The 220,973-nt window shown below is 50.0% G+C and overlaps 12 protein-coding genes across 28 annotated transcripts; 10 read left to right on the plus strand and 2 right to left on the minus strand.

Annotated features, from left to right (window-relative positions):
- The first annotated feature begins 22,425 nt into the window (after nucleotides 1–22,425).
- LOC122385674 (LIM homeobox transcription factor 1-beta.1-like) lies at nucleotides 22,426–81,860 on the plus strand. The gene is made up of 8 exons (XM_043374119.1): nucleotides 22,426–22,579; nucleotides 28,521–28,710; nucleotides 79,140–79,381; nucleotides 79,674–79,810; nucleotides 80,435–80,621; nucleotides 80,821–80,883; nucleotides 81,178–81,274; nucleotides 81,635–81,860. Exons 1-8 carry the CDS (start codon nucleotides 22,531–22,533, stop codon nucleotides 81,750–81,752), a joined length of 1,083 nt encoding a protein of 360 aa, XP_043230054.1. The 5' UTR covers nucleotides 22,426–22,530; the 3' UTR covers nucleotides 81,753–81,860.
- Nucleotides 81,861–84,164: 2,304 nt separating this feature from the next.
- On the minus strand, nucleotides 84,165–95,456 carry LOC122385670 (alpha-tubulin N-acetyltransferase 1-like). 4 transcript variants are annotated; one of them, XM_043374106.1, is made up of 8 exons: nucleotides 94,915–95,245; nucleotides 94,044–94,199; nucleotides 90,190–90,370; nucleotides 87,986–88,133; nucleotides 86,568–87,662; nucleotides 86,313–86,394; nucleotides 85,539–85,560; nucleotides 84,165–85,357 (listed from the first exon to the last, which is right to left on the minus strand). In XM_043374106.1, the coding sequence occupies exons 1-8, from the start codon at nucleotides 95,055–95,057 to the stop codon at nucleotides 85,277–85,279; spliced, it is 1,908 nt and encodes a 635-aa protein (XP_043230041.1). In that variant the 5' UTR covers nucleotides 95,058–95,245; the 3' UTR covers nucleotides 84,165–85,276. The 4 variants fall into 4 exon arrangements, with proteins under 4 accessions (XP_043230041.1, XP_043230042.1, XP_043230043.1 ...); XM_043374107.1 differs by lacking the exon at nucleotides 85,539–85,560 and having other exon boundaries at nucleotides 84,165–85,379; nucleotides 94,915–95,456; XM_043374108.1 differs by lacking the exon at nucleotides 86,568–87,662 and having other exon boundaries at nucleotides 94,915–95,219.
- A 6,544-nt stretch (nucleotides 95,457–102,000) lies between these two features.
- Nucleotides 102,001–106,624, plus strand: LOC122385672 (centrosomal protein 43-like). Of its 7 annotated transcripts, none has more exons than XM_043374117.1 (2): nucleotides 102,001–102,019; nucleotides 105,163–106,624. In XM_043374117.1, exon 2 carries the CDS (start codon nucleotides 105,207–105,209, stop codon nucleotides 106,119–106,121), a length of 915 nt encoding a protein of 304 aa, XP_043230052.1. In that variant the 5' UTR covers nucleotides 102,001–102,019; nucleotides 105,163–105,206; the 3' UTR covers nucleotides 106,122–106,624. The 7 variants fall into 7 exon arrangements, with proteins under 7 accessions (XP_043230052.1, XP_043230053.1, XP_043230051.1 ...); XM_043374118.1 differs by lacking the exon at nucleotides 102,001–102,019 and adding an exon at nucleotides 104,542–104,566; XM_043374116.1 differs by lacking the exon at nucleotides 102,001–102,019 and adding an exon at nucleotides 104,593–104,619.
- Nucleotides 106,625–106,803: 179 nt separating this feature from the next.
- On the minus strand, nucleotides 106,804–208,097 carry LOC122385633 (TBC1 domain family member 17-like). Its single transcript, XM_043374012.1, has 14 exons — nucleotides 208,070–208,097; nucleotides 116,420–116,551; nucleotides 115,911–116,006; nucleotides 115,492–115,663; nucleotides 114,891–115,113; nucleotides 114,306–114,508; nucleotides 113,874–113,981; nucleotides 113,497–113,645; nucleotides 110,534–110,732; nucleotides 110,023–110,144; nucleotides 109,510–109,599; nucleotides 109,146–109,282; nucleotides 108,576–108,753; nucleotides 106,804–108,195 (listed from the first exon to the last, which is right to left on the minus strand). The coding sequence occupies exons 2-14, from the start codon at nucleotides 116,522–116,524 to the stop codon at nucleotides 107,908–107,910; spliced, it is 2,070 nt and encodes a 689-aa protein (XP_043229947.1). The 5' UTR covers nucleotides 116,525–116,551; nucleotides 208,070–208,097; the 3' UTR covers nucleotides 106,804–107,907.
- LOC122385640 (collagen alpha-2(I) chain-like) lies at nucleotides 122,567–135,828 on the plus strand. 7 transcript variants are annotated; one of them, XM_043374027.1, is made up of 3 exons: nucleotides 132,213–132,247; nucleotides 134,433–134,949; nucleotides 134,998–135,828. In XM_043374027.1, the coding sequence occupies exons 2-3, from the start codon at nucleotides 134,452–134,454 to the stop codon at nucleotides 135,484–135,486; spliced, it is 987 nt and encodes a 328-aa protein (XP_043229962.1). In that variant the 5' UTR covers nucleotides 132,213–132,247; nucleotides 134,433–134,451; the 3' UTR covers nucleotides 135,487–135,828. The 7 variants fall into 7 exon arrangements, 6 of the variants coding, with proteins under 6 accessions (XP_043229959.1, XP_043229960.1, XP_043229958.1 ...); XM_043374026.1 differs by having other exon boundaries at nucleotides 132,217–132,247; nucleotides 134,433–135,334; nucleotides 135,383–135,828; XM_043374024.1 differs by lacking the exon at nucleotides 132,213–132,247 and adding an exon at nucleotides 122,567–122,602 and having other exon boundaries at nucleotides 134,435–135,828.
- LOC122385639 (innexin inx2-like) lies at nucleotides 149,793–151,259 on the plus strand. Its single transcript, XM_043374020.1, has one exon. The coding sequence runs from the start codon at nucleotides 149,976–149,978 to the stop codon at nucleotides 151,056–151,058; it is 1,083 nt and encodes a 360-aa protein (XP_043229955.1). The 5' UTR covers nucleotides 149,793–149,975; the 3' UTR covers nucleotides 151,059–151,259.
- Nucleotides 157,508–159,682, plus strand: LOC122385638 (innexin inx2-like). Its single transcript, XM_043374019.1, has one exon. It carries the CDS (start codon nucleotides 158,198–158,200, stop codon nucleotides 159,293–159,295), a length of 1,098 nt encoding a protein of 365 aa, XP_043229954.1. The 5' UTR covers nucleotides 157,508–158,197; the 3' UTR covers nucleotides 159,296–159,682.
- On the plus strand, nucleotides 179,921–187,348 carry LOC122385637 (innexin inx2-like). The gene is made up of 4 exons (XM_043374018.1): nucleotides 179,921–180,048; nucleotides 184,259–184,483; nucleotides 185,044–185,208; nucleotides 185,383–187,348. The coding sequence occupies exons 2-4, from the start codon at nucleotides 184,363–184,365 to the stop codon at nucleotides 186,291–186,293; spliced, it is 1,197 nt and encodes a 398-aa protein (XP_043229953.1). The 5' UTR covers nucleotides 179,921–180,048; nucleotides 184,259–184,362; the 3' UTR covers nucleotides 186,294–187,348.
- On the plus strand, nucleotides 189,420–193,741 carry LOC122385634 (innexin inx2-like). The gene is made up of 4 exons (XM_043374014.1): nucleotides 189,420–189,831; nucleotides 190,607–190,748; nucleotides 191,008–191,184; nucleotides 191,893–193,741. The coding sequence occupies exons 2-4, from the start codon at nucleotides 190,625–190,627 to the stop codon at nucleotides 192,885–192,887; spliced, it is 1,296 nt and encodes a 431-aa protein (XP_043229949.1). The 5' UTR covers nucleotides 189,420–189,831; nucleotides 190,607–190,624; the 3' UTR covers nucleotides 192,888–193,741.
- Nucleotides 196,880–201,202, plus strand: LOC122385636 (innexin inx2-like). Its single transcript, XM_043374017.1, has 4 exons — nucleotides 196,880–197,872; nucleotides 198,413–198,570; nucleotides 199,021–199,188; nucleotides 199,496–201,202. The coding sequence occupies exons 2-4, from the start codon at nucleotides 198,447–198,449 to the stop codon at nucleotides 200,401–200,403; spliced, it is 1,200 nt and encodes a 399-aa protein (XP_043229952.1). The 5' UTR covers nucleotides 196,880–197,872; nucleotides 198,413–198,446; the 3' UTR covers nucleotides 200,404–201,202.
- LOC122385635 (innexin inx2-like) lies at nucleotides 201,741–205,826 on the plus strand. 2 transcript variants are annotated; one of them, XM_043374016.1, is made up of 4 exons: nucleotides 201,741–201,836; nucleotides 202,060–202,266; nucleotides 204,007–204,123; nucleotides 204,688–205,826. In XM_043374016.1, exons 2-4 carry the CDS (start codon nucleotides 202,110–202,112, stop codon nucleotides 205,695–205,697), a joined length of 1,284 nt encoding a protein of 427 aa, XP_043229951.1. In that variant the 5' UTR covers nucleotides 201,741–201,836; nucleotides 202,060–202,109; the 3' UTR covers nucleotides 205,698–205,826. The 2 variants fall into 2 exon arrangements, with proteins under 2 accessions (XP_043229951.1, XP_043229950.1); XM_043374015.1 differs by having other exon boundaries at nucleotides 201,741–201,818.
- A 3,020-nt stretch (nucleotides 208,098–211,117) lies between the features above and the next one.
- Nucleotides 211,118–217,504, plus strand: LOC122385641 (F-box/LRR-repeat protein 6-like). Its single transcript, XM_043374028.1, has 5 exons — nucleotides 211,118–211,265; nucleotides 212,523–213,633; nucleotides 214,006–214,313; nucleotides 214,703–214,870; nucleotides 215,283–217,504. The coding sequence occupies exons 2-5, from the start codon at nucleotides 212,523–212,525 to the stop codon at nucleotides 215,871–215,873; spliced, it is 2,178 nt and encodes a 725-aa protein (XP_043229963.1). The 5' UTR covers nucleotides 211,118–211,265; the 3' UTR covers nucleotides 215,874–217,504.
- The last annotated feature ends 3,469 nt before the right edge of the window (nucleotides 217,505–220,973 follow it).

The raw sequence follows: 220,973 nt of genomic DNA on the forward strand, positions 1-220,973 counted from the left end.
TGAAATAGTTAAATATCCTCCACGACCAACACAAAGCAGAGATATGTAAAAAAAAAAAACGACACACAAGCAGCAGAATACTAGCTGGGGATCACGAACAAATCGCAAAATGTTACTGTTAAGTGCGGCTCTGCCGTGCAAAGGCAAAAACCATTATGTCGGGTCAGAGGCCATTCCCTCAGGTCAGAGGTCACCCGAACATAATGGGTTTTGCCTTTATACGGCAGGGCTATTCCGTTCTGGCGCGTCTCGTATTGGCGCGTCTCGGCCCATAAAATTGGGCGACTCCGGGCCGCTACAAGCCGCAGCCGGCCGGAGTCGCTCTGTCAAGAGTTCGTCCTTTATTCGACTTTCGCGTGTCTTTCGGTTGAATCCTCCTATCTCCCATCTTCTATCTCGTTGGCTGCCGGGAACCTCCCTAGTCCTCCACCCTCTCCCTTCCTCCTCTCCCCCTCTCTCCCTCCTCTGTCGTTCCGCTGCTCCCACTGCTAAGTGGCCACTGCCGGCGGAGGAAGCGGGGGGCGCCGAGCCGCCGGGCCGGCCGAGGGCACGTTATTAAAAATTCCGCGCCGCTCTCCTCCCAATAAGGAGCGACGTTCCTGGCGCGTCTCGGCCCGGAGGCGGCTCCGATTGTCCGGCGCACAATGGCGGCCGGTGCTGCCAGCGACCCGCCGCCGCGCCGGTTAGCATGCAAATGTATTCAGGGTCGAAATAATATGGCGCTGTGCCGGCTGCCGGGTATGGATAGTACGGCGGCGGGCGCGGACAATATTGCCGCAGGCTCTGGAAGGAATGGTGCAGCCGAGAGCGGGGAGACGTCAGAATGGTGCAGCGACAGAGGGGAGAGACACATATTGTTGAAAGAGGGGCAGACGAGACGAGCGTCGGCATGCCACACGAGTTTCGCCAGTCTGCTTGCAACGCTCTGAAACGCTCTGTTCGGGATGGCTGAAAACTTGGAAAAGCCGAGCAAATGCTCAACACATCTAGGCTGCGACGGAGAGACTGGAAGGGTCAGAGAGCAGCTGGTCGTGCAAAGAGGCAAGTTAGCTTGCTTTAACATTGTTATGTAGGGGAAGTTGGGGGAACGCCGAATACTTTTTTTTCTGACGCCCGTAGCACGCAAGGTAGACAACATAAGCTATTCTTGTTGGCGTCATTCGAGAGGCCAGTCTTTTGTCTTTCAAACACACCAGGCGCATTTGATGAATTCGCATACCGTTAAGCGCAAAAACTAAAAATATCAAAGAACTGGCTTTTTCGGCGTTGCCCCGGACTGCGGGGAAAGCCGAAAATGGGATAAATGATCTACGAGGAATGCCGACATTGATGTTTTGCCAATTTATCTCAAACTTTATCCAAAATTCATCAAAGCTGACACGCGTTTTAAGAGCTTGAGGACGCTTGGTGCACACTGGAAGTTATAATTGTGTGATATAATAAGAAAATGCCAGGTAAATCATTCCTTATAGGTAACAGGCCGTTGTGCCGGCTGAAAGTGTAATTTGTTTGACTAAAAATACGCGTTGCTATTCTACATTAGTCAAGTCCACGTAGCGTGCTTTAACGTGCGTAATTGCACGTTTTCGGCATTACCCCAGCCAGCCATACTTTCATTTGCAGGCCCATAACTTTTAAACGTGCTGTATAAATTTCAAATAGGCAGCACACTTATGCAAAGACATGCTGAAGATTACTTGACCGAATTGGCCAGACAAACGGTAGCATAATGAGTAAGAAATGCAGCTTCAAAGGCGCATGTAGTTCAAGGGAAACGTACCTTGAAAACGCTTTTGGCGCCCTCACAGCCGAAGTATTCCAAATGACGACTCGTAACAAACATGCGATAATTGTAGTCAGTTAAGCTTCAGAGCATCACTGAGACGTGGCATCCATGTCGTACGGTTTTAGAAATATCTCGAATCTCGGCTTTGTCCCAACTCCGGCATTGCCCCAACTTCCCCTATGATCGATTTATTTCTCTTTTATTTCTGTTTTTGTTTACTTGTGTGACCGCCGCATGTACGTATGAATGTATATGCACCGGCTGTGGCTCGTCGCCGGCCAGGTAGACCGCCGGGACCGGCCGGCCGCGAGGGCGCCGACCGCCCGGGCCCGGCCTGACCGGGCCGCCTGACCCTTCCGCCGCCGCGCAGCCTGGGAGGGCCGAGACCGGCCCCCCTGTTTTGACGGCGGCGTCTGGAATGTGTATTGTCCACGCCGGCGTCCCCGTCCCAGGTAGGCGCGCGGACCGGCCAGGTGCGGCTATTTTGGGACCGCTGCGCGTCGCTAGACGTGTTTTTCTTCTCCCTTCGTTTCCGGATCTATTCAGCCTCCCAACCTGTGCTATTCTTCGTGACCCCATTTCTCGCCATATTTAAACTGATGTAAACATGTTTCTCCCCCTGTTCTGTTCTGGCCTCCGCAGCGTGCGGACGTGCTTCTGTCCTGTCGTAGCCGTCGCACCGTTCGTTGGACACCGCAATATAGAAATACCTCTTCCGTGCTGTGTCGGGAAGTGTGGAAGCAACGAGACACAGTGAGCAACAGTGAGCGGGCGGAGTTAGAATCGGGCGTGTGCGGCGCGTGCGCAACTCTTCATTCTACGCAAGTTACCTTACCTTCACTCCTCTACCTTTCCTGGTCTGCTGAATTGTGGGCCTCCTTGTCGCTTGAATTGTGACTTCTATCTCTACTCATTTAACCCTCCCATTTTACCCTTCCTGGTCTGCTGAATTGTGGGCCTCCTTGTCGCTTGAATTGTGACTTCTATATCTACTCACTTAACCTTCCCATTTACCCTTCCTGGTCTGCTGAATTGTGGGCCTCCTTGTCGCTTGAATTGTGACTTCTATCTCTCACCTGTGTCACGCTGAATTGCCGTGGCTCCTGGCTGCTGAATTGTGGCCATCCTTCATATCCGATCGATCTGCCTAAAGCCCTTCGCCTACTTGTGTTGAATAGGGTGTGCACGAGTTTCATTTCACCCAAATGCCGTGGACCCGCTGGTCTGATTAGCCCCAGAAAGGAGTGTTTACAGTCCGCTCCGCCAGAGGAGAGTCGGGCGCCGCGCGGAGCGGTGTCCCGTCGAACACAGGCCGGCGCGCGGCCGCGACATTTACTGGTCCTCCGGGCCGGATACACCCGGCAACATGTCAACAACAGGAGAAACAGAACAGCCTCCTGCTGCAGACCTGGAAGAGAGCGTCCTCAGAGAGGAGCGTCACGAAGGGGTGAGTGAAGAGTTGAAAGTGCTGCGCCGGAAAAGGGGACAGAAGTTAGCAGCCTTTTCCCGCGTATGCCACAGAGCCGAGTCCATCATCGCCGTTCGTGGAAGTCGCTCAACCTTAGAAGGATTGTACGCGACAGTCGATGCGGCGTTAGAAGGCATCATCACAGCGAATGATGCACTGGAAGCCTGCCTGTCGTCTGAAGCAGATAAGGCTGATGCAGAGGAGTACTGTGCTAAGGCAGAACGCGATCGAGATGATATCGTGCGAAGAATCACCCAGCATCTAGCGGAGCGCAGAGATGAGCCGCCATCAGACGCCGGCTCTGTCGTTTCTGTCGCTCAGAAGAGCCAGACGAGTGCCGTCTCAAGAGCATCTCAAGTCGAAGCAGAGGTTGCATCTAAGATAAAAGCACTGCGCCTACAGCAGCTTAAGCGCAGGCAAGAAGAACAGCGACTGCAAGAAAGCCGAGAAGAAGAGAGACGGCGGCAGGAGAGAGAAGCCGAAAGACGAAGACAGCTTCAAGATGCTGAAGATGAAGCTGAAGCAGCCCAGCTCGAAGCTGATCTGCGCAGAGAGCTCAACGATGACCTCCAACACGAAAGGAGGAACGATTTCGAAGATGAGTTGTTTGCAACAAAGGAAGCCGGAATCAGAAGTCATCAGCGAGAAGTACAGCTGTGCTGTGAGAGGCCAGCTACCGCACCAAGCCATGAAATGGAGGAACGTCGTAAACAACCGGTCAAAGGTTCAGGATCTCACCAGATGAGGCACAACACGTCATGGATAGGAGAGCTGCGCAGTCCGCGTCAGACCCAGCGCGCAGAGAGCGCAGCTCCGTTTTCAGCCTTCGCGAAGAGTATCCCAAAACTGACCCTTCCGACCTTCAGTGGTAAGGCGTCAGAATGGCCGAGATGGAGCGGATTGTTCAAAGCGCTGGTGCATGATCAGCCGTCCCTCTCGGACACAGAAAAGATCGCCCACCTTCAGTCATCGGTGAGTGGACTGGCCCAGCAGACAATTTCTGGCATGCTATACGATGGAAGTCTGTACCACCAAGCGTTGAAAGCCCTCGAGGAGCGGTTTGGTCAAGATGACGATATCATCAAACACAACCTCAACAGCATCTTCAACGCCCCAGACCCGATGGAAGATGATGCAGAAGCGCTGGAAAGATTCCAAGCGACGGTACACTGCGCCGTGACTATCCTCCAGAGCATGGGGGCAGATGCTGACCTTCACAGCAGTAACAGCTTGCATCGGACGGTGGAAAAACTCCCTCGGGAGCTGAGACGAGAGTGGGGAAAGTTCTCACTGGAACTGAAGCCGACCAGACCATCACTTCTAGACGTGGACTCGTGGCTGAAGACCCAAGTGAAGATCAGCAGAAGCTGTCCCAAGGGAAAAGGGGACGGCGAAGAAGTCGGCGCCAGGCAAAGAAAGGAACGCGCCCATGAGACCTTCCAAAGACAAACCTTCTTCACAGCCGCGAATCCAAAGCAGAAGTGCTCGGCATGTGAAGGCCAGCACGATCTGCAGCAGTGTCAGATTTTCATCGGGAAGTCTCCTGATGACAGGCTTGAGCACGCATTCAGCCAGCGGTTGTGCCTCTACTGCCTCAGGAAGGGCCATCGCGTGGTAGACTGCCGAAAAGCAAGGCGCTGCGAAAGGGATGGCTGCAAGTACCGACATCACGCCCTTCTCCACGGCAGTCGGCCAGTCAGGTCGCGACAACCTGATGACCCAGTGACAAAGCCTGATGCAGGCAACGATGGAGCAGACGCAGCAGCACCGGGGGCGGCGCATGTCCTCGACCCAGATCCGGCGCTACAGGTGATGTTTGTCCAGAGCAGAGTCAGCGCTGGAGAGCTCCTGTCCGAACAGAAAGGGGAGTCGCGATCTGCAGGAGCTTCCAAGACCAAACACAGCCAGCCAGTGCCACAGTCTCCAACACGACTCCAACAAGCCGCGGGACATGCGGCCGCTCGCCCGCGTGACCCAGGTGTTGCCGGGACCAGATGGATGAGTCCATTCTGTCCAGATCAAGGCGGCAGGACGATGCGAGGATAGATGGCCCGGCGTCAAGATTGAGGTGCTGGAAGTGAAGTGTGCAAATGCTGAGAACAGTTATGTAAATATGTGTAATGTGTTTCGTTCGCGCCAGCCGGTTAGAGAAAGCCGACGATTGCTCACCCTCTCCAGACGCAGCCCAGTCGAGGCCGTCTATCGGCCGATACATCAGCGGCGGTACTGTGTTTTAGTGTTCTCGTGGAGTCGAACACGGGGGGCGGGATGTGACCGCCGCATGTACGTATGAATGTATATGCACCGGCTGTGGCTCGTCGCCGGCCAGGTAGACCGCCGGGACCGGCCGGCCGCGAGGGCGCCGACCGCCCGGGCCCGGCCTGACCGGGCCGCCTGACCCTTCCGCCGCCGCGCAGCCTGGGAGGGCCGAGACCGGCCCCCCTGTTTTGACGGCGGCGTCTGGAATGTGTATTGTCCACGCCGGCGTCCCCGTCCCAGGTAGGCGCGCGGACCGGCCAGGTGCGGCTATTTTGGGACCGCTGCGCGTCGCTAGACGTGTTTTTCTTCTCCCTTCGTTTCCGGATCTATTCAGCCTCCCAACCTGTGCTATTCTTCGTGACCCCATTTCTCGCCATATTTAAACTGATGTAAACATGTTTCTCCCCCTGTTCTGTTCTGGCCTCCGCAGCGTGCGGACGTGCTTCTGTCCTGTCGTAGCCGTCGCACCGTTCGTTGGACACCGCAATATAGAAATACCTCTTCCGTGCTGTGTCGGGAAGTGTGGAAGCAACGAGACACAGTGAGCAACAGTGAGCGGGCGGAGTTAGAATCGGGCGTGTGCGGCGCGTGCGCAACTCTTCATTCTACGCAAGTTACCTTACCTTCACTCCTCTACCTTTCCTGGTCTGCTGAATTGTGGGCCTCCTTGTCGCTTGAATTGTGACTTCTATCTCTACTCATTTAACCCTCCCATTTTACCCTTCCTGGTCTGCTGAATTGTGGGCCTCCTTGTCGCTTGAATTGTGACTTCTATATCTACTCACTTAACCTTCCCATTTACCCTTCCTGGTCTGCTGAATTGTTGGCCTCCTTGTCGCTTGAATTGTGACTTCTATCTCTCACCTGTGTCACGCTGAATTGCCGTGGCTCCTGGCTGCTGAATTGTGGCCATCCTTCATATCCGATCGATCTGCCTAAAGCCCTTCGCCTACTTGTGTTGAATAGGGTGTGCACGAGTTTCATTTCACCCAAATGCCGTGGACCCGCTGGTCTGATTAGCCCCAGAAAGGAGTGTTTACAGTCCGCTCCGCCAGAGGAGAGTCGGGCGCCGCGCGGAGCGGTGTCCCGTCGAACACAGGCCGGCGCGCGGCCGCGACAACTTGTATCTATGTTTTGATTTATTTATGCTTTTTGCTGGCTAGCCATTGTAAAAATAACGATACACGAAAATATCCTTATCTATTTTACTGTCGCCGTGCTGTCTACTTCAATGTGCGTTTGTGTTGGCTTCTTTATTTGAGTAGGCATGCATTCAGGGTTGTATACGACTCAATCAATAGCAATCAATTCAATCACGACAAATTTGGGAAACCAATCAAATCAATCAAGTCAGAGCAGTTTTCGGGAATTGATTCAATCGACTCAAACGCGACAATGAAAGGAATCAATCAACTCAATCAAACGACTCAAACCAAGACATAGTACATACATTAGGTTTTTTGCCCCACCAACTTGGAAAAGTGTCCATAGCAGTCTGGTGTACCTACCTACCTACCTACCTACAGAAGAAACATAAAAATATTGTCATTTAAAATTATAAATTGCCATGCCATTCAAAGATTCTATGTAATAAGGAAGGATACCTAGTGATGGACAGGTGGATCATGATATTGAGGTTCAATGGGTAGAATTGGAGCAGAAGTTTCATTCATAGACCTCTACATACCTCTACATAGACCTCTACATGGTATGTAGAGGTCTATGTTTCATTTAATGGGTGCAAAATAACCCAGTAGTTGACTCGCCCCTTAACCCAAATCACCACCTTTCACCTAAAAGTTGTCAATTTAATTTTGGCCATATTCCAGCTAAGTCATCAGGCCATCTACCCCATGTAAAGCCCCTGTCTGTCTCTTATGTGAGTTATGCGGAGCTCTTCTGAAATGAACCCTAAACATAATGAACCTAGCTAGGTTTCATGCCACACTGACACCATATGAAAGTGTTGAAAATGTGCTACAAATTTCACAGCTTCATTAGGTATGCTTTATGAAGACAGCAGGAAAGCAGGTAGGTACCTACTTACCTGCCTAGATGTGTCACTGGCTACCAACAGTACCAACGAAGGTAGATAGGTTATATGTGAAGAATTCAAAACATTTTATTGCAATACAATTTGAAACTGTTAGGACTGGGGGAAAGGGATGAGGATTAAAAATATATTTAAAAGGAAATGGAGAGGACAGGGACTCTGGAACCACAGGATAAGTTAAGGACAAAGGAAGTAGGAACAAGGAGAAAATTGAACGCGAAAACGGCACGGTGCGACTGCGAAAAAAAAACAAAGAAAACGTTTTGCCAACAAGTATACTAAGCTTTTATAAATCCTTATTCTACATCTTTTGATTTTTTGGTGAGATGACGTCATTGATAATCATGTAGTATGGTAGATGTAGATTATCATAAAATAAATAGGTTGTACAACACCAATTTCGTTTTAATTATTATTTCATTTGAAATAAAACCACTTTATAATATTCGGTAAAATATTTTAAGGAAAATGAAATATATTAAATATGTTATGCTTAGGCTCTCAGGAGAAAAGGATCAACAAACGTTCTGCTGCAAATTAAACAAATGCAGCATATTTGGCGAGACGAAAACGGCGCTTTTGTTTCAGTTATTTTTGTAGGGGTTTCAGATATTTATAGAGTTCAGTGGGTTGTTTCTGAGGAGATGTGGAGATGTGAATTATTAATTAATCACACTTTATTAGCATATAGGGCCTTGCACTTTATCATCTGGATTTAAAAAAAACGTTTCCTGCTGAGTGCAGAAAGGTAGGTAGGTGCATCGCCAGGTTCTATCACCAGGATTGGAGCAGTTATTGCAGTTGAAAGTCAAAGTTGGCTGTTCATGTTTAGGCCCTGTTCTTTATTTGGCCATCTACCCCATATTGCAGTTGTGATGACAAGCGGTTTTCAGTGTAGTTTTGTGATCTTTGATGTCATCAATTGGTGTCATTATTTTTCGTCAACTAAAACTTATTTGAACTTTCCATTCAATCGACTCAATCATACGAGTCACTCTAATTTTCGGGAATCAAATCAGTCAACCAGTCGCTAAAGTCAAACGAGTCAGTCAACCAGTCATCTCGAAAAGTCAATCGACTCAATCCAATCAACTCAAAATACGCGTTGAATCAAATCAATCAATTCAATCGACTTGATTGGTATACAACCCTGCATGCATTATGCATGCTTGTGATCAAAACTGTACTCATTTTGTACATAAATTTAGTCAGAACCCTTTGAATGGAACTTGGAAGGATTCACAAGGAGAGAGCCCCGCTAAGCAGAGCTTGCTGCTTTACCTCGCCTTTTACCCTCCGATAGTTCAATTCCTGGACTATGGCAGAATTTCGCATCTTACGTTTTGTAAAGTACGCACATAGCCACGAGCGACCGGTCCCTTCGCTGACTTCGGCTGGATACGGCTGGCCACCAACCGCAACCATACCCGGCAGGAGGCTCATAAGCATCGGGCGCCCATCGCCCTTCGAGCCCGAGACTTTTCCAACCGATACGTACGCTCTCAACACACGGAGTCCAACGCTCCTCGTTGCATTGGTGTGTATTTGTAACGTGTCGTATGTGTGTCATATTTGATGCTTATTAGCCGTTTTCACGACCGGCTATCCGGCGAATGCACCTGATTTGACCAAATCTGCACCTTATTTCTTTAACAGCAAATATCTTCATTTTATGAATTTATTTCGGTGTTTTAATCGATGATGTTCTCTGATAATATGACAAAGCAAGCATATAAGCAATTAGTGCAACCCTAGCTGATAGCTGCTAAGAGACATACTGAACCTGATTTGACCAAATCTGCACCTAATCTGTACCAGATGTGCACCGAATGTGTACCAGATGGCCGTCGTGAAAACGGCTACTATAAAGTAAAAATTGTGACACGGTGTGTTAGAGGGACAAGTTTCTGTTGAAAATCTGCCGAGCAAATGCAAATACGAATGCAAGTAATGAACATGCCAGGGCAGTATTCGGAGTGGTGACACACTCAGTCCAGCCGGCGAACTCGTTGCCAGCCCGCGCGTCACAGTCTGCCGTCGGACCACCCCGCCGTGGTGCCCTTTGTTTACCACCGAGTCGAATGGTATTGACAGCGGGCTTACTGGCAGAAAGTGAGCCAATCGCCCGGAACAATGGCCAAAGCAAGCTAATTTGCCTGTGTGCCCGACCAGCCGCGCTCTGTCCTTTCCATTCTCTCGGTCGCAGCCTGGTTGTGTTGAGTATTTGCTCAGTTGTTTGAAGTTTTCAGCCATCTGACAATAAGCGGTGCCAGCAGACATTGGGCGAAACGAGTGTGGTATTCTGCGGATGTGAGTCGCGACTTCTCGCTATGAACTAAGCGCAAAAGATACCGGGTCCTAATATACACTGTAAACCAAATTGACAAGTCTTGTGTAATATAACCAATCATCTTTTGGTATGTTTACCAACTGATACTTTTTAAACAAGCCGTTGTCTGGTGCATTGCTTGTCAGGTGACAACTACGAGTCAATAGTTACTATACACACCAACTTCTCAGTATCCAGACCAACTCTACATTTGTTTCAACGTTTGTTTCTTAACCAGTTTTGGAAACTTGTTGCCGCATGGTTATTTAACCGGCGCCTAACTTGTACTGGTCAGCTGGTCAGCATACACATGGTCAGATGCGCCTATGACGTTAGACTTGGCGGACCAATCAGCGGTCGCCGCCCGCCGTTAGCGGGGTTTCGAACCAGCAGTTGTCGCGCGGCCCTCGTGCAGCCTGGAGCAGCGACGAGGGCTGTTCCAGCATTTGTGCAGTAAAAAGTGAAATCTGTGAACTGTGGTGTTCGTGCTGTGAGTGAGGCCCCCTCTGGCCTGCGGGACGCACTAATCGTGCCTATACCCGCGTTCGAGACGCCTCCCTTCCCCTGCGCGCGCAATGTAAGTGGGCCAGACCTGTGCATGCACATGTGAGCAGGTGTTTTGCGGTCGGTGTTTTTTATATGTAAATACATTTATTTGCCTTTAATTCAACTCTTTGTATTTTTAACTTAACTGATGGACATATGTGGGCTGTAAAAGCTAATCTGGTTGGCGATCATGATTTATTCGAATTATCTGCGTGATGGTGCAACTGCCATGAATGTTATGGTCAATGTTCAGGAAATATTCGTCATACGGGCATGTTTTACTTTTGGCTTGATGCGGTGCACAAAACCATGTTCTTCCACATACGCAGCAGTTCTTGCTTCAAAGACTTATATGCTGACGGTGCACGATAGGTATACCTACTGGGTATACCTACCTCATGCATTTACCACATCCATTCGAAAATATGCACTCGGAATTGTCTCCAGTCAATAGTATTAATTACGTGACCGTAATAAATACTAATTATTCCAGAAACTTCCGAATGGATGTGGTATATGCATTCATTGATTATATAACCCATCAGTGTCTTGTCAGCACTGCAAGCCTTTGAGCAATAACTGATGCCAGTCATGGTTTTGTGCACCACTTCCAGCCAAAAAATAACCTGTCCGTATAGAAAATATTTCCTGAATCAGTATCGTGGCAATTGAAAACGAACGCGAATCGTAAGTTCTTAAGGTTATCAACGCAAACAAAGCGATTGTTGACAAGTTCGAACAGAGCGTTAGTACACTTACTTGTTGACAATTTGTAAGCTAGCAATGCCCAGTCAAAGGCTAGTTCATCAACAAACCAGGGGTTGGTGAACCGACAAGGAAACGAATATGCCTATCCAGAAGTTGGTAGGTCCACAAGGCCCAGACTAGTACTCAACAAGGTGACGCCTATGCGAATTGGAACCAAACTTGTAGACAAACTGTTAGTTTGTTGGCCAACAAGCCTGGGGTTGGTGAATTGACAAGGTATCGACAAGGTGACGCCTATGCGAATTGGAACCAAACTTGTAGACAAACTGTTAGTTTGTTGGCCAACAAGCCTGGGGTTGGTGAATCGACAAGGTGACGCCTATGCGAATTGGAACCAAACTTGTAACAAGGAGCCAACTTGTAGATTTGGTTTACAGTGTATGATTAAATATTCTCAGCGACTGCTTTCCAGTTTTCTGATAAAAATCATTTTCTCTGCTGTGCGTACATGCATGCATGGTAATAGCTACTCACGACTTTTTTGTGTAACAGTTTTTTTCTGGAGACATACAGGTACCCAGATCTACCATGTGAGTCTAGGAATATTGTAAACAAGCAGTGCACTTGTTATTGTTATTTGTTCGCATGCCCTTCAGGATATACAATATCCACTCACGAAAAGCCGGAGAGATACTGAGCCCTCATATTAAATATTGTAGGCTTATGCAGCTCCATAAAGCAGATCCGATGCTCCCCTGTTCCAAATCGGGGATCATCTCCGTTCTGCCAGCCGTCCATTGTTCTCCTATTACATGGGCCGGACGACAGGGCAAGTGTCAGTGGCAGTGCCGCCCTCTCCCGGCTCGGCGTCCCCTCCCTTTCGCTCGGCGGCCGGGCGCGCCGCAGTCACGGCCCAGCATCATTGGCCGCACCTGACCGCCGCACCGACCCCGTTTAATTATTTGTCGCCGTGAAATCGGATTAGGGCGCCGAGTCGTCGTCGGCCGTGGGCACAATATGCCTGGCCGCCGCACCCCGAGGCATTATACGGTGCGCCAGCTGGCCGCCCCCCCCCCCTGCCGCCCCCTCTCGCCCGCGGGCATTATACGCCGCTTAGTCGGCGACGGCTGGCGTAGGGCCGCGCCACGCCAAAAGGCACTCGTGTTTTTGCATAATGCCTCTGTGTCGGCGAGCTCGGTCTGACTGAGCTCTGACTGAGTGACGAGGAGAAGGGAGACGGGTGACAGCGCCACTCGGAGCCTGCGGGGCGAACGGGAGGAGATATCCGCCACATAGCTTCATCGAGTTCACAAAGACAACGTAGAGTTTTAATTGAAAGTGCAAACTTTATTTCATCACTTCACAATCTTATAAAAAAATTCTAAACATATTTCATCTACATGATCTTATATGGGGCAAAAATATCACTCACACGTCAACACTGCAAAATCAGTGAGGCCACTTCGATAACGGCTATCTTCTTCTTCTTCTTCTTCTTCTCTTTCTTCTTCTTCTTCTTCTTCTTCTCTCTCTCTCTCTCTCTCTCTCTCTCTCTCTCTCTCTCTCTCTCTCTCTCTCTCTCTCTCTCTCTCTCTCTCTCTCTCTCTCTCTCTCTCTCTCTCTCTCTCTCTCCAACTCTCCAGCCATCGTTCTTCCTCTTTTATCACTCGTTCAGTCACTGTCGTTCAACTTTCCGCCGAGAACCCAGCGACGACAGCGAAAATTACTCAAGACAGAATGATAATTTCCGAAGCTGAAGCACCACCGCTATTGATTTAACTGCCTGGAATCTGCCAGCCTCACCACTTTCCCTCGCTGAAGACAATCTGTCGCTGTCCTTTTCAAAGTGTCGGTGGGCAGAGAGAGAGTGAGAGAGAGAGAGAGAGAGAGAGAGAGAGAGAGAGAGAGAGAGAGAGAGAGAGAGAGAGAGAGAGAGAGAGAGAGGAAGGGGGAGGAAGTGAGGGAAGATAAGGAAAGAGAACGTGAGTACATTAAGAAACACATGTGCATATGAAAAGCTTCTTTTTACTTTACAATAAAAGAAAGAAATAAAATAGTTGTTTCTAGACACCACTAATTTGCATAATATGCAAATTATTAGGTGGATATTTTTCTTAAAATCTTCAGGCTGCAAGATGCAAAAGAAATTATAAAATAATATATACAATACAATTTATTACAGCAGACATTACCAACACATTCAGCTTGGTTCTGAAAAAGTATTTTAAAATTGTACTAGTTAGAAACGGTGCAAGTCAAAAGCTGGAGCTTACATGAGATGAGCTATTACTTGAGCCTTTCCATTTCAGCTGAGGCCAAGTATTCCACGAGCTGGGCCGGTCACCATCCATCACGTGAATGTTCCGCCGGCGCGGCGTCCATCTGTGCAGGCTCGCTGAGCTGGAGCGCCGCTCAGCGCGGGTCACGCTGAGCCGAGCCGCCGCCGGCCGCGGGCGGTGTCGATAAATCAGCCGGCGTGTCGGCAGACCATCGGTCTCGACGAGCGCCGACGGCCGGCGCGGCGGGCGGCGGCGGCGCCAAGTGACGCGCCGAGCAACTGCGCCGCCGCCGCCCCGCCCGGACGACGATACATGGCCTGGCGATGGACGCCGCCGCCGCGCGCGCGTGTCAACTGTTGTTTGACACAACACGCTGCACAAACGTCGCCAAGGCTGGACAAACAGCGCTGGCCGGCGCTGGTCTGATGGACGAGCGCCGCTGCGGGCCGGCGCCCCGCCGGGAGACGCATGGAGACGGCGGAGAGACGCCCGAGACGGGCCGAGGAGACGACCGACGGGTACAGAGGAAGGGTAGTCAGGGGACCCCTGCTGATCAGCCGCATCCGGAGAGCCACCGTCAGCTGCCCGGACAACTGGTCACGAGAACACCCGAACTGGAACTGGGACAGAGGAAAAAGGGGAAAACTCAAATATGTTTCTGGTAAAAAGATCAAAATAATGTTGTTTTGCGTTATCATGAGACGCTTATTGCTTAATCTCTATATTGTATCTCACTAAACCGTAGCAAAGGGCAAACTGGAGAACACTGACAGTCCTTCCTTTCAAACTCGTCCCTGAGGAAATAGAAGCCTGCACTTCTAACTAATTCGGGAACTGCAGTTACGGAGCTGCCTATCACTGATACGGTGCGCAATATCTGGCATTAAAATGTAATGATAAGTGCCATTATATTTGAATTTTTATTGACACTTGTTGAAAAATGTCATGAAGTTATCACTCAAGAACCATACTTATGTCTGAGTTTGAATTCGCAGACCTCTCGCATCCCACTTCCCCAATCGAGTCCGATCAGAATACTGTGCCGCCCGGCTTATGTGTGCTGCGGAACAGTCTACCTATCCAGGAATCGTCGGCTACGGGCGGGCGGGGTTCGCTGGCATCGCTCGGGCTTGGTGTGCTGATAGGGACGGGCATTCGACAATCGTTTCAGTAGTGACGGTTAGCTAGAAGATCTCATCAACATGGTGTGTCAAAAGTGGAAATAGCCGCCCAGCTTTAGTTCGCCAGCCTTGTCAATAGATGGCAGTACCACAACATGGGCAGCGGATCGTGCAATTGGCGTCAAATTTTCGTTGTCTGCTAAGAATTGAGTGGCGGATCTTTTTTAATGCAAGAATCAAGTAAATCGGTCCACAACTTTTCTAGCAACAGAGATATGAAGTCAAACACCCTGCCAGAGCGGCGGCGCGGCGGCCGGCGGCATGGCCGTTACGCGCCGCCTAGGAGACTGGGCTGAACGGTTCCGAATTGGCACTGCACTAAAACCTGTTAACTGCTTGGAATAGTTATTAAAGCAAAATTTTCATTCAAGTGAGGAATAACCAAGGGCAGGAAGTATGTATGCTTGTGTCCGTACTATGTAAGCCAAGAAACTGCATTAGCAGATACCCGCTAATATTAGATCCAGCCAAGTCCAAACGCATTCCAGGTGATGTGTTTCTGATGGGTCAACAATATTTATCGTTCGAGGGCGGATACAGTTTTAACAATACAAAAAATATTTTTGCACAGCTCTATTCCTTGAATAATTCTCTTCAACGCCTCATTCCTAGTTAAGCGAATTAGCCCACCCTGGTTGAATAAATAAGGCGATTTCGCCACAAGGTCGGGGAAAACCGACCAAAAACGGCCGCGATCAACGTTAATTTGGGCATGCAGACTCTTAAAAACTCGCATTGGGCGGGTAGGGGTTCCCAGGTATTGGCTCCAAAACACCGTATTCGGCTCCCGAATACATCCAAGTGACCCGCCTCGTTCCTAGTTAAGCTCTAATTAGTTCAAGTGACTCATAGGGAGCGAAAAAGCGACAAAAAGCATGAATTTCCCTATGGCGGCGGGCTGCCGGGTTGCCAGACGGCGCACCGGCTATTTCCACTTTTGACACACCATGATACCTAAACGGGCGAATTTTAAGACTTTGATAAGTTTCCACGCAAAAACCTACATTCGTCTTGCCAAAACGAAGATTCAGGAATACAGTCATACAGTTGATCAAACTGAAGACGTCTCCCTTTGTACTTCATTTGTAAGTAGTTGCCCATAAATGCAATCTTTAAAGCAGTGCCGCCATATGGTGTAAGTAAAAGGTACACGTATTCATAATAAAGGCATACATCCCTATGACGTTTCCCCGTAATAAGCATATAAATGCATGGGCGACGGGCGTGTCGTGTCAAAGTTCAAACTTTGGCAGGACATCCGCTCATAGGTCAGGAGAAAAAGGGAATAGGGATAAAGGGAATATCCAATACACTCCACAGTGGATATCAAACAAACGGAACTGACATCGGTATCTGCTTGGCACTCTTCATCTTTGAATGAAATAGGCATCAGAAGTCTGTGAAGTGCACGACATTCTGAGAGATATTGCAGCAAACTCTAGACTCCAAGTCTAACAAAACCTATCAGTGGAAGACAGCCAGGAGACAGGAGCAGAAGCAGCTCAGATCTAAGACTCTGCAGGAGTCCTGCAGGTCCTGCAGCAGGACGCGGTACGGCCGCCGGTACCGGACCGCGGCAGGTTCCGTCCGGCAAGGGTCAGGGGCGGACCGTGCGGGCCGCGCGGACGGCTATCTCCGTATCGACCGCGGGGTGCCGTGTTTGCAGTGGGGCCGCGCCGGCCGTTTGCTCTGCCCGATACGGCCGTCCCCGGAGCTGGGCTCGGTGTACACGCTCGTCTGCCGAGCGGCTATCTCGCCGGCAGATAGCCGCCGTTTGACGTGACGAACATCCACCAAACACGGCCGGCCGGCGCCGTAAAACATGGGCCCAGATAGCTGAGACGACCCTTCCCATGGGCCCGAACTGGGCCGGACCGCCTGCCGCCGTACTGTCGCCGGCTGCCGCCTCAGACGCCTCAGACGCCGGTGGGAGACAGCTGAGGAGGAGGTGTTTGTTTGAGTTTGTTGGGTGCGCTCTCCGATCTGTCCCGGGGGAGATCCGGTGAGGGGAGGGTAGTCGGGGAGGGGAGGGGACGCGCGCGCACTCCGGTCCCGTGCCGCCGCTCGCCGGCTAATCCCTGACCGGGCGGGCCAGCGCACTGCCGCCCGGGCTCACGGGGTAATCGGCTGAAAAATGAGCCATGTAATGGTCATTTTATCGTGCACCTGGGCCATTGTGCGCCCGAACACTGGCCGGACAGTGTAATATCATTAGCCAGACTAATTGTTATACGTTGTGTATCGCACAGTGCCGCCGTAAGTGATTTAAAATGTAAAAATATCAGCTGATCGGGCGCTCGGAGCCCGATCAGCTGTTGGCAGAGCCGCGGGAGGAAATGACCAGTAAATTGGTAGGATCAGTCAATTAGGTTGAATTAGATTGACATGGATGACTTGGCGCGATCTATCATACTGGCTGCTGTAACACGTTTAATTTCGCAAGCTTTCACTGATAGCCGTCGATTTCGTTGCTGATAAATTGAGTTGATTCAGCCATCAGTACCGCTGTTGCAGAGCAGAATTAATGGACTCTGGAAAGACAGTCACAAACTGATGCAAATACGTTTCTGTCACGGGACTACGCCTAATCTATCACTATCTTCTGATCAACAAGAGATTTAGCATTTTTATCGGTTGTTAAATAATTCAGACACTCCCTGAACTTAATACACTCCTCATGAATTTAGCAGGTCATACTTACGACGAAGCGACAAAAGAAAAATCTGCAAGACGGATTGAATAGCTTGTGTGAATGGGCATTATATATATATATATATGTGCCACTGCACCTGATCATGTTTTGCTTTCTCGCTTTATTCCAAGTGAGATGTGAAACTTTTGCTTTCATAGCCCCTGACGTCCTTCAGAGTGCATGATGCAGATAACGAGCTGTGAAGGCTGAAGCTTAATTCAAGCATCGAAGCCATCTTAATTCCACGGGTCATATGACGACCACTAAGCCCTACGCGTCTTTTCTCCTCCATTTGTGACCCCTTGTAGCTCTGCAGTCTCATCAGCTCGCCCGTGGCAACCTGTGCAGTGGTGCGCGTGCGTGCCCGTTTTTACCGAGTGATAGCCGGGCGACGGGCGCAGCCGCTGTTTGGGACCGCTCAGGTGTTTATCCATCCGTGACGGCGGACGGGCTGACGCAGGCGACTAAACGTGCCGGGACGGGGGACAGAAAGGGAGGGAGCACGTGCCAACAGCCGGCACGTGCCGACACCGACAGAACTCTGCGGGAATGCGGATTATACCGGAGCTTACACCGGATAATACCTGCTAAAATACGAGACCAATTAAAGCAGCTGAAGAGAGAAGCTGGGACTGTCCCAGCATCAAGCTGCATTGCGTAAAACTCTTTCCAGGGAAGGCTGATAGAAATAATTACAGGAGTCTTCTGGTAGCCTAAAAAGTAAAAGCGTATGAGGACGTAACAGGCATACAAGGCATGATCTAAGTCTTTTTTCACCTGTTCATTGTTCAATGCTTATTTATGCAGACATCCAGCTCGTTCTAGAATCATTGTACCTGCAGGTACAGCCACTGCCGAGTCCGGGGAGGGGGCGGGGCATTTGGGGCAAAGGCCCGAAATCGACGGATTTTTGCGTTTCTCATGATAAAACGAAAACTTAACAACTTCTGTAACGAAAAGTTTGTTTTAAACTCCACAGTAGGGAATAAGTAATCGAAATCCGTTGAGTTTTCGAAATTTGGCGAAACTTGTTCAGGGGTATGCAGATGCTCACCCCCCACGTAGCGGCCAAGGCCGCCTTTCTGGATCCGCCAGTTGGTACAGCTTAACCCTCGCCCGCACATGGGGGTTGCCACCCCCCCCCCCCCCCAGGCAGTCTTTCTGCTCTGCACTCAACATTTTTAGAGCTAAAGGCTGATTTTTCGTATAGCTGCTCGTCTATCCTTTCTTGATGTCCACTGAAAATTTCAAGTTTCTGTGATTTTTGGTTTCGGAGATATGACCTTGTTTTTCAGGTCATGTCATGACCCAAATGGCCAATTCTCAACATCTTGCGTTTGCCATGGGCCTTGTGAGCTTTTGACACCCTGATTTCGGCCTTTTTTGCCAGTCTTACCTCCCACCTATCATGGAACATGTTGTTCGACGATGTACAGGGGTCAAGGTCAGGGTCAAGGTCAACCTAGGTCATCTAAGATAATTGCGTTTTAGGCAAGCTGAATTTACTTTTTGTGAAGTTTTTTGACTGCATTTTTGGTAAAAGCTTCTCAGATCATGATTTCATGTGATATGGACCCAAAAACAATCGGTGCACACATCAGTATACACACAGACACACACAGACATACAAACACATATAATTGACCTTGACCTAACTTGACCTGAAATGACCTCAGCAGCCAAATTCTGGTCGGATAGTGTGACAAAGAGGTTCTAGCTGGCTTGGCACCAGAAAACAGCATCGTCATCGGTATTTGATAAGCAGCGCACTTGATATCCAACGGTGACCCAAAACAGCAACATTTTTTAGTTTGACCTGACATGGAAGGTCAATGACTGACCTGAGAAGGTAAAACTGGGTATCATTGGATTCGTCTCTTCCCAAAGAATCTTTTTGGTCTTTACTGCTAAGCTCTATCTCCAACAGGAACGAAATGGCGCGGGGGGGGGGGTGGCAACCACCCCCCCCCCCATGTGCGTTCTAGGATGGGAAAATGGCATGTGCGGGCGAGTGCGTCTAGCGGCTGGTAGGGACAATTATGAGACAGTGCTTGCGCGCTTTATACAAACTGAATTATCGCAAGGCTACTAAATCAAATTGTATTTGGGCATTGGTATCTTCGGTCTTTGTTATTGTTTGGGCTGGCTGGCTGCCAACAGTGTGCGTTTGTTATTTATTTTTGTTTTCGGCAGGAAGAGACATCTCACAATGTCGAAAGATTACTTTTTTGCTATTGTCACGCTCAGAAGATTGATTGAAAATGTGACGAGATGAAAATATTCAAAGATGAAGTGAAAGTCAAGTAGCAAGAGGTTGTTGTCGCAAGTATAAATTGAAATAGATAGGTATGGAAGTGCATCTATATAAATCATATCGCCAATGAATGAATACCAACTGAGTTTATTGATGGTTTATTGGTTTCCCAAATCCCAGATGGATCATTGTAGACCGTGTTTGATTGAATCAGAATGCAAAATTCATGCTGGATTTACCATGTTCTAATTTAGTAATATTCACATAATAATACAGTATATGTAACTCGTTCATCTTCAGTTTAACATGTTATTGTTATTTGCAAATTGCAACCATGTGTTTTGTCGGATTAATTGGAAATTAAATTTGACTTGCATGCTGAGTGGCGAGCTTTCTGCTTTGGGCACCAAGTTTGATGTTGTGCCCACGCTCATAATGATAATTTATTTCTATATCAATATTTAGTTAATGAAACGTCATCTAAAATGGAAGTGAAATATTATTACAATATCAATACTTAATGTCCATATTCTAGATTAAAGCAAAAAACATAGTGACCTACCTACCTTCTGATGTTTGTGAGATGTACCATAATTGAATATCAATATGATATGGGTTTGCTGAAACGTTAGTACGAAGTAACAGGGGCTAGCTTGTATTTCCTGGTCTAATGTCTGCTTTTGAAGGTCCTGCTTCAATCAATGATAGTGCCTACTTGCCTGTCATGCATTGAAAATGGTGCAGTGTTTCAATACATGTGAGAACTGAAAGTTGTCTGTGAGAATGTGTCAAGGTGCATCAGAGTTTGTGCATTGCAACCAGAATAGGAATTGAGACTCTGGAAGACCATTACCAGCACTAGTGAATTCTAACACTGAACACTCCTTCCAGGCTCCAAAATTTGATTGTCATAATCTTTGTTATTTTTATGCCAAAACCAATGAATGAATTTCAGTTTTACATGTGGTGTGTGCAGCTTCCAGCCAGCGGGAAATGCATTTCAAAATGAGCTATGGTTGACTTCATTCAGACCCCATTACACTTCCATAACATATCATGAGTCATGAAGAGAGAGCAACATTATTCATTATTATGAAATATGAATGCTTTTATTCATCTGCCAGGGTCCAAGCATGCACGTATTTACTATCAATGCACATGACAGAAGAGATAACATCAGCTCTCAGCTCATCACACACATGATACTACATGTATCAGGAGCCTACTGTTATTATTTGAAAATAAGCCTATCCATGAACACCTTGATAGACTGCTTGGCAAACCCAATAAGTAGGTACTTGTGGTTATGACAAAGGTGTTTGCAGAATCATAACCAAACTACTGTAACAATAATAATCCCTGTTTTCTCTTGCTTTTTTTCCATTTCAATTTTCAACTCGGATCTTCATTTAGGTACAATCATCTCTGGAATACCTATTTATCACACATTTCAATCCATCTTCTGATGAAAACGAAAAATAAAATAACGGCAACACTCACTCACTCCTCATCTCAATCTTTAAATATCTCAAGCTCATCACATTTTTCACCAATCTTCTGAGTGTCTATGTCAAAAAGGTAATCTCTTCGAAATTGTGAGTTGTTTCTTTCTGTCGAAAACAAAAATAAATAACAAACGCACACTGTTGGCAGCCAGCCAGCCCAAACAATAACAAAGACCGAAGATACCAATGCGTAAACACAATTTGATTTAGTAGCCTTGCGATAATTCAGTTTGTATATAGCGCGCAACCACTGTCTCATAATTGTCCCTACCAGCCGCTAGACGCACTCGTGCGGGCGAGGGTTAAAAGTCGACCTTTTAGATATTTTCTCTATTTTTAGTGGAAAAAGTCAAATGCCAAATTTAACGTTTTGCTTTTTACACTGCTCCACATACATACCTATAACTTCACTTTCAGGCTCAGTTATCCGACCTCTCTTTCGATAAGTTTGCAGGAAATATGTCATTAATGCGTAAATATGTCATGGTTAGGTTTGGAAATCACACCTCATCATAATGCATTGGAGCTTTTGAACCGGTTACACGAGCTCATTCATTCCTTCATTTTACGGCGGGTTACATTATTCTCCGCTCAAAAGTCAAAAGTGTTCCATCAACTGCAGGTAGGCATGCAATACCTGTATTAGATACATTTCAAAAGAATTGTTTTCTTATTTTGCTGGCCAAAAGAAATCCCATGACGGTAGTTTTTAATAATTTTGATTTCCTGAAATTGAAATAAGGGACCGTTTTTAACGAAAAGAACTTCAAAAATCATGCACAATTTGGAAGCATTGAATATTTACTACGCCGTGTAGGTAGAGACAAAAATGGACAAAGATGAAATGAGTTGAAATGTGATCACCACCGTTTAGTGAGCGCTGTTGATGAATCTTTGTTATACATCTGCCCATGCCATCACAAACATTTGTGTTGCAATAATAGTTGGTTAGAAATAAACGGATTCTAGTGAAGGGTTAAACATTGATGGCTGTTTCCGTTTTAAAATGATTGTTCAAGTCGAATGACCCCTCATACATTTCTGAGAGTCGGACAGCGGCGAGAAATTTCCGTCCATACGCCGGGTCACCTGCAGCCATTCGGAGCCGCCTCGTTTCGCCGGCCAGTCGCTATGTTTTCGCCTGTTCCGGCTGCCGGGCGCGACAGATTGCCCGGCCGCCGCAGCCTCAAAACGTCCCACGCCGGCCAGTCAGCACCGCACCAGCCTTCCGGTCGATATCAGTCAGCAGCCAATCAGCGGCCAGCTCGGTCCGTAGTCCCGCCCCTGCCGGCCGCCGCGGGGGGCGGGGCCAGCGGCGGAGCGCCAATGGCGGCCGGCGGACGGCAGTGCTCTGACGACCGTCAGATGAGACTGGCGTGACGGTGCGTCGGTTTTGTCCCTGTGTTTCGGCGCCGGTTGTCTGTGACTCGTGGACTTGTGTCTGTGCGAGGAGAGGAAGCGCTGTTCGGGATGGTGCAGGAGACTTTCGAAGCCATAAGGATGGCGGCTGGTGGCCATAGTAAGTACCGGAAACCAAGGGTGGCATGGGCGCGACTGTGGATAGCCTCGGGAAACCCGGGGCTATCCGGAGGAACGTCAGACCCGGCCAGGGCGGGATACTACTGGGATTGGAACTAGCCTAGTGAGCGGGTTTTCCTAGCGTCCAACAAGGCCCAACCCAGACGAGTACTTTCTACAGAAAAAATGGACCGATTGAGCTGATGTCTAGCCACGGTGCTTCGTCCCAACATCATGAGCTCAGCTGCTGAGGTGCATCAGTCGATTGGTCGACTCGGCCCTTTGTCTCCCTCTTCCCTCCTCTCACCCCTCAGCTCTGAAATCTGAATAGCTACCAATAGACCAAAACTACACATATTTGATGCAGAAGCCTATTCAACAGCCATTTTAACGAATAACGGTCTTACAAGGGATGCTACAAGAATCAAGAAATAGAAATGCGCATGCTTCCGCGTAGATATTTATCTATAAGACCAGCTTGTAGGCATGTCTTTATAACTCATACGATTACACATATTTCAAAAATCAATTAATTGCTTGAATCGAACTTTTTATCCATTCTGATCCAAGTGAACACACACGACAGCTTTAGCTATTTGCAGTACAGTGCACACCTCGGCTGATGCCTGATTTTGGACTCATTTTGACTATGTGGGCACAGACTTTCGAGACTGCACCGAGTTGCATCCCATTCAATGCCAGCAGCATCGTTTGCACCACCGCTGGAACCAGGGGCGTAGGATCCTATACAGTTGGGGGGGGCTTCAGCCCCCCCAACTGGCTGGTCAGCCCCCCCAACTTGCCAGTCAGCCCCCCCAACATTTTAAAATAGGTATGGACAAATCAAAGAAAGCTCAGCTTGGCAAGGTTAAATGGCACTATTTTGGGGAGTAGTAAAGCAGGCGTCACACTTCTGTTTGCAACCAAGGAGAGACACTGTAGGTTAGGCTGTAGGTTGTAGGTTTTAGGTTTTATTTAATTTTGAACAGTTTTTTTCGCCAGTGGCGTCACCACGGTTTCAGAACTTCTAAGGACACTTTTCCAGGGCGTCACCACAAACCTTTGCTTGAGTCTGGTCGCCAATGCCCACCTACCCCCAAATCTGCGTTCCTCGTTGGGTTTCGGCCACTCTAATTTTAAAACGAGGGACAATAATTAATATTTAGTTGGAAAAAAACGATGAAGTTACTAGTAGGCATATTCTTCGATCATGAAACGCGTGCCCACATCCTTCTGCCTATGCATGCAGGGACGGTCGCAGACTTGGCGTTGGGGGGGGGGGGGGGCGGGGGCAACTTGGCAAAGAGGCCCTGTCGACCCTCGGGAGGCCCAGTGCTAGCTTTCAGGAGTCCCATTATTACCATACCGGCCTCAAAGGCCGCTATGGGGCCCCAGAGGCCGGTGTGGGCCCTCAGAGGCCAGTGCGTGACGCTCAAAGGCAAGTCTTGGGCCCCCAGAGAACAAAATAGGGCCATTAGTGGCCGGTTTAGTGACCTCATAGGCTGGCTGGGGCTCATAGAGACCATTTTGGGACCCGCAGAGGCTAGCGTGGGCCTCAGATGTCAGTGTGGGGCTTTTAAAGACTGGTATGGGTCCTCAGAGACCGGCATCGATCCTTCAGAAGCCAGTACGGGGCCCTCAGAGGCACATAGGGCCAGTCTTTGGTCTCAAGGGCAGAAACTGGGCCATCAGAGATCGGTGTGTTTAGAGGTCGGTTTGGGCCATCAGAGACCAGTTTAACGGCCTCAGAGACCAGTAAAGGGCCTAATGGCAGTTTGAGACCATCAGAGGTCGACTTGGGCTCTCAGAGGCTAGGGGTCCTTACAGGCATGCATGAAACACTCAGGGGTCAGTGTGGGGCCTAAAAGACCGGCATGGGCTGGCGTTGGACCCCAGAGGCCAGCAGAGGGCCCTCAGAGCCCAAGATGGCCCCCCAGAGGCCAATGCAAGCCATAAAAGGGCCGGTATCGGATCTTCCGAATCCAGTGCGGGACCCTCAGAGGCTAATATTGGCCCTTACAGGCCAGCATGGGGCCTCAGAGATCAGTGTGGGGTCGTAAAAGACCGGCATGGGCCAGCGTTGGACCCCAGAGACCAGCAGAGTGCCCTCAAAAGCCAAGATTGGCCCTCAGAGGCCGATGCGGGCCCTTAGAGGCCGTCATCGGGTCTTCAGAATCCAGTGCGGGGCCCTCAGAGGCTAATATGGGCCTTACAGGCCAGCATTGGGGCATCTGAAGTCAGTGTTGGGTCCTAAAAGACCGGCATGAGCCAGCGTTAGATCCCACAGACCAGCAGAGGGCCCCAAAGGCCAAAATAGGCCCTCAGAGGCCGATGCAGGCCCTTAGAGGCCGGCATCGGGTCTTCAAAATCCAGTACAGGGCCCTCAGGAGTCAGGGACACGTAAATGTTAGTCTTGGTACCCCAGAGACAGAAATGCCACCAGAGGCAGATGTGAGGCCCTCAGACGCCGGATGGCCCCTGAGGCCAGTTTAGGGGCTCTTAAAGGCCAGCAGAGGGCCCTCAGAGGTCAATGCGTGTCCTCCACGGTCAATGTGGGCGCTTGACCACCATGGAAGGGCCCTCAGAGGTCAGTGTAGGACCCTCGAAGACCGGTATGGAGCTGTTAATGGCTGGCGTGGGTTTCTTGAGCCTCGTGACAATCGAATAAGGGCCGGGGCCCCATGGCTTGTTTGGGAGGGGGGGGGGGCAAATTATATGATGACCCCTGTTTTTCCCTTGGGGGGGGGGGGCATGGCACTGATACCTTCCCCCTCTACCCGCCGTCTCCGATCCCCACTCCGATATTCCAGAGGGCCTTGATTTAGGAAATGTTGGCTTGGCCAGCGGCCGGCCCAGAGCGGCGGCCCAGTACTGCCCTGATCCTGACCTCCCGCCGGGTCCACGCAGACTGTGGCGACCAGCCCCTCATACATCTGAGTCTGCCCCAGCTCGTAACCGGCGTGCAGCTGCATATCGTCATCGGTCGGGTTTATAAGCTGGACCGGTATGTAACCAGCCGAGTTCGTTTCAGCAATCATGCTGGGCACCTCCAGAATCGGCTCGGGTGTCTCCTCGGGTGACTGGGAAACAAACTCGACCAATTTCTCGAACGAGTGCCGGCCTGCCGTATCCAGCTCTTTACGGCGACCACACGGACGTGCCTGGAGGCCGGAGGGCACCGTCACATCTGTGGGGAGGCACACCGCTCGCGGGCCTTTTTATTTACCGTGGCGATGTTGACGCGACCGTTCGCAAGGCAAAACACATGTGTTCGGAGAGCTGAGCAAGTTGCGCCATTATCGTGTCCCGGGTTCTTTGCGTGTCCCCAGTAGAGGGAACTCCAAAAACTTCTAGGGACAATCCCTAGTAGTTTTCGATGATTTCAAAACTTCTAGGGACAATGTCCCTAGTGTCCCTAGTGGTGGTGACGCCCATGTTTTTCGCTATAACTTGACCAAAAAAAGAGGTATCGATCTAAAATTGGTATGCAGATAGAAGAGCGCAGGGAATATCACATTTATTCCGGTTTGTTCGAAAGTCAAAAAACTTTTGGATTTTTTTGCGTTTTTTTTAAATCAACTTTTTGAATTTTGGGGGTTAAAATCCCACAATTTTTAAAATCCGAGATAGCAGATTTGTAGCGCAGTCTTTTCTCGACATGACCATTATAAAGAACTTTGCTTGCTTAGTAACTGTAGCTTCTGTGAGCGTTTCAAGAATTCATGTTTTTTGCTCATTTTTGCTCGAACATGACCTCAGTTTGACCTCAATAACTCCTGACCTAAGGTGACCTAAGACTTGAAATTTTGTGTGAAGGTGTCAAATTGATGCCCGATAAGGTACAAAAAATTTGGCGGCGCTGCGCGCCGCCGTTTTCTTGTTATTCAGAAAAAACCACACGGGGGCAAATTGACCCCCCCAGCGGGGCGAGGGTTAAGTATAAGAAGACCATACCTATACTGTTTTAGTGGCATCACTTTGCATTTGAAAAGAGCGGGAACATACACTGCATAAATGTGGACATGTGGTTGTAAAACGTTGAGCCGGAGTATAAATACCTACGCCTTATTTTATAAGCCTGAACTTGGATCAAGGGGGAGAGATTAAGTCATATCACTCAAGTCATAGACCCGCTTTTCACCACCACGGTTCAAGCTCCCCCCCCCCCCCCCCCCCGGTCAACACATTTTCCACCGCTGGTTTTTCCCTCCCCCCTCCCTGGTCAGCACCTTTCGTCGCCGCCCCCACCGGCGTCCGTGGCTCAGCCCCCCCAACCTATTTTGCGATCCTACACCCCTGGCTGGAACCGTCAACCGGCCGACACGCCTATGCGCGGTGGGTAACCCGGCCCAGAAACGGAACCTAATCAGACGAGACCTTATTAGATTCAGACCGTTTAGTATGGCGAAACCTTGCGTGGCACATAAAGGTTAACAGCACCTCCAGAAGCTGGAACTATGGCAAAGCTACAGCGTGCCGACTGCCTAACCATCATCGCCACACCTGTCCGGATTGTGTGATCACCGACTGAACTGGTGTCTGATATGAGAGGCCGACATTCTAAAGCCCGTAACACAGCGAGGTAGCCGTCTTTTTCCCTTGATCACCGCCTAGGCGTCCACCGTTTGTCCCCGAGCGGTCAAACTTCACCTATAGTCTAAAATCTTGTTTGTTTGTTTGTTTTGTTGGGTTAGGCCCTTTCGGTCCAATGAGACCATTTCAGAGCCGGGAGGATGATAGGATATAGGGGGAGACATTGGTCTGGGCAGGCACCCTAGTGAGTCGCCGGGGCTGAGCCCGTCCAGAGGACAGGCCACCCAGCCCCAAGGCACTCACTGCACCCGGCTACGGGGTGCGCTCCCTCGGGAGCAGCGGTGCCGCTCCAAGGGAGCAGCCCGCATGAGATAAAGTTGCCTGTCCAGCCCGGAGGGGGGTTGCGGCGTGGAGGAGAAGGATTTCAGTATCCTGAGGATAGAAGCACGGGACGGACGAGTCTAAAATCATGGCGCGGCCGCCGTGGACCGCGAGTGGGCGCACCGAGCAGCCAGTTTCAGGTTCTGCCCATAGATGGCACTAGGAGTAGACGCCTGACGACATACTGTGCCGCAATACACATGACAGCTCCGCCGCCGCCGCGCTGTGGACCTTGAGAGCAGCGGAGGTTACGAGCCGTAGACGACCTTTTAGGCTAGAGAATTACAGTTTGCGGGTAACTGGAACTTATCTCGTTCACGGTTTTCGTTGTACATGTGTATTGTGTAGCTACCCACTATCTTACATTCGGTATCTTACATCGCCGGTTATGTGAAGGAATGACTTTTGAACGACAGCCTACTTACCGGGCCCTCAGATCTAGGTATATCAGCTGTTTGATGCTTATAACTTATAACGTTTGAAGGTTTTCAAATATCATGAAAATTGCATAGTTTATGGAATCGGGTCAAAGCCAGCCCTTATAGCGAAAAAGCAGCCATGTCAAAATATGGAACAACAGTCATAGGAAACAACTGGACGTTTATCGTTCGCAATGAAATGTTCTGTTTCGACGAAAAATCGGTCAACATAATATGATTGAGTCTGAAGTAGCGTGAACCACCAAAAGGTCATGAAGGCCTCAACCTTATATTTTGGGGTGCGCTCTGCGGAAACGGGCTGATATTGCCTCGACACGCAGAACGGTTAGAAAGAAAGCATTATGCAAAGACGTTTGCCCTATCCGTCGCACTTTCGAAATACATTGTGTTCAATGCGTTCCACAAATTTCAAATGTCCCATTCTTATACCCCTGACTCTCGCCTATCTTTTTCTTTCCTTCCTCTCCTTTTCTACCTTTCCCTTCCCACTATACCGTTTTCCCCTCATTTATCACTTACACATTCATACGCCGCGAACGTTTAACGTTGTCATCCTGGAGCTGACCTAGCCTCTCCGTGGTGTCCCAGGTGAGGTCAAGTGCGAGCAGCTCGAGTGCTGCGCCGGCTGCAGTCTGAAGATCACGGACCGCTTCTTGCTGCGGATGATGGATGCCTCGTGGCACGAGGAGTGTCTCGTCTGCTCCGTCTGCCGCGTCCGCCTCACGCAGTCCTGCTTCACCAAGGACAACAAGGTCTTCTGCAAGTACGACTACGAAAGGTGGGTCTGAATTAGCATTGTTAGAGGCTGATTTTGTGCATCTCTCTCTTTTTCAATAAGTTATATCGGCCGAGAGGGACAGGGTACCACCCTTTCCCCGCGCATGACTTGGGTATGTTTCATGCGCGAATGACTAAGGACCATAGTCCAAAACTAACCTCCTACCTTCGAAACTACTGGCTTGTTTTTCAAAATCCAAACGTTGGCTGATAGCACTGGAAGAATTGTTGGACAAAACCTAATTTCACTGACCTTGAGCAAATAGTACCTTTATGCACATGCTGATACATGCAGAGTGAGACCTGCGCCTGTTTTGTGAGAGTCCCTATCTAGTTGGTCTCTGACAGCGTGCCTATTTGAACGCCATCGGCCCGGCCGTTCTTGAGATTCAGAGGCGACACCTGCACCTGAGCTTGTGCAGTAGCGCCCCAACAGTGACGCGTATGAATGCGATGCCCATTGGGCATCCCCACCGAATACCGATAGGTCACGTTTCAACGCAAAAGGCCAAGCCGTTATACAGTAGTATTTATTGTGAGTGAAAGTTTTGATTTTGACACCTCTGAGGCCTGAGTTGGTACGTAGCACGTACCACGACGGTCATCTTGATGCATCAGGAGTAGCTTTAGGCTTATTGTAGGCAGACCATTTCAGTTCAGGACCGTGCGGTGAGAAGCTAGGAGGAAACACTGCGCTGATTCGACCACTCGAACAGTCGCCGAATCATGTCGTAAAGGACAGTCCCTTTTAGAACTGTTATCTTCGGTTAGCTGGGTAGGGTGGCTGTCAGTTCCGACAGGGAATATGTACGTAGGGCAGGCGCGGATACAAGGGGGGCCATGGGGGCCATGCCCCCCCCCCTTGGCCGATTTTTTTCAAAAATAAAATAAAAAGTTAAAAAGCTGAAAAGGGGGCCTCCTGAAAATTAAGTGGCTATTCATGTTGAGATGTTGCCTGAACAGCTAGATAAGCTCAATAGACGCAGTTTTTTTTGGGGGGGGGGCCAGCAAGTGGGAAGATGGGGCCTCCAACAGGTGGGATTATGGGGGCCTCCTGGTTTCTAATGGCCCCTCCCTTGGAGATTTTCTGGATCCGCCCCTGACGTAGGGTGAATGAAAAGTTTTGAGCCTAACATAGTTACAGGTGACGCAGATGAATGAAACTTTGGTCATATGTTTTGCCACTATTGATATGGCTGAACACCAAATTGTGAAGTCCTAGCACTTTTTTCCTCACTTTTCAAGCGCCTTGAATCATGCTATTTTGGGTAAGTGCTCGCGGTGTCAGTGACGTCATTATTTTTTGTGAAGCGTCAACCAGTCAGTTTTTTCTTTAGCTTTAGAAAGAAGTAGACACCCTAAGGATGCCAATGCTGCTTAAAAGATTCAATTTGAGATACATTGGAAGGCTCAGTAATTGATTGTTTACATTGCAACCGGTGAAAAATACCCCGATTTATTGTCCTGGTGAAACACGACCAATTTTGTCAGCATTGCCCTTCTGATCTTCCTGATTTTCTAACAAACGTGTATCAGTGGGTCATCCTAGTTTAAATATCCATTTGAGTAGGATTTCGGGTTTTTTGAAACGCTGAGTTTTTGCAGCGAGCTTTTTCTCTTAGGGCTTGCGAGATAGCTGCGTGCACACATATCTCTTCAACATTGCGCGCCTCACAGGAATGCGGCTGAATCACGTGCGATTGTGAGTGAGGTACCCCCAGTTGGAAGATTCGGCTGTAGAATTGTAGTTTTAAATACGTAGTTTGACGTAGATCTCGGAAAAGTGAGATACGGCCAGAAATGAGTGTGGGTATGTACCTCCGTCCTGAAGATTATGATCGGCGCCGATTGAAATAAGTCGCCGTGCATATCTCGGCTTATTGACGACCGATTGACACGGGACAAACACCGATCGATACCAAATGGCTCTGGGGGGGGGGGGGGGGGGATAGAGTGGCAAGTTTTTCTACCCGACGAACCCGGAATTATCCCGAGGGTGTAGGGGTGGGAGTAGAGTCGGGGGAACAAGGGAGTACAAGTACCAAGCAAGTACCAAGTACTTTCGCAAGTACCAAGTACTTTTACAAGTACCAAGCAAGTACCAAGTACTTATGCAAATACCAAGCAAGTACCAAGTACTTTGGCAAATACCGAGTACTTATGCAAATACCAAGCAAGTACCAAGTACTTTGGCAAGTACCGAGTACTTTGGCAAGTACCAAGTACTTTTGCAAGTTCAGCAAGTTTTTCGCCAATATCGAAGCTTCTAGACGTCCGATCGTCACCGGAAAAACACCATTCGATCCCAAATTTTCTCCCGAATCTTTTTATGGTCAAAGCGACGCGGAGCGAGCCAAGATATCTTGTTTAAATATCCATTTGAGTAGGATTTTTTAAATATCCATTTGAGTAGGATTGCGGCTTTTTTGAAACGCTCAGTTTTTGCAGCGAGCTTTTCCTGTTAGGGCTTGCGAGATATCTGCGTGCACACATATCTCTTCAACATTGCGCGCCTCACAGGAATGCGGCTGAATCACGTGCGATTGTGAGTGAGGTACCCCCAGTTGGAAGATTCGGCTGTAGAATTGTAGTTTTAAATACGTAGTTTGACGTAGATCTCGGAAAAGTGAGATACGGCCAGAAATGAGTGTGGGTACCTCCGTCCTGAAGATTATGATCGGCGCCGATTGAAATAAGTCGCCGTGCATATCTCGGCTTATTGACGACCGATTGACACGGGACAAACACCGATCGATACCAAATGGCTCTGGGGGGGGGGGGGGGGGGGGGGATAGAGTGGCAAGTTTTTCTACCCGACGAACCCGGAATTATCCCGAGGGTGTACGGGTGGGAGTAGAGTCGGGGGAACAAGGGGGGGGCGAGTACAAGTACCAAGCAAGTACCAATACTTTTACAAGTACCAAGCAAGTACCAAGTACTTATGCAAATACCAAGCAAGTACCAAGTACTTTGGCAAATACCGAGTACTTATGCAAATACCAAGCAAGTACCAAGTACTTTGGCAAGTACCGAGTACTTTGGCAAGTACCAAGCAAGTACCAAGTACTTTTGCAAGTTCAGCAAGTTTTTCGCCAATATCGAAGCTTCTAGACGTCCGATCGTCACCGGAAAAACACCATTCGATCCCAAATTTTCTCCTTAATCATTTTATGGCCAACGCGACGCGGAGCGAGCCAAGATATCTTGTTTAAATATCCATTTGAGTAGGATTTCGGGTTTTTTGAAACGCTCAGTTTTTGCAGCGAGCTTTTCCTGTTAGGGCTTGCGAGATAGCTGCGTGCACACATATCTCTTCAACATTGCGCGCCTCACAGGAATGCGGCTGATTCACGTGACAAACTCGGTGGCGGTCCCTCCGTTGCGGAGATTCGCCGCCGACCGCCCGACGACGGGAAAAACTGCCGAGTCTGCCGGCAGCTGCTGCCACCTGGACCGCAGTTGGGGCGGCCGGACCGGTGGCTGCTGCCACCTAGCGGTACAACCGCAGTCTAGCGCATACAAGACCGCAGCGTACACTTATCAAAGCATACATGGAAGTCGTAACATACAACGTTCAAAACATACAAAACAGACCAGGTAGTCGAAACATACAAAAGTGCAGTACCAAGTACATTTGCGAGTACCAAGCACTTTCGCAAGTACCAAGCAAGTACAAAGTACTTTTACAAGTACCAATCAAGTACCAAGTACTTATGCAAATACCAAGCAAGTACCAAGTACTTTGGCAAATACCGAGTGCTTATGAAAATACCAAACAAGTACCAAGTACTTTGGCAAGTACCGATACTTTGGCAAGTACCAAGCAAGTACCAAGTACTTTTGCAAGTTCAGCAAGTTTTTCGCCAATATCGAAGCTTCTAGACGTCCGATCGTCACCGGAAAAACACCATTCGATCCCAAATTTTCTCCCGAATCTTTTTATGGCCAAAGCGACGCGGAGCGAGCCAAGATATCTTGTTTATATATCCATTTGAGTAGGATTTCGGGTTTTTTGAAGTGCTCAGTTTTTGCAGCGAGCTTTTTCTCTTAGGGCCTGCGAGATAGCTGCGTGCACACATATCTCTTCAACATTGCGCGCCTCACAGGAATGCGGCTGATTCACGTGCTTTTGTGAGCGAGGTGCTTCCCTCCGGGAGAAATTCGCCGTCCCCATATGCTTAACACAGAGCCGAGCGGCGGCTGACAGGTGGCCGGCTCTCGGGAGATCGGCAGCCGACACTCGAAAAATCGACAAGCCGCCGCTGAATGCGCGTGCGGCAGTGCTGAGCCGAGTCGTTCCCACGGTCTGAGGTACCCCCAGTTGGAAGATTCGGCTGTAGAATATGTAGTTTTAAATACGTAGTTTGACGTACATCTCGGAAAAGTGAGATACGGCCAGAAATGAGTGTGGGTCCCTCCGTTCTGAAGATTCTGATCGACGCCGATTGAAATAATTCGCCGTGCATATCTCGGCTTATTGACGACCGATTGACACGGGATCAACACCGATCGATACCAAATGGCTCTGTGGGGGGGGGGGGGGGGGAGTAGAGTGGCAAGTTTTCCTACCCGACGAACCCGGAATTATCCCGAGGGGGTAGGTGTGGGAGTAGAGTCGGGGGAACGGGGGGGGGGCGAGTGCAAGTACCAAGTACTACCAAGTACTTTTACAAGTACCAAGCAAGTACCAAGTACTTATGGAAATACCAAGCAAGTACCAAGTACTTTGGCAAATACCGAGTACTTATGCAAATACCAAGCGAGTACCAAGTACTTTGGCAAGTACCGAGTACTTTGGCAAGTACCAAGCAAGTACCAAGTACTTTTGCAAGTTCAGCAAGTTTTTCGCCAATATCGAAGCTTCTAGACGTCCGATCGTCACCGGAAAAACACCATTCGATCCCAAATTTTCTCCCGAATCTTTTTATGGCCAAAGCGACGCGGAGCGAGCCAAGATATCTTGTTTATATATCCATTTGAGTAGGATTTCGGGTTTTTTGAAGTGCTCAGTTTTTGCAGCGAGCTTTTTCTCTTAGGGCCTGCGAGATAGCTGCGTGCACACATATCTCTTCAACATTGCGCGCCTCACAGGAATGCGGCTGATTCACGTGCTTTTGTGAGCGAGGTGCTTCCCTCCGGGAGAAATTCGCCGTCCCCATATGCTTAACACAGAGCCGAGCGGCGGCTGACAGGTGGCCGGCTCTCGGGAGATCGGCAGCCGACACTCGAAAAATCGACAAGCCGCCGCTGAATGCGCGTGCGGCAGTGCTGAGCCGAGTCGTTCCCACGGTCTGAGGTACCCCCAGTTGGAAGATTCGGCTGTAGAATATGTAGTTTTAAATACGTAGTTTGACGTACATCTCGGAAAAGTGAGATACGGCCAGAAATGAGTGTGGGTCCCTCCGTTCTGAAGATTCTGATCGACGCCGATTGAAATAATTCGCCGTGCATATCTCGGCTTATTGACGACCGATTGACACGGGATCAACACCGATCGATACCAAATGGCTCTGTGGGGGGGGGGGGGGAGTAGAGTGGCAAGTTTTCCTACCCGACGAACCCGGAATTATCCCGAGGGGGTAGGTGTGGGAGTAGAGTCGGGGGAACGGGGGGGGGGCGAGTGCAAGTACCAAGTACTACCAAGTACTTTTACAAGTACCAAGCAAGTACCAAGTACTTATGGAAATACCAAGCAAGTACCAAGTACTTTGGCAAATACCGAGTACTTATGCAAATACCAAGCGAGTACCAAGTACTTTGGCAAGTACCGAGTACTTTGGCAAGTACCAAGCAAGTACCAAGTACTTTTGCAAGTTCAGCAAGTTTTTCGCCAATATCGAAGCTTCTAGACGTCCGATCGTCACCGGAAAAACACCATTCGATCCCAAATTTTCTCCCGAATCTTTTTATGGCCAAAGCGACGCGGAGCGAGCCAAGATATCTTGTTTATATATCCATTTGAGTAGGATTGCGGGTTTTTTGAAACGCTGAGTTTTTGCAGCGAGCTTTTTCTCTTAGGGCTTGCGAGATAGCTGCGTGCACACATATCTCTTCAACATTGCGCGCCTCACAGGAATGCGGCTGATTCACGTGCTTTTGTGAGCGAGGTGCTTCCCTCCGGGAGAAATTCGCCGTCCCCATATGCTTAACACAGAGCCGAGCGGCGGCTGACAGGTGGCCGGCTCTCGGGAGATCGGCAGCCGACACTCGAAAAATCGACAAGCCGCCGCTGAATGCGCGTGCGGCAGTGCTGAGCCGAGTCGTTCCCACGGTCTGAGGTACCCCCAGTTGGAAGATTCGGCTGTAGAATATGTAGTTTTAAATACGTAGTTTGACGTAAATCTCGGAAAAGTGAGATACGGCCAGAAATGAGTGTGGGTCCCTCCGTTCTGAAGATTCTGATCGACGCCGATTGAAATAATTCGCCGTGCATATCTCGGCTTATTGACGACCGATTGACACGGGATAAACACCGATCGATACCAAATGGCTCTGTGTGTGTGTGTGGGGGGGGGGGGGGAGTAGAGTGGCAAGTTTTCCTACCCGACGAACCCGGAATTATCCCGAGGGGGTAGGTGTGGGAGTAGAGTCGGGGGAACGGGGGGGGCGAGTGCAAGTACCAAGTACTTTCGCAAGTACCAAGCAAGTACCAAATACCAAGCAAGTACCAAGTACTTTGGCAAATACCGAGTACTTATGCAAATACCAAGCAAGTACCAAGTACTTTGGCAAGTACCGAGTACTTTGGCAAGTACCAAGCAAGTACCAAGTACTTTTGCAAGTTCAGCAAGTTTTTCGCCAATATCGAAGCTTCTAGACGTCCGATCGTCACCGGAAAAACACCCATCGATCCCAAATTTTCTCCCTCATACTTTGATTGCCAAAGCGACGCGGAGCGAGCCAAGATATCTTGTTTATATATCCATTTGAGTAGGATTGCGGGTTTTTTGAAACGCTGAGTTTTTGCAGCGAGCTTTTTCTCTTAGGGCTTGCGAGATAGCTGCGTGCACACATATCTCTTCAACATTGCGCGCCTCACAGGAATGCGGCTGATTCACGTGCTTTTGTGAGCGAGGTGCTTCCCTCCGGGAGAAATTCGCCGTCCCCATATGCTTAACACAGAGCCGAGCGGCGGCTGACAGGTGGCCGGCTCTCGGGAGATCGGCAGCCGACACTCGAAAAATCGACAAGCCGCCGCTGAATGCGCGTGCGGCAGTGCTGAGCCGAGTCGTTCCCACGGTCTGAGGTACCCCCAGTTGGAAGATTCGGCTGTAGAATATGTAGTTTTAAATACGTAGTTTGACGTAAATCTCGGAAAAGTGAGATACGGCCAGAAATGAGTGTGGGTCCCTCCGTTCTGAAGATTCTGATCGACGCCGATTGAAATAATTCGCCGTGCATATCTCGGCTTATTGACGACCGATTGACACGGGATAAACACCGATCGATACCAAATGGCTCTGTGTGTGTGTGTGGGGGGGGGGGGGAGTAGAGTGGCAAGTTTTCCTACCCGACGAACCCGGAATTATCCCGAGGGGGTAGGTGTGGGAGTAGAGTCGGGGGAACGGGGGGGGCGAGTGCAAGTACCAAGTACTTTCGCAAGTACCAAGCAAGTACCAAATACCAAGCAAGTACCAAGTACTTTGGCAAATACCGAGTACTTATGCAAATACCAAGCAAGTACCAAGTACTTTGGCAAGTACCGAGTACTTTGGCAAGTACCAAGCAAGTACCAAGTACTTTTGCAAGTTCAGCAAGTTTTTCGCCAATATCGAAGCTTCTAGACGTCCGATCGTCACCGGAAAAACACCCATCGATCCCAAATTTTCTCCCTCATACTTTGATTGCCAAAGCGACGCGGAGCGAGCCAAGATATCTTGTTTAAATATCCATTTGAGTAGGATTGCGGCTTTTTTGAAACGCTGAGTTTTTGCAGCGAGCTTTTTCTCTTAGGGCTTGCGAGATAGCTGCGTGCACACATATCTCTTCAACATTGCGCGCCTCACAGGAATGCGGCTGATTCACGTGCTTTTGTGAGCGAGGTGCTTCCCTCCGGGAGAAATTCGCCGTCCCCATATGCTTAACACGGAGCCGAGCGGCGGCTGACAGGTGGCCGGCTCTCGGGAGATCGGCAGCCGACACTCGAAAAATCGACAAGCCGCCGCTGAATGCGCGTGCGGCAGTGCTGAGCCGAGTCGTTCCCACGGTCTGAGGTACCCCCAGTTGGAAGATTCGGCTGTAGAATATGTAGTTTTAAATACGTAGTTTGACGTACATCTCGGAAAAGTGAGATACGGCCAGAAATGAGTGTGGGTCCCTCCGTTCTGAAGATTCTGATCGACGCCGATTGAAATAATTCGCCGTGCATATCTCGGCTTATTGACGACCGATTGACACGGGATCAACATCGATCGATACCAAATGGCTCTGTGGGGGGGGGGGGAGTAGAGTGGCAAGTTTTCCTACCCGACGAACCCGGAATTATCCCGAGGGGGTAGGTGTGGGAGTAGAGTCGGGGGAACGGGGGGGCGAGTGCAAGTACCAAGTACTTTCGCAAGTACCAAGCAAGTACCAAGTACTTTTACAAGTACCAAGCAAGTACCAAGTACTTATGGAAATACCAAGCAAGTACCAAGTACTTTGGCAAATACCGAGTACTTATGCAAATACCAAGCAAGTACCAAGTACTTTGGCAAGTACCGAGTACTTTGGCAAGTACCAAGTACTTTTGCAAGTTCAGCAAGTTTTTCGCCAATATCGAAGCTTCTAGACGTCCGATCGTCACCGGAAAAACACCATTCGATCCCAAATTTTCTCCCAAATCTTTTCATGGCCAAAGCGACGCGGAGCGAGCCAAGATATCTTGTTTATATATCCATTTGAGTAGGATTTCGGGTTTTTTGAAACGCTCAGTTTTTGCAGCGAGCTTTTTCTCTTAGGGCTTGCGAGATAGCTGCGTGCACACATATCTCTTCAACATTGCGCGCCTCACAGGAATGCGGCTGATTCACGTGCTTTTGTGAGCGAGGTGCTTCCCTCCGGGAGAAATTCGCCGTCCCCATATGCTTAACACAGAGCCGAGCGGCGGCTGACAGGTGGCCGGCTCTCGGGAGATCGGCAGCCGACACTCGAAAAATCGACAAGCCGCCGCTGAATGCGCGTGCGGCAGTGCTGAGCCGAGTCGTTCCCACGGTCTGAGGTACCCCCAGTTGGAAGATTCGGCTGTAGAATATGTAGTTTTAAATACGTAGTTTGACGTAAATCTCGGAAAAGTGAGATACGGCCAGAAATGAGTGTGGGTCCCTCCGTTCTGAAGATTCTGATCGACGCCGATTGAAATAATTCGCCGTGCATATCTCGGCTTATTGACGACCGATTGACACGGGATAAACACCGATCGATACCAAATGGCTCTGTGTGTGTGTGTGGGGGGGGGGGGGAGTAGAGTGGCAAGTTTTCCTACCCGACGAACCCGGAATTATCCCGAGGGGGTAGGTGTGGGAGTAGAGTCGGGGGAACGGGGGGGGCGAGTGCAAGTACCAAGTACTTTCGCAAGTACCAAGCAAGTACCAAATACCAAGCAAGTACCAAGTACTTTGGCAAATACCGAGTACTTATGCAAATACCAAGCAAGTACCAAGTACTTTGGCAAGTACCGAGTACTTTGGCAAGTACCAAGCAAGTACCAAGTACTTTTGCAAGTTCAGCAAGTTTTTCGCCAATATCGAAGCTTCTAGACGTCCGATCGTCACCGGAAAAACACCCATCGATCCCAAATTTTCTCCCTCATACTTTGATTGCCAAAGCGACGCGGAGCGAGCCAAGATATCTTGTTTAATTATCCATTTGAGTAGGATTGCGGGTTTTTTGAAACGCTCAGTTTTTGCAGCGAGCTTTTCCTGTTAGGGCTTGCGAGATAGCTGCGTGCACACATATCTCTTCAACATTGCGCGCCTCACAGGAATGCGGCTGATTCACGTGCTTTTGTGAGCGAGGTGCTTCCCTCCGGGAGAAATTCGCCGTCCCCATATGCTTAACACAGAGCCGAGCGGCGGCTGACAGGTGGCCGGCTCTCGGGAGATCGGCAGCCGACACTCGAAAAATCGACAAGCCGCCGCTGAATGCGCGTGCGAAGATGAGCGGGGTACCGCCGTTCCGGAGATCCCGGCAGCCGGCACCGGCCGACGGCTGGAAAATTCCACCGGCCGGCCCGGCGGCAGTGTGTTTGGCGGCGGGCGGCGGGGCGGGGTTTCCCCGTCCAGCGGCCGGCAGCGCTGAGCCGAGTCGTTCCCACGGTCTGGCGGCCAGCTGGGTGGGGGCGGGGTGGGGAGATGGGCGGCCGATTGCCCAGTCGGGGCAGGTGCTGCCACCTGCGCAGTCGGCCGGCACGCACGCTTGACAGGTGCTGCCAGCTGGCGGCAGCATCTCATGCCACCTAGCGGCCGGCCCCCAGCGGCCAGGCCACAGAAACGGCGGAGCGGCAGACAGTCGCCGTGACGTCACTGGTGGCTAAGAGTTCATATGACGTCACTGGCGGCTGACAGTATTTCGTTGATACTTATATCTCAGATTCTAGATGTCAGATCGACACCGGACAAGCACCGATCGATCACAAACTTGGGAGGTGGACCTTGGGGGGGGGGGGGGCAGCCTGTAATAGAATGGCAAGTTTTCCTACCTGACGAACACGTAACTATCCCGAAGTAGAAAACTATCCCGAAGTACCAGGCAAGTACCAAGTACCTTTGCAAGTACTAAGCAAGTACAAAGTATCTTTGCAAGTACCAAGCAAGTACCAAGTACTTTTACAAGTACCAAGCAAGTACCAAGTACTTTTGCAAATACCAGGCAAGTACCAAGTACTTTGGCAAATACCGAGTACTTTGGCAAATACCGAGTACTTATGCCAATACCAAGCAAGTACCAAGTACTTTGGCAAGTACTGAGTACTTTGGCAAGTAACAAGCAAGTACCAAGTACTTTTGCAAGTTCAGCAAGTTTTTCGCGAATATCTAAGCTTCTAGACGTCCGATTAACACGGGATAAGCACCAATCGATTCCAAATTTTACGGCCAATCACGTGAGCGACAGCGAGCAAGTAATATCTTGTTTAAATATCCATTTGAGTAGGATTTCGGGTTTTTTGAAACGTTGAGTTTTTGCAGCGAGCTTTTTCTCTTAGGGCTTGCGAGATAGCTGCGTGCACACATATCTCTTCAACATTGCGCGCCTCACAGGAATGCGGCTGATTCACGTGACAAACTCGGTGGCGGTCCCTCCGTTGCGGAGATTCGCCGCCGACCGCCCGACGACGGGAAAAACTGCCGAGTCTGCCGGCAGCTGCTGCCACCTGGACCGCAGTTGGGGCGGCCGGACCGGTGGCTGCTGCCACCTAGCGGTACAACCGCAGTCTGGCGCATACAAGACCGCAGCGTACACTTATCAAAGCATACATGGAAGTCGTAACATACAACGTTCAAAACATACAAAACAGACCAGGTAGTCGAAACATACAAAAGTGCAGTACCAAGTACATTTGCGAATACCAAGCACTTTCGCAAGTACCAAGCAAGTACCAAGTACTTTTACAAGTACCAAGCAAGTACCAAGTACTTATGCAAATACCAAGCAAGTACCAAGTACTTTGGCAAATACCGAGTACTTATGCAAATACCAAGCAAGTACCAAGTACTTTGGCAAGTACCGAGTACTTTGGCAAGTACCAAGCAAGTACCAAGTACTTTTGCAAGTTCAAGTTTTTCGCCAATATCGAAGCTTCTAGACGTCCGATCGTCACCGGAAAAACACCATTCGATCCCAAATTTTCTCCCGAATCTTTTTATGGCCAAAGCGACGCGGAGCGAGCCAAGATATCTTGTTTAAATATCCATTTGAGTAGGATTTCGGGTTTTTTGAAACGTTGAGTTTTTGCAGCGAGCTTTTTCTCTTAGGGCTTGCGAGATAGCTGCGTGCACACATATCTCTTCAACATTGCGCGCCTCACAGGAATGCGGCTGATTCACGTGACAAACTCGGTGGCGGTCCCTCCGTTGCGGAGATTCGCCGCCGACCGCCCGACGACGGGAAAAACTGCCGAGTCTGCCGGCAGCTGCTGCCACCTGGACCGCAGTTGGGGCGGCCGGACCGGTGGCTGCTGCCACCTAGCGGTACAACCGCAGTCTGGCGCATACAAGACCGCAGCGTACACTTATCAAAGCATACATGGAAGTCGTAACATACAACGTTCAAAACATACAAAACAGACCAGGTAGTCGAAACATACAAAAGTGCAGTACCAAGTACATTTGCGAATACCAAGCACTTTCGCAAGTACCAAGCAAGTACCAAGTACTTTTACAAGTACCAAGCAAGTACCAAGTACTTATGCAAATACCAAGCAAGTACCAAGTACTTTGGCAAATACCGAGTACTTATGCAAATACCAAGCAAGTACCAAGTACTTTGGCAAGTACCGAGTACTTTGGCAAGTACCAAGCAAGTACCAAGTACTTTTGCAAGTTCAAGTTTTTCGCCAATATCGAAGCTTCTAGACGTCCGATCGTCACCGGAAAAACACCATTCGATCCCAAATTTTCTCCCGAATCTTTTTATGGCCAAAGCGACGCGGAGCGAGCCAAGATATCTTGTTTAAATATCCATTTGAGTAGGATTTCGGGTTTTTTGAAACGCTCAGTTTTTGCAGCGAGCTTTTTCTCTTAGGGCTTGCGAGATAGCTGCGTGCACACATATCTCTTCAACATTGCGCGCCTCACAGGAATGCGGCTGATTCACGTGACAAACTCGGTGGCGGTCCCTCCGTTGCGGAGATTCGCCGCCGACCGCCCGACGACGGGAAAAACTGCCGAGTCTGCCGGCAGCTGCTGCCACCTGGACCGCAGTTGGGGCGGCCGGACCGGTGGCTGCTGCCACCTAGCGGTACAACCGCAGTCTAGCGCATACAAGACCGCAGCGTACACTTATCAAAGCATACATGGAAGTCGTAACATACAACGTTCAAAACATACAAAACAGACCAGGTAGTCGAAACATACAAAAGTGCAGTACCAAGTACATTTGCGAGTACCAAGCACTTTCGCAAGTACCAAGCAAGTACAAAGTACTTTTACAAGTACCAATCAAGTACCAAGTACTTATGCAAATACCAAGCAAGTACCAAGTACTTTGGCAAATACCGAGTGCTTATGAAAATACCAAACAAGTACCAAGTACTTTGGCAAGTACCGATACTTTGGCAAGTACCAAGCAAGTACCAAGTACTTTTGCAAGTTCAGCAAGTTTTTCGCCAATATCGAAGCTTCTAGACGTCCGATCGTCACCGGGAAAACACCATTCGATCCCAAATTTTCTCCCGAATCTTTTTATGGCCAAAGCGACGCGGAGCGAGCCAAGATATCTTGTTTAAATATCCATTTGAGTAGGATTTCGGGTTTTTTGAAACGCTCAGTTTTTGCAGCGAGCTTTTTCTCTTAGGGCTTGCGAGATAGCTGCGTGCACACATATCTCTTCAACATTGCGCGCCTCACAGGAATGCGGCTGATTCACGTGACAAACTCGGTGGCGGTCCCTCCGTTGCGGAGATTCGCCGCCGACCGCCCGACGACGGGAAAAACTGCCGAGTCTGCCGGCAGCTGCTGCCACCTGGACCGCAGTTGGGGCGGCCGGACCGGTGGCTGCTGCCACCTAGCGGTACAACCGCAGTCTAGCGCATACAAGACCGCAGCGTACACTTATCAAAGCATACATGGAAGTCGTAACATACAACGTTCAAAACATACAAAACAGACCAGGTAGTCGAAACATACAAAAGTGCAGTACCAAGTACATTTGCGAGTACCAAGCACTTTCGCAAGTACCAAGCAAGTACAAAGTACTTTTACAAGTACCAATCAAGTACCAAGTACTTATGCAAATACCAAGCAAGTACCAAGTACTTTGGCAAATACCGAGTGCTTATGAAAATACCAAACAAGTACCAAGTACTTTGGCAAGTACCGATACTTTGGCAAGTACCAAGCAAGTACCAAGTACTTTTGCAAGTTCAGCAAGTTTTTCGCCAATATCGAAGCTTCTAGACGTCCGATCGTCACCGGGAAAACACCATTCGATCCCAAATTTTCTCCCGAATCTTTTTATGGCCAAAGCGACGCGGAGCGAGCCAAGATATCTTGTTTAAATATCCATTTGAGTAGGATTTCGGGTTTTTTGAAACGCTCAGTTTTTGCAGCGAGCTTTTTCTCTTAGGGCTTGCGAGATAGCTGCGTGCACACATATCTCTTCAACATTGCGCGCCTCACAGGAATGCGGCTGATTCACGTGACAAACTCGGTGGCGGTCCCTCCGTTGCGGAGATTCGCCGCCGACCGCCCGACGACGGGAAAAACTGCCGAGTCTGCCGGCAGCTGCTGCCACCTGGACCGCAGTTGGGGCGGCCGGACCGGTGGCTGCTGCCACCTAGCGGTACAACCGCAGTCTAGCGCATACAAGACCGCAGCGTACACTTATCAAAGCATACATGGAAGTCGTAACATACAACGTTCAAAACATACAAAACAGACCAGGTAGTCGAAACATACAAAAGTGCAGTACCAAGTACATTTGCGAGTACCAAGCACTTTCGCAAGTACCAAGCAAGTACAAAGTACTTTTACAAGTACCAATCAAGTACCAAGTACTTATGCAAATACCAAGCAAGTACCAAGTACTTTGGCAAATACCGAGTGCTTATGAAAATACCAAACAAGTACCAAGTACTTTGGCAAGTACCGATACTTTGGCAAGTACCAAGCAAGTACCAAGTACTTTTGCAAGTTCAGCAAGTTTTTCGCCAATATCGAAGCTTCTAGACGTCCGATCGTCACCGGGAAAACACCATTCGATCCCAAATTTTCTCCCGAATCTTTTTATGGCCAAAGCGACGCGGAGCGAGCCAAGATATCTTGTTTAAATATCCATTTGAGTAGGATTGCGGGTTTTTTGAAACGCTCAGTTTTTGCAGCGAGCTTTTTCTCTTAGGGCTTGCGAGATAGCTGCGTGCACACATATCTCTTCAACATTGCGCGCCTCACAGGAATGCGGCTGATTCACGTGACAAACTCGGTGGCGGTCCCTCCGTTGCGGAGATTCGCCGCCGACCGCCCGACGACGGGAAAAACTGCCGAGTCTGCCGGCAGCTGCTGCCACCTGGACCGCAGTTGGGGCGGCCGGACCGGTGGCTGCTGCCACCTAGCGGTACAACCGCAGTCTAGCGCATACAAGACCGCAGCGTACACTTATCAAAGCATACATGGAAGTCGTAACATACAACGTTCAAAACATACAAAACAGACCAGGTAGTCGAAACATACAAAAGTGCAGTACCAAGTACATTTGCGAGTACCAAGCACTTTCGCAAGTACCAAGCAAGTACAAAGTACTTTTACAAGTACCAATCAAGTACCAAGTACTTATGCAAATACCAAGCAAGTACCAAGTACTTTGGCAAATACCGAGTGCTTATGAAAATACCAAACAAGTACCAAGTACTTTGGCAAGTACCGATACTTTGGCAAGTACCAAGCAAGTACCAAGTACTTTTGCAAGTTCAGCAAGTTTTTCGCCAATATCGAAGCTTCTAGACGTCCGATCGTCACCGGGAAAACACCATTCGATCCCAAATTTTCTCCCGAATCTTTTTATGGCCAAAGCGACGCGGAGCGAGCCAAGATATCTTGTTTAATTATCCATTTGAGTAGGATTGCGGGTTTTTTGAAACGCTCAGTTTTTGCAGCGAGCTTTTCCTGTTAGGGCTTGCGAGATAGCTGCGTGCACACATATCTCTTCAACATTGCGCGCCTCACAGGAATGCGGCTGATTCACGTGCTTTTGTGAGCGAGGTGCTTCCCTCCGGGAGAAATTCGCCGTCCCCATATGCTTAACACAGAGCCGAGCGGCGGCTGACAGGTGGCCGGCTCTCGGGAGATCGGCAGCCGACACTCGAAAAATCGACAAGCCGCCGCTGAATGCGCGTGCGAAGATGAGCGGGGTACCGCCGTTCCGGAGATCCCGGCAGCCGGCACCGGCCGACGGCTGGAAAATTCCACCGGCCGGCCCGGCGGCAGTGTGTTTGGCGGCGGGCGGCGGGGCGGGGTTTCCCCGTCCAGCGGCCGGCAGCGCTGAGCCGAGTCGTTCCCACGGTCTGGCGGCCAGCTGGGTGGGGGCGGGGTGGGGAGATGGGCGGCCGATTGCCCAGTCGGGGCAGGTGCTGCCACCTGCGCAGTCGGCCGGCACGCACGCTTGACAGGTGCTGCCAGCTGGCGGCAGCATCTCATGCCACCTAGCGGCCGGCCCCCAGCGGCCAGGCCACAGAAACGGCGGAGCGGCAGACAGTCGCCGTGACGTCACTGGTGGCTAAGAGTTCATATGACGTCACTGGCGGCTGACAGTATTTCGTTGATACTTATATCTCAGATTCTAGATGTCAGATCGACACCGGACAAGCACCGATCGATCACAAACTTGGGAGGTGGACCTTGGGGGGGGGGGGGGGGGGGGGGCAGCCTGTAATAGAATGGCAAGTTTTCCTACCTGACGAACACGTAACTATCCCGAAGTAGAAAACTATCCCGAAGTACCAGGCAAGTACCAAGTACCTTTGCAAGTACTAAGCAAGTACAAAGTATCTTTGCAAGTACCAAGCAAGTACCAAGTACTTTTACAAGTACCAAGCAAGTACCAAGTACTTTTGCAAATACCAGGCAAGTACCAAGTACTTTGGCAAATACCGAGTACTTTGGCAAATACCGAGTACTTATGCCAATACCAAGCAAGTACCAAGTACTTTGGCAAGTACTGAGTACTTTGGCAAGTAACAAGCAAGTACCAAGTACTTTTGCAAGTTCAGCAAGTTTTTCGCGAATATCTAAGCTTCTAGACGTCCGATTAACACGGGATAAGCACCAATCGATTCCAAATTTTACGGCCAATCACGTGAGCGACAGCGAGCAAGTAATATCTTGTTTAAATATCCATTTGAGTAGGATTTCGGGTTTTTTGAAACGTTGAGTTTTTGCAGCGAGCTTTTTCTCTTAGGGCTTGCGAGATAGCTGCGTGCACACATATCTCTTCAACATTGCGCGCCTCACAGGAATGCGGCTGATTCACGTGACAAACTCGGTGGCGGTCCCTCCGTTGCGGAGATTCGCCGCCGACCGCCCGACGACGGGAAAAACTGCCGAGTCTGCCGGCAGCTGCTGCCACCTGGACCGCAGTTGGGGCGGCCGGACCGGTGGCTGCTGCCACCTAGCGGTACAACCGCAGTCTGGCGCATACAAGACCGCAGCGTACACTTATCAAAGCATACATGGAAGTCGTAACATACAACGTTCAAAACATACAAAACAGACCAGGTAGTCGAAACATACAAAAGTGCAGTACCAAGTACATTTGCGAATACCAAGCACTTTCGCAAGTACCAAGCAAGTACCAAGTACTTTTACAAGTACCAAGCAAGTACCAAGTACTTATGCAAATACCAAGCAAGTACCAAGTACTTTGGCAAATACCGAGTACTTATGCAAATACCAAGCAAGTACCAAGTACTTTGGCAAGTACCGAGTACTTTGGCAAGTACCAAGCAAGTACCAAGTACTTTTGCAAGTTCAAGTTTTTCGCCAATATCGAAGCTTCTAGACGTCCGATCGTCACCGGAAAAACACCATTCGATCCCAAATTTTCTCCCGAATCTTTTTATGGCCAAAGCGACGCGGAGCGAGCCAAGATATCTTGTTTAAATATCCATTTGAGTAGGATTGCGGGTTTTTTGAAACGTTGAGTTTTTGCAGCGAGCTTTTTCTCTTAGGGCTTGCGAGATAGCTGCGTGCACACATATCTCTTCAACATTGCGCGCCTCACAGGAATGCGGCTGATTCACGTGCTTTTGTGAGCGAGGTGCTTCCCTCCGGGAGAAATTCGCCGTCCCCATATGCTTAACACAGAGCCGAGCGGCGGCTGACAGGTGGCCGGCTTTCGGGAGATCGGCAGCCGACACTCGAAAAATCGACAAGCCGCCGCTGAATGCGCGTGCGGCAGTGCTGAGCCGAGTCGTTCCCACGGTCTGAGGTACCCCCAGTTTGAAGATTCGGCTGTAGAATATGTAGTTTTAAATACGTAGTTTGACGTAAATCTCGGAAAAGTGAGATACGGCCAGAAATGAGTGTGGGTCCCTCCGTTCTGAAGATTCTGATCGACGCCGATTGAAATAATTCGCCGTGCATATCTCGGCTTATTGACGACCGATTGACACGGGATAAACACCGATCGATACCAAATGGCTCTGTGTGTGTGTGTGGGGGGGGGGAGTAGAGTGGCAAGTTTTCCTACCCGACGAACCCGGAATTATCCCGAGGGGGTAGGTGTGGGAGTAGAGTCGGGGGAACGGGGGGCGAGTGCAAGTACCAAGTACTTTCGCAGTACCAAGCAAGTACCAAGTACTTATGGAAATACCAAGCAAGTACCAAGTACTTTGGCAAATACCGAGTACTTATGCAAATACCAAGCAAGTACCAAGTACTTTGGCAAGTACCGAGTACTTTGGCAAGTACCAAGCAAGTACCAAGTACTTTTGCAAGTTCAGCAAGTTTTTCGCCAATATCGAAGCTTCTAGACGTCCAATCGTCACCGGAAAAACACCATTCGATCCCAAATTTTCTCCCGAATCTCTTTATGGCCAAAGCGACGCGGAGCGAGCCAAGATATCTTGTTTAAATATCCATTTGAGTAGGATTTCGGGTTTTTTGAAACGCTCAGTTTTTGCAGCGAGCTTTTTCTCTTAGGGCTTGCGAGATAGCTGCGTGCACACATATCTCTTCAACATTGCGCGCCTCACAGGAATGCGGCTGATTCACGTGCTTTTGTGAGCGAGGTGCTTCCCTCCGGGAGAAATTCGCCGTCCCCATATGCTTAACACAGAGCCGAGCGGCGGCTGACAGGTGGCCGGCTCTCGGGAGATCGGCAGCCGACACTCGAAAAATCGACAAGCCGCCGCTGAATGCGCGTGCGGCAGTGCTGAGCCGAGTCGTTCCCACGGTCTGAGGTACCCCCAGTTTGAAGATTCGGCTGTAGAATATGTAGTTTTAAATACGTAGTTTGACGTAAATCTCGGAAAAGTGAGATACGGCCAGAAATGAGTGTGGGTCCCTCCGTTCTGAAGATTCTGATCGACGCCGATTGAAATAATTCGCCGTGCATATCTCGGCTTATTGACGACCGATTGACACGGGATAAACACCGATCGATACCAAATGGCTCTGTGTGTGTGTGTGGGGGGGGGGAGTAGAGTGGCAAGTTTTCCTACCCGACGAACCCGGAATTATCCCGAGGGGGTAGGTGTGGGAGTAGAGTCGGGGGAACGGGGGGCGAGTGCAAGTACCAAGTACTTTCGCAGTACCAAGCAAGTACCAAGTACTTATGGAAATACCAAGCAAGTACCAAGTACTTTGGCAAATACCGAGTACTTATGCAAATACCAAGCAAGTACCAAGTACTTTGGCAAGTACCGAGTACTTTGGCAAGTACCAAGCAAGTACCAAGTACTTTTGCAAGTTCAGCAAGTTTTTCGCCAATATCGAAGCTTCTAGACGTCCAATCGTCACCGGAAAAACACCATTCGATCCCAAATTTTCTCCCGAATCTCTTTATGGCCAAAGCGACGCGGAGCGAGCCAAGATATCTTGTTTAAATATCCATTTGAGTAGGATTTCGGGTTTTTTGAAACGCTCAGTTTTTGCAGCGAGCTTTTCCTGTTAGGGCTTGCGAGATAGCTGCGTGCACACATATCTCTTCAACATTGCGCGCCTCACAGGAATGCGGCTGATTCACGTGCTTTTGTGAGCGAGGTGCTTCCCTCCGGGAGAAATTCGCCGTCCCCATATGCTTAACACAGAGCCGAGCGGCGGCTGACAGGTGGCCGGCTCTCGGGAGATCGGCAGCCGACACTCGAAAAATCGACAAACCGCCGCTGAATGCGCGTGCGAAAATGAGCGGGGTACCGCCGTTCCGGAGAGACGGCTGGAAAATTCCACCGGCCGGCCCGGCGGCAGTGTGTCGGGCGGCGGGCGGCGGGGCGGGGTTTCCCCGTCCAGCGGCCGGCAGCGCTGAGCCGAGTCGTTCCCACGGTCTGGCGGCCAGCTGGGTGGGGGCGGGGTGGGGAGTGGGGCGGCCGATTGCCAGCCGCTTCTCCACGGGCAGGTGCTGCCACCTGCGCGGTAGTTCCGCCAGCGGCCACCAGATGGATACCGCCGCGCGCGTCGTGTCTAACCTGACGAAGCTACAAAAAGTTAGATAACTTTAATAAGAGGGACGGTAAAGCCACAATTCCAACGCTGAATGTTGGGCAAAAGCAAAGGGATCCAACACAGCCATCTGTATTTACTGTATTTACCCTTTTCAGTCAGCGATAAGCCCCAGCAATCGCACCGCTGCAAAACTCGCAAGCTGTTCACCGTGCAGGGTATTGCATTATAAGCACCCACCGGCTCTTTCGACGTAAGTGTAATCGCTTAATAGGTAGGACGCAAAAAGTATGTGAGAAATGATAGGTAGGTGAAACAAAATACGAATTGGAATTAAGCATAACTCAAACTGCAAACATTCATTGAAAACAAATTAAAACGAACTGAGACCAAGGGAAATTTTGAAAGTCTTTGGTCGTCTTAAGACGTCTGATTTAAACTCTTTGCGGTATTTAGGCCCGCAAGTAAATACCTTTGGCAGGTTTTCAGTACATTAGCAAGTTTTCAGTACATTACCAAGTAGCAGGTGATACAGCAAGCTGGCAGGTACTTTGGCAAGTTCAACAAGTTTTTCGTGAATATCTAAGCTTCTAGACGTCCGATTAACACGGGACGAACACCAATCGATCCCAAATTTTCTCCCTCATACTTTGATTGCCAAAGCGACGCGGAGCGAGCCAAGATATCTTGTTTAAATATCCATTTGAGTAGGATTTCGGGTTTTTTGAAACGCTCAGTTTTTGCAGCGAGCTTTTTCTCTTAGGGCTTGCGAGATAGCTGCGTGCACACATATCTCTTCAACATTGCGCGCCTCACAGGAATGCGGCTGATTCACGTGACAAACTCGGTGGCGGTCCCTCCGTTGCGGAGATTCGCCGCCGACCGCCCGACGACGGGAAAAACTGCCGAGTCTGCCGGCAGCTGCTGCCACCTGGACCGCAGTTGGGGCGGCCGGACCGGTGGCTGCTGCCACCTAGCGGTACAACCGCAGTCTAGCGCATACAAGACCGCAGCGTACACTTATCAAAGCATACATGGAAGTCGTAACATACAACGTTCAAAACATACAAAACAGACCAGGTAGTCGAAACATACAAAAGTGCAGTACCAAGTACATTTGCGAGTACCAAGCACTTTCGCAAGTACCAAGCAAGTACAAAGTACTTTTACAAGTACCAATCAAGTACCAAGTACTTATGCAAATACCAAGCAAGTACCAAGTACTTTGGCAAATACCGAGTGCTTATGAAAATACCAAACAAGTACCAAGTACTTTGGCAAGTACCGATACTTTGGCAAGTACCAAGCAAGTACCAAGTACTTTTGCAAGTTCAGCAAGTTTTTCGCCAATATCGAAGCTTCTAGACGTCCGATCGTCACCGGGAAAACACCATTCGATCCCAAATTTTCTCCCGAATCTTTTTATGGCCAAAGCGACGCGGAGCGAGCCAAGATATCTTGTTTAAATATCCATTTGAGTAGGATTGCGGGTTTTTTGAAACGTTGAGTTTTTGCAGCGAGCTTTTTCTCTTAGGGCTTGCGAGATAGCTGCGTGCACACATATCTCTTCAACATTGCGCGCCTCACAGGAATGCGGCTGATTCACGTGCTTTTGTGAGCGAGGTGCTTCCCTCCGGGAGAAATTCGCCGTCCCCATATGCTTAACACAGAGCCGAGCGGCGGCTGACAGGTGGCCGGCTCTCGGGAGATCGGCAGCCGACACTCGAAAAATCGACAAGCCGCCGCTGAATGCGCGTGCGGCAGTGCTGAGCCGAGTCGTTCCCACGGTCTGAGGTACCCCCAGTTTGAAGATTCGGCTGTAGAATATGTAGTTTTAAATACGTAGTTTGACGTAAATCTCGGAAAAGTGAGATACGGCCAGAAATGAGTGTGGGTCCCTCCGTTCTGAAGATTCTGATCGACGCCGATTGAAATAATTCGCCGTGCATATCTCGGCTTATTGACGACCGATTGACACGGGATAAACACCGATCGATACCAAATGGCTCTGTGTGTGTGTGTGGGGGGGGGGGGGGGGAGTAGAGTGGCAAGTTTTCCTACCCGACGAACCCGGAATTATCCCGAGGGGGTAGGTGTGGGAGTAGAGTCGGGGGAACGGGGGGCGAGTGCAAGTACCAAGTACTTTCGCAGTACCAAGCAAGTACCAAGTACTTATGGAAATACCAAGCAAGTACCAAGTACTTTGGCAAATACCGAGTACTTATGCAAATACCAAGCAAGTACCAAGTACTTTGGCAAGTACCGAGTACTTTGGCAAGTACCAAGCAAGTACCAAGTACTTTTGCAAGTTCAGCAAGTTTTTCGCCAATATCGAAGCTTCTAGACGTCCAATCGTCACCGGAAAAACACCATTCGATCCCAAATTTTCTCCCGAATCTCTTTATGGCCAAAGCGACGCGGAGCGAGCCAAGATATCTTGTTTAAATATCCATTTGAGTAGGATTGCGGGTTTTTTGAAACGTTGAGTTTTTGCAGCGAGCTTTTTCTCTTAGGGCTTGCGAGATAGCTGCGTGCACACATATCTCTTCAACATTGCGCGCCTCACAGGAATGCGGCTGATTCACGTGCTTTTGTGAGCGAGGTGCTTCCCTCCGGGAGAAATTCGCCGTCCCCATATGCTTAACACAGAGCCGAGCGGCGGCTGACAGGTGGCCGGCTCTCGGGAGATCGGCAGCCGACACTCGAAAAATCGACAAGCCGCCGCTGAATGCGCGTGCGGCAGTGCTGAGCCGAGTCGTTCCCACGGTCTGAGGTACCCCCAGTTTGAAGATTCGGCTGTAGAATATGTAGTTTTAAATACGTAGTTTGACGTAAATCTCGGAAAAGTGAGATACGGCCAGAAATGAGTGTGGGTCCCTCCGTTCTGAAGATTCTGATCGACGCCGATTGAAATAATTCGCCGTGCATATCTCGGCTTATTGACGACCGATTGACACGGGATAAACACCGATCGATACCAAATGGCTCTGTGTGTGTGTGTGGGGGGGGGGAGTAGAGTGGCAAGTTTTCCTACCCGACGAACCCGGAATTATCCCGAGGGGGTAGGTGTGGGAGTAGAGTCGGGGGAACGGGGGGCGAGTGCAAGTACCAAGTACTTTCGCAGTACCAAGCAAGTACCAAGTACTTATGGAAATACCAAGCAAGTACCAAGTACTTTGGCAAATACCGAGTACTTATGCAAATACCAAGCAAGTACCAAGTACTTTGGCAAGTACCGAGTACTTTGGCAAGTACCAAGCAAGTACCAAGTACTTTTGCAAGTTCAGCAAGTTTTTCGCCAATATCGAAGCTTCTAGACGTCCAATCGTCACCGGAAAAACACCATTCGATCCCAAATTTTCTCCCGAATCTCTTTATGGCCAAAGCGACGCGGAGCGAGCCAAGATATCTTGTTTAAATATCCATTTGAGTAGGATTGCGGGTTTTTTGAAACGTTGAGTTTTTGCAGCGAGCTTTTTCTCTTAGGGCTTGCGAGATAGCTGCGTGCACACATATCTCTTCAACATTGCGCGCCTCACAGGAATGCGGCTGATTCACGTGCTTTTGTGAGCGAGGTGCTTCCCTCCGGGAGAAATTCGCCGTCCCCATATGCTTAACACAGAGCCGAGCGGCGGCTGACAGGTGGCCGGCTCTCGGGAGATCGGCAGCCGACACTCGAAAAATCGACAAGCCGCCGCTGAATGCGCGTGCGGCAGTGCTGAGCCGAGTCGTTCCCACGGTCTGAGGTACCCCCAGTTTGAAGATTCGGCTGTAGAATATGTAGTTTTAAATACGTAGTTTGACGTAAATCTCGGAAAAGTGAGATACGGCCAGAAATGAGTGTGGGTCCCTCCGTTCTGAAGATTCTGATCGACGCCGATTGAAATAATTCGCCGTGCATATCTCGGCTTATTGACGACCGATTGACACGGGATAAACACCGATCGATACCAAATGGCTCTGTGTGTGTGTGGGGGGGGGGGGGGGAGTAGAGTGGCAAGTTTTCCTACCCGACGAACCCGGAATTATCCCGAGGGGGTAGGTGTGGGAGTAGAGTCGGGGGAACGGGGGGCGAGTGCAAGTACCAAGTACTTTCGCAGTACCAAGCAAGTACCAAGTACTTATGGAAATACCAAGCAAGTACCAAGTACTTTGGCAAATACCGAGTACTTATGCAAATACCAAGCAAGTACCAAGTACTTTGGCAAGTACCGAGTACTTTGGCAAGTACCAAGCAAGTACCAAGTACTTTTGCAAGTTCAGCAAGTTTTTCGCCAATATCGAAGCTTCTAGACGTCCAATCGTCACCGGAAAAACACCATTCGATCCCAAATTTTCTCCCGAATCTCTTTATGGCCAAAGCGACGCGGAGCGAGCCAAGATATCTTGTTTAAATATCCATTTGAGTAGGATTGCGGGTTTTTTGAAACGTTGAGTTTTTGCAGCGAGCTTTTTCTCTTAGGGCTTGCGAGATAGCTGCGTGCACACATATCTCTTCAACATTGCGCGCCTCACAGGAATGCGGCTGATTCACGTGCTTTTGTGAGCGAGGTGCTTCCCTCCGGGAGAAATTCGCCGTCCCCATATGCTTAACACAGAGCCGAGCGGCGGCTGACAGGTGGCCGGCTCTCGGGAGATCGGCAGCCGACACTCGAAAAATCGACAAGCCGCCGCTGAATGCGCGTGCGGCAGTGCTGAGCCGAGTCGTTCCCACGGTCTGAGGTACCCCCAGTTTGAAGATTCGGCTGTAGAATATGTAGTTTTAAATACGTAGTTTGACGTAAATCTCGGAAAAGTGAGATACGGCCAGAAATGAGTGTGGGTCCCTCCGTTCTGAAGATTCTGATCGACGCCGATTGAAATAATTCGCCGTGCATATCTCGGCTTATTGACGACCGATTGACACGGGATAAACACCGATCGATACCAAATGGCTCTGTGTGTGTGTGTGGGGGGGGGGGGGAGTAGAGTGGCAAGTTTTCCTACCCGACGAACCCGGAATTATCCCGAGGGGGTAGGTGTGGGAGTAGAGTCGGGGGAACGGGGGGCGAGTGCAAGTACCAAGTACTTTCGCAGTACCAAGCAAGTACCAAGTACTTATGGAAATACCAAGCAAGTACCAAGTACTTTGGCAAATACCGAGTACTTATGCAAATACCAAGCAAGTACCAAGTACTTTGGCAAGTACCGAGTACTTTGGCAAGTACCAAGCAAGTACCAAGTACTTTTGCAAGTTCAGCAAGTTTTTCGCCAATATCGAAGCTTCTAGACGTCCAATCGTCACCGGAAAAACACCATTCGATCCCAAATTTTCTCCCGAATCTCTTTATGGCCAAAGCGACGCGGAGCGAGCCAAGATATCTTGTTTAAATATCCATTTGAGTAGGATTGCGGGTTTTTTGAAACGCTGAGTTTTTGCAGCGAGCTTTTTCTCTTAGGGCCTGCGAGATACCCGCGGAAACACATATCTCTTCAGCATTGCGCGCCACACAGGAATGCGGCTGATTCACGTGCTTTTGTGAGCGAGGTGCTTCCCTCCGGGAGAAATTCGCCGTCCCCATATGCTTAACACGGAGCCGAGCGGCGGCTGACAGGTGGCCGGCTCTCGGGAGATCGGCAGCCGACACTCGAAAAATCGACAAGCCGCCGCTGAATGCGCGTGCGAAGATGAGCGGGGTGCCGCCGTTCCGGAGAGACGGCTGGAAAATTCCACCGGCCGGCCCGGCGGCAGTGTGTTGGGCGGCGGGCGGCGGGGCGGGGTTTCCCCGTCCAGCGGCCGGCAGCGCTGAGCCGAGTCGTTCCCACGGTCTGGCGGCCAGCTGGGTGGGGGCGGGGTGGGGAGTGGGGCGGCCGATTGCCAGCCGCTTCTCCACGGGTAGGTGCTGCCACCTGCGCAGTAGTTCCACTGGCGGCCGCCAGGCCCGTGTGCGGGCCGTGCGCGGTAGTTCCGCCAGCGGCCGCCAGAGGTCACGCGCGTCGTGTCTAACCTGACGAAGCTACAAAAAGTTAGAAAACTTTGATAAGAGGGACGGTAAAGCCACAATTCCAACGCTGAATGTTGGGCAAAAGCAAAGGGATCCAACACAGCCATCTGTATTTACTGTATTTACCCTTTTCTGTCAGCGATAAGCCCCAGCAATCGCACCGCTGTAAAACTCGCAAGCTGTTCACCGTGCAGGGTATTGCATTATAACCACCCACCGGCTCTCTCTACGTATGTGTAATCGCTTAATAGGTAGGACGCTAAAACAAGTTAGAAATGATAGGTAGGTGAAACAAAATACAAATTGGGAACAAGTATAATTCAAATTACAAATAATTCATTGGAACAAATCAAAATTATCTGAGATCAAGGCAAATTCGCAAAGTCTTTGATCGACTAAAGACGTCTGATTTAAACGTCGGAAAGGAACAAGTTCTTTGCGGTATTTAGGCAAGTAAATACCAAGTACTTTGGCAGGTTTTCAGTACATTAGCAAGTTTTCAGTACATTACCAAGTAGCAGGTGATACAGCAAGCTGGCAGGTACTTTGGCAGGTTCAACAAGTTTTTCGTGAATATCTAAGCTTCTAGACGTCCGATTAACACGGGACGAACACCAATCGATCCCAAATTTTCTCCCTCATACTTTGATTGCCAAAGCGACGCGGAGCGAGCCAAGATATCTTGTTTAAATATCCATTTGAGTAGGATTGCGGGTTTTTTGAAACGTTGAGTTTTTGCAGCGAGCTTTTTCTCTTAGGGCTTGCGAGATAGCTGCGTGCACACATATCTCTTCAACATTGCGCGCCTCACAGGAATGCGGCTGATTCACGTGCTTTTGTGAGCGAGGTGCTTCCCTCCGGGAGAAATTCGCCGTCCCCATATGCTTAACACAGAGCCGAGCGGCGGCTGACAGGTGGCCGGCTCTCGGGAGATCGGCAGCCGACACTCGAAAAATCGACAAGCCGCCGCTGAATGCGCGTGCGGCAGTGCTGAGCCGAGTCGTTCCCACGGTCTGAGGTACCCCCAGTTTGAAGATTCGGCTGTAGAATATGTAGTTTTAAATACGTAGTTTGACGTAAATCTCGGAAAAGTGAGATACGGCCAGAAATGAGTGTGGGTCCCTCCGTTCTGAAGATTCTGATCGACGCCGATTGAAATAATTCGCCGTGCATATCTCGGCTTATTGACGACCGATTGACACGGGATAAACACCGATCGATACCAAATGGCTCTGTGTGTGTGTGTGGGGGGGGGGGGAGTAGAGTGGCAAGTTTTCCTACCCGACGAACCCGGAATTATCCCGAGGGGGTAGGTGTGGGAGTAGAGTCGGGGGAACGGGGGGCGAGTGCAAGTACCAAGTACTTTCGCAGTACCAAGCAAGTACCAAGTACTTATGGAAATACCAAGCAAGTACCAAGTACTTTGGCAAATACCGAGTACTTATGCAAATACCAAGCAAGTACCAAGTACTTTGGCAAGTACCGAGTACTTTGGCAAGTACCAAGCAAGTACCAAGTACTTTTGCAAGTTCAGCAAGTTTTTCGCCAATATCGAAGCTTCTAGACGTCCAATCGTCACCGGAAAAACACCATTCGATCCCAAATTTTCTCCCGAATCTCTTTATGGCCAAAGCGACGCGGAGCGAGCCAAGATATCTTGTTTAAATATCCATTTGAGTAGGATTTCGGGTTTTTTGAAACGCTCAGTTTTTGCAGCGAGCTTTTTCTCTTAGGGCTTGCGAGATAGCTGCGTGCACACATATCTCTTCAACATTGCGCGCCTCACAGGAATGCGGCTGATTCACGTGACAAACTCGGTGGCGGTCCCTCCGTTGCGGAGATTCGCCGCCGACCGCCCGACGACGGGAAAAACTGCCGAGTCTGCCGGCAGCTGCTGCCACCTGGACCGCAGTTGGGGCGGCCGGACCGGTGGCTGCTGCCACCTAGCGGTACAACCGCAGTCTAGCGCATACAAGACCGCAGCGTACACTTATCAAAGCATACATGGAAGTCGTAACATACAACGTTCAAAACATACAAAACAGACCAGGTAGTCGAAACATACAAAAGTGCAGTACCAAGTACATTTGCGAGTACCAAGCACTTTCGCAAGTACCAAGCAAGTACAAAGTACTTTTACAAGTACCAATCAAGTACCAAGTACTTATGCAAATACCAAGCAAGTACCAAGTACTTTGGCAAATACCGAGTGCTTATGAAAATACCAAACAAGTACCAAGTACTTTGGCAAGTACCGATACTTTGGCAAGTACCAAGCAAGTACCAAGTACTTTTGCAAGTTCAGCAAGTTTTTCGCCAATATCGAAGCTTCTAGACGTCCGATCGTCACCGGGAAAACACCATTCGATCCCAAATTTTCTCCCGAATCTTTTTATGGCCAAAGCGACGCGGAGCGAGCCAAGATATCTTGTTTAAATATCCATTTGAGTAGGATTGCGGGTTTTTTGAAACGTTGAGTTTTTGCAGCGAGCTTTTTCTCTTAGGGCTTGCGAGATAGCTGCGTGCACACATATCTCTTCAACATTGCGCGCCTCACAGGAATGCGGCTGATTCACGTGCTTTTGTGAGCGAGGTGCTTCCCTCCGGGAGAAATTCGCCGTCCCCATATGCTTAACACAGAGCCGAGCGGCGGCTGACAGGTGGCCGGCTCTCGGGAGATCGGCAGCCGACACTCGAAAAATCGACAAGCCGCCGCTGAATGCGCGTGCGGCAGTGCTGAGCCGAGTCGTTCCCACGGTCTGAGGTACCCCCAGTTTGAAGATTCGGCTGTAGAATATGTAGTTTTAAATACGTAGTTTGACGTAAATCTCGGAAAAGTGAGATACGGCCAGAAATGAGTGTGGGTCCCTCCGTTCTGAAGATTCTGATCGACGCCGATTGAAATAATTCGCCGTGCATATCTCGGCTTATTGACGACCGATTGACACGGGATAAACACCGATCGATACCAAATGGCTCTGTGTGTGTGTGTGGGGGGGGGGGGAGTAGAGTGGCAAGTTTTCCTACCCGACGAACCCGGAATTATCCCGAGGGGGTAGGTGTGGGAGTAGAGTCGGGGGAACGGGGGGCGAGTGCAAGTACCAAGTACTTTCGCAGTACCAAGCAAGTACCAAGTACTTATGGAAATACCAAGCAAGTACCAAGTACTTTGGCAAATACCGAGTACTTATGCAAATACCAAGCAAGTACCAAGTACTTTGGCAAGTACCGAGTACTTTGGCAAGTACCAAGCAAGTACCAAGTACTTTTGCAAGTTCAGCAAGTTTTTCGCCAATATCGAAGCTTCTAGACGTCCAATCGTCACCGGAAAAACACCATTCGATCCCAAATTTTCTCCCGAATCTCTTTATGGCCAAAGCGACGCGGAGCGAGCCAAGATATCTTGTTTAAATATCCATTTGAGTAGGATTGCGGGTTTTTTGAAACGTTGAGTTTTTGCAGCGAGCTTTTTCTCTTAGGGCTTGCGAGATAGCTGCGTGCACACATATCTCTTCAACATTGCGCGCCTCACAGGAATGCGGCTGATTCACGTGCTTTTGTGAGCGAGGTGCTTCCCTCCGGGAGAAATTCGCCGTCCCCATATGCTTAACACAGAGCCGAGCGGCGGCTGACAGGTGGCCGGCTCTCGGGAGATCGGCAGCCGACACTCGAAAAATCGACAAGCCGCCGCTGAATGCGCGTGCGGCAGTGCTGAGCCGAGTCGTTCCCACGGTCTGAGGTACCCCCAGTTTGAAGATTCGGCTGTAGAATATGTAGTTTTAAATACGTAGTTTGACGTAAATCTCGGAAAAGTGAGATACGGCCAGAAATGAGTGTGGGTCCCTCCGTTCTGAAGATTCTGATCGACGCCGATTGAAATAATTCGCCGTGCATATCTCGGCTTATTGACGACCGATTGACACGGGATAAACACCGATCGATACCAAATGGCTCTGTGTGTGTGTGTGGGGGGGGGGGGGAGTAGAGTGGCAAGTTTTCCTACCCGACGAACCCGGAATTATCCCGAGGGGGTAGGTGTGGGAGTAGAGTCGGGGGAACGGGGGGCGAGTGCAAGTACCAAGTACTTTCGCAGTACCAAGCAAGTACCAAGTACTTATGGAAATACCAAGCAAGTACCAAGTACTTTGGCAAATACCGAGTACTTATGCAAATACCAAGCAAGTACCAAGTACTTTGGCAAGTACCGAGTACTTTGGCAAGTACCAAGCAAGTACCAAGTACTTTTGCAAGTTCAGCAAGTTTTTCGCCAATATCGAAGCTTCTAGACGTCCAATCGTCACCGGAAAAACACCATTCGATCCCAAATTTTCTCCCGAATCTCTTTATGGCCAAAGCGACGCGGAGCGAGCCAAGATATCTTGTTTAGTTATTCATTTGAGTAGGATTGCGGCTTTTTTGAAACGCTCAGTTTTTGCAGCGAGCTTTTCCTGTTAGGGCTTGCGAGATATCTGCGTGCACACATATCTCTTCAACATTGCGCGCCTCACAGGAATGCGGCTGAATCACGTGCGATTGTGAGTGAGGTACCCCCAGTTGGAAGATTCGGCTGTAGAATATGTAGTTTTAAATACGTAGTTTGACGTACATCTCGGAAAAGTGAGATACGGCCAGAAATGAGCGTGGGTCCCTCCGTTCTGAAGATTCTGATCGACGCCGATTGAAATAATTCGCCGTGCATATCTCGGCTTATTGACGACCGATTGACACGGGATAAACACCGATCGATACCAAATGGCTGTGGGGGGGGGGGGGATAGAGTGGCAAGTTTTCCTGCCCGACGAACCCGGAATTATCCCGAGGGGGTAGGGATGGGAGTAGAGTCGGGGGAACGGGGGGGGGGCGAGTACAAGTACCAAGCAAGTGCCAAGTACTTTTACAAGTACCAAGCAAGTACCAAGTACTTTGGCGAATACCGAGTACTTATGCAAATACCAAGCAAGTACCAAGTACTTTGGCAAGTACCGAGTACTTTGGCAAGTACCAAGCAAGTACCAAGTACTTTTGCAAGTTCAGCAAGTTTTTCGCCAATATCGAAGCTTCTAGACGCCCGATCGTCACCGGAAAAAACACCATTCGATCCCAAATTTTCTCCCGAATCTTTTTATGGCCAAAGCGACGCAGAGCGAGCCAAGATATCTTGTTTAGTTATTCATTTGAGTAGGATTGCGGCTTTTTTGAAACGCTCAGTTTTTGCAGCGAGCTTTTCCTGTTAGGGCTTGCGAGATATCTGCGTGCACACATATCTCTTCAACATTGCGCGCCTCACAGGAATGCGGCTGAATCACGTGCGATTGTGAGTGAGGTACCCCCAGTTGGAAGATTCGGCTGTAGAATATGTAGTTTTAAATACGTAGTTTGACGTACATCTCGGAAAAGTGAGATACGGCCAGAAATGAGCGTGGGTCCCTCCGTTCTGAAGATTCTGATCGACGCCGATTGAAATAATTCGCCGTGCATATCTCGGCTTATTGACGACCGATTGACACGGGATAAACACCGATCGATACCAAATGGCTGTGGGGGGGGGGGATAGAGTGGCAAGTTTTCCTGCCCGACGAACCCGGAATTATCCCGAGGGGGTAGGGATGGGAGTAGAGTCGGGGGAACGGGGGGGGGGGGCGAGTACAAGTACCAAGCAAGTGCCAAGTACTTTTACAAGTACCAAGCAAGTACCAAGTACTTTGGCGAATACCGAGTACTTATGCAAATACCAAGCAAGTACCAAGTACTTTGGCAAGTACCGAGTACTTTGGCAAGTACCAAGCAAGTACCAAGTACTTTTGCAAGTTCAGCAAGTTTTTCGCCAATATCGAAGCTTCTAGACGCCCGATCGTCACCGGAAAAACACCATTCGATCCCAAATTTTCTCCCGAATCTTTTTATGGCCAAAGCGACGCAGAGCGAGCCAAGATATCTTGTTTAAATATCCATTTGAGTAGGATTGCGGGTTTTTTGAAGCGCTGAGTTTTTGCAGCGAGCTTTTTCTCTTAGGGCCTGCGAGATACCCGCGGAAACACATATCTCTTCAGCATTGCGCGCCACACAGGAATGCGGCTGATTCACGTGCTTTTGTGAGCGAGGTGCTTCCCTCCGGGAGAAATTCGCCGTCCCCATATGCTTAACACGGAGCCGAGCGGCGGCTGACAGGTGGCCGGCTCTCGGGAGATCGGCAGCCGACACTCGAAAAATCGACAAGCCGCCGCTGAATGCGCGTGCGAAGATGAGCGGGGTGCCGCCGTTCCGGAGAGACGGCTGGAAAATTCCACCGGCCGGCCCGGCGGCAGTGTGTTGGGCGGCGGGCGGCGGGGCGGGGTTTCCCCGTCCAGCGGCCGGCAGCGCTGAGCCGAGTCGTTCCCACGGTCTGGCGGCCAGCTGGGTGGGGGCGGGGTGGGGAGTGGGGCGGCCGATTGCCAGCCGCTTCTCCACGGGTAGGTGCTGCCACCTGCGCAGTAGTTCCACTGGCGGCCGCCAGGCCCGTGTGCGGGCCGTGCGCGGTAGTTCCGCCAGCGGCCGCCAGAGGTCACGCGCGTCGTGTCTAACCTGACGAAGCTACAAAAAGTTAGATAACTTTGATAAGAGGGACGGTAAAGCCACAATTCCAACGCTGAATGTTGGGCAAAAGCAAAGGGATCCAACACAGCCATCTGTATTTACTGTATTTACCCTTTTCTGTCAGCGATAAGCCCAAGCAATCGCACCGCTGTAAAACTCGCAAGCTGTTCACCGTGCAGGGTATTGCATTATAACCACCCACCGGCTCTCTCTACGTATGTGTAATCGCTTAATAGGTAGGACGCTAAAACAAGTTAGAAATGATAGGTAGGTGAAACAAAATACAAATTGGGAACAAGTATAATTCAAATTACAAATAATTCATTGGAACAAATCAAAATTATCTGAGACCAAGGCAAATTCGCAAAGTCTTTGATCGACTAAAGACGTCTGATTTAAACGTCGGAAAGGAACAAGTTCTTTGCGGTATTTAGGCAAGTAAATACCAAGTACTTTGGCAGGTTTTCAGTACATTAGCAAGTTTTCAGTACATTACCAAGTAGCAGGTGATACAGCAAGCTGGCAGGTACTTTGGCAGGTTCAACAAGTTTTTCGTGAATATCTAAGCTTCTAGACGTCCGATTAACACGGGACGAACACCAATCGATCCCAAATTTTCTCCCTCATACTTTGATTGCCAAAGCGACGCGGAGCGAGCCAAGATATCTTGTTTAGTTATTCATTTGATTTAGTTATTCATTTGAGTAGGATTTCGGGTTTTTTGAAACGCTGAGTTTTTGCAGCGAGCTTTTTCTCTTAGGGCTTGCGAGATAGCTGCGTGCACACATATCTCTTCAACATTGCGCGCCTCACAGGAATGCGGCTGATTCACGTGCTTTTGTGAGCGAGGTGCTTCCCTCCGGGAGAAATTCGCCGTCCCCATATGCTTAACACAGAGCCGAGCGGCGGCTGACAGGTGGCCGGCTCTCGGGAGATCGGCAGCCGACACTCGAAAAATCGACAAGCCGCCGCTGAATGCGCGTGCGGCAGTGCTGAGCCGAGTCGTTCCCACGGTCTGAGGTACCCCCAGTTGGAAGATTCGGCTGTAGAATATGTAGTTTTAAATACGTAGTTTGACGTACATCTCGGAAAAGTGAGATACGGCCAGAAATGAGTGTGGGTCCCTCCGTTCTGAAGATTCTGATCGACGCCGATTGAAATAATTCGCCGTGCATATCTCGGCTTATTGACGACCGATTGACACGGGATAAACACCGATCGATACCAAATGGCTCTGTGGGGGGGGGGGGGGGAGTAGAGTGGCAAGTTTTCCTACCCGACGAACCCGGAATTATCCCGAGGGGGTAGGTGTGGGAGTAGAGTCGGGGGAACGGGGGGGGCGAGTGCAAGTACCAAGTACTTTCGCAAGTACCAAGTACCAAGTACTTATGGAAATACCAAGCAAATACCAAGTACTTTGGCAAATACCGAGTACTTATGCAAATACCAAGCAAGTACCAAGTACTTTGGCAAGTACCGAGTACTTTGGCAAGTACCAAGCAAGTACCAAGTACTTTTGCAAGTTCAGCAAGTTTTTCGCCAATATCGAAGCTTCTAGACGTCCGATCGTCACCGGAAAAACAACCGATCGATACCAAATGGCTCTGTGTGTGTGGGGGGGGGGGGAGTAGAGTGGCAAGTTTTCCTACCCGACGAACCCGGAATTATCCCGAGGGGGTAGGTGTGGGAGAAGAGTCGGGGGAACGGGGGGGCGAGTGCAAGTACCAAGTACTTTCGCATGTACCAAGCAAGTACCAAGTACTTTTACAAGTACCAAGCAAGTACCAAGTACTTATGGAAATACCAAGCAAGTACCAAGTACTTTGGCAAATACCGAGTACTTATGCAAATACCAAGCGAGTACCAAGTACTTTGGCAAGTACCGAGTACTTTGGCAAGTACCAAGCAAGTACCAAGTACTTTTGCAAGTTCAGCAAGTTTTTCGCCAATATCGAAGCTTCTAGACGTCCGATCGTCACCGGGAAAACACCATTCGATCCCAAATTTTCTCCCGAAGCTTTTTATGGCCAAAGCGACGCGGAGCGAGCCAAGATATCTTGTTTAGTTATTCATTTGAGTAGGATTTCGGGTTTTTTGAAACGCTGAGTTTTTGCAGCGAGCTTTTTCTCTTAGGGCTTGCGAGATAGCTGCGTGCACACATATCTCTTCAACATTGCGCGCCTCACAGGAATGCGGCTGATTCACGTGCTTTTGTGAGCGAGGTGCTTCCCTCCGGGAGAAATTCGCCGTCCCCATATGCTTAACACGGAGCCGAGCGGCGGCTGACAGGTGGCCGGCTCTCGGGAGATCGGCAGCCGACACTCGAAAAATCGACAAGCCGCCGCTGAATGCGCGTGCGGCAGTCCTGAGCCGAGTCGTTCCCACGGTCTGAGGTACCCCCAGTTTGAAGATTCGGCTGTAGAATATGTAGTTTTAAATACGTAGTTTGACGTACATCTCGGAAAAGTGAGATACGGCCAGAAATGAGTGTGGGTCCCTCCGTTCTGAAGATTCTGATCGACGCCGATTGAAATAATTCGCCGTGCATATCTCGGCTTATTGACGACCGATTGACACGGGACAAACACCGATCGATACCAAATGGCTCTGTGTGTGTGGGGGGGGGGGGGGAGTAGAGTGGCAAGTTTTCCTACCCGACGAACCCGGAATTATCCCGAGGGGGTAGGTGTGGGAGAAGAGTCGGGGGAACGGGGGGGCGAGTGCAAGTACCAAGTACTTTCGCATGTACCAAGCAAGTACCAAGTACTTTTACAAGTACCAAGCAAGTACCAAGTACTTATGGAAATACCAAGCAAGTACCAAGTACTTTGGCAAATACCGAGTACTTATGCAAATACCAAGCGAGTACCAAGTACTTTGGCAAGTACCGAGTACTTTGGCAAGTACCAAGCAAGTACCAAGTACTTTTGCAAGTTCAGCAAGTTTTTCGCCAATATCGAAGCTTCTAGACGTCCGATCGTCACCGGGAAAACACCATTCGATCCCAAATTTTCTCCCGAAGCTTTTTATGGCCAAAGCGACGCGGAGCGAGCCAAGATATCTTGTTTAATTATCCATTTGAGTAGGATTGCGGGTTTTTTGAAGTGCTCAGTTTTTGCAGCGAGCTTTTCCTGTTAGGGCTTGCGAGATAGCTGCGTACACACATATCTCTTCAGCATTGCGCGCCACACAGGAATGCGGCTGATTCACGTGCTTTTGTGAGCGAGGTGCTTCCCTCCGGGAGAAATTCGCCGTCCCCATATGCTTAACACAGAGCCGAGCGGCGGCTGACAGGTGGCCGGCTCTCGGGAGATCGGCAGCCGACACTCGAAAAATCGACAAGCCGCCGCTGAATGCGCGTGCGGCAGTGCTGAGCCGAGTCGTTCCCACGGTCTGAGGTACCCCCAGTTTGAAGATTCGGCTGTAGAATATGTAGTTTTAAATACGTAGTTTGACGTACATCTCGGAAAAGTGAGATACGGCCAGAAATGAGTGTGGGTCCCTCCGTTCTGAAGATTCTGATCGACGCCGATTGAAATAATTCGCCGTGCATATCTCGGCTTATTGACGACCGATTGACACGGGATCAACACCGATCGATACCAAATGGCTCTGTGGGGGGGGGGGGGGGGGAGTAGAGTGGCAAGTTTTCCTACCCGACGAACCCGGAATTATCCCGAGGGGGTAGGTGTGGGAGTAGAGTCGGGGGAACGGGGGGGGGGCGAGTGCAAGTACCAAGTACTTTCGCAAGTACCAAGCAAGTACCAAATACCAAGCAAGTACCAAGTACTTTGGCAAATACCGAGTACTTATGCAAATACCAAGCAAGTACCAAGTACTTTGGCAAGTACCGAGTACTTTGGCAAGTACCAAGCAAGTACCAAGTACTTTTGCAAGTTCAGCAAGTTTTTCGCCAATATCGAAGCTTCTAGACGTCCGATCGTCACCGGAAAAACACCCATCGATCCCAAATTTTCTCCCTCATACTTTGATTGCCAAAGCGACGCGGAGCGAGCCAAGATATCTTGTTTAATTATCCATTTGAGTAGGATTGCGGGTTTTTTGAAGTGCTCAGTTTTTGCAGCGAGCTTTTCCTGTTAGGGCTTGCGAGATAGCTGCGTACACACATATCTCTTCAGCATTGCGCGCCACACAGGAATGCGGCTGATTCACGTGCTTTTGTGAGCGAGGTGCTTCCCTCCGGGAGAAATTCGCCGTCCCCATATGCTTAACACAGAGCCGAGCGGCGGCTGACAGGTGGCCGGCTCTCGGGAGATCGGCAGCCGACACTCGAAAAATCGACAAGCCGCCGCTGAATGCGCGTGCGGCAGTGCTGAGCCGAGTCGTTCCCACGGTCTGAGGTACCCCCAGTTTGAAGATTCGGCTGTAGAATATGTAGTTTTAAATACGTAGTTTGACGTACATCTCGGAAAAGTGAGATACGGCCAGAAATGAGTGTGGGTCCCTCCGTTCTGAAGATTCTGATCGACGCCGATTGAAATAATTCGCCGTGCATATCTCGGCTTATTGACGACCGATTGACACGGGATCAACACCGATCGATACCAAATGGCTCTGTGGGGGGGGGGGGGGGGAGTAGAGTGGCAAGTTTTCCTACCCGACGAACCCGGAATTATCCCGAGGGGGTAGGTGTGGGAGTAGAGTCGGGGGAACGGGGGGGGCGAGTGCAAGTACCAAGTACTTTCGCAAGTACCAAGCAAGTACCAAATACCAAGCAAGTACCAAGTACTTTGGCAAATACCGAGTACTTATGCAAATACCAAGCAAGTACCAAGTACTTTGGCAAGTACCGAGTACTTTGGCAAGTACCAAGCAAGTACCAAGTACTTTTGCAAGTTCAGCAAGTTTTTCGCCAATATCGAAGCTTCTAGACGTCCGATCGTCACCGGAAAAACACCCATCGATCCCAAATTTTCTCCCTCATACTTTGATTGCCAAAGCGACGCGGAGCGAGCCAAGATATCTTGTTTAATTATCCATTTGAGTAGGATTGCGGGTTTTTTGAAGTGCTCAGTTTTTGCAGCGAGCTTTTCCTGTTAGGGCTTGCGAGATAGCTGCGTACACACATATCTCTTCAGCATTGCGCGCCACACAGGAATGCGGCTGATTCACGTGCTTTTGTGAGCGAGGTGCTTCCCTCCGGGAGAAATTCGCCGTCCCCATATGCTTAACACAGAGCCGAGCGGCGGCTGACAGGTGGCCGGCTCTCGGGAGATCGGCAGCCGACACTCGAAAAATCGACAAGCCGCCGCTGAATGCGCGTGCGGCAGTGCTGAGCCGAGTCGTTCCCACGGTCTGAGGTACCCCCAGTTTGAAGATTCGGCTGTAGAATATGTAGTTTTAAATACGTAGTTTGACGTACATCTCGGAAAAGTGAGATACGGCCAGAAATGAGTGTGGGTCCCTCCGTTCTGAAGATTCTGATCGACGCCGATTGAAATAATTCGCCGTGCATATCTCGGCTTATTGACGACCGATTGACACGGGATCAACACCGATCGATACCAAATGGCTCTGTGGGGGGGGGGGGAGTAGAGTGGCAAGTTTTCCTACCCGACGAACCCGGAATTATCCCGAGGGGGTAGGTGTGGGAGTAGAGTCGGGGGAACGGGGGGGGCGAGTGCAAGTACCAAGTACTTTCGCAAGTACCAAGCAAGTACCAAATACCAAGCAAGTACCAAGTACTTTGGCAAATACCGAGTACTTATGCAAATACCAAGCAAGTACCAAGTACTTTGGCAAGTACCGAGTACTTTGGCAAGTACCAAGCAAGTACCAAGTACTTTTGCAAGTTCAGCAAGTTTTTCGCCAATATCGAAGCTTCTAGACGTCCGATCGTCACCGGAAAAACACCCATCGATCCCAAATTTTCTCCCTCATACTTTGATTGCCAAAGCGACGCGGAGCGAGCCAAGATATCTTGTTTAGTTATTCATTTGAGTAGGATTGCGGGTTTTTTGAAACGTTGAGTTTTTGCAGCGAGCTTTTTCTCTTAGGGCTTGCGAGATAGCTGCGTGCACACATATCTCTTCAACATTGCGCGCCTCACAGGAATGCGGCTGATTCACGTGCTTTTGTGAGCGAGGTGCTTCCCTCCGGGAGAAATTCGCCGTCCCCATATGCTTAACACAGAGCCGAGCGGCGGCTGACAGGTGGCCGGCTCTCGGGAGATCGGCAGCCGACACTCGAAAAATCGACAAGCCGCCGCTGAATGCGCGTGCGGCAGTGCTGAGCCGAGTCGTTCCCACGGTCTGAGGTACCCCCAGTTTGAAGATTCGGCTGTAGAATATGTAGTTTTAAATACGTAGTTTGACGTAAATCTCGGAAAAGTGAGATACGGCCAGAAATGAGTGTGGGTCCCTCCGTTCTGAAGATTCTGATCGACGCCGATTGAAATAATTCGCCGTGCATATCTCGGCTTATTGACGACCGATTGACACGGGATAAACACCGATCGATACCAAATGGCTCTGTGTGTGTGTGTGGGGGGGGGGAGTAGAGTGGCAAGTTTTCCTACCCGACGAACCCGGAATTATCCCGAGGGGGTAGGTGTGGGAGTAGAGTCGGGGGAACGGGGGGCGAGTGCAAGTACCAAGTACTTTCGCAGTACCAAGCAAGTACCAAGTACTTATGGAAATACCAAGCAAGTACCAAGTACTTTGGCAAATACCGAGTACTTATGCAAATACCAAGCAAGTACCAAGTACTTTGGCAAGTACCGAGTACTTTGGCAAGTACCAAGCAAGTACCAAGTACTTTTGCAAGTTCAGCAAGTTTTTCGCCAATATCGAAGCTTCTAGACGTCCAATCGTCACCGGAAAAACACCATTCGATCCCAAATTTTCTCCCGAATCTCTTTATGGCCAAAGCGACGCGGAGCGAGCCAAGATATCTTGTTTAATTATCCATTTGAGTAGGATTGCGGGTTTTTTGAAGTGCTCAGTTTTTGCAGCGAGCTTTTCCTGTTAGGGCTTGCGAGATAGCTGCGTACACACATATCTCTTCAGCATTGCGCGCCACACAGGAATGCGGCTGATTCACGTGCTTTTGTGAGCGAGGTGCTTCCCTCCGGGAGAAATTCGCCGTCCCCATATGCTTAACACAGAGCCGAGCGGCGGCTGACAGGTGGCCGGCTCTCGGGAGATCGGCAGCCGACACTCGAAAAATCGACAAGCCGCCGCTGAATGCGCGTGCGGCAGTGCTGAGCCGAGTCGTTCCCACGGTCTGAGGTACCCCCAGTTTGAAGATTCGGCTGTAGAATATGTAGTTTTAAATACGTAGTTTGACGTACATCTCGGAAAAGTGAGATACGGCCAGAAATGAGTGTGGGTCCCTCCGTTCTGAAGATTCTGATCGACGCCGATTGAAATAATTCGCCGTGCATATCTCGGCTTATTGACGACCGATTGACACGGGATCAACACCGATCGATACCAAATGGCTCTGTGGGGGGGGGGGGGGGAGTAGAGTGGCAAGTTTTCCTACCCGACGAACCCGGAATTATCCCGAGGGGGTAGGTGTGGGAGTAGAGTCGGGGGAACGGGGGGGGCGAGTGCAAGTACCAAGTACTTTCGCAAGTACCAAGCAAGTACCAAATACCAAGCAAGTACCAAGTACTTTGGCAAATACCGAGTACTTATGCAAATACCAAGCAAGTACCAAGTACTTTGGCAAGTACCGAGTACTTTGGCAAGTACCAAGCAAGTACCAAGTACTTTTGCAAGTTCAGCAAGTTTTTCGCCAATATCGAAGCTTCTAGACGTCCGATCGTCACCGGAAAAACACCCATCGATCCCAAATTTTCTCCCTCATACTTTGATTGCCAAAGCGACGCGGAGCGAGCCAAGATATCTTGTTTATATATCCATTTGAGTAGGATTTCGGGTTTTTTGAAACGCTCAGTTTTTGCAGCGAGCTTTTTCTCTTAGGGCCTGCGAGATAGCTGCGTACACACATATCTCTTCAGCATTAGACGATAACCAGGAATGCGGCTGATTCACGTGCTTTTGTGAGCGAGGTGCTTCCCTCCGGGAGAAATTCGCCGTCCCCATATGCTTAACACAGAGCCGAGCGGCGGCTGACAGGTGGCCGGCTCTCGGGAGATCGGCAGCCGACACTCGAAAAATCGACAACCCGCCGCTGAATGCGCGTGCGGCAGTGCTGAGCCGAGTCGTTCCCACGGTCTGAGGTACCCCCAGTTTGAAGATTCGGCTGTAGAATATGTAGTTTTAAATACGTAGTTTGACGTACATCTCGGAAAAGTGAGATACGGCCAGAAATGAGTGTGGGTCCCTCCGTTCTGAAGATTCTGATCGACGCCGATTGAAATAATTCGCCGTGCATATCTCGGCTTATTGACGACCGATTGACACGGGATAAACACCGATCGATACCAAATGGCTCTGTGGGGAGGGGGGGAGTAGAGTGGCAAGTTTTCCTACCCGACGAACCCGGAATTATCCCGACGGGGTAGGTGTGGGAGTAGACTCGGGGGAACGGGGGGGGGGGGGCGAGTGCAAGTACCAAGTACTTTCGCAAGTACCAAGCAAGTACCAAGTACTTTTACAAGTACCAAGCAAGTACCAAGTACTTATGGAAATACCAAGCAAGTACCAAGTACTTTGGCAAATACCGAGTACTTATGCAAATACCAAGCAAGTACCAAGTACTTTGGCAAGTACCGAGTACTTTGGCAAGTACCAAGCAAGTACCAAGTACTTTTGCAAGTTCAGCAAGTTTTTCGCCAATATCGAAGCTTCTAGACGTCCGATCGTCACCGGAAAAACACCATTCGATCCCAAATTTTCTCCCGAATCTTTTTATGGCCAAAGCGACGCGGAGCGAGCCAAGATATCTTGTTTAATTATCCATTTGAGTAGGATTTCGGGTTTTTTGAAACGCTGAGTTTTTGCAGCGAGCTTTTTCTCTTAGGGCTTGCGAGATAGCTGCGTACACACATATCTCTTCAGCATTAGACGATAACAAGGAATGCGGCTGATTCACGTGCTTTTGTGAGCGAGGTGCTTCCCTCCGGGAGAAATTCGCCGTCCCCATATGCTTAACACAGAGCCGAGCGGCGGCTGACAGGTGGCCGGCTCTCGGGAGATCGGCAGCCGACACTCGAAAAATCGACAAGCCGCCGCTGAATGCGCGTGCGGCAGTGCTGAGCCGAGTCGTTCCCACGGTCTGAGGTACCCCCAGTTTGAAGATTCGGCTGTAGAATATGTAGTTTTAAATACGTAGTTTGACGTACATCTCGGAAAAGTGAGATACGGCCAGAAATGAGTGTGGGTCCCTCCGTTCTGAAGATTCTGATCGACGCCGATTGAAATAATTCGCCGTGCATATCTCGGCTTATTGACGACCGATTGACACGGGATCAACACCGATCGATACCAAATGGCTCTGTGGGGGGGGGGGGGGAGTAGAGTGGCAAGTTTTCCTACCCGACGAACCCGGAATTATCCCGAGGGGGTAGGTGTGGGAGTAGAGTCGGGGGAACGGGGGGGGGGGGGGGGGGGGGTCGAGTGCAAGTACCAAGTACTTTCGCAAGTACCAAGCAAGTACCAAGTACTTTTACAAGTACCAAGCAAGTACCAAGTACTTATGGAAATACCAAGCAAGTACCAAGTACTTTGGCAAATACCGAGTACTTATGCAAATACCAAGCAAGTACCAAGTACTTTGGCAAGTACCGAGTACTTTGGCAAGTACCAAGCAAGTACCAAGTACTTTTGCAAGTTCAGCAAGTTTTTCGCCAATATCGAAGCTTCTAGACGTCCGATCGTCACCGGAAAAACACCATTCGATCCCAAATTTTCTCCCGAATCTTTTTATGGCCAAAGCGACGCGGAGCGAGCCAAGATATCTTGTTTAATTATCCATTTGAGTAGGATTTGGGGTTTTTTGAATTGCTCAGTTTTTGCAGCGAGCTTTTTCTCTTAGGGCTTGCGAGATATCTGCGTGCAGACATATCTCTTCAGCATTGCGCGCCACACAGGAATGCGGCTGATTCACGTGCGATTGTGAGTGAGGTACCCTCAGTTTGAAGATTCGGCTGTAGAATATGTAGTTTTAAATACGTAGTTTGACGTAGATCTCGGAAAAGTGAGATACGGCCAGAAATGAGTGTGGGTCCCTCCGTTCTGAGGATTCTGATCGACGCCGATTGAAATAATTCGCCGTGCATATCTCGGCTTATTGACGACCGAACACCGATCGATACCAAATGGCTCTGGGGGGGGGGGGGATAGAGTGGCAAGTTTTCCTACCCGACGAACCCGGAATTATCCCGAAGGGGTAGGGGTGGGAGTAGAGTCTGGGGAACGGGGGGTGGGGGGCGAGTGCAAGTACCAAGTACTTTCGCAAGTACCAAGCAAGTACCAAGTACTTTTACAATTACCAAGCAAGTACCAAGTACTTATGCAAATACCAAGCAAGTACCAAGTACTTTGGCAAATACCGAGTACTTATGCAAATACCAAGCAAGTACCAAGTACTTTGGCAAGTACCAAGCAAGTACCAAGTACTTTTGCAAGTTCAGCAAGTTTTCGCCAATATCGAAGCTTCTAGACGTCTGATCGTCACCGGAAAAAACACCATTCGATCCCAAATTTTCTCCCGAATCTTTTTATGGCCAAAGCGACGCGGAGCGAGCCAAGATATCTTGTTTAATTATCCATTTGAGTAGGATTTCGGGTTTTTTGAAGCGCTCAGTTTTTGCAGCGAGCTTTTTCTCTTAGGGCTTGCGAGATATCTGCGTGCAGACATATCTCTTCAGCATTGCGCGCCACACAGGAATGCGGCTGATTCACGTGACAAACTCGGTGGCGGTCCCTCCGTTGCGGAGATTCGCCGCCGACCGCCCGACGACGGGAAAAACTGCCGAGTCTGCCGGCAGCTGCTGCCACCTAGCGGTACAACCGCAGTCGGGCGCATACAAGACCGCAGCGTACACTTATCAAAGCATACATGGAAGCCGTAACATAAAACGTGCAAAACATACAAAACAGACCAGGTAGTCGAAACATACAAAAGTGCAGTACCAAGTACATTTGCGAGTACCAAACACTTTCGCAAGTACCAAGCAAGTACCAAGTACTTTTACAAGTACCAAGCAAGTACCAAGTACTTATGCAAATACCAAGCAAGTACCAAGTACTTTGGCAAATACCGAGTACTTATGCAAATACCAAGCAAGTACCAAGTACTTTGGCAAGTACCGAGTACTTTGGCAAGTACCGAGTACTTTGGCAAGTACCGAGTACTTTGGCAAGTACCAAGCAAGTACCAATTACCAAGTACTTTGGCAAGTACCGAGTACTTTGGCAAGTACCAAGCAAGTACCAAGTGAGTACTTTGGCAAGTACCAAGCAAGTACCAAGTACTTTTGCAAGTTCAGCAAGTTTTTCGCCAATATCGAAGCTTCTAGACGTCCGATCGTCACCGGAAAAACACCATTCGATCCCAAATTTTCTCCTTAATCTTTTTATGGCCAAAGCGACGCGGAGCGAGCCAAGATATCTTGTTTAATTATCCATTTGAGTAGGATTTCGGGTTTTTTTTGAAGCGCTGAGTTTTTGCAGCGAGCTTTTTCTCTTAGGGCTTGCGAGATATCTGCGTGCAGACATATCTCTTCAGCATTGCGCGTGACATGGAATGCGGCTGAATTCACGTGCGATTGTGAGTGAGGTACCCCCAGTTGGAAGATTCGGCTGTAGAATATGTAGTTTTAAATACGTAGTTTGACGTAGATCTCGGAAAAGTGAGATACGGCCAGGAATGAGTGTGGGTACCTCCGTCCTGAAGATTCTGAACGGCGCCGATTGAAATAATTCGCCGTGCATATCTCGGCTTATTGACGACCGATTGACACGGGACCAAACACCGATCGATATCAAATGGCTCTGGGGGGGGGATAGAGTGGCAAGTTTTCCTACCCGACGAACCCGGAATTATCCCGAGGGGGTAGGGATGGGAGTAGAGTCGGGGGAACGGGGGGGGCGAGTACAAGTACCAAGCAAGTACCAAGTACTTTTGCAAGTACCAAGCAAGTACCAAGTACTTTTACAAGTACCAAGTACTTTGGCAAATACCGAGTACTTATGCAAATACCAAGCAAGTACCAAGTACTTTGGCAAGTACCGAGTACTTTGGCAAGTACCAAGCAAGTACCAAGTACTTTTGCAAGTTCAACAAGTTTTTCGCCAATATCGAAGCTTCTAGACGTCCGATCGTCACCGGAAAAACACCATTCGATCCCAAATTTTCTCCTTCATCTTTTTATGGCCAAAGCGACGCGGAGCGAGCCAAGATATCTTGTAATGCCCCATTAAAGTAAGACCCTTTGGAAAGGAGTGCACTTGCCAGACATGTCATTTATTTTCCCAATTACGGAACACTTTCCTCATTGTTGTGACTCTGACATTTAATTTTTTTTTTCAGATTAGAGTAGAGACGTTCTTTCACTGACTCCACTGTTCTTCCAATGCTAGATTGAAGTGAAACACCCGCCGTTTATCAGCGGTGGCGAAAAAGTGACTTTTAATTCTCAGAACCTGCTTCAACTAGCGCCAAATGTCATTACACATCTCTCGTCGTGCTCTGCAGCAAAAAGCCTAGAGGCCCAATGAGCAGAGACCTTTCCCATGCCATACCCATTTGTAAGAATGTCGCCAGCCTGCTCCTGGGAGATGTCCATTCTTACCGCCATCTGATGAGGTCACAGTCTTGGATCCAGCATCCACACCCCTAGAGCAGGGTCAATGTTTTCCGATTTTGTCACCTTCTACGGCGTTTTTTGATATTTTTCATTTTGGACGCTGTTCCTGCCCTGCTTGAAATTAGCAGCTCAAGCTTAAACAGTGTCATGTGATGGGCCACAACCAATAAGTTTAATTTCAGGTCCTTTTTAATTTCAGATGAAGACATGGCTTTGAAATCGCAATACTTTATAAAAGCTCGGTTCTCGATTTTCTCCCTTTTCACCGAAGGCGGAATCTTCTTCACTTAAACGGGCTCTGAAAACGAAACGAAAATGACTAGGACTTCAAATTTGGTGTACACACCTAAGTATAGTGGCAAAATATGTGACCAAATTTTCATGAACCTGCGTCACCTGTTAGGCTCAAAACTTTTCATTCACCCCACGTATATTCAAGAATGACGATGTGTTCTCGACAAAAGGGAGGTCGCATGTGTTATCCGTATCTACCTAGTATTTGCATCTGGCATCTCAGATCCACGTTATGGAGTTATAAGCAATCTTAATCTTCTGACCGAGACGCAGCACGGGTTCCGGCCTGGCCGATCCACGGAGTCGGCGATGCTGGACACTGCCAGTTTTCTCATGGAAGGCCTGGATGGCGGCCTCATAGGGTGTCTGACGACCGCTGACACCAGTAAGGCTTTTGACAGTGTCCAGCATCCCCGGCTCCTGGAAAAGCTGGGCTGGTATGGAATCGACGCGCACTGGTTCCGTGACTGGCTGTCCGACAGATGTCAGGTGGTTCGGGGTGGTGAGGAGGTGAGACCGATCACTCACGGCGTGATTCAGGGGTCGCTGCTCGGGCCGATCCTGTTTTTGATTTTCACGAATGATCTAGCATCGTACCTGGACACAAAAACTGTTATGTACGCCGATGACGTTCAGTTTTTGCATAGAGCATCACCAAAGCACATGCCAAAACTCAAATCAGATGTAGAGAGCACTTTAGAGATCGCGAGTCACTGGTTTGTTCAAAACTGTTTGAAAATCAATCCCACCAAAACAGATCTTGTTGTTGTAAAGTCACAAAGGCGCCGACTCGACACAGAATTTACTGTTAAGTTTGGTAGTGCGACGATTCGTCCATCCGTAGCGACCAAGATTCTCGGTGTGGTAGTCGACTCCGGACTGACTTTTGAATCGCATGTGACCGCGGTTATCCGCCGATGCTATGCCACACTAGGGGGACTGTCCAGATCCGCTCGCGGCCTGCCGCGAAACGTGAAGCAGATGATCGTGGAGATGTTAATTTTTCCCCACATCCGATACTGTATGTCTGTGTGGTCGGGATGTGGCGTCGTGCAGCGACACCGTATTCAGAAGGTGATAAACCACTGTGCACAGGTCGTCATGGGAGTCCGACGCTCGGCTCATGTGACGCCTCTGTTGGCAGAGCTATGCTGGCCCCATATAGACAGGCTGGTGGCGGAGAATGACTGCAGTACTGTGCATTACTTGTTGAATAATGCATTCACGCACCGAAGTGCCTCTCTGAGCGGTTTGTACAACGCAGTGACGTGTCGAGCAGACAGACTCGAGCCACTGAGAATATGCAGCTCGAACTGCCGAGGGTCCGCACCGAACATGCTCGCAAGTTCTTTTATTACCGCGCCTATGACCATAGGTGGAGAATTGTGACCAGCTGGGGGTGCTCGGGCGCAGCAAATCCGCCGCCGCCTAGCGGTGACCTTGACCCGCGCCGCCCGGCCGCGGCTCCAAAGCCAAGCCGGCGTGGCCGGCGTGGAATTGGGAGAGCTCGAGCACCCCCAGTCCAGCACAATTCTCCACCCGTGCCTATGACGTTTGGAACTCGCTGCCAGCAGACATTCGGTCGTCACGCACGTCGGCCACTTGTCGCAGGCGTTGTCGACGATTACTCAATGGTGACTAGTCACTGTGCGCGTAGCTTTCGGTCATTTGTACCGATATGCATTTTACTTTTTAAGTCCCATGCTTTTCATGGTTTTTACTTTTAGCTTTAGTGTTTATTTTAGCTTTATATATGTGCCTACCTATTTACTGTATGACACTTGGACTGAAAAGCCGTGAGTGCATGGAGCTTCCAAACGAAATAAATGATGATGATGATGATGATAATCTAAGAAAATTCGCGTATCTTATCATTGCAAAACGCTTCCGAATTCGGGTTTCTATACAATTATACATTGTTGCGCGAATAATACGGGACACAGAAACCATATCCTGAAGGATGGAGCGTTGCGGCACAGCATAACTTCAGGCGCCCACTACTACCGCCATCTAGGAGAGATGCTCGTCAACACGTGGAGTACGGTGGAGCGTTGCGGCACAGTATAACTTCAGGCCCTCACTACTACTGCCATCTGTGAGGGAGATGCTCGTCAAGACATTCAGTACCTACGGTGAAACGTACACCTGGCCATTCCGAAATTTGAATGGATTCCTGTTACACAGATTATAGGTGATATGCTATGCGCTGATGTTCTATGAAGAGGAGACAGCGATACCTACAATTTAACCCTCGCCCTGGCAGGGGGGGGGGTCGATGCGACCCCCCCCTAAGGTTTTTCGAAGATAGCGTAAAAACGGCGGCGCAAATTTGGCACAGCCTATGGGGCAACCTTTTTACATACGACCTGAAAATTTCAGGTCCGGGTGACCTTGGGTCAGGTCACGTCAGAAAAACCGGTACAAGGTCATGGTCAAATTTCAACTTTCTTTTTGCACCTGTCCAACTCACAGTCTTGGACTGATTTCCTTCAAGTTTTCAGGATGTGCTAAGTTCACCGAGTTGTATAACACATAGTTCGGGTTTTTTATGTCACTGACCTGAGGTCAGTTAGAGGTCATTACGTCGTAATGTTAAGCCTATGGGAAAATACTAAATTCGGAAAATACTGGAGATATCCGCTTCGTTCTATCACTTTTGACTTTTGTGCTTTGAAACCACAGTATTTAAGAGCAGGTCACTTGGTGCTTCTTTGTTCGGTGTACTTATCCATGGGTCAGGTCAAATGAAGTCAACTGAGGTCAAATGACGTTTTTGCCAATAACTTGGCACATAATGACGCTAGAGCTTAAAAAATGGTGTCTTTGTATTCCTGGTGATCAGCCGAATCGAATGATATGCGATATGATGCAATTTGGTTAACTACAACTTAACTAATTAATTAACCCTCGCCCGTAAACGGCGATCTGCCACCTTCGCCCATGCAGGGGGGGGTTGGTGCGACCCCCCCCTTGGCGTTTGAAAACGGAGCGTCGTAGAGCTTAGCGGAAAAGACCAACGGATTGCTCTCTCCGAAGTCCGAGATCTCGCGATTGGTGGCATATTTTTTGGTCCTAGGTCAACATTTGACCTACTTTTGACCGGTCAAAGGTCAAATTTTTCGGAAAAATATACTTTTTCAAATTTCCGCGGCGATTGCGGCAAAACGGTGGGAGATATCGACTTGAAACCTTCACTATCGTGTTCCTTGATCAATTCTCTATCGTTTGGTATGTATTTCGTTTCCCTAGCTCTAAAAATGGCGCGTTGGGAGCGCCGGAAGTCGGCAAGGTCACAGTCGGCGGCAGAAATTCGAAAAATCAAAATTTTAAATTTTTGAAATCTGATTGTATTTTTGGATTTGGGAGGTCCATTTGCTCCCTATAGAAGCTAATATTGCTGCATATTCCCATTGAGGTGACAAGAATTAGCAAAATAGTGGTTCGGGCGCTTTTCAAAAATAGTACCGGACGCTGTTCCTCTTGTGACGTCATAGCTCCGTGACCTGACCTGACCCGGTCAAGTTTCTTATACCATATGATAGCCAATACTTGCCCCAACATGCATGGGAAGTTTCATCACGATCCATCAACCGATGTCCGTACCACCGGCAGGAAACCTCGGGCGTTGGCACTCAGTTTGTGAAAATCCGGCCGGAGGCTGTTCCCTTTGTGACGTCATAACTCCGTGACCTGACATGACCCGGTCAAATTTTTTTTTTTAATCAAAAGATGCGCAAGGTTTGCCCCATAAGGTACCCAAAATTTGGCGGCGCTGCGCGCCGCCGTTTTTGCACTATTTCCGAAAAACCTCAGGGGGGGGGGGGGGTTGCACCAACCAACCAGCAGGGTTGGTTAAAGTTTACTTAATAATTAAGAAAAATTTAAAGTACACTTGAGCGAGCAAAAAAGCATATCATTCGACGCGACTTGACGTGCTGAGCTCACTGGTGCTCTTCTTTTTGCTCTATCTTACTTAGATCAAAAGTTATAAGCGAAAAGCTTTTGACCTGTTTTTAGCGGAATTTTTACATTTTTACCCCCAAAGCCCTCCTAAATATTAACCTAAAGCAACCAAATTTGCACAGGGGCGACAACTCCAGGGGGCCCACCTACCTACCAAATTTGGCGTTTCTAGGTGCCATAGGAGCCAATCGCGAGGGGTCGCATCGACCCCCCCCCCCTGCCAGACCGTGTTATGAAAAATGCCCTGCCAGGGCGAGGGTTAATGCAGCTATGCGCATTGTGCGCACTGCGCAGCCTAACGTTCATGATTCAGAAGCTAGGACGATTAGCTTCTAAATCTTTTTCTTTTGTCACGGGGCGGCAATTGTGTAGTCATTTATTTGTGTAAATAATTCCCGTTATGTCTGTCCCACTGCCATGTTTGCCCGACCGCAGCTGAAGAGCAGCAGTGATTTTAGACACGCGTTCGTTTCAGGTTTGTTTTTGTCTGCCTTTCCGGCTACGCTACACTCCACCCATCTGTGACCTGTGGTCCTGCGTGCCGCCACCAGACGCCCCTCTAACCTTGCCGCCCGTCTGCCCGCAGGCTATACCTGTTCAAGTGTTCCGGGTGTGGGGAGCGCGCGCTGCCCCACGAGCTGGTGATGCGCGCCCAGACACAGGTGTACCACATGCAGTGTTTCGTGTGCGTGGTGTGCTGCCAGCTGCTGCAGAAGGGCGACCAGTTCGTGCTGCGACAGGGCCAGCTGCTCTGCAGGGCCGACTATGAGAAGGAGATGTTCATGCTGCAGCAGACACAGGGAGACTTCTGGGACGCCGGCATTCCAGGTAACTGTGCAATGGAGGAGTTAGCCGATGGCATTGTGGCATCAAACTAACGATAGTGACATTGCGATGCTATACATGGAAATGAATGGAATCAAGTGATTATTGTCATGCAGCGGTTGGTGTTTCATGATAAGTTCAAACTGCAGCATTTCGATGACGCCGCCCAACTAGGTCGTCGTCCTTCAAGTCGCAAATTATCGTCGATGCATGCACGGCGTTTCAAAATAGTTGCAACGTCTCACTCTTTTTGACTAAGCCAGCAAGTAGTGAAGGCCTTCTGTCCCTGTCGCAGGTCTGGACCTGGGTGACGAGACGGGCCGGCCTCGGGACGGTCGCAGGGGTCCCAAGCGGCCCCGAACCATCCTGACCTCAGCCCAGCGGCGTCAGTTCAAGGCCTCGTTCGAGGTCAGCCCCAAACCGTGCAGAAAGGTGAGATCGTCGCCTGGGGTGGCATTGAGTGATCACGGTTCGTCGTCTTGAATGCTGTGTGACAGGCATTGGTATACGATACATAAGCAATAACGCACATAGGTATCTGTACCTACAAATAATTGCATTCCAACATTACATATTTCTTATTTAAGCACATCCATCGATAATAAGATCGTCTCGAAGAAATGTAGGTACTTGCATAGGTGTCACTTATCTAAGTGCACTAGCACTAGCCAAGAAAGCAGGAATGCTTTGCACGTGACAGCCAAGTGTCGCATCGGTCGGTAAACTAATCTCGCTCGAATGCATGTACAAACTTTGACAAAGTTTCGTCACCGAACTTTTCCGTACAAAGTTTGTACAGAACTACCGGAACTTTACGACGGAGACAACAAACTTGCCGAAAAGGCACAGGAAAAGGCATAGGGTAACAAAACTGCTGCTGGTGCGCACTGATGCGAGAAAACGCATCGGCTAAAGCCTAAACTCAAACCTAAACCAATCAAAGAAGACCAAACCGTTCTGACCTCTGACGCATCACTCATCACATTCCATCAACACCAAAAGATCGTCGCTGTGCCTATGCAATTCCAATAACCGATCATTCTGGTCCCGTTTCAGATCCGCGAGGCGCTGGCCAAGGAGACGGGTCTGTCGGTGCGCGTGGTGCAGGTCTGGTTCCAGAACCAGCGGGCCAAGATGAAGAAGCTGCAGCGACGCGCCAAGCAGCAGCAGGACGGCCAGGACAAGGACAAGCCGGACAAGAAGGACGCCGCCGACCCCGCCGACAAGAAGGCAGATACTGATTGTGAGTCAAAAGTCAGCGGCATGGTTCCCCAGTGACAGGGGATGGAAACTCAGAGTAGTGTATTGATCATTTCTAACTTCGCAACGGTGAACTTTTTTGATGTTGGCAATGTGCCAGGACTAAGAGCTGTCAGAAATCGGTTACTTTATATCGCTAAGTGCCGTGTCATGATCTAAAAACGAGCTCCTTTGTGCTGCAGATGTGGCCGACAGTCCATACGGCTCTGGAACGCCCAGCGTCGGTCACCCGTACTCCCCTGACGGTAAGCAGCAGACCAATCACACTGCACAGGCAGTCACATAAACGCATTCAGTCCACTAAGCGAAAAAAGTCATTAAGATGAACACTTGAAAGCCTTATTCTAATAGTATACCGATCGCCATACACCTTTATCCCTATGCTGTAACTACTCGCAATTCACCTCCATTACCAACCAATGGACTTTTTCGTCTTTCGGTCATCGAAAAAAGAATATCGTCCCTTTCCGGCTATCCCGAGCGCCCGGGCGGGGCGCGCCCGTAGGCGGCAGCACACTAACTCTTTTCCATTGTTTCAGCACAATCAAACGAGAGTTTCTGTGGCTCGGATGACGTCAGTCTCGAGGACACCGCCTCATTTGAGAACCTCGACGAGAGCCACGCCGAACCCAACATGTGAGTAGCCACGCCAATCGTTATGGATTCTAGTTTATATCTTTCGAGGCAGAGTGAACGATTGAGCCGCCTAATCGAGTGCACTGTTACGACTTAATACTTATTCAGACCTTTGCAGCGTTCGTGAAAGAGTCCAAGCGGTAGTATCAGGCTAAACCATTCGACCTTCAGAGCCCCAATATTCGGCCGGGCGCGTCCGTTTTATCCTGTACTATCCCGAAATGGAAACACCCTCAGTTTGTTTTTCAATAGAAAAACACAATTCTAAAGAATAGTGTTTGTCTAATGAAGAAACAACCTTCGGGTATGTAGGATGCGTCCGAGCAAAACACTGACAGCCCATGGAACTGTCTTCCGCAGGATGCAGACGTCGTCAGCCCCACAGCCGCTGGACATGATGCAAAACTACGGCAGCATCAACCCCATCGACAAGCTGTACCTCATGCAGAACTCGTACTTCACCGACCGTGACCACTGAGGACCCGCTACTGCAGGCAAATGATGGACAGGACTCGCCGTCACGTCCGAACCAAGCCGAGAAAAACTAGCCGAGGAGCCGGCAGAACAGGCCCTACTGTTAACGCCAGACCCCTTGAGACCCTAATTTTTCGCGATTACTTTTAAATGCGTGAAGGAATTACAACCAAGCTCAGGACATGGCCGTTTCAAGACAGGCCGAAACTTTTACAATTTAGATATTTTATCGCCATTTCAATATTTCAGGCACTTGTCATTGACTCGTAATGTTAAATTTCGAGCAAGATTTTCATCCGGTGTGTAGAGGCTATCACCAGTCAGTCTGTGATACGTTATGACGTCACAGCTAAGCCCCGCCTCTGTGGTCTTGGCCTGCGGCGGTTTCGGGCCGGCGCGCGGTCACTCTCGCTGTGGCGGGGAGCGGGGACGGGCGACGGTCGAGCGGTGCCGAAAGCCGGCGGAGTTGTGCGTAGCGTCTTGGCTGACAGTGCCCAGAGAGCGACATGATGACTAAGGAGTCATTAATGCTCAATGCGCATTGCTTCTACAATGCTGATATGTTCGCTGATATATTTTTTTTTATATAAGCTGCAAATGACGGGCAGATGGCATATAACTGACAAGGTTAGGAAATATTCACCTGTATTTAAAGCCTATGGCGTTGCAGATAATGCGATAATGGGATGTCGGATGTCACCAAGTAGCTGCCGATTTGTACATCGCTATGCAACCATCGAACAACGCAATAATAAGTTAATTGCCTGAGCTTCACATCATACGGCTCGCTCGTATTTCAAACAGATACCCTACATCGAAAATCGTATTTGTTAGGAATCGTTAACGTTTGTTCGAAGCACGACTGAGTAGTAGGTTGAAGAGTGATGGTCCTCTTGGTCCTATATACAAGAGTCAACAAGAGCCTAACATTTACTTGACCGTCTGCTGCAATTGACTCATAGCACGTGAAGCGTCAGCGAAATTCATAGTCCTTCACAGATGGCAGGGGTGTCGTTTGTACAGAGGTCGCTGATGGGCACGGGTCAATGCCGCAGTCGTGGGCGGAGCCTAATGTCATATGACGTAGAAAGCCTCTATCCAGGATGGAAAAACAGTTAACATTACGAGTCAATGACAAGTGCCTGAAATATTGAAATGGCGATAAAATATCTAAATTGTAAAAGTTTCGGCCTGTCTTGAAACGGCCATGTCCTGAACTTGGTTGAAATTCCTTCACGCACTTAAAAGTAATCGCGAAAAATTAGGGTCTCAAGGGGTCTGGCGTTAACAGTAGTCCGCTTGGAAATGTGACCGATTGGTCAGCGCTAGTGATAAAGTTTGCAAATGGCTGACATGGGACGGCAAACAAGTCTCGTCAGTAAAAGACCGGCAGGGCAGTGGCATTCTGTGAAATGTGAAGGAGTGGCCCCAGTGGACTCAGCCGTCACCCATAATTCTAGTCAGAGCACTGGCCGGCTCGTGAGTGTCGACAGCAGCTCGCTGATCGTGTTCGCCGCTGTGACAGCTGCAGCATGTGGACAGCTGATGACAGCGATGATGTCACACATACTCCTCCGAAAACGGAAGAGTAAAAAGGCGTAGACTGTCGGTTATGACAGCGGTGACGATGGAGCAAATGTGTACTTTATATCGCTGTCGACCAGCATACCGTTGACACCAGATGCTACATCAATGTTCAAATCGGTGAGGACTATTTTTGCAATAAAAGACCTCACAGACAACACAAGACCGTCGGGACAAGCGAACTGTACAGATTGTGTCTGTACAGTGTTTGACATGATGTCAATAGGATGTGGCGTGCATGGACGCGTTGTCAGACAGTCTGGACTGTGCTCGGACCCGCACCGTGCGGTGGTGGGCACCGGTGCAGCTGTTTTGTGATACCCCAGAGTCTGTGTGTGACGTCACTCGCGGCTGATGGCCTCAACATTCCACCGGGAGGGCGTGGGGGCTGGTCAGTGGTCAGCGTGCGGTTATACGTGTGACGTCATACACAGCGGCGATCTTTCCGTGCAATGGAGTCTGTGCGACCGTGGCGCCCTCTGTACTGTACAGTCGAGCGGTGTCCGGAAATATGTATCAAATGGGAGAAATGTCTGTGTGCTGGCCGCTCATGTGTGTCTACTGTGTATGTAACACCAGCTGTTAATCTTTTGCATCTGTAATAAAGAAATGTGAGTGAACACGGATGGTGAGAATCGTACTTGCCACTTGGGCAGTAAATCGTAACATCTTTCAAGTTGCTAGTGCATTCAGAGTTCAGACCTCAGTAGTCAGCATGTCACTGACAGAAAGTACGAAACACTAAATATGACGACCTAGCAAAATAACTAAATATGACGACCTAGCAAAATAGCCAGCGATTTTGTCGAATGAATTGTAATTAAAAACGAACGATTTAAACTTCTATTTATTGACTTTAAAGACAGCAAACGCTTCCATTTCACTGGACCCACCAGCTAAGTGCACTTATCTAAGACAAGTTACACGACGGCTCATACACCTCTATGCATTGCAAAATATAAAACGAGTGAGCACATAAATATGTTAATCTGAGACGTTAGCTGCCAAAACGTGCGTAGCCCGTCCCGAAACCATGATTAGGGTGAGTATTCAGAGAAAGCACGACACAACGGGACACAAGTAAATGAGTAACTCAGCGGGGAGCAGACAGGACTAGCGTGAGTGGGTTACAGAGATTGCACGTGGGTCAGTGACGAGTCGCGGCGCAGCGCACGCCGTCTTTGGTGTCAGTGAGCGCCCGGCACGGCTGTACCGAGCCGGGGAGGTTAATACAGGCACATGACGATTGCACAACGGACAGTAGTGGACGGCGGAGGCGACAGCGGTGGCAGTGACGGTGCCCGCTCCGGCGCCGCTCGTCAGCGGTTAATACTGGTGGGTGGCCGACCCGGCCGAGCGCGAAATACGCCACCACTGGTTCGGTCCGGTCCGATTCCGTCTAGCGGACCAATTGTTTGCAGCGGCCTACACTAGTCCAGTAAGTTAGCTCTCTAACAGCCATTATAACATTAAGTAGACGGATATATAATAATCTCCAGTTTCCAGCGGTGTCTTCCTAACGAGGCGCACGGCTTATGAATCTTCAGTAGCTGCTTTCCGGCCAGCAAGCGAGGAGCGATTGGGACGGATTGTTTGTGCCTGACGCGGTGTCTTAGGGGGGGGGGGGGGGGGGGGGGGCAGGCAGAGCCCGGCGCGCAGACACCACTCTGCCTGGCCTCGCAGTAGCAACTGGTGTGTTTGTTCCCATATAAAGCTACCAATTTTAGCTACCACCCGTCTGCAACACAGGGCATGTCTATACATGAGGCAATATACAATACAGTGACACCTGCCCTGCCCTGTGAACACGCAGGCAACCTACATCCTCCCCACGCGACTGTGTTCGTGTTGCTCTTACTGAACGTCGTACGTCCCACGGCGGTTCCTCGCTCACCGCCTCGTCCGACGCCCGTCTGATCACCGGCACCGATCACCGACTATCAGCTACCAGAGCTGGTGGTGATCGTGCAGGTTACGGACCTCACGACTGGCCGGCCGGCACGGACTCGCCGCCGAGCTGTGGCTGTGGCGACTGAACGAGGGCGACCTGGGGGCGAGCGGTGAGGGTCAGTGAGGGAGACAGCGCCACCTGGGTACGTTAACAACAGCCGTGGCTGTGGCGACTGAACGAGGGCGAACTGGGGCGAGCGGTGAGGGTCAGGGAGGGAGACAGCGCCACCTGGGTACGTTAACAACAGCCATGGCTGTGGCGACTGAACGAGGGCGACCTGGGGGCGAGCGGTGAGGGTTAGGGAGCGGACAGCGCCACCTGGGTACGTTAACAACAGCCGTGGCTGTGGCGACTGAACGAGGGCGACCTGGGGGCGAGCGGTGAGGGTTAGGGAGCGGACAGCGCCACCTGGGTACGTTAACAACAGCCGTGGCTGTGGCGACTGAACGAGGGCGACCTGGGGGCGAGCGGTGAGGGTTAGGGAGCGGACAGCGCCACCTGGGTACGTTAACAACAGCCGTGGCTGTGGCGACTGAACGAGGGCGACCTGGGGGCGAGGGGTGAGGGTCAGTGAGGGAGACAGCGCCACCTGGGTACGTTAACAACAGCCGTGGCTGTGGCGGCCGAACGAGGGCAACCTGAGGGCGAGCGGCGAGGGTCAGAGAGGGGAGAGACTGCGCCACCTGGGTATAGCAGACAGCGTGGTGACGGTAGCGACCTCTGACAAGAATCCAAGCCGACAAGATACTAGGTGGGAACTTACATTGAACGGAACAAACGGTCAGATATATAATAACGCGATGCATGAACTGTTAAATGAGAGCACATAAAATCCAAAAGCTCGGAAGCACAATGCAAACTTTACAATTAAACACAACCCAAACGTGAGCTGTTGCCAGCACGGCAAACAATGAGAACCGGAGAAGCATCATTATTAACCTTGGAAAAAGTATCTACTCGGTAGTCGGTACGTGATGAGTCGGTACACAAGGCCACTGTGACGCTAGCATTTTTCTTGCGATTACTTACCCGTTGACTCCGACCATCGAAGTGACTTCATACCCGTTCTTCATCGGTGATCGCCTCTTATTGGGATAGAACAGCTCATCCTCTGCAATTGAGCAGGCTTTATCATTATGACGGCTAGGGCCCGTGTATATTCCCCAAATCAACACAGAATGAACGACGGATCGCAGAAATGCGATATTTGATGTGGAGCCTTTATATGGATGTCTAAAAACCAAGCCATAATAAGGAATCAGCTGGATTACTAGGATCACTCACTGGAGAGGAGGCAGGGGTAAGGATAGGGCGTCTGGTTCGCTCCACCGTCGGTAGGTGGCACTGGCAGCGGTCCACAGTTCGGCAGCACGGGCGAGCCCCGAGATTGAGGCAGGGGCGGCCCGCAGGCCGGCTGGCCGCGGACTGGTGGAGCCGGCGACTGGCAGGAGGACAGGTAAGGGAAGGATCGACGGCCCGCCGGGTGGGGAGGCGGGAAACCCCTCCCAGTGGGACAGCTGTCGAGGTGGGTGACGGGACTAGAACGATGAGGGGATGCAGTCGATGATCTGCGGTCAATGGAAGATCCATCCGGGTGGGAGGGAACACCATGTTTTAATGAAGGTAGAGAGGGAAATGGCCCACCCGAGGGAGGGTTGTTGAATTTCTGCGGGGATATTGCGGGGAGAAACCCTCCTGAGTTGACCGATGTAGCTTTCGCAGATCTCCCCGCTGAGCTAACTTCTCTCGATCCGGACAGATCACCGACCATCTCGGTAACATTTCCGGACGGTTTTGTCCCTCCTATAGGCACATCCCCTGATGTGTGCTCTATCTGACGCTGATCCCCTCCCACCCCACCATCCCTCTGAGAGACCGAAACCACCGGAGACTGGTTCAGATTTGACCCAGACCTAGCACCCTCCGCAGCACCCAGACCCGGCCTCTCCCCGTTTACCGGCCACTGAAGAGGATGCACCACATTTCGCGCCACCCGGGGAGCTCCTACGGTCTCAGTCAGTGAGGACCCCTCCCCTGGTGTGGACTCTACCCCAGGGACCTGTGGTATCACCGGATGAGCTCTACCAGGATGACCAGAACCCGGGGAGGAGAGGGGTGAGGAGAGAGGATTGGGACGGGAGGGGGAGGATGGAGGATGGTGTAATCCACCCCGAGCGGCCGCCGCAGCCAGTCGCCGGTCGGTCGGAGGGACACAGGAGGTCACCAGCCGACGACAGCCTCGGCGGCCGAACGAGTGACGGCCGGGAGAATGAAAGGCTGACACGGGCTCCACGGCGGGGTCGGTGGCTGAGCGACGGCCGGCCGCCGGCCACCAGGCCGGGGAGACAGGCGCCACACGGACACTGAACAGGGCGTCACCTGGAGGATTGGTACCAAACATTACACGTCTGCTGCAACGTCATCGGAACTAGGAGTCATCGGAGTAGAGTAGGTAGCTACTGATATTGTATCCTCAGTCAGCCTGGCAGGGAGAATGGCCTAGCTCTCCCCAGCCACGTGAGGTTCAACAATGAACAAAAACAAGTTGACCTATCGTACTTCAACAGTCAGCACATTCCTAGCCAGCGTACAGCACGGTATCGCACCAACACCACGCGCTACACTGCCTTCCATTCCATTCCATTCCATTCCATTCCATTCCATTCCATTCCACTGCCTTCCATTCCTCGGCACGTTCTCACCTTCGCGGTCTGAGAAAAATCCCGGGTAGACGACAAAGTTGTTCATCTGCGGGCAGGGCTGTCGCAGTCCGTAGTGTTTGGCCAAGAACGAGGTGAGCTTATCCGAGGGCCGGTCAATGGCCAGATGTACCGGCTCCACTCGCTCCGTCTGCGAAAAAAAAAATGGGGCGAAATGGGGCACGATTAGAGATTTATAAATAAAAGGAAATACAGTGACTATGACCGCGGCGGGGGCAAAAGCGCGAAAGAATGAGGTAAGAAGCTGTGACAAAGTAAGGGGTACGCTATGAGCCAGGGCTGCGGAGTCGGAGTTGGAGATGGAGTCAGGGTCGACAATTCTACCGGCGTCGGAGTCGGAGATGGTTTTTGAAAGCCGGAGTCGAATTCGGAGTCGGGGTCCAAAAATCCATCGAATCCGCAGCTCTGCTATGAACTAAGGGGACGATGGGTAGTTACCTACCCAATGACAGCACATCGACTCATCTAGCAATGACCGGGAAAGTGAATGTCATTTAGCAAGATTAAGGAATGTAACAATGATGGAGTTTCCTATCGATATAGAAGGGTAGTCTCGAACTCGACAAAAGCGCCGGCTCGGTGGAGCGCGTCGCTGTATAAACACGGCGGCTGCCTGCGGTGGCAGAGCGCCGGGCTGGTGTGAAGGGCACGTGACGGTCACCTGTGTGAGAGCCGGTCACACGACGGCAGCCAAGTACAACCCGCGGCGGCCGACAACAATGGAATACCAGCGGGCCGGGCTGGGGCGGGGTGCATGGAGCCGTCACCGTACTCAGCAGTGCATGGACCGACAATGAAAGTGATACATAGGGCGACACAACAGCCAGATCGCATACCGACTGAGTGGCCTGTTAGACACTTCAACGAGCGGCAAGTAGAGATGGTTACTGCAGATGGACATAATAGAAACACTGCACGAAACGTAATCATATAAACGACCACAGTCTGTTGAACAAAGACGCCCGATCGTTCTGTTTCACTTGGTGCGATGACGGCAGTGCAACGGTACAATGTGCGGACCGGAGGAAGCAGCGGCGAAACTTATGTCAGGCACCGTGAAGCAGCAACGCAGTTAGCGAATGCCATGTCGAATGGCAGCACGACGCGGCGTGCAATGAGAAAACAGAGCAAGATAAAAATGTGCTATTACATTAAAAAAACGGTAGGGGTATTCATAATTTTATCAGAAACACAGCTTTTAAATAAATATGATCATTGCTCATTCAAAACAGACGAATCGATACAGCTAGCAAGTCTCGGTACGATGAAAATGCAACATGCAACGGGTGTTTCAAGGAAGGACAACTGCAGCACTAACCACTGGACTGGAAGCAAACGCCGAATATGAAAGAAAAAAGGAACGTGGTATGTTTTATTCAATAAATATGATGCATTCAATATTCATTTTATCCAATGAATATGAAACACAATAATCGGAATGCACAAAATTAACGTTATCATATGCGAAAAGGTACGAGGCAATGGCGTCTCGTACCTAAGCAATCGTGTCCAGAGAAACCTACGAAGCAGGAAAGTTAAGTTAGAGGCATTGAAACAAGTCACAATGAACAACGAGTTGGGCAACATAGATATATTCATGCAACTTAACAAAAGATTCCTAACGTACGAAGTTACGCTGAAAAAAACGCAAGTAAGTTCCATATTTATTAAATGTTATCAAGAAAGAATTGTCATTTAGACTCAAATCAGCTTGAGGGCGACTAGCTGTGCTCCATCATGGCCATTCATTGAGCTGTCAGCTTTATAGTTTATTCGGATAAGTAAAAGCTAAGCCCGTCTGTTGTCATTGAAATATGTTGAACACTTGGGGCAGTGCGTCGCATCTGCAGCGGCTGTGACTGTAACGGGTTTTCACATTCCGCGGTGATTCAAAGTCCCGAGATAGTGGTGGAATATCTGTGCTTGACAAGAAACCGGTGTGTATATAGGCCGTCCACACAATGCTTTATTGCTCTATCTTCCAAAGATTGCTGTTACAAAGGAATATCTGATCAGTAGGCAGTTTGAGGCCCAGCTCTCTCGAGAAGGGATGAGAGGCGTGGGCCAGCCATCCAGTCGGCCGCGAGCCCAGTGCACTGATGGGCGGCGCCCGCTCAGCTCACCGGCCGGGACTGGGGAGGGGCGACAGTCGGGGGGGGGGGCGCACCCCACCCTGTCGGACCCACCTGCAGCATCGCGTCGAACAGCTGTCGTCCGTAGCCGTGCCTCTGCAGCGACTCGTGCACGTAAAAGTCCAGCACACTGACGGGCATCACCTCGTTCTGGCCACCGGACGAGTCCAGGATGAACAGACGCTTCCGGCCCACCTTCAGAAAGCCCACGCAGATGTCGGCGCCGTCCACCGATCTGAGATAGGGGAGGGGGAAGGTCAGAGGGAGGTGCTGCAGACGTCCGCTCCGCGGCATTCACAAACCTGAGTAGAGGGGAGGACGGTCACGGACAGCCAGGAAGGAAGGTGGGAGGGCGGGGGAGACTGGGAAGAGGATGATACAGATGAGGGACGACATGGTCGCCGAGGCATCTCACTCTAAATAACGGATGAAAGAGAGACAGACTAGAGAAGACAAGATGCGCAGTGGCTAATACGCTCTTACAAGACACAGGGGCAAATATCAATTTAATAGTTTTCGACCTGCCCGATGCATTCGTTCGTGATTGTGTGATAATTGCCGAAGATTGTTTCAGGAAATCATCTCAGTGCTATTTTCACCGGGATGTGTAATTATGTAAAATAATGGAAATAGGGAGGCAAGTAAAAGACACTAATAGCATATTTATGGTTAGACTACCATGGGCACAAAACAATAAAATCGAGTAGAACGACGAGCTGTGTGGGACGAATCAATCAATCAAACGAAATTCAATCGGCGATGAAAGCGTTTCCGAGGCAGGCAGACGTCTGATTTCGGCAGAATACATGAATAAATCAGTGTGATGACCTGAAAATCCATACTGTATTTCTGTAAATCTCACGGTTTTGCACGTCTGACTGCTCGCGTGAACACTAATCCACCTCTTCCAGCTATTCATGCTGACCTAAACGGAAAGGCTAGAGCTAAGCTTCCAGGCCTTTCGTGTCCAACAGATTTCACCAAAGACAAAGCTATCCGGCCGGATGTCTAGAATCATCGGACCACATGTTGCCGGAGCGCTTAGAATGAGGATCTCACTGAATTAGCCGCGGAAGCGGCTGCCTTGGACGGCTGCCAGCCCACTCCGACATTCCTCGCCGGCCAGCTCGACACAGGCACAGTACAGCGTGCAACACTGGTTGGCCGGGAATCCGGCCGCCGCCGCCTGCTAATTCAGACGTGCAACCAGAATCCGCTTGTCGCCCAGCCCATCAGTGGACCGGCCGGGACTGGCCCGCTCCACTATCGTCCAGGGGCGGACCGGAGGACGTATAAGGCACGGCGGCACGGTACGGCGGCCGTGACAGCCCAGCCTGCACGGGCCGCCGCCTCAGTGCAAGGTCAGAGCGCGTCCATCGCCGCGCGCCGGGCGGCCTCAATCGTCAGGGCTCGTTACTCATCCCTCACTCACACCCGCACCGATGACGGTGTTCGCAGAACGAGTATTCCGCCAGAGATGAGGCGGCAGGTTCACAAGATCGGACGTGCCGTACGTGGCAGTTGGCACTTGTTCGGTATAACGCCATATGAGGACAGAACGGCGTGGATTCCACGAGGACGGAGTGAGTCACATGTCAGTCATACCAGCGACCTTTTTACGTCATTGACAGTGACGTGTGTTTCACAACTGGTAGAAGGTAGTGGTGTTGGACTTTTGCAATTGACTGCCGAGTTTTGTGGATCACCTATAATAAATTTTGTCGCTTTTTGTGGTTCGGTGTCCATTTCCTTGCGAGAGAAAACTTACGAACTACATATAAACAGCGCTCAGAACAAGTAAAACTACCTGTATGACGGCACGTAGAATATAAGAAAATACCGCAACTTTACACCAGCGTGCAGATGCCATGATATGTCACGTCTGTGTTCTCTTTCTGACAGCTTTGGTTTACCAGTGGATCTTATCTCTGGACGGTGAGGCAACAGCACCAACCAATTCCAGCGTCCATGGCCTGAGGCGCCTCACGCACGCGTCGGGCGCCCGCCGTCCTGCCAGTCTACACTGACCCAGTTTCATCAGTGGCTAATGACCAATGACCGAAGGGCAGTGACCGATGCCCGATGACCAATGATCAGTGACCGGTGACCAATAACCAGCGATCAGTGACTAATGAGCAGTGAACGGTGACCAACGAGCAGTGACTAACACGCAGTGACCGGTGACCAATGCGCAGTGACCGTTGACCAGTGACCAGTGACCATGGTGGCATCTGTTCCAGTCCAGGGCTACCAAACCGGTCGGTGCCGCGCTGGGGGCGGGTCACAACCAGCTCCTATATCGATCCTCTGATCGACCTTGACGTCCTAAATACTTTGGAGGTCAGACCGGTCGGCGGTATGTGTAATCACTAATCACGCATGTGTTATCTACTAAACTGAACTGAGTAGAATACAGACTCTTAGCTCATGCATTTGCTGCGGATTTACAAACTCATCAAACGGAATGGCGGAAGCTGTTCAAGTGTTCACAGCAGGAGCTCCACGAAGCCAGCGGTTTGCGCTGCGCAGTCGTTAGGTAACAAAAAGACCGCACTTCCCACGCTGGACCGCCAGCGTCGCGGGTCACGCGTCAGAAGTGGCCCGTTTCCACGGCACGTCCACGGGTCGGTGCGCTCTGTTGAACCTTTTGTCGCCCCGGACTGCCCGCGGCGGCCAGCAGTGTGCACGGTTTGGTGCGGACCATCCACGCAAGACGAGCCGGTGCTCTGAACTGGGCCCGGCACGTGAAAGGCCACGGAGCGATGGTGGAACGGGCGTCACACAGTGGCGGTCACCCGGCACCGGGGCCAGGATCAGGACCGCGACTGGGACCAGGAGTGAGACCGGAGCAGGACCAAGACCGATACCGGGACCAGGGATCCGGACCAGGGCATGAGTGAGACCAAGACTGCCAGCCGGAGCTGAGACCAGAGCCACGGACCCGGACAGATACCGGGACCAGGGGCCAGGACCGAGACCGTAACAGAAGTCAAACCGTAACAGGAGTGAGACTGTGCTAGGACCGATGCTGTAACAGGAGTGAGACCGGAACCGTTCACCGGGACTGAGACCATGACTGGGGTATGGGCGTTAAAGAAAAGGGCCCACACCAGTACCAGGATCAGGAACGGTTCTATAACCGAAACCCGAGACGAAACCGGAACCAGAACCGAGGCATAGAACCCGTGCGGAGAATAAACCCAGAACAAAAGCCGACACGAGACCGGATCCAAAAACGATATGTGAAACATGCGTAGTAATATGCAAAACTAGGAGGCATTTGAAATCACTGGCTATGACCCCAAAAACCTGACTCTTCCACAGGAAGCTAGATACTATGCCACTGCGAATTGGTGCTTGCCCTGACATGGGACATTAAAGGGACCCTCCCACCTTCAAAAAAGTTAATGAATTGGCATGAAAGTGATGTCACTCGGTTCAGAAAGAGCAAAAAGGAATATCTACCAAATTTCATCGAAAAATATTCACCGGTTTTCAAGATATTAGACTTTTACTTTTGTTTACTTTTTGGGATCTCCGCTGTTCCTAGCGATTTTATTTGAAAGTGCGGCATTTGTTGCGCGCAAAGCAGCATATACCACCGCGTGCTACCAAACGTTTTAGCAAAAGATTTAAAATCGTTAGATATCTGCGCTGACGTCACACATTCAGAGGGGTATTCCTATGCATTAGCCCCTCTGAATCAAAATGCTGCAATTTTGAAATTCAATATTTCCGATTTAAGGCATTTCTCGATGTTGTGAGTGCCGAAACCGGTAATTGTGAGCCAGGGACCCCATTTTGGCTATCTCAACTCAAATCTAATGTTAAGGTGGGAGGGTCCCTTTAAGGTTGAATCAATGAGGTGAGAAGAAGCTGTAGCCAGTCTCCAAATTGGTTGCACCCACCTGTCAGGGTGCTTCCTGGTGATAATGTACACAATGTGATTCTCTGAAGTCCTCAGCTTCTCCATGGTTGTGATGACCTGTGAGAGACCCTGAGCACGTGCTGATGCAGCTCCCATTCTGTCCAACACTTCACCCAGTGCCATCTTGCTGGATGGGCTGCAAAGATTACACAGTTTTAGGTCTCTCAATATGATTAATGCTAACAATTAACATGCCTCAAACAATTGCATGCCATGTCAAGTGGATGCCTGCCAGACAATAATAAAGTTGCATAAGTTATCATGATGAATAATTATAACAAAATTATGGCCTGAATCTGGCATTCATTGTATTGGTGGTACCTATGCATATAGAAAACTATAGTGCATACTGCCACACTGACAAGCAAAATTATATTTGACAATAGCCAGACATGTGAACAGATCCCAGACAACCATTCAGGAGAATCTGATGGCTTTGAGATCAAAGGAGTTCAAGCATGTAATTGCTGTGGAAATCATTGCTTACAAAGCCATCCATGATCCAAATGGCCTAACATTCTTGCCATTCCTTCAGAGTTGACAGTTCTGAGAAAATCACACAAGATCCAGCTCAGATCCATGATGCAATATCATGATCCAGGACCGACCAGCTTAGTTAGATCCATGGTCCAGGATAGTAGTCCAGTTCATATCTATGATCCAGGATCACAGATCTAAGCTGGATCTTGTGTGTTAATGATCCAGCTCAGATCCATGATCCAGGATCTGAGCTGGATCTATCAGTGTGATTTTCTCAGCACCGTCAGCTCTGAAGGAATGCAAGAATGTTAGGTCATTTGGAGCATTTTATGTTTCACAGTTTCAGTTTATTGATGCAGGTTTTTACTCACTCAAGTCTGCAGAAGTGTTTGTAGTAATACTCTGAAGGAGTTGATGAATTCAGGGATCCATCAACCACTTTTGGAGTGAGATCTCGTCCGATGATCATCAAATCTTCAGGGAAAATAGAATCCAACGAAAATTGAAAGTTCATGACTAATTTTCCAGTTGCTTCTGCCAATAAACACACAGGCTGCCACCAAAGTTTCAATACACTGATAATATTTGCCCTCAAGCTCACACCTGCCGCGCCAAACCCGCGAGCATGCCCGTGACACTTGTGAGGGGTCTAGAAAACTGGGACAAATCAAAACAATTTCAATCGGATCCGAGGCCAAAGTGCAGATAAAATAATTTGTCTTTTGTTATGACGCTTTAAGATTCTGCAAAAAGTTTAGAGTCCAGGTTTGAAACACGTTTTTTGCAGTTTTTCATCAACAAAGCTGGTCATTGGGATACAAATTATGAAAATGATCTCAGAATGGGCGCATATTCAAGATCTGTTGCATAATTTATCCTTCAAACAATTATTTTACTAGATAGTGTTGTGTACGTCATCAAAATTACGTGAAGTGTATTTTCATTAGTGGCCGCTGTTGATGACTGACCGTACAATTGCCGTACAATTGATGATTTATAAATGACGTTTATTACAACACTTTTCTACATTTGCATTTGTTTTAGCGTCAAATGTCTTACTAAATACCTGATAAAATTCAGAATATTTAAAATTTATTCAGTTCTTAATCTTTTATCCATGAATTAGGCAAACAGTGTTTTATAGTTTGCTTTTTACGTCTCTTTTGATATGTCCGTGAAGTTAGCGTCAGCAACAGCAACGAATACAGCGTCGGATTCAGAATCGCTTAAAAAACTCATGTTAGGTCAATTGGGGGACGGGGAGCAAGAATATGACCTTTATTTGGCCCTAGCTCTTACCCCTTACCCCTTAATCGGCCCTTAAAGGAAGGGGCGCGTCAAAAGTGCCTCAAGGGTTCGTCTGATCGCCAAAATAAGGGTCGCAATCGATTTCTCGGGTCAATATCTAGCCGCAGCCTCGGGTTCCAGATGTGTGCAACTTACCCCTTACCCCTTAATCGGCCCTTAAAGGAAGGGGCGCGTCAAAAGTGCCTCAAGGGTTCGTCTGATCGCCAAAATAAGGGTCGCAATCGATTCCTCGGGCCAATATCTAGCCGCAGCCTCGGGTTCCAGATGTGTGCAACTTACCCCTTACCCCTTAATCGGCCCTTAAAGGAAGGGGCGCGTCAAAAGTGCCTCAAGGGTTCGTCTGATCGCCAAAATAAGGGTCGCAATCGATTCCTCGGGTCAATATCTAGCCGCAGCCTCGGGTTCCAGATGTGTGCAACTTACCCCTTACCCCTTAATCGGCCCTTAAAGGAAGGGGCGCGTCAAAAGTGCCTCAAGGGTTCGTCTGATCGCCAAAATAAGGGTCGCAATCGATTCCTCGGGTCAATATCTAGCCGCAGCCTCGGGTTCCAGATGTGTGCAACTTACCCCTTACCCCTTAATCGGCCCTTAAAGGAAGGGGCGCGTCAAAAGTTCCTCAAGGGTTCGTCTGATCGCCAAAATAAGGGTCGCAATCGATTCCCCGGGTCAATATCTAGCCGCAGCCTCGGGTTCCAGATGTGTGCAACTTACCCCTTACCCCTTAATCGGCCCTTAAAGGAAGGGGCGCGTCAAAAGTGCCTCAAGGGTTCGTCTGATCGCCAAAATAAGGGTCGCAATCGATTCCTTGGGTCAATATCTAGCCGCAGCCTCGGGTTCCAGATGTGTGCAACTTACCCCTTACCCCTTAATCGGCCCTTAAAGGAAGGGGCGCGTCAAAAGTGCCTCAAGGGTTCGTCTGATCGCCAAAATAAGGGTCGCAATCGATTCCCCGGGTCAATATCTAGCCGCAGCCTCGGGTTCCAGATGTGTGCAACTTACCCCTTACCCCTTAATCGGCCCTTAAAGGAAGGGGCGCGTCAAAAGTGCCTCAAGGGTTTGTCTGATCGCCAAAATAAGGGTCGCAATCGATTCCTCGGGTCAATATCTAGCCGCAGCCTCGGGTTCCAGATGTGTGCAACTTACCCCTTACCCCTTAATCGGCCCTTAAAGGAAGGGGCGCGTCAAAAGTGCCTCAAGGGTTCGTCTGATCGCCAAAACAAGGGTCGCAATCGATTCCTCGGGTCAATATCTAGCCGCAGCCTCGGGTTCCAGATGTGTGCAACTTACCCCTTACCCCTTAATCGGCCCTTAAAGGAAGGGGCGCGTCAAAAGTGCCTCAAGGGTTCGTCTGATCGCCAAAATAAGGGTCGCAATCGATTCCTCGGGTCAATATCTAGCCGCAGCCTTGGGTTCCAGATGTGTGCAACTTACCCCTTACCCCTTAATCGGCCCTTAAAGGAAGGGGCGCGTCAAAAGTGCCTCAAGGGTTCGTCTGATCGCCAAAATAAGGGTCGCAATCGATTCCTCGGGTCAATATCTAGCCGCAGCCTCGGGTTCCAGATGTGTGCAACTTACCCCTTACCCCTTAATCGGCCCTTAAAGGAAGGGGCGCGTCAAAAGTGCCTCAAGGGTTCGTCTGATCGCCAAAATAAGGGTCGCAATCGATTCCTCGGGTCAATATCTAGCCGCAGCCTCGGGTTCCAAATGTGCGCAACTAACCCCTTACCCCTTAATCGGCCCTTAAAGGAAGGGGCGCGTCAAAAGTGCCTCAAGGGTTCGTCTGATCGCCTATAATAAGGGTCGCTATCGATTCCCCGGGTCAATATCTAGCCGCAGTCTCGGGTTCCAGATGTGTGCAACTTACCCCTTACCCCTTAATCGGGCCTTAAAGGAAGGGGCGCGTCAAAAGTGGCCCAAGGGTTCGTCTGATCGCCAAAATAAGGGTCGCAATCGATTCCTCGGGTCAATATCTAGCCGATTAAGGGGTAAGGGGTAAGTTGCACACATCTGGAACCCGAGGCTGCGGCTAGATATTGACCCGAGGAATCGATTGCGACCCTTATTTTGGCGATCAGACGAACCCTTGAGGCACTTTTGACGCGCCCCTTCCTTTAAGGGCCGATTAAGGGGTAAGGGGTAAGTTGCACACATCTGGAACCCGAGGCTGCGGCTAGATATTGACCCGGGGAATCGATTGCGACCCTTATTTTGGCGATCAGACGAACCCTTGAGGCACTTTTGACGCGCCCCTTCCTTTAAGGGCCGATTAAGGGGTAAGGGGTAAGTTGCACACATCTGGAACCCGAGGCTGCGGCTAGATATTGACCCAAGGAATCGATTGCGACCCTTATTTTGGCGATCAGACGAACCCTTGAGGCACTTTTGACGCGCCCCTTCCTTTAAGGGCCGATTAAGGGGTAAGGGGTAAGTTGCACACATCTGGAACCCGAGGCTGCGGCTAGATATTGACCCGAGGAATCGATTGCGACCCTTATTTTGGCGATCAGACGAACCCTTGAGGCACTTTTGACGCGCCCCTTCCTTTAAGGGCCGATTAAGGGGTAAGGGGTAAGTTGCACACATCTGGAACCCGAGGTTGCGGCTAGATATTGACCCGAGGAATCGATTGCGACCCTTATTTTGGCGATCAGACGAACCCTTGAGGCACTTTTGACGCGCCCCTTCCTTTAAGGGCCGATTAAGGGGTAAGGGGTAAGTTGCACACATCTGGAACCCGAGGCTGCGGCTAGATATTGACCCGAGGAATCGATTGCGACCCTTATTTTGGCGATCAGACGAACCCTTGAGGCACTTTTGACGCGCCCCTTCCTTTAAGGGCCGATTAAGGGGTAAGGGGTAAGTTGCACACATCTGGAACCCGAGGCTGCGGCTAGATATTGACCCAAGGAATCGATTGCGACCCTTATTTTGGCGATCAGACGAACCCTTGAGGCACTTTTGACGCGCCCCTTCCTTTAAGGGCCGATTAAGGGGTAAGGGGTAAGTTGCACACATCTGGAACCCGAGGCTGCGGCTAGATATTGACCCGAGGAATCGATTGCGACCCTTATTTTGGCGATCAGACGAACCCTTGAGGCACCTTTGACGCGCCCCTTCATTTAAGGGCCGATTAAGGGGTAAGGGGTAAGTTGCACACATCTGGAACCCGAGGCTGCGGCTAGATATTGACCCGAGGAATCGATTGCGACCCTTATTTTGGCGATCAGACGAACCCTTGAGGCACTTTTGACGCGCCCCTTCCTTTAAGGGCCGATTAAGGGGTAAGGGGTAAGTTGCACACATCTGGAACCCGAGGCTGCGGCTAGATATTGACCCGAGGAATCGATTGCGACCCTTATTTTGGCGATCAGACGAACCCTTGAGGCACTTTTGACGCGCCCCTTCCTTTAAGGGCCGATTAAGGGGTAAGGGGTAAGTTGCACACATCTGGAACCCGAGGCTGCGGCTAGATATTGACCCGAGGAATCGATTGCGACCCTTATTTTGGCGATCAGACGAACCCTTGAGGCACTTTTGACGCGCCCCTTCCTTTAAGGGCCGATTAAGGGGTAAGGGGTAAGTTGCACACATCTGGAACCCGAGGCTGCGGCTAGATATTGACCCGAGGAATCGATTGCGACCCTTATTTTGGCGATCAGACGAACCCTTGAGGCACTTTTGACGCGCCCCTTCCTTTAAGGGCCGATTAAGGGGTAAGGGGTAAGTTGCACACATCTGGAACCCGAGGCTGCGGCTAGATATTGACCCGAGGAATCGATTGCGACCCTTATTTTGGCGATCAGACGAACCCTTGAGGCACTTTTGACGCGCCCCTTCCTTTAAGGGCCGATTAAGGGGTAAGGGGTAAGTTGCACACATCTGGAACCCGAGGCTGCGGCTAGATATTGACCCGAGGAATCGATTGCGACCCTTATTTTGGCGATCAGACGAACCCTTGAGGCACTTTTGACGCGCCCCTTCCTTTAAGGGCCGATTAAGGGGTAAGGGGTAAGTTGCACACATCTGGAACCCGAGGCTGCGGCTAGATATTGACCCGAGGAATCGATTGCGACCCTTATTTTGGCGATCAGACGAACTCTTGAGGCACTTTTGACGCGCCCCTTCCTTTAAGGGCCGATTAAGGGGTAAGGGGTAAGTTGCACACATCTGGAACCCGAGGCTGCGGCTAGATATTGACCCGAGGAATCGATTGCGACCCTTATTTTGGCGATCAGACGAACTCTTGAGGCACTTTTGACGCGCCCCTTCCTTTAAGGGCCGATTAAGGGGTAAGGGGTAAGTTGCACACATCTGGAACCCGAGGCTGCGGCTAGATATTGACCCGAGGAATCGATTGCGACCCTTATTTTGGCGATCAGACGAACCCTTGAGGCACCTTTGACGCGCCCCTTCATTTAAGGGCCGATTAAGGGGTAAGGGGTAAGTTGCACACATCTGGAACCCGAGGCTGCGGCTAGATATTGACCCGAGGTATCGATTGCGACCCTTATTTTGGCGATCAGACGAACCCTTGAGGCACTTTTGACGCGCCCCTTCCTTTAAGGGCCGGTTAAGGGGTAAGGGGTAAGTTGCACACATCTGGAACCCGAGGCTGCGGCTAGATATTGACCCGAGGAATCGATTGCGACCCTTATTTTGGCGATCCGACGAACCCTTGAGGCACTTTTGACGCGCCCCTTCGTTTAAGGGCCGATTAAGGGGTAAGGGGTAAGTTGCACACATCTGGAACCCGAGGCTGCGGCTAGATATTGACCCGAGGAATCGATTGCGACCCTTATTTTGGCGATCAGACGAACCCTTGAGGCACTTTTGACGCGCCCCTTCCTTTAAGGGCCGATTAAGGGGTAAGGGGTAAGTTGCACACATCTGGAACCCGAGGCTGCGGCTAGATATTGACCCGAGGAATCGATTGCGACCCTTATTTTGGCGATCAGACGAACCCTTGAGGCACTTTTGACGCGCCCCTTCCTTTAAGGGCCGATTAAGGGGTAAGGGGTAAGTTGCACACATCTGGAACCCGAGGCTGCGGCTAGATATTGACCCGAGGAATCGATTGCGACCCTTATTTTGGCGATCAGACGAACCCTTGAGGCACTTTTGACGCGCCCCTTCCTTTAAGGGCCGATTAAGGGGTAAGGGGTAAGTTGCACACATCTGGAACCCGAGGCTGCGGCTAGATATTGACCCGAGGAATCGATTGCGACCCTTATTTTGGCGATCAGACGAACTCTTGAGGCACTTTTGACGCGCCCCTTCCTTTAAGGGCCGATTAAGGGGTAAGGGGTAAGTTGCACACATCTGGAACCCGAGGCTGCGGCTAGATATTGACCCGGGGAATCGATTGCGACCCTTATTTTGGCGATCAGACGAACCCTTGAGGCACTTTTGACGCGCCCCTTCCTTTAAGGGCCGATTAAGGGGTAAGGGGTAAGTTGCACACATCTGGAACCCGAGGCTGCGGCTAGATATTGACCCAAGGAATCGATTGCGACCCTTATTTTGGCGATCAGACGAACCCTTGAGGCACTTTTGACGCGCCCCTTCCTTTAAGGGCCGATTAAGGGGTAAGGGGTAAGTTGCACACATCTGAAACCCGAGGCTGCGGCTAGATATTGACCCGAGGAATCGATTGCGACCCTTATTTTGGCGATCAGACGAACCCTTGAGGCACTTTTGACGCGCCCCTTCCTTTAAGGGCCGATTAAGGGGTAAGGGGTAAGTTGCACACATCTGGAACCCGAGGTTGCGGCTAGATATTGACCCGAGGAATCGATTGCGACCCTTATTTTGGCGATCAGACGAACCCTTGAGGCACTTTTGACGCGCCCCTTCCTTTAAGGGCCGATTAAGGGGTAAGGGGTAAGTTGCACACATCTGGAACCCGAGGCTGCGGCTAGATATGGACCCGAGGAATCGATTGCGACCCTTATTTTGGCGATCAGACGAACCCTTGAGGCACTTTTGACGCGCCCCTTCCTTTAAGGGCCGATTAAGGGGTAAGGGGTAAGTTGCACACATCTGGAACCCGAGGCTGCGGCTAGATATTGACCCAAGGAATCGATTGCGACCCTTATTTTGGCGATCAGACGAACCCTTGAGGCACTTTTGACGCGCCCCTTCCTTTAAGGGCCGATTAAGGGGTAAGGGGTAAGTTGCACACATCTGGAACCCGAGGCTGCGGCTAGATATTGACCCGAGGAATCGATTGCGACCCTTATTTTGGCGATCAGACGAACCCTTGAGGCACCTTTGACGCGCCCCTTCATTTAAGGGCCGATTAAGGGGTAAGGGGTAAGTTGCACACATCTGGAACCCGAGGCTGCGGCTAGATATTGACCCGAGGAATCGATTGCGACCCTTATTTTGGCGATCAGACGAACCCTTGAGGCACTTTTGACGCGCCCCTTCCTTTAAGGGCCGATTAAGGGGTAAGGGGTAAGTTGCACACATCTGGAACCCGAGGCTGCGGCTAGATATTGACCCGAGGAATCGATTGCGACCCTTATTTTGGCGATCCGACGAACCCTTGAGGCACTTTTGACGCGCCCCTTCGTTTAAGGGCCGATTAAGGGGTAAGGGGTAAGTTGCACACATCTGAAACCCGAGGCTGCGGCTAGATATTGACCCGAGGAATCGATTGCGACCCTTATTTTGGCGATCAGACGAACCCTTGAGGCACTTTTGACGCGCCCCTTCCTTTAAGGGCCGATTAAGGGGTAAGGGGTAAGTTGCACACATCTGGAACCCGAGGCTGCGGCTAGATATTGACCCGAGGAATCGATTGCGACCCTTATTTTGGCGATCAGACGAACCCTTGAGGCACTTTTGACGCGCCCCTTCCTTTAAGGGCCGATTAAGGGGTAAGGGGTAAGTTGCACACATCTGGAACCCGAGGCTGCGGCTAGATATTGACCCGAGGAATCGATTGCGACCCTTATTTTGGCGATCAGACGAACCCTTGAGGCACTTTTGACGCGCCCCTTCCTTTAAGGGCCGATTAAGGGGTAAGGGGTAAGTTGCACACATCTGGAACCCGAGGCTGCGGCTAGATATTGACCCGAGGAATCGATTGCGACCCTTATTTTGGCGATCAGACGAACCCTTGAGGCACTTTTGACGCGCCCCTTCCTTTAAGGGCCGATTAAGGGGTAAGGGGTAAGTTGCACACATCTGGAACCCGAGGCTGCGGCTAGATATTGACCCGAGGAATCGATTGCGACCCTTATTTTGGCGATCAGACGAACTCTTGAGGCACTTTTGACGCGCCCCTTCCTTTAAGGGCCGATTAAGGGGTAAGGGGTAAGTTGCACACATCTGGAACCCGAGGCTGCGGCTAGATATTGACCCGAGGAATCGATTGCGATCCTTATTTTGGCGATCAGACGAACTCTTGAGGCACTTTTGACGCGCCCCTTCCTTTAAGGGCCGATTAAGGGGTAAGGGGTAAGTTGCACACATCTGGAACCCGAGGCTGCGGCTAGATATTGACCCGAGGAATCGATTGCGACCCTTATTTTGGCGATCAGACGAACCCTTGAGGCACTTTTGACGCGCCCCTTCCTTTAAGGGCCGATTAAGGGGTAAGGGGTAAGTTGCACACATCTGGAACCCGAGGCTGCGGCTAGATATTGACCCGGGGAATCGATTGCGACCCTTATTTTGGCGATCAGACGAACCCTTGAGGCACTTTTGACGCGCCCCTTCCTTTAAGGGCCGATTAAGGGGTAAGGGGTAAGTTGCACACATCTGGAACCCGAGGCTGCGGCTAGATATTGACCCGAGGAATCGATTGCGACCCTTATTTTGGCGATCAGACGAACCCTTGAGGCACTTTTGACGCGCCCCTTCCTTTAAGGGCCGATTAAGGGGTAAGGGGTAAGTTGCACACATCTGGAACCCGAGGCTGCGGCTAGATATTGACCCAAGGAATCGATTGCGACCCTTATTTTGGCGATCAGACGAACCCTTGAGGCACTTTTGACGCGCCCCTTCCTTTAAGGGCCGATTAAGGGGTAAGGGGTAAGTTGCACACATCTGGAACCCGAGGCTGCGGCTAGATATTGACCCGAGGAATCGATTGCGACCCTTATTTTGGCGATCAGACGAACCCTTGAGGCACTTTTGACGCGCCCCTTCCTTTAAGGGCCGATTAAGGGGTAAGGGGTAAGTTGCACACATCTGGAACCCGAGGCTGCGGCTAGATATTGACCCGAGGAATCGATTGCGACCCTTATTTTGGCGATCAGACGAACTCTTGAGGCACTTTTGACGCGCCCCTTCCTTTAAGGGCCGATTAAGGGGTAAGGGGTAAGTTGCACACATCTGGAACCCGAGGCTGCGGCTAGATATTGACCCGAGGAATCGATTGCGACCCTTATTTTGGCGATCAGACGAACTCTTGAGGCACTTTTGACGCGCCCCTTCCTTTAAGGGCCGATTAAGGGGTAAGGGGTAAGTTGCACACATCTGGAACCCGAGGCTGCGGCTAGATATTGACCCGAGGAATCGATTGCGACCCTTATTTGGGCGATCAGACGAACCCTTGAGGCATTTTTGACGCGCCCCTTCATTTAAGGGCCGATTAAGGGGTAAGGGGTAAGAGCTAGGGCCAAATAAAGGTCATATTCTTGCTCCCCGTCCCCCAATTGACCAAATATGTGTTTTTTAAGCGATTCTGAATCCGACGCTGTATTCGTTGCTGTTGCTGACGCTAACTTCACGGACATTCTTTTGATTGCTTTTGTTGTGTGCGCTCTCGAGCCGTCGTGCTGCGCTGTCTCAGTTTTCACGAGTTTTGAGAGGCGTTGAATATTTAGAAGTGATTTATAGAATTCGGCGCTGAACTGGCTGAACTGGATACAAAGCTGATAAATTTTCCATTTTTGTTCAGGGCCCTATATACTAAAGTGCAAATATACTCCTCTTCAAATCTTCGGCTGCTACGGTGTGCTTTTGTGCTATTGGCTTTTGGTTTGAAGTATTTTTATTTATTTTTCATGCTGTTCAACTGCTTTCATTCTTATAATGATAAGCTTTGAGCAATCACGTTTGAAACCCAGCGTCACAGCGTTCTCATCGTTCAGAATTTGAAATAAAATCAGCCCAATCTTATTTCATTTAATTGGAAACTTTGATTGGTACCAATTTTTGAATGTTATCACTTGTTTTCTCTAGCAAATTATGTTTGTATTACACAAATTAACTAATATCTGAAGACTGGATGCTCATGACGGTTACCATCACATGGACAGATTTGCATAAGGATTGACTTCACTGTCTGTCTTTCACAGGCACTTAATCAGTGTGAGACCAGCCAGCACTAACGCTCATCACCATGAGCAGCAGCCTGATGGCCGAGGATGAGTGTGAGGTGGAGCTGCGTGACCTAGTCACTGAGGCTCTGGAGAACAATGGGGTGCTGCCCAAACTACGGGCTCAGCTGCGGGCCAGTGTGTTCTTGGCTTTAGATGAAACAGCGGGCTCAGGTAGCGGTGACCAGTCATCCCGCTTTCAAAGCGAGGCACTGCTGAGCGTAGCTGGGCGCCCAGTCGGCAGGCGCTGTCTGGCACTGGTGCGAGAGCTTCTGGCCTGCCTCCAGCTGGACTGTACATTGTCTGTGCTGGATGCTGAGCTGGAGTCAGTGGCTGGCTGGCGGGAGGAGCGGCCGCGGCTGGCGGCGGCGCTGGGTCTCAGCCCGACCGAGCACGAGCCAGTGCTGGTCGCGCTGTTGGAGGCCCACAGCGGCGCCAGCGGCGGCGGAGCTACGACGTCCCCGCCGGCCACCGGCACCAGCACGGGCGCCGCACCGACCCCCGACCCGGAGCCGGCCTCGGCCGCCGACTCTGGCCCGGCCGCCGGCAGCGGCTCCGCCTCGGCATCCGACGAAGAGGACTCGTTCTTCGACAGTCTGCCGAAGGTGCGCAGCCTGGGTGTGTCGCGGCCCACCGCCGAGCCGCCGCCGCCGTCCCTGCCCGCCGCACGGCCGGTGGGTGAGCTGCCCCCGCTGACCGGCCGCGGCACGCTGCCGCCGCTCCGGCACGGCCAGCTGCCGAGTCTCTCCGCCGCCCCCGCTCCCGCCGAGAAGCCGCCTGCCGAGCCGGAGCGGGACGCGACCGACGGCAGCATCTCCGAGGACCTGGACCTGGGCGGCGACTCGATCCTCTCCGAACTACAGTCGGATGGCCTCACTGACGACGTGTCCATAAAATCAACGGCAGACTTGCAGGCTGACGTCATCGAGAACATGTAGCGGCAGGTGATGAATAGGCTCTTCATCACTCCATGGACAGACATTGGCGCGATCCGTCCATGGTTGCGGAACCTTGAAACTGCTCATATCGAGGCGTGCTGTGACGGGTCCAGGACAGAACAACCGACAACTGTGGTATGATCGACGGAATGAATGCTTGTCAGCGATGGACGTGAGTGAATGGAGCTCATTGATGGTCCTTGTTTGAGACGAACTGTCGGTTTTTCTTACCCCCGAGGACCCACGGCATCTGCGTCAGTCTGTGGACATGATCCGTCAAAACATAGTCCGTCCACGCATCTTGGTGACGCGCGTTCATGCGGTGTTCTGTGCCATACCATATCGCGCTGTCTCTGTAACTGCGGCTGTGGAATGTAGATTCGAGAAGTGTGCTGCCGCCGTCATTCAACGGACATTTGTAAATAGTTCGAGTGCTGGACATCATCCGTTCTATCTCACTTCATCATCATAATGTGTGTCAATAAACAAGTTTGATGTGCTTAGAATTAGTTGGTCGATGCAGAATGACAGTTATCGTACATACGCATGACAATTACGGGTATTGGAATGCGATTTCACCTAACGGTAACGTTGCGCTGACAATCCTATCCGAACCAGCGCTGCAGCCTACTATCAATAACCGACCCAGTCACCCACACCTCTGGCCAACGCACAACTCACGTGCCATTTACAGTATATTGCATCAAGATACGAAAATACGATCTTCACAACAGACCCTCAACATTGACAGGCGTCGTCCAATCGCTCCAGCGGCGACTCGTGGGTCCGCCGGTCCGGCGAATATCGCGGCTCTGCCCTGTTCAGCGGTCAGTATGACCGACCGGCCCCACAGAGCAGCGGGCGGGGCTACCAGTGCATGTGCAGCGAGACAGCGCGGCGCCAGCGGTATTCAGACAACGCAGCGGGGGCAGCAACGGAGAGCGGACTCGGGCCGACGACACAGCGGGTAAGTAGGACGGCTTTAAAGCAGACTTTCCACCGGCTTGCTGAGCGCGACATGCAACACAACAGCACCCTGACCTGGACTGTCCGGATCTGATAAACATACTGGAAGATATGCGGTACTATATAAACGACGCACAAGGCTGAAACATAACCGTAACACATAACGCATTATCAAAAGACGGCGATGTCGTCCTCGCCACACTCCATCTTGTACTATACGCAACAACTCTCGCGGAGCGCGACGTGTTCGAGCGAGGCCCGAGTCAGACTGACTACAGACCGACTGTATAAACATTTGAGTCAACTGACCACCCTGGCGTCATGACCTCATAGCCTTAAGTATCACCGAGCATACAACCGGGATTTCCGCGCACAACATCCAGGCGCCCATCGTTCGTCTTCGCGTCGCATGCATCTTCGAGCTCCTTGATCTGTGCGGATCGTCTTGAGATACGTTATCAGCTCGCACAAATTCACGCGACACGGGATAAGCGACCGGAAGGCAGGCCTGATAGGCCACATATGCGAGATTGACCCCATTCATCCAGATTCTGTGCAATTCCGGTCTCCCACGGTACATGTACATGAAACGTTGCCCGACGCTACATATAATCCCCTGTGCTCCGCGCATGTGCCTCCAAAGTCGATCGGGGCCTGTCCATGACCGCTTCGTCAAGTGACCATCCAGCCACCAACAACCAACAGTTATCTACCAGCGCCACATCCGAACGCTCTTACTCATCATCACTGTACGAAACGCATCCCTCCTTGAAATCGACACCACGCGGTGTCATGTTGCGTCTCACAGTCCGCTCCCCAATCACATATACTGCGAGGCCAGCGCTATCTCGTAGCTGCGCTCGTCCTCACTGACACTGCTGTCGTGGCTGCGCTGGCCGCCGGCGGGAGAAGAGTCGGCGCCGGCGGCGGCCGGGGCAGAGCCGGCCGGCGGACTGGAGCCCGCCTCCGACTCGGGCGGCACAGGAAGGTCCAGGATACGGAGTACAGGCGCCGGCACCCGACTGCCGTCCCGGAACTGGCCGTAGATGGTCTCCGCCAGCTTCAGACTCGACTCCAGGTCGATGTGCATTGATAGATCGTTGATGTGCTGGAAAGGACAGGAAGAAATTCAGACGCAATGGGCCATAGGTACACAGTGCTGCCGTCCAAAGGCAAAAGCGCATATGTCGGGTCAGGTCATCACCCGACATATGCGTTTTTGCCTTTGGACGGCAGAGTGATGCAACAAGGCAGGGAGAAGACATACGGGATCTTGACAAATCATCGTAGCTTTTAGTTTTACTCGGGGCATAACGTCAAATAATCGGGAAAAGGCACAGTCAAGTTTCGGGGAAAATCAATCTCAATCCGTAACTCGCTGAGCTTACTCGGTAAGCTACCGACATCACACCAGAATATGGAGCGCTAGAACTTCAGCAGTTTTTGTACCACCAAGTGAAATTCGGTCATAGAGTCGTGATGTCATACCTTGACGATGGCCGAGAACCCCAGCTCGGACTCTATGATGGTCGACCTTTGTTGGACGAGCACTGCCAGCGCCACCAGCAGTACAAAGTTGGAGCAGGGCAGGCCGGTCCACAGCACCTCCCACAGTCGCTGGATGTCGGGCCAGTCCAGCTCGCGCTTAAACCATACCAGCAGCCACCTGGGAGGCGGTAGGGGTAAGACAATAGCATGGATGAGATAATACTATTATCTGATCCATGATAGGAGTAAACATCAGCAGCTAGTCAGCAAACCCAGCGGGCAGCGAACGGTTATCACCTATGCATAACGAAAACCATCAGTCACCATCGTATTGGGGGAGAATTGGGGAAATAACTACAGGAAGAATAACTGTAGGAAGAAAGCCAATTCAGCCATCACCGTCTGTGAACGAAACACGTGGTACATCCGCAATGTATGTACTCGTACACTTATCCGCCATTAGCCTACCGCGGTAATAAGCAACGGTTTAAACGCTACTCCCGTCATTTAATTGCAATGCAAAACTTTCCGTTTCGCCGAACAGCCTCCAACGATCGACTGGGCACTGACCTGAACGTGAACGACATCTGGCTGGACTCGTTCCGGTCCAGGTACGAGCATAAGGTCGGGTCGTACACCTGTAGAAGCGCGTGCAGGTCCGAGAACTGCTGCTCCATTCCCTTCTGGGTCAGCTCGAAATTACCGCACTGTAACAGCGCGAAGCAGGGTCGTAAGCATATGAACCTGTTAAATAATATTCAATACCACAGTACTGAATTATCATAGATGGAGTGAAGATAACAGAATGCAGAATGCAGATACAAATTGCTTACTTATGTTCTCTTGACTTTACGGAAATAAAATCAAAAGGCAGATTACAGCAGGAAAGGCGCAAAGCGCGTCAGCACCATAGGGAAATTTCAGATGGTCTTACCACTCGTTCCATGAAGCCAACAAAGCACCAGAAGGCGTCCACCTCGTCCTTCACCACGAACAGAATCGGACTGAGAAGGTCCGACATGCCCTGAAACAGAGCACAATTAAGTCACAAGCCGGCTGTCGACTCACGGCTAGCACAACGAGAACAGTCCCGGCTGCACACTATTGAGATTAAATTATTTCAGAGGTTTCGTAAATCAGGCGCAGCAACAACCGTTACATACCCAAAGTCGTGAGTGTGACAAAAATTGTGACGACCGACAATTATTTCGGGTGTGAGGGCACCAAAGCTACGCAGCTCATCAACCGAAGTAACTCTGCGATATGAAATCGACGTCAGGTGGCCGTCGAGGACTGGGGAGCGCACATAATAACGACGATAAGTTTACCAGAAAATCTGGACAGGAGCGCAACGCGCTCCTGTCCAGATTTTCCTGAGCGCAACGCGGATGAGCTGCTGAGCGCAACGCGGGATGAGGACGGCGGAATGCCGAGGACAGTGGCCCACCTGAACATATCCGAGGTCGAAGTTGTACATGCAGTAGGTGACGAGGATGTCGTGCAGCAGCGTGATGTTGGACGTGCCGGAAAAGAAGGCCTCGCCGCGGTCCGTCCGAGTCACGTCCTTTTCTGCACGCAGACAGAAAAGGGGGAAGATCAGAACAAAAACTCAGCTGATACGCGCACAAAGCAGACTGAACATGACCATACACTACATGAGGCTAGTTTGGATATTGGACAGAGGTGAAGCATAACACCTGCTTGGATGCTAACTTACATCTATGCCAGGCGACATCACGCCTCTCCTAATACTCCCCCACTGTTTTAACGCCCATCTTTCCACACTCCACAGCCCTCCCCTACACCGGTGGTCGCTAGCTGTTGTTGTTTGTCCCCCTGGGACCTCCTTACGGAGGACCATAGCCAAAAGGCTCCCTATGGCGAAGGTAGCCGGCCTCCAAGGCAGCCACCAGGTCGGCGTCCCGCAGCCGCGACGGGTCGACGCTAGCTCCACTCACCGACCAGCGCGCGTCGGTCTCGCAGGCCGGTGAACCTCGTCAGCTGCTTCTCCGACATGGACGCCCACTGCAGCTTCATCCGGAAGTAGTCGTCGCGTCGCTGGTCCCGCGCCGCCCGCCGCTCCTCGGTCGTCAGCTCGGGCCGCTCGCAGTCCAGCAGGAACGGCCACACGGAGGCGCGCAGCTGCGGCTCCACGCCCTGCCGATCAGGTTCGAGTCAGGTTGCCACTCAATATGTGGGAGCAGAGGCAGGCAGCTGCGGCTACACTTCCTATCCCTGCTGCCCAGGTCAGGTCGGGTCAAGTCAGGTCAGGTCAGGTCGGGTCAAGCCAGGTCAGGTCAGATCAAGTCCATTTTAAGTTCTTGTATATGTGTGTATGTTAGGGTGGTCCACATCTACATGGTAAAAAATAAAGTTCGTCAGATTCATCGGGCCGGGTCGGAATTCTTGTCGATACTATAGCACAAGCTTCTGTGCAAAATTCCATTAAGATCGGATGATTTTTTCCCGTCCCGCAAGTTTCCATTATACGTACCAGTCTTTAGTATAGGGCGAATATTCGTCTTTCAACATTGCCCAGTCGTGCCAGCGGCTATCTACCAATGAGCTTGCCTGCTAATCGCACCAGCCCTCTCTAGCCTTCTCAATGATAGATCTAGTCTTCCTATCAGCCACAGACAGGAACGATAATCCACAATTCCTGTTGCAGTTCCTGTTCTCCAGTGCCAGTAGCAAGCCACTATATGCCAGGAGGTGCTATATGCATTACGCTAATTGTGGCTCTGCCTGCGTTTGGGATCGCCGCTGCAGCTGCAAGAGGCACACGCTCAATCACCAAAATGTGGCTTGTTTTGGCAGCCAGAAAAAAGCAAATCCTTGCTGGATGAAACAGTCTCTTACGAACGAGCAAGTGCAGGGCGCCTCTTTCACTTGGCACTCACCATCCATCTTCCGGCCCCGGGCTCCCGAGATCCCGTCGTTCAAGCGGTTTGTAAAGTGGTGGCAGCTCACGGAACGAGTGTCCCGCTCAATTACTTAATCGATTTCGCCGACAAGATGATCGCCACCTGATGCGCGTTGCTGATGAAGCAGCGGCCCCGGGATGACTGCCGCGATGTGGTGCAGTTCACCATCGTCGTGATGGACGGTGATTTTGAGGCCAGCATCCGGAACCGGTTGCCTTATGTAGAACGTGGTCTTTGGATTGCAAAGGTGATGAACACTCTCAAGATCATTCTCTTCTGCCAGCTCGTGCTCACCGAGCACGAGAAGAGGACGATGGTCCGGTTCACCACCTTAATCATCACAAGGTAGGTAGCATCCTGACTGTCTGCCCATTGATCGACCCCAGCATGGGGAACTGACATCGCCCTCCCCAAAGGCCCTCGCCGCTTACCACACGGATACCGGAAGGTAACCGGGAAAGGTGATAGGCAAGGTCTCAAGGCCATCGGTCTCCTTCTTCGGCGTCGGGACGGCGGTCGAGGAAAAGCAGGCGATCGCCACCTCCATGCAGCAGCGGCTTAGATAGAAGAACCCTCCCGCGTCGACGTCGCACTCGACGCAGTGGAGCGGTGCTCGCTGGCGTCCGTTGCATATGTTGGTCTCGGCACCGCCCTCGGGGCCAGTCACGATTTCCTCAAAGTGGACCCGGCCGAGGGGTCGTACAATGACGACTTGACCACTGCTCGTCGGCGACCGACACATATACGGGTGGTAAACGACTTTGCAGGAGCCGGGTGCTGCACTATTGCCATCCATCAGCGGCAAATTTTTAGCGCCATCGCGCACGGCAAGGAACAGATGACAGCACTTCCTTCAGGTAGAGGAGCGTAACTTCACTGGGCGTTGCATCCGGGCGGGAGATTGGTTTAGGATGGCTCGCGTGGTGGACTTCGTCTTTTAATCTGTACCGATATGCTATTTTCACCAATGCCTATTCCACTCTGATGTGTTTCTCTCCTTTGCTGTTCTTTTTTAGTGACTGCGAGTGCGTATTGAGTAAAAAATGTGAACTGAGTGGGAGAATCCGTATTATCGCCCATCCCCTTATTGTTAACATAGGGAAAACTTTGACCGCTTTGCGGGACGGGATAACTTTATCCGATCAGAATGAAATTTTGCACACAACATTGTGTCATGGTATCAACAAGAATTCCGACCCGGCCCGACGGATCCTAGAAACTTTTTCAAAATGGACCACCCTAGTGTATGTGTTTATTTGCTTGTATGTTTTTTAACAGAGCTGGTGCCTCGAATTAAGCACTTTCGAGTTTCGAGTGTTTTTGCACCAGTTCTTACTTATCTTGATTTTGTGTATTCTTTTGTTTCTTAATAAACGTGATGATGATGATGATGAAGTCAGGTCAGGTCAGGTCGGGTCAAGCCAAGTCAGGTCGGATCAAGTCAGGTCAGGTCGGGTAAGTCGGATCGATCGGGTTAGGTTAGATCGGTCAGGTCAGGCCAGGCCATAAGAGGCAATTTCAGAACAGCGCAATTAGTGAACAAATTCCATACGGCTACAATAATTAGGTCATGGCCAGTCTATGAACTGATTGAGTCACTCTCATGTCTACCAGCCTAAACCTGGCATAAAATGAGCTAGTATCATCCATAAACACCTTCCAAATATCAGACAGCGCGGGTATGTTAACCTACCAATCACATGTCAAACAAGCGAGAATTGACGATAGGTTTCCAGCCAAACATGCACATATCAGAGGAAAAAGTAGCAGCTGAACACTTCTCATAAACAACTTCCGAAACGCCAGCATTACACAGTGAGACGCCAACCGTTTACGTCGGCTTACTGAGAGCTCGGACAAACGTTGGTGGGTGTATAAAACTTCTACGTGTATAACACTGAAAACTTATATACTATAAGTTTACACCCATCAAGCGTTAGTCCGAGCTCTCAGTGCGCCATCACCCTCTCATCCCCTGGAATCTGGTGCCGACTTACCCCGTGGAAGATGCGCCTCCTCAACGCGTCTGGGTCGGGGATGCGGCCCTCGACGTCGTGCGCGTCGTCCCACTCCTGCTGAGAGAGGGGCTTCTGGCGGGCCACCGGGCGCTTCTCCCCGAGACGGATCTCGGTCACCACCTCGAAACCTGGCCGAGCGGGAAGCGGTCAGGTTTACGCCGCCGGGCCGCCCGTTTATACCATTTCTATTTGGCTCGAAATTATCTGTTCGTGCCTATGAACCATCAATCCCATTATAAACTGCATTACTTAACAGCGGCGGCCAAGGCTATACACTTACAGTATACAACTGAAACTACATTTTAAGCCAACTACAACCACGTCAATCCTCCCGATCACTATGATGATATTTCTACCTTCGTGCTGAGTGCTCTGCAGCCGGGGCGGCTCCAGTTCAAAGCTGTGCTGTCGGAGAGCGTCGGCGATGGCCTCCTCGGGTCTGTGGTCCTCCAGGCCGCGGTTCACTGGAGACGAATGCATGGTTTTTCTGTTAGTGCCTGTATTCACTGCACAGTGCACAGTTGCGCAATGCGCATGGCGGTACGAACTATGAGCGGTCACGGGTCACTGGGTAGCTCGACTGGAATATTTATGCTTTCTAAGTCGCCTTTTGAGATAAGTAGTAGATTTTGTAGTTAAAAATCAGTGTTAAAAGTGTAAGCACACTAGGCAGCACGAGCAAAGCAGTGTCCCCATTTCCGACTCATCGATCCCCAATTCCAATGCATCAGAGTCCAAAATCGACAGATAAGGTCCCACAGTTACCTCTTCATCCCCCAATTACTCACGGACAATCTCGGCCACCTTGCCGATGCCGGTGAGTGTGGCGGCGCGCGGGTCCTGGTGGAAGTCGCGCACCAGCTTTATCCCAGTACCGACCAGTCGCTCGGAGAAGCGCGCGAACCCGTACAGGGTGTCCACGGTGCCCTGGGTGGCGCGCGCCGGCCGACTCTGCTCTTCGGCCAGGTACAGCGCCTTGTCCTTGCACGACCTAGGAGCGCACCACACATAGCGGTTATTGAGGCGTATGTATGTATGCACGGTGATGTTAGCGATAGGAGTGGAGGGGAACTAGAACGCATCACACAAAATAAGGCAATGACATCTTGAAAACATCTGCAGACAGCTATTTCAAACACAAATCACGAAATATAAGGCATGATGAACAAATCTCAAAATATGTAGGAGTGAAAAACCGCGATGATCAATAACTGATCGACTCTGCAGTCTGAGCTGTTATCTGTCCTCCCCTAAATGTCCTAAACTATCCAGCCGACGTAGTTGAGAGACGGCTGTCATCGTCACAATCATCGGTGAGTTTTTCACGGCCATCATTGTGACCGCTGCGCCGAATGTCATCAGCACTCACTGACCTGACGATGGGCGTGACGCTGTTCACCATGTCGAGAAACGAGTCCATGTGCGCGCTGCTGGGGAAGCGCAGCGGACTGGTGGTGCTGCCGTCTGACTGGACGATCACGCAGAGCGTGCCGCGCTCCGTGACGCGCAGCGAGCGGATCTCCGAGAGGTCGACCTCGATCGGTCGCGGACGGAACTCGGCAGAGTCGGCGGCCGGCGGCGACATGGACACTGAGTCTGGGGGATAAGAAGAGACGGGAGGGGGTGAGTGAACAGCGGCAGCGACGGTGGAAACGGGCTGATCGCACTGAATAGCGGACGCACCGACTGAACAAAGCGGTTTGTTTCGCGATCGCAATGAGTTTAACTAGTGAAATTAGTACTTTGTAGGAAAAAAAACGTAGCATAGATTAGGCCGGTAATAAATATCTTCACCCAAAGGATCATACTTTAACGAGTTTGACATCACTAACTAAATATGATGAATATTGAATATCATTCACTGTCATAAAAGCGAAGTCTGCATGGTGATGTAGTGGCAGCAGAAATTACAATTTGACTACACCAAAACACCCCCAGCCATATCAGACTCGCCGAGCGCCGCCATCCACCCACCTTCCTTGCCGTTGTCGCGACTGTGGTGGTAGCCGACAGCGGGCTCGAGCAGCGCCCACTCGGAGCGGTCCGGACTGCGGGCGGCCCCGGCCGGCTCGCCGCGGCCGCCGTTCGCCGACCGCTCCGGGCTCGGGCTGTCCGAGCGCTGCCACTGCATGTACTTGCCGTGACCCTGAGCATGTAAACAGGATCACAAAGGGGTGCTGATGAATCCTGGTCGCCTAATCATTTGGGCTCATTATGTGGGTCACTAATGAAAATAATTGTTGCCAGTTTCTAGATAAGAATTTCAGGATAAATTTGTTCAATGAGCAGCAAAATACAGATTCCAATACCTGATATATCAAATCAGCGTAATTTACAAAGTATTGAGGCTCTTTTTATCCCCCATTGATCTGCATAGAGCGGCCCTCTTTTACCTTGTCCACAATATGGAGTGATCCTGGTACAATTCTGTTCGAGTGTGGCTGTGACCCAACCAGTGCCACATCAGGAATGGAGAAGATGATAACACCCTGAAAATGTAAATATATGATTAAAAATAACATCTGAATGTCAATCAGAAGAAGGGTCACCATGCCAAGTTAACAAAAGACAATAAGAATACACTCAACTAGCAAAGGCTGTGAGAGGTCAGATGTCAATGTGGTCTCACTAATAAAAGTCTACACTCCAGCAAACATAAACATGCTGTATAGGGCCTTAATGACATGAATCTAGCACAAAATCTAGCATAGGTATGATAGGGTGATATATAGATAAGGTGAATTAGGCATCACATTTCTACCACGATGCAGATAAGGTAAGTTAGAGATAATAAAACATGAGTTTTGTGCAATGAATATAAAATATTTTTAAAAAATGAAAAGACAAGATATGCTTAAAACCTCAAGAACATGTACAGAATATACAGTGCCAGCAAAATAACCTTATCTGGTGCCTGGTCCTTGGTCTCCTGTTTTTGCCCTGAATCCTCATCCATATCTGGAGAATCTCTTTCTTCTATGTCAGGTGAAGAAGATGATGACAACATCTTGATGACAGGTTGAGGACAATTGCTCTGAAGTGGCACAGCATGGATCATTAAAAGAAATATAAACTGAACATGTTAAATGTACAAAGTTAACATTAAAATTTTGATACCAGAACAATGCCCAGGAGCATGCACATTGGATGCCATAAGAGTCATTCACATAACAGCTTAGATGAAAGCAATCACTCCAGAGGCCCGTTTTACCAACAGAAAAATAGTTGCCTGCCAGAATTTTTTGCATAAAGACCACTTCACAATTCACATACAGGATGAAACAGTAAAGGCCTATCCGCTTACATGCCCATCACGTTTACACTCTGTATGTGAAACGGTCTTTAGGCAAAAGATTCCCGCAGGCAGCTATTTTTCTGTTGGTAAAACTGGCCTCAGATGTCACTTTTTATCAATAAGACATTAATTCATAGGATAAAAGAGTGATAAGAAATGTTATTTTTAGAAAGTCATCATATGTTACCTACTCTTTAAATACAAATCATTTCCACAACCCATGGTTTCAAAATTCCTTTGCGGCAGCAAAAAAGATGTTGATTGAAGTTGAAGTTGCTTTATGACCACCTGCTGATGTTCATGATGACTGAGCATTGTTTTTTTTTTTTGCATTGTGTAAATTGTAAATGGCCAATAACTATTACCATAATTGCATCAGAGATATGTGAATTACAAATTTATCAAAATGTCAAAAGACATCACGTAAAAAGAAAACCAGTCAATGAATTTCTACCAACAGACTTGAGTTGCCTATTGCTATCACTATAGGACAAGGACACATCAACAGAATGATCCTAAGCTCTTATCAAGACAAGAATGAGGGCAGGGCTGCGGAGTCTATGGATTTTTGGCGACTCCGACTCCGGCTTTCAAAAACCAGCTCCGACTCTGTCTCCGGGCAGAATTGTCGACTCCGACCGACTCCAACTCCCGACTCCGACTCCGCAGACCTAGCAGGGCTGCGGAGTCGACAGATTTTCGGTGACGCCGACTCCGACTCCGGCTCGGGTTTCTAAAATCGACTCCGACTCAGACTCCGACTCCGGTCACAACTGTCGACTCCGACCGACTCCGACTCCGACTCCGACTCCGCAGCCCTGATCACCCTTGAATGAAAACATGTAGGTAATGTAACTGCCTTGAATGTCCCCATATTGAATTGCACAAGGGAAATTAGGTTTAGGTTTAGGTTTAATCGGATGGGCTGATGTAGACTGGGTGTCTATTCGGTGCCCACGTCAGGTATAAGGTAGGTATACTGGACTGATTGGATCTAGGGTATAGCCGTTTGCGCCATGAATTGGTCAAGCCGGTTCTTGAAAGTGTTAGTGCTGTTTGCCAGTACAACATCTTCTGGTAGTTTGTTCCAGTCATGGATTATACGATTTGAGAAGAACTTTGCTCTTGTAACAGTTTTCGATCTTTTGACTTTCAGCTTCTTGCTGTGGCCTCTTGTTTGGCAGTCATTGTTCATGGTGAAGAATTGCATTGGGTTTACATTGATGTGTCCTGAAAGCAGCTTGAATGTCTCTATAAAGTCTCCTCGCCTCACTCTATCTTCGACACTTGGCAAATCCAGTCTTCTCAGTCTCTCCTTGTAGGTCAAGTTCTTCAGTCCCTGTACTAGCTTGGTAGCTCTTCGCTGTACCTTCTCCAATGCCCTGAAGTCTTGTACCATATGCGGACCGACTGCCTGAATACAGTGTTCTAGGTGAGGACGTATATATATAGTGTACAAAGTTTTGAAGTTTGTTGTAGTCAGGGTGTCAAAGGTCATTTTAAGAAGTTTCAGTGCTGACATGGCTTTGTTACTGGCCTTCAGGCAGTGGTAGGTAGGCTTCAGCGAGCTAGACACCCAAACTCCCAGGTCTTTCTCCACATCTGTTTCAATAAGCTCCAATGCATCTCCATTTGGTTGTTTCAGATGATACCTTTCTCTGGGATTTCTGGTGCCAAAATGCATTACTTTACATTTCATCGCATTGAACTGTAAGAGCCACTTCTCGGACCAGCAGGCCAGTGTGTCCAGGTCAGATTGGAGCACTTCTGCATCTTTCTTGCTTGACACCAGTCGATACAGCTTTGTGTCATCAGCATATAGTTTCATTGTGCTGCGGACAAGTCTTGGCAGTTCATTGACAAACAGTATAAACAATACTGGGCCTAAAACCGATCCCTGTGGCACTCCACTGCTGACATTGATGCTGTCCGACAGCTTCCCGTTTACTGACACCCGTTGTGTTCTGTTTCTCAAGAACTCAGAGATCCACTTTAGTATGTTTCCCCTGATTCCATATCCATGTAGTTTTGCCTTCAGTCTCTCATGCGGTACTGTGTCAAAGGCCTTGCGATAATCTAAGTAGATCACATCAACACCGTTTCCTTCATCAATCAAACTTGTCCAGTCTTCAAATGTCTCCATTAAGTTTGATTGACAGGACCTTTTTCTGACAAATCCATGTTGGTGATCAGATATGATGTGGTTGGATTCCATGTGCTCTGTAATATTCCTTCTGATCAATCTCTCTAGTAGTTTACATACTTGGCTTGTTAGACTGACGGGTCTATAGTTTCCTGGTTTCTTCTTACTTCCACCTTTAAATATTGGAATCACTGTGGCTTCCTTCCATACTTTTGGTATCATGCCTGCTTCCAGTGACTTATTAAACAGTGAGGAAAGAGGCTGGGCCAGGGCCTCAGCACAGGACTTCAGCCAGGGGCGGATCCAAGGGGGGGGTCACATGGGTCATGGCCCCCCCCTTGAGGCCCGGGGGCCCAAAGACCTTCCAGGGGCACCACCGGCCTATCAGGGGTATCACAGTCCTGACAGGGGCACCACAGGCCTAGCAGGGACACCACGGGCCTGGTGCCCCTGGGCCCTGACAGGACTGTAACGCCCCTGACAAGCCTGAAGTGTCCCCGGCAGGCACGTGGTGCCCCTGACAGGCCTGAGGCGCCCCTGCAAGGCCGGTGGTGCCCCTGGCAGGCCTGTGGTGTCCATGGCAGGCCTGTGGTGCCCTTGCTAGGCCTCTGGTGCCCCTGACAGGCTTGTAATGCCCCTGGAAGGACTGTGGTGCCCCTGGGCCCTGACAAGCCTGAGGTGCCCCTGACAGGCCAGAGGTGCCCTTGCTAGGCCTGTGGTGCCCCTGGCAGGCCTCTGGTGCCCCTGACAGGCTTGCGGTGCCCTTGGAAGGACTGTGGTGTCCCTGGGCCCTGACAAGCCTGAGGTGCCCCTGACAGGCCCGTGGTGCCCTTGTTAGGCCTGTGGTGCCCCTGGCAGGCCTCTGGTGCCCTTGCTAGGCCGCTGGTGCCCCTGGCAGGCCTCTGGTGCCCTTGCTAGGCCGCTGGTGCCCCTGGCAGGCCTCTGGTGCCCCTGCGCCCGGAGAGGACTGGTGCCCCTGAAAAGTCTGAAGTGCCCCTCGGCAGGCCCGTCGTGCCCCTGACAGGCCCAAGGTGCCCCTGCGAGGCCGGTGGTGCCCCTGACAGGCCTCTGGTGCCCCTGGCAGGTCTGTGGTGCCCCTGGCAGGTCTGTGGCGCCCCTGGCAGACCTGTGTTGACTGGTGCCCCTGCTAGGTCGCTGGTGCCCCTGCTAGGTCGCTGGTGCCCCTCACAGACCTGTGGTGCCGCTGGGCCTTGACAAGCCTGAGATGCCTGGCTATGACAGGCTCGTGGTGCCCCTGATAGACCAGTGGTGCCCTTGCTAGGCCTGTAGTGCCCCTGGCAGGCCTCTGGTGCCCCTGCTACCCCTGCGCCCTGAGAGGACTATGGTGCCCCTGAAAAGCCTGAAGTGCCTCTCGACAGGCCCGTGGTGCCCCTGGGCCCTGACAGGCCCAAGTTACCCCTGCGAGGTCGGTGGTGCTCCTGGCAGGCCTCTGGTGCCCCTGGCAGGTCTGTGGTGCCCCTGGCAGGCCTGTGTTGACTGGTGCCCCTGCTAGGCCGCTGGTGCCCCTCACAGGCCTGCGGTGCCCCTGGAAGGACTGTGGTGCCCCTGCCCCTAGGAGTGCTCATGGGCCCAACAGGCCCGTTGTGCCTCTGACAGGCCTGTCGTGTATACTTGCTAGACCTGTGGTGCCCCTGCTTCCTGGCAGGCCTGTGGTGCCCCTGGCGGGCCTGTGGCGCCCCTACAAGGCCGTAGGTGCCCCTGACAGGTTTGTGGTGTCCCTGGAAGGACTTTGGTGCCCCTGACAAGCCTGAAGTGTCAAGGACAGACCCTTTAGACGCCAGGGTCAAGTTCGTCGGACTGACAACGATTTGCTTACCTGATAACGTTCCTGGTAAGTACTCATTACTCAGCGTCCACAACATATATACACATAGCACATTCATATATACTTGCTTACAATTGGTAAATGTGGTTGTGGCTAAGAGGTAAGATACTGACTAAAAATAAAAAATAAAAATAAAAAACTGAAAATGGGGGCACCACCAAAATGAAGTGGACGAAATCCGTTGAGTTTTTAATTTTGGGTATAGGTAGGGGCACCACTTCGATTCATGACCCTCCCCTTGGAGTTTTCCTGGATCCGCCCCTGACTTCAGCACTATTGAAGGGATCCCATCAGGCCCAGAAGCCTTGTCCCCATCCATCCTCCTCAGCTCTTCCAATACTTCCTGTCTGGATACCTTCATATTAGTCAGAATCGTAGTGTCTATGTCCACTGGGATGGTGGGAACCTCTAAATTGGGATCCTCTTCCACAAATACTGTTTGAAAAAATGAGTTAAGTGTCGTTGCTGTTTCTTCATCCGTTTTTGTCAATTGTCCTGCGCCCTTGTCCAGTGGTCCCAGTGAAATGAAGAAAACAAGCTAATAATCAGCAATTACCTTATTTAAACACTACTTATGACTTACTACGCTTATTCGCCCAATAAGTTAATAACAATAACAGACGTCACACGACGAGCGGGTACCAATTTGGTAGCAATGATTGTTTGGTTCACACCGCGCTTATTTACGCTTCCATATCTCATGTTTTTTATTATTTTGTGTCTATGCTTCGCGTCTTTGGTAAAAGCCGAATTAACGCCAAGAGTTAGCCAATAAAACTTGTTCTTTCATCACAAACCGCCAAAGATACCCCCAATATTAGTGTACCGTTTAAGGAATTCTATTAGACATTCAGTCGTGGCTTGCTCAAATACACTGCTGTGTGAACAGCTCCAAGCTTTACTAATTACTAGCGTAGAAAGCTGGCGGCAAATGTGACGCTGGTAAAGCTCGAAACTTAGCCGGCGAAGCACGTGTGTGGTCGGCAAGGCTATATAAACCAGGTAGAACGCTCCGGGAAAAAAGTTGGAAACAATAAATTAGTTGCGGCATTCCCTGATGACGCGAATGTGGGTCAGCGGCCGGCGGCCGGCGGCCGCTAACACTGTATGAGGATGAATGCACGGAACTTTTGCTTGTTGGAGATTGCGCTAGGCAGTTAAATGTTAATGTTAGGATATGTTTCGAAAGTAAATTGAACGACGCTTCGAACGCCGTCAATGAATTTGCGATACGACGACTATTTGTTTAGTTAGAGCCGGCGAACTTTTACCTTCCGACCGCGCGGGGAGGCGATATGGTGCCACACTGACGGTTTTTACGACAGCTCAAAATTCTTTTGAGCTAAAGAGCTGAAATTTGGCATGTCCAATCTTTTGATCAAGCTGGATCTTCTGGTACAAGTCGCATATTTAGGGTACGTCAGGTTGTTGAGCTATGTTGTCGCTCGTGAGCCTCTACACAGTCCAAAAACAACACAATTTCTGAACACTCAGTGCCAAGAAATCCTTCACAGAAAGATGACACTTGGCAGAAAGAATTGTTGTCGGTTTCTTACCGTTCGTATGTATCGTGTTTCAGGGGCGGATCCAGAAAATCTCCAAGGGAGGGGCCATTAGAAACCAGGAGGCCCCCCCATAATCCCACCTGTTGGAGGCCCCATCTTCCCACTTGTTGGCCCCCCCCCAAAAAAAAAACTGCGTCTATTGAGCTTATCTAGCTGTTCAGGCAACATCTCAACATCTGTGCAGGCTTGGAGGCCCTCTGTGCAGGTTAGGAGGCCCTGTAAAAGTGGTCATCTCTGTGAGTATAAGAGACCTCCAAGTTATGAAAAGCTTTACCAATCTTCTAACAAAGAAGTCTTCTCAGCTAGTCTTCTAAGAAATAACTAAGTGGGTAGGTTAAAAAAAAACTCATCGGATTTCGGTCACTTTATTTTCAGGAGGCCCCCTTTTCAGCTTTTTAACTTTTTAACTTTTTATTTCATTTTTGAAAAAAAATCGGCCAAGGGGGGGGGGCCATGGCCCCCATGGCCCCCCCCCCCTTGTATCCGCGCCTGTCGTGTTTTCACAAGAGTTTAGTAAGGTCAGGTCCCTCACGTCACCTCCCCTCATAACTCAATAGGACTAGGTTTAGGTACTATCATAGAAGCGTTTATCAATCGCCGGAAATCTTATCCAATCCTACTGGACACTGGATCCATTCCCACATGGGGCCCTCCTGACTGGCCACTCCCTCTGAAATCCACAATAACATTGGGCTGCGGCCATGGTTATGTATTAATGCTTTTCACTAACAGAAATACACCAACTTCAACCAGCACAATGCACGCCGCCACAACAGTCCGACCAACGTCCCTGATATCGACTAGCACTCGGCCGGATGCACATATGCGGAGCCAATCAGTCCGAATGTGACCTGCAGCTTACAATTGCTGTGTCGCATGGCGCATGGCACAGGACGATTCCTAGCAGCTGTCGGCTGGAGTGGAGAAACAGCACGTTGCGACACACCGCGCCGGCGACAGAGCTCAGCAGGGCTGGTTGGAGGCTGGAGCCGGAGGTAAGGGCGGACCCAGGCACAGACATTGCAGGACAAATAACAGGATGTCAGTTAGGAATATAACTCAAAACGAATGATTCAAGACGGACTGAAATAATGCACATTTTGCTCACTTGGATACCAACTTCAAACTTAAGACGTTTATAGCACCACGGAAACAATGGCCACACAGGAAAGAAACAAAAGATGAGGTGTTTTTAACTCAAAGTAGTTAAATAGAGGTTGCATATGATGGAACAGCCCGAAGTGCAGACAAGCACATATTTTTGGTAATAGCTATCAGCTGTCCTACTCCTCTTCTCCCTTTATCAACTACTGGACACATCTGAGGAAGCACCAATGTCCATAACAAAAGCTTGCAGAGTAGTTTTATGAAGCCAAGGGAAATATGCCTACATCATGAATGTAAACTCAAAATTACACATGCATGACAAAGGAAGCTTATGTAAAGAGAAGAGTTGGCAAAAGCATTTCATAGTTAAAATCATTCAAAACTGCACACAGGGCAAACATAAAAAGCAGCAAGTGTTCTGTTCTGTTATGCTAAGAAATAGTCCAAAACAAAATACATCTTTTTATGTTTGAACTGGTTGTTCTTCTATGCCACTTCATCCATATCTTGATTACAGATCATGGGCTGTTGCTGTAGCCTGTAGGCTGATGAAGTGACACTTGATTGTCTTTGTGCGAGTTTCAGTTGCAGCCTCCTGGGTACTGCACTGGAAAGCAGATTGAATTGAATGCCTCTGAAAGATAAGAATACAGGCAAAGTTAGCTGTAGTAGTGTCAATGATAATAGACATGACATTTTTGTCCTTTGACATACATTTGTTGAAGTACAAAAAGGTACAAAATAAATTGGTTTGTTTCAAGACACGCACACTGCACAAAGCCGCACAGACATTACACCTAGGGATATGAAATTGGTACACATAAAACTTGATGATTAAAAAGGTCAAAACTCGCAATAATAATTGAAGTAAAAGTTACAATCACAATCATTTGATTTGAAATGACTTGACATCAGTCACAAGACGCAACGCTCCTATTCACTTAAGAAAGGTTTTTATGATTTCATTATCCTCCACATATCAACCAGCTTGCTACCAGGCTGTGCAATAGTGTGTATATAATCCCATGTTGCCATTTTATTAGAGCAAGTGGGGTTACAACAACAATGCTAATGTCAAACCCACATCTGCAACCCGTACTGCAGTTTCAATCTCCTTACAAGCACACCTTCTGGCAGTTTGATAGACAGAATGGTCATTACTACTTTCTCCTCATATTCAACACGTATTCCCTTTATGCAGATATAGTTTAGACCTGGTTATGGCAAGCATTTTCGAGAAAAGATATGATTAAAGTCAAAGACAAAGGTCGAGAGAAACAACACCAACATAAAACACCAACTATGTAGCACTAATACTGTCAAATACATAAAAATATATACATGAGTCGATCAGAAATTCACTGTAGATTTCGAAAATGGTGTCAAATGCCACTCAAATACCCCCATTCGCATGTACGAAGCAATAAAACACTGACCTTCAATTCCGCGTGCCATTCTCCATAGGCCACTGTGTATTAAATAACGCGTTCACTGATAGCAAAAAATGAGACCCACATATGACGCGTTTGCTACCAGCCAATCAGCGCTCGAGATGCCGAACGCTGATTGGTGGAGAGGGCCGTCGTTAGCAGTCCATTACACGTTGTTTTCCTTGAACATGTGCGTGAGCGCTGATGCTGCTCACGAGTTGTTGCCATTTTTCGTAATGCTGAAGGCACGGGAGCGAACCCCCCTGGTGGTCGGTGTGGTTCAAAAGATATAGGTAAGATGTAGGTATAATAGATATACCGGGTGATCATTTGGGAATGAGATAAAGTAAGTGGCACGTGCAGATGTGTATTCAATAGCACACCAGACGAAAGACACATCATTAGACTCGTCATCGTGGGACATTTTGTACTGCACACTATTATACACCTGCAAGCCACTGTTTTCATCTACAGCAGGTGCTCAAAGTGGCCACCCCCTTCTGAGCGGCACAGCTCAGCCCGACGGCGTGTGTGACGCGCCATCTTTCGCAGCTGCTCTTCGTCCATGTTGCGGGCGAAGTCCTCAACCAGTTCCTTCAGCTGTTCCAGCGTTTGGGGCTCGCTGCGCACGATCTGAGCCGTCACCAATGACCAGAAACAAAAGTCCAGACAAGACAGGTCGGGACTGTACGGCGGCCATCGGTGTTCACTGTTCCGGGAGATGACGCGGCCGCCGAACTTCGAGTGGAGGAAGTCCATCACGGGAGCAGTGACGTGCGGCGGCGCGCCGTCCTGCTAGAACCAGTACTGGTGGCGCGTCGCCCGAGCCCTCACCGCAGGCCACACCACCGTCTGCAGCATCTCCAGGTAGGCGTCGCTGTTGACAGAGCCAGTGAACCAGTGAACTGGCAGGCACTTCCCATCCACCACGCCCACCCACGCCATCACCTTCTGCCCCTGGGCCTTCTTGCATGGCACGAGTTGTTCGGATTCTCTGGCGACCAGCACACGGTGTTCTTCATGTTTGGAGACGGATGCAGAACAAACCACTTTTCGTCACTCCAGAGTACACGCTCAAACCACTCCTCATCATGGGTTAGCCAGAATTCACAGGAGTCCATCCTGGCCATCCGCGTCATCTCCCGGAACAGTGAACACCGATGGCCGCCGTACAGTCCCGACCTGTCTTGTCTGGACTTTTGTTTCTGGTCATTGGTGACGGCTCAGATCGTGCGCAGCGAGCCCCAAACGCTGGAACAGCTAAAGGAACTGGTTGAAGACTTCGCCCGCAACATCGACGAAGAGCAGCTGCGAAAGATGGCGCGTCACACACGCCGTCGGGCTGAGCTGTGCCGCTCAGAAGGGGGTGGCCACTTTGAGCACCTGCTGTAGATGAACAGTGGCTTGCAGGTGTATAATAGTGTGCAGTACAAAATGTCCCACGATGACGAGTCCAAGGCCCTATATACCGACGAGTCTAATGACGTGTCTTTTGTCTGGTGTGCTATTGAATACACATCTGCACGTGCCACTTACTTTATCTCATTCCCAAATGATCACCTGGTATATCATACCAGGTAAGCTTACTTCTATGGTGTGATCTGTGATTGCCTTGGTGGCCCTAGTAGTAGTTGCCGCGCAGCAACGTGAGTTGTGAAAGAAAGACTCCAAGAAAACTCAAATATGTAGGATAATTAATAGAATAACCTGTTCAAAATTCCAAAAATTGGCAAAAGTTAAAAAAGCAAAAAAAGCACTTGTGACTTGTCTTCATTACGGAGGCGTTCCTTCATTTTTACATTTATAGCGCCACATTTGCCGTTAACATATATATCTGCATGTTTTTAACCCGCGCACCGACAGGGGTCTGCGCCAACTTCGCACCGACGGGGGGGGCGGATGACCCCCCCCCCCCCCCCGAGATCTCGAAAACGAAGCAACATAGCGACAAGCGGTAAACGGCATCGGATACACACGGACAAGGTCTACAATTTTTACTAAGGTCATTTTCAAATTTCAGGTCAGGTCAAAGATGACGTCACAGGGGTAAAAAAAGTCAAAATGGCGGCGCCATGGGCGCTATATATGGAGAGTGTTTTTCTCGAATAACTTTCGAACTAGTTACTGAGCGAGCGAAGCGAGCGTAGTCTTTCCTTAGATTAACAGAAATTTCTGAGTATGAGCGGCCGGCCGTGGTCACGCTCAGGCACGTACCCAGGATTTCGCCCAGGAGGGGGCCACCTGCTTTCGAAGGGGCCCCCCACAGTGTATAGGGCCCCCCAGGTTCCCCGGGGGCCCCCGGGAGTCATGAAGAACCTTTCGATGGTGGGGGGGGGGGGGCATAGTGGGTCCGGTCTCTCCTGCAGACGTAGGTGAGAAAACGCCACGTGTGTGGGAAAACGCAATTCAGTTCTTTACAACCTAATGTAGCATTTGGTTGTGATTTCTCGCGTTCAACTTCATCAAAGTCAATTAAAACGGTCTCTGTAACGGTCTAAGCCTTGAGAAAATGTGGAAAATTGGAAAGTAAAAATATTTTTGCTTGGGGAGTGTGCATGAAACGCACGGCATTTTATGAGCGAGCGCCTCAATTACTGAACATCCTCCAATTCCGGATATGTAGGTATATACGAGGGGCGTTCAAAAAGTTCTCGGCCCGACCATGAAGGAGCAGAGATACGATGTCGACTTATTAGACAAAAAATGTTCATTTAGTCAAATAACCAGCGTTAAGACAAAAATATTTCGCGCAGCGCTTCGCGAGAGGCTCCTGGGTCTCCATAGCCAAGTGGGTTTTGGACGCATCTGGCACGTCCAAGACGGCTGCTTTTGTCTCCTTGCTGTCAGCGAAGTTGCCACTGCTAAGCAATTTCCTTATGTTGGGGGAAGAGGTGGCAACCTGAGGGTGCAAGGTACAGAGAAAAAAGTGTCTGTGACAACAACTCGAAGTCACAGCTCACTGCTTCGCTGATCGTCACCCTGCTCATGTGTGCTGGTGCGTGGTCCTGGATCAGGCGCACACTTTTAGTCAGCTTCCCTAGTCTCTCCTTGATATCTGCTGCTCGCTACTGTTATCGAAGGGAGGTGTAGCATTCATCATTAATTGTGCGCCCCTGTTTTAGAAAGTTGACGAGCAGAGCCCCGCCATCATCCAAAAATGCAACCACTGTCACCTTGCCGTCTGACTTAAACACGTCGCACACATTTGGTGGCCTTTACTCAGTGTGCTTCCACTTGTGCAACTCGGTCACGCCCTGAGGGTCAATGTGTGACACCCACAATCCCTCCACGGTAACAAGTAGTTCAATGAACTCTTTTGGATCTTCGATATAGGGGCCAAAATTTTCGCGTTACGCCTCCTTTCGAGTTTCCCTTTCCTCTGGTGTCAGCAAACGGCGGATGCATCTTGCAGAGATCTTAAACATATTAATACGCTGTCGAAGAATGGCTTTGAGGAACCTGATAGACAACTCCGCTTCTGCTGCGTTGTTTCAGACCAGAACATTTGTCATTTTTCACAAAGAAGTGCTTATTTTTCATATTTTCTTGAGTCAATGCTGTTGATGGCTGGCCACTGCGGGGGTGACCATTAATGATCTGTTGACCAAAATTGAACAGAGATGCTCACTTTTTGACGCTACTGTAAGAAAGACAAACCTCAACATGTGTTGGCACTAGCTTTTCGTGAATAAGGTTTGGTGCATTTTTCTGCAATACATGAACCAAATCACTGTTCTCTTCTGGGCGTCGCCCATTCTGACCGGGAATAGCAAACTATGTTACGATTAATTGGCAGCCTGAACCAATCACAGGGCAGATTGGTTAATGGCTACGTAAGTGGACATCCCAATAACACATCATTGAACAATGAACACACCGCGTTGCAGGTCGAAATTCCAACTCCTTCATGGTTGGGCCGAGAACTTTTTGAACGCCCCTCGTAATATAATAGTGGGGAATAAATGTCTCGTTATCGGAATTCCACTATCTGGCAACTAGCCCTATGTTATATGTAAACGCGGCTATTATATGTTTCACTAGGAATCGAGCGCAATTGTACTTTTAGCCAGAAAATAAATGTTTGGGTAATTCTGGGACACTCTGTATTAATTGGAGGAATAGGACTTAGGAGGAAATGCGATTGCAAATCGACCCACATCCCTGTGTTAGCCAATGACGCATTTGGGGCCAAGGTTGGGTGTATTTAGTTTAGCCTTTTTGTTTTTCTGTGATGTCTCCGGCACCGTGAAAGATATTGGCTCCTTCAGATGAGTGCCTACTCCAGTCACTACTTATATCCAGTAGCCAGTAGCCACTCAGATGATTTGGGATCAATCAGGTGATAAGCGTACTTTCAGACGACCAGGGGCCCCCAGTCGACCAGGGGTTCCCAGGCGACCAGGTCCTCCAGATGACTAGGGGCCCCACTGCCCCAGGCGACCAGGGCCCTCCAGGCGACCAAGGGCCAATGCGATCAGGTCCTCAAAGCGATCAGGGGCCCCCAGGCGACCAGGGGGCCCCCATGCGACCAGGGGGCCCCATGCGACCAGGGGCCCAGGGGCCCCTGGTCGCTACCAGGGGGCTACCAGGGGCCCCCAGGCGACCAGGGGCCCTCTAGGTGACCAGCGGCCCTCAGGCGATCAGAGGCCTCCAGGCGACCAGGGGATCCCATGCTACCAGGGGCCCAAGGCGACCAGGGTCCACCAGGCGACTAGGGGCGACCGGGGGCCCCAGGCAACCAGGGGCCTCCATGCGACCAGGCCCCCCGGCTACCAGGGGCCCCCTGGGCGAGTAGGTACCCCCAGGCGATCAGGGGCCTCAATATCATGCAACCAGAGGCCCCCCCATGCGACTAGGGCCCCCTAGGCGACTAGGGGCCACAGACTATCAGGGGCCCATCCATACGACCAGGCCCCGGGCTATCAGGGCCCCCTAGGCAACTAGGGGCCCCCAGTCGATCAGGGGCCTCATGCGACCAGAAGCCACTCATGCGACCAGGGCCCCCTAGGCGACTAGGGGCCACAGGCTATCAGGGGCCCCCATGAGACCAGGCCCCCAGCTACCAGAGGCCCCCTAGGCGACCAGGGGCCCAGGAAAATGGGGGCCCTTGGATGACTGCAGGGGCCCCTCGGGTACCCAGGGCACATAAATGAAACTTCAATATCAATTTTTCTTCCGAGTAAAAGACGTTTTATCCAGTGTTAAAAAAAATATCCTGGGGCCTGAGGGGCCTCCTGAGCGCCTTCGGCGCTCAGGGGGGGGGGGGGCCTTGGCCCCCGTGCCCCCCCCCCTTGGGTACGTCACTGGTCACGCTTTTGCGAGGGTTATATCTCAGCAACCACTTGACCGATTTACACGCGGTAATTTTTGTAGGGTAGCTTCATTCCTTCTACCAAGTATTGGACTATTCCTGATGCATGTGGGTGACCCCTCATGCACGTGCCACGTGCAAAACGAAGAGGTGTCCGTTTTGTAATTGTTGCAATATCTCGGTAACTACTTGGCCGATTGCGCTGAAAGTTGGCATGTAGGTAGGCACCCACTAGGCAATGCATATCCATGTGCCAGAGTTGGGGTGCTGCTGCACGTGCGCACGTGCAGGGGTCGATTCCAGATCTCGAGAACGGCTGGACCGATGGCGCTCAAATTTGGTACATGGCTAGTGACCGGTTAGTAGGGTGCCGTGCAAAAGTCAGTTGGGACCCATTTTGCACGTGCGCACGTGCAGGGTGCCGCTTCCAGATCTCGAGAATGGCTGGGCCGATTGTGCCCAAATTTGGCACATCGCTAGAGACCGGTTAGTAGGATGCCATGCACAAGTCAGTTGGAGGTACCGCCTCGCAATTTCGCACGTGCAAGGCCCACCCTCTCGCTCGCTCCGTTAGTCGCCCCAAAAGGCGTTATACTGGTCAAGATAGAAACAATCTAAGGGCATCATCGTGATCCTCTCGTCAATCCGCATCGAATTATATATATGTTGACCTCGAAAGGTCAAGGTCAAAGGTTGACCTCAGGTCACGTGACCTCGAGGTCATCATGTAAAGCATTCGATGCGTCTTGACGAGCTGAACACAATGAGACCATCCGCGTGACTGTATCTTGTTCCTGTACGGAGTTATTGGCAAAAAACCTTTGGTGACCTTTGATGACGTCACATGACCTTACAGCTGCCCAACAGCAAAACAGACCTCAAGGTAGTGAAGGTTGATCGTATATGAAGTCATGTATGGTATATGGGGCCATTCCGATCCGTTTTAGTGGTAAAAACAGGGAGTTGATTTTTCCCCCATTGACTTATAATGGGGAGGTCGAGAAATTGACCTGACCTTAGGTCACCGATTTCAAAATTCCGAGATATACAAATTGTAGCTACTAATGACCTAATAACATCCTGCGACTTACAAAGGCCTCCGACATCTACTGTAGCTCTGGCACGGTGACAAAGTTGCAAAAAAGTGACTTGAGGTTGGGTCATTCAAAGTGACCTGGTGACCTGACCTTAAAAGTTAGGAGGTTCAAACTTGCACATCATGTGTAAAATTGATGAGAGAATAGTCGTACCAAATTTCGCGGCGCTACGCGCCGCGGTTTTCCCGCTATTCGCGAAAAACCTCAGGGGGGGGGGGCGGATATCCGCCCCCCCCCGTCGGTGCGCGGGTTAAATATAAACCTCGCGTCTAGGTTGAGATGTGTCTTCTAACTTACATCCACAGGATACGACACCGCTTGCACCTTCACATACTATTACAATTAACACTTGCACTATTAAGTGTTAACACACGCACCGACGGGGGTCTGCGCCAACTTAGTACCGACGGGGGGGGGGGGGCGGATGACCGCCCCCCTGAGATCTCGAGAACGAAGCAAGATAGCGACAAGCGGTAAACGGCATCAGATACGCACGGTCAAGGTCTACAATTTTTACTAAGGTCATTTTCAGGTCAGGTCAAAGATGACATCACAGGAGTAGACAGGTCACATTTTTTAAAATAAATTTAGTCCTAACCTTTTGATAGGAAGGATACACAAGGACAGAGCCACCGCTAAGCGAAGCTTGTTGCGGTGACCCTGCCCTCTACCCTCCGATCGCGCAATTCCAGTTCTATGGCAGAAATTAGAGTTTAAAGTTTAACGTGCCCACATAGCCGCTCACGGCCGGTCCCCTCAGACCTCACCTGGCAACGGCCTGCCACCAACCGCAACCATCATACCTGTCAGGAGGCCCATAAATGTCAAGCGCCCGTCGCGCTTTGAACCCGGACTGTTATAACCGGGAACGCGTGCTCTCACCACGTGGAGTCCTACGCTCTATCAACTGAGTTACGGGACCGGCACATCAGTACTATGCCTACCAAAAGTAGACACCCCACTGCCTGACAGGATAATTAAGTATGCAAACGAATGAATGAATTGAATGAATGCACGAATGAACGAAGTATGAATGAAAGGAGCCTAAGCATATAGGTGAGCAGTCGAATAAGAGAGAGAAATACACAATAATTGCTTCACATAAGAAGTGTGTGTGTGGGGGGGGGGGGGGTCGCTCAACAAATCGGAACACGTCTCATACCATACATACATGAGCCTATGATCAATAACCGTGTGGTATTCTAGCTTTTACCGGGGACACGTAAAGGTCACCACTACTTTACACGATCGTCCATGATGCCACGTTTGTGTTTAGTGCCGGTCGGTCGTCTCTGTAGGTAGGCTAGTAGGACATCTATTGGCTAGTTGCTGTTTGATTCAGTGTTTCATTATTTCATTTCCAGTCCTAGGTTGTTTACTCATGCTCCTTTCTTGTGCTTGTGAGTCATTAAGATATGCATTTCAATTTGTGGTGATGGGCACATATGGTCTGTTACTCTGTTGATTTCTGGCAGCTTAGTTAAGTGCATAGTTCTGGTGTTTTACAAATGGCCGGCTTATGATTATCTAAGTATCAGCATTCAAGTGAAAATTGCCCAGTCAGTGATTGAATCATGTTGAAAGTGATAAAAGTTGCAACTTGGTGATTCATTGTAGTGTGGTAAGTGGTAAATGAATCATGATTCTTGTTGCTTGGATTTGTTTATTTGTTATCCATGCTCCTTTTGCAGGCCAATAATGACAGATCCAGAGTCAGAGAATAAAGCTTTGGTGGAAGATCATAACAGACATGATATTCCTGAGCAGCTTCTAGCGCAGAAGTCACCTCCAGGACATGAGCCAGGCACTGGCTCTGTTGACAATAAAGGTCCTGTACAACAGGAGTATCCTGGCACTGCACCAAATGACATTGGCAATCAACAGCCTGTCACAGGGCCCAACGACCCCGCGTCTCTTTCGCTGTCAGCGGACACAACGAAAACACCAGCGCCGGCCTCTGCGGACCCTGTCGCCGAGGAGACCATACCATTCACATGCTGTGTGTGCGGTCTGAACGAGCAGTGTCACTACCGGGGCACGCGACCGCCGTTCTCGGGCTTTGTCCAGCTGACGGAGCCCGGCTATGTGATGCGGGACCCGTTCAGTGCGCGCGCCGCCTGCCAGCTGCCAGTCCTGCTCGGCGCCGACTGCACGCTGTGCGCCCGTGCCGTGTGTCAGGACGCCGGCTGTAGTGTGTTCTACACACGCCGCTTCTGTCTCCCGTGCGCCAGGGAGCGAGCCGCCGAGTTCCCACCGCAGCTGAGAGATAAACTGGGCACGTGATGGCTGACGGCTGACGGCGAGGGCTCGTAACCGAGAGCTGGAGCTAAAAGAATGGAGAAAAAGAATACTTGATGCTGGATTAGTGGGTGCTCTTTAAAGATATCTGATCACTAAGAACTGGTCGGGAAGATAACTACAGCGGAGTGTCGTAGCTCATCGTCAGCGGTTGCGCAGTAACCAATAACCACTTGTACTGTGTTGTGCTGAGTGCTGTGCAGGGCGTTGATGTTTCATTTCATCAGTGTTGTGTTTCATTTATGCTGGGCAGTGTTGTTATGTTGGGCATGTTAGGCAATCGAAAGTCAATCATTTATCTTTTTTATGTCATTTCACGATTACATCTCAGCCCCATTTTTGACACTCATGAAAACAGTTTGAATGATGACGCTGTTATTCATTGTCGTGTTGATAGTCACCATTATTGACTGATTGGCCCACCACAAGGCTTTGTCATCCATCTCAAACTGAAACTATTGGCTTTTCTCGACTTGTATAATGCTGCCTGAAACGACTTTTGACTTATGTGTTGTGGCTGTGAGCTGATACCATTTGCACTCAGTTTTGTTAATGCAAATACATAAACCAAAATAATTTCGTCTTACCAGCTGAGGATGGTACAAACTACAAAGCACTGACTGAAAAAGTTATACCTGCATTATATGAGCAAACAAATGACGGTCATTTAGATAACGTGCTGCTAATAATTTGTAAGGATATTAATGTGTCCGTGTCCTATCTTTCGCTTCTGTTGCGCGCTTTGGTGTCCTGACTGATCCATCTTGAAGACGACCGCTTTGGATTCCGTTATTAATTATTAAACGTACAATCTCTCTCCCACAGATACTTAGCGGCGCAACATGTCCAAGGGGGGCCTGGACAACTTTCATCGGGCCAACTATCTGTACCAGCTGGCATGGGCTTCAATGCGCGTCCGGCCCGACCGGCGTGCTACATCACACCACTTCTCACACATGCTCATAGAGTTCGCCCAGAAAGCTGTGCTGCGGATGGACAGAGAGATGAAGCGGACCGTGTGCTCTGCGTGCCACGTGCTGCTCGTGCCGGGTACCACGTGCACGGTGCGCACGCGCAGCCGACCACAGCGCTGTCAGGTGTGGCGGTGCAGCGCCTGCGGCCAGTGTCGCCGCTTCCCCGCGCCCCGACCCCCTGACCGGCGCCGCGGAGGGCACGGCGAGGGGGTGACGAAGAACAGCGCAGCGACGGAGGAGGTGCAGCGTGAACAGATGGACCGAGGAGAGGGTGGACCGAGTGGAAAACAGGCCACGGGACCGTGTGGAAATCAGGCCACAGGACCGAGCGGAAAACAGGCCACAGAACCGAGTGGAAACCAGGCCACAGGACCGAGTGGAAACCAGGTCACAGGACCGTGTGGAAACCAGGCCACGGGACCGTGTGGAAAGGAGAGCGCTGGTCCGAGAGGAGAGCAGTCTTCTGGACCGAGTGAAAAGCAGAATACTGGTCTGAATGGAAAGCAGAGTACTGGTCCGAATGGAAAGCAGGGCGCTGGTCCGAGAGGAGCTTTTCCCGCTGGTCCGAGAGGAGCTTTTCCTGCCGGTCCGAGAGGAGCTTTTCCCGCTGGTCCGAGTGGGGCTTTTCCCGCTGGTCCGAGAGGAGCTTTTCCCGCCGGTCCGAGAGGGAATTGGAACGCCGGTCATACAGGAAGTTGGAACGCCGGCCCGAGAGGGTATGGGAACGTCTGTCCGAGAGGGAATTGGAACGCCGGTCCTACAGGAAGTTGGAACGCCGGCCCGAGAGGGTACGGGAACGCCGGTCCGAGAAGAGGTTGGAACGGAGCTCCCAGTGGAGGGAGGACTGCCGGTCCGACCTGGAAAGCAGGACAGTCGTGGAGACCGGCCGGCCCGAGCAAATGATGGGTGATGTACCGAGGAGAGCTAGTCTGGCTTTGGTATCGCGAGCTTTCACCCGCTGATTGGTGTCGTCTTTTGATCAAATTATTTTTTGGTGCCTCGAAAATCGAGTCACATATGAACTGTCCGTTCACTTTTTATTATTTAGTTTCGGTAGTGTGATCTTAACTAACATTGAGCCAAATAATCCATGTTAAGAATCTTAAATGACTATTGACTAGCATTCAGATATATAAATTATTTAATGACTCGTAATGAACTGTGCCTCAAGCGGTACTAGCGTTGTTCAATGATCTTGTGTTTGTTACCTGTTGTCATGCGTTCATATAAAATCTGTCAATGAAATGTCTGATTCGCTTTCGGCTTCGTAGGACGTAGCTAGTGGAGCTTTTAGCTAGATGCCTGTAGATAGAACCAAGTAGCAACTAGAAGTCCAGCAGCTAGCTCGTCGTTTCCGATCTCAGCAAACCTACGCCAGTGTCAGTCTGACGCACTGTGAGAGACTGTGGCTCTGGCAAACCCAGCGTCTGAAGCCAGACGGCCGGGTACTATGCCCGAGACCGCACCGTGGTGTAGCCGAATCACGCCAACTAATAACAGACGGCTACATGCCGACTATGAAGTAGAATTGTTTTCGCACGTCCTCTTGCCGAAGTTGGGGGTAGCGATTTTGCATTGGATGCACAATGCAGTAGTTTGATCTATTGGGACTGGTGGCGAGGCTTTGAAGGTTTCACTTCTGATCCTGCCGGTAGATGTCGGGTTCGTCGTATTACTGGCTCCGAGAACACCGGCACAACAGGCGTCGCTATTTGAGAGGTACTGCCATCCATTCTTATCAGGTACCAGCGCCCCTCAATGGTGATAGGGTAGTTCCCCGCAAGCCCAGAAGCAGGACATACACTGCGCGACCATGCATATATTAGGGGCTCGCTATGTTGATGCACACTCCACAGGAACCTCGTACTAAATATGCAGACACTGAAAGCAGTTCTCCTATATATGCACTCTACGTTTGTCCGATTGGGGCCACACAACCGGGTGGGCCCCTCTATTCCTATGAGCTAGACAAGGCGCTGATAGTCCCTCTGCTCTCGGTGGTCCCCCTCAGTTTCGAGAGAGTTCAAGCGAGCCGCTAGCTGGCACATCAGTAGGTCGTACCAATTACCAACCCTTAGTCCGTACATTTTCTTCCCATACGTGCTTGAGCGAGTAGCTGCTATAGACCACCTTAGTCAGTATGTACTGTAGATCATATATTCATGAGTTCGGGTGAGTCGCTGTCACCCCGACGGGTCATGTTCTCTGGTCGCCGTCAGTGACGGTTAGTCGCTGTTTGCCGTGTCTGCGGGCGCCCTCTACCGCCAGCGTCTCTCTCCCCGCTCGCTCGCAGTCACTCCCACGAAGTCCGCCCGCCGCGCCGCTGGGCAGGTCGTTACCGGCCACCCCTGCCCTACCCTCGAGCTGCTGACAGAGTCAACACCGCCCGCGATGACTTGGGTTTCACCGCTCGCCCCGCGGAGGCCCGCAGAGGCTCCCGTCGTGTGACCTCTGAGATCAACCGGCGCCACCGATGACTGTTTTATTTATGAACTTAGCACTGCACCGAGGTGCATTGCGCAGTGGTTCTAAATAAATGGTGGCAACTTTATCACCAGATATCGTACCGTCGCACACATGCAAGATGTCAACGGCTGTCGTCCAGGAATTGGCCGTCCTGCCACCGCACACTATGGTTGATCGAACTCTGTTTACTGACGTGACCAGTGACTTTGTGATGGGACGGGCTTTGTGTGTAAATGAGCAGTGCAGCCGGGAGGGGCGGAGGGCGGGCTGGGTCTGGACGGTGGAAGTCCCTCTCCTTGTTCATGTTCAGACTCTGAAACTCTCCCCCCACCAGCTTAGCCCGAATCTGTGGCCGCTCGCCACGGTTTGGCCAGTTTTCGGGCCTCTGTCTTCGTCCATGTGGATTGCAAGGAAAGCTACGAAGGGAATTATGCTTAATTTCAAACTATAAACTGAAGCGATGAAATTCTCGCAGTCGAGACTGCAGCTGTGAGTCGTCCAATGAACATTTGTTGAGATTTCCTGTGTGTCGACGTCTCTCACATAATAGGCGGTTCATCGTATCGATACGGTAACGTGATCACCTACTCGTAGTGAGCACAATAACGCCTAGAAAAAAGATGGAACGTCGTGCAAGCACAATGCTATTGAAAACTTAGGAAAGATTACGTTTTTCGCGGGCCTTCAAAGATGTGGGGTTTCGGAGTCTTGATCACGATACATCTGTTCTGCTAACGGAATCTGTGCATAAATATTTGCGTGAAGTCTGGTATGTTTTCGTCAATCGCTCATGCCAAAGTGTAGTCTTCTCATAACACCTGATATGAGGGATAGTGAATGTTATGGTAACGTGCACACACTCTGGTGGTGTGGCGGCACGCCCTGCTGAGCCTGCAGGTTACACTTTCATTCAACTTTGAATCGGTACAGTTTACGTGGTGATTTTATGGCATGCAACGTCACCAGCCCGTGGCGTCGGTGAAGTAGAATCGTCCTTCGCCACCAGTTCCTCTGGAGGGGAGTAGGTGTCCTTCCAGCGGTCGGCTGCACCGTCAGCCAGCCGCTGCAGCTGTGGGCCTTTGTGGGAGTGATGCAACTCGGTCCACCCCCACCACTGACCTCGCCCCCCCCCCCCCGTCCTGCGTCCTGTCGCTGGGCACGTCAGATACCGTTCACCGCGGCCGGCACAGCGGCGACGACAGCGCCGTCCGCGTGATCAGCTCAATTTCGTCCACTGTTCATCCCCGGCTGGGTCCGTTCCGGGAGGGGAGGAGGACCGCTGCCGAGCCTTGCACTGGACTGGCGCAGGGTGCGGGAACCGAGGCCCGCCTGGCGCTCGCTGTTTGGCCTTGTCTGATTGCTGAGCGGTCACAGCCGGCGTGCGGTGGAGGACGTTTCTCGCGAACAGTCTGGTGTGGAGGCCGGTTTTTGTATCTGCCGTGCGCTGCGCGCTGCGTCCGCTATCACGGGTTGTTAGTGTAAAATGGCCCGCTGGAGGCCTAGTGGAGGTCCCGCGGGCCGGTCGGTTCATGCCTCGAACTCAGGTCAGGCCGACGTTACGGCCTGCCAGTATTATTTACTAATTTTGGTTCGTGTGCACTGGAGAGCTTCGCGGTACGGTACAGGTGTCCGCAGTCCCCCACAGCCGCTTTCTCTGCCTCTTGGGTCACAGTGTGGAAACGGCAACGATAGATAATGCTTGAACGGCAGACCGAGGTGACCGCCACCGTCCAGCTGTAAAGAGTTGACGTGTGAGCTGCACCAATTTCAGCAGATTATGAAGATAAACGACTTGTGGCGCTCCACCCAACTGTCACTGCAGTTTATTTCTCCTTGCGACCAATTACATAACGAAATGGTCCCAGAACAGCCTGGAGCCATGATTCCAGGAGCGGTGGCGAGTATGCATTAATGCTGTGCAGTGTGCACAGAGTCACCAGGTCCTCTCGGAAAGCATGCCAATTGAATGACGCGCGTCGTTGCATCACATTCACACGCCACCTACCTTGCAACAGTAGGTATGTAAATTAATCATGTCAGAAAAATGCTGATGAAATAGCATATTAAGTACGTGCGCTCTGCGCCACAAGCTTTGAATAGATTAGAATTAGATTAGATAGAATAGAGCTTTGTAGATTGTCATATAGGTCAAATACAAAAGCTCGAATCCTGACTTCTGTTACGAGACTGCCCCCAATTGTCCTAGTTTCTGCTATACAGAACCAGATCAGCCCCGAATCAGAGATTACGTACACTGGTCGCGTTATATTCACTTAAGTGCGTAACGAGTGAGTTCAAGTATCTAACGACCAGTGCGGCAAGTATCAGATGACAATGTGACCATTTTAGTTCAAGTGCTAGCACACAACAATGACGGGTACAAGAGGAAGTGCTCGTGTCAATCAAGCACGGGGAAGGAAGAGGAAAGTCTGTGCTCGTAGCAATCAAGCACCGCGACAGGGGAGGGAAAGGATACCAGAGAGTCGCCCTGGCGCTGTTACCGAATCGTTGCCATCAATTCGGACCACAGGTAAGGAGCGGGGAGGCGACAGCGAGCTCACCTGGCAGAGTCCCGGTCTCCACTGACCGCCAGGCCAAAACGAGCCTCGGCCCGAGCCGAGGTCACGGGCACAGACCAATCAACGTGCAGCACGTACATCGCCGTTCGCATCCGCATGCGCACGCGCACGCGCACGCGCACGCGCACGCGCACGCGCACACGCACAGACAAAAACACCCATCACCGACAAAAGCACGGAAACGACGAGACTCGAACTCGCTTCACCATAGCATCTCACAATGCGAACCCGGCGCCTTAACCACTTGCGCCACCGTTCCGCGCTGCTACGGCACCATCGTGCCACGGCAAGCGGAGGGCACCGTAACACTATCCCCTCCCCAACAAGTTTGCGACCCGCAAACTATCCGTGCGCACGAAATTCAGGATCCTTGAACAATTCATAAATTAAACATAAATACCAAACCATAGGCACTATCAGAACAGATACAACTCTTCACTTGGAGGTCAGCCACGTTGGGAAGCCGGGTAAAAGGCGTGCATAACCTTCCTCCGACAGATGGACCCCATCCACTCGAAAAAAGTTCTCATTTCGCACCAGGTGGCGGCTCCGTCTCCTGGTACAGAGACGCCGCCCGAGCGGAAGAAGGCACACGTCGTCCATATCCGCGATGAATCTACCGACATGGCGCTCCAGATGATACGCAGGTGTCTGCTCCCAGGGTCTCCCCAGGTCCATGCGCCGAGGCAACGGTCCCAGGATCAGAACGGTCCGCGCCACGACATGAAGAGCCGCGATGGTCCCCGTCACCACCTCGCGGAGGGCCTCACAGCGTGCAGGAAGACCGCTGATGGCCGCCGATGTATGTCGGCGGGGGTAAACATCATTTCCTGTTAACCAGATGACAGCGCTGCCCACCTCAAGTCCACGGTCCTCAGCTTCTGATGTCCAAGACCGAACATGCTCCGACGCAGCGTCGAGAAGAAGCCTCCAGGTCTGGCCGCCCTGAGCTAGTGATAGGAGTTCGTCGGGCTCCTTCACCGTGACAGGGGCGTCCCTGGCAATCGAATCGCCGCAGATCATGTGCAGGCGCCGTGCATCACGGAAGGCCCTCGGAGGCTGCAGTTCTCGTAGCCATTCCAGGTCGGTTTCGTCCAGCTCTAGGTCGTCCTGAGCAGGGGCAGCCGAAAGGATCTCCTCCAGCAAATCCATCCTGAAGAGAAGAACATAAAACGGCAGAAAACATGCAGATGATGACACAAAGAACATTTTGCTATGCTTATGCCAACGTCACCCACCGTTAAAAAAAAAAACTAGGTGGAATTGTAAGAGTGGCTTCGGGGGGTCTGACGTGGACGGAGGTTGTATCGGCTGGATAAATCGGACATCTCAGTTGGAGGATCACTTCGTGGAGTGGAAGTAGGATCCGCCGCTCTCAGGGTTCCAGTACCGCTGTCCCAGCTGAAGTCGGGTGTGTGGTACTTCCACAGTCGGTTGACATGCACCACTTTGCGTTTTCCATGGGCAACCCTCTGTATGCGGTAAGTGACGTCTGACAAGCGATGAACCACGACATACGGCCCCTCCCAGTCACTCATGAGCTTGGGCGACTTCCCTTTTACTCGACGTGGGTTGTACAACCACACTTGATCTCCTTTGTTGAAGGCAGCTTCCCTTGAGTTTTTGTCATGTCTTTGCTTCATAGCATCTGCAGCCACCTTAAGACGACGTCGGACGACCTGATGGACATCATCCAGGTGCCGTTTCAGGCGTCCTACGTAGGTTGCACTGTCCACTGGGGGATCCGTGTCTGGTGGTCGCCCGATCACCAGGTCCACAGGCATGCGTAGCTCGTGGCCAAACATCATGCATGCTGGAGATAAGTTCGTCATCTCGTGCTCTGCAGAACGGTATGCCATCAGTAGGAGTGGCAGCTTCTCGTCCCAGTCGTCCTGTCCGTCAGCGCAGAACTTGGCTAACTCCTCTCCCAGAGTTCGATTAAACCGCTCTACCATGCCATCTGACTGAGGTCTGAGGGGAGTGGTCCTGGTTTTTCTTATCCCCAGAAGATCGCAGCATGTACGGAACACTTTTGACTCGAAATTTCTGCCTTGGTCTGAATGGAGCTCATCAGGGACTCCAAAGCGTGAGAAAAAGTTGTCAACGAGAGCGCGTGCGATGGTTCCAGCCTCTTGATTAGGGACAGCGATGGCTTCCGGCCATTTTGTGAAGTAGTCCATTGTGACGCAGATGAACCGGTTGCCTGACTTGGTGACCGGCAATGGTCCAGCGATGTCTACAGCCACTCTTTCCATTGGAGCGCCACTGACGAGGAGCTGCAACGGGGCGTTTCCCTGCCTTTGAGGACCTTTCTTGGCGCAGCATACATCACAAGACCTGCACCACTCTTTCACATCATTCCGCATTCCCAACCAGTAAAATTTCTGACGCAATCGTCCCAGAGTTTTCTTTGTACCGAGGTGACCACTGGAAATGTTGTCGTGCTGTTGCTTTAAAACGTTTGGACGAACCTTCTTGGGTACGACCACCTGCCAATGAAAACTTAGACCATCAGTAGACTCCCATCTGTGTTCCAGAACCCCATCGCTGACCCTCAGTGCATCCCACTGGGACCACAAATTCTTTGCTTCTGGCCCCAGATAGCTGACCTGGTCCCAGGCTGGTCGCAGTTGTCCAGCATTCAAATGACGAAGAATGGGCCCAATGCTGTCGTCTTCTTGCTGAGCTTGTCTCAGCTCAGCCACTGAGACTGCCTCAGGTATCAGGAGTCTTGCCCTCTGGTGCTGTGCATCACTACTGAGTCTCGAGGAATCGCTGGCTTTGGGAAGTGTGTGCGATGGTTTTGTGCTGCTTTGTGGTCTTCCACCACGGGACTTTACCTCTTCTGGCATTGATGCGGTCAGCTGTTTGCACTGCAGACTGTTGGCATCTTCCTTGGAACCACAGTGTCTGCAGGCTGAGGCACATGGTCTCCTGCTGAGAGCATCGGCATTGTGGTGCGTTTTTCCTGGGCGATATCGGATCTCAAAATCGTACTGGTCCACTCGGGCGATCCATCTGGCCAGTTGCCCCTCGGGTTCTTTCAGCTTCCGGAGCCACTGTAGAGCTGCATGGTCTGTTCGAGTCACGAAGTGCCTACCATAGAGATAGTGGTGAAAGTGCTTCATCGACTCCACGATCGCCAACAGCTCTCTACGGGTCACACAGTAATTTCGCTCTGGACTGCTCAGAGACCGGCTGAAGTAGCCAATCACGTGCTCTTGCCCGTCCTGTATCTGAGAGAGAACGCCGCCGATGCTGCAGCTGCTGGCGTCGGTGTCAAGCACAAATGGGTCTGATTCGTTGGGGTACGCCAGGACTGGGGCTGATACCAACCGCTCCTTCAGCTCTTCGAAAGCACGTTGGCATTCGTTGGTCCACAGGAAGCGTTCATCCTTCTTGGTGAGACGATGAAGAGGTGCTGCGATTCGGGCGAACTCCTGCACAAATCGTCTGTAGTAGGTGCACAGCCCCAGGAAGCTGCGGAGCTGATTTTTGTCCTTTGGCACTGGCCAGTTTCGTACCGCAGTGGTTTTCTCCTCATCGGCGGAGATGCCGTCTGCCGATACAACATGACCGAGATACTTCACTCGCCGCTGGAACAGGTTGCACTTTTTCGGGTTTAGCTTTAGGCCGACCCTGCGGAATCTACCCAGGATTTCTTGTAAGTGACATAGCTGCTGCTTGAATGTTTTCCCCAGCACGATCACATCGTCCAGGTACACGAGAGATGCTTTCCACGTGAGACCATCCAGAACTCGCTCCATGAGTCTTTCAAATGTTGCCGGAGCGTTGCAGAGCCCAAATGGCATGACCCGGAACTGCATCAGGTTTCCCCCAGCAGAGAACGCAGTTTTTTCTTTGTCACTGTCAGCCATTTTCACCTGATGGTAACCTGACTTCAGGTCAAGCGTCGAGAACCACTGGCTCCCTGACAGTGCATCCAAAGTGTCATCTATTCTGGGTAGAGGGTAGGAGTCCTTCACCGTGACTTCGTTGAGAGCCCGATAGTCCACGCAGCATCGATGGCTACCATCCTTTTTCTTCACCATGACAATTGGAAATGACCAAGGGCTCTTCGACGGTTCTATGACTCCCTGCTCTTTCATCTCTTCAATTATCTTGTGCGCTTCTTCACGTTTCCCGAGGGGAATTTTTCTTGGTGGGCATTTGATTGGCCGCTGATCCCCTGTGTCGATGGTGTGTTCGGTGAGATTCGTGCATCCGAGATCCGTCGCATCCCTGGAGAAGACATCCGCATATTCAATGAGCAGGTTCTCCAGCTGTTCGCTCTCAGAGGCTGAAAGGAGCGAGCGACTTCGCTCAAACAGCTCACGCAGATGCTCTGGCAGGCTGCTCGCTTTGTGACTAGACGGTGCTGTCTGCTCGATCTCTTCCACTGTCTCACCAATGCCCAGAACCGTGCCTTGTGACAGGTGGACAGATTTGTCCAAAAGATTGGCAACCAATGCTGGCACACATTGTTTGCTACAGTCAACAAGCGTCTTCCCCACCATGAGTCCTTCGTCGAGTTCATCGCTTCTCTCGACAATGGCTGATGCCGTGAACACATCTCCCTCTTTTCGGCACTGCACGATAGCCTCCGACTTCGGCGGGATCCGGATGTCCCTCTGAACTGTTATCCTGAACGTCCGGACAGGCTGCTCATCTTGGTGCATACGCACTGGAACGTGCATGCCATCCAACACCATGCGCAGATTCGGTATATCAAGTTGACAGTGGTGGCTGTTAAGGAAATCCAGTCCCAGGATACACGGGTCTTCGATGTCAGCGATGTACACAGGGATCCGCACAAGTGCGCCTCCAACACCCAGTTCAGCTTCTGCTGGCCCTTTTAATGGGACACGATGGCCCGTCACCCCGCATAGTTCCACTTGCGATAGTGGAATGTCGCTGTTACCGAAGACATCAGCTCTTACGATAGTTTTGTTTGAGCCTGTGTCGATTAACAACGGGTACGGCTTACCATTGATGGTCCCATCTGTGAAGAGTGATGCCACGTCGCACTGTCTCGTATTGGGTGAGGGCTTCACAGGACTTGGTTCCCGATCAGCTGACGAGCGCCCTTCATCGCCAACTGGTTCTAGTTTTCCGAGTTGTGTTCTGTCGTCCGGCCCCCAGATATCGACCTCGATGCCTGCTGCGACCGCGGAGCCCGGCAATCTCGGCGAAGATGACCCATTCTCCCGCAGTTCCAACAGGGTCCCGTCGGTCGCCGCTGGATGTTACCTGAACCCGTATGAGGGGGCGCAGGACTTCTCCTGCCTCCTGCTGACCGATTTTCCAGGCGCTCCAAGGTTGCCAGGATCCCTTGCAACACTGATGAGAGTGAAGTGTCTGTTGGTGTTGGTGATTCTGTGTCCGCCGATCGTGTCCTGAAACCAGAGGTCCCCTGCGCAATAGCTTCGGGTCTTCCAAATGAAGCCTTCATGGATTCCATTTCGATGGCGCATGCCAGAGCTTCTCCAAGAGAGCCCGGTCTGCTCTGTTTCACGGCAAGCTTCATCTCTGCGCTCTCCAGAGCGTCAATAAACTGGTCGCGGATCAGAATGTCCCTGAATTCGGCTGGTGCAGATGGGTAGGCGAGGTGTCCCAGTCTTTCAACATCGTGAGCTAGCTCAGGAAGTGACTCTCTTGGTTGCCTGCACTTTGCTCGGAATTGGGCTCGGAACGCTTCCTCTCGGTGCTCCACGCCGAAGCGCTGTCTAAGCGCGGCGGTGAGTTTGTTGAAATCACGGTATTGCTCTTCCGGAAGGTGACCCAGTATTTCCAGGGCAGGTCCTCTCAGGCTGGCGGCCAGTTGCATGGCCTTTTCTGGATCAGTCCATCTGTTGTTGCATGCTATCGCTTCAAATTGAGCGCAGTATGCAGCCCAAGATACAGAGCCATCGAAGTTCTGGGGAGTGCGCCGATCCCCAGCTCGCGCATCATGTTCAGGAGCCCCTGTCGGTAGCTCATCGCACTGCCGAATATCATCAGAAGCTGCAGGTTGAGGGCCTCTCGGAGCTGCAAACCGCTGAACGCTGCTCGGTGCCGCAGCGTCACAAGGCGGCTGCGCTGCATGCCTCTGATCCAACACAATATCTGTGAGGCTCTGGAGCTGCTCCTCGATATGTTGTACCTGTGCTTCACATATCTTCTGTGTCCGCCGCTCGCACTCTTCCAGCTTCGTATGTAGCAATACAGCTATCTTTTCCCCAAGTTCATCTGAAATATGACTCTTCGACTTCTCCTTCTCTGCTTGGCTCCTTGTGATCCTCTTCTCGTCGTCCATGTCGTCGAACGGCATGTCGTCGAACGGACTTTGCGTAATCACTTATAAGGATGGAGGGCGGGAGGTGTGGGTATCGTAAAAATTCTGACACCAGTGTTACGAGACTGCCCCCAATTGTCCTAGTTTCTGCTATACAGAACCAGATCAGCCCCGAATCAGAGATTACGTACACTGGTCGCGTTATATTCACTTAAGTGCGTAACGAGTGAGTTCAAGTATCTAACGACCAGTGCGGCAAGTATCAGATGACAATGTGACCATTTTAGTTCAAGTGCTAGCACACAACAATGACGGGTACAAGAGGAAGTGCTCGTGTCAATCAAGCACGGGGAAGGAAGAGGAAAGTCTGTGCTCGTAGCAATCAAGCACCGCGACAGGGGAGGGAAAGGATACCAGAGAGTCGCCCTGGCGCTGTTACCGAATCGTTGCCATCAATTCGGACCACAGGTAAGGAGCGGGGAGGCGACAGCGAGCTCACCTGGCAGAGTCCCGGTCTCCACTGACCGCCAGGCCAAAACGAGCCTCGGCCCGAGCCGAGGTCACGGGCACAGACCAATCAACGTGCAGCACGTACATCGCCGTTCGCATCCGCATGCGCACGCGCACGCGCACGCGCACGCGCACGCGCACACGCACAGACAAAAACACCCATCACCGACAAAAGCACGGAAACGACGAGACTCGAACTCGCTTCACCATAGCATCTCACAATGCGAACCCGGCGCCTTAACCACTTGCGCCACCGTTCCGCGCTGCTACGGCACCATCGTGCCACGGCAAGCGGAGGGCACCGTAACACTTCCCATTCAGGTATCTGCATTCTGCATGCCTGTAATGATACGCTCGTTACGCCTCTCGTTTAGCTCGGATGCTCCCTGGTCTCTTTCGTAATGCCAGGTGGGACGAGCGAGGGCTTAGCTACAAAGTCAATTTACTTTTGTGATAAAATGAATACAAATTTAGATGAATAAAAATCCCTGCTCTCTCCTAAACATTTAAAACGTTGGTTCAGCGTAATGATGTCAATGTTTCCGTAGCGAATAAATGTCCTGAAATGGTACCTAATAATGAGTGTGAAATGTTAAACCTGAATTCACTCCGATGCACAACAGTGCGATGTGCACTGATCAACACCGCTCTTTTGTGACGTGTCTCCTTTCTACTACGGGTGCTCTGTATGTAGTAGGTGGCTCCAAGAGGCGGCTCCAAGTTCGGACACTTCACGATAGCTTTGGACACTGCTCTCATGGGCTTGGGCCGCTCTCTTCACTGCTAACTTTGTCTAATCATGTCGATTTTCCGATAACATGGCCGCCGGTATGCAACTGGCTGTCCAAACATAAAAGCTGCCAGGCGCCTCCAGTATCACAGAGACTGTTCATCGACAGATCATATTTCAATTAGTGCAGGCGTCTGGCGCTGTCCACTGTGTGCCGTCCTATTTACATCTGTGTACGTGTCGAGAACGTCGTAGCGATAGCGCCGTACCGTCGCTGGCTGTCAGTACGGGCGGCGTTATACACCGCCCCAGAGAAGGGTGGTCCTGCAGCAGAGGGAGCCGCCGCCGCCCGATGACGTCCCTCCGACGGACCGGCACGCGCTGATCGGCACCGGCGCGCGATCCGTGTCCGCCCGTCACGCGATCTTCCGGCTCCGCCGTAAACAGTCACGTCCTGTGACAGCGACAGATCTCACACTCATGTAGATGCCAATCGCGGCAACCGGTCTCGGAGAAATACCTACTAACGTAAAAGGAAAGAACACGCCGATCATTTCCGAAATGTCCTCGATGTGTCGCGTGTTGATTTATTGCACCGGTTTGCTGAAGCGGTATTGAATAGGGAATACAATATCGATTGAAATTCGCGATAATGGGCGATTGAAGGTGTTGTGGCTGATTAAAGGTTTGTTAGGGGAACCTTAAAAGGTTTGCTGATTCCTTGTATTTGGTGCCGTCGTTTTTAATAATAATTTGAATGAATGCAGGTGCACGTGAATGCAGCTACATGTTCCTGAATTCGCTGCAACAGAATAAATGGCTTTGGTCGGGTCGAATTCAAAATTGGATTACGGTTGCCTTGTCTCCACTTTTTCATAATGTCCAAAGAGGCCCACTAAGATCAGCGGGAAAATTGGCAAGATAGGTATGTTTAATGAACCAGATCGAGATTGTTGTTAAAAGTGCCGGAACGAACAGTTGATTGAGTCAAACGCTTATGAAGCCATGTCGTTTACGTCAATTTTCACATCCTTCGGTGCACTGTTCGATCCGGGATCCCCCACCTTAATCTCTAGTGGCTTTTGGGCTTCAACGCTCAATCAGTACACATAGTAAGACCCGTATCATTTTTTTTTTCGGCTCAGCCGTTTCAGTGGCTTGTAAGATCGTGAGAGTCGTCAGCTCCTCCGGTCTCCATGAACCATTGTGTCGAGCCGGACCGGTTCCATCTGCTGACAGAGACTGGCGGCAGTGGTGCCCCACCGCGCTCTCTGCAAAGTGCCAACTCAGACCTGGATCAGCAACAATTCGAGCCGCGGTCCCAGGCTGCGGTCGGCCCAGCGGACGCTGAATGAGCGGTCAATTGACACTGGCACTGCGCTCTCCCTCTGCCTCGTCTCGTCCCTCTGCCCTCCTGTCGGAGCGCTCTCTACCCTCGGCTGTGCTGCTTCATCGCGGGCTGCAGGCTTTGCGCCGACTCTTCGACTCTCTCTCTCTCTCGCTCTCCCCTTTGTCAGTTATCCTGCCATCCAGTGACCTTCCATCTCGTTATTCGCTGTTTTCCCATCCCTTTTACAGTTCCCATCCCTGACGGAGACCTTTGCCGTCCGGCCGGTCTGTGACGTCCCTGTCCGTCAGTGCACAATGTCAGTGCACAATGTGCACTGTGCACTGAGCGGTCCGTGCAGGGCGCACTGTTCAGCTGTGCACTGCAGCACCCCGGCACGTGAGCGTCCACCGGACCTGCCGGGCCCGGTGCGCCGTGTCACGTGCGGTGCTGGTGGCGAATGTAGATGGCCAGATCTGGTGCGCGACAGTGGCTGGCGTCGCACGCGCCCGCCCGGCCTGACGGGTACCGACCAGCCGCCGCACCGCGCAGGGTGGTGCTGACCGGACCCTGCAGCGCGGCGGCCCGGCTGGTGAAAAAAAAAAACAGCAAAAAAACACGTCATTTCAGACGTTTTATTTTTTTCTTTCTTACCGAGCGACAGCAGTGTTAAATCTCGTCGCCGGTAACGATGCCACTCAATGCCTCTATTTCCGGTAGGAAACAGTGGCATTGAGCGGTATCGTGTCGTAACAGGCTGAATGGCCGTATTCTGCCGCTAGTCAAATGCACATGCACACGTTTCATTTCATCAGTTATTTCATCGACATCAAATCTAGTATACGTGCTAAGGTTTTATTGAATTGCGAAAGTTTATAAATGTACCTAAAGAACCAGCGATTGCATTCTCAAGAACATCAGCGACTTAACATATTGCGTCACCGCAGCGATTAACGAAACGGAATAAAATTATGCAGATCTAAAAAGCTGTTAACTTACAAGTACCTATAGCTTATGCTTACGGTTACGGCTTCTAAAATAGTTGTAATGTTGCGATTGCTTTATCCATTGGAAGATGTTGAAGAAAATGTAATGCATATCATCGTGTCAGACCGAATGTAATGGCATACCATCGCTCAGCAGTGTGATGGTTCCATAGCAAAGGCCTTGATTAGCTCTGGAAAGGTGCGACTTCATAATCCAGACTCAAACATATGCAAGTGGTTCACTTGGTGACAGTCCCGTTCTGAAGTGATTGTCGTTTGCGGTGGCGGGTGGTACGTATTCGGCGGCTGGACCGCTGCGGTGCCGTGTGGACGGTAGTCAGCTGGAGGTCGGCCCGGCCGGCCTGCCTGCGCACTCGGCCGGGGCGGGCGCCCGGCCCCAGTTTCGGGCGGTGCTCGTGGCGGGTCGCCACGCTCCGCAGTGCTGCGGTCGGGCCACCAACCTGCGCCGCCAGAATCAGCCGACCGCTGGTAATTCGGACCATTCCATCAGGTCGACATCATGCTCAACCTCCTTAAATCCGTGAAGGGTGTGCTGAAACCCAAGGTTGTGTGCAACGACAACAATGTGTTTCGCCTGCACTACAAAGCGACCACATCACTTCTGCTCGTGTGCTGCCTTTTGGTCACGTCCAAACAGTACATCGGAGACCCAATCGATTGCATTGTGGATGGCGTCAAGGGCAAGGTTATGGACACCTACTGCTGGATTCACTCGACGTTCACCGTGCCCAGCCGAGCGTTCGGGAAGCAAGTTGGCGAACACATCCCACATCCAGGCGTGGTAACGCCCGAAGAAGGCGATGAGCTGAAGTACCACAAGTACTACCAGTGGGTAGCGTTCACGCTCTTCTTTCAGGCGATGCTCTTCTACGTGCCGCACTACCTGTGGAAGATGTGGGAGGGCGGCAAGTGTCAGATGCTGGTGATGGACATGCAGTCCCCCGTGACGAAGGAGGAGGCGCGCCGGGATAGACAAAAACTCATCACCAACTACTTCTCGCTTAACCTGCATCATCACAACTTTTACGCTGTGCGATTCTTCTCTTGCGAGGTTCTCAACTTCTTGAACGTCATCGCGCAGATCTTCTTCACGGACCTGTTTCTGGGCTACGAGTTCACGACGTACGGCTCACGTGTGGTCGAGTTCGCCAACATGGATCAGGAGGACCGGCCAGACCCGATGGCGCTCGTGTTCCCCAAGATGACCAAGTGCACGTTCCACAAATATGGAGCCTCCGGCACCGTGCAGCGCATTGACGGCCTCTGCGTGCTCTCGGTCAACATCATTAACGAGAAGATCTACGTAATGCTGTGGTTCTGGTTCATCGTTTTGGCAGTGGTGACGGGTCTGGCGCTGCTGTATCGACTCGCTCAGATGCTCTCTCCGCAGCTGAGGCTCCAACTGCTCATGATGCGCGCCAGACTGGCTTCGCACCATGACGTTGCTATCGTTGCGCGCAAATGCCAGATTGGCGACTGGTTTGTGCTGTGTCAGATGGGGAAGAACATGGACCCAATCGCGTTCAAGGAACTGATCGGGAAACTGGCGATGCGTTTTGAGGGCAAGGACACGGAGGCATAGTGGACATTGATGTGAACATAACCGAGGATGGTGTGGTTACCAAGGTGATCGATGCCATACGTGAGCCCTTCGGTGTTAGCGGAGTGGTGTCGAGTGGTTTTTGGCTGTTTTCGCTCAGCCCACGGCAATAGCGCTAATAAAGGATTGGTGTGTGCAAAGGGAGCCTACACAGGCGCTGATCTAACATGACTTGGATTACCAGTGGGCTTTTTGCATAGCTTATGTCTGATTTTGCGGCTGCAATAGATAATGCTCAAGCATTTGCATCCCATGCAAATGGTTGAACAGTATTTGCATCTTATTCAAATGCCCGTAGTATTTGCATATCAAGGCGCAGGTGCTTTGTAATATTTATCGCATAGTCCCTATTCCCTGGTCTTGTGAGTTCCATAAGGGGATCAGTTGAATCGTGTGACCAGTCCCGTTTTGGAGTATGTGTGTCAGATGCTGGTCATGGACATGCAGTCCCCCGTGACGAAGGAAGAGGCGCGCCGGGACAGGCAAAAACTTATCACCAACTACCATTGTGCATGACACGACTTATTTGATAGTTTCTCAGTCCGTTTAAATCTCAATAGTAAATGAACTGGCTATTTTCCAAGGTGATTTGATAGCCAGGTAAAATCCATTACGGAAATTTATAAAAGATGGTCTCGTGTCATCTATGCTCGTTGTGTAAAAACGCTATCTCGGCAGTTGCCGGGATATACACCCGCCGTTTTTTTTTGGGGGGGGGGGTGAAGGGGCGTTACCCGCCTCCAGCCAGTAACTCGAGAACCAATAGGCGCAGCGAAATTCAAAAACAGGTCTCAAAAACAAATTTCTTGGATTGAAGACACTTACTAGATCATCGTGCAACAAAAGCCGTTGCATATTAGGCGCTATATAGCAATATATAATTTTGGGCTGCGATGAAGTTGCAATGATGTGTTGTTAGGCGTTTTTACTTGCGAAATTGATTTTTACAGTACCTATGCGTCAACATCTTCATTCCCTGAAACTTTAAACCCCGTCCATATGAAAGCCCTTTTAGTAACGATAATTTCCCTCGTCAGTCTTATTGTCGTGCCACTTATGTATTTTTCGTATTTTTGTGTTAATCATACTATGATCGAATTGCCCCACCTGCCCACCGGCCACCCTACCATAACAGCTTGTAGGGGTCAGTCAAGCATAGGTCAGGTCAAGTTCAGGTCAGCCAGGTAAGCATATTTTACCGAAAATCAAAACTCATTGCAGCATATGCCGCATGTTTTATGGGTACCTTTGGGCGTAAAACACGATGGTGACATTCAGTTTATCATATGAATGCGTGTTGTGTCGTAAGAGATCGAATTAGAAAATGCGTGCATCATAGTCGTGAAGTTGTCACGAGAGCCTACCAAGGTTCAGGTAAAGATTTTTGAAAATGTAGAAAAATAATAAAAAATCGAGGGCAGCCATTTGATTGTTCAATGCTCATTGTATTGGCAGGCTCATGGCGTTTCCGACATGTTTCTACGCCTGTTCTGTGATTTTACGTGATTTGAATTTTTAAAGATATGCCGTTCAAGACCTCACTTAAGCCTCGATATCAAGCAACTTCCTTTTTTATCTTTGTCACCATAAACCTTAACCTTCCAGGCGGTGGGGGGGTGCATTTTTACCCCCTTTAGTTTTTCGATATTTCTCCAGAACCGCTGCGCCAATCGTCAGCAAAATTTCAGTACCCTCCCGTGAATAGCTTTTACACATTGTAACAAAAAAATCCCAAGGCTATGATAGGTTGGCCGCTAATGACGTCGGAGTGACGTCATTTCTGCCATTTTCGACCCAAAAAAGGGTTTCGCGGGAAGAGCTGTCAGGCCTACAGCTTTAGAGATACAGAAAAATGTTTCAGACATAAAAGGTGTAAAATTACCAGGGCTATTAAATTGCTATCTCAGATTTTTGAAGTTTTGGATTTTGACCCCCAAAAATAGAAATAAAAAGATTTTTGAATGTAATAGCCGAAAAATCCAAAAAGTTTTTTTTCTGAATTTCGAAAAATCGGAATATATGTGATACTCCCTACCGCCTTCTATCCACATACCAAACTTGAGATTGATGCCTCTTTTTTGGCTAAGTTATAGCGAAAAAAAACTGTTCGAAACTGATGACATCAAATTTTCAAACTTAATTTTTTAGCAATTTTAGACCACGTAGCGCTAAACAACACCACCATTAGACTCCCCGTGACGAGGTGCATCGAATCAATACCCATTTTATGCAAAACTATCAACTTTGAAATTTGACCTTTTTACCTGACCTTGATCTGACCTCCACCAGAAAGTGACATAAACCGTACCTGAAAGCCTTATAACCGACACCATTGAGTTGGAAATGAAAAATTGCTGCCTAAAAAATTGCATATCGCTGATTTTCGACAAAATGCGTTTTACTCGATGTTTTAGCGCATTCCCTAGAAGACCCGTGAACGGTGAAACAATTTTAAACAGTTTTGACCAGTTTTTTCGCTATTACTTGGCCAAAAAGAGAGATATCGATCTCAAATTTGGTATGTGGATAGAAGGTGGTAAGGACTATCACATATATTCCGGTTTTTCGAAATTAAAAAAAGGATTTTTCTGCTATTATATTCAAAATATCTATTTTTTTATTTTTGGGGTCAAAATCCCAAAATTTGAAAAATCCGAGATAGCAGTTTTGCAGCCCTGTTAATTGTACACCTTTTATGTCTGAAACATTTTTCTGTATCTCTAAAGCTGTAGGCCTGACAGCTCTTCCTGCGAAACCTTTTATTTGGGTCGAAAATGGCAGAAATGACGTCACTCCGACGTCATAAGCGGCCAACAATTCATAGCTTTTGGAAAAAATTTGGTCATAATGTGCAATAGCTATTCACGGGAGGGTACTGAAAGTTTGGTGACGATCGGCGCAGCGGTTCTGGAGATATATCGAAAAAAAAACTAAAGGGGGCAAAAAGATGCCCCCCCCCCACCGCCTGAAAGGTTAATGACAATTAACCCGCGCCCCGTAGGGCTATCGGTGGACCCTACACCCGTGGGGGGGGGGGGGCGAAACGGCCCCCCTAAGATCTCGGAGATTTACCGGCCGATTTTCAAAATTCAAACGGCGTTGGATAGCCCCACCGGGGAACTACCTTGTGACCAAATTTCATTGACCTAGGTCAAACCGATGACGTCACAGATCAGGTCGAAGGTCGGATTTTCACCGTTCACAGGCATTTCAAGAAATGTGTTGTGAAGTCGAGTAAATTGGTAAGTTATTGAAAACCATCGATGGTACATTGTTCGTCAAACACAAACTTTGCTACCTGAGGTTACTGATACCAGGTCAGGTCACAGAGGTCAGGTCAATGGGGGTCACAATATGAAGGTGTCGTGTGATACATGTTTTATGGTCCATTTTACATGACAACTGTGATCTTGTGGGTCAGGCAGCCTTTGGGGCCAGCTAAGGTCACGTTTTGGTGAAGGTCAGGTCAAGGTCAGGTCATATTAGGTCAAATTTCAAAGTTGATATTTATTGCATGAAATGGGTACCTATTGATTCGATGCAGCTCGTCACGGGGAGTCTAATGGTGGTCTTTGTTTTGCCCTACGTGGTCTAGAATTGCCAAAAATTGTGTTTGAAAATTTGGAGTCATCATTTTTGAACAGTTTTTTTTTCGCTATAACATGGCCAAAAAACAAGATATCGATCTGAAATTTGGTATGTAGATAGAAGACGGTAGGTGCTATCACATATATTCCGTTTTTTTCGAAACTCAAAAAACTTTGTGGATTTTTTTGTTGATATATCCAAAAAAATACTTTTTTGATTTTTTGGGGACAAAATTCAAAAATTTCTAAAATCAGAGATAGCAGTTTTGTAGCCCTGTTAATTCTACACCTTTTATGTCTTGGTTATTTTTCTGTATCTTCAATCGCGAAGGTCTTTTTTTCGGTCGAAAATGGCGGAACATGACGTCATTCTGACGTCATTTATGGCCAACCTATCATAGCCTCTGGAAAAAATGATCACATTGTGTAAAATTGATGCCCGGAGGGGTCCTGAAAGTTTGGTGGCGATATCTCCAGCCGTTTAGGAGATATTGACGGAAAAGGACAGGGGGGCGTTTCGCCCCCCCCCCCCCCCTCCCTACGGGGCGCAGGTTAAACTAAATAAAGTGCATAAAGAAAATGACAAGGAAGCCACTTGCCAGCAAAATTGTGGAAAATCACAGAAATGACACCCAAACTTACCAAATCACCTTCAGTCGATTGCCGCCATGTCACCAATTAATGACACAGTAATCTAATCATCAAAGATGTTTGGTATACGAAATTGAATACGGTGGGCGGTATTCCCAATAAGCGGGGTTCCCCCGTCTTCCTCTATCGGTGAACCCTGCCACCCTAGGGGGGCTATCGGCACCCCCCCCCCCTCCCCCTCGTAAGATCTCAGAAATTTACTGGCCGATTTTCAAAATTCAAATGGCGTTCGATGGCCCCACCGGTGGACTACCTTCAGACACAGTTTCATTGACCTCAGCCCAACCGATGACCTCACAGGTCAGGTCAGAGGTCGCATTTTCACCGTTTACTGGCATTCCAAGAAATGTGTTGTACAATTGAGTAAAAAGCATGTTATTGAAAACGATCGATGGAAAATTGTTCGTCAGTCACATATTTTGCTATTTGAGGTCACTGCTATCAGGTCAGGTCACAGAGGTCAGGTCGCTGAGGGCTACAATATGAAAGTGTCGTGTGATACATGTTTTATGGTCCATTTTACATGACAAATGCGATATTGTGGGTTAGGCAACCTTTGAGGCCAGTTAGGTTACGTTCTGGTGAAGGTCATGTCAAGGTTCGGTCAAATTAGGTCAAATTTCAAAGTTGATATTTTGCATAAAATGGGTATCGATTCGATGCAGCACGTCACGGAGAGTTAACCCTCGCCCCGTTGGGGGAGGGGGGCATTTTGGCCCCCTGTGGTTTTCCTGAATAGCAAGAAAACGGCGGCGTGCAGCGCCGCCAAATTTTCAGTACCTTCCCGGGCATCAATTTGACACCTTCACACCAAATTTCAAGTCTTAGGTCACCCTAGGTCAGGAGTTATTGAGGTCAAACTGAGGTCATGTTCGAGCAAAAATGAGCAAAAAACATGCAATCTTGAAAGGCTCACCAAATCTACAGTTATCAAGCAATTTCAAAGTTCTTTATATGGTTTAGTAGACAAAAAGCGGCGCTACAAAACTGCTATCTCGGATTATCAAAATTTTGGGGTATTGACCCCAAAAAAAAAAATCAAAAAATTGATTTTTTTAGAAAAAACTAAAAAAATAAAAAATTCGAATTTCGTAAAAACCGGAATATATGTGATAGTCCCTGCGCTCTCCTATATACATACCAAATTTCAGATCGATATCTCGTTTTTTGACCAAGTTATAGTGAAAAATCTGTTCAAAAATGATGACGTCAAATTTTTGAACTCAATTTTTAGCGATTCTAGACCACGTACGGCAAAACAAAGACCACCATTGAACTCCCGGTGACGAGCTGCCGATTCGATACCCATTTTATGCAAAAATATCAACTTTGAAATTTGACCTAATTTGACCTGACCTTGACCTGACCTTGACCTGACCTTGACCTAAACGTGACCTAAGCTGGCCCCTAAGGCTGCCTGACCCACATAATCGCATTTGTCATGTAAAATGGACCATAAAACATGTATCACACGACACTTTCATATTGTGGCCCCCAGTGACCTGACCTCTGTGACCTGACCTGGTATCAGTGACCTCAAATAGCAAAATATGTGTTTGAAGAACATTTCCCCATCGATGATTTTCAATGAAATGCATTTTACTCGATTTTACAACGCATTTCTTGAAATGGCTGTAAACGGTGAAAATTGGACCTTTGACCTGACCTGTGACGTCATCGGTTTGACCTAGGTCAATAAAATAGGGTCACAAGGTAGTTCCCTGATAGGGCTATCCAACACCGTTTGCCGCTTGTCGCTAGGTTGCGTGGTTCTCGAGATCTTAGGGGGGCCAAAATGCCCCCCCCCCCCAGCGGGGCGCGTTGCTCGACAGAGCCCAACGGGGCGCGGGTTAAATGGTGGCCTTTGTTTTGCGACATATGGTCTGGAATTGCTACAAATTGAGTTTGAAAATTTGATATCATCAATTTTCAACAGTTGTTTTCGCTATAACTTGGCCAAATTAGAGGTATCGATCTTAAATTTGGTATGAATACAGAAGATGGTAGGGACTATCATATATATTCCGTTGTTTCGAAAGTCGAAAAACTTTTTAGATAATTGGCTCATGTAAAAAAAAAACTTTATTTTTAGAAGTCAAAATCCAAAAACTTTAAAAATCCGAGATCTCACTACGTCGTTGATTAGTCGAGTACTTCTTTCTTGCGGGGATGCAATGGGAGATGCAACAATGTACATTAGTGACTTGCCATCGTACTAGAGTTAGCATGTGCAAAAATGCACAGGTGTGTGGTTTATTGTCGTTTTTTTATATAAGCGGTTTGCATCAATGGTAACCGAATGTCGCATTTTACCGCTCTGTAGAATATATAATTGTCAGAGTGTTAAACAAAATATTCCGCTATCTAAATTGTGCGATGTCACCCAATCGCTGACGTGGACCCAATCTTGCCAGTGCCGTAAATAGGATTTGGCAGCACTGGCCAGAGTTACCGACAATAGCATGAAATGTATTTTTATATACGTCGCACGTCCCGGGCCAGCTAACCTCTCCGAATGTGTTTAGAGGCGTGAATGATTGGGTGTTTTGCTTGAATGAATGAATAAATAAATATTGAATAACTATGAATCTTATCAAATGCCGTGAATGCGCATTCACGGCATTTGGTAAGATTGTATGTCCCCGGAAGCGTGATGTCATACCTGGCAGAACGTCTGCCTGGTGTGTTGAGTGGGCCTCAGCCATGGAGGCCCAGCTCGGCCGGCCGTGCCGCGCTCCTGTTACTCGCGCTCGGACCAGTGCAGTGTCGGGCGGTCCTCTGGGCAGGTCGCCACACTCCGCAGTGCTGCGGCCGAACCACCAACCTGCGCCACCAGAATTAGTCGACCGCTGGTAATTCGGACCACTCCATCAGACCGACATCATGCTCGACATCCTTAAATCCGTGAAGGGTGTGCTGAAGCCCGAAGCTGTGTGCATCGACAACAATGTGTTTCGCCTGCACTACAAAGGGACCACAGCACTTCTGCTCGTATGCTGCCTTCTGGTCACGTCCAAGCAGTACCTTGGTGACCCAATCGACTGCATTTTCGACGGCGTCAAGGACAAGGAGAAGGGCAAGGCGATGGACACCTACTGCTGGATTCACTCGACATTCACCGTGCAGGTGCCGCCGAACCGAACGGGGAAAATCGGCGAGCAGTTCCCGTACCCAGGCGTGGTGACGCCACAGGAAGGCGACAAGTTTAAGCACCATTTGTACTACCAGTGGGTGGCATTCACGCTCTTCTTCCAGGCGATGCTCTTCTACGTGCCGCACTACCTGTGGCAGGTGTGGGAGGGCCAGAAGTGCCAGATGCTGGTCATGGACATGCAGTCCCCCGTGACGAAGGAGGAGGCGCGCCGGGACAGGCAAAAACTCATCACCAACTACTTCTCGCTTAACCTGCATCATCACAACTTTTACGCTGTGCGATTCTTCTGTTGCGAAGTTCTCAACTTCTTGAACGTCATTGCGCAGATCTTCTTCACGGACCTGTTTCTGGGCTACGAGTTCACGACGTACGGCTGGCGCGTGGTCCAGTTCGCCAACATGGATCAGGAGGACCGGCCCGACCCGATGGCGCTCGTGTTCCCCAAGATGACCAAGTGCACGTTCCACAAGTACGGAGCCTCCGGCACCGTGCAGCGCATCGACGGACTTTGTGTGCTTCCCCTCAACATCATCAACGAGAAGATCTACATAATGCTGTGGTTCTGGTTCATAGTGCTGTCGGTGTTAACGGGTCTGGTGCTGCTGTATCGAATCGCTCAGGTGTTCCACCCGCAGCTGAGGCTCCAGCTGCTCATGGTGCGCGCCAGACTGGCTTCGCACCATGACGTTGCTATCGTTGCGCGCAAATGCCAGATCGGCGACTGGTTTGTGCTATATCAGATGGGAAAGAACATGGACCCAATCGCGTTCAAGGAACTGATCGGGAAACTGGCGATGCGTTTTGAGGGCAAGGACACGGAGGAGTAGCGGACAGTGATATGAAGATGACGTAGAATTGTGTTGTGGCCAAGGCGATCTATGCCATATGTCATCCCGTTGGTGGCAGCGGATTGGTGTCGACTGTCGAGTGTTCTTTTGGCTGTTTTCCTCATTACGCAGCAATAGCGCTGGGTTTGGCGTGTGTAAAGTGTATGCATTACACAAGTGTTAACATGATGAGCGATGTACATAATTTGTCTCTTGTTGGCTAATTAGTAATTAGCTTATTTGTCACTGAAATACTGAAGTAGGTGTCTTCTTAACTGCAAAGAAGCCTCAACTCTGAATCGGAGCGTCGAAAGAGGAGCTGTGTGGTAACTGGTAACTCTGTCGGAGTGCTAATGAAGACTAGATTTTTTTAACTGACCTGAAAAATGGATTTAATTGCGTGCTTTTTATGGCTGATTAGGTATAGGTATACCAGTATAACGCCTTTTGGGGCGACTAACGGAGCGAGCGAGAGGGTGGGCCTTGCACGTGCAAAATTGCGAGGGGGTACCTCCACTGAGAAAACAGTGTCCCGATTTTCGGGCTCAGAGACCAGTTTTCGGGCTAATGTACCATATTCAAAACAGACAGCACATTTCGAGAATACTTTCTGAGCTAGCGCCACATGGGCTCATACGATCCCTTAAATCGGTATCATTGATCGCAGAAACAGAGCTCAGTCAGTACCCATTATCGGTGTCAAGCTCTAAAACTAGTCTCACTATGATACCAGTTTTCAGCCTGATCCCCATTTTCGAGCTCACCTGATTCCAGTTTGAGGGCTCAAATTGTGTGGTGAAGCCAATATTAGGGCTCACGTCATCGCTTTTCGGGGCTTTGGTAAAAGCTGGATTGCGTCAGCTGGCTGGCCAGCTGGCGACGCACGAAAGGTATTTAATTTTAGATATACCTAAGCGCGGTAGTAGGATGGACATAAATATTTCAAATGGCTTTAAATGAAAAATTGATTGGTAAATATTCATTCTTTTAAATCTAGCATTGATATGTAAGAAGCTCTGCTAGCGCCACCATACGGCGCCAGCTGGCAAAAAATCCAGTTAATACCAGAGCCCGCTTTTCGTCCGATGCAGCCCCTCCTCCCCCTCCCCCGTGTCCAGCAGCTGCGAATAAGACGAAGCCGCGGACAAACTTTTTTTTTTGCTCGGCCAGCCTAGCGCCAGTCTCGAGCGGTGGGACAGTTAACCGGCAATTTTGGCCGGGATGCAAAAGTTACGTTAAACCGGTTTATGTTAACCCGGGAGCAAATAACAACGTGGGAGCCTATCTTAGGTGTGGCAAAGCTAACGGATTACTTACTTGTTGCCGAGGTGCCCAAAGAAGGTACTGGAACCGAAAACACAACATTGGTTCATGTATTTATTAACATTCATACACACAGTCATACTTGTGCAAGGTGTCAGTGTTCGGTTGTGGGGTGTAATAGCCAGGGAAAAAGTTCTATGAACTGAAAAACCCGGCGCCTATTACTTCGCAACATGGTTGTGTATTGAACATGAACTGCAAGGAGTGCAGACGACATTGCCTGTGCTAACTTAACGTCTCACGGGCAGCGCCGCGCTCTGACACCTTGGTCCCAGAAGCGGCGGCGTTTCTGACCGCAAATCGCCGGAGAGCCGGTCGACGCCGTTGAGGGGACTGAGCAGGCCGCTGCCAGCTCCACCTTCACGTCCGTGCGGCGCAGCTCGGTGTGCGGCGGCGGCTCATCGCGCGGGCCGCACCCGTCCGTCCGCTGCACGAGCCGCTTTTCGATCCGACAGCGCAACACCGGCACGCCATTGTGCTGGCTGAGCGGCGGCAGCGGCACGTAGGCAACAAAACAGTAGAAATCGATGGGCCTGGATCGGCGTTGCCAGCAACGCCGGCAGCGGCGCGGCGGGAGGCGCCAGTGCCGCCGTCGGGGACGTGTGCCCTTCGCTGCGCTCATTCGAGTTGGCCGGCCGGCCGCGCGGCGTAGTCCTTTTGACACGGTGCGAGAAGAGCCGGATGAAGGTGGACTTTTTATTGGCGTTGCTGGTGCTCACGCCGCCGGCGTCCAGTTTGGGCGGCAAGTCCGAGTACCAGGAGTCGGACAAGTCCCGCGCGAACGCCGCCAGCCGGTCGTCGTCACTGCTGGCGGCGGCCCGCCGACGGCGCTGCCTCAGAATCGGACGAGTCGGTGGTACTGAGCACCTCGCGGGACGGGTAGCTGGGAGTGGGCCGGCCGCGGCCCCTGCCAGGCCGCGCCACCTTCACCGGCGCAGCCGCCTTCAAACTGCCCTTGCTGGGCGGCGGGTTGGTCGGCGGAGGCGGCAGCGGTGCCTCGACGTCAGTCCGAGTCGCTGTCACTGGGCGGCCGCCGCGGAGACGGCTTCTGTTTGACCCGCAGCCGGCCTGGGCCGGCTCGGCGCCCTCGGCCGGCGGCGCGCGCCGTTTCGAGCGTTTCACCTTTTCACTGTTACTCTCGCCTGGTCCTCAGCGTCGAGCGGCTCGGCGCTGTTCGGTTTCATGTGGCCCATGCTGCTGGGAAACTCGGGTGGGGACAGCTTTCTGACTGGAGTGCCGTCGAAGATGGAGGAGACGGGGGTGCTCGCAGAGTCCTTGCCCAATGCCCATGATAGAGCCGAGGCTCCACTGGACGCCCAGCTTAATCGGGCTATCGCCGCCCTCCTTCTATGGTGGATTCTTCGGCCCCCTACAGCCACTAGGGCCATCATATACTCCCAGATGGCGGCACCTAGGGGATGAGGGGGGGGGGGTGTGTCTGGGCCACTTGTCCACCTCGTGGCGTCGCCAGCGACGCCTGCGAGTCGGAGCAAATGATTATGGGGTCTTCCTCGAAGGACGGGTGCTTCAGGAGATGTTGCTTTGCCGTTTTGGGCGCCACCATCTCAGATCGGTAAATGGAGCAAATCCTCCCCGCCGCCTCCCGCAGTACCAATGTTGTACTGTCTGGGTGCTCGGTGAGGACCCCAGCGCCGCCTTCCTATTACTCCCCCGGTCGCAGACCCGTCGACCCAGGCCCACGTCGCACGCTGGGGGAGCGCTCCCAGGCACGCCTCCGCAGCACTCCTCCTCGCTGTCGCGGACGCCCCGATCGGCAGCAGGTCCAGGTGGACCGTGACGCCGTCTGTTGGCGTCTACGGGGGCAGTCTCGTGGATAAGCGCGCCTCGGCGGGCAGCGCCACTCCAGTGGTCCCACACCGCTCCCCCGCGCTCTCTCCAGCCGGTCACTGACTTCAGTCACGGTTGGGGGGGGGGCTTCCGCCACGACGCGGCGGGTCCTCCGACGGGAGGGAGAGCGCCTTCGCCAGTAGGCGCGATGCCAGCGCATCCCTCCTCATCTCTCCATCGGCACGACGCCCGCCTCGGCCCTCACGGCGAGTCTTGGAGCATGGAAATCGGGCAGCCAGTGATGACTCATGCCACCATCAGCATCTCCGCCTCCAGGACGCCAAGATGTGTGGCCGCAGCCGCAGGCAGCCACGCCGACCCCGCTGCCCGCATGCCCAAGTAGTCTCGAATCGCTGACACCTCTCCTGAAACAAGAGTGGTGTCGTAAACTTAAACCCCTTGCTGGAGCCCGCCAGCCGCGACAACACCGCCACACCAATTTTTGTGACCCCGGAACTTCCGTCCCGAGCCTTATTTCACGGCACGATGCTACAGTGCGCTACACGTATTGTGGTATTCAGCTTCCATGGAAACATCAACTAATTTGGACGCTCAAACATGGGAGTCAGGAGTGGTTAAGGCCCAGAGCGTTCTGTCTGGTTTATAAAACCTTGGCCAGCAGATGTAAACGTGCTTTTTGTATAAGTGGCTTAATTTTGACGCAAAAGGGCACTAACCTTCGGCGCAAATAATGCAGAAATTTCAGCGCAAATTGCAAAATAGCTTGCGCCGAACTTCGGCGCATGACGGCTTCACGGGCGTCCGGCGTACCATATGGATGTTTTCCAGTTTGGGCTACAGGTTTTAGCTCTAGGTTTTAGACTGTAGGTTTTGGGTTGGGTTGGGCTGGGCTGGGCTGGGCTGGGCTGGGCTGGGCTGGGCTGGGCTGGGCTGGGTTGGGCTGGGCTGGGCTGGTTGGGGTGGTTGGGTTGGGTTGGATTAGGTTAGGTAAGTTTAGGTTAGTTTAGTTTAGGATAGATATGAATACCTATTTTTTGTAAGTTGAATTATTTTTTTCATTTTGTAGCATCATATGCCTTCCATCTTTGAACTGCCATATTCAAGCACCAGAATAAGTATGGACTTGAACCTTTTCCAGTCTGGATGCCTGTATGGAAGTTGTGCAAAATCATGCAGTTGAAGGTATTGTAACCACAAATAAGAGCTCATGACTCAAGTCTCAACTTGTCCATAATTGGTTATCTTGATGTATACTTGTAGACCCTTCCTCTTACTTGGCACACAGGCATGGTGTCACAGTGTTCTAAAATTGGATTTCAATTGGGTGTCACAATAAAAAAAAATCTGAAGACAAAATGAGATAGATTTAGTCTTTCCGCAAAACTGCATAATGCCATTTTTACCTCAGATTTTGTCAGAACCTTCACAGGATCTGAAATGAAATGATGTAGAGTAGATGCATCAACTGTCAAGTCATGCGTAACCTGGCAGCTGGCTGTTGAATCAAACTTTTGACATATTTTTTTAGCAAAGATGAAATAAAGCCACTTGTCATATTTTTAGGATGAAAACATTTTCCCCATCATGTGTGGTTATTCACCTAAAATTCTGAAACATGGAACACTGTCATACCAGCATTCCATCATGTCAACCAGCATTCCGCAGCATGTTAGCAGAAGCAGCAGCATGTTATAAGTATATGAAAGATCCAAATAGGTTGTAGGTTGGTAGGTATTGGTACTAAGTTTAACTTAATAGGTTAGTAGGCAAGGTTAGGATTAATTTTAGTTGAGCATCAAGATAACCATTACGAACAAGTAACAAAATCCTTACCTACCCTTGAAAGCATTGCTTCAATCACATCATCACGAAGAACCAGACAAAATTTTTGCACATTCTTACACTATTTGACATCCTGAATCCAGATATGATGCTTTCATGTGGCGCAAATACAAGAAAAACGAATAATTAAACCCGTGCGTATTCGTATCAACGGCGCCACAATTGTAGATCAGACCTTTTCTGAACAAATGCCACCACAATTTTAATTGATAAGGGATTAAAATGGCATGAGCATCAACATCTTGATTTTTTCTAAAAGATAGCGATAACTGATAACTAATAACTTACCATTCATTTTGAAATCACGGCGGTAGGTACACCAACACATGGCACTGAAAACAGCAAAAGACGGAATGGCGGAATGTCGTATGGAGCCCTAAAACGCAGCTCGAATTGAGCCCGAAAAGGAAGACGAACTGATGCCGCTTTCGGGGCTAATGTACTTTGAGCCCGAAAAGGGCGCCTAACTGATCCCGATTTTAAAATCATACAGATTTGAGCCCTGTTTTGGCACTCATATGAGCCCTTATTCAAAAATGTTCTCAAAGTGTTTTCTGAGTGTCCAACTGACTTGTGCACGGCACCCTACTAACCGGTCTCTAGCGATGTGCCAAATTTGGGCACAATCGGCCCAGCCGTTCTCGAGATCTGGAAGCGGCACCCTGCACGTGCGCACGTGCAAAATGGGTCCCAACTGACTTGTGCACGGCACCCTACTAACCGGTCCCTAACTGTGTACCAAATTTGAGCGCAATCGGTCGAGCCGTTCTCGAGATCTGGAAACGACCCCTGCACGTGCGCACGTGCAGCAGCGCCCCAACTCTGGCACATGGATATGCAGTGCCTAGTGGATGCCTACCTACATGCCAACTTTCAGCGCAATCGGCCAAGTAGTTACCGAGATATTGCAACAATTACAAAACGGACACCTCTTCGTTTTGCACGTGGCACGTGCATAAAGGGTCACCCACATGCATCAGGAATAGTCCAATACTTGGTAGAAGGAATGAAGCTACCCTACAAAAATTACCGCGTGTAAATCGGTCAAGTGGTTGCTGAGATATAAGCCTCGCAAAAGCGTGACCACGGCCGGCCGGCCGGCCGGCCGGCCGCTCATACTCAGAAATTTCCGTTAATCTAAGGAAAGACTACGCTCGCTTCGCTCGCTCCGTAATCAGTGCATTGCCACACTGGTAAGATGTAGCTGATATTGGTGGCTTTCCCGACTCGCTAGCTCAATTTGATCAGGAGTTATTGACGAAAAAATCTTATGACCCTAGTGACGTCATAAATGACGTCACCCAAGGTCAACAATGCAAAAGTAAAGCATTGAAACTTGCAAGGATTGCATGAAATCACGATTCCGTGTGGTTGAGATTAATGAGATAGTTTGATATCGTTCCCGGCGCCAAAATAGCAGTTTTCATTTTCCCCTTGACTTATAATGGTGAGGTCACGAAAATGACCTGACCTCATATGACCTTTAGAAAAAAATCCGAGATAGGCATTCAAGTTGTGAGACTCCTAATGGATACTAGGTCCTTAAAGTTTCATCTCTCTGTGAAAGCTCCTGTGGCAGTGAGGATGTTCACTTATGACGTCATAGGTCAGTGACCTGACCTGACCCGAAAATGCGGTTGGTGTCAGAAGATCCGGCTTGAATCAAAGGCCAGGTATGCTAAGTTTTAGCTCTCTATCTCCGGCGTGTTCGGAGCTATCGCGAAAAAAAAACTATGGGGGGTGCGGCACCCGCCCCCCCCCCTCGTCCGGCGAGGGTTAAACGGACGGCCTGATGTTCTGTATTTGGATTGTTTTGTTGAAGAAGTGTCTTGGTATATGTATATTTTTACTATAACATACTTTAATATCCGTCGTATTTGTTGTCCATTACCATAACAAAACGGCAAACAAACAAACAATAACGTGTTTGCAGCATGAGGACCGAGGTAGGCATTGAGCATCACACTGTTTCTTTCAATTTGGCTCGGACGGCGACTATACCCCCCGCCGCCGGTCACTTGCGTCACTATACTTCTGCTGGACGAACATTACATTTACCAGAAAAAAAAAACGCTAAAATAAGAGTCATTTGTATGATTTACCGCCATTAAGTGTTCGCTTTATCTGCAATTGTTTAAGCTGCGGAGTCGATGGATTTTCGGCGACTCCGACTCCGACTCCGACTCCGGCTTTCAAAAACCAGCTCCGACTCCGACTCCGGGCAGAATTGTCGACTCCGACCGACTCCAACTCCCGACTCCGACTCCGCAGACCTAGCAGGGCTGCGGAGTCGACAGATTTTCGGTGACTCCGACTCCGGCTCGGGTTTCTAAAATCGACTCCGACTCCGACTCCGACTCCGGTCACAACTGTCGACTCCGACCGACTCCGACTCCGACTCCGACTCCGCAGCCCTGCTTTAATTACAATATTTACGTACCTACTGCTTGCTACACAAATACATATTTTAATCCTGTTGAAAGCCGTTCTAGAGGTGGAAAGATTCCACAAATCACTTGCACAATAGTCATATGTGTTATGATAAATCCCAAGCACAAAGGAAACACCGCTTGAGCCAGTTGATGCGCCTCTCCGGCCAATGCCTTTCAATCTGACCCTGCTGGGGGGGGGGGGAGGGTCTTTGAGCACCCTTCCAGTTTTTTGGCACATCTCGTCATACATCTATACTGCACATACTGTGAAAATTTCAAACTACGGTCACTCAAGGTCACGTCACCAGGTCACGTCAAGAGACCTCACCTCCTAAAAAGTTTAACTGCCAGCCACAGTTACAGCGAGTGACTGATCGCTTTGAAAGTTTCAGCAATTAATACGAGCAAATTGTACCGGGCTTTTCACAAAAGTCGGACGAATTTATAATTAATATATTTTAGGGTGTGTCAGTGTTACAAAAATAAATCAGGTATCACCTGAAAGCCTGGTAAAAAATATTTTGTTTCAGGGGATTTTGACCGTCGGCGATCGCCTTTCTGAGCCACGCGGGACCTGTTCGAGATGACCCCCGTTTCGCTCGATGTACTCGTATAGTTTACCCCGGCGCAGCGCGGCCGCTGTTGCAGCACGCCACGGCACGCACACGGAAGGTGGCAGGCTGCGCTCCACCGACCTCACTGCACCCTTCAGGTCTTTGGGACTTCCTGGGTGGTTTCGGTACACCTGGGACTTGAGGTGGTCCTACAGGAAAAAGTCCGGTGGGGTCAAGTCCGGGGAGCTCGCTGGTCACGGATGTGTCTCAAACCTCGAGATCACACGCTGACCGGAGCGCTCCTGCAGCCACTCCCGGTTTTCTTTAGCGGTATTGGCCGTAGAAACGTCTAGCTGGAACTATCGGCATTTGAGTGGTTCAGGATCTCTGCCCTGATTGTAGTCTGCAGGACACTCCAAAAATTTGTCAGTGTCATCCGGTATCGCTGACTGTTGACAGCCTGGGTAGCGCATCTCTCACACGAGCGACGTTCGCCGGGCTTCTTTGATTGAGTTTGCGGCCGGCGCTATGTTCTTTGAACCCGCAGTTAATATTTCCTCGAGCCAGAAACTTTCAACAATGTGGAAAATAGTATTTCAAGATGGTGCTGATGGTGCTCACTTTGCGAAAAAAAAGATTGCGGAAGCTGTTGTGTTGAAACGACCAACTTATTCTGAAAGTAGAATTTCTTTGAGGTTTTTTGCGTCTTAAGACCACTATCTCATTTTTTGAACTCAACAAGTATGGTATCATATAAATCTTCTAAAAATTTGTTTTCTTTTCACGTGCATTTATTTCGTTTAAATATTGTTTCCAGTCCACTATCCGCAAAAGAAATTGGTCCGACTTTTGTGAGAAGCCCGGGATGTTTCGGACTTTTGATACTGGTTAGCTAAGGTCAGGTAAATTTAAAAATTTGAGACTTCTCTATAATAAGTTAACCCGCGCATGACTGGAGTATTTTCCATAACGCTGATTTCCATACGTGACTGGGGGGGGGGGGGCTCTACTGAGCACCTCCCATCCTATCTCGGAGTACTGGGCCGATCGTAAAATTCAAACGCCAGATGATAGCCCTGGAAAAACTGTCGAGCGAAACCTATTTTCATTGACTTCGATGTCACCGATGACGTCACAGGTCAGGTCAAAGTAAAAATTATTACTGTATGCCTGGCCTCTTCAAATAGGTACATTAGCCAGAGGGGTGTGGTAAGAGTAACATGTCACCGGCTGAGGCGGGATCGGCCGACGCGGGAAACGTAGCAATCACAATTTTGTGTTTACACATTCATATTTCAATTGTTTACCAACCGATTTTCAAAATTCTTTCACCATAAGATTGTCTGTACATTTTTTAGTCTTCTCACAAAATGTGACGCGAATCGAACGTAATCAGCGGTAAGGAGCGCCGAGCGCGATGTAAAGACGGAACCGTTCCGTTCCGTCCCGGCACAGTCTACAATTCAGGCGGCGCGTAGCGGGTGGCGCCGGCTGCCGAGTCACCGCGTCTCCGCGGCGACAAGATGTTCACTTTACACCGCTATTAGTAGAACAGTTGTGAACCGATTTTCTTATTGCTTGCACGATGAGATGTGCAATTCAATTCTGGACAGGTAGCCATAATTAATTTCGCATTAATATTATGAGATATTGGCGAAAAACAGGAGGGGTGGGGCGAAATTCGCTCTTCCCCCTCCACTGCGCGTGCTAACATACGTTTGCATATGTGCCATTTTCTTCAAAATTTATGAATGGCCCACTCTAATTTTTTCACAGGTTGTTAAGAATATGGTATGCAATAAAATATATGAAAATGAGCCAAATCGAAGGTGGCGTGTTTTTTTTTTTTTGCTATTTAAATTGTTGTGCTTAAGAACAGAGTTAAGCAAATTTCAAGGTCATATATTTAAGTAGGTGCAATTCTAAACAAATGCTTAAGAAATTACCTAAACAGTAAGGTTTATTTCATTCAAATCAAACAAGTACAACCAAAGTTATGGTCATTCAAAAATATAAAGATGCAACATTTTGTTAAAAATTTGATGCCCTATATTTAGAAGACCTGTGGTCAGAATGTGCAAAAAACATCAATGTAATGTCCGGGGCGACGCAGGAACTCGCTCACAAATTTATAATGAAATCGTTGATGGTAAGGTGCAAAACAGCCGATTTTTGTTCGATTTGACGTGGAATGCGACGTCATACGACGTCACTAGAAGTGTGATATTGCAGCCCGTACGGCATTCTATATCGGGTGTGGAACGGGCCTCAGCTGGAGGCCCAGCACGGCCGGTCCGAGCTCCCGTGGCTTCAGTGTCGGTCCCAGTGTCGGGCGGTCCCCCGGGCAGTTCACCACGCTCCTCACCGCTGCGATCGAGCCGCCAAACCGTGCCGCCAGAAGCAGTTCACCGCTCCATCAGGCCGACATCGTGTGCTTGATAGTCAATCTCATTAATTCCGTCGTTGGTGCGATTAAACCACGCTCAACTCGTTGATGAAAGCCATGGTTGTGTGCAACGACAACATTGTGTTTCGCCTGCACTACAAAGCGACAAAACCACTTCTGCTCGTGTGCTGCATTCTGGTTACGTCCAAGCAGTACATCGGGGACCCGATTGACTGTACTTTCGGAGGCGTCAACGACAAGGTTATGGACACCTACTGCTGGATTCACTCGACGCTCACCGTGCCCAGCCGAGCGTTCGGGAAGCAGATTGGCGAACACATCCCACATCCAGGCGTGGTAACGCCCGAGGAAGGCGACGAGCTAAAGTACCACAAGTACTACACCTTTTTGCGTTGTTCGATGGCCAATCGTCATAACCATTTCGGCATCAGTTTGGACAAGCGTCATTCAGAATAACCCATCGGCGATGTGCATCACTGTTAGACGGTCGGCAAAACAGGCTGGACTCCATTTAACCATTCTGCATAACTCTTTGTCATTGAGCACAATGTTCGTCATAGGCAAAACACTTTGTCAGATTGTCATAATGCTTCGACATTTCACAAAACGGTTAGGCGATGTGCAAAATTCATCGGTACTGTGCGTAAACAATGACTGTTTATTTAAAACTTTCGTCAATGATCAAAATGTCAATGATGTAGTGCTTATCCAGCCATATTCAATGTTTAACGTTAGTTAATCACGCATTCAGGGATGAGGCTTATGACAGTTCCAGCGCAATTTGCAACCAATTAACCATTGAATTCCGAAAAAGGCAGTTATACCATAGCTACGAGGAGACTGCCGGCGCCATACCGAGTAGGCATGTAGATTCTTGAGCGTCGGACTCCTAAACGCTTCGATACAAACCACGAAGTCAGCCGTCATTATCGCGTCACTGCACTGAAAACAAAATGACACAAAAAACGACTAAAAACGCACAGGCAGAGCGTGTTAACTAGGCTTTCTTGGGTACCCTGCATCATGCATTTTTTGACCCGTCGCAGACGTGTCAATTTACAAATGTGTTAACCCAGTCGTGTTGTGTCCTAAAACACAATATCATTGTGTCTTCAACACATAAGGCTTGTGTGAATACATTTGCAGAATACAAGGTAAATATGTTACTAAATTTAACAATAATCGCAAGTAAAAGACGGAAACACGTGGTGATTATGTAGTTTGTTGCCGGGGCGCAGTTGAAGGGACTATGGCTTTGGCTGGACAGGCTGACTGCCAAAGCCGGGCCCCGAGTGGAATCGGGCGCTCGGGTGCAGTCAGGGCTGAGTACCCGGCCGGCCGACCCATACGGTCAGGGCGCGGTCAAGGCTGAGCACGCGGGCGGCCGACCCATACGAGGCCGACGACCCATACGCGAGCTGGAGTTGCGCCCGGTCGGCCACTTCAGAGCCAAAGGGTGAACGCGTCACGTGGACGGCCCAATCTGAGCGCCAAGTGACGAAGCCCCAAATTGGAGGACTACTGTTCAATACAGTTGTCCAGACAGCCGGGATAAAATTACGGCCACCGATTTTTCAAATATATCCTATATAGACGGAGGAGTTTCTTCCTCCAAGCAGACGTTAATTAGCTATGCTTCAGCTTGCACTTGATGTAATCAGCGCATATTGCTCTAGACAATCGACTCCCTCGGCTGTATTGTGCATTTTGACCTTTCTCAAAACACTTTGGCAACTTTTTACAAAAACCCAGCATAAAAGTCGGTGCTCGAAAAACGCCCTCTCTTATCCCCATTTGAAGTTAAGGTTCAGAGGTCGCTCACTGGTGGATGGCACGGTGTATTTGTGCAAGGGTACACGTCTACCATATCCGACAACACATGATTTCGATACACTGATGCATTACATTCGTCCAGCGTGCTTGGCACGATAAAATTGTGTCATTATTCTGTTTTATGTGTTATCAAACGTGTCGAAGGTCCCGCCAAGCGTGAAAATACTCAGCCTTATTGTGTTTTGGGTGCGATTAACACATGACTGATGTGTTACCAGTACAGAACATGCCCTCACTGTGTCGATTTGTTTTCAGTGTGCCCGTGCGATGTCATGGGGCAACGCCTCGGGCGGCCGCGCCGGTCGGACTCGCAAGGGAATGGCTGACAGATGGCAAGCCGGGCCCTGCCGGCCGGACACCTTGGTTTTTGGGGCGGGGCTGACTTATCCAGCCTGTTGCCTGTTCCTTGGTGTTTGAGGCGGGGTTAACTTATCCAGCCTGTTGCTCTGTTGCCTGACCATTTTTCAAACAGCCGATAACATGTCAGCTACGTCCATCTACATTGTACCTATGGCGCTCATGAACGCTACCGATTTTTATGTAGATCAATGGTCTACAAGTTTCGCCACCTATGCCTCGCACTGCACTGTATAAACGCGGTCATATTTATACTTCTCTGTAAAGGGGCGATCTGTTTTTATGTTTTGACGAAATGTTATGAGGAATGCCGAAATTAGCATGGGGATGTTTTGGTGAACGTCGAAGGGATATTAACGAAAGACGAAGCATTTATCCAAATCGTCAAAGGTTTTGCCGGAACTCAATCAGTTATGGCGAATAGCGAAGGTAATACCAACTGACGAACTGTGGAGTGGGATCAGCATTCCGTTTTGCCCATATGCTGAAGGTTTTGTCGGAATGCCTCTCACTGGCGCCACCTATGTGCTGATCGGACGAATGGGTTTTGCTGATTGGCCATCGAACAACGCAAAAAGGTGTATAGTAGTTGCCTGGAAGAAGAGCGCGAACGCTGCCCACTGGTATACCAGTGGGTAGCGTTCACGCTCTTCTTCCAGGCGATGCTCTTCTACGTGCCGCACTACCTGTGGAAGATGTGGGAGGCGGCAAGTGTCAGATGCTGGTCATGGACATGCCAATTGCCGAAGGTTGTGGTCTAACTACTACTCCCAGATGAACCTGCACAACCACAACTTCTACGCCTTTCGATTCTTCGGTGATGTATGTACGTCAACTTCGTCAACGTCGTCTTCCATGAACATGTCGACAGATGACGTTGACGAAGTTGACATATGCACGTCACCTGGGCTACGAGTTCACCACGTGCGGCCTGCGACTGGTCGAGTTCGCCAGCATGCAAATCAGGAGGACCGGCCGGACGGATGTCACACACGCCGCACGGAGAAATGGAACAGGAGACGTAAGAGCTGCAGGGGAGAATGTCAGTCATTGGGTTGAATAGTATGTTAGATCGGTATTGTTTTTGTTTTATTCATTACAATGAATCGGGTAATTCACCACATACATACCGACATAGGCAATGGTTTAACATGAGGTGAATTACCAGGGGGCTTCTTGCATTGACTATGCCTGATTCTCGCTGCTGCAATAGCTAATGTTCAAACATTTGCATCCCTTGCAAGTGTTTAAATATTATTTGCATCTGATTCCAATGCCTATAGTATTTGTGTCGCAGATGCTGTGCGATATTTATCGGATTGTCCCTAGTCCTGAAGTTCCATAAAAGGGGGTCAGTTGAATCGGTTGACCAGTGCCCGTTTTGGGGTGTTTCTATGAAACGATATAACTATGGCATTTGGTATTTTCTACGCCCCTTTTTATCTCATAATCAACCAAGCTGGCAATTTTCAAAGTGCGTTTGATAACCAGGTAAAATCAATTACGGAAATTTATAAAGGATGACAAGTGTTACCGATGCATGCCAGTGAAAAAAAAAATGATAACCCGCGATTTGCCTGGGGAAGGGGGAGGGCATTTAACACCTCCACTTTTGCTTCAAATTCTGCTTTTAGTGCGGCATCGCCTGGCTTTGTAACTTGTTCTTGCAAATTGTACATTAACTCATTTTTCCCGCGCATGAGCTATTGTTCAATCCAGAGGAAAATATTGATATCAGTGTGAGAAGAACCTAAGGACCTCAGGTTTGACCTCAGGATACTGAAATCCTTCTCCTCCACGCCGCAACCCCCACTCCGGGCTGGACAGGCACCTTTATCTCATGCGGGCTGCTCCCCTGGAGCGGCACCGCTGCACTCTCGATTGAGCACACCCGTAGCCGGGTGTAGTGAGTGCCTTGGGGCTGGTCGGCCTGTCCTTCGAGACTGGCTCAGCCCCGGTGACTCCATAGGGTGCCTGCCCAGACCATTGTCTCCCCTAATTCATATCATCCTTCCGGCTCTGAAATGGTCTCATTGCGCCGAAGAGGCCTAACCCAACAAAACAAACAAACAAAACAAGCAATCTGTTAGATCGGAAGATCGGTGTCTTCGGCTTATACAATGTATAATATACATAGTCTGTAGTGCCACTAACTCGTATGGCAGCAGCCCAGCATGGGTATTAAGACACCGAATTACATGGTGGCTTGTAGAGATAATGCTTGGCACCATATGCAGGCGCTGCATTGTTTCTCGAAACATTATAAATAAGGCTTGTTTCTCGGTAAGTCCAGTGTTGGAGCGCTGGATCGCGTCAGTCGGTGTGCCCTATCTGAGCGATACGTCCAATATAAACACCCCGTAATCACTGATTGGAATGTCAACTCGCGCCATTGGTCCTGCTCTGGACAAAATACAGCGGATTGTACCATCATCGACCGTCTACGCTCTGTCCTGCAGTGTGATCAAACACAGAGACTAGAACCCTGTCTCGGAGGGGGCCCCTCGCCTCGCGCTATACAAGGTCTGTAGCGCTACTGCACCGGCGAACGGATGGGGTGTTCGCTTCGTCGCCGGCCGCCCGGTAGCAGCCTACAGCCACAGCACGGCCCAGTCAACGTCACCATTGCAGGGCGAGATGTGACCGGCCCAGGGCAAATAGAAACAGGAAGCCGACGGTGCTGCCCTCCGGTCTAGTCTGGAGACCAATGTGATGACCCTGGCGGCGAATGAAGGAACTATAGCTTACGGTATGAGCCGTACCCTGCTTCGAAGCGCAATGCTCTGGCTAGCTTTACCATTTTTTTTTCTGTAATTATTGGGTAACTCCTTTCGTTTCCATCAGACCATTTAAGAGCCGTTTGATGAGAGGATTAGGAGTGATGCTGTGCGAATCCGCGCCCCGTTGAACTATTTCCGGACCTCACCATCCGTCAGGGAGGGGGGGGGGCGTTTCGCCCCCCTCCCTGAGATCTCTGGGAAGTTACCGACCAATTTTCAAAATGTAAACGGTGCTCAATAGCCCGACCGGGAAAATATCACGTGACCCAATTTCATTGAACTAACTCAACTGCAAATGATGATGTGACAGGTCAGGTCAATGGTTGCATTTTGGACTGTTAACAGGCCTTAACCCGCGCCCCGTTGGGGTCTGCCGAGCAACGCGCCCTGCTGGGGGGCCAATTTGCCCCCCCCCCCCAAGATCTCGAGAACCACGTAACATAGCGACAAGCGGCAAACGGTGTTGGATAGCCCCAACAGGGAACTACCTTGTGACCCAATTTCATTGACCTAGGTCAAACCGATGACGTCACAGGTCAGGTCAAATGTCGAATTTTCACCGTTTACAGGTATTTCAAGAAATGCGTTGTAAAATCCAGTAAAATGCATTTCAATGAAAATCATCGATGGGGAAATGTTCATCAAACACATATTTTGCTATTTGAGGTCACTGATACCAGGTCAGGTCACAGAGGTCAGGTCTGAGGTCACTGAAGGTCACAATATGAAAATATCATGTGATGCATGTTTTATGGTTCATTTTATATGCCAAATACGATTATGTGGGTCAGGCAGCCTGTGGGGTCAATTAAGATTATGTTCTGGTGAAGGTCAGGTCAAGGTCAGGTCAAATTAGGTCAAATTTCAAAGTTGATATTTTTGCATAAAATGGGTATCGATTCGATGCAGCTCGTCACGGGGAGTTCAATGGTGGTCTTTGCTTTGCGCTACGTGGTCTAGAATTGCTATAAATTGACTTCAAAAATTTGACGTCATCAATTTTGAACAGTTTTTCGCTGTAACTTGGCCAAAAAAGGAGGTATCGATCTAAAATTTGGTATGTATATAGAAGAGTGCAGGGACTATCGCCTAAATTCCGTTTTTTTTCAAAATTTGGAAAAATTTTGAGATTTTTGCGTTTTTCTTTAAAAAAAACATTTTTGTGATTTTTTTGGGTCAAAATCCCAAAAGTTTGAAAATCCGAGATAGCAGTTTTGTAGCGCCGCTTTTTGTCTACATGACCATATAAAGAACTTTGAAATTGCTTGGTAACTGTAGCTCTTGTGAACGTTTCAAGGTTTCATGTTATTTGCTCATTTTTGTTCGAACATGGCCTCAGTTTGACCTTAATAACTCCTGACCTGAGGTGACCTAAGACTTGAAATTTTGTGTGAAGGTGTCAAATCGATGCCCGAGAAGGTACAGTCCACAGCAGAAGTAATGTGGGGTTTCAGTCATGGGCATGTTCTGCTTCTGAAGCTTAGGAACGATTAGCCAGACTACAATGAAACTTTGAATGTAGCTTATATGTATCGTCACCCTTATCTATTCGATGCAGCTCGTCATGGGTAATCCAATAGTCTTAGTTGTACGGTATGTGAGCACGGCTAAAAATCGGGTTCAAAAATTTGCCATCATCAATTTTGGGGTTTCAGTCATTTTTGCTATTACTTTGCAAAAATGGAGCTATTGCTCTTTGTAAAGTTAGGTATGTCGATGGGATGGGATGAGACTTGATGTTCTGCAACATATATTCCTTCTTTGCAAATTTTGGAAAATGTCTGGTATTTGCAGCGTATTATAAAAAAAAATGATTTTTATTTTTAGGCGTCAAAATCCCAAATTTTCCCAAATCCGAGATAGCAGTTTTGTAGCCCACTGCCCAACCTATTAATGCAACACCTTTTTTGTGTTGATAATCTTTTCTATGTCTTCAAAACTGTAGGCGTGACAGCTCCTCCAGAAAAAAAAACTTTTTTTGTGTCGAAAATGGCAGGACATTTGTGGCCAACCTATCATATCCTTTAAAAAAGTGGCCACAAGGTGTAAGACTGATGCCCGGAGGTGTTTTGAAAGTTTGCTGACGATATCTGCATTCTGCAATACTTTAGATAGGTATCAACGGAAACAGAGAAAACCTGTTTCCGGTTTCTCCCCCCCCTTCCCCCTAACAGAGCGCGGGTAAATTCAACCAACTACTGATGGGTGCATCGGCTGATCCTGTGCCATATTAGAACTAGCGTGACCCGGTGGGAATGGGTGCATCGGCTGAACCCGTCTCATTAGAACTGGCGTGACCCGGTGGGATAGGCCACCCCATCAATCGGTCACCACGCGGAGGTATAGGTATGCTCCTTTTGGGGCTGCTGTCTATATCCGTCCTCTCTGTCCTCGGTATCTGCCTTTCTCTATTTTTATTGCGCTTCCTTGTCCGGTCTGACGGTCAGTCATGAGACCATGGTTAGAGAATAGAGAGCACCTTTCACATTGGACAGGAACATACCCATCTTGACCTCTTGAGTAGCTGGATGACTTCGTCATCGAGATACAACCTTTCCAACGGGTTAGGTCTAACCAGGGGCGCGGGAACTACGTTCAGACTGGGGAGCGCACCATAATAGAGATCAACCTAGGGTACCCCCAAATCTAGTTTTCTCACCGGTTTTAGGCCACTTATTTTTCATCCCTTGGCTTTTTCAACAAAAAAGAAAACATTTGCAAAAAAATGTGGTATTCCGTCTCAAAGCTGTGGGGGCAACGCCCCCACGGCCCCAGAGTTGGGGGGCAAGCTGCCCCCACTGCCCCCCCCCCCCCCCGCCCCGGCTCCCGCGCCTATGGGTCTAACCACAACGACGCACCACCTGGTCCTTGACTAGCCAGTCATGTTCTCTGCCTCCGCCATCTCCTCTTATTACATGCAAATTTAAAGGGACTATCCCACCTTCTAAAATGTTGTTAAAACCAGTTAAATTGTGCCCGACTTTATAGATTGGATGACCAGGAACATGGTTCTGGCATTTATTTTTCATTAAACATCTTAGGCTTCCCATATTCCAAACACAAACTTTCAAATATGTGACGTCACAGCCCAAAATTACCTCCTTCCCCAGGCCACATTACTGTCATAAAGCTGATTCTTTTTACTCTGTAGGCACCACAACAAAGTTCAGACCAAGTTTTAAGCGATTTCTCAACGAACAAACCCATTTAAATCAGAATGACCAAACGAGGTGACGTCACACTAACGGTCGCTCCATGTTGAAGATAGGGCCTTGCACAAGGCCCATTTTCAAATGAAGGGAACGAATTTCTTCAACACCAAGAGGCCGCGGGGGTTGCAACCTAGATAGATAGTGGTTTCTGAACCTCGCCGCAAACTTGGCTATCTCAACTCAAACCCCATGTTAAAGGTGGGATAGTCCCTTTAAGCCAGATTTTTTTTTTACTGAGACAATGCCAATTTGATACAGAGTGAGTTCACTCACATGGTGCCTGGTGGCAATGTAAGATGCAAGTTGTGCAGTTAAGTGCAAGCCCTTACCATTTCCCAGGGTCCCATACAACATGGTAAATTAAATAAACCCCGTTATCAGCTATTAAATGCATCAAATATTTGCGAAATGAGTGCATTGGCTTGGACACAACCATGAAAGTAGTCTTGTTTTCAAATTACTGCACAAGGGAGCAAGATTAGCGAGGCATATAGGTACCTATGCATGTAATACATGTTATCCGTTTTTTTTTGTACCATGTGATCCATCGCGTTTGAATAGGCCTGAAGACAAATAAATCAGGTTGGTATGAATGTCTTCCTACACACATTCATCGGAGCGCCGATCAAATAAACTGTTGACTAGCTTTCAGTCCAAAGAACGTTTCAAGCTGGAACCAAGTGACGTGTACCTTCTCGAAATGCTGGGCGGTAGGGCATGGGGTTCACCGAAATAGTGGCATATCACGTGCCAGATTTTGTTTAGCTCGTGTCGGATAAGTGGATGCTTGCAAAGTTTGTTAGATAGCGTTAGATAGACGAGCCGGCAAAGGTAACTTTTGAAATGATTCATAGGTAGAATGTTTGCTAAATATTTTTCCAAAGTTACATGCCTACTTTATGCCAATTATTTAGTAAAATATAAACGACGTAAAATTAGCAGAGAATGACTTAAAAGTTTATAGTAGGGTGCAGTATGCATCCAGCGAGCTATTTTTAATGATATAAGCTATTTTTATGTCGCTTTTAACGTTTAAATTTCTTTTCAAGACGCGTGCACGCCTTATGAACTTAAAATAATACTTATCTTATTTAAAATGATGCTAAATCATAGCTAAAAGTCGGTTGGAGGGAAAATAATGCTTGTTACTTAGAGGCGTTGTCCACATACATAGTATTTATTTTTTCATATGCGAGAGCTCACTTCAGCGCGGCGGTCCGACCCGGTCCCGTTACGTTTTTGGAAGAAAATGGCATGTCTCCGCATCCCTTTGATTGATCATCTCCATCTGTCGTGTGTTGCCCGAAGGACCGTATCCATTTAAATGCGTTTCATATGTTTATGTAAATATGTATGTCATACCTATGTATGACGGATGTTCATATTCATATGCATATGTGTTACCGACTCTCACTTACCGTCATAGCGACATGCAACCGTTTTGAACTCTTTTTTTCTCTCTCGCTCTCTCTCTCTCTCTCTCTCTCTCTCTCTCTCTCTCTCTCTCTCTCTCTCTCTCTCTCTCTCTCTCTCTCTCTCTCTCTCTCTCTCTCTCTCTCTCTCTCTCTCTCTCTCTCTCTCTCTCTCTCTCTCTCTTTACATATTAAACTGAGTCTCGCACATCTTAAGGTATCAATCGCTCTTCTCTTTATCAAATTACATGGTTATATCCGCGAAGCACAAAACAAGAAAACTTGCGAGGTTGTAGGCATGTACTTACCTCTACGTCACCGTTTATACGGGGCTCTTGTATGTAGAAAGCGAGTGCGTCGGGGCAAAGTCCTCTATTAGACTTGCCCATAGGCCTAGATGCAGCTTTTATTTACCTAGAAAGACAGTGAACTATGTAAGTCGATGAGTATGTAACATATCAGAAAAGATCCCTTTTAGTACCCGTATCGGATAAAAACGCCGGCGCGTCGACGGCCACTCGTTTGATCATCCCCGTCCGACGGGCGCTGCGACACGTTTTGTGTCTCTCATGTGACACTTGTGACGCGGCACGACACGACAGGGCCGCGTCGGACGGTGACGTGACGTCCGGCACGGAGGTCCTGTCCGTCACCATTGTTTGAGTGTTTACCGGAGTCCCTGTGGGGGTCTGTGCGGGCGGCACCACCCGCTGGACGGGCGACCTCAGTGGCAGACGGCGCGGCGACCGGGCAGCACCGGTCCCATGCAGAGGACGCACACGGGACGCACAGGTATGTACCTACTTTTGGATTTTTGTTTAATTGGAAAGCCTGCCGCACATTGAGATGAGAGCTGTAATGTTGTTCATAATTCGTGCCTTTTATTTGACACCGTCGCTGTGAGACAGGAACTAAAATTGTGAAGCAGGCCTGGCTAGCATGTATAGGATGGAAACATCTGGCCTATAGGCACACATAGAAGATAGGTAAGTGACATGTATCAAAGTGCGTGCAGTCAGTTTTGAAAGTACCGCGCACGGTGGATCCATCAAGCACGACCGAGGAAGGGCTGGTAAACTAAATACCAGTAAAACGCCTTTTGGGCGAAGAACGAGCGAGCGAGATAGTGAGCCCTGCACGTGCGGAAGGGCGAGAGGGTATTTCCAACGGGCTTGTGCAAAGCACCCTTCTAACCGGTCGCTAGCGGTGTGCAAAATTTGAACGCAATCGGCCCAGCCGTTCCTGAGATCTAGAAGCGGCATTCTGCACGTGCGCACGTGCAAACGGGGTCCAAAATGACTTTTGCACGGCACCCTACTAACCGGTCTCCAACCGTGTACCAAATTTGAGCGCAATCGGCCCAGCCGTTCTCGAGATCTGGAAACGCCCCCTGCACGTGCGCACGTGCAGTAGCACCCTAACCGCAACACATGGGAATGCATTGCCTGGTGGGTGCCTACCTGTATGCCAAGTTTCAGCGAAATCGCCCCAGTAATTACCGAGTTACTGAAATGGGAACAAATTTGGCACCTCTTTTTTGTATTTTGCACGTGCAGTGGGGGTCACTCACGTAGATCAAGAGTATCCGACCTTTGGTAGAAGGGATGCATCTACCCTATAAAAATGACCGCAAGACAATCGCTCAAGCCGCTGCTGAGATATGGACCTCTCAAAATCACTACTTTTGCAAAACTGCTTGAACACCCTTGACTTTTCACGTGGTACGTGCCACGACGGTCACTGAGATGTATCAAAAGTAGTCAATTACGGGGTAGAAGGGATGGGGCTACCCAGCAAAAAAGACCGCAGGCCAATCGGTCCAGCGGTTGCTGAGATATAAGCCTGTCAAAAGCGTTACAGGCCGGGCCGGGCCGGGCCGCTCATACTGAGATTTTTCCGTTATATTGAAAAGACTTCGCTTCGCTCGCTGCGCTCGCTCGCTCGCTCGTAATGAGATTCACTAAACCAATTGACATCCTCATCCATCCTCTAGGTCAATTCCCAGCCAGCAATTTGGTTTGGCTCAAGCCCGTTTTGCTCCGGTAACTCCGACATGCCAGACTTGGGCCGGTGTAAACGGAACGCCGTCAGAGCCGGGGTTTGGGTCGATATTGCTCTGTTCCACTTAGCCAGCCTTTGCCGTAGCCCCCCCCCCCCCCCGAGTTCGTGTGGTTTCGGACCGCCAAGTCTGGCCCAAGTCCGGCTCCCTGCCACAGCTCAAGTCCGGCTTCCTACGGCCAGGTCCGGCCGCCTCGTAGCTGCCCTGGCTTACTGTGGCTGAAGTACGGTTGAGGTACGCCGCGACTGATACGGCTTAAGTCCGGCTGTGGTGCGGCTGACTTCAAGAATTACTGTAGGTACTGTGTAATTGTCAGTAGCCAGCATGTCTGATAACATAGCTAGCAGCTCCAAAATAGCCCAGCTTTTCGTGAGTAACAGTTTTCCTGCTCAACTCCACAGCGATAAATTTGTCATTCGCTTTGGCATAGCTAGATACATATGAATTATTATCTAGATTTCAATCACTCAGCACTATGTAAGGAACCAGAAATCAAAGTCCATTACAATTTTAACATTTAATAGTTTCAACAACAACTTGGTTCAACTTGAAACAAATTTTTAAACTGTGTCCCTGAAGAGGAGGTTCGTTATCTGGATCCGCGAATCTGTCCACAATAGTTTAAAGGCTTTGCATCAGTCACTCGGAAATCATAACATCAAGACGCGCGATGGTCCACACCTAAGATTGGTCTCATAATTGTCTAAATCTTTCACCCAGTTTGATGCCATTTTACAAAACTTTTGTATGTAACCCCCCCCCCCCCCCCCAAAAGCTTTTGCCTGTTGTTGCCACGTTTGGCGGATACCGGGCTTCTAACTAAAGTCAGACGAAATTATAATTCATATATTTTAGGGTGTATCATCGCGGCCTCTGTTGCTGCACGGCACACGGAAGGCGGCAGGCAGCGCACCGCCGACCCCACTGCACCCTTCAGGTCTTTGGGACTTCTTGGGTGGTTTCGGTACCACCTTGGATTTGAGGTGATCCTACATACATACATGAAAAAGTCCGGTAGGGTCAAGTGCGGGGAGCTCGCTGGTCACGGATAAGTTCGAACCTCGAGATCACGCGCTGCCTGGAGCGCTCCTGCAGGGGGCCACTCCCGGTATTCTTTAGCGGTATTGGCCGTGGAACCGCCTTGCTGGAACTATTGGCACTGAAGTGCTATGTTCTTTTAAGCTGCTGTTATCATTTCCTCGAGCCAGAAACTTCCAAAAGTGTGGGAAAATGCATTTCGAGATGGTGGTCACTTTGCCCAAAAAGTTTGCGGAAACTTATGATAATCCCAATCGAAAGGGTGGAGCATCGCGCGTGTCTGTGATATGATTCCCGATCGACTGATAGCATAGCGTTCAACCTATTCCTGCTTTTGTGAAAAAAAAAGTTTTACACATAGTGAGACGAAGGCTGTAGCTGCAGGCTGAACCCCTCAGCTGAACGACGGACAGCAGTGTCCATTCTTGTTCAAAGATCATGATGAAGGCGATTTCTGCTCATGCTGTGCCGCATTGCTCGAGTGTACGGCGGTACAGCCTAGCTGACAGGTCTCCGCCGGCTGCTAACGACTCCCTTCGGTCTTACCATAGCTCGCAACTTTATAGTATTATTTGGATTATGATCGTGTTTTGAGGACTAAAATTAAAATAAGTACGTGATGTCTCATTAATGTTGCTGGATTTGGTAATGATTTCCATGGATGTCCCGTCATCATGATTTATGATATGATTTATGAATAATGAGTGCCTGTCACTGCCTACCTATCTCCCTACCTACAGCTGTTCTAGCTTACCGCGATAAAACAATGGTGTTTCTCTTGATTGAATACGAGATTCTATAAACCTACTTTGCACTTAATTAAAATCGAATCTCGAAAAAGAAGAGGAGAGTTATCTATCCATCTTATATCATATTCTTCGAATGTCACCATAACCATTGACCGTATGTACAGTCGTACGACCAATAAAATGTTAGCATCGTCTAATCATGCGATTCTCGTGGGTTTGAGACGTATAGCATAAGGGCGTACTATTGGTTTAAATATTAGGTAATTGATCAAAATCACTACTTTTTATGTTTATTTCTAAGTGCTTTAAAAATTGGCATAGCAACTGAAAAAAAAAATATGGAAAGAGATGAGTTAAGCGTTCCTTTTATTCTAAGCTGCACTCGTCCGTACAAATCCAGATGGAGCCTACTAGAACATGCTCTTTCTTCTCTTAACTCGTTAATTCCCTCGTTAACTTCCCTCGGGTTTTTAACATGCTGTTCGAGTGGAAAAAAATATAAGGGTAAGCCGGGATGTGGCTCAATTTTATAGCCCGAAATGGAGTTCTAAAAACGCCGAACGCGTAAAGCAACCCATTTGTTAAATAAAGCCTCATAGGGTCCTCTCAAACCTGTGAAGTCCTCTCAGCATATGCCCCTCTGTGTGGAAACCGGTGCTCGATGCTTAAAAATAACTACTTTTATCGTTTAAACCTGGTTTTGTACCAAATTTAGTTCTTATGTCGCGAGCAAGGAATTCTTTAAGTCGTAGAAAGACGTTCTGCGAGGTGGATTCTCTGTGTATTTTCGGTTGTACTCCGACATCCCGCAAAGAGTTGCATCAGTCAGTTCAACGGGCAGCAGTGGGCGGCTCTATCAATGGTTCCGACAGACATTTCCGGTCTGTGGGTGACAGAATGACATAATGCCGTGTCTGACTCGCCCGGCTGGTGGATGGCCTTATTTGTTGGTACAACAGGCTTTATTGGTGTTAGGGATGGACCTCCAGTGGGGCCTAGGCATCTGTCAAATGTCACCTCCAAGGTGGCGATGAAAGACAGTGAAGGAGCGAATCGAGGAACGATATATATGAAGCATCATTTATGTTTTTCCTGTTATGTTTATGTGGGTACGACACACTCCTTGTTATGATTCACCGGCTTGCTCTTTTTTCAGCTCCAACAGCAATCGCATCTGAGACGCTTGACAAATCTACAGACCCGAAAAGGCGGGTCAAGGAGGACGTTTAAGACCGCTGATCCTCACCTAAGATAGCCACCATGCCTATGAGTGCATTGGCCGGTCTCGCCCGCTTCATCAAGGGCAAGGGTGCTGGCGGGGTGCACATCGACAATCGCCTCTTCCAGCTGCACTATCGCGTGACCACTACCATCTTCCTTGGTAAGCAACGCAGCATAGTCAATGTGGTACCGATGACCTTTTGCTGATGGCTGGGGTCAACTTGGCATTAGGTATGTCAGAATTCAGACGGCTTTACTGCGAACACTTACGTCTCAAAAAATAATAATAATAATAATAATAATGAGATGGTGGGAATATATTCTCAGATCACTTACCTTGGGAACGTTTTTTGATGTGCAGTTAAATGATTGCATGATAGGTAACGTACATCCCATAATATCATAATATGAAAGGCGCTGAAGGCAATCAGTTGTGTAGCTTGCATGAATTGGTGAGGCGAAAATAGTGTCTGCGAGTGATTATCGTAAAGTTTTATCAGTTGCCTGACGCTGTTAGACGGCTTAGACCCATGATAGAAATATATTATCCAGCTTCTAACAGATAACAGAGAAGAGGGTTCCGGTGTTGGCATTTGTGAGATGTGACTTGTCAGTAATAAATCTGGAAACTGCCCTCCAATAAGATACTCGCTAGTCGCTGCTATGCTCTCGCTCCAATCGCCGATTCTGCTGACTGCCGAAACTGTTGCTTTCGATCAGGAGCGTCAGCGCTGCTGTGCACCTCGAGTCTGTTCGGCAGCCCGGTGAACTGCCACCACTCGGACCCGGACCGTATTTCCAAGGACGTCATCAACACGTACTGCTGGGTGACGTCAACGTACACGCTGCCGCACCAGCTGGCCAAGGGAGACAAGTACCCGTTCAGTGAGTAACGCATATGGCTCATCGTAGAGAGCACAGCGAAGGTTAATTCATTTACTGTTTTCCATGCCGCAAAGTCATATTTTTCCTTTTTTAACTCTCATGACATGCCTTGTCTAAGGAAAGCATACAAAAAGCCGGCACCGTTGTCTAACACCCGGTCTGTTCTTCCTGCAGGTGACATTCCGTTCCAGGGAGTGGGAACACACAGCGCCACCGACGAGAAAAAGTACCACGGCTACTACCAGTGGGTGGCGTTCGTGCTCTTCCTGCAGGGGATGGCGTTCTACGTGCCGCACTGGCTGTGGCGCGTGGCCGAGGGTCGCCGGCTGTCCTCGCTGCTCCAGCAGACCAGCGTGCCTGTCCTTGACGCCGAGGACCGCGCGCGGCGCCTATCCAACACGGTCCAGTACCTCCAGGCGTCGCTTGGCTCCTACAACGGCTACTTCTACCGCTACTGCGCCTGCGAGCTGCTCAACTGCATCAACGTGGTGGCCAACATCTTCATCACAGACCGGTTCCTGAACGGCGACTTCTTGTCGTACGGGCCTCGCGCGCTCGCCTACTTCTCGGGTCGCTACGGCAACCGTGCCAGTCCGATGACCGAGACGTTCCCGAAGCTGACCAAGTGCAACTTCCAGCTGGTGGGCAGCTCAGGCTCGGTGCAGTCGATCGACTCCATCTGCGTCATGGCGCTCAACATCCTCAACGAGAAGGTGTACCTGCTGCTGTGGTTTTGGCTGCTGACGCTGGCGCTGGTCAGCGCTCTGGCCTTCGTCTGGCGTCTGGTGATGATGTCGGCCACCGCCCTGCGCGTGCCCATGCTGAAGAGGAGCACCGAGCTGGTGAACCCCCGCGACCTGGAGGATGTCGCCCAGCGCGTCCGGCTCGGAGACTTCTTCCTCTTCTGTATGATGGCCAAGAACATGGACGCGGTGGCGTTCAGCCAGCTGATGGCCGAGCTGTCGCACACGCTCACCAAGAAGCCGGCCGGCGAGGGCACCATCCCGCGCGCGCCGCCCATCGAGCACACCCCCGGACAAACGCTGGTCAAGCGCAACGTGTCGCACACAGCCGACGCCAACTGAGCGGATGTGACGTCCGGACAGAGAAACGATCATGAAGCATACCGAACATGACTCGCTGGATGGCAAGAGTTGGACGCAATGAATGGAGCGAGCTGCTTTTGCTGTGTGTTCCGAGCTGAAGTCACTGATTTGACCCCGAACTGAGCTCCCTCGGCGGTTGAGGTGGAACTGCTTGAGAGTTGGGCACGGCCACGCTTAGTCGCTGACAGCTGCTTGGTGTTTTTCTTGGACAAGTATCAGTGTGTACATTATTAGACTTATTCTATACATAAGTGTGACGTGCAAAGCATTAATAGTTGGACCATATCTGATTGGATAAAGGCTTCGTGGGCTTCCAAGCGTTTTAATTTAAGATAATGTCGGGTGGCAATAAGTGGCAAGTGATTTCATAGTATTGTGAAATATTGTTGACGCTTATTGCTCACCTGGCTTAGAGTAAGGTATGTCAAATTGGACCAAAGAATGGTCAACGGGTAGACTCGTCGGTCGGTGAGCTAACCGAACCAGCTCTAATCCCATTGTAAGCAGGATTTTCTACGCACAGCAACTAAACAGGGCTGTGCTTGGGTGCTAAGGACGCTCGCCAATGGGATTCCGTAAGAGTACATTGCTAAGAATATGGATAAACCCGCTTTGGACCAAGTTGGAACTAAGTGGTAAATTGACCATGTGTTGTTATATATGATTATATGTTAAGATATTGCGCTAAGGGCAAACTATCGTCATCGGCCGGGCATCTTGCGGTATAACTATGTGATAAATGTACGTGAATGCTGCTGCTGTGGCGTCTGTTATTATTCATAAGTGGTAAACCAAGCCTCAGGGTGCCTGTCATGTCGTTAACATAGGTATAGATATACGATAAGATTAACTAATACTGCATGCTATATCTCGGTAACTATTCGTATTTGCTAGCTAAGGTACCATGAAGCACACTCGCATGGCTTTTGCTCTGTGGAAAATATGCATAATGTGTGTTATGCTTCTTTTTACTAATGAGAGTGAGTTGGTTGAATGTCGGACGCCCGTTCAAAAAATAAATATTATTGATCAAGTGAAAGTTTTTCGAATACCGTCCTTTTGAAAATGCATGATTTTTTGTTTTAATGTAATGACGAAGTTTACCATCGATAATATCAAGAAAGATGCAAGCTCGACAAATTTTCTTAGTTGTGTACATAATTAACCTTCGTAGTTAATTACAAATACTATGCATGATAGCATACCCGACGAATGCTCCATAGGCCTTCGCGGCCTCTAAGGTAAGGGCGTGAGGTCATGACCCAATTGTCGCCCCCCCCCCCCCTCACCCTTTCATGGTGGTGACGGTCGGTGACGCTGGTTAAGCCAGTCACGGATGGAGAGAAGAAAAGGTCTGCTTGCAGAACATATACCTACACGCCGACTTGTCTAGAACTTTTTGCATTGTGACGTCTTTAGAAGGTACATTAATTGACGTTGTCATTATTTGATCTGGGACCGGGTGCGCCGTTGTAGACGTCGAACAGTGCCATCTACGAGATCGTTTCATCGGCAGCGCAGCACTGGCGACAGACCACAGTCGGCCCGGCACCGTCGGACAGCCAGACGTCAGTGACTCGGCTGCTGATTGGCGTCGACTTTGTTTTATTTGCGACAACCTTAGCGTAGAAAATCACACATCCATTGCAGACCAGTGCTTTATTCAAGGGTACTAAATTCGAAATGGTTGGGCATCTGGCTGCCACCTGCCGGCGTGTCAGAAGTCGAGCATCATTTTTTTTTTACGAAATTAACCGATTACATTATTATCCTTTTCGTGTATGAGAACAGTTGCACGACAGTTGCAGTACGCTGCTGCGTACTACGTAGGTAGTTATGTACTAGCATTCATCAGTGACGTGATGATATTCGTCGAATAGGAAGCATGGTAGCCCGCTTAGCTGCATTAATGGGTTTTCATGTAAATAAAGCGAAGCACGTTCATCATCGTTACATCGCTTGGCGGTTAGCGTTACGCATCGTAGCGTTAATCACACTCTCAGCAATCGCCCTGCCAAGCCGCATCTAACCGGCTTACGCGTCGGCAGTGTTTTTGCTCCGTTCACCGTGACCTGAATGGCCGTCCGCCTGTGGCATCAGCCGCAAATAGGTCGGATCGTGATCTGGCACAGACTCAGCAAACACTTACCTGGGGACATTGTACTGGGGCAACTATGGACCGCGGGGTGCCAGGGGGCATTGCTACCGCGACAAAGATAGACTGTACCGCATAGCACACGAGCAATGCGGCACTGCATGTGCCAGCCTCGCCAATTTTAACAGCGAGATAGTGAACCTAAGCGTTGACATGCAACGCATTCTGAACAGGTGCATGTTAGAGCTCCTTAATAGTAAAGTTGCAAGGCGTTCCCCCGCAATTGCGCTGTCTAGAGGCGGCGACGGGCTACCGGCAATTCCTAGTCCAGGGGGAACGACAAACCCAGACCTCCACTCACGTCACCTTCCTACCTGCCGATGCCCTTAGCTAGGTAGGAAGCTTTGAATTTGTGCCGCTAACAAATCAAAACTGAATGTGAAATGTACCGTTTCGATATATTGCAATGGGACCCCGCTGCGAAGGGCGTCGATCGGACCCGGGGCAATTATTTCCGGTCCGGTCCATAACCAAGGCCTTCCTCAGAGGAGCACCGTACCTAATCCGTGATCCCCGACGAAAATAAGCCATCTCTGTGTGCATGGAATCAATGATTAATCCCTGCTTAGTGAATTATCTATTAGCTACTGCATAAGGGTTAACCATCCTCGTTAGGTTTTGGTCGCCCATACCAATGTAAACAACTCTGGTAACCAAGGAAGCTTCTCGGAAAGTTATCAGGTCGTTGAGATATAAGAAACATAACAAAGGAAGCTAATCAGCCTCGCCTGTTCCGATGGTGATAAAGAGCCGAGGAAGCAGCTCGCCATATCTCCTCGGCTGTCGGCGTCTCGTGCCGTCAGGTGATACCATGTCATACGAGCGTTTGACGTGCCCCACGAGGGGGGGGGGGGGCGGCGTGACGAGGGGTGCCGGCGGGGTTTTATAGGGGTGCTCGGCTGGCATTTCGCCAGCTGCGCCGACTGCGTGCCGGTCTGATCGATCGCGTCAGCAGCGGCCCGACAGTGGCCGATGTAGGGTCGTCCCCGTCGGACCGGGCGGGGCGGGCCACAACAGGCCCAGGGGCGGACCGCGGCGCGGCGCGGAACGGCACGGCTGCGGCTGCGGCGTCCACCGCACAGCTGTGCAGGCAGAAAGGCGGCCGTTCAGCCGCTGTCGCCGCGAGGTTCGAGACCGCCGGCAAACGAGCCGCGGATAATCGATACTCGGTGGGTGTCTGGAGGTGGTGGGCGGACGGCGTTCAATAGTGTCGCGTGGACCGTGCTACCTGCCAGGTGGGGCACGAGGTGCCAGTAACGTGTGACAGTGCACCGAAACACGCTGTGCGGGCACTGCTGTTAAGAAGTTCTTTGAGGTCCCAGCTGCAGCCAAAGAGCACGTGGCAAAGGAGGCCCAGCTAAGGTAAGTTGTGATAAAGGGGGGAGGGGGAGGGGATTGTAGGCACATAACAAGTGGAAGAAGCGAGGGGCGCCTACAAATGAGTATTGCAGTTCCGTTTTGCCAGTGAAGGTCATGTGGAAGTATTTCTTTTTTAAACCTTTGTAAAAAATGGATATTTATGTACCACTTTCACTTTGTTCATTGAGCAATTGTCAATATGCTTTTAATCCTAAAAGGTACAATTCTCCATTTTAACAATTGAACGTTTTTAATAGGTGATAAAACTTTTGTTTAGTTTTGTGATAATCAACAGTCGACACGTAAATCTATGCTTCATCAAAGCTAGCAGAATTTAGGAGGGGAAAGTAGGCGGTAGTTGAGCGTTATCTATAAATCTAGGTCTTGTTCATCCGCAAAATACCTAATGCTCCCGGTGTTACTGCGAATATTTTTCACTAATAAGCCATCAAACACGAAGCCGCATATCAGCCCCGTCCTAATCGTATTGAGCGTCACAAATCGGCAGGCACCAGCGATTGTTCAGACGGCTTCATTTTGCTTGCCTTCTAAATTTGCAACCCGGTCTAGCGCGCTACCAACAATGGAACAAAGGAGCCGGCGAGCGGGTGTTATTTCACACCGACGCCTCTCTGGCCGGAGCTGCGCTTGGTGCGGCTACCGTGCGCTGCAGCGCACGGCTCCCTCCACGACGTTTTCGATCCGGTGCTATTGGCGGGGCGGAGACTGCCAGCCACACCCCTGTCTGAATCTGCGCCCGCGTCTGTTCCTCGCGCAGAGAGCCCAGCCGACCAGGATGGCCATCACCGCCCTGCTCGGCGACGCGGCCGCCGTCATCAGGAAGAAGCAGCCCGGCCAGGTGCTGATCGACAACAAGGTGTTCCAGCTGCACTACCGTGTCACCACCTTCCTCTTTCTCTGTGGGTATCAATCAGATGACGCTGCGTGATTTGAAGCCGTTACATGCAGTAAACTAAATTGAATGTGTTTTGGATATGTTTAAGCATTGACGAATGATTATTGAATTTGCAATACAAATTAGAAACCACTGCATTGTTTCAAGCATCCTACGGAATTGTATGCCTTCACTCAGCCGCTAATTTCCTAGTTACCGTTGTTATTTCATCTACTTAGCTTTAATGGTTTTGAGTGTGACAAGGGTTTTTATCTTTTGCGCAGCTTTCTCCATCCTCTCCACGGCCAACAGTCTGCTCGGCGACCCGATGAACTGTGCCTGCGCAGACTGCGCCAAGTCAGGCATCACCAAGGAGATAATAAACACGCACTGCTGGATTACTGGCACGTTCACACTGCCCAGCAAACAGCCCGGCAACGACCGACTCGGCATATCAAAAGGTAGGAATGCAGTATTAAAATTAGTTGTCTTTAAAGGGACCCTCCCACCTTAACATTAGATTTGAGTTGAGATAGTCAAAATGGGGTCCCTGGCTCACAATTACCGGTTTCGGCGCTCACAACATCGAGAAATGCCTTAAATCGGAAATATTGAATTTCAAAATTGCAGCATTTTGATTCAGAGGGGCTAATGCTTAGGAATACCCCTCTGAATGTGTGACGTCAGCGCAAATATCTAACGATTTTTAAATGTTTGACTAAAACGTTTTGTAGCACGCGGTGGTATATGCTATTTGCGCGCAACATCTGCCGCAAACGCCGCACTTCTAAAATAAAGTCGCTAGAAACAGCGGAGATCCCAAAAAAGTAAACAAAAGTAAAAGTCTAATATCTTGAAAACCGGTGAATATTTTTCGGTGAAATTTGGTAGATATTCGTTTTCGCTCTTTGTGAACCGAGCGACATCACTTTCATGCCAATTCATAAACTTTTTTGAAGGTGGGAGGGTCCCTTTAAAATGGTATGCCGTGTTTATACGTTGAGTGCTCATTGAGCGTTTTTACAACGGTCTACTTTGCATCATTCAGTAATGATCACCTTGTACCCAGGTGGCAACACAGCCATTTTCGATGCGTAGCAATTCACCAGCAACACAACAAAGCAGCACCGTTTTTGTTGAACTAACGTCTTCGCTCTCCTTTCTGGCAGCTTTCCCGGGTCTGGGCACACCGAACCGGGGCGAGCTGCCGGCCAAGTACCACCTCTACTACCAGTGGGTGCCGTTCGCGCTCTTCATCCAGGGCATCATGTTCTACATGCCCCACTGGATGTGGGAACTGAACGAGGACGGCCGGGTGTTCACGCTCGTGCGCGAGCTCCGGCTACCAACCATGGACAAGGAGGCGCTGAAGAAGAAGGTTGGCGATCTGACGCGCTACGTCACCGAAACGCTCGGCTCCTACGACGGCTACTACCTGCGCTTCGTCATCTGCGACGCCCTCAACATCGTCAACGTCATCTTCAATATCGTGTTCACCAACCGCTTCCTCAACGGCGAGTTCTACTCGTACGGCTCTCGCTGCTGGGAATATTTCAATAACGTCAACGCCACAGTCAGTCCCATGAGCGAGACGTTTCCAAAACTCACCAAGTGCACCTTTCAGAAGTTCGGCGTCTCTGGCACCGTGCAGAAGCTGGACGCCATCTGCGTGCTGGCGCTCAACATCTTCAACGAGAAGGTGTACCTGGTTCTCTGGTTTTGGCTGCTGACGCTGGCCATAATCACCATCTCAGTGTTCCTTTTCCGCTCGGCGTTTCTGCTCATGAAGCGCTTCCGTCCGGGCATGTTTCAGCGGCGAGCGCTGACGCCACACACGACTGACATCGAGGACGTAGTGCGCAACATCTCCGTCGGCGACTACTTCTTCCTCGGTCTGCTCGCCAAGAACCTGGACATCACCGCGCTGCGGCTGTTCCTCTCGCAGCTGGCACGCGTCTCGCGCAAGCGCCGTCCTCCGCCGACACACCGCGAGCGTCGCCCGTCGCGTGCCGGCGAGGAGTCGATCGCGATGCTGGCGCGGCCGGGCGCGCTGCCGACTCTTGCCGAGCCGTCGGGGTCGCCGGCACCGCATCCCCGCTCCCGCCCCAGCTCGCCGAGGGCGCACCACGCCCGGCCTGCGTCGCCCGCCAGACTACGCGTCTAGTCTGGCAGAGGTGTGTCAAGAGGCTTGTCGGGTGCACATTGCACGTGCTGGTCGGGGTGACGGATGGAAGGCCCAGGAGTGAGTGGGTGTGGTGGAGGTCGATGTTCAGTGGGGCGGTGCACAGCGGACCCGATTTCGTGCAAGTCATCGGACAGGTTTTATTCATCCTTATATCATTTGAAACCGTTATGACTTTGATTAGTACCGGTGCCGTTTCCCAATCAAGCTTTACCAATAAGCTTTTTTAAGCATTTCATCTTAACAACTTCATTAAAACCTCTCAGCCAACTATATAGCGTTCTGACCAATGACATGTAAACACCCGTCTGCTGTGCTGCTGTGTTTACAAGCGGTGAACCTCGCCTTGATGCGACATTGTCTCTAAGCTAGCATCAGGCAACGTTAGTTTATAAGCTGGTGACGGAATCTCGACGGCTGCTGTAGTGTGTGTCAGTATGTATTTTCCAACAGCACTATTCGCTATGTTGAAAAGGGTGCCAGGCATCATTGTTAGTGCTAGGAAATTGTGCCGCAGTGTACTCGAACGAACCGCGCAATGCATAGGCGTATAAAAAATCGCTAACTGTGCCGTTTTTCGTGCATCGCCACTTGCCAGGGCCCAGGGTTCGGATAAGAATGCGAAGTTCTAACCCTTCGTTGTGTATAACAGCTCTACAACTAAAGTAGGCAAGTAACGGCTCTGGGGCGCAGAGAATAAATCAATCTGCTTCAACGCCCATGCATGATGTTCTCAGTATTAAAGTTCACACAGCCTGCTGTGGAGTGGAGAAACACAGTGTCTTATATACCGATTTCTGCGAGTGGATTTTGCTAATAAATCGCTTTGGCCGTGAGTTGTGTTTCTGATGAATTTGGTTTAAAGAAGAGGTAATCATATAGAATGGTTCTCGAATTAAACAGGAATAACATATTTTTTTGCGCAAGTCATGCTGTTTAGCTTTGGTTTGTACCTAAATGTATTTACAGATCACCCATCCTGCAACTGTAAAGTTTATATCGTAGCAGCACTGGAAAGGGCTGAGATAAAACTGTCATGATGTCACGTCGGATGTGCTCTGTCCGGTGTCTATATGAAGCAACAGTCGAGTTCTGCACGGTCCTGAGATAGCACTGGCCACTGACGTGCACTGTGCAGGCCTGTGTGCAGGCGGGAGGGAGGGTCATGTGACACTACCACGGTTGTTTAGAAGTAAAGCGCCAAATTACATCGCATTTATAGTGATATTTTCAGGCGGCTGGGCCCGTAAATGCTTTGCAGTTGTCAACTCACGAGCTGTTATTGCGTCGTCCAAAATTATACAGGATAGGCAATGTACAAAAGAAGCATACCTATCACTCCATAGAGTTGATGTCGAAAAAGAGGTCGGAACTCTAATCGGATAATTACTGCGACTCCGGCGGAGTGCTTTCTTATTCAACGCCCTCTTAACCCGTGCCCAGCTGGTATGTTTGAACACCCCCCCCCCGCGGTTTTTCGCGAATATATCTAAAAAAAAAGGCGGCGCTTGGCACACTTAATTATACATCTTTGTTGCACTTGCTGTAAAAAATTCAAACCAAGGTCACTCAAGGTCAGGTCACCAGGTTGTGTCATGTGACCTCACCTCATAAAAAGTTGCAGCCATAGCTGCACGGAGTGACCGATCGCTTTTAAACTTTCAGTAATTCATAAAAGCATCAGTATGGGAGAACGGGGTCAATTGTAACATTTTTTGCATTTTATCACTTGGTGCAAACACATTTGCAGTTATAAAGTTCTTTCTTTTATTATCAAAAACTACGATGTTTTGTCTTTAAAATGCAGCTAAAACATTTCCGAAATAACTTCTTTTTCGGGTCAAAATTGTTGTCTGAAAAAGTCAATTCAGCTGTTACAATTCACCCCAGATACGGGGTCAAAAGTAACACCACCCGGGGACAATTGTAACATGTTAACTTACAGGCTACAGCAACACATTTTTTTCCAAAAATTTGACTTAACGAAAGTATTGGACACTTGTTCATCTTCCCAGGCTTGGTAGGTACGTTTCTTCTCAGGAATAAAGGCTTAAAACCTCGCACTTATGCAGGGGTTGGATAGACCTCCTCTCCCTCGGTTTTTTCGCAAATAAATCGCGTAAAAAGCTGCCGATATTGCGATTAAACTTACAGTTCTCTTAATTCTAGCAATGTTTCGTCTTCCTTGAAAATTTGACGACTTTGACATAATGGGCACTGACCTATAGCCTGTTACATTTGACCCCTGCAAAAATGTTACAATTGTCCCCGTCGCGCCTTGACATATTTTAGCCGAAACTGGCGCAAAAAAGATGTTGCATGTACAGCATTTAATGCTTTCAATTTATGGGCAACAAGCCTGCTAACGCTTACACAAAGTCTGAAGTCGATATCTTTTCAATGGCGGGAGTGAGCTAATCAAATATAACGGTATAAAAATTTACAAAATGCTCTCAAAAACACATTACTGTGCACAGCCATCGACATACCCGGCACTTTCGCCTCAAACTCTGTTGGGAAAGGCAGTATAGAATTACGCATTTTTGGTCTTAACATCAGCTCATTCTTTTGGTAAGTTTATGAATTATTAACACTGTTACAATTGCCCCGTCTTACATTTAACCCCGCTCTCCCCTACTATGTACGGAATGTATACCTCGGAATTTTGTCATCGGTGACCTAACGTCAGGTCAGTTTTGCGCTCTCTCCATTATACCTAAGTCAATGAGCAAAATCTAAAGGCGCCTCTTTAAGACGAACGTAATTCTTAATAATTTCAAACACGTAATTACAAGAAAATACGACACACCGAACCGCAAAATGGCACCCGTGACCCCTCGATATGTCCCTCAGGTCTACTCAGGTCACGAATGGTATCTAACAGTTTTCCGCTAATAACTTCTAATAGAGGCATGCTAAAGCGATGAAAACACCTTACGGATGTGTTGGGTTCGACGACACATATCGACTGATCAGCGGCATGATTATTTCCGGTTAGGTCATGATCTTGACCCCAGGCCAGATTTTTCAGTTGACCTTTCAAGGTCAAAGTACCTTTAGTTCATTCGATGCGTCGTAACGAGAGGACCACGATGCTGGAAAAGTAAATGTCGTGCCTTTCTTAAGTCAAAAGTTATTACTGAAAAAATCATTTTTGTAGAAACGTTTTTTTTTCGAGTTTTTGCCCTCTGGAGGCTAAACCGTTGGTCCTAGGGTCAAATCTGAGTACCTACCCCAGAAAGGGCGTTACTGAGGGGCTTTCGAATGCGTTTTTCCATGGCGCTGTAGCTCTATTGGTTCCCGAGGTATGTGCCGGTGTTTCGAAAAAAAAATGTTGAAAAATGGCAACATTAGCCTTTAACCTCTGGTGATCTTATCTAAACAAATGACTAAATGTTTTCACTTTTCGTCCTAACTTTGGACGTTCTTTAGAATGCCGTTTACCGCGTGTCGCTACGTGGCCCAGAAGACGAGTTAGAAGGTGTTCAACCCCCCCCCCCCCCCCCGTTCCACCCCAGCAGGGCGTGTAAATTCAGGACCCCCAGCGGGGCGCAGGTTAAATCATCCTAATAGGTTGTTCGGTGACGTTACTCCCAGTAGTACACCGTCTTTTCAGAAAAAAGTCCCCCTACCTGATACGTCTGTGCCATGTGCTGTTTTCTGTCCAGCAGCCACCCCGGTGCCATGTGGGCTGTTCAGTGACCCGCCCCGGTGCCATGTGATCTATTCAGTGACCCGCCCCGGTGCCGCTCGAGATCAGTCCCGTTGCCAATACCCGATACCCAGCTGAGACAGCTGCTTTGTGACGCAGCTCTCCTCGGCTCGCCAGCTGCAGCAGCCGGTGACCCGAGAAACACATGTGTTGCATAGCTGCGTCATGACGTGCCAATGGGAAGGCCGGCTTCTGCGCAGCAGCTGTGCTGCAACGACCCAATGCAAAGTGAACAGCTCGACTGTATACACTATTATACAGCGCCGCTGGGGTACTGAGGTTGGCGCCTGGCGGTCAGGGGCGCGGGAAGGGAGAGAGAGGTTCCGTCGAGACGTCGTGCTGCGTCAGCTCTCCAAGCATACAAATGGCGCGTCCCTGGCATATTTGGTCTATCTTGGCAGCGCTTCTATGGGAAGATCGGTCAACAGCTGGATCATTTATGTGGCAGGTGGGATCAAAAGCGATGTAGCTCACATAGCGACTATGGACGCTTGTGGAGGCATATTTATTTCGTTGCCCAGTCCATCTTTCGGGGCTTGACTGTTCACTTACTTCAATCCTTTTTTTAGTTTTTGTTGCGCTCATGCCGTGAGCGTCCTCAAAATCGTCATATATTAGCAGATCGTACATGCGGGTGCCGAAAGTGCTGCAAATTTGGTCGCGATTATCCGAGCACTTCTGCTTCAAACGTAGCCTTCTGCTGGGCGGTGTCTGCTGTAACTTCGCTCTGAGCTTCTGGCTCGGCTCTGAGCTCTCCAATCTCATGTGAAAGGCTGTGATGGTATGGTATTTTACCGCTGCTGCCCGCTGGTCAGCTGCGGAAACCCTTTCCGGCGCAGGGCGCCTTGCCCCGCGCGGTGTCTCCCCACTGTCCCCGGCGCGCCGCCCATCCCCGCCGCTCCCCAGCGCCGCGCCGCGTCGCGTCGGGCGGGTTTCTACGGTGCCGTGCACAGCCCGGTTCCAGGGTCGGCGGCCACGCGGCGCAGCGGCAGCGGGCGGGGTGTACCGTGGATCGCTGCAGCGGGCAGCATTTGTTGACGGTGGCACTCGGACACTGAGACACCCTCCGTGAACATCTAGGCAGTGGCCGAGTCAGTCGCTGTGATAGAGGCCGGGTCTCGCGTCTGCCCGGTCGCCGGTGTCCGGTGCTGGGCCGTGTGAGCGCGCGGGGTCAGTGGTCGGACACTGACCGCACCTGTGGACGAGGCTGGACGCCGCATCGTGAGCCGTCGGCGAGCGGGACCGGCAGCAACAGGTGAGGAGTGCACGGCGCACAACCGGCCGGGCCGCCGCGCCGACTGGCTGAGCGAAACGGCCCACAACCCTCCACCGACTACCTGTTAGCTGCGGCGAGCAACCGACCACGTCACCGACACCACCGACCGCCACCGACCACCTGTGACCTCACCAACACGGCACAGAACACAAATGGCCATCGACCAACTGACCCTAGCATGGCGCGCAACGGCCGCCGACCCACCAGCCACGTCTGACCGGCACACGACCAGCAACTACTTGACCAGCACAGCACACAATTGACCACCCGCTGTACCGCCAGTGCATATAGCAATTAGCACGCAACCGACCACATACTCCTACTGTTTTAGACGTTCCCTTAAGACGTTATAAATCTACCGTTAGACCCAAATGAGCCACTTTAGTAATGTGTGTGGGTACCTAATATTCATGTAAAATTTGAAAATAGTTCGGTCCTTTGGATGGCTGCTTTCACTTCAAGTCATACCATCGCAACTGTCGCGTCCTGCCGTCCGTTTAACGTGTCGCTGTTCCGCAGTTGGTGATCCCTCGTCGCTGATCGTCGCTCAGCCATGGCCCTCACCAGTCTGCTAGGGGACATTGTGAAGGTGGTGAGGGGCAAGGGGCCCGGCAGTGTCAAGATCGACAACAAGGTGTTCCAGCTGCACTACCGCCTCACAACGTTCCTTTTTCTGGGTACGTGACGAGTGATTGGCGTGAGAAGAAAAGCGGTTCGCCCCGTGAAATAAGCCACAACGTTATGCCCGTTTCGTTAGCAATGTTATGATTTAGATGTGTTAACAACGGCATCAAGTACCTAAACACGGCAGCGTGTTTCTTGTAACACAAACGACGTAAAACATCACAACAGAATGTTTTTTTCGGGTACCCATACCTTCATGCATTGTGAATACTTACCAAAGCATCTAATACATTATGCAGTAGGTACGACGATGTTAAGGTGACGAAATACTAAGCTAAACAATGACATTGCAGCATAAACAACGCTGTGTGATCCCGAATGTCGCGCCCTCTGCCACCATGCAAAACCAAGTGGAGGCGCTGATGACTGAATTGACCTACTTGTCACCACCGAGTGAGGCTGTTTGTCGTCACCAAATGACGCTGGACCACGGCGTGCTGCAGGTTTCTCCATCCTGGTGACGGCCTACAACATGCTCGGGGAGCCGGTGTCGTGTGCGTGCGCCCAGTGCGGCAGCAACTCGATCCCGCTGAACGTGATGAACTCGCACTGCTGGGTGACGGCCACCTACACCATCCCTTCCGACCTGGAGAGGGTCGGCTTCAAACCCGGTACGTCATGTCTGTAGGTCACGCGGAGGACAGGAGCGCAGAGCGCGCAATGGGTTCACCGACTCCGAACTGCTTAGTCAGATCCCTGATATGGGCTTGTGATTGGGAACACACATCAGTCAGCTTTAGCTAATTTTATCGGATTTCGAATTCAAATTGGCTCAAACCTCCGATTTACTCGCGTTTTCATCTGTGTCTATGATAAGACATGACTATGAGTGTCACCGACCGCCCATGACTTATCAGTTCATTCCTCTCACGACAGTATCTGTTTTTCAACTCTTCCCCTCTCCTCGTGTTTGTCCAGGTTCAACTAACCTGGGCCCGGGCCGTCACGAGTACTCGGAGCGCGAGTACCAGACCTACTACCAGTGGGTGCCGTTCATGCTGGTACTGCACGGCGTGCTCTTCTACGTGCCGCACTGGCTATGGACGCTCAGCGAGGACGGCAGGATGGCGGCCATGGTGCAGGACATCCGGCTGCCCGTGCTCGACCGCGGCGTCCTCAAGGCGCGCGTCACCAACCTAGCCGTCTACATTCGCCAGACCATGGGCACCTACCAGGGCTACTTCATCCGCTTCGTCATCTGCGACGCCCTCAACGTCTTGAACGTGATCACGACCATCTACTGCATTGACAAGTTTCTAAACCACAAGTTCCTGGGTTACGGTAACGCGGTGGTCAGCTACCTGTCCGACGGAGGTCAGTTCAGCCCGTTCACCACCACTTTCCCGAAGCAGGCCAAGTGCGAGATGGAGTTTTTCGGTCCGACCGGGTCGCGGAGCAGCGTGGATGGCCTCTGCGTGCTGGCGCTGAACGTGCTGAACGAGAAGGTGTACCTGGTGCTGTGGTTCTGGCTCATCTTCCTGTCGGTGCTGTCGTCGGTGGTGTTTGTCGGCCGGCTGGTGCTGATGCTGGTGCGCGCCTTCCGCGTCCCTTTGCTGCAGCACAAGGCCCACTTCAAGTTCGGCTCTCAGATGACCCGCGGCGTCAACTCGCTGGAGGTGGGCGACTTTTTCCTGCTCAGCCTAATGGCGCGCAACATGGACGTCACTGCGTTCAGGCTGCTGCTGAAGGCGCTCGCCAAGGAGAGCTTCCTCGCCAGCTGCTCAGACCTTGACGACGATGACGAAGAGTCTGAGGCCACGGAGGAGATGCCGATGAAGAGAAGACCCGTGATGCGCATCCTCTCGGACAATACGCCAGTAGAATGAGGCGCGACCGGGAGTACCGGAAAGAGCACTGCAGGACTCGGTCAGCGCGGAGTCGCGGGCCGCGGGGATCTAGAACGCAATGGCCAGTGCTGGATCCTCTTCAAAATTCCTAAGCTTCCGGGTGATGCCCAACGAACGGTATGTATGTATGCGCGCTGCACAGATCATCTCCGACATGCAGTGCAGGCTGCGCAACTAGCTACGCGTCATATATACTGTGTAGTTTATAAAGTTGCCAACGGGGGATACTCTGCTTCCTTCATGTTAGTGCCTTTACTGCACGATGGCTGTGCTATTGTGCATGGCCCATTGCACGACACTTTGTGTGTCAGACTGTACAAATCAAACATCTATAAGCGGCATTAAAGTGGCTTGTACCGCACAGCAAGTATTTAGTGCGTTTATTGGGCTTTACTGTGTTTCCCATAGTTGTAAGAATTTTACCATGTCTTCGCCATCAACGCATGTTTCCTCATCTCGCGTCTGAAGTGCCCTATAGTCAGCCGAGAGATGTATTGTTGATGGGCAAAACAATGTCGTTTTATGTGAGGCTTCTTGCTTGCTCGCTTGCTTGCGAAGATACCTAAAGGATGTTGCCTCAGCATAAATAGTGGTACGTGATGGTCGAAGTGGTGGTTCTTTCTAAGTTGATGGGACTGAGATGGAAATCTGTTCTAGGTGTCTCAGAAATGTTGAACGAACTCATATCGCCTGAGGCTTAGGAAAGCATTTCGTAAAGTGTTTTAGAAGTGTTATGGCAAGTTTCGATATGTCTTTAATATATTTTTTCTACATTTTATGACCTGCAGTTTGTGTTCAATGCAATAGATCGGAAAGGAAGAATGGTAAAACTTTCGAAATCATGGTTCTCGTTGACTGACTATGATGGTACGTTGGAAGTCACATTATATGCATACCTACAGATATTATACCAAATACCATCGAGGCTATGTGACGTCATGTCAGTTCAATAGGTTTCTTTTCGTAGCGACTTTTTTCTGGTTAAAGTATATAAAATGGCATATTTCAATTATATTCATCACGACTTTAGAATATGAAAAATCACAACGTCATGAACATCCACGATACTTGTTCGACCGAAGTCTAACGTTATGTCAATCAGCGGCAAATTTAATACGCTTCCACTTTTGCTGTTCGGTCAAAAGGCGCTGGGTATCTGAATAGTGTCCGGTGCCGCCACACCACGACCGTCTCTGAAACCGGCGCCGATGACAGAGCCGTACACTGGAACCAGACGGTGGCACACACACACCGGAAGCGCTATCGCAGCGCTTCCGCTCCAGAATGCCCTGAAAGCCTCAGCTAGACGGCTGATCAGTCTTTGTCCAGCCTCTGTTCCTGCGCAGTGAACCAGATCACCCAGCGAGCGAAACAGCGGGAGCAGCTACACACAGGTCTGAGACCCAGCAGAGGTGAGGAGAGATGTCTGAACGCGGCTCACTCTGCCTTGATTTTCTTAGGTTGTCTGATGACATGCAAGGAAGCGTTTGGCGCGACTGATTTTGTGTTTTTTTTTCATTCATTTGCATTTTGAACTCGCCTGTCTGGTGGGATATATTTCGTTCCCTGTTGAGTTCGCAGTCGACGAGTTAAAACTATCTGGATGATAGATGCAATGCTTAACACCATTTGCAGGCCGGGTTTCATATAACTTTCATCGAAGCGCCATCTGAGAACAATCAGCCATGCTGCTGGGAGTGTTCACAAGTCTGTACGACATCATTCGGATCTCGGGATCCGACAAGCCCACCGTCGACACCAGGGTGTTCCAGCTGCACTACAAGTGGACCCGGCTGCTGCTCTTCGTCTTCTGCATCATCGTGTCGCTCAACTCCCTCATCGGTGAGTGTAACTCAACTCAACTCCCTCATCGGTGAGTGCAACTCAACTCAACTCCCTCATCGGTGAGTGTAACTCTAAACTCAACTCCCTCATCGGTGAGTGTCACTCAACTCAACTCCGTCATCGGTGAGTGACTCAACTGTTGTTCAAATCGTGACTTCATTGGAAAAAAAGATTAGCACCCCAGTGTGCTACTATACGGTTATCTTCGTTGTGTTTATTGAGAATGTTGACCGGTATTGCATCCACCATCAGCCACACACTTCTTTTTCAGTTTACATCTCTGATTCTGATTCATACAAATCGGCTAGAGAACCTATGCGCAAGGATAACATAGTCGGCAAAGCTACACTAAAGACAAAGGGCTTCGCTGATAGATATTCCTGTTTATCCTTCTTTGTAAAGCCGAGGGCCGAGACGTCCCTCAATAGAGCTCATTTAACCCATATTCTGAACTTATCGGATGAATTGAAACTCGCACATGACCGAGCCGTTGCAGTAGAAAATACGTGGCGCAAACCACACGGCGGCACTCTTAGGCGTCTAACCCGGTAAGGTCAACTAAGGTTACGGGCCTCAAATCTGCGTAGCAGATTGTGGCCCATCCAGTAAAGCAAGAGCGCTGAAATTGGTACTTAACGAGTAACGACTCACAATGACAAAAAGAAAGAAGTTACTTTTCCCGTTAGCATGATTTTTTCCTCTTTAGGTCACATGATGACCTAAGGTCATTTACGGATCGTCGGATCATGTCGACAAAATATTTGTACAATGTACATCGTTCGTTACTATACAAAAAGGAATAATTGCAACTAAAAGCCCGAGTCATTCAATCACGATACATGACGAGAAATAGAGGCATTCTATTCTGGCAAACTGCCATTGACAAACCGCTACTGAATGTAGCCCCGTTGGACCTGGGAAGCATGAAACGTCAAAAAATGACAAGTGACTCAGAATTTAAGTAGTCGATCCGAAATGTCCCGAATCTGCGCTGAACACGGGTTGAATATGGGCTGTCCGGACGGACACGGGGCCGAGGCTGTCGCGCTGGCTGCCGGACGGGGGCCGGCGAGTCCGACAGTGACATCACCGCGGGCTTCCCTGGGGCGCCACTGCCTGGGGCGCCGACGACACCCATCGTGAGGCAATGCGGCGTCTCAGAACGGTGTGACGTCATCAGCGTCACACAGCCGTCACGGGCCGACGAAACTCCCCCGCTCCACGGAATGGCGTGACGTCATTTACGTCACAGAGTCGTCACGTGATATCGCTTATCGTTGAGTCGTCACATCCCGAGTATTTCTTGAAACATAGATCGATTAATAGGAAAAAGTTGCGATGCTTATTGCTAATGAAGGACTTATTATATTTAGAGACTCAAACACCAAAATGGTGTATGAGTCTCACACCCATGAGATCTCTCACACTCTCACACTCCCTCTCACACCATTTTGAAGAAATAGCACCAAAATGGCCACTCATGAAAATCACAAATCAAATTAGTAACCTAACCATTCTACGTTAGTCAGGGAAATGACTGAGATAGATTGCAACCGCCCCCGGCCCACCTCCAGTCCACTGTGGTCTGTAACTGCCTGTTCTTTTAACCTCGTCCCATTATTGTGGAATATGAATAAGTACGAGTACCTATCTGCTGTTGATCCCATAATCCCGCGGTACCACCGACCACGGGATCTTGTTATCATAATTTAATGATTTTTACATAATTCCTTTCAGGCAAGCCGATCGCCTGCACCGGAACGGCGGAAGCACGTCTGCAGGAAGTTATGCAGACCTACTGTTGGATCACTGGCACGTTCACGTACGAGAAGTACTTCAGGGACAACCAGATCGGTAAGCCACTGACAGCACTTCACGTCGTAACAGTCTAACCTGACGAAAACAATATGGCGGCCAGCGCATCTGTGGCGCACTCGTGCCTCGCATGCAGATGTCCCGGTGATCGAAATAATAAATGTTTATGTTGGAAATATCACCATATGAGGAGCTAGGTCGCACCGATTCGCTGAGTTTAGCATTCATTGTTTGTACGGGGACCCGCAGTTGCTACTGTACAGCGACCCTGAGTAAATTGTCCCAGTACCCTCACAGGGAACAACGATAAGCTGACAGAGGGCACGCGCAGAAAACCTCAGCTGCTCTTGTACAATGTACAGGGACCGGCAGTCGATATCATCATTATCTGTTGTTACTGGACTGGACAGACGGTTAGACTTGGGGTTCGTGTACAGTAGCAACTGCGGGTCCCCGTACCTACCTGTAAATCAAGGTTTTAAGTTGTCACTATATAAACATAAAACAGCGACGCAAAAAGCAAAAATGATATTGGAAATGTCACGGGCCCATATGGGTATTGTCCTTATTCCCTGGACTTAAACTTGAAATCCTTCTCTTCAGGAGCCAGTCAGCTGACAAAGGTGGGCGTCGGTCCCGGCCATCCTGAACACGACGAAAAGAAGCACATCACCTACTACCAGTGGGTGCCGATCGTGCTCTTCCTGCAGGGCGTGCTGTTCTACGTGCCTCACTGGATCTGGAAGATGTTCGAGGACCATCGGATCCGCCACCTGATCGAGGGCATGGTCGAGGCGCGCATGGAAGAAAAGAAGCGACGTCAGCGTCAGGCTCTTGTGGTGAGGTATCTGGTCGACAGCAAAGGAACGAACGAATGGTACGCCTACCAATACGTCTTCTGCGAGATTCTCAACTTTGCCAACGTCATTCTGAACTTGGCGCTCACCGATAAGCTGCTCGGAGGAGACTTCTTCACACTGGGCACGCGTCTCATCAAGTACGATCCGGAGGACCCGACCTCGGTGGACCCTTCGCACTACACCTTCCCAAAGCAGACCAAGTGCACGTTCCAGTATTTCGGCGCGTCCGGCACAGTGTCGACGATCGACTCCATCTGCATCCTGCCCATCAACATCTTCAACGAGAAGCTGTACGCGATGCTGTGGTTCTGGTTCGTGCTGCTCGGACTGGTGACCGGCTTAAACCTGCTCTGGCGGCTGGCCATGATCGCCTCACCGGTCCTGCGCGTCTGGGTGCTTCAGACCAAAGACCACACACACGACGTCGGCAACATGAGCGTCGTCACAAACGTCGTCAACGGCATCAGCTTCTCGGACTTTTTCTTCGTGTGGATCTTTACCAAGAACCTGAACGGGCTGGTGCTGTTCGACTTTCTGCGCGAGTACTCGGCAGGGGTGGCCGAGGACCTCGCCCCCAAGCGCCGGCCGCGCCTCTACCCGACCCTGCCGCACTCGATGCAGCTGCAGTCGCTGAACTCTCCGGGCGGCCACAGCAGCAGCGCCCAGGACTTCGAACTCCGCAAACCCCTCACGCCTTGCGATGACACTGATCCCGTCTACAGCTCTGTGCTACCCGCCAAACGACGCCAGTGACCACGCCTGACCCGGTATTGATATCACAGTGTCGCCGTAAATGTTATAGCGCTGTGTACACGCTGTAACGTGGCATCAACCGCATGACTTCTGATGCTTTTAAATGAGAAATACAGGTCCTGTTTCATATTTGATAACTTACGTATGATGGCGTAACTTGACAAATCGTGCATGATCTCTATTTTGACAAGATATCCACATACCTAAGATTTGATGTGCATGTGATATGGTGCGACGTTTAGGTGTGCAAATCCAAAAACGCTAGTAGTTGCATAATGTCGATAATGCGACGGTAGTCTCGTCTGTAGATTGTTCTTCCCAGTATTGTGTTGTAGGTATTGGATCAGTATTGCAGATCTTCTCAGTTCAATCGCGTGGCCGACCCATGCGATTTAAATAGCAGGCGATAAATGATCCAGAACCGGCGAGTGTGGTCTCATGCTGGCCGTAACCGTCAATTGCTTTTGTCGTCGATAACGAAAATTACGCTAGGACTATCCCTAGCAATATTCGCTGAGACCACGGTCTCGCAATCGCTCACGGCTCAACTATGTCAAGGACATAACATCGGATGTCATTACACTTAAATACAGACCACTCGTGGTGATGATAAATGTGAAATAAGTCCATTCATATTATAGGTGAGTGAATTACAAGTTATCCATGATAAACCATAAAATAAAGTAAGAAAATTCAAGCCATTCCCTGAACAACGTGAGTCTCTTCAAAGTTGAATGAGTATGGAAGCCATGAGTGTCTTCATAATTTCAACCAACACAGAGAGAGCGGGAGGGGGTTGATGGTTTCCCTCGTGAGGTTTCTCGTAAACATCGCTAGGATCTGACGACCCTCAATGGATCTGACCAATATCTGACTAACAGTAGGCACAGCTTCGTGTTCATCGACCAACGGAGGCACAAACAAACAAACAAACAAAACGTGGAGGGGAAAGGCCATCTCAAACATGCACAAAAAACATTCCATCCAGTCAGGTCATCACTCATCGAGCACTGGCGCTTATATGTCATGTCATGTTGAACGGAAATACAAATGTATTTCGGTTCAACATGACATAGCATACAAAATAACGCCAGTACCCCTACTCGATGATCTCACTGTATGCGAGATCTTCTCAGTTCTATCGCAACCGAGAGCGGGCTTTGTAGACGAACTTTGTGACTTACGTACTGCACGTGCACATGGCAACATTTGGTGAACTGTGAAGATTCCTTTCTGTTTGATTGAAATGAAAACTCATTCCCGATTTCGGACGCTTCGGGAGAGACATGTGCTAGTGCTTTAAATGTCCTCCTTCCCCCGATTCTGGGGCCAAAGAGCAGACGCTCAACATACCGGCTTCAAACATGGGGCTGTTTGTATCGTGTAGCCTGTGACCGCCTTCGCCGCTGCGCTCAGCACATTGTTAACGATAGGTACTAAGGACGGGCAGACAAACGTCACACCAAGGAGGCAAAGCCTGCCCGCCTTCACGGGACGCCCGAGGCTTTCACGGGAGGGTCCTGAGCCCACTGCGAGAGCTCGACGACTTGGTACGTTTTCTCATTCACCGCCCTCATTTTCCAGTGATCAATCCAGACCACGATGGACGATGATGTTCGCCGACCGCTGGCTCTCTCCGATGGGTGGTCGCTTAGTGTCGTGGTGTCGTCAGTAGAGATAAGTGTGCGGCGCCGGCGTCACTCTCAGATCAAGGATCAGGCCAGAGACCCACAAGGTGCAAAGTGTTGGGACCAGGAGCCCGTCCTGGAGGAGACCGACATGGAATATCCGTCCGGTACTTATGGCGTCGTTTCCCTCCAACGACGCCGGTCGGTGACGCAAAACGCCCAGTCCCACCGTATCTGGCATGGGTAAGCCTATCTTCTAGAAACGGTGCTGACTCAGGGGTTTCAGTGCGTGGACGTTGCAGGCACAGTTGCTGTCGTATGTCATCTCGAACTTCTCGGCTCTGACCGTTTACGCCAGCTTCCGCCTTCAGTCTTCACGCGAGGATTGCATTTGTTCCAACCTTCCTGCTTTCGTGGATTTGCCTCCCGAGCTTTTTGCGGATCGGTCCTTCCGAAAGCCGATCCACTCCGCAGCGACCATGTTGTCACTCTCCGCCAGCTCCGCCATATGCGATTTCAGTTCGATGTACCTAAGTTTGGGGTCCTTTCCCCTGCTCTGGAGATCGGACGGCTCTTTATGAAATCGTGCCGTTGGTGTTCGTCTTAATGCGACGGTGTGGTGACGCGTGCGACACCGGACTCCGGCCATCGGGGAGTTGGCCAGGGCTCCAGCCTTAAAGTTTCATCGGGTGCTATCTACGTCCCACAGGAGGTAGGTAAGTCCCCACAGGCCACACCACTTACCTCCAGAAGGCGAGGTCCAAAACCAGGCTGTCGCGGGTGCGCGTCAAAACAGCTAGTGACATTTGAGCTAGTGACTTTTGAGCTAGTACAAAAGAGCTAGTGCCTCAAAACAGCTAGTGACAAAGCAGCTAGCGTCAAAATAGCTAGTGAAGCAAAATAGCTAGTGCTTAAAAGCAGCTAGTGACAAAATAGCTAGCGTCAAAGTAGCTAGTAAAGCAAAATAGCTAGTGCCTCAAAACAGCTATAGTGACGAAATCGCTTCCATCAATATAGCTATTTCCCTGGACCTCTTTTCTGTTCACATTCACTTCGCTTTGAAAATGCAAGATGTCTTTGACTGTCAATATGTATGTACCTATTGCCCGCGATAAGGCATCTCAAATTCATGCAAAGTGATGCTGAAACCTACTCCCCGAATGAATTATTTGCTCATAATGCCTTCCCTGTAGCGTCTCAGTTTAGAGTAACTTATCTGGTATTTATGTCACTAGGTATCCGTTTTCTTCTCTTTTTGAACATCCTGGCCACTTTTTAATTTCACACGATCAGATGCTTCAAGATTTTGTCCTTTATGGATGGCGGTGAAAAATCTCATTAATGATGGGTTGGGTGCGATGAGTCAAACATGCCTTGAATTCCCCAGTACCACGCTTCTAATTTGTTGTTTGTCCTAGGGATCCCTTCCAATCGTATAGTTGATATAAACCTTCTTCCCCAGCCGTTCCAATTCCTCAGAAGTTTCAACAATTTGCGACGCTTCGAAAAATGCTAGCGCACACAGTGATTTGATTGCTTCTCGGACTGCAACCTTGTCCCGATACTGCGGGGTGGGACAAGACCCGGCAGGCCTGGACTTTACGCCAAACAGCCTGAACTGCTCGTACTTCGTACGAATCAACTATTTTGCTTCATTAGTTATTTCGACGCTAGCGATTTCGTCACGAGCTATATTGAAGCACTAGCTATTTTGCTTTAGGGGAGAGTGGGGCAATGGCGGACGGTGGGTAATGCCGGCCACCCATCTCTAGTGAGTACTTTGTCCATCACTAATCAGCTGATGTTGTTTACATTTCAGTTGAGCGCCATTCTAGCACGTGGTGCAAGTTTGTCACGGTAGCTCCATTATTTTCATTTTTATAGCGTTAAATGTGTTTTTCGTATCTGATTTTTAATTTTTGTTGCATCTATTTGCTGACTGTGAAATGTGTTAACGCATTTTCAGAAGTGCTGCTTTGCAATGACCTTCAATTAAGCCTTTTTTAGGCGACTGCTGGATGTGAGGCGTTTGCGGCGCAATGCATTTGACTGCTGCCTGCTTTCTTAAAATAAAGCTGACCTCGGGGTAATACCGGACACGTGTCCGGAATGACTCCACGCGGTTTTGTTTGTGACTTCTGTCGTTAAAGCTCAACGTTTCGGGTTGCTGTGTTTACAGCTGTGTTAGTTTGCTTGCTGTGTTTACGGTTGTGTTAGTTTGCTGCTCTGTTGGCGCCGCGCTGTTGTGTTGCAGCGAGTGCAGTGTTGTGTTGCAGTGCAGTGTACTGTTAACTGCTGAATACAGTTGTCGTTTGTTAATTCTCACTTAAATTTCCATCGAAAGAACGGTGTAAGGATGAATACCAGTGACGATATTTCGACTTTTTGTGCTATTGCACTTAGTGGCCGGCATTACCCCTCGCTTTTTTGCACCTCCATTTTTCACCACATTTTCGCGTAGGCTCTGAATCTGTCATAAGTGATCTGAGATACTAAAACTGGGTGCTATCTGAAAGCCTATTCCTTTGGCTATAACCACAATCAAAATCACCATAAAATAGCTTCAAATAGCTAAGCTATTGAGCAAAATGCTTATGGTGTCGCCATTGCCCCACTCTCCCCTACTAGCTATATTGATGCTAGCTATTTTGTCACTAGCTGTTTTTAAGCACTAGCTGTTTTGCTTCACTAGCTATTTTGACGCTAGCTATTTTGTCACTAGCTGTTTTGAGGCACTAGCTCTTTTGTACTAGCTCAAAAGTCACTAGCTCAACTGTCACTAGCTGTTTTGACGTGGACCCGCTGTCGCAAGGCACCTCGGGGCGGGGCGGGCGAGGGTGTCTTTCCGCCCTTTCCTATGTCCGATGTGGCCTGTGGGAGATCAGGCAAGGCCGATCAAGGATGCGATTTCGAGTGGCCATGGCGCCAGGCAGGCAGTAGCGGCGGAACACCTTCAATTAAGGGGGGGGGGGGGGCACTGCCGACTTTTGGTCCCATTCTTTCCATGCAACACGAACGCCCATAGGGCTAATGTTAAAATGTCAAAATCAAGGGGAGGCACGGTGCGGGCTCGGTGCCCCGGTGCCCCCCCCCCCCTCCCGGTCCAACGCCTATGCAGGCAGGGATAACGGGAGAAAGGGCATATTATTAATCGTAATAAGTGAGTGCCACACCTCTGCACTTCTGGGTGGAGGGACCCACAGATTCGTCAGACGCCCAGACGCCAATGGCCATTGGCCATCTTCTTCAAGGCCTTCTTCAATCTTCACCTCTCTTTGGCCGATTCCAAACAGATCAATGAAGGGGAGGTCACTATCCAAGGTTAGTGCCTTTGAGCAGGACTACCATGAAAAAGTAAGCATCTTACGTCACAAGCCATTTTGAATAGTTTCTCTCACTAGATTTGAAATTTTGCGAAAAGTTTATCACAAAAACTAGAAACTGCTATAAATTCTTATGTAGCTTATTTCTCTATATATTTTGATGGATCAATTCTAAATAAACATTTTTACAATACACTGCTTCATGACTGCTTCTATCATTTTTGATGACGTAATTTGTTAGAAAGTACTTTTTGTATTTTGATGCTAACAACTATCCTTGGTGCGATTGCAGCGCTTAGAACTTGGCGCGCAAGGGACGACGGTGAAAACAGGGCGCCTTGGGTGATTTGACCAAGGTTGGTGAAATTTACACGTGACGTTTAGCATGTAGAAGACCCACGAAGGGGGAGCACTTCCAAATGTCACGTGACTAATATGCCCTCCGGCGCCCTGTTTTCACCGGCGTCCCGCGCAAGGCTCATGGCCAAAACAAATGGGGATGGGAGGATTTGCGCGTCGGATAACGTGTGCCTTCTTTGAGTTTGTGTTGTTTTCATTAAACTTAAACACTGCCTTTCTATGATGCTTTTATTCAGAGGAGTTCAGCTTGCACTGTGGTAAGTTGAAACTGAAACTACTGCTGCATTTCGTTTGAAACTGGGTCACCGATTGCCCAGCGCAACCAATTGAATTGATGAGTATAGGTTTTGCTCCTTGTTTTCACAAATATTGGAATGTGTGGGTACCTTTTGCACTAATATTAGAACAATATTCTCACACTGAATATGTTAATTGCTTATCGATAAGGCTTCAGTAAAGCTTCAATTTACTTAGGTAGTTTCAAAGGTCACAATTTCTGAAATAATTGATCAAATATTTCAGGCATAAATGCTTCCAGAGGTAGTCTACCATTTGAATTTAACAAGGAAATCAAATATGCCAAATTTGGTGAGCGTGCTGCTTAATAGCCATTTTCCATGCCGATTTGGAATAAAATAATGTTTTTAATGTGACGAGCCTTCAGCGTCTTTCTGGCTTATTTAAGGTAATGCCTGCTTTTCCTAGAAATATTCATGTTTGGTACTTATTCTTCTATGGGAATGCTCAATAGATCAATCTGTTGAAACAAAATGTCATTTGCACTTTGTTTTACAGAAGAGTTCTGCTCTAAAATATTTTTGTGGGATGATATGCGCAGTGAATTGTTATAGTGAATGATTTATATTTTAGTGAATGAGAATTATCTGGTTTTCTTATGGCCCGCATTCTAAAATACCAAGAACCATTGCAATTTGCAGCTTTTCTACCCAATGCCCATAGGTCAGACTCTTGTGAAGATAGTCACCTCATGCTGCTTTTTGTTATCACTCCCCAATGATCAAATCCTGACATTTCTGAAAGCTAAATGTTCCTCCTAGGTATGTTAAGTCTGGAATTTGATCCTTACTGCAACTGCTAGTGCTGATTTGTATATTTCAAATTGTTCTTCAAGGATCTAAAGCACTAAATAGAAGCTTTAGAAATGAGCTGCTTATAACAACTCCTAGTCCCAGAAGCTATATGTATGGCTAAATGCAGTTTTTCATCCTGCCTTGGCCTTAGCTCAGCAGGAAATATTTGTAAAAAGTGATCAAGGTTGAATTTTTAGTGGTTCATTTGATTATCTTTGAGGCAGATTATTTGGCAATGAGAAGATCTATCATAGTTAGCAGGGGTTTTTTACTTAATTGTTTTTTTATTTGTGTATTTGATTCTGACTTCAATGCTGCACAGCATTCTACTGCTTGGTACCTTTTCAGATGACATTGCCTAAGATGAGTGATGACTGTTCTTGTGATTGGGAACAGCACAACTATAGCTATGACGTGTTTCAGATGGATCCCGGCGCCGACGAGCGCTCCGCGTTCCCCAGCTTCGAGCTGGTGGAGCGGCTGGACAGTCCCAGCTCCAACGAGCGCAACACCAACACGCTCTGCTCCAGCTCCGAGAGTGACGTCATGAAGACGCCGTCGGCGGGCGGCGACACGCCCAGTGCCGGCGGCGACTCGCCGGCCGGCTTCTGCCCGACACCGGGCACCCCGGCGGCCGAGAGCCGCGCGCTGCCGCCGCCGCCCGGACCGGGCGTCTCGCCGCCGTCCGCAGCGGCTGGCTCACCGCCTGCTGCCGTCACCGCCTCCCCACCGGCGATGGTGACGGCGTCCCCGTCCGCCGCCCCCGCCGCCGCCGTCCCGCCGGTGGTCGCCGCCGGCCTCGGCTCGCCGCCGCTGGGAGCGCCGTCTCCGCCCGCTCCGGGGGTCTTGCCGCCGCGGGTCCTCGAGGATCAGGACGCCATCGCCGCGTCACCGCACCGCGCGCCCGCCTGCGACTGCCTCATGTGTGACGCCACCTTCCACCCGCGGCTGGGCGAGGGCCTGCGCCGGCGCAGCGGCAGCGGGCGCGGCGCTCGCACCACCTACCACAGCCAAATCTCGCCAGACGCCGGCTCCATCAAGCTCAAGATCCGGGTACAGACGCTGGACCCTGCCGATGACGTGTCGCCCGGGTCGCGGCGCCGCCGGCGGACCGACTCGGGCGGTGCGCCGCGCGGCAAGCGGCGGCGACGCTGGCGGCGGTCGCGGCTCAGCGACGACGAGGACGAAGAGGATCTGGCGGCGGCGCCGGTGCGACGTCGCCGCTCCAAGTCGTCCTCACTGGCCGCGGAGGAGGAGGAAGACCCGGATCGACCTCAGGGGCCCTGGGCCGACGGCGTGCCGCCCGAGCTGCTGGAGCGCATCTTCGGTGAGGTAGTGCGCGCGACCGGTGCGGTGCCGGCGCTGGTGCGCCTGTCGCGCGTGTGTCGCTCGTGGCGCAGGGTGGCGCTGCTGCCCGAGCTGTGGCGCACAGTGGACCTGGCCACCGGTCTGATCCGGGATAAGATGCGACACGAGCGGCTGCTCATCTGGCTGGCCGAGAACCGGCTGTCGAAGACAGAGGAGCTCAGTCTCGGTGAGTGGGCCGGTGGTAAATGGTGGCTGGAGGTGGTTGCATAGTTTGAGGGATCTGCGGAGCGAGCTACCGAAAATAGGCAGTGGATTCCTTGTGATAGATATGCATTCTGGAGATATTGGCCCTAACCCATGTTTCCATTTTTAGCTATTATCTTGCGCCGAAAAGTTTATCCTGTAAGTGACTTATATCTGCCGTATTTCGCAGCAAATCCGCTTTTTCAAAGCATCAAGTTATTGCAGTTTATCTGTCTGTCTTTGATGTTGTCCTTGAGCATCACGAGTATCTTTGAGTTGTATCACATGTTGTTTCTGAACCACTGACTGCGTCTCAGTCCAGGCTGACCGTGTCACCCGCCCGCTCTCCCGGCAGCGGGCTGGTCGTCGGCGCTCAGCCCCCGCTCTGTGCCAGTACTGGTGAGCCGGGCGCCCCAGCTGCGCTCGCTCTGCCTCTCGGGCTGTCGCAGCCTCACCGGCGAGGAGGTGGTACAGCTGGCAGAGCTCCAGCACCTCTCGTCGCTCGACCTGTCCGACCTGCAGGCGAACACGACCTCTGCGCGCGCCGCGGTCGGCCCGCACCCGCTCCAGCAGCTGAGCTCTCTGCTCGGGCCGCGACTGGTCAGCCTGACGCTGTCGCACAACTTTGTGGCCGGCATGCAGCAGATTCTGGCGGCGCTAGCGGTGAGTGGAGAGAGGGTTTATGTGTGGAACAGTATCTTATGCCTAGATATGATTTTGTGTTAATATGGCCACTCTTGCTAACCTAATTGCACTAAGTTCGGATTTTTGTTTTGGGTATCATTGGGAATTTTTTCCTTCACTTGGGCTGATCACTACCTACTACATATACATTCTAGTTTTCGTTTCCACTATCTACTAATGAGGCATTCCAATTGAACTTGAAGCTCTAGCTCTAATTGAAGCTCTAAATTGAAGTGACTTGTGTCGGTTTGCCATGTGATGTGCCATGTGACCCAATTGTGTCTGAATGTAACTGAGGCTGGGCACATGTCCTTCTGTCTCACCAACTTCTCTGACCTCGAACCCTGACCATCTCTCTTCATACACAGGAGCACTGCCCAAACCTGGAGGTTCTGGACCTGTCCAACATCACTAACGCCATCCGCGACATCGTGCCCGTGCGCGTGGAGCGGCTGCAAGAGGGCTGTCCGCGACTGCGCGTGCTACGCTGGACCAACACCGAACTGCGGCTGGCCGACACGCCCCTCAAGGAACAGGTGCGACCTCTATTGCGTGCGGCAGGGGGGGGGGGGACGGCTTGATATGATGAATCGGCAGATATCTTGGCTTGATAGGTTTGGGGCCTTTGGAATGTGTGGAGGCGAGTAGGAATGTTCGTGGGAAAGTTGGGTACATGGATCATGTCTGTATGATGGTTTGTAAAAATTGCAGCAGGTACCAGTGTTGGGATTTCGATATCTTTCTCGTGAATAGTCTGACTTGTGAGATGTCATTTATGGTCGCTTTTATAACGCATGTCCCACTGATGGTTCACGGTCCCCAAGGTTCGATCATAGGGCGTGGGGGGGGGGGGTGGAGCGGGTAACGTTTTAATATTTATCGTAATGTCGAACCCGTTCACTGGCCTCTCGTCTACTGCCGTTCCCTGACGACCCCTCCCGTCCCCAGATGTCATCGCAGGGTTTTCCGGCGCTGGAGGAGCTCAGTGTGGCCGTGCCGCGCGACCGGCACTGGGGTCTGGACGACGCCGGCGTGGAGCGCCTGCTCAAGGCGTCCAACCAGCTGCGACTGCTGGACGTGCGCGGCTGCCAGCGGCTCTCCGACTCCAGTCTGGTGCGGGTGCCCGCCTGGAACCTGCAGCACCTGTTTCTGTCCGGCTGTGACGCCACCCGCTCCTCCGCCGACCGACTGGAGCTGGTGGTGCGCAAGTGGCGGCACAGTCTGCTGGAGCTCGACCTGAGCGGCGCGGCCAACCAGCAGGCGCTGGACGCGGCGCTGCTGGCGCTGGCCGAGCGGCCCGACCCCGGACAGCCGCCGACGCCGCTGCGCAAACTGGACCTGTGCGGCGCGGCCGGCACGTTCGGGCCCGTCTGCCGGCTGGTGGCCGCCTGTGCCGAGCTGCGAGAGCTGAACCTCACCTCGTGCCGGGCGCTGCCGCGCGGTGTGAAGCGCGTCTACCGCGGCCCGGAGCTGGAGGCGCTGCGACGCGACATCGCTGCCGGCAAGTTCAACGAACAGGCGAGCGAGGAGGCTGGCTAACTGCGCCTGTGGACGCGCAGTGAGTCTGACTGCCGCCGGTGCCGGTCGCCGTGACCCGGCGCCGTGCACCGTCCTACTGCCAGTGGCTCGGCGGCGCGCTGGGCGGCTCCCCGCGGCCGCTGCGCCTTCCGCGGCGAGGCCAGTCGAGCGGCGTCCCGTGGCGGACTGGCTCGGGACGGGCTGACACTCCGGCCTGCACACTCGAGCTAGGCTCTAACTGCGACCTAGCCGCGTGTGTGCCGCATATGAGCCGCACATGAGCTGCGTTTGAGCCGTGTTTGAGCTGCGTATGAGTCGTGTTTGAGCTGTGTTCGAGCTGAGTTCGAGCTGTGCATGATTGACATGTTGACCTGCCTGCCCGGCGTGTTCTCTATGAGTGAGGACACCCAGCCTGCCTAAATGGGACGATATAGTTGGCCAGCCGGAGTGTTGTTATATTATTATTGTCCGTGGACATGTGTATTGTGTATATATGTCGGCAATGTGTTTGTACCGGCCTCTTGTGCGCTTGTGACAGCTGTGTGTAGCTTACAGTATGTGACCGCCCGGGGATACGGACTATCACATGACTTGCGCTGCAGCTATCCCCTTCATTTGCCTGTGTTCCCACATTTCTGCTCAGACATAAATCACGACACTTTTTTACTTTTATACGTTTTACTTAATTCGGTTTGTTGTGTTTTTAAATTATTTACCCAAAGGGTCTATAAGGTCTAAATCGATCCGTACCTATTGAGGTTGAAAGCTCAGGTTTGAGAATGCACCCACTGATGTCGTTTTGTATCTACTGCGTTATCTGCTTCCTGCGTTGAGGGTAATTCACAGTATGGTTCGGCTCTGCCGCACAAGTCCGCTTCGCAACCGGCTGGGTTGTGCCTGCGCCTCGATGAGCTCTAGTTGCTGTGCGGCTTCATCATTGGATTTTGTCGTGACGTTGACCTGCTAGTGTTGTAGTGATGATCATTTAATCAGTTGATCAAATGATCAGTTGATTAGACTGCTATATTAACATCTGAGATGAGCTACGGACAGTCCGATAATTGAGGGGGATTGTGTTTGCAATAGGTGATGTGTCTCGTGATTGTGGCTTAATCGAAAATGACATCTATTTCCATGATTTCGTAGTTGTGCTAGCGTTTTATCATGCAAGTAGGAGGCCAAATGCTTTCTCGCGGAAATCCTGTGGAGTGTAATCGCTTGTCTGTATGCATTTTGTTTTGCATGGACGAAGCCAAATCATCTTTCTACTTTCGCCCTGCCGCTTGTTTTAGTGCTTCTTTTATATGGATGCAATTTGTCACCGGTTCATTTGGTGCTCAATGTCTGTGTTCTGGCGGTAAATTCTGTTGTTGGCTGTAGTCTGACGGGGTATGTCGCGGGTGAGCTGGGCGGGTGCTCGCCCTGGCAGGTCGACACCGCCCGCTGCAGAGGCGGCCGGCGCGAGCTGCTGTACAAAGCGTGTGTACAAATGTGAATAACCGTGTCTCGTGTTGAGGACCATTGCGTTCCAAACGTGGCTCCTGAATACGCGCGCGGTTGGAGGACGGGGTCGTTACTAACTGGCAGACAGCCTGGCCGCTAGCACGATATTAATATGTCTGTTTAAACGCGCGAATATATCTCGGAATCTGGTCGGAGTGTGGATGCTGAGTGGACACTGGACGGACATGCAGATTGAAATGTGCACGTTGGGTCGAAGTGAAGATGTTTAAACGAATTTGAAGATTTTCAAAATGTTTGCTTGTATACAGACGCCCGTCATATCACTTAGCTGGTAGTGAGGGTGACTATAGAAACCGGGCCCTGACCGCATTCTCAGCATCGTATCGATATTCATCAGAGTCAAAACACTCCTCCGTTACTTTAGCGCCGTCTTGCACGTACTGTTGGTCTAGTAAAATTATGCAGCCCTCCTTGACCATCCGAGTATATCCCTGGCCGTTGATTAGAGTCCTTCGTTCGGTTTCTTGTTTTTTGATTAACCGATTCCGCCGTATCGTAACTGCCGTGCCGTCCTTACAAGGGACCCCCAGCGTAGTCATGACAACTGTCACCTCCACTGCAGCACGGACGGGCCGACAGCGGGTCCACTCGGGTGCTGGTAACCGCTGGCTGTGTCCATGGCTCCAGTTATCGCCACGCCATATGTGGAAGGCTTTTGGTGTCAATACATACATACATACATACATACATACAGTTCCGTCAATTCCGGCGGCCGGCGGTCGCGTTGGTGGTTGTCAGGTCCCCGCACAGCCGCGTGGCCTTTCTGTGTATATGGTGTGTGTATGTGTGTGTGCTCCCGACTGCGACGGTCTGCCCACATTATTGACTGCCGTCCCAGCTGGTCGGGGGGGGGGGGGAGGAGGGGAGGGGCAGACCGCACTGTATGCACTGTGCACCTCACGGACACAGTGTCGGCCGCCGCCCCTCGCCGGCAGCCGCGCCGCCGGCGGAACGCAGCAAGGTCAGTGCCGGGACACGGGCAGAGAGGGGACATACTCCCGCCTGTCAGTCAGGGGCATGACTTCAAGTAGGAGAGACCGGGGCAAAGCGGCCACCCTTCGTTTTAGCCCAGCACAACTGACGTTAGCTCTAAGTTCATAGTTGCCAATTATGCTTCCCTTCGCGGTCGTGTGAATGAGCCAGATCGGAGTTTCCGACTCGTTGCCTTTTTTCCGTTACAGACGAGAAGGCATATTTTGCCACGTTATTTTTTTCATCCCAATATTCTTGCGCTTTTAGATGCTATTTATGCCGTAATCGTTTGGAAGTTTATTTAAGTGTTCTCATGGTTACAATGAGTGGTTATCGCACATTTCCTCTACCAACTTAAATGCGTTTTAACCCATCAATAACAGATATTTTATTAGACTGGAATTTATTAGACTGGATTTTATTTATTGGGAGATATTTTGTCTCGGGTGGTAGAAGTGGGGGAAAGCGGACTGGGCAGAGTGAACAGCTCTTAATTCCTTAAAAACCAAACGTTTTTGATGTTAAAATGTATCGGTATGCGCTCATCTCGCCCACTTTTCGGTTACATACGCTGCCCAAATAATGCAATTCAAATGTTTTTCCATGAACGTCCTTGCGTTGTTTACCGTTTACCTACTGGTGAACAATGGCAAAATAAACATTCGTCCGGTTTTAATTTTTTACGATCAAAAACGTCATTACTACATGAGGAAACTATCCTGTATCTCATATTGGAGGCAAGCAAATCGCCGCTGGTCGCTTTGCCCCGGGGTCTGTGGCAAAGTGGCGAATAAGCATAGTTAAGTTTAAAGTTTTGCCAATATTTTCTTCATGTGAAGTTGAGAAATGAAACTTAAGAAATGAAACGAAGCCGAACTAAAATGCCCCATGGGGCTTTTTAGTTTTTGCCCAGCGACCTACTGCAGGGCGTTTTACCCCATCACGTAGTTGGCGGTTAGAGAAAAACGCCGTGCGCTCGAGCAAGATATAATCAAGCGTGAATCAGCCCGGCATTGGAAGCGTTAGACAATAGTTCAAAATACATAAAAGCCATTTACCTCACATGCACCATGAAAGAACGTTATGATGTATAATCAGACAACAAAATATAAAAATCACTCCAAAAACACATTTTTGTCTTCATCTCTATAAGGACGCATCACAATTTCTTTCCAGTCTGCTCATAGGGATAATGATCATATAGTGTACGTTTTATATACCAGAGAATGTTTCCTCAGAACCTTGCCAGTTGCCAGTTCCGAGAAACATCGGTGAGGCGCGTTACCTCGGCGGGGCGACTTGTCCCGGTCTACCTTGATCCATTATCGGTTATCCTTAGAGAGTGCGACTGAACTTCAGAAAGTCTTGACTAGAACGCTTAACGAATACACGTTGGTTATAAATTATTGAGTTTAAAAAAGTGTAACCGCATCAGACTGTCAGTGTCCGTGATAATTTAACCTATCCTAGGCTTTCTTTCATTGATTTCCCATCTCAGTCCATAATAAACAATTAAAGCTCACACTTAGGTAATGATTGATAAATTCGTTTAAAAAATATTACGACGGCGAGGAAATATTTTTCGAGCCGCTGTCTCAAGTCAGTAAATGTTAGCCGGGTAGGAGCACATCGTCGCCCGATACCTCTTCACTTGTTGCTTGTCAAGTAGATAGGTACTGGGCGTCCGCGCGCAATAGGCACACGCCGGCCATCCGGGTCGAAGCATACGGCTTTGACAGGGCAATTCAGCTGCGTCAGTGCACAGTGGGGCGACCATCATGCACCCGCAATGTAAACGGTCAACGGCTTGGACAACTGCATGGATCAATGGTAACCATGACAGTCGCCAGGGCCATTAACGGTCTGACACAAGGTTCGCGAGCCACGAAAAACTTAATCTCGTTCTTGTAGGCATAGAATAACAATTTTTGCGTTACGATGGCAAGAGGAACAATGGGCTTTGATAGCTAGCCTATAAGGCTGTAAAGATGTCTTTTTTTAAGAATTTAGCTCGAATGTTTGAATGGACGGATTGACAGAGCCGGAGCCCACGCTAAGCAGAGCTTGCTGCGTAGACCCCGACCACTACCGTCCGATCGCACAATTCCGGGTATCGGGAGATTATGCCAAAGTTTAACGTGCCCTTCAAAGCTGGACACGGCCTGTCCCACTCAACTGACTTCAACTGGCTGCGGCTGCTCCCACCAACCGCAGACCATCCCAGTCGGGAGTCTCAAATATCGAGCGCCGGAGCGTCTCGAACCTGGGCTCTCACTATGTCCAATGCTCTACCAACTGAGCTACAATTATGAGATAAGTTTGCTAAATCAGCGGAACCTTTCATTTAACATCATCATTAGCCATTAAACATTATAGAATTAAAACATCAATATTACCTACGTTGACTGTTTATTGCTGTCATCCATTCATTCATTTATGGTAACTTATTTTATGCGGATCTGGTTTGCTTCTGTGACAATAAACAATAAACAATTTAGGTAGGTATTCATTCATTCATTCATTCATTCATTCATTCATTCATTCATTCATTCATTCATTCATTCATTCATTCATTCATTCATTCATTCATTCATTCATTCATTCATTCATTCATTCATTCATTCA

The sequence above is a fragment of the Amphibalanus amphitrite genome, unplaced genomic scaffold, assembly GCF_019059575.1.
Source record: "Amphibalanus amphitrite isolate SeventyFive unplaced genomic scaffold, NRLGWU_Aamphi_draft 000226F_arrow, whole genome shotgun sequence".
NCBI lineage: Eukaryota > Metazoa > Arthropoda > Thecostraca > Balanomorpha > Balanidae > Amphibalanus > Amphibalanus amphitrite.

What these genes read in the sequence shown, in the direction of transcription:
- LOC122385674 (XM_043374119.1), top strand. Translation starts at nt 22,531, where the DNA reads ATGGTGCAGGAGACTTTCGAAGCCATAAGGATGGCGGCTGGTGGCCAT. An exon ending in CAAGAAGGCAGATACTGATT is followed by an intron (nt 80,622 to 80,820) that starts GTGAGTCAAAAG and finishes TTTGTGCTGCAG; the next exon opens with ATGTGGCCGACAGTCCATAC. An exon ending in TCACCCGTACTCCCCTGACG is followed by an intron (nt 80,884 to 81,177) that starts GTAAGCAGCAGA and finishes CCATTGTTTCAG; the next exon opens with CACAATCAAACGAGAGTTTC.
- LOC122385638 (XM_043374019.1), top strand. Translation starts at nt 158,198, where the DNA reads ATGCTCGACATCCTTAAATCCGTGAAGGGTGTGCTGAAGCCCGAAGCT.
- LOC122385641 (XM_043374028.1), top strand. Translation starts at nt 212,523, where the DNA reads ATGGATCCCGGCGCCGACGAGCGCTCCGCGTTCCCCAGCTTCGAGCTG. An exon ending in AGATTCTGGCGGCGCTAGCG is followed by an intron (nt 214,314 to 214,702) that starts GTGAGTGGAGAG and finishes CTTCATACACAG; the next exon opens with GAGCACTGCCCAAACCTGGA. An exon ending in ACACGCCCCTCAAGGAACAG is followed by an intron (nt 214,871 to 215,282) that starts GTGCGACCTCTA and finishes TCCCGTCCCCAG; the next exon opens with ATGTCATCGCAGGGTTTTCC.
- LOC122385670 (XM_043374107.1), bottom strand. Translation starts at nt 95,057, where the DNA reads ATGAACTTTCAATTTTCGTTGGATTCTATTTTCCCTGAAGATTTGATG. An exon ending in TGTTCGACGCGATGCTGCAG is followed by an intron (nt 88,134 to 90,189) that starts GTGGGTCCGACA and finishes TTTTTTTCGCAG; the next exon opens with ACGGAGCGAGTGGAGCCGGT. An exon ending in TTACCCCTGCCTCCTCTCCA is followed by an intron (nt 86,395 to 86,567) that starts GTGAGTGATCCT and finishes GCTCAATTGCAG; the next exon opens with AGGATGAGCTGTTCTATCCC.
- LOC122385639 (XM_043374020.1), top strand. Translation starts at nt 149,976, where the DNA reads ATGCTCAACCTCCTTAAATCCGTGAAGGGTGTGCTGAAACCCAAGGTT.
- LOC122385633 (XM_043374012.1), bottom strand. Translation starts at nt 116,524, where the DNA reads ATGTTGTCATCATCTTCTTCACCTGACATAGAAGAAAGAGATTCTCCA. An exon ending in CAAGGTGGCCGAGATTGTCC is followed by an intron (nt 113,982 to 114,305) that starts GTGAGTAATTGG and finishes ATTCGTCTCCAG; the next exon opens with TGAACCGCGGCCTGGAGGAC. An exon ending in GGTTCTCGGCCATCGTCAAG is followed by an intron (nt 108,196 to 108,575) that starts GTATGACATCAC and finishes TGTCCTTTCCAG; the next exon opens with CACATCAACGATCTATCAAT.
- LOC122385640 (XM_043374024.1), top strand. Translation starts at nt 134,452, where the DNA reads ATGTCCAAGGGGGGCCTGGACAACTTTCATCGGGCCAACTATCTGTAC.
- LOC122385672 (XM_043374117.1), top strand. Translation starts at nt 105,207, where the DNA reads ATGAGCAGCAGCCTGATGGCCGAGGATGAGTGTGAGGTGGAGCTGCGT.
- LOC122385634 (XM_043374014.1), top strand. Translation starts at nt 190,625, where the DNA reads ATGGCCATCACCGCCCTGCTCGGCGACGCGGCCGCCGTCATCAGGAAG. An exon ending in CACCACCTTCCTCTTTCTCT is followed by an intron (nt 190,749 to 191,007) that starts GTGGGTATCAAT and finishes TCTTTTGCGCAG; the next exon opens with CTTTCTCCATCCTCTCCACG. An exon ending in CCGACTCGGCATATCAAAAG is followed by an intron (nt 191,185 to 191,892) that starts GTAGGAATGCAG and finishes CCTTTCTGGCAG; the next exon opens with CTTTCCCGGGTCTGGGCACA.
- LOC122385636 (XM_043374017.1), top strand. Translation starts at nt 198,447, where the DNA reads ATGGCCCTCACCAGTCTGCTAGGGGACATTGTGAAGGTGGTGAGGGGC. An exon ending in CACAACGTTCCTTTTTCTGG is followed by an intron (nt 198,571 to 199,020) that starts GTACGTGACGAG and finishes GGCGTGCTGCAG; the next exon opens with GTTTCTCCATCCTGGTGACG. An exon ending in GAGGGTCGGCTTCAAACCCG is followed by an intron (nt 199,189 to 199,495) that starts GTACGTCATGTC and finishes GTGTTTGTCCAG; the next exon opens with GTTCAACTAACCTGGGCCCG.
- LOC122385637 (XM_043374018.1), top strand. Translation starts at nt 184,363, where the DNA reads ATGCCTATGAGTGCATTGGCCGGTCTCGCCCGCTTCATCAAGGGCAAG. An exon ending in GACCACTACCATCTTCCTTG is followed by an intron (nt 184,484 to 185,043) that starts GTAAGCAACGCA and finishes GCTTTCGATCAG; the next exon opens with GAGCGTCAGCGCTGCTGTGC. An exon ending in GGGAGACAAGTACCCGTTCA is followed by an intron (nt 185,209 to 185,382) that starts GTGAGTAACGCA and finishes TTCTTCCTGCAG; the next exon opens with GTGACATTCCGTTCCAGGGA.
- LOC122385635 (XM_043374016.1), top strand. Translation starts at nt 202,110, where the DNA reads ATGCTGCTGGGAGTGTTCACAAGTCTGTACGACATCATTCGGATCTCG. An exon ending in GTCGCTCAACTCCCTCATCG is followed by an intron (nt 202,267 to 204,006) that starts GTGAGTGTAACT and finishes AATTCCTTTCAG; the next exon opens with GCAAGCCGATCGCCTGCACC. An exon ending in CTTCAGGGACAACCAGATCG is followed by an intron (nt 204,124 to 204,687) that starts GTAAGCCACTGA and finishes CCTTCTCTTCAG; the next exon opens with GAGCCAGTCAGCTGACAAAG.